The sequence below is a fragment of the Dasypus novemcinctus genome, chromosome 12 (genome assembly GCF_030445035.2).
Source record: "Dasypus novemcinctus isolate mDasNov1 chromosome 12, mDasNov1.1.hap2, whole genome shotgun sequence".
In the NCBI taxonomy this organism is placed as follows: domain Eukaryota; kingdom Metazoa; phylum Chordata; class Mammalia; order Cingulata; family Dasypodidae; genus Dasypus; species Dasypus novemcinctus.
The window spans coordinates 6,814,111-7,102,468 of record NC_080684.1 but is presented as its reverse complement, the minus strand read 5'-3'; the positions used below and the strand labels follow the sequence as shown (position 1 = coordinate 7,102,468).

The 288,358-nt window shown below is 39.5% G+C and overlaps 1 protein-coding gene across 1 annotated transcript; it reads left to right on the top strand.

Annotated features, from left to right (window-relative positions):
• The first annotated feature begins 128,863 nt into the window (after positions 1-128,863).
• On the top strand, positions 128,864-281,070 carry LOC131280550 (sucrase-isomaltase, intestinal-like). Its single transcript, XM_058307783.2, has 23 exons — positions 128,864-129,012; positions 134,273-134,786; positions 136,925-137,027; positions 137,239-137,387; positions 160,527-160,695; positions 161,020-161,116; positions 161,770-161,882; positions 213,755-213,880; positions 214,227-214,358; positions 215,741-215,854; positions 218,245-218,361; positions 220,453-220,537; positions 235,364-235,481; positions 238,155-238,323; positions 240,457-240,573; positions 241,990-242,138; positions 242,820-242,904; positions 274,733-274,789; positions 276,364-276,494; positions 278,036-278,124; positions 278,736-278,785; positions 278,979-279,137; positions 280,893-281,070. The coding sequence occupies exons 1-23, from the start codon at positions 128,940-128,942 to the stop codon at positions 280,950-280,952; spliced, it is 2,976 nt and encodes a 991-aa protein (XP_058163766.1). The 5' UTR covers positions 128,864-128,939; the 3' UTR covers positions 280,953-281,070.
• Positions 281,071-288,358: the final 7,288 nt, after the last annotated feature.

Below are 288,358 nucleotides of genomic sequence, written 5' to 3'. Positions count from 1 at the left end.
TATTATATTCTAACTATTTAAATACAAGTGCAGCAAGGGCAGAAGGAGAGCTTTCCAGTTGACTGAACAAATGACAGTGTTAAGCTGAAGGGGGCAGACTGTGTAGTGGATTTCCACAATTTCCAGGGGAATTTGACCTTTACCTGGCAGCAATGGAGAAATGGCGAAGGATACTGACAATAGGGGTTACATGAGTAGGCTTACTTACAGCACAGAGAAATCACTCACGCAGCGGGGTGGAGGATGGCTTTTATAACAGAACAATGGAAGTGGTTAAAGTTATCCAGGACAGAAATGAAGAACGCCTAAATTAGTCCAGTTAACAATGAAAATGGGGATGAGAGGACTGATTTGAGAGACATTAAGCAGGTAGAGTTAACACATCTCAGCTATTGCTATTGGATACATGGGGTAAAGAAAGGAAAGGGTCAAACTTGACTCCTAGGTTTCTGGCACAGGCAGCAATTTGGATGGTAGTGAAACTCATGCAATTTATAGCATAGGGATGCAGCACCAGGTTTGGTGGGGGAAATGAGTTCAATCGTAAACATGATATAAAATAGTGTTGTTTACCAGAGTGTAGCAGTTTGATATGGTTATGAATTCCAAAAATGAATATTAGATTATGTTTGTAATCTGGTCTGTACCTGGGCACGATTAAGTTGTGACTAGGGCTTTGATTGGGGCACGTCATTAGGACGTTGAGTCCCCACCCCTTGGTGGGTGGGGTCTTGCAGGTAAAAGACATGGCAAAGGACAGAGTTGAGGGTTTTGATGTTGGAGTTTGATGCTGAAGCCTTAAGCTGGAACCCCAGGAAGTAAGGTCACACAGGAAACAGAAGTAAGCCCCAGGAAGAGAGAAACCCTGAGCCCCAGAAAAAGCAAGCTCTGGAAGAGAGGAACCCTGAACCCAGAGAGAAGCAAGACCCTGGAAGAGAGGAACCCAGGAAGCCTGAACCCTCGCAGACATTGGCAGCCATCTTGCTCCAACATGTGGAAATAGACTTTGTGAGGGAAGTAACTTATGCTTATGGCCTGGTAACTGTAAGCTCCTACCCCAAATAAATACCCTTTATAAAAACCAACCAGTTTCTCATATTTTGTATCAGCACCCCTTTGGCTGACTAATACACAGGATTCTTTGTGTAGATCTGTTTCACAGCAGACAGGATGGAGATATAAATTCTGTAGTTTCAGAGGACGGTAGATGGTTAAAACCATGAAAATGATCAGTGAGCAAGGACAAAGTTCCAGTGAAGAAGGCCTGGTGAGTACCACTATATATATATTTATAGTCTTTTAATATATTTATGAACAAATCAGCTATTGCAGGCAAGAAAATAAATGTAGGTTTTAATTTTTTAATCTCTTGAATGTTAATTATTTTTCTCACAAGCTCATTGATGTTCTAAGAATAATTTCTTGATTTGCCCTTTGTAGAAAAGCTTGATGAACTTTCTTAAAATTAATTGCTAATTTAATTTCATAATGAAGTGTTGCTATAAAAGATATAATTGAAATACATTTAATCAATGTACGTTTTCAGTTAATTAGCATTTTAGAAAATCTGCTCTGTTCTTGATTCAACACTCTCTATTCTGACGTCTGCTCTTCACCACTCTCCTGAAATTTCTCTGGTAAGAGTCACCAGCGACTTCCTTGATTCTAGTCAGTGAGTGCTTTCCAGTCATCATTTTATTCACTATCCCAGCAGATCTGGCTATTTTCACTGTTCCCTTCTTGAAACGCTTTTATAAAGATGTTTTTAAATTCACGGGATTAGTTCTAGAAAGATGCTCAAGAAATTGGTAACAATGGCAGGCTCTGGAGAGGGAAACCGAGTGGTGGGGAATAGGGGAAGCAGAGGAAGTTACTTTTCACTGCTAAGTCTTTTATAACTTTTGTGTTTGATCATGTGTATACATCACCTATTCAAGGAAATAGTATAGTTTTATGTAAAAGGGAAAAAGCAACTAAGATGCAATTTCCTGAGACAAGGTGGTTTAATTTCTATATTATATGTATTTTAGTGACTGTAAATTAGAAATGAAATACAAATACATCAATTCTAAGATATATTTAATGTCTCTCTCACCATTCTGCAGTTCATATGAGTCTAATAATTTAAATCCTGAATTCCAAGTGAAATTCTTGGTTTAGAGTTGCTTATCCTTATCTGAATGTTAGACTTTGTTTTACAAAACAGGTAATCCTAAGATGGGTAGTACAGCACAGCATTGGCTTGGTGACTCCACAACACTGTCGGAGACCCAGTCTTTCCATGTTTCTAGTTGAATATCCTCAACTTAAACTTTTTTGCTCTCGTGTTTTTGCCTCATAGACACAAGATGGTTGCTCCATCTCCAGGCATGGTACATTCATGAAGGAAGATCAATGGATTCTAGCCAAATTGGTCCTTTTTAAAATATTTTACTAGGAACATCATTGAATAAATTCCATTTACTTCTCATTTGTTTTAAACTTCTCATTTGTTTTAACAGTGTCTTGTGGCTTTCTCTTGATACAAAATTGACTGAAAAAGGCTAATTTTCGCTGGGCACATTTCTGTCGTTTGAGCAACCCTCTCCCTCCCCATCACCTAGATGAGTGCTCTGCTATTAAGAAAAAGGAGGATAAAGGTTGGCAATAAACATAGGTCCCAGTTGACAGTATTAATGGATTAAGTATTTATTCATTAGATTTGTATTAAGCACCTAATATGTAACAGTAATTTTTTCTGGATACCAGAGATAGCATGAGAAACAAAACTGACAAAGCTCTGCTTTCAAGGCTCTTGCATATTACTGGTTGAATTATGTTTATAGGTATAAAAAAAAAGGAGTTGGATATGCCAAGTTCAATCTGTTAATACTGTCTAAGCATTTCACTTACTATAAATACGTAATTGTTTGGAGGTGATGTTTCTCTAGCAGAGTTTTACAGGTGTTTTAATTTACAAGGTAGGTTAATGTGGTGATACAGTTGACATGCCCAAACTAGTTCAAGTATGGAGATTTATTATAAAGAAACACAGATTAATAAAAGAAATCTATAAAGAGCCCCACAGTCATAATTAGACTAAACCTCATGAAGACTAGTGCTGGAAGATGATTTTGAATTCATGGTAGTCCAGGGAACTCAATAGTAATAGTTTGTGTCTTCATTCTAATATTCTCCTATTAATACCTTGGCATATACCTCAGTTCTTATCTCACTAACATCTGGCTGGCAAATGACTCCACATACCACAGTCTCTCTGATCTGGATTCTGCTGTTGGCATGTTTTACTTTTGTTTAATGTTGTTGTTAAAGAAGTTGTAGGTTTGCAGAAATATCATGCATAAAATATGTAAAATGCAAAGTCCTATGTATTATCTGATTGTTAGCACCTTGCATTAGTGTGCTACATTTGTCATAATTCATGACAGAACATTTTTATAATTGTACTATTAACTATAGTACATCATTTACAATAGGATTCACTGTGTTGTACAGTCCTATGCTTTTTTCTTTTAATTTTTAGTCTAGTATATATAAGTGACCTAAAATTTCCCCTTTTAAGAACATTCACATATATAATTCAGTGCTATTAATTACATTCACAATGTCGTGCTAACATCACCACTACCCATTACCAAAACTTTACAAGCAACCCAAATAGAAATTCTGTACAGTTTAAGCATTAACTCCCCATTACCTACCCCTAACCCAGTCCCTGATAACCTATATTGTAGATTCTGACTCTATGAGTTTCCTTATTCTAATTAGTTCATATCAGTGAGATCATATACTATTTGTCTTTTGTGTCCTGCTCACTTCATTTAACATGATGTCTTCAAGGTTCATCCATGTTTTTACATGAATCAGAACTTTATTCCTTTTTCACACTAAATATTAATAGTATTCCATTGTATATATATACCATATTTTGTTTATCATTTGATGGACACTTAGTTTGCTTCCATCTTTTGGCAATTGTGAATGATGCAGCTGTGAACACTGATGGGCAAATATCTGTTCAAATCCCTGCTTTCAATTCTATTGGGTATTTACCTAATAGTAGCAGGATTATCAAGTCATACGGTAATTCCGTATTTAGCTTTCTGAGGAACTGCCACACTGTCTTCCATAGTGGCTGCACTATTTACATTGCCACCAGCAATAAATGAGTGTTCCTATTTCTTCACATTCTCTCAACACTTATAGTTTTCACTTTTAAAAATAGTAGCCATTGTAGTGGATATGAAGTGTTATCTCTTTTTTGGTTTTGATTTGCATTTCTCTAGTAGCTAATGATATTGGTCATCTTTTCATGAATATTAACAATTTTTGCCAGACCACACGAATTATGTAGTTTAATATTATAGCCACTGGATCACACGCTAACTCCTGCCCAATAATATGTCTGTAGGATAGTCAGGATAACATGGTTGACCAGGAAGCACTCGTTTTAATATGTCTGCAATACACATTTTTTTGAAACAAGATTTTTCAATCTTTGGCTTTTATTTTAGTGAGTTACACAGTGTGAACCCTTCTCTCATCTAACATGTGAAGACTTGATCTAGGCACACACACGGTAAAGCAGCCTTATCTGTGAATAAGAACAACTTTCATTATGCTCGCTTGTTAACTGCCCCACTCATGAAAGCCAGAGAGGAAGGCGGGGGTGTGGAGCTATATGTAGCCCAGGAAAACACGTTCTTAAACCTAGTCCGTTCCTGTGGGTGGGAACCCATTTCAAGTAGGACCTTTGGAAGAGGTTACTTCAGTTGAGGTGTGGCCTAGCATGGGTCTTGATCCTATTACTGGAGTCCTGGATAAGCAACATGAAACTCAGACAGGCAGAGAGAAAGCCAGAAGAGGGAGGAGCCAAAAGCTGAACATCAGTGGAACCCAGAAGAGAAGGAGATGCCACCACGTGCCTTGCCATGTGACAAGCTAAGGACAAAGGATCAGCAGTAACCAGTCCCAGAATGCCACGGTCTTTGGGGAGAGAGCATCGCCTTGTTGATACCTTGATTTGGGCTTCTACCTCTGCCTCAAAAGCATGAGGTAATAAATTCCCATTTTTAAAGCCAACTCATTGCACAGTATTTGTGTTGGCAGCTAAGAAAACTAAAACCGTGGGGAAAGTATGTTGCTTTAAATTAATGCTAGTATTTTACCAGCAGCAACAATAGTATTCAGGGGTATTAGAGTTGGAAAGGATCAATAAGATTGTTTAGTGATTGACTATTAAAGAACTTCATTGATTAGAATGATTTTTTAAAATATCTTCCACAAGTTGCCTAAGAATTTCATTAAATAATTCATTAATTTTAATATTTTAAAACTATAGTTAAAACAATAATATAAAACAACATATAATGCAAAAATGTATTAGATAGCAAATATTAACACAGTAGAAGAATCTACAGTGTTAATTAGCCTTCTCATTTATTGAATAAAAATCAGAAGAAATATTAATTTGAATATATAAAATAAAATATATTTTATTTGCTGCTTTTATATATTTAATATATGGGAGTTCCATGTGCCATTTTTGCAAAATGAATATTCCAGAAACTTTTTTCTTTTTCTTGCAATATTGTGGATTAGATACCCTCATGAAAATAAGTAACATTGACAGATTAAACATTTATTTATTTAAATGCATTGTTGAGCTGGCAAGGAAGTAAAGGATACTCAGAAGCCAAAAATTAAATAAAGGTGACAACCTATAGTAGTAAACAAATTTCTTGTAGCATTTTTTTTTAACTCAAGCAAATTTGAACCTAACCTGGTGGGCATGGCATATATGAAACAAAGACCTAAGACCACCCAGTGTGGATGATCTACATTCAGAACTCCCCTTTATAAATACAGGACTTCAAAAGGCTACATATTCAATGTGAAGGTTAACTAGGAATAAGCCTAATCATCAAAAACTTTAAGAAACTGAAAAATAAATTAACTGTCTTAAAAATTCACACTGGATACAGCAGAAAAATAACTTACAGGAGAACTCATAATTACAAGAAATCCTCCATTGGATTTGTAGTCCACATTTCACAGTACTTACTTTTAAAACTACCAGGTTAAAATATCTTTTAAAATTAGATTTTGTGTAGGAGACTTCTGGGGAAGACGGCAGAGTAGGGAGCTCCAGGACTCAGTTCTTCCACCAGAACAACTATTAAAAAGGCAGGAACTGCCTGTAAAACTATTTTGAAACTCAAGAGGCCAGAAGAACACTGTATAGAATCCAGAGAAGAGCAGGAGGAAAAGGCTGATAAATTACAATAAAGAACTGTAAATCATTCTCTCTCCATGGCAACTACCAGTGCCTATCCCCCACTCTTAGAGAAGATGCCACAGGTCCAGCCCCTGCCTAGCTGCTGCTGATAGAAACAAACATAAAATTGCTCTTCCCCAAGAACAGAGGTAGGCATGACTGAGCACTGATCACAACTTTTGATTAGCAAATTCGGATCACTGTGTTCTGGCTCTGAGGGGAGCTACTGTTTCAACCCACCCCAGACAAAAGTAGTGACAGCCATTGTTTCAGCCCTTCCTGGACAGGGGCAGAGGCAGTGGAGAGTTAAAGATGCAGCGCTTCCTCGGGGCTATGGGGGAAAGATAACTGAAGGGCTGCACTTGCTGGGCAGGCCAGGAAAGCCTTGGGAAGCTGTCAGAGAAGGTCTGGTGCCATTCCTGACCCCCTTCAAAGGGTACTGTGGGGCTGGTCAGCACCCCCTTTGTGGGTCCCTGACCTGGTTTTGGCTGAGAAATACTGACTTGGTAAGTCCTCCCTGGGGTGACCCTCTTCCAAGAATTTACCCTCCAGGAAAAGGCAGTGTGAGAAGATGAAGGGAGTGTAAAAAAACCATAGAGGTAGAAACTCTGAGAAAAAGGCCTGCTGGCTTCAGATACCCAGGAGAGGAAATTTGTCCCCTGTGAACCAGATGGGACAACCAAACTCCTAAAAACAGGTGAACTCCAAAATAACTAACAAGCAAAAGCTCAGGACAATGTTAACAAAGACAGGGAATACCCTGCAAACTGCATTTGCCATGGGAAGACCTTCCTGCTAGGAGAGCTAAGCCCAAGAAAGCCTCTTGATTATCACCAGATGGTTACAAAAACAAGAAATAGATATCCCAGGGAGTAAATCCAAGAGGTAACATTTAAAAATATTAAAATGCAAGTGTGAAACAAAATACTACAAGACAAAGAAACAGAAAATGATGTCCCATCCAAAGGAAGAGGATAAAAATCCAGAAAAGATTAATGAAGATTTTTTGGTCTTTCTTTTCCTTTATTGCAACCTCCTTTCCTATACAGTTGATCTTTTGTGATGTATCTGACTGATCCCATCCTTATTTCTCTTTCTGTATCTATTTTAAATATTTTCTTTGCAGTTACTCTGGGGTTTATATTACACAGCCTACATCTATATCCTACTAATTTTCAAAGATACCAACTTAGCTTCAATAGCATACATGCATGCATGATCTCTGCTCCCATATCCCCCTGTTTCCTGTCCTTATGTTGTTTTTGTTCCACTTTACCCCTTTACGTTTTGTTTGCCCATTATCAGGAAATATGCCTTTATCATTCAATTGTATTCTGACTCTTACAGGAATTAAAGTATTGAGGATACAGTACTATTGTGTTTTGCATTTACCCTTTTAGTTACCCCTAATGGTCTTCATTTCTTGACACTGCTCTAAGCCACTCTCTTGTCTTTTCCTTCCAACCTGCAGAATTCCCTTTGGTAATTCTTTTTTTTTTTTTTTAAATTATTATTATTTTTTTAAAATATTACATTCAAAAAATATGAGGTCCCATTCAACCCCACCCCCCCCACCCCCCACTCCCCCCACAGCAACACTCTCTCCCATCATCATGACACATCCACTGCACCTGGTAAGTACATCTCTGAGCATCACTGCACCCCATAGTCAATGGTCCACATCATAGCCCACACTCTCCCACGTTCCATCCAGTGGGCCCTGGGGGGATCTACAATGTCCCGTAATTGTCCATGAAGCACCTTTGGTAATTCTTGTAGGTCAGGTTTCTTATTGGCAAACTCTCCCAGTTTCTGTTTATCTGTGAATATTTTAAACTCCCCTCATTTTTGAAGGACAGTTTTGCCAGGTAAAGAATTTTTGTCTGGCAATTTTTCTCTTTCAGTATACTTAAATGTGTTATATACATTGCCTTCTTGCCTCCAAGTTTTTGGAAGTTTCTGGTCATTATTCCTCAGATATTCTTTCTGCCCCCTTTTCCTTCCCTCCTCTTTCTGGGACATTCATGACATGTGTTTTTACACTTCATAATGTCATTCAATTCCCTGAGACCATACTCAAATTCTCTTCTTTTTTCAATCTGTTTTTCTGACTGTATGATTTCAATTACCCTGTCTTCTACTTAGCTGATTCTTTCTTCTGCTTGTTCAAATCTGCTGTTGTATGCATTTAGTGGGTATTTTATATCTTTATTATTGTGTCTTTTGTCCCCATAATTTGTTTCTTTTTTTTCTGTCACATAAAAACATTTTTTTTAAATTTACTGAAGTACATCACTCATACATAAACATACCTAAACAATAAGTGTAGGAAATGGATGTGGCTCAAGCAGCTGGGCTCCCATCTACCATATAGGAGGTCCAGGGTTCAATACCTAGGGTCTTCTGGTGAAGACAAGCTGGCCTGTGCAGCAAGCTGGCCCACACAGAGTGCTGGCCCATGCAAGAGTGCCACCTGGTGTGGGATGCCACCCCGTGCAGAAATGCCGCCACTTAAAGGAGTGCCGGCCGACGTGGAGAGCTGGCACTGCAAGATGATGCAACAAAAAGAGACACAGAAGAGAAAATAAGAGATGGAGAAGAACATAGCAGAACAGGTTGCTGAGGTGGCACAAGAGAATGATTGCCTCTCTCCTACTCCAGAAGGTTCCATAATCAGTTCTCAGAGCCACCCAATGAGAATCCAAGCAGTCACAGAAGAACACGCAGTGAATGGACACAGAAAGCAGACAATGGGGGTGGGAGGGAGAAATATAAATAAATAAATAAATCTCTTTTAAAAATATATGTGTATAGTAATAGTGGTGAACTTACAAAACAAACATACATAACATCATACAGGACTCTCACACCTCACCCTACCACTAATATCTTGCATTGTTGTTACACATTTTAAACTAATGATTAAAGATCCTCAAAATATTACTACTAACCAAAGTATTTCCCCCCAACTCACCCTATTATTACTATGACTTTTATATCATTTATACATGAACATTCATAAACAATAAGTATATAGTAAAAGTTGTGAACTTACAAAGCAAACATGCATAATGTCATACAAGGGTCCCATATATCAACCTACCACCAACACCTTACATTGTTGTGAGACATTTCTTATAAATTATGAAAAAATATTGTCAAAATCTTACTACTATAGTCCTTATCTTACATGTGTTGTATTTTCCCCAACCCACTCTATTATTATTTTTAAAATATATTTTATGAGAGAAGTTATAAACTTACAAAACAATCACGTACATGTATGGAATTCCCAAACAATACCCCTCCATCAACATACCACACTGTGGTGGAGCATTTTTTTTACAGATTGTGAGGTAATATCACCTGATTATTACCAGGTCCATAGCATATGTCTTACTCACTTTTTCCATACTCTCTCATTATCAACACAGTACATCTTTGGCATGGATATATGAATATTACATTATTACTGTTAACCACAGGTGACTACAGCTGTATTTTTCCCATGCTTCTCCACATTCCCACCATCCTGCAATAGTGATGTACATTTGCTCGAGCTCACAAAGGACACTCTTTCATCTGTGCCATCTACCACGATTCTCATCCACCTCTTGGTTTACTGTGCTATTCAGTTCCTAGATTATTCTCTAGCTTTCCATCAGTTGGGGTTTACATCCCTAGACCACCATTATCAGTCACATCCCCATTTAAAAGTCAATTGTTCGGCAAGATGGTGGCTGCGTGAGCTTGCCTGGTAGTGTCTCTGCAGGGGACGGCTGGGCAGCGTTGAAGGCTCTTTGAGACCGCGCTGTTTCGGGGATTTTTGCTGGTTGGAAGGTGTCTGGACGTCAATTCGGTGGGAAGGTAACAGAGAGGATACATCTATAATATATAAACGGAGGTCCCAGCTGGGCTCAGGAAGTTCCCTCCTTGGGTGGGCGGAGCCGCGGTAGCGGGTGCTCCTGAAGCTCCGGAGCCGCGGCGGCCAGGGTTTTTGTTTTTTTTTTCCTTTTACTAGAGGCTTTGCGGTGCTGAGAAATTCGCGGATACTGGGCTGGCTGGTGAGGGATTGTTGGGACAAGACTCCTTTGCAGATTGATTTGGGGAGACAGACGGTGTTTCCCTGTGAAGCAGGGGACGTTTTTGGTCGCTGGACAGGGGGGGGCAGTGCTTCCGCCTGGAGCCCCATCCCCACAGGTCCGGCTGCCGATCTGCAACGGAATTGGATTTTGGACAATAAGGGGACACAATTGGGAGACTGTTGTAGGGTGCAGTGAGGGAGGAGGACACGTCTGGAAGCTGATTGGAGGATATTTTGCGAAGTTTGGGATTTCGGATCTTAGAGTCTGTTTTCGGCGTTTCCAGCTGAAGCCCACCCCACCCGGCAGGGCTTGGGATCTGGGTCATTGAACTGGCCGTGGTGTAGAGGCGCCCTCAAGTGGCCGTTGCGAGGGAGCACAGGGAGGGAGCTGTCCAAAGGCTGATACCCTGAGGAGTTAGGTTAATTTCAGGGATCAGAAATTCAATATAAAATTCTCGGATCTGGCTTCCCCCACAGGGCTGGCACCCAGCTACGGGGATCCCTGAGGGCTGTGTTGCACTGCGGGGCTCCTAAGCTTTCTGTGGACCAGATTTGAGCTTGCCAGGTCTGGGTCCCCTGAACTCTGGCGGTCCACACCCCAGACTCACACCTCTTGAGTCTTCAGTGTTTCAGACTTTCCACCCCTGAATCCATCACGCTCTGGGGTCTACCTGGGGTCCTTGAGTGCCCTGGACCTCAACGTTTGCGTTTTATCTTTAATGGTTCATATTGTTTTGTTTTTATTTTCACTTTATCTTATTTTTTACTCTTTTTGACGCCCTGATTGCTAATATTGCATTATCCCCTAGTCTTTTCTCCTAGCATCTCCCCCAAAGTCCTTTTTTTTTTTTTTATACAGATATTTAGGGGTTTTTTTGGTTGTTGTTTTAGATAGTGTTGCAATTGTGACACGTGTATACCTGTATCTCTCTCCCCCCATCTGTTCCCCACCGCTTGCCTATCCTCTTTTTCTTTCTTCCTTTCTTCTTGTCTTTCTTTTTTTCTTTATTATAATTAGTGTTTTTTTTTTTTTCGGTTCTCTCTTTCCCTCTTGTCCCTCATTTTCCACTTATTTTATTTTAATTCAAGTACACAATACGTGCTACAGGGAACACCTCACATTTGCTGGGTTTTCCCATCCTCCACTGCCTCATTTCTGTGTGAACTGATTTAGGCTACCTACACTATCCCTCTTCCCCTGCATCTTGATAACCACTATCATCTACTGTCTCTCCTATATTCCACCCCCCACCTCCCATTCTTTGATCCACAAAGTGTCTAACTCTTAATTTCTAATACCTTTGTTCTGTTTTCTGTCTGTTATCCACTCTTGAAACTATTACCTTTCTTTTCTTTTTCCTTCTCTCATGAAAACAATAGCTTTGTAGTTCATACCATATTCCGCCTATATTCAGTCATCTACTTCATAAAAGATACTCTACCTACAGCTATAACTCTATACAATCTACATGAATCTAACCTCCATCCTCCCAGATCTCATATTCTTGCTTTGTTAACATACATTACCAATACCACTTTACACTTTACCCTTGCTGACACAATTGCCTTTTCCTAACACTAATACTTTCTTCTAAAGTGAACTTAACCAACAACAAGTAACTTGAGTAAGAAGAAAAAAGTGACAAAGAGAAGACATAACACCTATGCAAAAATAACAACTAATTAACCTCCAAAAGCAGACAAAGAAGCTAAGGAACTGATTAAATTCGTCAAAATAAAGAGATGACCAGAAAGCAACAAAAATCTACAAACCAAACCAATAATCAGGAAAACATGACTGAATCCAATCAACAAACCAATAAGCACGAAGGGGAGCAAAACTTGGCACAAGCAATGAAAGAACTCAGAACATTCATCACCGACAAATTTGATGCAGTAATGAAAGAGGTTAACAACATGAAGACATCACTTGGAGGGGAAATTGCAGACATACGCAAAAACATAACAGATATGATGGGAATGAACACCACAGTTCAAGAAATCAAAAATACACTTGCAAAAAAAAAAAAAATACACTTGCAGCAAATATCAGCAGACTAGAAGAGACAGAGCAGAGAATTAGTGATGTGGAAGACAGTACCTCAGAAATCAAACAGATAGTAGAAGGGGTCAATAAGAAGATAGAAAAAATCCAATTAGGATTTAGGGACCTGAATGACAATGCAAAACGCTCAAATATACGTATTATAGGCATTCCAGAAGGTGAAGAGAAGGGAAAGGGGTCAGAAGGAGTGTTGCAGGAAATAATGGCTGAAAACTTCCCAAATCTACTGAAAGAGACAGATGTACATATCCAAGAAGCACAGCGCACTCCACAAGTCATAAACCCCAACAGGCCCACCCCAAGACATATACTTATCAAATTATCCAAGGCTCAAGACAAAGAGAAAATCCTAAAAGCAGCAAGAGAAAAGAAAACCATCACATACAAGGGAAGCTCAATTAGATTAAGTGCTGATTTCTCTTCTGAAACCATGGAGGCAAGAAGACAGTGGTATGATATAGTCAAGGTACTAAAGGAAAAAAACTTCCAACCAAGAATACTCTATCCAGCTAAACTAGCATTCAAACATGATGGAGAGTTCAAAATATTCACAGACAAACAGAAACTGAAAGAGTATACCAACAAGAAACCTCCCCTTCAAGAAATTCTAAAGGGAGTTCTGCAGGAAGAAAGGAAAAAACAGGAAAGGCAAAGTTGGAGGAGAGTATAAGACCACCACCAACAACAAAAAAGACCAAAAAAATATATATACAAACAAAATATGACAAACACAAATCCAATCAAAATATGGCTAACACAAATAATTCCTTGATAGTAATAACACTGAATGTCAACAGATTAAACTCACCTATCAAAAGATTCAGACTGGGACATTGGATAAGGAAATATAACCCATCCATATGCTGTCTACAAGAGACACATCTTAGACCCAGAGACGCATGGAGATTGAAAGTGAATGGCTGGAAAACAATCATACAAGCTAACAATAACCAAAAAAAGGCAGGAGTAGCTATATTAATATCAGACAAAATAGACTTTAAATGTGAAACAATTGTGAGAGACAAAGAAGGATACTACATTTTAGTGAAAGGGAAAATCTGTCAAGAAGATCGAACAATCATAAATATCTATGCCCCTAACAAGGGTGCCTCTAAATACGTCAGGCAAACGCTGGAAAAACTAAGTGAAAGAATAGATACATCTACAATTATAGTGGGGGATTTTAATACACCACTATCAACTCTGGACAGAACATCTCAAAAGAGAATCACCAAAGAAACAAAACATCTGAATAGTATATTAGAGGAGCTCGATCTAATAGACATATATAGATCGCTACACCCAAACACAGCAGGATATACATTTTTCTCAAGCGCACATGGATCATTCTCCAAGATAGATCATATGCTAGGCCACAAAGAAAGGCTGAACGAATTCAGAAAGATTGAAATCATACAAAACATTATCTCTGACCACAGTGGAGTCAAGCTGGAGATTTGCAAGGGACAGAAGCCCAGATTTCACACCACGATTTGGAAATTAAACAGCACACTCTTAGAAAAACAGTGGGTCAAAGAGGAAATCTCAAAAGAAATCAATGACTACCTTGAAACAAATGATAATGATAACACAACATACCAAAATTTATGGGATGCAGCAAAAGCAGTACTGAGAGGGAAGTTTATAGCCATAAATTCATATATCAAAAAAGAAGAAAGAGCAAAAATTGAAGAACTAACTGCACATTTGAAGGAATTAGAAAAACAACAACAAAGTAACCCAACAGGAAGAAGAAGGAAGGAAATAACAAAGATAAGAGCAGAACTAAATGAAATAGAAAATAAGAAAGCACTTGAACAGATAAACAAGACCAAGAGCTGGTTTTTTGAGAAGATTAACAAAATTGACAAACCTTTAGCAACACTAACAAAGAAAAAAAGAGAGAAGATGCAAATACACAAAATAAGAAATGAGAAAGGCGATATCACCACTGATCCAACAGAAATAAAGACTATCATAAGAGGATATTTTGAAAAACTATATTCCAACAAAAATGACAATCTAGAGGAAATGGACAAATTCCTAGAAACACATAAGCAGCCCATATTGACGAAAGAAGAAATTGATGATCTTAACAAACCAATCACAAGCAGAGAGATAGAATCAGTTATCAAAAATCTCCCAACTAAGAAGAGCCCAGGGCCAGATAGCTTCACAGGTGAATTCTACAAAACATTCCGGAAAGAACTGACACCAATCCTGCTGAAACTATTCCAAAACATCGAAACGGAAAGAACATTACCCAACTCCTTCTATGATGCCAACATTACCCTAGTACCAAAGCCAAACAAAGACATCACAAGAAAGGAAAATTACAGACCAATTTCTCTGATGAACCTAGACGCAAAAATACTTAACAAAATACTTGCTAATCGTATTCAACAATACATTAAACGTATTATACACCACGACCAAGTGGGACTCATCCCAGGTATGCAAGGATGGTTCAACATAAGAAAATCAATCAACGTAATACACCATATAAACAGATTGAAGGAAAAAAATCACATGATTATATCTATTGATGCAGAAAAAGCATTTGACAAAATACAGCACCCTTTCTTGATAAAAACACTCCAAAAGATTGGAATACAAGGGAATTTTTTGAACATGATAAAGAGTATATATGAAAAACCTAAAGCCAATATTGTTTACAATGGAGAAATCCTAGACTCCTTCCCTCTAAACTCAGGAACAAGACAAGGATGCCCACTGTCTCCGCTCCTATTTAACATTGTCTTAGAAGTACTTGCACGAGCACTGAGGCAAGAACCAGAAATAAAAGGCATTCAAATTGGAAAGGAAGAAGTCAAAATTTCATTATTTGCAGATGACATGATCCTATACATAGAAAACCCTGAGAGATCTACAACGAAGATTCTAGAACACATAAATGAGTTTAGTAAAGTCGCAGGTTATAAGATCAATGCGCAAAAATCAGTAGCATTTCTGTACACCAATAATGAGCAAGATCAGGAGGAAATCAAGAAACAAATACCATTCACAATAGTAAATAAAAAAATCAAATACTTAGGAATAAATTTAACTAAAGAGGTAAAGAACTTATACAACGAGAATTATACAAGATTGTTCAAGGAAATCAAAGAAGACCTAAATAAATGGAAGACTATTCCTTGTTCATGGATAGGAAGACTGAACATTATTAAGATGTCTATCCTACCAAAATTGATCTACACATTCAATGCAATCCCAATAAAAATCAACGCAGCCTTCTTTAAGGAACTAGAAAAACTAACTATGAAATTTATTTGGAAAGGAAAGAGACCCCGAATAGCCAAAGACATACTGAAAAAGAAAAACGAAATTGGAGGAATCACACTACCTGACTTCAAAACATACTATAAAGCTACGGTGGTGAAAACAGCATGGTATTGGCATAAGGAAAGACACATAGACCAATGGAATCGAATTGAAAGCTCTGATATAGAACCTCACATATATAGCCACATAATATTTGATAAAGCCACCAAACCCTCTCAATTGGGAGACAGTGGCCTATTCAACAAATGGTGTCTGGAGAACTGGATAGCCATATGTAGAAAAATGAAAGAGGATTACCATCTCACACCTTATACAAAGATCAACTCAAGATGGATCAAAGACCTAAATATAAGAGCCAAGACCATAAAAACCTTAGAAAGCAGTGTAGGGAAACATCTACAGGACCTTGTAATAGGAAATGGATTTATGAATATCTCACCAAAAGCACGAGCAGCAAAAGAACTAATAGATAAATGGGACTTCCTCAAAATTAAAGCCTTCTGCACCTCAAAGGAGTTTGTCAAGAAAGTAAAAAGGGAGCCCACACAGTGGGAGAAAATATTTGGCAATCATATATCTGATAAGAAACTTATAACTTGCATATATAAAGAACTCCTATATCTTGAAAATAAAAAGATAAACAACCCATTTAAAAAATGGGAAAAAGACTTAAATAGACACTTCTCCGAAGAAGAAATACAAATGGCAAGAAAGCACATGAAAAAATGTTCCAAATCTCTAGCTATCAGGGAAATGCAAATCAAAACTACAATGAGATACCATCTTACACCCATAAGATTGGCAGCTATGAAAAAAACAGAAGAATACAAGTGCTGGAGAGGATGTGAAGGAAGGGGAACACTCATCCACTGCTGGTGGGAATGCAGAAGGATCCAACCATTCTGGAGGACAGTATGGTGGTTTCTCAAAAAACTAGCCATAGATTTGCCATATGACCCAGCAATACCACTGCTGGGTATATACCCAGCAGAACTGAAAACAAGGACACAAACCGATATATGTACACCAATGTTCATAGCAGCATTGTTCACTATTGCCAAAAGTTGGAATCAACCCAAATGCCCATCAACAGATGAGTGGATCAATAAAATGTGGTATATACACACAATGGAATACTACTCGGCTGTAAGAACAAACACACTACAAACACATGTGATAACATGGATGAATCTTGAGAACCTTATGTTGAGTGAAGCAACCCAGACATTGAAGGACAAATACTACATGACCTCAATGATATGAAATAAACAAGCTGCCCTAGATAGCAAGAGACTGAACGATAGGCTTACAGGAAATCAGAGGGTGGAGGAAGGATATGAGCCGATGTCTGCAGGGGTGGAACTTAAGACGAGATGGTGGTAAGTATGAACACAAAGAAGAGATAAAATGGGGGCAAGGGGTTGCCTTTGGTTGGGGCTTTACGGGTTTGAGGGTGGCTGGGGAGGGACGGTTGGGTAATGTTGCCCAAAAGTGGGGGGAGGGAGGGGTAGCATACGAACACAGGAGAGGGTTAGGAGGTGGTGGAGAGTAAAATGCCGAGAAAATAATATCAAAATATAATAAAGAGGGTTACCTGTTTAGAATGCTCGGAGGGGAGGGTCTGATGCAGGACGGGCTCCTGGGGAATGTCTGAATGCTCATTCTGCCAGAGTGGGTGACACCATGGGGTAGAATCCCAAGTAGTGAGAGTGGGGGTGGACCCACATCCTGGGGAGGACTAATGCCACCAAATAGAGGGAACTCTATCCCTCGAGAGAAAGGGTGGCTCCCAGGGCATTGGGGCAGATGAGCAAGTTAGGCCCTAAACACTATTCCATCTATCTCTGGAAGTGGCTCCTCAGGAAACGGAGGTTGACTGTCACTGTGGGCACCAAGGTGGAAGGGAAAATGGACGTTAAATGTGTGGAACCAAAGTAAATGGGGGGCAAGGGAGGAGTTTCTTGAGAGTACACAAGGATGGATATAAAACATGTAATATTACACCATAACATATAGGAGACGACAGACTGATAATGTAAACCATAATGTAAAACATAGGAGAACTAAAAATGTAAAGAACTGTGTATCCTAAAGTATGCACCATAATGTAAGCCCAGATATTACCATGTTAGAAAGCTAATATCTCAGACTCTGTACATCACCTTAAGTAAATATGATGTGAATAGGGTGTAAGAGTATCACTGTGGAAGGAAAAAGGTGTTGTGGTGGATGTATGGGAGTGCTGTATATTATATATATGCATTGCTGTGGTCTAGGACTCCTACGAAGAAACGCTGAATAATTGGGGGGGGGGAAAAAAAGGATAGGATGTGGAATTTTTTCAAGTCAACATTCTTTATCTAAGTTCTTTATCTAACTTTATCCAAGTTCTTTATCTATCCTTTAAACCCATCGCTATATGCCATTCCCTAGTAAGGGACCATGACATTATATTGGGCTTCAAATTTCGGGGAGTTCTGGATCATAGAGTGTTTCAACTATGGCAATGGAGGGATACTGGTATGGGATACCAATGACAGGTGATATATGGCTGACAGGGAGCTGTACAGAACATATGTCCAGGGTGCATGGTAATGATTGGATATACTCATAGTGGCAACAATTAAAAACACAGCAGGGGGGGTACTGGGTTCCTGGCCAGTGGTGCTCTGTCGTGGTCCCTAGGGGAGCAGCGATAGTCTCCCAGGTACAGCGGCGGGGACCGGGAGGGAGTGAGGGTTCAACAGTGAGCCCCTGATGCTAATGACTATGCTTGTGAGCTGATAAACCTAAAATAAGAACAAGGCCTAGAGCAACATTGTGCCTGGGAATTTCCTCCTGTCAGCCTTCATGTTACTCAAATGTGGCCAGTCTCGAAGCCAAACTCAGCATGTAAATGCAATGCCTTCCCTCCAGCGTGGGACATGACACCCGGGGATGAGCCTCCCTGGCAACGAGGGACCACTATCAAATACCAACTGATGATGCAACTGGAAAAGGACCTTATATGGAAGGTTCAATGCAGATCAGCAGAATATCCATGTCTACATAAAACAACATGACTTTAAAATGCTGTTTGACCTAAAGTACGGGGGAAATGGAAAGGAGAAATGAGTTTATATGGCTACGAGTTTCTAAAAAAGAGTCTGGAGGCTGGCAGAAGGATTGCCCTCATGCACAACTGAGCAGAGTCAGAGAGACAGATAAAGCAGATACAACCCCCAGATATTGGTTCCTATGAAGGCTAAAGAGACCCATGAGAGTTGTGGTCATGGCCGATGGGGTTTACTACCAGGGCAGATGGCCCCTCTCTGGAAATGGTGTTTATGTGTGATGAATCTGGACTCAGATGGGATCTCCCTTCATAAGACTTTCATACTAATCTGCTGGAGGTGCAGTTAACGTTGGGGTTTAAGATATAGTTAGGGGATTTGAATCTCTGGACTGATAATGTGATAGCCAGGTCCTGAGCCTCAACAGACTCCAGCACCTACAATCTGATTTATTGGACTTTCCACACTCAGCTAAGATGGAGTTGAAGAAGGACAATCACCACACCATGGAGCCTAGAGTGATTACAACTGAAAATGGGAGGATGGCAGCCAGCATCCATGTGGAATCTGAGCCTCCTCTTGACATAGAGGTGCAATGGACACAACCAATCCAATGTCCACATAGAAGAGGTGGCATTGGATTGGGAAAAGTGGACATGGTGGACGATGGGTATGGGGAAGGGCAGGAAGAGATGAGAGGTGGGGGCGTATTTGGGACGTGGAGCTGCCCTGGATGGCGCCTCGGGGGTGATCACCGGACATCGTGGATCCTCACAGGGCCCACTGGATGGAATGGAGGAGAGTATGGGCCATGATGTGGACCATTGTCTATGAGGTGCAGAGGTGCCCAAAGATGTATTTACCAAATCCAATGGATGTGTCACGATGATGGGAACGAGTGTTGTTGGGGGGGGAGAGGGGGGGTGGGGGGGTGGGGTTGAATGGGACCTCACATATATATTTTTAATGTAATATTATTACAAAGTCAATAAAAAAAAATAAAAGTCAATTGTTAATCACTATAAATGTATTACCATTGACTCCATACATTTCTACACTTTTACGGTAAATCCAATTAAAACTTCTACATACATTAAACCTCAGTAGTCCATCTCAGTCCTCCTTTATCTCTTTTAAAAATCCACCACCTACCACCAGGTCTTGAAGACACTTTCCTACTTTTTCTTCTAGAAGCTTTATGGTTCTTACTTTTATATTTAGGTTTTTTGATACATTTTGAGTTAATTTTTGTATAAGGTATGAGATAGGTGTCCTCTTTTCTTCTGGCTATGGATATCCAGTTCTCTCAGCACTATTTATTGAAAGGTGTATTCTGCCCGAGCTGTGTGGAATTGTCAGGCTAGTCAAAAATCACTTGACCATAGATGTGAGGGTCTGTTCTGAACCATCAATTCAGTTCCATTTGTCTATGTGTCTGTCTTTACGCCAGTACCATACTGTTTTTACCACTGTAGTTAGGTAGTATAACCTAAAACCTGGAAATGAGAGTCCTCCAACTTTGATTTTCCTTTTTAAGATCTTTCTGGCTATTCAGGACCCCTTACCCTTCCAAATAAATTAAAAAGTCATGTTTTCCATTTATTTAAAAAATACTCATGGAATTTTCATCAGAATTGCATCGAATCTGTATGTCAATTTGAGTAGAATTGACATCTTAGTGATATTTAGTCCTCCAATCTGTGAGCATGGAATGTTCTCCCAATTATTTTGGTATTTTTAAAATTTATTTTAACAACAAGTTGTAGCTTTCTGAATACAAGTAGTTTACATTGTTGGTTAAGTTTATTCCTAAGTGTTTGGGTTTTATCTATCATATTTTATTTTCACCACTCTTTTCACACTTTTAGTTACTTTTATTAATATAATCTTCAGTTGTAGACTCTCTTCCAGGCCTTTCTCTCCTGTCTTTTCTTTTCAGCCTGTAGCACACCCTTTAGTATTTCCTGCATAGCTGGTCTCTTGATTACAAACTCTCTCAGTTTCTGTTTATCTGTGAATATTCTAAGCTTACCCTTATTTTTGAAAGACAATCTTGCCAGACATAAGATTCTTGGCTGGAAGTTTTTCTCTTGCAGTATCTTAAATATAGCATACCACTCTTTCCTTGCCTCTTTGATTTCTGGTGAGAAATTGGCACTTAATCTTATTGGGTATCCCTTATATGTTATGCATTGCTTTTCTCTTGCTGCTCTCAGAATTTTCTCTTTGTCTTTGGCATTTGACATTCTGATTAGTATGTATCTTGGAATTGGTCTATTTGGATTTATTTGGATGGGAGTATGTTGTGCTTCTTGGATATGGATATCTATGTCCTTCAGTAGGGTTGGGAAATTTTCTACCATTATTTCCTCAGTTATTCCTTCTACCCCTTTTCCCTTCCCTTCTCCTTCTTGGACACCCATGACACATATGTTTGCACATCTCTTGCTGCGTTTAGTTCCCTGAGACCTTGTTCAATTTTTTCCATTCCTTTCTTCATCTGTTCGTTCATTTGTTCACTTTCAGAGACCATTTCTTCAAGCTCACTGATCTTTTCTTCTTCCTCCTCAAATCTGCTATTATATGATTCTGGTGTATTTTTAATTTCATTTATTGAGCATTTCATTCCTATAAGATCTGCTGGTTTTCTATGTTTGCTCTCAAATTCCTCTTTTCCTCACCCAATATCTTCTTGATATCCTCAATCTCTTTAGCCATCTCATTGAATTTATTAAAGAGGTTTGTTTGAACATCTATGATTAGTTTTCTCACTTTCTTTATGTCACCTGGAGGCTTGTCTTGTTCCATTATTTGGGCCATATCTTCCTGTATCTTGGTGTGGATTGTAATTTTTTGCTGGTATCTTGGCATCTGGTTTACTAGAGTATTTATTCTGGGTGCAGTTTCTCTCTTTAGTTTAGGGCTTTCTTGCCCTTTCTCCCTTACTGGTTGTGCAGTAGGAACCAAGAATGTAGTTGGTGCTATAGCTGTGGAGGCTTGAGCTGCCCTCATTGCCCCCAGGGACCAATGGCATTACTCCCACCTTTCTGCCTTTCCAGGGGTAGGGCCAGAGCACAGCTGTATATAATAATCCAAGTCATGCAGGCTTTGACCGTAGTTGACCAAAGAGACTGATGAAGCTTCAAGCTCCTTTCTCCCCTGCCTGGGATGGGAATGGAGCTGCATATATGAGGAGCAATCTATGCCTGAAGGTCCAAGATGACCACAGTTGCCCCAGTAGACTTCTGATTATTCAGTCTGAGCCTGCTGAATGTACCTGCAGTTACCTGGAGAGGCTGGTGCAGGGACTGCCAACTTCTTCTCTGCTGCAGGTGGGGCTGAAGCCTAGGTTAGGGCTGCAGGCTGATCTGGGTGAAGAAACTGGTCTCTGCCATCACCATAATTTTCAGTCAGTCCAGCTTCCTCTCACGCTGGGGGCAGAGTCAAAATGGTGGCTACCGGCCTCTTTCTGACCTTGACATGTTCAAACTTAGCTGTTCTTATGGTTATATTTTAGCCAGACAAATTTACTAATCAGTAGCTGAAATTGTTGGCCAACCTTTGCTTCCTCCTCTGTTTTTGGGAAATGGGGCTTCCAATTTCAGCCACAAAATGGCTCCCTAGGTGACTTGTGCTGCCAGTGGAGGATGGGCACTGGCCTTTGGGGTGTGGAGAACTCTCCCTACAAATCTTCTCTGCAGATGGGCAGTCTCCTCCTTCCATTCTTTCAAAGATGTTGCCGGGTGCTCTTCTGGTCTCCTGGAGCCTCCAAACAGGTGCTTTAGGTAGCTCAGAGTGAATACTAACTGCCCTGTAGCAAGAGGTGACTAGGAGCTCCTTATTCTGCTGCCATCTTGCTGATTGTCCTCTCTCTGTTTCTTCTTCTTCTTCTTCCTCTTCTTCTTCTTCTTCTTTTTTAAATAAAGTATGATCTATGGACCAGGACTGCTCCACAGACTGTTTGTTACTATCAATCTGCACCACTGAGCACACTGTCAGGTTCAAATGACCCTGTTACTCTGTAAGACCTTTTTTGATTTCCAAAGATTTATTTTATTTCTTTCTCTCCCCTTCCCCCCTTCCCCCCACCATTGTCTGCTCTCTGTGTCCATTCACTGTGTGTTCTTCTGCATCCGCTTGCATTGTCAGGTGGCACTGGGAAGCAGTATCTTTTTGTGTTGCATCTTCTTGCTGCATCAGCTATCTCTCTGTGCAGTGCCACTCCTGGGCAGGTTGCACTTTTTTCCATGTTGGACGGCTCTCCTTGCAGGGTGCACTCCTTGTGTGTGGAGCTCCCCTACACGGGGGCACCCGTGTGGCATGGCACTCCTTGCACACAGCAGCACTGCTCGTAGGTCAGCTTACTACACAGATCAGGTATTGAACCCTGGACCCTCCATATAGTAGGTGGACACTTAGTTGAGCCATATCCATTTCCCTGTATGTTTCTTTTTGTATGTTCAATTTCTTCTTTATGTTCACACATTGTCTTTTTAATTACCTTTAACTCTTTATACATATTTTTCTTCATTTCCTTGATCGATCTAGATTTATCTGAACTTCTTTAATTAGTTGTTCCAAACTTTGTGTTTCCTCTAAAGTTTTAATTTGTTGACTGAGCCATATCTTCTTATTTTTTAGTATGGCTTTTAATTTTTTTATATTATATAGGCATCTGATTATCTTATAGAGTATTAACTCTAAAGGTCAGCTTCTCCCTCTTAGTAGGGTTTTATTGTTGATTGGCTTATGTTAAGATTCTGCCTTCATGCTCGGTCCAATTGTATTTAACTCATATGATTTTCTTATCTCTTCTTCATTTGATTCTTGCCCTGGATATGTGGTGCTATTTTTAAGATTGCACTTTTTGTGCAGTTGTCTCGTTTTCAGGAGAAACTGCTTTCCTTCTCTTCCTTCTCCAGCAATCTTGATCTGTTCTGTTTTTCTATGTTCAGAATTTCCTCCCCAGCTCCTCTGATTTTAAAATTCTCTCCCTCACTCAGTGCCCTGCTTTCCTTATTCTTTTCAGCTCTGGGAACTTCCTATATTACAACACTTGAGTTTGATGTCTCCGCCCCCCCCCCCCCCTTTATTCTCTGTGAGGTTTTTCTCCCTCAATTTTCTTCCCCAAAAGGGTATCCTACCCCAGGGTGCCAGATGGGGTCAGCTCAGAAAGGTGGGTCTCTCCAGAAAATCCATTTTGCATTTAGGTAGTCTAGTCAGCAGACACTGGGTTGAGTGGGTGCAGCACTTTCCAGCCACGCACAGTTTTACCATGGTGCCTGAGGGCTCTTTCGTATGCAGCACTCCTCAGCAGCTTGTGTTCTGCCCTGGGTCTATTTGGACCTGGGTCCCAGTGTGTGGATATGCTCAGGGCTCTCTTGCTGCTGTCCCCAGTGGGAGGTGGGAGGATCGGGACTGCTGCCTCTGAGCAACGCCCAAACTGCACAAGACCCTGTGAGGGAGAGGAATGGACAGAAGTTTCCTACCTGATATTTTTCTTTTTCTACAATTCAGCCTCTGGGAAGTCCTCCTTCATCCATTCCCTATTGTCGTCCAGAGATACAAACAAGTGGGATTTGCCCTTCTACTTGCTCTATCTCTGGGGAGATTATTTTCTGGGGGTATCCTACATCACCTTGTTGATGACTTCACTGCTTTTTGTTTCTGTCTGAGAGAAAGGAGTTTTGGCTCACTTTTTAAATTGATAACTTACCTTGATTTGAGTTTTAGGATAAGATCCTTTTTTTTTTTCTAAAAAGAAAATGTGGTGCTAAATGTTAGCTGAAGAGCGACTCCTTATCTGTGAGTTTTGGAGAAGTGTCAAAGGCAGCCTTTGCCAGCCAATGTTGCTTCAAAATGTGGCTTTCTGAGAATCTCCATTTACTTTTCCTTCATTAGAAAATTTGTTACCCGTTTCACTTATTAGATAATTTCAAAATGGACTATCAATAAATATTTAATGAAACTTCCCAAACAGCCATCATGAACTGAACTTTTCTTGTTTGCTAGTGTTGATTATTTTGATCAAGGCACTACATATAGTTTCTCAACAGCTTTTCATAACCTTAAAAGATGGGTATTTTATCCATTTTATATGTGAGGAAATAGACTGAGAAGGTAAAATAAAAAGGACAAATGTCTAATAACTTGAACAGTTTTTATTAAACTCATGTTTGACATATTCTGTCTTGCAGGCAAACTGCTCCTCTCAGTGTGGCTTTTGCTGGGAAAAGGTAACAAAGATAGAAGGCTATTATCTTGGCCTATTACATCATGTAAAAATATCAAAGCATGTTGAGTAATTGCCAACTATTTTAAATTATTCTCTAAAGTTTTAACTATTAGAATTAAGTTTTATTTAGTAATATGGATGACTGAAAATATTCATAAAGAGACAAATTGATGTTGGTTTAATTTAAAAAGAATACAATTCTCGGGAAACGGACTTTGGCCCAGTGGTTAGGGCGTCCGTCTACCACATGGGAGGTCCGCGGTTCAAACCCCGGGCCTCCTTGACCCGTGTGGAGCTGGCCATGTGCAGCGCTGATGCGCGCAAAGAGTGCCGTGCCTCGCAAGGGTGTCCCCCGCGTGGGGGAGCCCCATGTGCAAGGAGTGCGCCCGTGAGGAGAGCCGCCCAGCGTGAAAAGAAAGAGCAGCCTGCCCAGGAATGGCGCCGCCCACACTTCCCATGCCGCTGACGACAACAGAAGCGGACAAAGAAACAAGACGCAGCAAAATAGACACCAAGAACAGACAACCAGGGGAGGGGGGGTGGGGGGTGGGAATTAAATAAATAAATAAATCTTTAAAAAAAAAAAAAGAATACAATTCTGATTTGGGAGATTTTAATCTGGATGAGAATCACAACAGGAACTTTGCATATAATTTCCAAGTGGGAAATTGTCATGTATTTGTTTTTAAGCTTAGAATCATATTTACATTCAAATCTACATGAAGAAACCAGATAATAATTTAAAGGATATTCAATTTCTTAAACAATAAAGGAACACATTGAAAAGAAAAGTTACTCTGTGCTAAATAAAATTCAGTAGAGACTTTGGCAATAAATGAAAAGTACAGATTTTCTGTAGACCAGTGTCGATGAATATGAAAAGTAGGTGTATGTAATGGCTCTCCATTTAGAAGAAGAATAAAAAATTGTTAAATATGTGGAAATGTAGTTCATGAAATTCATTAAGCCATCCTCTATATGAGCTGGTAATCCCTAACATACCAGCTACTAAGCCTTACAACTTTAAGACAAAGTTGTAGACAATAATGAAGTAAAGAAAAGGAGTAACATGAAGGAAAGGAATAGGTGCTTAGATATATTCTATTTTAGCTTGAAAAGATTGAGCCCAAAATAAGGCTACCATATGGAGTTACTTGAAAATTAGTGCAGTCCTCTGATTTCTGACATTATCTTCCCAGCAGGCATCATCACAGCCATTATTAACTTATTTTTAGGTCATCATCAACTTAACTTCCCATTCATCATGACCTTCTCCAAAGTTGCCATGACAACAGCACGGCACTTACAATAAAGTGACTAGTTAAAGCTAAGCCTATAAGCAATATGAAGCCCTTGTAGAAATATTATCTAATTTTGAAAGCTTCCAGCTGTTTCTATAATTCAAATGAAACGTATTGAAATCCAGATTGCTTCCAGGATTGAATCATGTGAACCAAGAATATACATATCCTATAAATACAGTGTAGAAAAAGCTAATGATATACTCTCAGATGCTCAGTATTCAAATTATTTATTGTAACTTAAAATTCAGTACTTTTGAGGCACAGTTTATGGTATATATTCACTACAATGAGTGAAGGAGAAAAGGAAAAAGTAAATGCTAAAATTTAAACTTCTCACCTGGTTTTCCAAAGAGAAATTAAATCTCCCTAAAGTTTTCTGCCAACAATATGAATTATGAAACTCTTTTTTCATCTCTACATGTCCATCTCTCAAGTTTAAGTAGCATAAAGGTTCATTCCTGGAGCCACCATTACTGAATACCAATGCATTTATTTACTCACATAATATTTAAAGTTTGCCTAGTATGAAGATACAATGATAAGTACGTTATCTTTCTATCCTTTTGATTCAGTTCTTTATTTTCCCCGGTTTGTGAAATAAAACAGAAAAATATATAAAAGATAAGGGGTTGTGGCAAAGACCAAGAATATGACTTCTCAGACTCAGATCCTGATTTTGAGGGAAGTTTTCAAGTTCCAGAATGGTTAAAACATTCATCTATAGGCCATGGGCATAGAATTGTTACTTGAAAATTTATAAAACCAGTTTGTACTGGAGAAGGTTTAGAATTGATGTCCAGGAAAGTGTACGTATGAGAATGTGTCTGAATTCCATAAGAGATAGAGAAAAAGAACACCTTCATAATGGTGTAAATGGCACAAACTGGTTCCATCAGCAGTATCTAATTATATCCATCTCTATCAGAAATACGGCAATTGACAAAATATCCAAGATGCAATCCTTCAGAGACTATTCCTCATTTAAGGATTATACATGATGCCTTCCACATGTTTGTTCTTCAAAGTACCTGAGGACATTTACTTCGTTTTCCTCTCTTCAAACATCAACAATACTTAATGTGAATGTTGCAGATTTCGGAGAGTAAGATGAACATGTTAAGTCTCTTATGATCAGACATTATACAGGCAATAATACGTTATGAAGAATAATTATTTACAACTGAAAGCAGATGAGACCAGGTCCCCAGGGGAATCGCCTGTCCTTTTGCCCCCATGGTCACATTTAATCAAGAAATGATACTTCATCACAGACTCTGCAGGCAAATCCAACTCCAAAAAGCATTAGTAAGGAATGTGGATTTTAATTGAGGATGTTGTGGGTAGATCCTCTAGAGTCTGGAGCAAAACGCTCTGTTGAAATGATTATTATGTTTAGCAAATGGGTGTAGAGAAGAGAGCAACCTTCCTTTTCAATGTGTCTCTTCAGTCCAGGGGTTCTTAACCTTTTTTATTCCATGGACCCCTTTGCAAGTCAGGTGAAAACCAGGGACCCCTTTCTAAATCCACATTATACTGTCTATTATTTAATAAATTTTTCACACCTGGACCAACATGTCCCCAGAAGAATAATGTTTTTTGAATTTAAATTAAAGCTCACAGACCCCTTGTTAAGAATCTCTGTTTTAGTATAAGAAATTGAGTATCCTTTAGCTGAAGAAAGGTGAAATGTACCATAGCATTACCTGATTAAAATCCCTATTAAACTTTTCCAAACTCCTTTTCTAGGAATTCTTCTTTAGCTCAAATCCACCTCAACCACATGTTTACTCTCTGCCTCCCTCTCTCTCCATCTTTGCTGCTTCTAGCTACTCCTGAATTCCAGATATGCCCTAATTCTGACTCTCTTTAGCTTCTCTCCTCTTACATTCTCCCAATTATTACCCAGTTCAGCAAACAAGGCATCCTATCCAGAGTCAACCAGGTTTAGAAGGAAGCAGGAAACTGTACATTAAAACAAAAATATACAACCATTTTTGCTGTATTTTGAGAGAGTATAGCTATTCTCCTGATACACTATTTAGAGCAATGTGAACAGAAGTAAAAAATAGAAAAATGACCTCAATAAAAATATGAAAATTACATCAGTTAGAGTTATTTCTAGTCCCATTTTCTGTAATGCGTGATAAATTTCAAGTGGTTTCCTCTATGGGAAAAGCATTTCAAACCAGTTTTCTTCATTTAATTGCAGAAAAAGCATGCTTTACCTTTCTTCCATGTGCTAATATAGCAAGCAACCACACTTTATTTTTTCAAACCAATAAATATAAAATGATTCATGAATTTGTGGGTAAACTGGTACCAAGAGCAATTGCATAACTGGAAGTCCTGTACACATCCTTTCATTGGTAAGTGCTAAAATAACTCAAATTAGTTTTGGTAGAAATGGAGAATTTATGAAAGTAATACTGAGATGGCTCACACAGTTGAAGGAAGCGCTACTGGAACCTGGGCAACAGTGGGAAAGCTCAGAGCTTGAACAGGAATTGACCTTCAGGTGGTCCACATTTTGTCCTCCATTTATGCCATTCCGTGGTGTGGAATGGGATCGTGGCTGCCAGGAGAGTTGACATCACATTTTTATAGCTTGTGTCCAAAGCCAAGAAGGAGGCTCAACTCAGCTCATTTCACTTAGAAAAAGACTAGAGATGTTCCTGGTTTGTCCAAATTCTTTAGCAACCAAATGTGAACTGGTCACTGTGCAGTGAAAGGTGGACGTAATGCTTGACGCTGGCACACATTCCCACATGTGGGGAAGGAAGCAGGGTGCTGTTATAATCTAAGTAGGGGAGGACTTGTGCTAGGTAGACAAAGCCTTAATTAACAGAGTGGTCATACTTATGGTTAGTATATATTTAGGGTATAATCTTATGTTTTTTAATGGCTCACCCAACATTTTACAATACAGAACCAATATTTTATGGGATGTGGAGGTTTAACTTTTTTAATGTGGTGTGCATGACTTTTTTTACTTTGCATCCCAAACTGAGGCAGAGTTGGTACATTTTTTGTAATGCATTTTGAAATGTTAATTATCAAATCACTCTATTATTTACTTCTTTATCTGATTTTCTTATCAAGAGACTCCTGCTTGTGTTAAAATAGATTATATCTTGAGGCCCTAAATGTGTACGAGAAGAAGCACAGCTGTGAACTCATCATTGTCACTGAAGATCTCCTGGTTTACTTTAGAAGTACATATTTGCACAGTGTTAGCTGCCATACAGATAAAATTTCAGCCAGTATTCCTGAATTCTCAAATGGCTGCCACTGGTGTGGATAAATTTGTCAGTGACTTAGAAAGATGCTTATAACCTACATTTAGGTTCATTTGGGAATGGTGATAGGAGCTCTGGAATCCTATGCCGATACCAATGGCCAGAAGAAGCCATCTGGTGTCCTGAATTTGGCCAAGGAATGCTTTATTCATGAAGAAGGCCTTTAGAAATGATTCAGAGGAATAAAGAATAACACTAAAGAACTGAGCAGAAAGAATTAACCCTTTTTCTAAAAATAGGATATTCTACTTCAGTATTTTCTTAATCAACTAATTAATGTATCAGACTTGCCTGCAACTTAAGTACATTTATTTGTGGGCAGGATTTGGAGATTTTATTACTGCTTTGATCAAAATATCACCAAGAAGATGATGTTCATATCTTCCAAAAAATCATACTGTTGCTTTAAATGATAGTCATAGTAACTAAAATGATGAGTTAAGGGGGGCGGAATTAATTCTTTATTTAACATCTACTATGTTCCATGAACTCTACTAGGTAATTAAATTTTCTTTCTCCACCTCACATGTATCTGAGAGGTTTATTATCATTCCCCATTCAAGGACATAGAAATGAAGGCTTTAGAGAGAAAGCAATTTATCAAAGGACCATACCTAGGTAAGCAGAAGAGTCAATATTAAAAATATATTTGCAAGTAATCTATTTATTTATTCAACAAACATTATTGAACATCACTAAAGGGTCAGGTATAGTAGTATTCACATGGCTAGGAATACGGCAGGAAAAAACGAGACTAAAATCTTTTCTCTTATGGACCTTAAATTTGAATTTCATGAGTAGAGACTTAGTTGTGATGTTTATTTAGTGTGCACAGATATCAACTGGTATGCAAGGTCCTTCTTCAAATCACCACCTAGCTTCTTTTTTTATTTTTTTAAAATTTATTTTATTTTAAAAGAAGCTTTATATTACATAAATGTCACACGAAAATATAGGGGATTCCCATATACCCCACTTCCCTCCCTATCCCACATTTCTCCCCCATTAACAACATCTTTAATTAGCGTGGTACATTTGTTACAATTGATAAATATATGTTGAAGTATTGCTACTAACCATGGTCTATGGTTTACATTATGGTTTACACTTTGTGCTCCACAATTTTACAGGTTTTGACAAAATATACAATGGTCTCTATTTGTCACAGCAATGTCATGCAGGATAATTCCAATGTCCTGAAAATGCCCCCATGTTACACATATTCTTCCCTCTCCTTCCCCTCAGAACCTCTGGTGACCACTGCCTTTATATCAGTTTTACAAGTTATTCCATTGCTAGAATAACAGCAAGTCTACTTTAGTCCATAGTTGCATTCCCCCTTTATGTTTATTCATTCCTCAAGCTTGAGGATTTGGGGATGGTGATGCCCACTCTCCTTCTGATTGAGAGGGGGCTTAGATCCCATGGGGCAGATGGATGGAACTGTCTTGCTGGCATTTATGGATATTCTCTGTTTTGAGGGATGGGCATTGTCCATCATCATCCTTTTGCTAGTTATCCCGGGCGAGTCTGATGAACTGGCTGCAACTCTGCTGAGATACAGGTCTCAGCTGGCTTATGAACAGGCAGAAGATTTAAGTCTCTTGGAGACATATTTAATGGGTATAGTGTTAATTATAGGTTCAAATAAAAGGGGCATAAGAGTCATCTCTGGGAAAATTATAAATGAGTCTAACTCTGATATACTGGGGGGATAAGTTATCATTTATTCCAAATTAAGATCCACTGACAGGATACCAAATTCTTGAGATTCTCTGCTGTGACTATAGTGTCCAGATGTCTCTAGAGCCGTCAAAAGTACCCCTGCATGAAGCACTGTTTACTCTGTGGCAATCCATGAGAGCCTCCTAAGATGAGCATAAGCCCAACATCTGGAATTACCTCCCGACTCACTTTGAAATCTCTTAGCCATAAAAACTCATTTGTATTTAATATTTCCCTCCTTTGGTCAAGGTCTTTTTCCAAATGCATTGCTAGTTGGCCCTTGGTAATAATCCTTTGGTGCCAGGGAGGCTCATCCCTGGGCATCATGTTTCATGTTGTGGGTAAGGTAGTGAGTATATATGCTGAGTTTGGCTTAGAAAGAGACCACATTTGAGCAATAATGAGGCTTTCAGGAGGTAACTCTTAGGCAATATATATTACTGGCTAAGTTTCAATTTCACAACAAGATTCATAAATACAAGCATCAATATCAAGGGTCTGGCTTGTTGGTCTGTCCTCCTTCACCAGATACTGCCCATGTACTCTAGAGATTCTTGCCACTCTATGAGAGAATGTAGCAGAACTCCCCAGGATGGAATTGAATAGTCCATTGGTTATTTTGTGTATTTCCACTCACCAGACAATGCCCCATCACCACTTGAACACATTCATATTTCATAGAGGCATGCTCCAGGTGCATCCCTTCCCACACATACCCCATCACAAACACCCACACCAGTGATCCTCCCCTGCCACAATTGTGACTCTTCTGCAATACAAAACCTCCCCAACAACAAAGCCCAAAAAATGGATAGATAAAAATAATACAAAATTCACAATAATAAAATATTTTTTTCACATTGTATCTTTCATCTTGGCAAGATTTGTTATCTTTTAAGCACAGTGACAATTTCTTCTGTATGTTCCCATGTTTTTTTTTTTTTACTTTAGTTTTAAAGAAGTTTTAGGTTATAGAAAAGTCACATAGAAAATATAGGGAATTCCCATATACCCCACCGCCTCCCCCTCTCACATTTCCCCTATTAATACCTTCTTAAACGAATATGGTACATTTGTTACAATTGATGAACAAATATTGAAGCATTGCCATTAAGAATGGTCAGCGATTTACATTATTGTTCACATTCTATACCGCATACTTTTATAGGTTCTAACATAATGCATAATGGGCTGTATCTGTCATTGCAAGATAACGCAGAACAATTCCAATCCCCTAAAAATGCCTATTGCTCCATTCTTCCCTGCCCTTCCCCTCAGAATGCATGATAGCCACTAAGTTGCAACTCTTAAAGAATAAGGTTTATAATTAATGCATTAATTTTGAAGACTTGACCTATTTTTTCTGTCTTCTTTCATTAGGCACTGCCTATGTTATCAAGAGACTCTTGCCTCTCTATTTGAGAACATAATAGGATTCCCCAGGATGGGAGTTTGAATTTTCTTGTTTGTTGTGTGGATCTCCACCCACTGTGATAACACCCTATGACAAGACAAACTCTTTCATATTCCATAGAAGCATGCCACAGGTGAACCCTTTCCCACATATCCTCCCACCCCTGATACCCTGACACCAATAACCCTTCCCTACCATATTTGCTAAAAGAACATTACCACCCTTGTAGTTTTAACCACAGACCTACAAATTCCCAGAGTTCACCTCTTCCTTCCTCCAGTCCTCCCTCAAGTTCTACAGGTTCTACGGGAGCCCAACCCATGGGGGAGCCAACCCCTCCACCATGGCTCACCCTTACTTTCCTGCACCATCAACCCCACACACATTCCTGCACCACTATCTCCCCATCTACTGTCAAACCACCTCCCTTCCATCTTATCATAGGTTTTGCCCATATTGTGCATTGACTCACCACACTCTACTCCCTTTCTGTCTCCTGATAACCAATCTTCCAGATTCTAGCTCTGTGAGTTTGCTCAATTTGCCTAGGTCATATCAGTGAAGTCGTGTAATATTTGTCCTTTAGTGACTGGCTTGCTTCACTCAACATTAGGTTTTAAAGATTCATCCATGTTGTCCCGTGTATCAAAACTTCATTCTTTCTTACATCTGAGAAATATCCCATTGTATGTATATACCACAATTTGCTTATCCATTCATCTATGATGAACACTTGCATTCTATCATTAGCTTCCTGAGGAACCACCAAACTGTCCTCCACAATGGCTGAGCCATTGTACCTTCCCACCAGCAGTGGATGAAGGTTCCCTTTTCTCCACATCCTCTCCAACACTTGTAACTCTGTTTTTTAATAGATGTCAGTCTAATAGATGTAAGATGATACTTCATTGTAGTTTTGGTTTGTATTTCCCTAATAGCTAGTGATGTTGAGCATCCTTTTGTGTGCTTTTTAGCCATTTGTATTTCCTCTTAGGAAAAATGTCTGTTCAAATATCTTGCCCATTTAAAAAATATATTGTTTGTCTTTTTATTTTTGAGGTATAGGATTTCTTAATATATGCTGGATATTAGGTCATTATTGAATAAATGGTTACCTACTATTTTCTCCCATTAAGTAAACTGCCTTTTCACTTTCTTGGCAAACTCCTTTGAAGTGAATTTTTTTTAATTTTGAGGAAGTTCCATTTAGCCATTTTTTGTTGTTGTTACTCATCCTTTGGATGCAAAATTTATTAAACCATTTCCTAGTATAAGATCTTGTAGATGCTTCCCTACATTATCTTCTAGGAGCTCTATGGCCTTGGCTCTTATATTTAGATCTTTGTTCCATCTTGATTTAATTTTTATATATGTGTGAGATGGTGATCCTCTCATTCCTTTGGATATGGATATCCAGTTGTCCCAGCACCATTTGTTGAAGAGATCATTCTGTTCCAGTTGAGTGGGCTTGGTGGCCTTGTTGAATATCAGTTGACCATATATGTAAGGATCTATATCAGAACTCTCAATTTGGTTCCATTGGTCAGTATGTCTATCCTTGTGCCAATATCATGCAGTTCAAACACTGTAGCTTTGTAATATGCTTTAAAGTCAGGTAGCCTGATTCTTCCAATTTTGTTTTTCTTTTTCAATATGTTTTGGCTAAACAGGGCCCATTGTCTTTCCAAATAAATTTTATAATAAACTTTTCCAATTCAGTAAAAAATGCTGTTGTAATTTTTATTGGGATTGCATTAAATCTGTAAATCCATTTGGGTAGGACAGACATTTTAATGATGTTTAGTCTTCCAATCCACAAACATGGAATATTCTTCCATTTATTTAGTCTTCTTTGATTTCCTTTAACAATGATGTGTAGTTTTCTGTTACAACTCCTTTACAGCTTTAGTTATGTTTATTCCTAGATATTTGATTCATTTAGTTGCTGTTGTAAATGGTATTTTTTTCCTTGATATCCTGCTCACTTTGCTCATTATTCATGTACAGAAGTGCTACTGATTTTTGCATGTTGAGCTTATATCCTGCCATTTTACTGAACTCAGTTTTCAGTTCTAGAAGCTTTGTTGTAGATTTTTCAGGGCTTTCAATGTGTAGGATTATGTCATCTGCAAATAGTGAAATTTTTACTTCTTTGTTTCCAATTTGGATGCCTTTTATTTCTTTTTCTTGCCTAAGTGCTTGAGCAAATACTTCTAACACAATGTTAAATAAGAGTGGTGACAGTGGACATCCTTGTCTTAGTACAGATTTTAGAGGGAAAGCAGTTAGCGTTTTACCATTGAATATGATTTTAGCTGTGGTTTTTTCACATATACTCTTCACCAATAGAAGGAAGTTTTCTTCTATTCATATATTCTGAAGTGTTTTTAAAAAGAAAGGATGTAGTATTTTGTCAAATGCTTTTTCTTCATCACTAGAGATGATCATGTGATTTTTTCTTTTGACCTGTTAACGTGGTCTATTACATTGATTTTCTTATGTTGAACAATCCTTGCATAACCGGGATGAACCCACTAATTACGGTATATAATTTATTTGATGTGTTGTTGAGTGCAATTAGCAAGTATTTTGTTGAGGACTTTGGCATCCAGATTCATTAGAGTGATTTGGCTGTAGTTTCCTTTCTTGTGGCATTTTTATGTGGCTTTGGTATTAGGGTGATGTTGGCATCATAGAATAAGTTAGGTAATGTTCCCTCCACTTCTATTTTTTTGGAAAAATTTAAGCAGGATTGGTGTGAGTTTTTTCTGGAATGATTGGTAGAATCCACCTCTGAGGCCATCTGTTTCTGGGCTTTTTGTAGTTGGAAAGTTTTTAATGACTAATTCAATCTCCCCACTTGTGATTGGTCTGCTGAGTTCATCTATTTCTTCTTTTGTCAATGTAGGCCGCTTGTGTGTTTTCTGGAAATTTGTCTATTTCATCTAAGTTATCCATCCTAATGACATTCAATTTTTAAAGTATCCTTTTATGCTACTCTTTGTTTCTATGGGATCAGTGGTCATGTCCCCTCCCTTATTTTTATTTTATGCATTTTCACCTTCTTTTTTTTCTTTGTTAGTCTAGCTAGAGGTTTGTCAATTTTATTAATTTCTCAAAGAATGAGATTTTGGCTTTGTGAAAATGTTCTGGTGTTTTTTTAACATTCTCAGTTTCATTTAATTCTGCTCTAATCTGTTATTTCCTTCTTTCTGTTTGTTTTGGGATTAGTTTGTTGTTCTTTTCCTCATTCCTCCATTTGTGCAGTTTGGTCTTCAATTCTAGCTCTTTCTCCTTTTTAATGTAAGCATTTGTGGCTATAAATTTCCCTTTCAGCACTGCTTTTGCTGCATCCCATAAGTTTTGATATGTTATGTTTTCATTTTCATTCATTTCAGTGTTACTGATTTCTTTTGCAATTTCCTCCTTGACCCATTGATTGTCTAAGAATGTGCTGTTTAACTTCCATATCTTTGTGCCTAGTCTAGTTCTCTGCCCCTTACTGATTTCCAGTTTCATTCCAGTGTGGTCAGAGAAATTTTTTTGTATAATTTCAATCTTTCTGACTTCACTGAGAGTTGTTCTCTGACCTGTCATATGGTCTATCCTGGAGAATGACCCATGTGCATTTGAGAAGAATGCATATCCTTTTGTATTTGCATGTAATGTTCTGTATATGTCTATTAGGTCTAGATCCTCCAATGTCTTATTCAAGGTCTCTATTTCTTTATTAACCCTCTGTTGAGATGTTCTGTCTAGTGGTGATAATGGTGTATTAAAGTTCCCCACTATAACTGTAGAGGTATCTATTTCTCCACTTAGATTTTCCAATGTTTGCCTCATGCATTTTGGGGCACCCTGGTTAGGTATGTAAATATTTATGATTGTTCTTTCTTCTTGATAAATTACCCCTTTTATTAATATATGTTGTCCTTCTTTGTCTCTTATTACAATAGTTTTGCTTTAAAGCCTATTTTGTCCAATATTACTATAACTACTCCCACCCTTTTTTAGTCATTGCTTGCAAGTAAAATCATTTCCAACCATTCTGGGGCAACCTCCTTGTGTCCCTGTGTCTAAGGTGAGATTCTTGTAGAAAGCATATAAATGGGTCATATTCCCTTATCTCTTCTGCCAATCTGTGTCTTTTGATTGGAAAGTTTAATCACTTAACATTTAATTTTATTGCTATCAAGGTATAATTTACATTAGGCATATTTTCTTTGGGTTTATATATGCCATATGTTGTTTTTATTTCTCTTTTTATCTTTTTAGTTAACCTTACTAGTGCTCTTCCTTTCTGCACTCTCCTCCAACCCTCTCTTTCCTGTTTTTTTCCCTTTCAACCTGCAGAACTCCCTTTTGTTTTTCTTGAAGGGCAGTTCCAAACAAGAGAAGACAGAATGAAAGAAAATCAATGGAAGAGGGAAAAAGAAAGAAAGAAAAGAAAGAAAGAAATTACGGATAAAAAGGAAGGAGGTGGGGAAGGAAATAGAGAAAAAAAGCAAAACAAAAAACAAATCCAGGAAAAATAGGCTTCCCTCTCAGGCCCCTAGGAACCATCTCAGGCTGCTGGTGCTCATCAGTCACTCACACTGCAGCCAATCCTCCACAGGAACCTAGTATATATGAGGCAGCTGTACACTCACTGAGCTACACCCTCTCTATCTGCCTCTCCCAACCTTCTATCCCCTCAGGCAAGCTGGGCTTCTACCGTTTTCCTGCTATCCCTCCTGGCTTGTCAGAGAGCCCACCCTCTCACTCTTCCACAGTTGGGTGTGACCATCTGCCTACTCAGATCCCTGCTCCGCTCTTCCTGGGGCTGCTCCAGTGCTGGTTGGGGTCTTTTCTTTTTTTCTCTGTTCTGCCCTCATTATCTCCTCGCCCCCTTACATTTCTCTCTCTCTGAGTTTGTTGGGTGCTGGTCCCACACCTATTTCCCCTTCAGCTCCCCTACAGAGGTATCTCTTTTAACCTGCATTTGTTGGTCTGGCTACAGCCTAGATTCAAAGGGGGCTCAGATGGCCAAACTCACTGAAGAGAAACCACTCTCCACCCTCCATCAGACCCCTCTTCCTCCCAGCGGGGAAGACCTTTCTTTCCCATGTCAGTTGGATGCGGTGAACCAGGGGTTTTACTGAGGCTATTTGCCTTAAGAGTGGAGGATGCGTACCATTCCCAGCTGTAGGGGTGAGTAACTCTCAGTTTTCATTTGGCCTCTTTGTCTCTCCATCCCTCTCCCTCCTGAATGATATGCAGCACTCTCCTGGTCTGCAGATGCCCAAAGCAGTTCCCTTGGATAGCTTTTTGCCCTTTCTCTGATGTTTGTATCAGAGAGTGGAACCCTGCCTACCAACTGATGCCATCTTCCTGGAAGTCCTTACCACCTTGCTTCTTATTCAATTAGTTCCAATCTGAGAAAGCCCATGCTCATGTCTTTTTCCACACCATCAACTAGTAGAGCTCTTACATCTCACTTTAATATCTTTTTAAATCTCTGTCCTGGCTTCCACTAAGAAATGAGAATGAGAACCAGCAACCACCTATTTGGTCAACCTCAATTATGTTCCCTCTGAAGGTCTGATTTTTTAATTTAAACTCTCCTGGTTTTGAGTCCTGTTTTGCAATTTCGCTAAGATGAATTATGAAATCTTACTTGTAATGATTATTTGAATAAATAATAAGTCCAGTTTGATTCTAAGAACTAAATCCAAGAGAGATTTATTTGGCATAGTTTTAGAAGAGGCTAATCTTTCTTAAGGCAAACTGCAAGAAGAGGTTCCTTCATGTTTAATGAAATCATACAGACATGATTAAAAAAAACCTCTGAAGGAATTATAGAAGTGGATGAAATCCTAGATTATTGAATAATTCTGCCTCAAGAAGGAGGGAAGTTTTCCCAGTGACAACTCTTAACAACTGGGTAGGACTCTGACCCTGGGGGTGGGGTTAAGGGCATTCCATACAGAGAGGCTAGCTTGAGCAGAACCAGATGATGAATACTGAGACTGGAGGACAAGTGAAGCTGATTCAAAGAACCAGATTTAGAGATAAAAGTACTTGACAAGAGTCACATAGAAAAGAAGTGGCAAAGTGGTAACTAAAACCAAACTTTTGATTCAAAGTTCAGTGTTTTTTTTCTGCTAAGCCATTCATTTTTATGTATTTTTTGCTTGTTTTTAATTTTAAATTATCTAGGAGTTTCTATTACAATAGCAAAAAATAGAGCAATTCCATTACTGCCAATGGAGTTTCTCCAATTTAATCATAGGGCTCTTAACTGACAGTATTCTAAAATAGTGTGTTACTTGGAATGTAATTCAAATAGCCCCTAAGTTACTATTAGAGAAGTACAAACCCCCACCCCTTTAAAATATTTTCTAAAGGACTATTTTAAACTTCCTTAAATAGAGACATTTTAAAATGATCATATAAAACCCCCACTATGAATGTATTAATAAGATATGACTTCCTTTTTATTGGGTGTACTGGTTAAATACTACACTCTGGAAACAGGTTGTCTAAGTGTGAATCCTGGCTCTGACCCTTACTTAAAGCAGATAACATGAAGTGGTTCAGCTTGAACAATGGAAATTTATTTGCTTATGGTTAGGGTCTGGGGGAATCTCCAAATCAAGGCATCATCAAGGCAGTGCTTTCTTCCCAAAGACCAGCTGCCATTGATCCTTGGCTCCTCTGCCACATGGCAAGGCACATGGCAGCATCTGCTGGACTCTCCCTTCTCTTCTGGGTTTCATTCATTTCAGCTTCTTGCTTTTGTGACTCTCTCTCTCTTTCTCTCTTTCTCCATTCCATGCATAAAGGACCCAGTAAGGGGATTCAGACCCATCCTGAGTGGGGAGGGAAGTCACAGTATAACTGAAGTAGCCTCATCAAAAGGTCCATCTTCCAATGGGTTCACACCCACAGGAATGGATTAACTTTAAGAGCATGTCTTTCTAGGGTACATACAGCTTCAAACAATCACATTGGCTTTTTTATATTGGAGAAGCAATGTAGTTGTCCTCATTGGGTCTCTACTCCTCATAGGCTTATAAGGGTTAAATTAAACAATATGTGTAAATCACTGAGTACAATGCTGCAAGTAGCACCCCCATGCCATGGGAATGAAAGACTCACACACCAAAACTCATATGCAGGGAGGGCTGGCTCCATCTGGTTTATTTCTCTTGCCTATATATCCTGTAGTTTTGGATTTGGTCAAGGACTGTGGTTAAAGTTAAATTTGTTTATGCCAAGATGTTTTGTCTTGGAAGAAGAAACCTTGTCTCTAGACTCACATCCTATCTAGTGGCAGAAAGGGCAAGAGGAAGCTGTTTTCAAACTTCAAGCAAAAAGAGACAGCTTGTGCAGAGATAAGCAAGGACAGAGCTATTTTTGCTCAGAAGCAAGAACAGATGAGCTTTAATAAATCATTTAATCATGCCCTTGCAGAGGTGGGGGAACTAATCCCCACATCCCCATAAATAGCCTCTATCATTAGCATTTGTTTTAATCTGCTAGACTGCCAAAAAGCAAATATACCCTAAATGGGTTGGCTTTTACAAGGGGGATTTATTAACTTAAAAGTTTACATTTCTGAGACTGAGAAAAATGCCCAAATCAAGGCATCACCAGGTGATGTTTTCTCCCGAAAGGCTGGCTGTCAGAGTTCCTGGACTTCCCTGTCACATGACAAGGCACACGGTAGTGTCTGCTGGTCTCTTTTTTTGTGGGTTTCATCACTTTCAGTTTCCTGCTTCCATGGCTTTCTCTCTACTTGTATTCATCCCATTTATAAATGATTCTAGGAAGAAGATTAAGACCCACCTGGACCATCCCTACTGAAGTAACTTAATCAAAAGGTCTTACAATAGTTTTATACCCAGAGGAATGGATTAGCTTTAATAATAGGATTTTCTCACGTACATATAGCTTCAAACCATCATAGGACTGCTCTCCAGGCCACTGGATTTTTCTGGAACAGGCAGATTTTAATGGGCTTTCCAGAACTGCCAAAAGTGTAACTTTCAAAGTATAAAAAAAACCACTATCATATATGATATGCAAATACCAAACTTTTATTTAATTTATTTATAAAGGAATCAGCCAGTTCAAGGTGTGTAAGAGAAACTCTTGTGAAAAAAAAAAAATGAAAATGCTGGAATAAGATTGCTAAGAGAGAAACATAATTGGTTCAAGTCCTGCAGGGCATTAGGAGCATAACCTTTGGGATCATCTTCTCTACCAGACAAAAATAATTTGCATTGTTACCAAATGAAAATCATTTTTATCTTACCAGTTTTCTACAAACTAACATCTGATGTTACAGCAATTAATATGTCTTTCAAATCACTCATACGTTGTAAATCAATTAAAGTTTTGCTTCCCTAGAGTCAGATAACACTTGGACAGGCTTACTAGAGGAAGCCTTGGATTGACAATGAAGATTGCACAATCATCTTTTTGTCTTACTCCATAAATTTTGAATAATTTTTCTTATGCTCCAGGCAATCCAGAGGAACCTGGGGTTTTCCCTGTGTTAAAAGAAATAAAACAAAATAGCAGAACAAGTGTGTCCTTGGATGGACACCCAGTATCTCCTGTTTTAGGTAAAATTAATATTTAGATTTTATTATTAGTGAATATGTGCCTTGGATAATTTGCAGATAAATACTCTTTTGTTGCACCATAACCTGAAATCTGCCCACTTCCCTAGTAACAGCTAATGGCACAAGACCACAAGACCGCCCACAAGCTTCTGCCGATCCCCAGCCGCCCCGTAGCCCTCACTCCTCCTGCTCTACCCCGCCCTCCTCATTCTCTATATAACCCACTGCACTTCCTTAATAAAACGGACTTGCGCACAGACCTGGTCTCCGCGGCATTCTTCCTCCCCTCGCCGTGCGTCCTCCACGCCTGAGAGCCCCTCTGATGCTGTCTGCCGTAGCATCAGACGCCACTGCGGTCTAGTCTGACCCCTCCAAACCCCCCCATCAGCATCGGGGTGCAAGCCGCCCCAGCTGCACTCTTTCATTATAATTATTGGTTGATTTTTGTTCATTGAAAATAGTCCAAAATAATTTAATGCTGATGGCTTAATTTTATTGTAGATTTATTTTCCATTAAGCAACTGATTACAGATTTTTTTTGTCTTTACTACTGTTAGGTTTTCCTAGCCTTTCTACAAATAACAGGTGTTAGCATCGAATCTGAACTTTAAGTTAAAATTCTCCAAAATGTTCTCATTATTTTAAATGGAGAAAAGAACAAGGTTTGATTGATAGGTTCATGTCTAAGATAAGCTCTTACATTATATTAATGAAACAGAACAGTGCATCTTTCAACATTATCTTCTCATATTCTTAAATGTTAAGCAGTGAAAAAAAAATACAGCATTTTTACTTTGAGAAAATTAAGACTCAGCACTTTAGCTCTGCTGACAATAGTCTCCTAATAATGACTTTCCAAGTCACCATCTCCACTAAAGACAAGGCAAGATTCTTTTAATTCTCAGCTACTTAGCAGAATAGTGAAATATCACTAACTACTGTATATTACTATGGAAACACATATTCCTGTAGTTGAATCTTCCTGTCTTTCTGAATTCTTCCTGAGTCAAGAGCATGAGGTCCTCAGAGGCTCTGTGGCATATCATGGAATGTAATGGTTAGATAGGCATGTTTCCAATTCATAGTTTCTATTGCAAGCCCTTCCAAACATAGATGTTTTTCAAAACAGAGAGAAGCAACAGTTTTAGAAATAAAATACTATATAAATCATTGCTTGATAGCAAATAAATAAGGCACAATGAACAGTGATGTCCTGTATCATTATCTTATACTAAGAAGTCTTAGAACAATTTGGATACTCACTTTTTTCCCCCACAACAAATACTACAGTCACAGATCAAGGAAGCATACAAGAGATGGGGTCCTTTCTTTTAAGGCAAAATACTGAAGTGAGTTCTCGCTGGAATTTAAAGCTCACTGGGAAGAAGTTGGATATTTAGGTATTGGTCTTATGCGTTACTCTTTTAGGACACTATGGCTCTTTTCCTTCCTGTTCTCTAGTGGCCTGTTACATGAAAATTGCTATCTTTTGAGGCCCAAATAATTTGGAAACAGGAAGAAGGAATCTGATTATTTAAAAGTATAAGTTTCCCTAAAGTTAATCAGTAAGATTTTTTTTCTAAGACAAAGGTTCTGCTAATACGTTAATTAATTAATTGAATTGACAAAACTTAATGGGCATTTATTCTATGCCATATATGGTAGGAGATGCACACAAACAGAATACGGTCCCTGGTCTCTGCAGCCGTAGTCCAGTGGGAGTTGTCTGTTTATTGTTTACTCGGTTAATCTTATAAGCAGGATTAGAGGAAGCGTAGTCTTCCCTGGTAAGTAGGGGAGGTGTTGATGAGTGGGTGTTTCAGCCTGACTGACGAGGGGTAGACGGCTGTGGCGATCATTCATTCACTGCTTTGGGAGAATTCAAATGCCAGACCAAGAAGGGCTGCTTCAGCCTTCCCGAGGACACAGAGGCGTAAACTACAGGAGCACAGCTTGAACTGATTTCTCCTCTCTGCCTCATGCCTCTCCTTTCTTGGTCACCTAGAGGAGTCCAAGGCTCCCAGATCATCCGCCATTCCCAGGACTCTCATTCCAGTAAAGCTCTGTGTATTCTGCCTGAATCCTGTCCCTTTCCTCCCTCTTAAACCCTTTCACTGTGCCCTTTTAAACCATAAGGTTTGTGATCAGCAAACTCTCCTGTATCTTCATCCCTTCTCTGAAATTCCTTTGATCCCTTGAAGTCTCTCTATCATAAACTTATGTAACTCAGGGCCAGAATGTAGGATAGAGATTCTATCTGTTTGCTGTTGTCTCTTCCTAATTCTTCCTTTGAACAAGACAACCCTTTTGAAATTCATACCATGAGGATACGTTCATCAGTTATACATCTTCCTTAGAGCTGCCATCTGTAGACCACCACACCCTTCACATTCTTACCTTGGAAATTTTCTTCCTCTCCACCTCAACCATATAATCATTCTGAATGACTTTAATATATTGTGGATGACCAATCTTGAATCATGAGTATGATGGCTAGAGAAGAGACTCCCCAGCAGATAAGTTAAGCAGGAAGCATCTATTCCAGGGTAATAGATAGTTTGAAGAATTATTGGAAACAATGGGGAAAAAGCAGAACAACCCAACAACCTGTTAAACTACCAGTAATGACTCCCTCCCAAATCCAGAATGGGCCTCCAGATTAGCTCTTTCCCCTTCTCTGATGAGGAAGCCACCATCTCCAAGACTACACCAGCATGACTGCCATTTGAAGGCTGCCACTATACAGAGATCCCCACAATTAAATTGCCATGATCTGTACCAGCAAAATGGGTGCCCTGTTACCTGCTTCTTGACACCACAAAGCTAGTGATTGGATACTGGAACCTCTACAAACACTGCCTCCACAGCCTGCTGGCCAGAGAACAGAAGAGACACCAGAACTATGGTATCTGCCTCGTTTCTGCCTTCCAAAAATTCAGACAAACAGAAGCTAACAGGGGAGAGCTCCCTCTTATTTCCAAGACCAAATCTGTGTACTGACACACAATTTCACAGATCTCCTCAGCCTTTATCTTGCTAACCTGGAAATGCAGCCCTATTTCTACTACAATCAAATCGTTCTACCTGTGCCTATATTTTCTTTCTTCTTCAAGGGCTTCTCTCTGTTGTCCCCTCTAGTTCCTGCATCAAGTTTAGAGTGATTAATTTCTGCCAGCACATAAACATCCTACAGTTTATCAACCATCCTCAAAAACAAAATCCTTCCTTGACTCCCACAATGATGGGAGTCTGTTCCTCAAACATGTCAAGGACCTTCTGCCAACCACTTGCTCAAGTTCATCTGTCTTAGCTTAGAATGTTTCCCTTAGTTCTTTGCATGGTTGACCAGTTCCCACAGCTCATGTCTCAGCTCAAGTTGACCAGAGAACCTTCCTGATCACCCTTTCTCAAGTGCCTGCCTCCTCCAATTACCATCACTTAACATTGTTTATTCTTGTAAGTGTTACCAAATCTTAAAATTGACATATTTATGCATTTACTCATTTAATTTTTAAAAAATTTACTCACTCCACTAGAATGTCAGTTTATAGGATAGGTGTGCTCTCAATCACAGAACACATTGCTGGGCACACAGGAGAGGTATAATAAATATGTGTTCAATACATGATTAATGGTATGCACCAGACAGAAGAAAACAGTGGCATTGGGATAGACAAGTGGGAGAGAAAAATCAACCCTTCCACATTTCCTTCCCTGGTCAAGATTTTGAAACCTCACAAAGAGGGGTACTTCTCTTGCCCCTTTCATGTGCTGTTCTACCTGCAGTGAGGAGAGTTCCAGATACAACTGTGCCCTGCACCTACCTTTCAGCTCCTGTAGCAATTTATTTGGATTCTCATTTCACAGAAGCTCTGTTTTTATCATTTCTTTGATGTATGGAGAAATATTTCTTTATAATTTAACCTGCTTTATGGAATAATTTTTCAAGTGTCTGTTTTGCAGATGGCTTTTTATTGTTTTGTTTTGTTTTTTAACCAAGCTGTTTCCTTTTTTTCCACCTGCTGTAGCTTTTGGTGCATCCCATATTGTTTCTTTCTGTTTAAATTCTTTTTACTTATCTTTCAATGAGGTTTATTTTTCTTGGCTCAATTATTTGCTTATTTCCAATTGCATATTCCCTTCTGTCTATTCTTTTGCTCTTTATGGAGATTAAGAGCTTAATATTCCTTCATTGCTTGTCTTATTATCTTCTATATCATGGCCTTATTTTGTTGGTCCACTGTAATAATCACGTGCTCCTGAAAGAAAGGGAAAAAACTATGTATTTAAGTTTTAAGGCCATTTTAGTTAACTCCACATATTCATACAATTTCAGAAGTAAATAAGATCTTGATATCATTTACCACAATACATTTCCAAATATTTAATCTCTTCTAATATACCACAATAGTGTAAGCACCATATGAACGGGTTCCATGACTGTTGACTGCTCTATCTCCCACACTTAGCCTGATGCCTGGCATATAGGAGGTGCTCATTAAACACTTGGTGAATGAATAAATGGAAATCTCCATCTGGGTAATATAATCTTCAAGTCTAGAAAACTTGAGTACATTTCAAAACTAGCAATTCCACTCTTAGGGTTATACTCCGAGAAACTTTCACAAATATGCCCAAGAAGATGAACACAAAGATGTTCATAGAAAACTTGTTTTGGAAAAACAAAATACTGGAAACATCTACCAGTTGGAGAATGGATAATAAAGTATTATATATCCATTTGATGAAATACTGTATTAAAATGAATGAATGAACTATCATAACCATTAGCAACATGGGTGAGTCTCAAAACTATAATTTTGAGGGAAGAAAAGCAAATCAGAGAAAAGTAAAAAAGAATTATCCTGTAACAGGAAATCGTATGATATGTAAAATATACAAATATATGCTGCAGATGTATTCATGGAAAATGTATAAACAAATGTGTGGGAATGGTAAACATCAAAGTCAAAGTAATGTTTTCCTGATGATGGTGGGAGTGTGTGGAAAGAGGTCATTTAGGAAGACTAGCAGGGGCTTGATAAAGATACTTTATTAAATTGTGGGTTGGGTACAGGTAATCTTTGTTGTATTTTTTATGTTCTCCCATATGCATGAAATATTTCATAATAAATATAGAACCCAAATGGGCTGAAATAAAATTGAGCAGGAAAAAAGGATATTCTTCCTAAAAGAATGTGAATAATAGTCCCAGGGAGTCATTCATTGAATATTGAATAGATTCCTCAAAGATAAAAATCTAATTGTAATAAGTAATATATGAAAAAATAATTAGCAGTTAGTTGAAATCTAACTAATCTACTAGTTAGATTTCAACTAGTATAATTTGCTAATCAGTATTTTTCCCAAAACTATTAATTCTACCTAACTAAAAAGTTCTGTAAACATCATGATTAAGTTCCTGTAATTGCTTGTTGAAATAAAACAATATGAAAATTGTATTAGTCAGGGTTCTCTAGGGAAACAGAACTGACAGGAGATATCTTTAAAAAGTAAGAGATTTTATAAAATTCTCTCGTATAACCATGGGGATGCACAAGTCCAAATTCTGCAGGGCAGGCGGCACATCATGGGCTCCAATGAAGGTCCTTGATGAGTTCCCAGGAGACCCCGGCCATCCAAAGTAGAGCTGAGAATTCTCTCTGAATGTTGAAATTACTTCCCCTTTTAAGACCTTCAACTAATTGGATAAGACCTAACTCATTGCTGATGGCAATCTTCTTGGTTGATTGTAGATGTAATCAGCCAACTATACAATCAACTCACTGATGATTAAAGTCCTTGAAATGTCCTTGTATTACAATTAGCCCAGTGCTTGCTTGATCAGACAACTGGACACCATTACCTGGCTGAGTTGATACATTAGCCTAAACATCACGGTCCACCCCTTCTCAACTTGGCAGTCATACACATCACCTTAAACCATATTTAGTCTCCAAATAAAAACAATAACATATATATATACACACACACACATATATAAAACAATATTCAACTATTCAACTGTCTTGTGTACAACTGGAAATGCACTAATTCCCTCCAGAATAGGGTGCAAGTCCTTGGATTATATTCACTCTTAAACTGGGTATCCTTAAATATTATGACATGAAACTAATACAACTTATGTCATATGATAAGGGGAAAACTTAGGGAAGAAAACAAAATTCGTTTCATGTACATATACAGTCATACTCGTAACAAAACAAGGAAGGCATATTCATGACCATGACAGCCCTCATTTCTGTAACTGGTCATGTGGTCAAAGTTAGTATTTATCACTGCCTTCTTCCACTGCCCATTCCATGTTCCCCTTACCCTCAACAAGCACCTCAGCTGGCCGTGGTTCTTTGCCAGGTTGGGTGAACCAAACTTTCATTCCTGAAGATTCTGGGCCACGTTTAGTCCTGCTTGGATTGGGTTGTTGCAATTTCCATTGACTTTAATCACAGGGCATGGTACTACTAAGAGACAGCTTGGGGAATCTCCTGTATTCCAGGGAAATTCTTACCTCCATTGTGAAGGTGCAGTCCTATTTACCCTTGATAGTCAAGATGAATCACCCCAGCCAGTACAGTAATTTCCTTCTTTACCTGTTCATTCAGAGGCACAAGGAGCCCAAAGTAGCCAGGTGACAGTCTTAACTTGCAGTTCAATGGAATCATTGTTGTGATCTCTGGTGGAACACTCCTTCTTTTGGAACTAAGCCCTGTAGACCAGCAGAGCTTAAGGTTGCAGGAAAAGAAATAAAAAATTTTCCTAGTGGATCACTAGGGGTAATAGTGAATGGTGCCACTCCCATTTCCACCTGTTGATTCCTAAACCCATGAAACCTGGCTATGGGAGAAACAGCACCACAGAGTGGGCACTAACTTAGAGCATATGCAGCCTCCTGGAGAGCATTGCCCCAGCCCTGCTAGGTATTGCTATCTAGTTGGTGCCATAACTGAGTCTTCAAAAGGCCATTCCACTGTTCTATCAATCCAGCAGCTTCAGAATGATGGGGAACATGGTAAAATCAGTGAATTCCATGAGCATGTGCCCATTCCTGCACATCATTTGCTGTTAAGTGGGTTCCTTGATCGGAAGCAATGAATACGATGGTGATGGATAAGACATTTGGTAAGTCCACAGATGGTAGTTTGTGTGCATGGAAGGCAAACCCATATCCAGAATATGTATCTATTCTAGTTAGAGCAAGTTGCCACCCCTTCCATGATGGAAGTGGTCCAATGTAATCAACCTGCTACCAGGTATATGGCTGACCACTTCAAGGAATGGTGCCATATCAGGGGCTGTGTGTGGGTCTCTGCTCCTGGCAGATTGGGCACTCAGCAGTGGCTATAGTCAAGTCAGCCTTGGTGAGGGGAAGTCCATGTTGCTGAGCCTATGCATAACCTCCATCCTACCTCCATGGCCACTTTGTTCATGAGCCCATTGAGCAATGATAGGAGTGACTGAGGAAAAAGAGGCTGAGTGCATGCAACAGAGCGGGCCATCTTATCCACTTGATAATTAAATAATCTTCCTTTGCTGAAGTCACTCTCTGGTGAACATTCACATGGAACACAAATATTTTCATGTTTTGGCCCAGTCAGAAAAGTCTATCCACATACCTCTTCCCCAGACCTCTTTGTCAACAATTTTCCAATCATGTTCCTTCCAAGTCCCTGACCATCCAATGGTTGGACGTTGCCACTGGTTGCCAAACCATTGACAAGAGCCCATGAATCAATGCACAAACACACCTCTGACCATTTCTGCTTTCAAGCAAAATGAACATTCAGGTGCACTGTTTGAAATTCTGCCAACTGGGAGGATTTGCCCTCACAACTCTCCTTCAGGGAAAACCCAGAAAGGGGCTGCAGTGTAGCTGTCCACTTTTGGGTGGTACCTGCATATCACACAGAACCATCTGTAAACCAGGACCGAATTTTCTCTTCCTCAGTCAACTGATTGTAAGGGACTCCCCAAGAGGTGATAGCTATACAGTGGGAAAAAGAAGGTAACATGGTAGGGGTGGTGACCATGGGTACTTGGGCTCTTCCTCACGTAATTTCAGAACCTGCTTGAGCCCTATCTTGTATATACTACTTCCACTTTATTATGGAGTGCTGCTGCGCATGCCCAACTTTATGGTTTGGTGGGTCAGACAATACCCAGCTCATAATAGGCAGCTCAGGTCTCATGCTAACTTGATGGTCCATGGTTAAGTGTTCAGTCTCTACTAAGACCCAGTAGCAGGCTGAAAGCTATTTCTCAAAAGGAGAATAGTTATCTGCAGAGAATTGCAGGGCTTTGCTCCAAAATCCTAAGGGTCTGCATTGATTCTCCCATAGGGGCCTGCCAAAGGCTCCAGACAGCACCTCTGTTTGACACTGATACTTCCCACACCTTTGGATCTGCTGGATCAAAGCCCAAGGGGCAGTGTAACTTGCACAGCAGCCTGGGCCTGTTGCAGATCCTCCTCTTGTTCTGGTTGCCAATCAAAACTAGCAGCTTTTCTGATCACTCAGTAAATGGGCCTGCATAGCACACCTAAATGAGGAATGTGTTGTCTCCAAATTCCAAAGAGACCAACTAAGCATTGTGCCTCTTTTTTGGTCATAGAAGAGGCCAGATGCAATAGCTTATCATTAACTTTAGAAGGGATATCTAGGCATGCTCTATACCACTGTACATCTAGAAATTTCACGAGGTGGAAGGCCCCTGAATTTTTGTTGGATTTATCACCTATCCTTTCTCATGCAAATGCCTTACCAATAAGCCTAGAGTCAATGCTACTTCTAGCTCAGTAGGTCCAATCAACATATCATCAATATAATTGACCAGTGTGATGTCTTGTGGGAGGGAGAGATGATCAAGATTCCCACAGACAATATTATGACATAGGGCTGGAGAGTGGGTATACCCCTGAGGCAGGACAGTGAATGTATATTGCTGGCATTGCCAACTGAAAGAAAACCATTTCTGGTGGTCCTTACTCAAGGCAATTGAGAAAAAACTTTTGCTAGATCAATAGCTGCATACCAGGTACTAGGGGATGTGTTGATTTGTTCAAGCAATGATACCATATCTGGGACAGCAGCTGCAGCTAGAATCACCACCTGGATAAGTTTACAATAATCTAATGTCATCCTCTAAGATCCATCTGTTTTCTGCACAGATCAAATAGGGGAGCTGAATGGGATGTGGTGGGAATCACCACTCCTGCATCCTTTAAATCCTTTATGGTGCAACCCCTCCGGGAATCTGGTATTGCTCTTGATTTACTATTTAGCTAGGTAGGGGCAGTTCTAGTGGCTTCTACTTGGCCTTTCCAAACATATAGCCCTCACTTCACAAGTCAGGGATCCAATGTGGGGATTCTGCCGGTTACTGATTATGTCTGTTCCAATTCTGCATCTGGAACTGGGGAAATAACCACAGAATGGGTCTGGCAACCCACTGGACCCACTGTGAGATGGATCTGAGCTAAAATTCCATCAATCACCCAACCTCCATAAGCCCCTACTTGGACTGGTGGACCACAGTGACATTTTGCATTTTCTCAAATTAATTTCACTTCTAAGCAATGTCTAATAATCTCTGAAATGTCTGACCATTTCCTTTTCCCCAGTGCACAGTTACTCTGGTAAAAGGTCATAGATCTCCTTGGGGGAATGCTGGAAGATTAACATTATAAATTATGGCAGTGTAACAAGGTCCTTCCCCAAGGGAACTTGGCCTATAAACTGTCTCAAGTCTTGGAAGGGGCCATGACTCTCTGTGTCTGTAATTCAAGTCAGGGCTTTGTTCACTCCACCTAAAACCTTCTGTTTATACAGATTAAGTAGAAATTTAGTAGAATGCCCATGTATTTCACTTCTAGGTACACCATGATCTAGTAACCAACACCATAGGTCTATGCGACTCAGACTCTTTTGATTGCTGCTTTGAATCTGCTTCTCATTGAGGTAGCCATGACCACCCTACCTTTGGAGATTAACTGCTGATACTTATTTTTGCCAGCCTGAGATCTGATCATCCCCATAATATTTAAGGATCCTAGTTCCATGACAACAGTTCCTACAGTAATATCTGGGCTACAGAAAAGAGCAACCACAGAGCTCTTCAGGGAAGATGGAGTTAGTCCTACAAATTTATTCCTCACAGTCCTGGTTAAAGGTGTGTCCTCTGGACATTCCTGGGGTGGATGGGCAGGTCTTAAATGGTAAATTCAATCTAGCATTCCAGTCTCATTAAGCCTTTGAATTTTCTCTTCTACTGTATACCAGGGTAAATCAGGCATCTCAACCTCAGACATTCCAGGCCATCTTTTCAGTCCTTGTTTCAGTCAGCCACCCAGACAAACTTAGAGCCCTTTCTAACCCCTCAAGCTACAGCTGAATCCAGAATTTCTGCTTAGTGGGCCCATATCAATAAATTCAGCCTACCCAACTTTATATTCCTTCCACCATTATCCTTAGTATCCATTCCCACACCATATACCCCTGATTTCTGTCTATATAAGTTGGAAAACCCATGCAGTTCTTTTGGAATATAGCATACTTTCTCATGGGTCTCACACTTTGTACTTCACCTTTGGGGGCTTGATGTGATTTTAGTCTAGTAATAAGTCTCAAAGAGAAGAGGGGTGCTAAGGGTGGATAAGGAGAAGAATTAGAAATGTCTTGCAAGCTACTGACCTCAGGGCATTCATTTGCATTTTTGTCTGTTGAGACAGGACTAAGCTTTTCAGACAGGGGTTGGATGGCAGAGTCCTCAGGGCAGTGTGGAGGTTGGGCAGTGCAGGCTGGAGTTTGACTGGTACTCACCTCAGAGCTGGAAGGAGGGCTGGACTCTCTGGGGCAGGCTGGAGGCTGGCTGATACAAGCTTGACATTGTGAGGTCTCCACAGAGCAGATCATTACAGGTTTATCTGGCAAAGTCTCAGCAGAATTTAGGGTTTCACTATCCCCACCAACATCATCATCAGCTCACGTCTCCATCCCAATCCTCAGGGTTCTATTCCTTTCCAATCAATTCCCTCACTTTAACAGCTGACACCCTGCAAGGCTGAGATTTTAGTTTCCATTGTAACTCTGTTACTCATACAATGAGACTCTGAGTCTGGTTTTCAGAGATCTGAAATCTATGGCTGCAGGAAACATTTTCTTTCAGAGCACACATGGAAAATTTCCCATCATTCATGAGGCATTTAAGTTGCAAATTTGAAGCCTTTAGCTCATCCCTTTCTTTGTAACTATATCTAGAGTATTTAGGGACAGCCAACCAACCTCTTGTATCTTTTGGCACCAGAAACCTCTGTAAAGGTATTGAACACACTCTCTCTCAGAGTGTTTCCTTGCCTCTTATAAGCATGGAAGTAGTTGAATCCAGTGTTGATTTTTTTTGCATATCTCCATTGCCAAGTCATGCCATGGACTGTTGGTGGCCTCCTGATTATTAGAAAGGGATTCATTAGTACCCTCGAATTCAGTTAGAGTAGAGAACCAACTTCACAACTCCCAGAACCACTTCAGAACTCCAACTTTTAAGGTTTTGTTTCTCAGGACCCCACTCCAAGTACCAAGCTCTATTAAGTTCTCTAGGGAAACAGAACTGACGGAGATATCTGGAAATAGTATGAGATTTTATAAAATTCTCTCATGTGACTGTGGGGTGCCCAAGTCCAAATTCTGTAGGGCAGGCTGCAAACCAGGGACTCCAATAAAAGTCCTTGATGAGTTTCCAGGAGACAAAGTGGAGCTGGGAATTCTCTCTCTGAATGCTGAAATCACTTCCCATTCTAAGGCCTTCAACCGATTGTATAAAACAACACTCATTGCTAATGGCAACCTCCTTGGTTGATTGTAGATGTAATCAGCCAACTATGCAATCAACTCACTGATGATTACAGTCCATGAAATGTCCTTGCATTACAATTAGCCCAGTGCTTGTTTGACTAAACAACTGAGCACCATTACCTGGCCAAGTTGACACACTGGCCTACCTACCACAAAAATTTTTAGAGAAAAATGCAAATGTAGCTGAAGAGTTTGTAAGGAAGCTGTTTCTGATAGATTTGAATAGAATTTGAATTACAGAAGTTACTGGGCTAATAGGTAAGTTTTACATTTTATAAATGCTTATACATTCAATAGTGGATATTCCAAATTAGTCAGAAATATTAGCCTCATTTAGTGCTCATTAATAGCAGTTATCCCTTTTACAAATGAGGTAATGGGCAAAGCCACACATCCTATAATAGGTGAAGACATTGCAACCCAAGCTGCTCACACTCAAAGCCCATACTCCCAACACTGCTGCTAACAGGAGATGCTAGTTTCCCTCCAACCCCTGCAGTTTGGCAGCATAATAGAAAATCTGTCACTTTAAAGCTCTTTCAATTGTAATTCATTATAGTTTTGAGACAAGGAGCTCTTACTGTGTGTTTAGAAAACTGCCTGTGCTATCTCACTAAAATTTCATAACAACCTTATGAAAGTTACTGATATGATCCTGTTTTATAGATGAGGAAAATCAGACTGGAAATAATGTTTGCACTGTCTCATACCCAATCAACAGTAGATTCAAGCCTATAAAACTGGATTGGAACCTATGCATCTGGTCTTTTTTTTTTTAATCAATTCTATTGATACATATTAATAAAGCATACAATTCCTCCAAGGTGTACAATCAATGGTATTTGCTATAATCACACAGTTGTGCATTCATCACTTCAATCATTAGAGAATTTTCATTATTTCAATAAAAATAATAACAGACAAAAAGAAATAAACAAGAAAATTCCTCATCTCTCAGTCTCTCTATGCTTCCCCCACTGTACATAGCTGCTGTTTCTGGCTATTTATCCAAAGTATATAATCAATTACTTTTAGTATAATCACAAGGTTGTACATTCATCATCTTAAAAATTCTGGGACAATTTCATTACTACAAAGAGAAAGACTCCAAACCCCTTTACATTCCTTCCTCAGGCCTACATAATAACTAATCATTCATCTTTATGAATTTATTTTTATTTACATTTTATATAAATGGAATATACAATATGTAGTACTCTGTATCTGGTCTCCTTCACTTAGCATAAATGTGCTTTCTATTTTTTGCTCTGATATTAACATTGTGTAGTATTTTTTTAATTCATTTTTTAAAAAATATTACATTCAAAAGATATGAAGTCCCATTCAACCCCACTGCCCCCACCACCCACTCCCCCCACAGCAACACTCTATCCCATCATCATGACACATCCATTGCATTTGGTAAGTACATCTCTGGGCATCGCTGCACCTCATAGTTAATGGTCCACATCATAGCCCACACTCTCCCATGTTCCATCCAGTGGGCCCTGGGGGCATCTACAATGTCCCATAATTGTCCGTGAAGCACCACCCAGGACAACTCCAAGTCCCGAAAACGCCTCCACATCTCATCTCTTCCTCCCATTCCCCGCACCCAGCAGCCACCATGGCTACCCTTCCCACACCAATGCCACATTTTCTCTATGGACATTGGATTGGTTGTGTCCATTGCACTTCTATGTCAAGAGGAGGCTTAGATTCCACATGGATGCTGGATGCAATCCTCCTGCTTTCAGTTGTAGGCAACATTGTGTAGTATTAACTTACATTTATTCAGCTTCAAGGAAAAATGGTCTGATGTATGCAGTTCTACCCATATTCATATTTCACATAATATATTTATATTTCACATAATAAATTTAGTTCATAATAGCACAGTCATAGTATTTGTCCTTTTGTGTCTGGCTTGCTTCGCTCAACATAATATCCTCCAGGTTCATTCATGTTGCCACATGGCTCACCTCTTCATTTCTTCTTAACCACTGCATAATATTAGATCATGTGTAGACTCCATAATTTGCTTATCCCTTCATCAGTTGATGGACACCTGGGCTATTCCCAACTTTTGGCCATCATGAATACTGCTGCTATCAACATGCAGATACCTATTCCTGTCCCTGCTCTCGGTTATTTTGGGTACATACCTAGGAATGATATTGCCCGGTACCACGGCAAGTCTATATTCAAATTCTTACACTTCTGGACTTCTAAGCTTTGTGGGTGAGAGCGCCAACACTGCTTCCAACACGCGAAAGTAAAACAAAACACAAATACAACAACAACAAAGGAAACCTAAACAGGGATAAAAGTGGGGAAACAGGAATGGAAGAGGTCCTCCGCAGGGCAGGTACCACGGGAGCCTTGGCTCAGGGGGCCTGGACTTCCGCAGACAGGGGCAGGCGCCCCCTTTCCGCCGGGCCCCGGGGGCGTAGCCCGGGCCTCGCGGGCGCACCGCCACCCCGCCGGGCGAGGTCAGGGGCGCGGAGGCGCGGGAAGGGAGCGCCTGGGAGCGGGGCCGCCGTTGCACGCGTCCTCCGAGCCCGACCCCGGGCAGACCCGAGGACCCTGGCCGGATCGCCCCACCTGGCCCCTGGCACCTTCCGGTTCGGGTCTGTCCGCGCCCCTGGCAAGGGGCGGGGCCCCCGCGGCCCCATCCCGGCGCAGGCGCCCTGCGCTAGGACGCCACGGAAGGGCCCGGGCGTCCCACGTGCCCAATGTGGGGCTCTCCTGGGTTGGCGGCTTGGGAGGAGGCGGCCGGGCAGGGAGAGCTCGTGGAGTAAACGGGCAGCGGGGGGTGGGCCTTCTCTTCCCGTGTGAAAAGAGGGAGCCGCGGCCTGGAGGTGGAGACGGGCCGCGAAAACCGACGAACGCCCGGCGCCCCCCCTGGACCGCGGCTGTGGGGCCGCGGAGAGGGTGCATGACTCCCCGCGGGTCCTCGGGGCTCGAGGCCCTCCTGGGCGACCTCTCCGGGGACTGGCGCCCCGGGTTGCGACGCCCACGCCCGTTCCGGTCTCCCCGTCCGGGACGCTCGGCCTGGAGGCCTCGGCGCGCACGGGCGCTGCGGAGAGCTGCTGCCGGGCGTGGGACCCGGACTGCCCGGCCACGCGGGCGAGGGGCCGGAGTCGGCAGCGCCCTGTCGCCCTTTTTCCCTCCCCGCGCGCAGGGCAGGTAGAGAGGGGTCGCCCCCGCTCTGACTCCCTTCCAGAGTCCAGCCTGTGCTTGCGGAGACGGTGGGCTTTGGGCCCAGGATTGCTCCGAGGGCGCCCCTCCCCCCATCTCCCCAGCCGCCATCCCGAGGCTACTCCAGGACAAGGACTAGAAAGATCTTTGGTGAGCAGTTTCTGGAACTTGAGAAAGTTCCAGGGAGCATGAGCCAGCTCTGAAACCATCTGTTCAACCTTCCTGTCCTGCCCTTTAAGTCCTCTTGTAACCGCCCCTCAGCTGATGCTTTAAAAGGTATGTGGTTAAGAGAATGAAAAGAGGAGCCACAGACTGGGGAAAATATTTGCAAGACACCTATCTTAACAAAGGACTTGTACCCAAAATATACAAAGAACTCTTAAAACTCAATGATTAAAAAAACAAAACAAAAACAACTTAAAAATGGGTAAAAGAACGGAACAGACATCTCACCAAAGAAGATAGACAGGTGGCAAAGAAGCTTATGGCAAGATGCTCCACATCATACATCACTAGGGAACTGCAGATTAAAACAACAGTGCTGTACCACTGCATGTTTATCAGAATAGCTAAAATGCAAAAAAAACACACACCCCCAAAGCTGGTGAGGAGGTGGAGTAAGCCCTTACTTACCCTACACCCCCCCCCCCACCCACACACACACCTTACCTACTGTGTGCAGATGCTTCCATTCTAGGGTGGGCTCTTAGGGCTCATGGAAAGGCCCGGCCATACCTGGAGCTGGGGAAAAGTAGCTTGAACTTCTTATCAGGGCCCCCTCCTCCCAGGTTTTATGAAGACTCTCACCTTCAGGCAGAACTGGTTTGTCTCTCTTGTTGGTGGCCAAATGGGACACCCAGAGCTGTTGCCTCCCCACCCCACACCCCCACCCCAACCCCGGGCCCCTGATGAGAGCAGCTGACATTCCTGGAAGACCAGCCACGATGAGGTCCCTTCCCCTGATCCTTCGTGCTCTTTAAGGAGTTAAGCGATCCTTTGCTGAGAGTTTCTGTTGTACCTGAGCCCATTTACCATGTTTCATAGATCTTGTTTCAAGGAACTCTCATTCATTGCTGGGGGAATTGCAACTGGTACTTTGGAAGATGGTTTGGCACGTTCTCACAAAGCTAAACATAGAATTACCATATGATCCAGTTTTAAATTTTTTTTCCTTGAAAGTACAGTGCACACACAGGTTCATACTCATTCATTCCACTCCTCCAAATCTGTTTATTTTTCCAAATCTGATCATTTTTTCCTTAATTACTATAATCTCCGTCTAAGAAACAGTGATTTTTTCATCAAATAATAATTAGCTGTACTTTTATTTATAGATTTTCTACAAGTCAAATGGCTAATCTTTACAATCTGCATTAATTTCTGATAAAGAAGATAAATGTAGCAAGTGTCTCACCCAGAGCACAAGTGTTTATCAATATTCTCCTTAGAACTTGACTTTAAATATTTCTTCCTTAATATTTTCCCTCAATATTCCTTTTGCTAATAAGTAATACTGTGAGGAGATACAAGATATCTAGAGGAGATTCCTGCTTTGAAAGAGCTTTTGGTTAATTTGTGGAAATATAAACACAAATGCTAGAAAAATGGTAGGGGAATGGATGTGGCTCAAACGGTTCAGCACCTGCTGCCCACATGGGAGGTCCCAGTTTGGTTTCTGGTACCACCTGAAAAAAAAAAAAAAAAAAACAACAAGCAAAAATAAAATGAAAAAACCAACTCAGGGGAGCTGATGTGGCCCAGTTAGCACCACCTTCTCACATACGAAGTCCTGGGTTCAATCTTCAGCCTCCAGTACCTTAAAAAAAAAATTGTAAAGCAACAAAAGTGCGCAATAGTATAATGTAGATTGAAATTAAAATGCTGAGGGAAGTAGAATAAAAGAGTAATCAGAGGGAAATGGATTTTTTAAAAAGACTTATTTCCTCCCCCCTCGAGACTTGTTTTGCTGTCTGTTCTCTGTCCATTAGCTGTGCATTTTTCTGTGTCTGCTTGTCTCCCTTTGTTGTGTCATCTTATTGTGTCAGCTTTTCACAGTGGGTGGGCCGTCAGCCCTCTGAGGTGCAGGCCAGCAGCTCTCCATGGCACATGGGCGAGCCTGCCTTCACAAGGAGGCCTCGGGACTTGAACCCAGGGCCTCCCATATGGTAGACCGGAGCCCAACTGATTGAGCCATAGCCACTTCCCAGGGAAATGGATTTTGGATGCCATATATAGCTTTCTTTTCTTTAACATACATATTGGGTCTCACATAATTTGACAAATACGAGGCAGTGTGTATTAACAAAGGTTTTAGAATGAAGTTGCCTCCCTGACTGAAGTCAATGTGTGGTATTTGTTTTAGCAGATGGGAAACTAAAACAGTTGGTTTTGTTGACTTCTGCTGGAATGTATGATGCATGCAGGCAGAGACTGTACTTATTTTTTCACTCTGATATGATCAAACCTAGAACATAGTAGCTCTTAAATAAATACTTTGAATGAAGGATTAAGGAGATAACATAAATAGACTGGTTCAGTGCCTAGTTATGGTGATGTCTCAGTCAGTGGTTGGAGAATAAAGAATAAATGTGATTTACATGGGGGCAAAATGGTTTCCTGGCCATGGAGAGACAGTGAAGCTTATTCTTGCTTGTCTACAAGATTCAGTTTCAAAGTATTTTTCATTTTCCATTTTTCATTTCTAAAGCTTTCTGGATTTTAGTTGTACACATTCTGTCATCTTTTCTTATATATATTACAGGTTGGTGAAATGTGACTGTGTTAGATTTATTTTGCAGAATAAAATTTTCTACATATATATGCATATAAATATTTTTTGCATGACTACATGATGAGATGAATGTCCAGAGTTACGATGATTTTTAAATTGTACTGGAATTACTTCCAATGGGCTTGGAAGTTTGTCCCTAAATACTTGTTTTTCTTCATTATGAAAACATAAACACTAATGGTACTGAGAATGTCATAATACTTGCTAATACAACAGCATAGATAACTGCATGTTTGTTTACTAATGGAAACAATCTGATAGAGAGGCAATAAAAAGGTTAAAGGTGGTGAAGGATAAAAAGAAGAGAGTTGTTGAAACCATGTTGAACTAACCTTGCATTCCTGGGATAGTCTCAAGTTGTAATGATGTATTATATGTTGCTGTATTTGGTTTGCTAGTTATTATCTTGAGGAGATTTTTGAGTCTATATTCATAAGATATATTAATGTGTATTTTTCTTTTCTTTTCATATCTTTTTCTGGTTAAAGATATCAGGCTAATACTGGTCTCAGAGAATAATATAGGACATGTTCTTCTAAATTTTGGAAAAGGTTGTGAAGAATTGATATTAATTTGTGAAATGTTTGGTAGAATTCATCAGTGAAGATATTTGCCCTGGGCTTTTCTTTATGGGAAGTTGTTGTATTACTAATTCAAATCTCTCTAGTTGTTATAGGTCTATTCAAATTTTCTATTTCTTTTTGAATCAATTTTTGTAGTTTCTGCCCTTTCTAATTATTTGTCATTTGATCTAAATCCAATTTGTTGGCATGCAATATTTGCCGATATTGTTGATGTTTGAGTTTATTTTCCTCTATTATGTATCTATTATTTTTTCATTAATTTCTGCTCTAATTTTTATAATTTACTTCTTTCAGCTTGCTTTAGGTTTTAGTTTCTTTTTTATGGTGGAAGGTCAGGAGATTTATTTGAGATTTTAATTCTTTAGAAAATATATACGTTACATCTATATATTTTCTTCTAGCCCTGATTTAGGTACATCCCAGTTTTAATATGGTATGTCTTCATTTCAGTCATCTCACAGTATTTTGTAATTTCTCATGTGATTTCTTCTTTGACCCATTAGTTATTTGGGAATATGTTGTTTAATTTTCACATATTTGTGAATTTCCTGAATTTCTTTCTGCTATTGATTTGTAAATCATTCCATTGTGGACAGAGAATATAATTCTATGATTTCAATCTTTTTAAATTTATTTAGGCTTGTTTTTTGGGGGGCCTAGCTGTGGTCTATCCTAGAGAATATAGCATGTGAACTTAATGAAGACTGTATATTCTGCTGTTGAGTTGTTCTATAGATGTATGTTAGCTCAAGTCTTCTATTTTCCTGTTGCATTTCTACTTACTTGTACTATCCTTTGTTTAAAGTAGGGTATTGAAATCTCAGATTATTATTGTTGAATATCTGTTTATCTCTTCAATTCTGTTGGTTTTTGCATTACATATTTTGGGTCTCTGTCATTCGGTGTACATTGTGTTTATAATTGTTATCTTCCTGATGAAATGACCCTTTTATCGTTATAAAATATTCCTCTTTAACTGTAGTAAAATTTTTGGTTTTAAAGACTGTTTTTCTGGTCTGATAATAAAATAGCCACTTCAGATTTTTTATGGTTGATGTTCACATGATATATATTTTTCCATCCTTTTACTTTCAACCCACTTTTATCTTCCAATCTAAAGCATATCTTGTGTAGACAGCATATAGTTGGATTTTTTAATGCGGTCTGACAACTTCTACTTTTTAATTAGAGCATTTTATCTGTTCACATTTAGTGTTGTTATAGTTGGGTTTATAGCTGCCATTTAAGTTTTCATTTACATCTTTCTCATGTCTGATTTCTTCTGCTATTCATCCTTTACTACTTTCTTTTACATTAAGTGAATATTTTCTAAAGTAATATTTTAATGATTTTTTCATTATATATTTAATTGTATATTTTTCTTATTTTCTTAGTGGTTGCTCTAATGCTTAACCCATACTTCTTAACATATCAGAATCTTCTTCAGATGTATACTAACTTAATTATATTGAGGTACAGAAATCTTACTCCTATAGCACTCTAATCCCTATTCTACCTTTTTCTGCTATTATTGTACGTATTACATTTATATATATTATAATCTCAACAATGCATTGTTATTATTTCTTTATGTAATTTTATGTATTTTTTAATGGCTGGGAGAAAAAAGTAGAACAAGTATGTATTTATAGAGTTTGCTATCTCATTGAACATTTCTGGTTCTCTTCATTTGTCCTTATAGAGTTGTGTTACTATCTGGGGTGTCATTTCTTTTCTTCAGACCAGCTTTTCTCCACCTGCTTCCTTCGTGCTCTTATTGTCAAATGTATTACATTTCTATGTGTTATAGAGCCAACAATACAATGATAAACATACTGCCTTAAACTTTTCTTAGAAGTGGGTTCAGAGAAGCAAGGAGAAGAAATATTTATGTTTTCTTTTATTATTACACAATTACCAGCCATCTTTGTTTGTTATGTGGATTCAAGTAACTCAAAAAAAGTTAAGTTTTCAAGTTTTAAAGCTAGCATTTCTAGTGAGTGGATCTGCTAGCAACAAATTTTCTCAGTTTTGCCTTATCTGAGATTATATTTATTTCATGTTCAATTTTGAAAGATAGTTTTGTTGGATATTACATTCTTGGTGACAGATTTTTTTTTTCTTTCGCACTTTGAATATGTATTTCTGCTGCCATCTGGCCTCCACTGTTTCTGATGTAAAGTCAGTCCTTAATCTTATTGGGTTTCCCTTGTATGTGATGAGTCATTTTTCTCTAGCTGCTTTCAAGATTTTCTCCTTACATTTTTCTTTCAACATATTTATTATAATGTGTCTGGATGTGTATTTCTTTGTATTCATCCTAACTGGAGTTTGTTGAACCAAGTGGATAGGTGAATTAATACTTTTCATCAAATTTGGGAAACTTTTAGCCATTATTTCTTTGAATATTTTTTCTGCTCCATTCTCTCTCTCCTCCCCTTTTGGCCCTCCTGTTACTCAGATGTTGGCACACTTAATGTTGTCCCACATTTCTCTGAGGCTCTGTTTATATTTCTTCATTTTTTTCCCTGTTGCTCAGATTGCATAATCTTTATTGAGCTACCTTTAAAATATCTGATTTCTTTCTTTTGTCATCTGAATTCTACTGTTGAGTTCCTCAAAGGCAGAAGCTCTTAACCAGGGGCCTGTGAGCTTGAATTGAAATAATAAAACACATTTTTCTGTGGGACATGTTGGTGCTGGTGTGATATATTTATTAAGTAATAAGCAGTATAGTGTGGACTTAGTAAGGGGTCCATGGTTTTCACTTGACTGGCAAAGGGGTCTGTAGAACAAAAAAGGTTAAGAACCCCTGCTCAAGGAAATATTTAATTTGAGTCATCTTAAGTTTCAACCCCAGAATTTTCATTTGATTCTTTTTAAAAATTTATATCTCTTTATTGATATTCTCTATTTGATGAATCATTGTCATCATATTTTCCTTTACTTCTTTAAGCATTGTTTCCTTTATTACTTGGGACATATTTATTTGCAGCTGCTTTGAAGTCTTTGTTTGCTAAGTCAACATCTGAGACTTTCAAAAGTAGTCTCTTCTGCCTGCTTTTCCTCCTGTGTACATGTCACAATTTCCACATATCATAATTTTTTATTAAAAATATGACAGTATTTTGTAGCTATTTGGGATACTAATTTCTCCCCTTCCAGCACTCATGTTTGTTGTTTTTTCTACTTATTTGTTTAGCGTCTAGCTTGGATTATTTTTATGAAATGCATTTCTCCTTCTGCTGTCCCTCCTTAATGGTTGTGCCGTGGTCATGCACACAGTCTCTGTGGGATGACAGTGGTTTTAGCAGGGTCTCTGTCTCTCTTCCCTGATCTCTCTGATAAACTACCTGCTTCTGTTTGTGTTACACCTAACTGTTAGTCAGTGCTAATTCTAGCAGATTACTCTTTTGTTTTCAAAAATGCCTTGGGGCAGGAATTACTCCACAGTGTGTTTCAACTAAATTCAGTTTTATTGTAGGGGTTGACTTTGAGGCCAGTCTTTGAGGCTTGCCTCAACCTCAGGCTCAACCTCTTAGCAGCCTCTTTCCTTGTTTTTTTCTGGTAAACTTTTAGTTATTCTACAATTTAGAGTGTTGCTCTCCTGGCCTCCTTAATTGTTTTCCACCAATATCTACCTTGTTTTTGAGATTGTAGGTAGGCTTGAACTTCGCCACACTCTCTTCCAAATGAAGTCACTTCCTTTAAGGAGATCTTCAGAATTCTCTTACAGCCTGCCACTCCTTGAGCAAAATCTCTATGCTGCTGCTCTGAAGCTGGGGTTGGTGACAGTGGCCTGCTTCCATTGGAGTGAAACACCAGCTTTATGAGTAGGGCAATAGGTGAGAGCAGTAGCTTCTTTTCTCTTGTTTTGGAAGCTCCTACCTTACCGACAGGCTGAGATGAAGGCCATCAGGGTCCTGATAGACTCACTTGGCCACACCTGGGATCAGGCTTCCTCTTTACAAGTGGGGGCTGGGTGGAGGAAGCGATCCCATACCTCTGTTTCTCTTGCCTGGACTAGAGCTAAAGCGCTTCTGACTAGAGCTATAGAGGTAGGGGGAATAAGCAGTGCTACTGGCATGACCCTCTTGGGGAGAAACTGTGTAGTAGACTGAGAAATGGGGAGAGAGGAAGCCCTGTGTTCTTGGCTGCACTCACCCTGTAGGGGTTTAATCACACCGAACTGGCGGGATTTGGGATAGGGAGGCAGCAGCTCATGGTTCAAATGACACAGACTGTGTTTACTGAGATTTAAGGAATTTTCTTGGATAAATGTTTCCTCATTTGCTATATGCTCTTAGGACAATTTTCAGATACTTTAAATAGTTGGGTTTATTTTTAAATAAAATTTACCAGTTAATGTTGTTCACTGGGCAGAGGGTCCTTAGAGCTCCTTTTGCAACCCTTATAGAAGTTGTCCCATGAATGGTGATTTTATAAGAAGAAATTGAGAGGGTGGTATGAAATAGAAAACACAATCATAGATATTTACTCTACTAACTAAATATTGACAAATCATATATTGTTGTAGCAGAGAGAAATCAGGTGTATGCGGTATTGAAGGCCAGGACGGGAGAATTCTGAGAACAAAGACTTATTTTGACCAGCCAGACTCGGTGGACTCTTGTCTTGATAAAAACCAAGCCCCAAATAGAATTTTTGGGTTCTTTTTATACAGAAGATGTAAGAGTAGGAGTCAAATGGTGCTTGCATGCAAAAGAACTTTTTGTTAGTTTCTTCAAGTGTTTTATCTGAGTATTAGATAGGTTATTTCCTCCAGGAAAACTTGAATTAACACATATCCCCCACATTCCAGGTAAGCTTAACACATTGGCTTGCATCCTCTCTGAATATCCAAAGGCTATAGAGTTTATACTTCTCAATTGGTTTTCTAGGCATACTTGGATATACAATAAGTTTGAATTTATGCACATTAATATGACAAAGTGTATATCAACTAATGGTATAAGACCAAAAGGGAAATTATGCCAATTAAAACCTTTGTGTAATATATCACTTTTGATTGCTAAGTTTTTGAAACAGTTTAAATCACTATCATTTTAAAAATTAAACACTTGTGGATGTGAACTTTCTCAAATGTTGTATATAATTCCCAGCCTTATTAAACTGACCATATTAAGGGTTTTTTAAATTTTATTTTAGGGGGTACTGGGTATTGAACTCAGGACCTCATACATGTGAAGCATGTGCTCAACCACTGAGTTACATCTGCTCCATGACCATACTAAATTTAAATTTTCTGTGTGATTAGAGGTTTCCATTATAAACATAAAGTATTATGGAGTGCTATAACACAGTGATATTCTTAGATTTGCTGAAGGGATCAGGTGCTTTGTGCTGATATGAGATAACTCTACAGTTTGACACTTTGTGGGCCCACAAATACAGCCCTCAAATATTCCTAAGAGCTGTTCTATTTGTGTTGTTGAAAATTTGAGTTTGTTGTCTGTATTTAAAATTTGAAAGATTTCATAAAAGTTTAAATTCTAACTTTTGAAAAATCCAAATAAAATCAGGTTAGTACTTAGTTTTCACTTTCATTTGGCTGCTTTTGGCTGATGCTGAGCAGTAGCTAGTCTTTTTAGATGGGGCATGTGTTTTCTATTTTGCCACCATTTCCATCTCTCTTAGTGCTTATACCAATTTCTTACACTCGTTTACCTACCCTGCTATAGTAGTTTGAATTAAATAAAATACATATTCTTTTAAAAAAATTTTTGAAATAACTTCAATCATACAGGAAACTTACAAAAATAGTAGAAAAACAATACATAGAACTCCAATATAACCCCTCACCTGGATACCCAAATTTACCAGCTTTCAGCATTTTGCAACATTTGTTATATCATTCTATTAATCTGCTAATCTATGAACCTGATCTGTTATTTAAACATTTGAGAGTAGATTACTTACATCATGCTCTTTTAACACTTAACACTTCCAAGTTCATTCCCTGAGGAAAAGAACACTATGTAACCACCTTAAGTGCAGCTTTCAAATTTTTAAAAATTAACATTAATATAAAGGATACAATCCATATTCCATTTTTTTCTGTTGTCCCAAAAATATCCTTTTAATTCTCTGGGTTGGAAGATTTTTCTTTTAATAACATTTATACAACCCAAACATTTCTCCTTTATTCCCGTTCAGATATATAATTCAATGGTATTAATTATATATGCAATGTTGTGTTACCATTACCAATATACATTACCTCAACTTTTCTATCACCTCATACAGAAACTCTGCACCAGTTAAGAATTAACTCCTCACTCCTTATCCCTATTCTAGTCCTTGGTAAACTGGATTCTAGTTACTGACTCTATGAATTTGCTTACTGTAACTATTTTGTGTCAGTGAGATCATGCAATATCTGTCCTTTGTGTCTGGCTTATGTTACACACGTGCTTCTGTGGATATTAACTCATGTAAATAGGACCTTTTGAAGATGTTATTTTTAGTTAAGATGTGGCCCAACTGAGGTTGGACCTTAATCTGTATTCCTGAAATCCTTTAAAGGCAGGGAAAATTTGGACACAGAGCCAAACAGGCCAGAAGTCATGGAAACCAGAATGTAGGCACAAGGAGAGCGAGAGATGGCCATGTAGCAGGGGCCGACCAAGGACCCTCAAGGACTGCCATGAGCCGTCTCCAGCACACTCTGATGAGGTGGAACAGCAAGCCGGGATAAGCCAACCCATTGCGTGGTGTTGTCAGAGCAGCCTGGCAAGCTGAGACACTTGGCTACCCTCCCCTGTAAGTATTAGAGGTTTGGACTTCTGAATTCCTGTTTCAATTTTGTTGGACAAGGACTCCAAATAGCCACAGTTCTTAATTAAAGAAAAAGTCTATAAAAAGAGTTAACATCACCTAGGCAAGGACTGAAATTTTTTTTCCATGAGTAAACTAAGTACTTTTTATTAAATGGACTTTGTGGTATTTATTTGGCCACTCAGAGGATAATTTAAAAATTTTTATATTTCCACCAACAGTGAAGGAGTGTTCCTATTTCTGCACATCCACTCCAGCACTTGTAGTTTTCTGTTTTTTAAATAATGGCCATTGTCACAGTTTGATATTATTTATGTATCCCAAAAAGGGATATTATGTTTATAAACTGGTCGATTCCTCTGTGTGTGATACCCTTTGATTGTATTATATTCAGAGGCTTTATGTTTACTTGATTAAATCAAGATTAGGGTTTTGATTCGACCATGTCAGTAGGGTATAAATCAGGACTGAGTCCCCATCCCCTTAGCGGGCTATAAGAATGGACACTCGCAGAAGGTACAGAGGGAGAAAGGGAGGGCGCCACAGACACAGCAGAGGAGAGAACATTGATCCTGGGGCCCTGGAGAGAGCTGAGCCATTCACCTGAGAGTTCACAGCCGACCCTGTGAAGAGAACAGATCAGCTGAGCCTGGAAACAAGCCCTATGCCAGCCTGTGGCTGAGAGAGAGGAAGGCTGAACCCTTCAGAGATCATCCGCCATCCTGCTTCAACATATGGCAACTGACTTTGGCAAGAAAAGCAAGCTTGAGTTGGACTCTTTAGGGCTTTTTACTCTTAAGCTTTTACCCCAAATAAATACCCTTTATAAAAGCCAACAGATTTCTGGTACTTTGCGTCAGGACTGCTTTTAGCTGACTACAGCCTTTCTGTAAGGTGCAAAATGATATCTCATTATAGTTTTGATCTGCATTTTCCTAATAGCTAGTGATGTTGAGCATCTTTTCATGGGCTTTTTGGCCATTTGTGTATACTTGGAAAAATATCTATTCAGGACTTTTTGCCCATTTTTTATATAATGTTTTGATAAACCTACTAACTCTCATTATGAAAACTGCCATAACAAATTCCTCTTTGACAGAAATTTTACATCGTTAAATTGTTAAAAAATAAATCTTTTATTTCCATTCTACTTCCTCCACAGAATTTTGCCCTAACGAATTTTTATGCTTACCTTATTTAAAAATTAAACACCGTATCAGGGAAGCAGATTTGGCTCATGCTTCTCTTCCATAACAAGAAATATGATAATAATTTTTTTTTAAAAAAACTAACTTGTTCTTACAAACTAGTTTGAGATCAATGAGGTTCTAGATATCTGAGTCTTTCAAAGGTGAAGCATTAATCTTAAAACTTAATGCTACTGATAAGATGGACAGTTTGTTCACTATATTCAGAAATTTTTAAAGGTGGAAATTTTGATGTTTAAATGATATTTTTATAAGAAGATATTAATTCACAGTTGTTATTTCAGATAGAAAATTTATGACCCTTTTTTCTATGCCCACTTTTTTTGCACCATGATTTGGGCCCTAAGCCTTCTCCTTTACTCACTAAGGTAATAGCTTCCTCGTTGATCTCCCTGCCTCCAGCTTTCCATCTTCAGTCTCTTTTTCATGCTGTTGCTACAGTGCTATGTCTAAACCAAAAGTATGATGAAGTAAATTTATCTACGTAAATCTATATGCCTCCACATGGTTAAGAGCGATCTTGGCAACTCCTTAACATACCCTATAAGATCATACCTGTGATTCCCTTTCAGGCTCATCTACTAGAAACTAGGAGATCATCAAATAAATTATCTATGGTCGTAAATTCTTTCATTCACTCACTCTCCATAGTGCCCCAGGGAAAGTCAGAATGAATACTGAAGGGCAGAACTTTTGAGTCACCTTCATGACATTTTTCAGTGCTAAAATTTTATGTTTATTAACCAACAGGAATCATTTGTACAGAAGTATATTTCAAACACCTTATTTAGGTATCTATGGCTATGTTTTAAAATGACCTAATCCTGTATTGTTAGTGAACATTTCATTGGCTTCATCACCCTTATTTATGTTCTAGGAAAACAGTAAGAATGAAGATGCTTCTAGTTGTTTACAAGCTCATTTGTCTGGAGACTGTTAAGGCACTACATAGACAAGGCTGTTAAATGCCTTGGAGAATACACTTAAAATTTGAATAACTTGACCTTGTAATGAAAACCATCCTTACATTATTATATGCTAGATCAGTAGCCAGGAAATGTGGGCTACAGATCTGTTTTTGCAGCTGGTCATGAGGTCTTAGCCGGTATTGATGATTCTTTCTCTACTATTCCTTCTCCATTTTACTGGGCTTTAGCCAGGGGGTCAATTGGCCAGGGTTCCTTGCTTGGGTCCTGTTAGACAGAGTGGCTGTGGTCTTCCATTAATCTTAATTACCAGGGACCTTTAAGAAGAACCGTTGGCTTTCCCCTGTACTATCCCTGGTTCACTCTGTAGAACAGTAACCCTGTTTCTCGCAAGTCACAACTGCAATTGCTCTATAAAGCAAGCCACATAAGCAAAGTAGACTGAGTAGAGAATTTGGTAACTAGGAAAGGACATGCCTTCAAGTCCTACCTGAACTACTGCCACATATGCCTACGGGGATCAGATAGTAAATGGTTCAGTTTGTATTTAGTCCAACCCATCAACCTGATTATTCACTCAGCCTCCACTAGAGACCAGTAGTGAGCCAGAAGCTTTTCTAAAAAAGAGAATATTTATTTCTGGAGGAGCATGTCCTTCCTCAAAAATATTCAGAATCTTAGCTGTGATTTTCCTGTTGAGGATTGCTTTAGGCTTCATATACTATTCATATTTGTTAGTGGTACTACAAACACTTCTGGATTTGCTTGGACATTAAGGTGAAGCAGCAGAACTATTAATATTTTCATTACAGCATAGACCAGCCAAAAAGCTTTCTCTTGTTCTGGGACCAACTCAGAACTGGCATTTTTTGGATCTACAATCAGTGAGCTTGAGTATGTGACCCAAAAGTGGTATATTATGCATCTACAATCTCAGAGGTCTTATAGGCCTTGTGCCTCCAAAGGGGTAGGAGAATAGGGGCCAAGGTGCAAATAATTATCCTTTACTGTGCATGGAATAATCCAACATGACCCAGCTCGCTAGGTTCTTAGGCACTTTTGGGAAGTGGTACACCTTAAATTTTGCAGGGTGTAGTTCTCACCCTTTGACTGAGACATCTAAAGTACCATTCTTCTTCCCATTTTTAGGTCCTGTTGGTATGTTGTATTCAGTATTCCTGTAAGCATTCTCCATGTAATGAGCCAGTGAGATGTTCAGTGAGATGGTGAAGTAGGCTATGGAATAATATGAGACGTTCACTGTTATTGATTACTTCCCTGCTTTAGTACTTTACACTTGGCTTTAGCCAGGAACTTAATTGGTCACTATTCCTGGCTTGGAATCCTCTTTGTGCAGTTGGTATGTCTTACTAGACACAGTACTATAAGAAGGAACCCCTAAGTTTAACCTTTACTTCTTCTGGTGCCTGCTTTGTTTTCTCTTGCTGTAGGTTACTAAAAGTGTACTACTGTCTCTGATGGGTGAAAGCAAACCTTTTGTTATTCTATTTTGGCATTCAATGCTTATTCAAAAGGAGAACTATGCATTTTGCATATTATTGCCAGGCAATATTTGCTGATATATTTATTGCAGGCAAGATTTGCCGCAGTAAGAACGCATCTGTAATTGAAGTTTCCACCCAATTTAGTTTCGGATTATTTGCTGCTGTTCTCCTATGACCATACATCTCCTGCATGTGCTAAGCTGGATAATTAATGGATAGAAACCACAGCACTTTATGATGGCACAGCTCTCTAACTCCCCACGTAACATGGTGCTGGCACTGTGTTTACTCTGACGCAGGTGAGAGGAGCGACTGTGGCTTCGACATGGCCCTTGTCACAACAGCCTTCACCACGTGGGAGCCGATGTGGAGGTTCTGGCCCTTGCCGAACACCATTCAAGCTTCAAATTTAGGAATTAGGGAACGAACCAGGGGAGAGATTCGCAGCATCCCTAGGGCTGCTATGAGGCAGACCCAGATCAGAATACCTTTTGTCGCCTGGACTACGTAGCCCCTACTCTGACGGTGGAATTCAGTGATATTCCAGAACCCCAGGCTTCGTGCCAGCTCGCAGGCTGTATCTCTAATGCTCAAAAGAATCTGGAATACTTTCCACCCTCCCACATCCCCCGCAATTAAAGGGCTCTGGGGTTTTGAATTGACTCAGGGCTTGGAATTGCTTGAGAGGTAATAAAATAAGCATCATAACTTTGTTATGCTGCTGTTCACTAGATAAGGGTTTGCTTTTCTGTTCTCTGATTTACAAGTCAAATATGATATTAGTGACTGCTTATTGATGTCATTCCTGAAATTTCCCATTTTGAGCAGCATCAGAGCACTTTTCATGTCTTTTTATTCTCTGTGATCTGATTAGCACTACTGCTTGTTTTGTTGACTGTGCCACCTGGTTTCAGCCCTTCTGGACTCTAATGAAATTTGCTGAGATTAGAAAGCCCATTGCATTGACTGCAAATCCTGAATAGATTACTGGTTTAGAGAAGACAGGCAGTAATTAACATTGAAACATTCTGATGTTTTTCACAGATGTTTTCTGTAGCAAGCGTGAAGGGAAAGCCCTTTGGGTTCTAATCCACAAAGAACGAAGGGGTGAGTGGGTGAGATGCACATCCAATTGAGCATTCCAATCGTCAAAACACCACACCCAGGAATGTCATTTGGCATGGGCCAGCAATAGACAAACTGATAAAATGCCTAACCTGGCACATTGAATGCAGTATCTTGGGTGCTTGCATTCATATTAATAAATTAAACTCTCCCAAAATTATATTTGAATTATGACCAATTCATCATTGTCAAGATCTTTCAGAAACCATTCCCATAAATAAATCTTTGTTTAAAAAAACTTCATTTAATGGAGTTCGTCACTTCTTCCTTCCTCTGTCTTTGCACGTTTATCACCCAGGCCATGTTGAATCCTTCTCCTGAGTCCTGGAAACAATGAGAGAAGGGGCATGAATGGGTTTATGTATTTCTTTCCCCAGAGTAAACCTAACTTCAGGCAAAGAAGGCTATGTGGTGTTTTTGAGAGATTTGTTATTTTGAAGTTCTCCGTTTCTTCCGGTTCTTAGATGTCAATGTTAAAATAGTCTCTTACTTCTTGCTGATCATTGCTCCGATGTACACACAAGTGTTCTATTGAGATGGAGTGAGTTCGCTTTGGGCAACTTGGAAACCAATAGTGTCCGTTTTCTTGCTCGGTTTTCCTCAAGCTCAGCCTTCTGGCCGTCAGTACAGAGTTAGTCAGCAGGTTAGAATGAAGCCCTGAGTTACAGTCCATGCTTTGAGGAGAAGGTTTTTGTATTGGACCCTTTCATTTTCTTTTCATACATTTCCATTACATTACTCAGAGCAACCATTTATTCCTTAAGTCTAAAAACTCTGTATATGCTTTATTTTGTTAATGGAACAGCTATTTGCTCTGCCAGAGCTTCAGCCTCTCTAAGCTCATGGTCTGAGATGGTTGCAATTGATAACTTGATTAGTTGTTTTGACACTTTGTAACAACGACTGCTAGGTCTCCTTCCTGGTGTGCTAAGTGGATTTTTATATCCACTGGACCACTTCAGGTCAAAAATAAATCCATCTATCATGTATCTCCCTCAGATTCTTATGCCTGCAGTTTTACCCTGGTACCAGTTTCTTTATTTGTAATATCTTTTAGTTGCAAATAATTGAAACCAACTCTGACAAGCTTAGGCAAAAAGCAATTATCCAAAGCTTACCTGTTTGCTTATAAAATAAAGAAAATCTGAGCTAGGGAAGATTAGGGAACTAAATAGCAGAGATTTTAAAACTGAAATTTCTAGGGCATATCATTCAGTCAATTCAACTGCAACTGCTGTCTGTCTCTCTGAATCTTTGCTCTGGGTTCAAATTGGCCTCGACTGAGTCACATCTTCACTCACCTATGGCCATTGCAGGGAAGGAATGGCAGGGGAATTGTGCTGGGATGAGCACACGTACGATGGGGTAGATCACGTCTCCAAAGAGAGATTGCAAGGCAGATGAACAAACACACAAACAAAAAAGAATACACACTCTATTAGTTTCCTAGGACTGTTAAAAACAACATACCACAAATTGGGTGGCTTAAAAAAACAGATATTTACTCTTTGACAGTTCTGGAGTCTACAAGTCTGAAATCAAGGTGTCGCCAGGGTCATACTTCCTCTGAAGGTTCTAGGGAAGAGTCCTTCCTTGTCTCTTGTAGCCTCTGGTAGCCTGAGGCATTGCTTGGCTGTGGCAATCTCACTGATCTCTGTTTCTGTCTTCTCTCTATGTCTCCATCTCCACATGGTATTCTCCTCTCTGGGTGTCCATCTCCGCTATTCTCCTCTCTATGTCTCCATCTCCACACGGTATTCTCCTCTCTGGGTCTCCATCTCCACGCGGTGTTCTCCTCTCTGGGTCTCCATCTCCACGTGGTGTTCTCCTCTCTGGGTCTCCATCTCCACACGGTGTTCTTCTCTCTGGGTCTCCATCTCTGCATGGTATTCTCCTCTCTGGGTCTCCATCTCCACATGGTATTCTCCCATCTGGGTCTCCGTCTCCACGTGGTATTCTCCTATCTGGGTCTCCATCTCCTCATGGTATTCTCCTCTCTGGGACTCCATCTCCACACGGTGTTCTCCTCTCTGGGTCTCCATCTCCACACGGTATTCTCCTCTCTGGGACTCCATCTCCACACGGTGTTCTCCCATCTGGGTCTCCATCTCCATGTGGTATTCTCCTCTCTGGGTCTCCATCTCCACACAGTGTTCTCCTCTCTGGGTCTCCATCTCCACACAGTATTCTCCTCTCTGGGACTCCATCTCCACACGGTATTCTTCTCTCTGGGACTCCATCTCCACACGGTATTCTCCCATCTGGGTCTCCATCTCCACATGGTATTCTCCCATCTGGGTCTCCGTTTCCGCATGGTATTCTCCTCTCTGGTGTCCATCTCTACATGGTATTCTCCTCTCTGGGTCTCTGTCTCTTCTCTCCTTATAAGGATCCCAGTTATATTGGATTATTCCATTTTTGCCTCATCTTAACTAATTCCATCAGCAATACCCTCTTTCTAAAGAAAACCGTGTTCTGAGGTACTGGGGCTTAAGATTTCAATGTATTTTGGGGAGACTCAATTCAACCCCCACTAACAAATGATTCAGTCCCTCTTACAGCTTATTTTTAAGAAGACTGCAGTGGTTTTTAAAATACTTGGATCATATAATGCCTCCATGAGAATTTTCTTGTTGCAAGCTGTGTTCAGTTCCTAAATAGAATCGTTGAAATGTGAGGAGTATCTAGAAAAATAGAATCCATGTGTATGTAAAAATTACATAATTAATTTATGAAAGAGAATTATGATTCAGTTGGTTTCTTTAAACTTCGAAGAAGGTAGAGCAAGATAGATGAAAGTAAGAACAAAAGCAAATGCTCTTGCATTATAGGGGAAAGACTTTTGTTAGACATATTTTAAAAAAAATAAATTCCTAAGGTTATTAATGGAGAAGAAAGAAGCTGCTCAGCAGGCAGATATTGAAAACAACAATAATCTCAACATGAACCTCAAAGGCATAGAATTAGCTTATGGGAAAAAATGGTTTAGACCAGCAGTTCTCAACTCTAGCTGTGTATTAGAATCATCTTTTTAAAATTACAGAAGTCCATCACCATCCCCATAAATTTGTGGGGCCTAGTAGAACTGCTATATTGTACAACTCCACGGGGCTTCTTTCAAATTGTAATTATGTCTATTGTGCCCCTTGGAGTTATGCAGTATACAGCCAGTACAGCTAGAAGCAGTGGGCTAGCATCAGCATCTTAAAAAGCTCCCTGAGTGTTTTTTTTTTTTCAAATGCTTAGCCAGACTTGCCAACCACTGAGTCACTCTTAACCCTACACCCAGCTTTAGAACACCTTTTGTGATATTCTTCAAAACTTTCTTTGTGTTAAATGTTTTTTTTTTTTTTTGGAGTTTTTTTTTTTATTGACTTTGTAATAATATTACATTAAAAATATATATGTGAGGTCCCATTCAACCCCACCCCCCCCCTCTCCCCCCCCCCAACAACACTCGTTTTCATCATCATGACACATCCATTGGATTTGGTAAGTACATCTTTGGGCACCTCTGCACCTCATAGACAATGGTTCACATCATGGCCCATACTCTCCCCCATACCATCCAGTGGGCCCTGTGAGGATTTACAGTGTCTGGTGATTACCTCTGAAGCACCATCCAGGGCAGCTCCATGTCCCAAAGACGCCTCCACCTCTCATCTCTTCCTGCCTTTCCCCATACCCATCGTCCACCATGTCCACTTTTCCCAATCCAATGCCACCTCTTCTATGTGGACATTGGATTGGTTGTGTCCATTGCACCTCTATGTCAAGAGGAGGCTCAGATTCCACATGGATGCTGGATGCAATCCTCCCATTTTCAGTTGTAATCACTCTAGGCTCCATGGTGTGGTGGTTGTCCTTCTTCAACTCCATCTTAGCTGAGTGTGGTAAGTCCAATAGATCAGATTGTAGGTGCTGGAGTCTGTTGAGGCTCAGGACCTGGCTATCACATTGTCAGTCCAGAGATTCAAATCCCCTAAATATATCTTAAACCCCAACATTAACTGCACCTCCAGCACATTAGCATGAAAGTCTTATGAAGGGAGATCCCATCTGAGTCCAGATTCATCACACATAAACACCATTTCCAAAGAGGGGCCATCTGCCCTGGTAGTTAACCCCATCGGCCATGACCATAACTCCCATGGGTCTCTTTAGCCCTCAAAGGAACCAATATCTGGGGGTTGTATCTGCTTTATCTGTCTCTCTGACTCTGCTCAGTTGTGCATGAGGGCAATCCTTCTGCCAGCCTCCAGACTCTTTTTTAGAAACTCGTAGCCATATAAACTCATTTCTCCTTTCCATTTCCCCCTTACTTTAGGTCAAACAGCATTTTAAAGTCATGGTATTTTATGTAGACGTGGCTATTCTGCTGATCCGCACTGAACCTTCCGTATAAGGTCATTTTCCAGTTGCATCATCAGTTGGTAGTTGATAGTGGTCCCTCGTTGCCAGGGAGGCTCATCCCCGGGTGTCATGTCCCACGCTGGGGGGAAGGCATTGCATTTACATGCTGAGTTTGGCTTCGAGACTGGCCACATTTGAGTAACATGAAGGCTGACAGGAGGAAATTCCCAGGCACAATGTTGCTCTAGGCCTTGTTCTTATTTTAGGTTTATCAGCTCACAAGCATAGTCATTAGCATCAGGGGCTCACTGTTGAACCCTCACTCCCTCCCGGTCCCCGCCACTGTACCTGCGAGACTGTTGCTGCTCCCCTAGGGACCACGACAGAGCACCACTGGCCAGGAACCCAGTACCCCCCCTGCTGTGGTTTTTAATTGTTGCCACTATGAGTATATCCAAACATTACCATGCACCCTGGACATATGTTCTGTACAGCTCCCTGTCAGCCATATATCACCTGTCATTGGTATCCCATACCAGTATCCCTCCATTGCCATTGTTGAAACACTCTGTGATCCAGAACTCCCCGAAATTTGAAGCCCAATATAATGTCATGGTCCCTTACTAGGGAATGGCATATAGCGATGGGTTTAAAGGATAGATAAAGAACTTGGATAAAGTTAGATAAAGAACTTAGATAAAGAATGTTGACTTGAAAAAATTCCACATCCTATCTTTTTTTTTTTTTTTCCCCCTAATTATTCAGCTTTTCTTCACAGGAGTCCTAGACCACAGCAATGTATATATATAATATACAGCACTCCCACACATCCACCAGAAAACCTTTTCCCTTCCACAGTGATACTCTTACGCCCTATTCATATCATATTTACTTAAAGTGATGTACAGAGTCTGAGACATTAGCTTTATAACAAGGTAACATCTGTGCTTACATTATGGTGCATACTTTAGGATACACAGTTCTTTACATTTTTAGTTATCCTATGTTTTACATTATGGTTTACATTATCAGTCTGTCATCTCCTATATGTTATGGTGTAATATTACATGTTTTATATTCATCCTTGTGTACTCTCAAGAAACTCCTCTCTTACCCCCCATTTACTTTGGTTCCACACATTTAACGTCCATTTTCCCTTCCACCTTGGTGCCCACAGTGACAGCCAACCTCCGTTTCCTGAGGAGCCACTTCCAGAGATAGATGGAATAGTGTTCAGGGCCTAACTTGCTCAACTGCCTCAATGCCCTGGGAGCCACCCTTTCTCTCGAGGGATACAGTTCCCTCTATTTGATGGCATTAGTCCTCCCCAGGATGTGGGTCCACCCCCACTCTCACTACTTGGGTTTCTACCCCATGGTGTCACCCACTCTGGCAGAATGAGCATTTAGACATTCCCCAGGAGTCCGTCCTGCATCAGACCCTCCCCTCCGAGCATTCTAAACAGGTAACCCTCTTTATTATATTTTGATATGATTTTCTCGGCATTTTACTCTCCACCAACACCTGACCCTCTCCTGTGTTCGTATGCTACCCCTCCCTCCCCCCACTTTTGGGCAACGTTACCCATCCGTTCCTCCCCAGCCACCCTCAAACCCGCAAAGCCCCAACCAAAGGCAACCCCTTGCCCCCCTTTTATCTCTTCTTTGTGTTCATACTTACCACCATCTCATCTTAAATTCCACCCTTGCAGACATCGGCTCATATCCTTCCTCCACCCTCTGATTTCCTGTAAGCCTATCGTTCAGTCTCTTGCTATCTAGGGCAGCTTGTTTATTTCATATCATTGAGGTCATGTAGTATTTGTCCTTCAATGTCTGGGTTGCTTCACTCAACATAAGGTTCTCAAGATTCATCCATGTTATCACATGTGTTTGTAGTGTGTTTGTTCTTACAGCCGAGTAGTATTCCATTGTGTGTATATACCACATTTTATTGATCCACTCATCTGTTGATGGGCATTTGGGTTGATTCCAACTTTTGGCAATAGTGAACAATGCTGCTATGAACATTGGTGTACATATATCAGTTTGTGTCCTTGTTTTCAGTTCTGCTGGGTATATACCCAGCAGTGGTATTGCTGGGTCATATGGCAAATCTATGGCTAGTTTTTTGAGAAACCGCCATACTTGTCCTCCAGAATGGTTGGATCCTTCTGCATTCCCACCAGCAATGGATGAGTGTTCCCCTTCCTTCACATCCTCTCCAGCACTTGTATTCTTCTGTTTTTTTCATAGCTGCCAATCTTATGGGTGTAAGATGGTATCTCATTGTAGTTTTGATTTGCATTTCCCTGATAGCTAGAGATTTGGAACATTTTTTCATGTGCTTTCTTGCCATTTGTATTTCTTCTTCGGAGAAGTGTCTGTTTAAGTCTTTTTCCCATTTTTTAAATGGGTTGTTTATCTTTTTATTTTCAAGATATAGGAGTTCTTTATATATGCAAGTTATAAATTTCTTATCAGATATATGATTGCCAAATATTTTCTCCCACTGTGTGGGCTCCCTTTTTACTTTCTTGACAAACTCCTTTGAGGTGCAGAAGGCTTTAATTTTGAGGAAGTCCCATTTATCTATTAGTTCTTTTGCTGCTCGTGCTTTTGGTGAGATATTCATAAATCCATTTCCTATTACAAGGTCCTGTAGATGTTTCCCTACACTGCTTTCTAAGGTTTTTATGGTCTTGGCTCTTATATTTAGGTCTTTGATCCATCTTGAGTTGATCTTTGTATAAGGTGTGAGATGGTAATCCTCTTTCATTCTTCTACATATGGCTATCCAGTTCTCCAGACACCATTTGTTGAATAGGCCACTCTCTCCCAGTTGAGAGGGTTTGGTGGCTTTATCGAATATTATGTGGTTGTATATGTGAGGTTCTATATCAGAGTTTTCAATTCGATTCCATTGGTCTATGTGTCTCTCCTTATGCCAATACCATGCTGTTTTTACCACCGTAGCTTTATAGTATGTTTTGAAGTCAGGTAGTGTGATTCCTCCAATTTCGTTTTTCTTTTTCAGTATGTCTTTGGCTATTCGGGGTCTCTTTCCTTTCCAAATAAATTTCATAGTTAGTTTTTCTAGTTTCTTAAAGAAGGCTGCGTTGATTTTTATTGGGATTGCATTGAATGTGTAGATCACTTTTGGTAGGATAGACATCTTAATAATGTTCAGTCTTCCTATCCATGAACAAGGAATAGTCTTCCATTTATTTAGGTCTTCTTTGATTTCCTTGAACAATCTTGTATAGTTCTCGGTGTATAAGTTCTTTACCTCTTTAGTTAAATTTATTCCTAAGTATTTGATTTTTTTATTTACTATTGTGAATGGTATTTGTTTCTTGATTTCCTCCTGATCTTGCTCATTTTTGGTGTACAGAAATGCTACTGATTTTTGCGCATTGATCTTATAACCTGCGACTTTACTAAACTCATTTATGGGTTCTAGAATCTTCGTTGTAGATCTTTCAGGGTTTTCTATGTATAGGATCATGTCATCTGCAAATAATGAAATTTTGACTTCTTCCTTTCCAATTTGAATGCCTTTTATTTCTGTTTCTTGCCTCAGTGCTCGAGCAAGTACTTCTAAGACAATGTTAAATAGGAGCGGAGACAGTGGGCATCCTTGTCTTGTTCCTGAGTTTAGAGGGAAGGAGTCTAGGATTTTCCATTGTAAACAATATTGGCTTTAGGTTTTTCATATATACTCTTTATCATGTTCAAAAAATTCCCTTGTATTCCAATCTTTTGGAGTGTTTTTATCAAGAAAGGGTGCTGTATTTTGTCAAATGCTTTTTCTGCATCAATAGATATAATCATGTGATTTTTTTCCTTCAATCTGTTTATATGGTGTATTACGTTGATTGATTTTCTTATGTTGAACCATCCTTGCATACCTGGGATGAATCCCACTTGGTCATGGTGTATAATACGTTTAATGTGTTGTTGAATACGATTAGCAAGTATTTTGTTAAGTATTTTTGCGTCTAGGTTCATTAGAGAAATTGGTCTGTAATTTTCCTTTCTTGTGATGTCTTTGTTTGGCTTTGGTACTAGGGTAATGTTGGCATCATAGAAGGAGTTGGGTAATGTTCTTTCTGTTTCGATGTTTTGGAATAGTTTCAGCAGGATTGGTGTCAGTTCTTTCCAGAATGTTTTGTAGAATTCACCTGTGAAGCCATCTGGCCCTGGGCTCTTCTTAGTTGGGAGATTTTTAATAACTGATTCTATCTCTCTGCTTGTGATTGGTTTGTTAAGATCATCAATTTCTTCTTTTGTCAATATGGGCTGCTTATGTGTTTCTAGGAATTTGTCCATTTCCTCTAGATTGTCATTTTTGTTGGAATATAGTTTTTCAAAATATCCTCTTATGATGGTCTTTATTTCTGTGGGGTCAGTGGTGATATCGCCTTTCTCATTTCTTATTTTGTGTATTTGCATCTTCTCTCTTTTTTTCTTTGTTAGTGTTGCTAAAGGTTTGTCAATTTTGTTAATCTTCTCAAAAAACCAGCTCTTGGTCTTGTTTATCTGTTCAAGTGCTTTCTTATTTTCTCTTTCATTTAGTTCTGCTCTTATCTTTGTTATTTCCTTCCTTCTTCTTCCTGTTGGGTTACTTTGTTGTTGTTTTTCTAATTCCTTCAAATGTGCAGTTAGTTCTTCAATTTTTGCTCTTTCTTCTTTTTTGATATATGAATTTATGGCTATAAACTTCCCTCTCAGTACTGCTTTTGCTGCATCCCATAAATTTTGGTATGTTGTGTTATCATTATCATTTGTTTCAAGGTAGTCATTGATTTCTTTTGAGATTTCCTCTTTGACCCACTGTTTTTCTAAGAGTGTGCTGTTTAATTTCCAAATCGTGGTGTGAAATCTGGGCTTCTGTCCCTTGCAAATCTCCAGCTTGACTCCACTGTGGTCAGAGATAATGTTTTGTATGATTTCAATCTTTCTGAATTCGTTCAGCCTTTCTTTGTGGCCTATCATATGATCTATCTTGGAGAATGATCCATGTGCGCTTGAGAAAAATGTATATCCTGCTGTGTTTGGGTGTAGCGATCTATATATGTCTATTAGATTGAGCTCCTCTAATATACTATTCAGATGTTTTGTTTCTTTGGTGATTCTCTTTTGAGATGTTCTGTCCAGAGTTGATAGTGGTGTATTAAAATCCCCCACTATAATTGTAGATGTATCTATTCTTTCACTTAGTTTTTCCAGCGTTTGCCTGACGTATTTAGAGGCACCCTTGTTAGGGGCATAGATATTTATGATTGTTCGATCTTCTTGACAGATTTTCCCTTTGACTAAAATGTAGTATCCTTCTTTGTCTCTCACAATTGTTTCACTTTTAAAGTCTATTTTGTCTGATATTAATATAGCTACTCCGGCCTTTTTTTGGTTATTGTTAGCTTGTATGATTGTTTTCCAGCCATTCACTTTCAATCTCCATGCGTCTCTGGGTCTAAGATGTGTCTCTTGTAGACAGCATATGGATGGGTCATATTTCCTTATCCAATGTCCCAGTCTGAATCTTTTGATAGGTGAGTTTAATCCATTGACATTCAGTGTTATTACTATCAAGGAATTATTTGTGTTAGCCATATTTTGATTGGATTTGTGTTTGTCATATTTTGTTTGTATATATTTTTTTGTCTTTTTTGTTGTTGTTGTTGGTCTTATACTCTCCTCCAACTTTGCCTTTCCTGTTTTTTCCTTTCTTCCTGCAGAACTCCCTTTAGAATTTCTTGAAGGGGAGGTTTCTTGTTGGTATACTCTTTCAGTTTCTGTTTGTCTGCGAATATTTTGAACTCTCCATCATGTTTGAATGCTAGTTTAGCTGGATAGAGTATTCTTGGTTGGAAATTTGTTTCCTTTAGTGCCTTGACTATATCATACCACTGTCTTCTTGCCTCCATGGTTTCAGAAGAGAAATCAGCACTTAATCTAATTGAGCTTCCCTTGTATGTGATGGTTTTCTTTTCTCTTGCTGCTTTTATGATTTTCTCTTTGTCTTGAGCATTGGATAATTTGACAAGTATATGTCTTGGGGTGGGCCTGTTGGGGTTTATGACTTGTGGAGTGCGCTGTGCTTCTTGGATATGTACATCTGTCTCTTTCAGTAGATTTGGGAAGTTTTCAGCCATTATTTCCTGCAACACTCCTTCTGACCCCTTTCCCTTCTCTTCACCTTCTGGAATGCCTATAATACGTATGTTTGAGCGTTTTGCATTGTCATTCAGGTCCCTAAATCCTAATTGGATTTTTTCTATCTTCTTATTGACCCCTTCTACTATCTGTTTGATTTCTGATGTACTGTCTTCCACATCACTAATTCTCTGCTCTGTCTCTTCTAGTCTGCTGATATTTGCTGCAAGTGTATTTTTGATTTCTTGAACTGTGGTGTTCATTCCCATCATATCTGTTATGTTTTTGCATATGTCTGCAATTTCCCCTCCAAGTGATGTCTTCATGTTGTTAACCTCTTTCATTACTGCATCAAATTTGTCGGTGATAAATGTTCTGAGATCTTTCATTGCTTGTGCCAAGTTTTGCTCCCCTTCGTGATTATTGGTTTGTTGATTGGATTCAGCCATGTTTTCCTGATTATTGGTTTGGTTTGTAGATTTTTGTTGCTCTTTGTGTTAAATGTGATCTCACTTGTCTACAAATGTAGAATTTGAGAGTAGAATTAGGAGTACTGAACACACAGAATTATTTGCTTCAAACTGTGCCTCTGATGGGGCCTCTTTCGGGGCAAGTAGAGGAAGAGTCAGATTTGGGACAAGTCAGTAATATTTAAATACTAAAGTCTGTTCATGGTAAATGGCTTGTTTTGATTTATCTTCATTAATAGCAAATGAATAAGAAATTATCAGAAAGTATATAATCTCTTATGTGTCCAACACAATGCATATTACCTAATCATTACACTGATTTACTTTATTTTCATATTTTTCAAAGATAGACATGTGTATTAATTTAGAGAAGGCAGGAAAATATGAAAAATAAAATTTGATCATAACAGCAAAAATCTTTAAAGGGTTTTTTTTCACTTAAATTTTTAAAAAATATATAGAGTGTATTAGAAATAAATGGTGAAGTGATGTCACCAAGATATTGGGGTGGTTCACTCCAATAGAAGCTTGAAACAACAAACAAAATATGACAGAACAATATTTTTCTTTCTTCTTAAAAAAATATATTTTTAATTTATTTTTTAAAGATACATAGATCACACAAAATATATTTTTCAAAGCTCTTGACAGCAGTTCTTGCAATCAACTCTTAAAGAGTTGCAGTTACTGGGTGAAAGCTTAATCAAGAATAAAGATAACTTCAAAGTGATAGGAAAATCTCCTAGTGCCCTTGCTGGCCTTTTCCCTATCACATCCCTGGCTTGGTGTGGGGCCAACCCTTGTACATCCAAAGGTGCATATATATCTGTGCTAGTGTGTCTGGTGGCAGCCTGAAGGACTGAACCAGGACACTTGTCTCAGGCTTGCTGCCCCAGAACTTACTCTGTTTGTTGAGGCAGCTAGAATGCTGTAGGATAGCAGTTAAATCACAACTACCTGGGGCAAAGGATTGCAGGCTGTTAGACATACAGTGTAGGGCCCAGGACTGGGAGGTAACACTACTTTCTAGGAGAAAGGGACATTCAGATCTATGTAAATGGGGGAATTTCTAGAGTCACATGTGCATGCCCAGGGCAAGATCCATACTCAGAAAAGACCAAGGAGGATCCTACTCTTCTGCTTCTGACTGTTATTTCAGCTTATTGTTTGGCACTTGCACAGACCAATCTGCAAAGACTGTGAAAGGTGCATTCTTTTTATTTCTATTTTTGCTCTTCTCTGGCATTGAGGAAATCTGTCATAACACTAGTTAGACACAGGTTTAAGGAACAGGTGCCTCAATGCCTGAATTCCACAGATATCATATTAAAAAATTTTGTCAGTTTATGCCTCCATAATTGCAAGGCATGCAAAGAAACAGGAATGATGGCCCATCCAGAGGAGCAAAATGAAGCATTAAGAACCATTAATGAGAAGGATCAGACTTTGGATATACCAAAGACTTGAAAAAAATTGCCCTAAATATACTCAAAATGCTAAAGGAAAACACAGACAAATGATTAAAGGAAAACAATAGGTGAACATGAAGAGAATATCAACAAAGAGATAGGAATCATAAAAAGGAACCAAACAGAGCTGAAGACTGTAGCAAAAGGAATTTAAAAACATTCCCTAAGGGGGTTCAGCAGTTCAAACTGGAATTCACAGAAGAAAGAATCAGTGAACTTAAAGATAAAACAATTGAAATTATTCATCTGAGGAGCAGAAAGAAAAATGAATGAAGAAAAATGTCCAGAACCTGAGAGACCTGTGAGGTACCAGGAATACCACTCTACACACTATCAGAAAGAGTGGAAAGAGGGGAAGGGGCAGAACAAGTATTTAAAGAAAATAATTGTTGGAAATTTCCCAACTTTAATGAAAGACATGAATATACCCACCCAAGAAGTTGTAACAAACTCCAAGCAGGATAAACCCAAATAGACTTACATGAAGATATATTATAATCAAACTCTTAAATGCCAAAGAAATAAATGAACAAAAGAGGTAAAATATTTTTAAAAAATAACATCCCTTTTCCTGAAAAGAGAAAAGAATTGTCTAGGAAGAAATTCAGTAAGTCATGATGGCACTTACTCAAAGGTTGCATTTATTTAAAATGTATAAGGCTCCCTTTTTGTGAATTGGGATGTTTGTGTAATTCTTAAACTTCCTGTGAAAAAGCCAGTTGCTGACATGGATTTTTCCAAGTTAAATATGAATTTACTATTTTATCCTTTTATTTGGTTCTGCTTATGTTGAATCCTTAATATCTTGTTTTATAGAAAGCTAACTGTAAGTATTTGTAAACCCACGGTTTATGAGATATTCAAGCTTTTGTCTCAAGAGGAACATATGAAGATATTAATTGAACTCAAAAGTATCCTGAATACTGTGACACTTTTCTCTGTGTGCTTTGTAAGGTTGGCTTACTTTATAGGTGGACTGAGACAACTTTATGCTTAGTTAGGAAGTCTGACACACTTGGGCAAGAGAAGAAAGAGATGTACTATTTAGTGAATTATAATGGTCTGTTTAGTGCTCAAAATGGTCTTGGAGGCACTGAGACTGGCCAATCTACATGGGCCGATGGTTTACAACTTGTGTAACGGTTGCTCATCCTGACTTGGTGATATGAAAAACAGGGTGTAAAAGATCCCACTTAAACTTTTGCCTGGGCATCCTGTGCAACTGAGAAAGGGCCCCTGAGGGACTGCTCCTGGAATTCTTGCTCTACACAGTGATTGCTTGTCCTCCTGCTGTCCTTGGTTATTTACCTTTATTAAAACCTTAGGTGAGTACATTCTGGGAAGTCTTGGAAGTCCTTTCAGTTATCCCACCCTGTGAAATCCATGCACATACTATTTGTACTTTGTTCTTTATTTATTAGGCAGTCATGAATTAATAAAAAAATGCACTTAAATATAAATTACGTAGTACAGTTGCACACAACAGTTGAAATGTCTGGGTTTAAATCTCTTTTTTATTGTTTGTGTACTACTTACTTTTCACTTTTGTTGTTGCTAGGCTTGTATTTTTGTCTATCAAAAGTATCTTGGGAAGTGGATTTGGTTCACCTGATAGTGCATCCGCCTACCACATGGGAGGTCCAGGGTTCAAACCCAAGGCTTCCTGACCCGTGGAACTGGCCCACATGAGGTGATGAGACACACAAGGAGTGCTGTGCCACGTAGGGATATCCCCTGCATAGGGGAGCCCCATGCGCAAGGAGTGCACCCTATAAGGAGAGTCGCCCTGTGTGAAAAAAGTGCAGCCCACCCAGGAGTGGCGCCGCACACATGGAGAGCTGACGCAGCTAGATGACGCAACAAAAAGAGACACAGATTCCTGGTACTGCTGACAAGAATTCAAGCGGACACAGAAGAACGCACAGCGAATAGACACAGAGAGCAGACAATTGGGGGTGGGGGGAGGGGAGAGAAATAAATAAAAAATAAATCTTAAAAAAAATGTATCTTATAGGGGAGCAGACATGGCTCAAGCAGTTGGGTGCCTCCTTCCCAAATGGGAGGTCCTGGGTTCAGTTTCCAGTGCCTCAGTGCCTCTTAAAACAAACAGACAAGCAAATAAAACCCAACCAACAAGCAAAACAAATGAAAGAACCAATTCAGTGTAGCTGATGTGGCTCAGTGGTTGAGTACCAGCTTCCCACTTAGGAGGTCCTAGGCTCCCCAGGCTTCTGTACCTCAAAAATAAATAAATAAATAAAAATTTTAAAAAAAATTTTAAAGTATCTTCTACTTTTTGAACTACAAGATGACTTTCTGTGTATGAGAAAAAGAAATGGAGTACAATGTAAAGCACTAGTAACTTTCACAGAGTTTGTTCAGAAGATTTGCATATTGTAATAGCTTGGAATATTGGTTAAATTGTAGAACCTTAAGTAGGTTCCTGATTCTAAAAGCTCCTTTTTAAACTGAAATGAAAAATGAGATAACACAGTCTTATTGGTCATGTTTCATAAAATGAAACTCACTTTAATCTGCTAACAAAGAATGCCAATGAGTTTATATTACTGTTACTTTTAAACTTGTATTTTCAAACTTGTGCAGCTGCCTGAGTTCCGTGCTAAAATGTTATAATTGATTGGTTAACCTATTAATTTGCAATGCTATGTATCCATTTGGTGCTGAGATACTTGTTATATACTCACAGAAATATATTTTAATCTTCCTTTCCTATGGAGTTGTTTCTGTATTTATCTTTAAATTTCATTTTTATTTAATGGAAAGATGTCCTTTCTAACTAACTTATTTATATGCTGCCAAACACATTTAAAAGCACGACACTTGTAAATCTTGTCAGAACTTTGTCACTCTTACAAGAAAAAAGCTGTAAGTAGGAAACAACAGGAGAGACTCTAGAAATCTGAATAAAAAGAGTTGATCCTATTGATGCTTAATTTTTTTACTCATCTAAAATATTTTGTGAATTTTGCAGGAGAAATTTTTTTTTTCTGCAGGCTATAAACATTTGCAAATATTGCAGTTTTTTGTCTTAAATATTTATTTTCCCATGAAATTGTATTATTGCTTAAATAAATACGTCCGTGTAACATCTTTGCTTTTGTTTTACTTCTGGGTGGATGATAATGTTCAGAGAGTTTAGACTCTGTAAAACATGATTTTACCTGTGATTGATATAAGGAAAGGCAAGTACTTTTATCTTGCAATCCATGGGTGTTCTTCCCTGCTTTTTCAACATATATAAAATATTTCGAAAAGTTTGAAGAGGCCAAATTAATTTTGAAATATCACAACAGAGGCTAACTGTTCAAGGATTCATTAAAATAATTTGGTAAAATTAAGACATCATTTATAATATGAATCTCCATCCCCATTTTTTCCTGCTTATTTCTCAGCCTTTTTCATTGATTGGGGCACCAGTATTCACTTCTGAAGACATTGTACATATTTCGATCTTAGTCTGTCTTCCTTAAACCACAAAACCTGCCAGTCTTTGCTGTGGATGGGAAAAGGGCTTATACTTATGTATGATGAACTTGTTCCCATGGAGGAGAGAGCTTTACTGAGGGTAGACTACAGAGGATAATTCTGAGAAAATGATCCCACTCCTTCTTCAGGGGAATATTTATTTATTAGTGACAGAAATCCAACATGTGCCAAACAAAGCAAAAAATATTTTCTTTCTTTTTTTTTTAATTTTAATTTTTTTTTAGCACAGTAGGCTGGCTCACAGAATGAAAGGCAAGGTTGCAGGAACCAGGATCTTCTCAGTGGGAAGTGGGGACTGAAATGTTACCCTTGTATCCTTCTCATGGTCTTTCCTCCCGTGGACTCCATCTTCTCAGGCTTCTCTGTGTGGCCGCCATCGTGATCCAGGAGGGCGGCCTCATCTCAGCCGTTCTACTGAGGACGGCTGATGAGTGATCCAGTTGAATCATACAGTTGGGTCTTAGGATTGCTCTGTGATGTGTCACAGACCCATCCTGTGACAAGGAGGTAGAGAGGGCCCACTGATGATATTGGCAGTTTCCACCAAAGTTGTCAGATGGCAGCTTTTATGTTGGAGGCAATTAAGTTGATTCAAATCAGCTTAATTTCTTTAATGATAGGGTTAATTAGGCAATAAAGTAGGATATTTATTTAGAAAGTCCCACAATATCCTTGTGTATAACTACATATTATGGACTGGATGACAACATTTTTTAGTAACTTATTGATTTAAATCCTTTGTTATTAATCTAGAGGGTGGTCACTAGTAGCATTTTGAAAAAAGTCTTTGCCCTATGAAAGATTTCTTTTTTTAGTGTCTTTAGTGAAGACAATAAGTCAACAGACTTTTATTGAGAGAATTTTCATGGGCAGGCACTGTAGATATAAAAATATTAGACAAGTTTTCTGACTAGTCTCTGGGATTTCACTATCTGTTGAGGAGTATAAATAAATTTAAATAATAATTACATTAATAGAATATTATTTTTAAGTCATTTTAGCCTGAGTTGAAATATGAACTGAGTCTGGAAGTTGTTGATTTGGCAGGGCAAGAAAGAGGCATTCTAAGCAGAGCAGCAATGCGCAGTCAAGTGGGATTAGCGTGACTCATTTGCCTTCAGAAAGTATTTCTTTACTTTCAGGTATCTATTTTAAATGGGAGTGGAATATAAATATATAAAGTGAAAGACATTCTGTATGGTTGGAGCTAGAATCTGGGGGAAAAGAAGGTTACTAAGGAATAGTGATCAGATCTTGAAAAGGCTCTGTGAGACTTAGAGCAAGTTGATCACATTATAAACAGGGTAGCAGCACATGATTAGAAAAATCCTTGGAATGACTTCCAGTTAAAGAAAGTAGAGTAAAGACACTTCTGTGCTGTTCTAATAATTGAATTCAACTGTAATTTATGAAGAAGAACTTCCCAGTGCAGCTGTATTGAGGCAAGTGGTTGAGAGTAGAAATTGTACCTCAGTAGATGCTTAAAAATTGTTTGCATAACCTCAGGGAACGCATCAACAACACTTTCTTTGAAACAGCCAGGTCTAGAATTGGGAAGATTGTTAGAATATCCCTGAACTCCATATGGTATATCCTACAGACTGGCTGACGAGGCAGATGAATGAAAAGGTATATAGTCAGATCCTTTTTTGCGAAAATTGAACTATTGTATTATAGACTGGAGCAGAAAAATTGGGTGGTACAGCTAGTGATATTGATCAGCTACAAAATCTAAACACACATGGCTCATAAAGAAGGGGCTTGACTTAGACCCAGGGAAGCTTTCTATTAGTTGTGTCCTAAGTAATAGCCTCAGGGGAGAGTATTGAGGGAAAATGTTTGGAAACCACAACCAAAAATCCAGGCCATTAGTTTTCTGCTAGCATCCTGCTTTCACATAATCTTCAACCAAAAGCTGGCTCCTAGATCAATTAAAAGACTTGCTTCTAACCAATAGAATATGGTGATGGGTGGTGTATTAGTTAGCTAAAGGGGTGCTAATGCAAAATACCAGAAATTGATTGGTTTTTATAAAGGGTATTTATTTGGGGTAGAAGCTTACTGGCACAAGGCTATAAAGACTAAGTTACTTCCTCACCAAAGTCTGTTGCCATGTGTTTGAGCAAGATGGCTGCCAGTTGCAGCAAAGATTCAGCCTTCCTCTTCAGGTTCCATGGCCGCTTCTTCAGGTCTGTATAAGGTTCTTCTTTTTCTCAGGGGCTCATTTCTTCCTGGACTCACCATTCTGTTCTCTCTACAAGGTCAGCTGTAGACTATCAGGCACTTTCTCTTCCAAGGCCTCTGCCATGTCTGTGTTCTTCTCCTGTGTATTTATTTCCTAGAGCTCCAGCATCAAAACTCCAACTCTCTCCTCTGCCATATCATTTTCTCTGTGAGTCTGCACCCACCAAGGGTGTCCTACTGATGTGGCCCAATCAAAGCCCTAATCATAATTTAATCAAGTAAAAGTGAAATCTCTGAGTTTAATGTAATCTAATACACTCAGAGGAACAGACATACTCTGTAAACTCTGTAAACCAGAGTTTACAACAACATCCAATATTTATTTGTGGAATTCATAAACAATATCAAACTGCTACAGGTGGTCATTCCTGTGACTATATTATATACATTACATAAAACTCCATCTTGCTAGCAGACTCGATCCAGAGACTCTCTTTTCTGGTTTTGAAGAAGCAAGCTGTCATGAGCCCTACAGCCACAATTCTGTCAACAACCCGTGGGAAGGAAAATGCCTTCCCAGACAAATCTCCAAATGAGAATGCAGCCCAATTGATATCTTGATTGCTGCCTTGTGAGACCCTAAGCAGAGGACCCTGGTAAGCCATGCCCAGACACTTGTCCCACAAACATGTTGAGATAATAGTGTGTGCTGTCTTAAACTGCTGCATCTGTGGTAATTTATTATGCAACAACAGAAAACAATACAAGTTTGGGCCCAGTTCCCAAAGTCTAAAGTTTATAGTCTCATGGGAGACCTATACACATAAACAGTTAATCGAAGAACATGAAAAAGGCATGACGGGGCAACTTTAGGGCTTTGTTCCCAGGGAAATGAAAGCAATTCAGTTTTGCAGATCTCATGAGAGAAAAAAGCTCTAGAAGGAAGCAAAAAATAAAAGCAGACCAGGGAAGTCCTCGTGATCTTTGCTCAGGAACATTACTTATATTGGGATAATGGGGAAACAATGAAATGTTTTAAGCAGGGGAGTAGCAGAACCTAATTTGCATGTTAAATTGATCACTCCTGTGGTGGTGAAAAACTTGGGTTTAGAAAAGGAAGATAGGAGTTGGGAAGATAGACTTCAATAAAATAGAAGGGGAGGGCTAGAATTGCAAAACGATAGTAATAATGGAGAGATCACAAATGTAGCTGAAGATATTGTGAATACAGAATTGATTGGTTTTGGTGACTCACTGAATTTGGGTATTTTGGGAAAAGAGAAATGACACCAAGTCTGCTGACTTTTATGCCAAGGTGAGTGATGGGGCTGAAACACAATTTTCAAAAGGTGAAATCATGACTCTTATATAGATATAAATGAGCACTTGTCAAAGATGTTTCAAAAGTCACTAACTCATTTAACTCCTTAACATTTTAGATAAACAGTAAGATGTTATAACTGTTTCAAAGGCTAGTCCGAAGAACAGAAACATTGGTAATAAGGAATGCTGAAATGAATTTGCTAATAGATACAGAACCTATAATATCCCCTAAGTCTTGGTTTGCCAGACTCTTTATGACAAATACCATGCAGTGGGTTGGCTTAGAGAACAAGCACTCATTGTCTCATGATTTTGAAGACCAGATGTCCAAAGTCAGTATATTGGCAAGCCCGTGCTTTCTCGTGGATTTGGTAGTGTTCTGATGACGGCAGTCGTCTATCACCTGGCAGGCTCGCTTCCCTCTCTGGTCTCTGATTTCTGACTTATCCTGGCTTCTGGTTTCCCCTGCTCAGTTGTCTGAATTTCCACTCTTTATTTGGCCTCCGGTTATATAAATTAAGGCCATACCTAAATAGGATCTTCAAAGATCCTATTCACCAATGATTTCCCACCTTAACTCCCCGTAACATAGTCAAACATAGTATTTAAAAGTGGGTCCACACCTGGACACGTGGACTTAAGACTTGAACCTGTCTTTGGTGGGGTACGTGACTCAATATCCAATGCCGTAGTATAATATATTCATTTCTTTGGGCTGCCAAAGCAGCTCTCACAACCTGGGTGATTTAAAATAGCAGAAGTTCGTTCTCTCAGGGTTGTGGACACTGGAAGCCTGAAGAAGGTGTTGGCAAGGCCATGCTTCCTCTGAAGGCTGTAGGAAAGGAGAACACTTCCTGCCTATTCTAGCTTCTGGCAGCCATTCCCGGCATTCTTTGGCTTGTAAACTCATCCCTGAACTCTCCGCCTCTGTTGTAACAGGACATCTTTCCTGTGTGTCTGTGTCTTCATATGGCTTTCCCTCTTGCTGAGTCTGTGTTCTATTAAGAATACCAGTCATGATGGATTTAGGACCCACCCTAATACATTGTCACTTTATCTTAACTTGATTAAATTTGCAAAGACTTTATTTCCAAATAAGAATATGTGGACATGAATTTTTGGGGGACACTAATCAACCCAGCACACTAAGAGATAGAAAACTTATAATATCCCATAGCACAATAACATGCATTGCTTGGAATAATCTTTTCTCTAGGGTAGAAATAAAACTGATAAAATCAATATGTTATACTATGAAGCAAGAATAATTACCAGTTACCAAGTTGTACAATAGCTAGTCAAACACAAGGGCACATACAAACGTACAGATCGCTGTAGAATGAGATAACCCCAAAGGGTGCACCCAGCATTCCTTTGAAGGGACGCTCAGTAATCTTTTGCCCATTTCAAACTTTACCAGATGTTCCCCCGATATAGTCCAAAAAAAATGAATACAGGAGAAAATTGCATTCAGAATGGAATGCAGGGCAGGAAACCCTAGGATATCACGGAGAGAAAAACCTTTTCCAGCAAAGAAATGAGAAGGCAAGGAGGGTACATCCCATGCCTTCATTTTTGACTCTCTCAGATCCAACTTCAAATGTGTTTGATGAGGAAGAAACTCCAAATAGGGATGGGAAAATCAGGATCATTTGAATGGATGAAATATCTTCCTGGTCATAGCCTGCGACAGGCTGAAGGCCAACTGGAGAGCTTGGGCATTTGGCTCAGCACCACATCTAACACTGGTGGAGTGAGAGTGCAAATTGGACTAGGAAGGAGACTGAATATCTGTGCCTGAGGCTACACCCCTCTCTCCCGATGGTCTGTGGGGATAGGAGAGTGCCCTGTGCTCAGAGCGAGAGGATCCAGAAGGGCTCAGAGGGTGAGGGGAGCAGTGGAGACCCTACACCACATGTGTGAGAACTTCAAGGCAAGAGGCCAATTCTACACCATTTTATTATTTTCTTGCATCTTAAGTAGTAAGCCATCAGTAAAACTTGCAACTTCATTTCAGTAAGAGTGCTGTGGAAAAATAGAGGCAGGTGCATTTGCATGCTCATTCTTCCATTAAGTATTTTTTGAATGCTAAACCCTGGTTAGACAATGGGTTGGTATCCTTATTTCACCAGATTCCCTTTAAGAGGAAAACAGCAGGAAAGACACATTTTAGGCAAAGTTCTGTGCACACACCCCTAACTTCTCCTTTCCTTAGCAGAAATACATCCCTACACAGTTAAAATTCACAGAAATGTCATTAAAATATTCTGCCAATATTTATTTGGTAACTATTTTGTGTCAGGAGGTAGGTGCTGGAGAAAATAATGAGTAACGCACAGACATGGTGTTTGCTTTCCTTCCAGACTAGTAGGGAAAAGACATAATTAAACCATTTCAGTACAACTTAGAAGTGTGATGCCAAGGTCTGTACAGTGTGCTGGAGGAGTATCTATGGCAGGCACTGAATCCAGGCTAATACTCTACCTGCAGACATAGTTGTATTGCTGTTAGGGTATCTACAACTTGCTTAGAAACTTTTTTTAACGTATGCAGTGGATATAAAGTATGTAATACTTGGTTTAAACTACAACCCACTCAAGATTTGAAGGCCCAGCCCTGGTTAATGGGCTAACATATTGTCAGAAAGGCCACAGTTCAGAGGTGATGACTCAAGCAAGTCTGTGATCTTTAACTTGGTCGTTGTTTGAGGCCTTGTTAAATAGCATATTAATGCCAGGAATGGAATATTGTTGGTGAAATTGTTGAGTTAATAATTAGCAAGGCAAATATTATAAATGGACTCTAATGGATGAAGTTAAATATATTCATGAAATGAGGATTGTTTAAAATCTTTGAGAGATGCCCATGCATGAACAGAGGATAAAAATCCAGCAACCCATGTAACCTAGACCTTTAGGGGGTTGGAGCTCTAACTAGTCCTGTGTTCAGCCATTGACATATAGGAATTTCTGGTTATCTGGTGCGGATTCTAAGGGCAAAATAATCCTGCTCTGGATTCGTGTGAGTGCTGAAAGTAAAACTTTCATGAAAGGTAGTGGTGGGAATATTAAAAGGGTCAGAGTCCTGGGACTCCACTGAGCTTAAAAAATAGGTTGCTTGAACTGTTTTGCTCCTACTTGCTGAGGAATGTTGGTTTAATGAGTGTGGCAGAATTTGGTCTTATATTTGCTTTCCTTATAACCTGGAAGCAAGGTTGTGGAACAGGAGCTCATTCTTAGGCAACCACCGTTACTCTCCAGAAAGAACTTGTATGAGTTAAGGTAACACTAACCCATGTAACAGATTAACCTGAAAACCTGTGAGTTGACACTGAAAACACAGTAGCTGAGTGGGGGAGGCTCCTGTCTCAGGCCCTGAGATGTCCAGGGTGATAGAACATGTGGCTCTCAGGCTTGCACTCGGGGTCCACATCCAGCAAGGAGAAGGAGGATCAGGTGTGAGGTTTTCAGGGCTTGGCCTGGTAGCGCCAAACATTACTTCTGCTGGTATAACTGGTCAAAATTCAGTGCTATGGTCCCACCCAGATGTCTGGAACCTAGAAAACATAGTCTCGGGGCAGGAAGTTGCCTCCAGTAGCCCTCACCACTGTGGAAGGGGAGTGTAAATCTCTGGTAGACAGGTAACCCTCTGTGTCCAGAATGTGACTGCTTTTGAGTCAGTACCAATATTGTCCTTAGAGCTGCCCGTTGTTGTGGTGTACCAGAACATGAAATGTAGAAGCAAGAGCCTATTTCATTCCTTTACATGATCAAGAAATATCGATGTCTAAGGCTTAAGTATGATATGATCAATACAATCCAAAGTAATGCGTGAACCCACCAAAGGGAGGGTTGCACTCTGAAAGATGCTTCCTAACCCTAATGAGCCCATCCAAAATAGTAAAATAATTCTTGCAATAAAATTGTGCTTTTGAGTCTTAAAATTATGAAGTTTCCATTTCATATGAAAAAGATTTTTCTTCGCATTCAGGGAGAAAAGCTACATTTGCAAGCCAGTCTTTACTATTCAGTTTATTCCCTCTTCTTCTCCCCCCCTCTCCTCCCCTTCCCATTCTGTTGTCTTTTTATTTTAATTTAAAAATATAAAATTTGGAGGAATGTTTTCAGAAGGGTTTATGAACTTTAAGACAGGAAAGAAGAGGGCGAAACATAGAACAAAAGGCTACAGAAAGGATGAGTATGATTCTGTCCTGCAAACCTTTCACGCCACTACGATGTTCACTCTGTATTGCCTCAGGGCAAGTGGAATTCATACTGATTTTAAAGCTTAATGGGTTTTATCCCTTGTTCTCTAACCATTGGGAAAGCCCAGCAGAGACAAGGGATTTTTTTGGTTACAGATTATCAGACCTTCTTAGACTAGAAGTAAGCAAGTAGTTTGAATTAGGATCTTTGTCTGTCTCAGAAAATCTAGGGTACAGGTCCTGTCCTAGTACATGTCAATCGCTGTTACTCAGCCTACGCAATGTTGTCAAGTACAAGTATGAGATCCTCTTTGGTAAATAATGGTGGCTGCCATTATTCAGAGGGGGTCAGGTTTAGCTACATCTTTCAACCTCCTTACCTCCTTACCAGATTTTTTTTTTTTTTAAAGTCTCAGGCAAAATGCTGCCATGCACACAGACATTTGTCAAACAAACTTTTTTCAACAAGCAGACATAATTCATACAATCCATTCTCTAACCTTAATGGGTTCTTAGCTCTCTGTCTTTTTGTGTGCCTTGACAGTAACTTGCACAGAAGAGCTACTCAAGCGCATGTGCCAATAGTTTAAGGCAGAATTCAGCCAGATTTATATTCAGCATCAGACAGCCAGGTTCCTTCAGCTAAGCGGTTGAATCCAGTTCTATTATAGAATCAGTTTTTACGAGCCTTTTCAAAAGGTGAAGGCTCACTAGATTCTCACTGTCATTTCAGGGTTATAATAGATGTAAATTATTTTATCCAATTTTATATTTTTATTTCATCACTTAGAACTCTGTTTTGAACATCTGTTATCTAATTGACAATCCACAAATTTTCACCATTTTTTTTTTTGCCAGCATTCATTATGCTAATTAACTAAGCTTTGGGTGTTGATCTGATAGTGATAACAGAAAGACCTGTGGTAGCAAGCTCTGGAGTATGGATACTTTCTGATTAAATGCTAGCTGGTCAGGCCTGGTGTAGGAATTCATGTTTCTGTTTTTAGATGTGCATATTAAATATTGTTTTTAAAAGGCAGCGGTGATCTTAAGTGAAAGTTTCTAGAAATAATTAACAATTTTAAGCTGAGAATTAGAGATGTTTGTTTTGTGAATTTTTTCCCCAGAAATCTGTAGCCTACAATGATGAGAGAGGAACACTTAATTTGTTTGGAAATGAGAAACTCAGGGCAATTATATCAGGGTCTGTGAGGGGGAATGGGCTCACTATTGTCCTTGGAGTGTTGGTTACTGATACAGTTTGTAGATTGTTTAGCACATAGCTGGAAATCTGGGAGATTCCACATTTGTAGATAATAGATCAGGTTTTAAATCAGACTTGAGTATAGTTATGAAGCTTCTGATAAGTCTTTGGACATAACTCTCTTCTTTAAAAATAGGAAAACGGGGAAGTGGATGTGACTTTACTGATAGAGCGTCCGATATAGGAGGTCCAAGGTTCAAACCCAGGGCCTCCTGGCCTGTATGGTGACCTGGCCCATGCGCAAGGAGTGCCATGCCATGCAGGGGTGTCCCCCACGTAGGGAAGCCCCACATGCAAGGAAAGCACCCACCCCATGCGAAGAAAAGTGCAGCCCACCTGGGAGTGGCACTGCACACATGGAGAGCTGATGCAGCAAGATGATGCAACGAAAAGAGACACAGATTCCCAGTACTGCTGAGAATGCAAGCAGACACAGAAGAACACACAGCAAATGGACACAAGAGAGCATACAATGGGGTGGGGGGGGGGGGGGAAGGGGAGAGAAATAAATAAAAAATAAATCTTAAAAATAGGAAAATGAATATAGCAATAGTAATCCTATTCTGTGGATTACATTAACAATTGCAAAATCCTTAGCGCAATATTAGGCACATAAAAAATACTCAAAAATGGTAGCTTTTCAGATTCAAGGGACCAAATTTGTGTTTTGCACTAAGATGGATATTTATTTTCTTAAAAATGAACAAACATGGGGTCTTATCTCTGCGGTTGGAGACCTACACAGTAACAGAAAGAATGTTGAATTCCCATTCTGAGAAGTTCTGCTACATTCTCTAATAGAGTGGCAAGAATCCCCCAAGTACATGGGCAGTGCCATTATGCCAGGCCCTTGATATTGATGGTTGTACTTATGAACCTTGTTCTTGTGAAATTGAAACTTAACCTAGTATTATATATTGCCTAAGAGTTACCTCCTGAAAGCCTCCTTATTGCTCAAATGTGGCCTCTCTCTAAGCCAAACTCAGCATATAAACGCATTCCTTTTCCCGTTCCCCCTTGTGCAGGACATGACTCCAGGGGATGAGCCTCCCTGGCACCCAGGGATTATCATCAAGCATCAACTAATGGTGCATTTGGAAAAATACCTGACTAAAAGGGGGAGATATTAAATATGAATGAGTTTTTATGACTAAGAGATTTCAAAATGAGACAGGAGGTTATTCCAGAGGTTACACTTATGCATGTCTCAACAGGATCTCATTGCCTGCCACAGTAAACAGTGCCTCAAACAGTTGGGTTCCTGATGGCTCTAGAGACATCTAGACACTAAAGGCTGGGCAGACAATCTCAGAAATTAGGCAGCCTATCAATGGGCCTTACTTTGGAATATATGCTCCTCAATGTATCAGAATTAATCTCATTTATAATTTCCCTACACATGGCTCTTCTGCCCTGTTTATTTGAACTTGTAATTAGCACTTTATCCATTAAATATATCTCTCAGAGACTTAAATCTTCTCATATGCTGGTTGAACCCTGGATCTCAGCTGAGCTGTGACACCTACTCTCCAGTTCACTGGACTTGCCTAGGACAGCTAACAAAAGAATGACAATGGGCAATGCACATCCCAAAAAACAGAAAGTATCCATAAATGCAAGCAAGCCAGTTCCATCCATCTGTCCCATGGGATCTAAGCCCTGTCTCAATCAGAAGAGGAGTGGGCATCACCATCCCCAAATCCTCAAGTTTGAGGAATGAACAAACATAAGTGGGGAGGGCAACTGTGGACTAAAGTAGACTTGCTATTATTCTAGCAATGGAAGAACTTTTATCATTGATATGAAGACAGTAGCCACTAGAGTTTCTGAGGAGAGGGAGAGGGAAGAGTAGTTGTAACATAGGGCATTTGAGGACATTATTAATATGTATCAATGTTAATATATATCAATAAAATTGATTTATTAAAAAATTTTTTCTTCCTTTTTTTTTTTTGCCAGAGCTCTTTAAATTTTTACCCAAACCATTTTTTTAATGTTCAAATATTCATGGTCCATTGGCTAAAATGCTGAATGTATGTTATCAGTAATAATGATAAATATAGAGGTCTATGGTATTTCAATGAAAAAGGATTGCATTTCCAAGTGTTCAGGAAGATGTGAGGATTTTCTTCTTCCTATAAGTGTAATAAAATACTTCAAATATTTAGCTATTGTAATATGGATTTTAATAATTATCTTAAAGATAATGCTTTATTACACTTGTGATAAAATTGAAACAATGTGCCTTTATATTTTTTTCAGGTAGTTCAAGCTATAATCACCTGGTGAGCCAAAGTCTCAGAACTTAGAGTATGGGATTGCCTTTCTCATAGGACCACCCATTGGGTTCTGGTTGGATTACACCTGGTCTGAAAGACTGAAGTATCCTTCTGCTCTGTTGGATGAGATGACTCCATGTACACACCCTCCCATTGGGGGACGAGGAGGCTCACTAACTCAGAAGAAGCCAAGTTCTCTTTAATTTCACGTATGAATCCTATCAGGGATTTTTGTTGCCTCCTTGACAAGGAAGAGGTTAAGGAAGCACTTTCATTTATTAGGAAATTATATTCACTAAATCATGAGCTAGGTGCTGAAAATGGATGGACACAATATTCATGCTTAACCAATTCACAGAGAGAGATGGACCACCAGTGTGTGTGGGCTGGGTAACAGGTGTATTTGGAAAGGAAGGAGAGATAAGGGTGAAGGCTAGGGAAGTCTCCCAAGAGGTCAAGCTTGAGCCGAGGCTCGGGTGTGAGAACAGGCTGTGTGCCACCGTGCACTGCCAATGGCAATACCAGCCACTTTCCAAAGTAAAGAAGAACTGGATTAGGTTGAGGGATTGCCACGAAAAATGATCTATTATTTAGATCTTAATGGAAGAGCGAATGGATGGATTTTGCTTAGACCAACAGAGTTTTGGACTCATTTAAAATAAATTCCATTCCATGTCATCATCTTTTAGAGCAGACTAGATATAACAATAGCAAAAATAGTAGCTATCTGATTAGAATGTACCAGGCACTGTGCCCAAGCTTTCCATGTATCATCTCATTTAATCCCCACTACAGCTCTTTGGAGTATAATTATTCTCATTTTGCAGATGAGGAATTTGAAATTCAAAGACAGTAAGTACCAGAGATAAGACTAAAACCCAGATCTGTCTGGGTCTTTGGCCTATGGTCTGATTTGCCCATTTTTCTATACCTTTTCTCTTTGATTCAGGGTATGGTTGATTGGTTTTTTGTTCTTTACATTAAAAAAGCAGAAATTAACAGAAGTCCTTAAGAATTGTCTTCTAATCTCTTTTACCCACACTGGAAAATAATGCACCCAGTCACTTAAAGCAGCACATGATTTACTCATATTCACTGTTTTAAATGGAATTATCCAGTAGAGAAAAGAACAAAAGCAAGTCAAATATTTCTCTATTTGTCATACCCCCAGAAAACATGGAATTCATGTGAAGATCTAAGAGTTGTCCAGCACATCTCATTTTTAAATGCTCTTCTGTGTGTTTTCTTCTCCTTTTATTCCTCTATTCAAAAAGGAAATTGGAGGCCTTGTTATTAAACATATTGATGAGGTCTAATGTTTTAAAGACTTATGGGTATTTGAAGCTGTTTGTGATAAAGATAAGAGGTCTGGGAAGAAAATGTGAATTGAGCGAATCCATAGCCAAGACTTCTGGCAAGACTCAGAAGTGAGGATAGTGTTCTGGATTTAGATTTTTACTCCTCAAACTGAATTGTGAGTCCATCTATGAAAATTCCATTCTTTGGGAGACATTCTTTAGAGTCGTCTTCAATAAGAAATACAAAGGGTGGAAAAACACAAACACATGAAAAAATGTTCAAAAACACTAGTGATTAGGGAAATATAAATCAAAACTACAGCGAGATGTAATTTCATACCAATTAGAATGGCCACTATTAAAAACTTGGAAAACTTCAAGTGTTGGAGAGGACGTGAAGAGATAGGAACACTTATTCACTGTTGGTGGGAATGTAGGATTGTACGGCCACTGTGAAATGATCCTGCAATACCACTACTGGGTATATACCCAGAAGAACTGAGAGCAGAGACACGAAGAGACATCTGCACACCAATGTTCATAGCAGCGTTATTCATGATTGTCAAAAGTTGGGAACACCCCAGGTGTCCATCAGCCAGTGAATGAATAAACTGTGGTATAAACACACAATGGAATATTATGCAGCTGTAAGAAGAAATGAAGTTATGAGGTATATGGTAACATAGAGGAACCTGGAGGACATGATGTTGAGTGAAGCAAGCCAGATACAAAAGGACATATACCATATGATTGTGCTATTATGAACTAAATATTTTGTGTAAACTCATGGAGTTAATAATTACAATATAGGTTATAAGAACATAGAATGAGGGTAGAGAATGGAAAGATGATGGTTAATCTGCAGAACTGGCTAAAAGGTTGTTTGTAAATCTTTGGAAATGAATGAAAATGGTGAGAACACATCATGATGTTTGTGAGCAGCAGAGCTATTATATATAAGGTATGACAGTGGTTAAAAGGGAAAGTCGAAGGACATATATTACTAGAAGGAATGCTAAGAAGTATAACATGGGACTGTGTAACATAGTGAAACCTCATGTGAAATAAGAATGTGGGTGATAGTGCATATGTAAGATTGTCTTTACAAAATATAAACACATAAACTTATAGGGAGAGGGAAACAGAAAAGTAGCTATGTATGGTAGGGGAAAGCATAGAGAGATTGAGAGGTGATGAGGTTGTTTTGTTTATTATTATTATTGGAATAATGAAAATGTTCTAATAATGATTAAAGTATAATTAATCATACTTTTTAATGAATGCACATCTATGTGATTATACCGAATACCATTGACTGTACACTTTGGGTGGATTTACACTTTATTTGTGTGTTATCAATAAAGTTGATTTGTTAAAAAAAAGAATAGTCTCCAGTATTTCCACCAGAGGGCAGTAATGATCCCTACTGTATCACCGGCGATGCTGAAGCCTATTTGTCGGCCTGATGGAATAGGGGTAAGGGTGATTAACCCCGTCCGCTCTTGGACAGCAGGATGCATTTGGTTCCATACCCCAATAGAAGATAAAGCAGGGACATTACAACAACAAATGCAGAGCCACAAGGGCTTTTAAATCAGAGCTACCAACAGAACAACATAGTTGCCTTCGTTTGTTGCCTGGGAGGGTATCCAGAACTGCGTTTGGCCCGCTTTGGAAGATGCCGTCAAGGCCTTCAGCGGCACCTGTACGTTGGCACCAACTCTGTGCTCCTTGAAACCGCAGGGAGACCATCTTTCAGACCAGAAAAAGAGGTTGGAATACGGCATTCCATCTGAGGAGCTCAAACATCTCAGTTAACCTGCCTCTGCTGTGGAGTCAGCAGGCCTCTGGTCTCCCATTCCCCTGGCCTCCAGTTCCGCTAATGCAGATGGGTTTATCTGGAGGTAGACACTGCGATGCTCACTTCAGCACCTGGAAAAGGACGTGGAGAGTGGGGTGCGGCGTGGGGCACAGCAGAGAAGTTGAACAGACCTGGCGAAGCCTTGGCCCCTGGCTGGGAGCTCTGGGGGAAGACCTGCCTGTCAGCCCCCGGCACAGGTGAACTGACGTGGTCTCCCCGCGCACCCCTCACCTGGGCTCGGGGAGCTGACCACACTCCCTCTGTCAGACTGCAGGTTCTTCCCGCAAGAAGGCTCGAGGGGCGAACTGTGGCTCCTCCACCCAGTGTGGCTTTCAGTGGAGCGTGGCTTCCTGAATCAAGTTAGAATGTGCGGTCAGAGCAATTGCCAAGGACATGCTACAAAGTAAAGCTACAGAAACGACTTGTGTGCTACAGTGGCCAAAGCCCTGAGCTGTGAAATGAAGCTTGGTTACCCGTTTAAGCCGGATCAATCTGTTAACATCACTAGGGTTTTGCTTGTGATCACTGAGGAGGACGAACTCCGTCACTTCAAGGATCCCGTCCGCATCAAACCCTGGAGAGGGTCTTTACAGTCTTTTCTCCTCCACTGAGTGCTTAAAAGGAGCCTCTTCCTATCATGACAGATAGATCTAGATTTTGGGTCTCGGAAAGAGTTGGTCAAGGGGCTCCCTTCATCTCGATCTGAAAGACCCCATCTTCGATGGAGCCATAGACAAGCTTCCTAGATAATAGTTCTGTTCTATCACGGGGATGGATTTGCTCTTTGATAAAATTATATGCCTTAACCAGACCAACTACTTCTTTTACATATGTGAGATGGGAAGACCAGGTGAATTAAGTAATTTACTTAAAATTACACCAATAAGTTAATGGCAGAGCCAGAATTCAAATTTTTTTTTTGGGGGGGGTGGTTTCGGGGGGTCAGGGATTGAACCCAGGACCTTTCATGTAGAAGCCGGTGCTCAACCACTGAGCCACATCGGCTCCCCTGAGTTGTTTTTTCATTTGTTTTGCTTGTTTTTTTTTTTTTGAGAAGGCATGAAGAACTGAACCCAGGACCTCCCATGTGTGTGGCAGGTGCTCAACTGCGTGAACCCCATCTACTCCCAAAATTTTATGATTCTTAACCCTGTCTTATTTCAGTTTTCTATCATGTGCCAACTTGACCACATACTCGTCCCAGTCATCTCCTGCAATCAGCAACACCAGTAAGATATTAACAAATACAGAGAAATAAATGACGTTTATCGAACACATCAATTTCTTATTAACAGTAGTATTTTTGTTAATAGTAATTTATCCTCAACCCTTCTTTCAACTTATTCCCTTAGTCCCTGTGTTTTCTTTTGTCCCACAAATGCCCATTCTTTGAGCAGCTGATGGTTCAATCTGGAAATCCACCCTGCCTGCCTCCCTTTTTGACTGTGGACCTCTTCCTTCAAATTGCTGTCACCGTTCTGTTAGACGGCATCTTCCTGTACCTGGTGAGGAAGGGTGAGGGAGGTGGTGCAAGTTTCTTCCTGACCGATAGTCAACCTAGAGCAGATTTAATGGACTGTCCATGAGTACCACGAGTGTGTAAGGCAAAGGAGAGGGAATCAGGAGCTGAGAGAGGGGAGCCTGGTAAAAAGGTAGATAGCTAAGGAAAATTTGAGTGTCGCCTGAAATCACCCTGGTTAAAGGAACCACCTCTTACATAGGTTATTATGTCATACATTGTGCCTCGATTATCACATTTAATCATTGCAGCCTCCCAGTGAGGGGGCACTGTTTTCTGTATTACACTATTTCCTGTATTACAGGTCAGAGAACTGAGGCTGGGATGGGCTAAGGACTTTGAGCAAGGTCAGATAGGATCGTCGTGCCTCCCTCCTGCCTTCATTCTCCCTCTCCTCCTTCCTCCCTGCTTTCTTCCTGTTTATTAATTCAATACATAATCAACTACACTATATAATTACATAATAATTCAACACATGATCATTGCAAACACTGACCTACACTGGATTGTGATGTGTGAGACAGAAATAAACAGTTGTTTCTTAAGCCAGTGAGATTTGGTGTGTTTGTGCATGTTTTATGACAGCCCACTCCTAATACAAAATTATTGGTGAGAAGTCTGTCCTTGTGACCTAATACATCAAAAAATTTAATACATAGGAATTTGTTTCCTTTTACTATGGAAAGCACATTTGGAATGGCCTGACAGTTCATTGCAGTACACACAGTTCTAACACATTTCCTGTGTTATGTGCTTATACATAGATTACAGATTAGTTTATTTTAATCTGATACTTTTATTATATTTGTACTACATACAGAGCCTCACACTTCTCATTTCTAATCATTTTTCTATCTGGGTTGTCTCTTAGAATTGTCTTTGTGTTTCTTTTAGTCTGGTAATTTGATTTCTCCAGAAATGTTTCTTTAATCTTTCTTTATGACTTTTAGAGTTTGTAACCACAGATTAGGCATTTTCTATCTTGCTTACAACTTTAAAACTTTGATTTAATATTTGCTCAATGATGAATACAATATATGATTGAATAAATAAATGCTCTGAAACTCATGCACTTTTAATAAGCTCTTTAATGTTGTGTATTAAGTTCAAAATCAGTGATGCATGTTTAAAATTATATGGTTTGGGCATTCCAGAAATTGATATAAAAATATTAATCAAGAGCATGCTCAGAAAAGTATTCATTTTTTAAACCTGAACGTGTCGACATTTATAATTTTTCAGAACAAGATTTCACATTATCTCTGGGAACTTGCCTTTTTACTGGCCGGTGTGAGTATGAAAACTCACCCAGCCGAACTTTGAGAAAATACAGAATTTTTATTTTAATTGGTCCTCCAACAGCTCTGTGAGATGTTTTTGTGAAGAAGCAATGAAAACAGAAACACTGAAATCTATACTTATTTAAGCAGAATAAAAGACAGATTTACTGGAAGAATAATTGTCAGAGAAGATGGTTTCCAGAGCGAATTCCCCGGGCATTGTTCATTTAATTCAGCTGTTGAATAAGTTTGTATTGATACCTACAGCTCTAGTCCAGGCATTGACAATATAAAAATCAATAACATACTGAGTCCAGGCCTGAAGGCATTCATGGATGGAGTCAGTGGGAGGCAGGCATGCAAAGAAGCAATTACTGTACCAAAGCGAATGTTTCTAGGAAAGCACGCGCTGGTGCCTTGTGCAAAGAACAAACACTTGTCCCTTCTTGGGAAAAGCAGGGATGGGCTGATAATGGGATGTCAGCGGGAGTCCATCGAGGAGCAGGGGCATCCCAGACTGATGAAGCGGGGTGAACGTCTCTGTGAAAACAGGGAAAATCGAGTGTTTGGGAAACTGCGAACGATTTCTGTTTGAAGCACAGAGTGAGAAATGGGAGAGGGTGCTGGGTGGAAAGTTTGAAGATGGAGAAAATAACAAGAAACACTGTGTAGGTAATACTGCAGAGATGGAACTTTATCCTAAGGAAATGGGGCGTGTGTGATCTTAAGCTGGGGAGTCCTGGGATCAGGAAGAGCGTTCTGTGAGTGTGTTCAGGGTGGATGGAAGGGGCCCCGGATGGAAGCTGGAGGGTAGGTTAGGAGGCTGCTGACTTAGACAAGAAATGAGGGTCTGATTAAGGCAGGGACAGAGGGAAAAAGACAAGGGGATAGGAGGAGGAGACAGGAGATAGAATTGACTGAATTTGGTACTGATTGTAACTAATAGGAAGAAAAAAGTGTCCCTAATAATTGCCAAGTTTCTGGATTCGTTAATTAGATCATTAATCTTTTTATTCGTGGCAAAAGAAATGCAAGGAATATGATAGGATCAAGAGTTTAAATGTTTCTTTCCTGAGACTTTTGAACCAATTCTGGAACAAATAAGGGAAGGTGTCTGGTAAGCAGGTGGGAAGATTCATCCCAGTCTTGGGAGAGTTCTGGGTGGGAGATAAAAATCTGGGAGTCATTGGGGGAATAAGTAATAGCTGAAGTCTTGAAAATGGATGAGTTGTCTCACAAGTTAGCACACTCATACATTCATTCAACATATAATTGGTAAATATTTAACACATTCCAGGAATTCTTCAGTGCATTTATAAAGTCAACAAAACAGAGATCTGGGAAGTGGATGTGGCTCAACTGATAGAGCGTCCGTCTACCATATGATGGGTCCAGGGTTCGATACCCAGGGCCTCCTGACCCATGTGGTGAGCTGGCCCATGTGCAGTGCTGCCTGTGCACAAGGAGTGCTGTGCCACGCAGGGGTGTCCCCCACATAGGGGTGCCCCAAGCACAAGGAGCACGCCCCACTAGGAGAGCCACCCTGCATGAGAAAAGCACAGCCCGCCTAGGAGTGGTGCCGCACACACAGAGAGCAGCAAGATGACATAACAAAAAAGAGATGCAGATTCCCAGTGCCACCGAGGGTGCAAGCGGACACAGAAGAACACACAGCAAATGGACACAGACAGCAGACAATGAGGTGGGGGGGGGGGGGCGGGGAGGGAAGGGGAGAGAAAGAAATAAAATAAATCTTTAAAAAAATTCAAAAAACAAAACAAAAATCCCTGAGCATTGAAAGCTTGGAGAAAGGCAGTATGCAATAACTATGATATGTAAGTAAATTATATAGTGTTTTAGAAGATAAGCAATTTGGAATAAGATAAAGTAGATCTGGATAAGAGAAATTGGAGAGCTGGAATGGAATGAGGATACAGTTTGCAGTATTTTATAGGATGGTCAGGTAAACGTGTTTTGAAGGAGGGAAGATGCAGTCTAGTGATTGTGTGGATGAAGAGCATTCCAAGCAGAGGAAGAGGGGGTGCAAGAGTTTAAGGTGAGTCTGTTCACAGATCATCAAGTACAGCGAGCAAGGAGCATGATGATAGATGAAACCAGAGACTTTGGGGTAGACTGGTGCTCAGTTCAAGGCCCTATATAAGCCAAGATCCTTGATTTTGACTCTAAGTGATATAGGATATCACTGGGGATAGAGAATGATCATATCGTATGACTTTTTTCATTTAAAAAAATTAATTTATTGAAGTATATCACCCATACATAAACATACATAAACAATAAGTGTATAATAATAGTCATGAACTTCCAAAACGAACATATACATAACATCATACAGGACTCTCGCACCTCACCCTATCACCAATAACTTGCATTGTTGTTAAACCTTTTAAACTAATGATTAAAGAGCATTGTCAAAGTATTACTACTAAACAAAGTATTTTTCCCCAACCAACCCTATTATTATTATTATCTTTGTATCATTTATATATGAACATACATAAACAATTAAGTGTATAGTAAAAGTTGTGAACTTACAAAGAAAACATGCATAGCATCATACAGGGGTCCCATACATCAACCCTCCACCAACACCTTATATTCTCATGAGATGTTTGTTACAAATTATGAAAGAATATTGTCAAAATCTTACTACTAATCATAGTCCTTATCTTATATTTGGTGTGTTTTTCCCCCAACCCACCCTATTATTATTTTTTAAATATATTTTTTATGACAGAAGTTGTAAACTTATAAAACACTCATGCACATGTGCAGAATTCCCAAACAGCACACTTCCATCAACACACCACACTATGGTGGAATATTTGCTACAGATAATATCACCTGATTGTTACTGTGTTCATAGTGTACATTTGGCTCACATTTTCCGTACTGCCTCAGTATCAGCACAGTACATCTTTCACATAGATGCCAGGATATTATATTATTACTATGAACCACAGTCCATAGGTTACTCGAGCTGTATCTTTCCCATGCTTCTCCACATTCCCAACACCCTGCAGTAGTGATGGACATTTGCTCTAGCTCACAAAGGACACTCTTGCATCTGTCCCATCAACCACAATTCTCACCCACCTCTTGGTTTACTGTGCTATTCAGTTCCTAGATTATTCTTTAGCTTTCTGTCAATTGGCATTGACATACCTAGACTCATACGACTTATATTTTAAAAGTGAAACTCTGGCTACTTTGTTGAGAATGTAAACTTCGGGGTGTGTGTGTGTGGAGCAACTGTTGAAGCAAGAAGACCCATTAGGAGACAATTTAAGAGTTTCAGATGGAAGATGAAACTCTGGCAGTAGAAATGGAGAGAGCTGGCACATACAGATGGAAAGAGTGATTGAATTCTAGATGCATTGTGACAGGAGAGGCTACAAAATTTGTTGCTAGATTGGTAGAATAGAAGAAAAAGGGAAGAGTCAAGGATGCCTCCAAGGTTTTGGCCTGAACACCAGGAAGAATGGCATTGCCATCCCGGAGTAGGGTGTTTTAGGGAGGGAGGAGGGCAGGGGAAAGAAACAGGAGTTTGCTTTGGATATGTTAAGTTAGAGGTGTCTATAACACATCCATGTGTAAATGTGTAGCAGCAGCTGGGTAATCTGAGTTGGGTTCAAGGAAGAATATTCTAGAGTTCCAAATTTAGAAGTTATCAGTACGTAGGTGGTATTTAAAGCCATGAGATTGCATGAGAACACCAAACGAGGTACTATGGATAGAGAAAAGAAGAGTCAAGGCGTGAGTCCTGGGGGAAGACTAATATTAAGTGTTTGAGGAGAAAAAGTGGAAAACAGCAAAGGAGATTGAGAAGGCAGGACAAGTGAAGTAGAAGGAAAACCAAGGAAGTATGGGCCCTGGAAGCTGAGTGAAGAAGGCGTTTAAAGGAGGGAGTCCGGGGATGAGCCTCCCTGGCAACAAGGGACCACTATCAAATACCAACTGATGATGCAACTGGAAAAGGACCTTATATGGAAGGTTCAATGCGGATCAGCAGAATATCCATGTCTACATAAAATAACATGACTTTAAAATGCTGTTTGACCTAAAGTAAGGGGGAAATGGAAAGGAGAAATGAGTTTATATGGCTACGAGTTTCTAAAAAAGAGTCTGGAGGCTGGCAGAAGGATTGCCCTCATGCACAACTGAGCAGAGTCAGAGAGACAGATAAAGCAGATACAACCCCCAGATATTGGTTCCTATGAAGGCTAAAGAGACCCATGAGAGTTATGGTCATGGCCGATGGGGTTTACTACCAGGGCAGATGGTCCCTCTCTGGAAATGGTGTTTATGTGTGATGAATCTGGACTCAGATGGGATCTCCCTTCATAAGACTTTCATACTAATCTGCTGGAGGTGCAGTTAACGTTGGGGTTTAAGATATAGTTAGGGGATTTGAATCTCTGGACTGATAATGTGATAGCCAGGTCCTGAGCCTCAACAGACTCCAGCACCTACAATCTGATTTATTGGACTTACCACACTCAGCTAAGATGGAGTTGAAGAAGGACAATCACCACACCATGGAGCCTAGAGTGATTACAACTGAAAATGGGAGGATGGCAGCCAGCATCCATGTGGAATCTGAGCCTCCTCTTGACATAGAGGTGCAATGGACACAACCAATCCAATGTCCACATAGAAGAGGTGGCATTGGATTGGGAAAAGTGGACATGGTGGACGATGGGTATGGGGAAGGGCAGGAAGAGATGAGAGGTGGGGGCGTATTTGGGACGTGGAGCTACCCTGGATGGCGCCTCGGGGGTGATCACCGGACATCGTGGATCCTCACAGGGCCCACTGGATGGAATGGAGGAGAGTATGGGCCATGATGTGGAACATTGTCTATGAGGTGCAGAGGTGCCCAAAGATGTACTTACCAAATCCAATGGATGTGTCATGATGATGGGAACGAGTGTTGTTGGGGGGGGAGAGGGGGGGTGGGGGGGTGGGGTTGAATGGGACCTCACATATATATTTTTAATGTAATATTATTACAAAGTCAATAAAAAATAAAAAATAAAAAATAAAGGAGGGAGTTGTCAACAGTGAAAATGTTGCTGATGGTCAGTCACAATGAGAACTGAAACAGGGATCCCAGACTTTCTTGGTTTACGCCCCCTTAGTGTGCCAGTAGTTTTTGGTTTTGTTTTTAGTTTTTTTCATGGTTGAACCTAGGACAAAAGAAATCCTTGATGTGATGGTTCAGCCAAGTAGTGGTGCCTTGTCATTTGGTCAAACGCGCACTGGCCTGGTTGTTATTGTGAGGACGTTTCATGGACTTAAATCATAGATTGCATCTACTGCCAAACTTCAGCAGTGGAGGCATCTCATCCAGTCAGGTTAAGACCTTCAAAGGGGAAGTGATGATTTCAGCAGTCAGAGGGGAGAATTTCCATCTCTACTTCTGCCAGCTTCTCCTGCAGAATTCATCAAAAACCTTTATCAGAATTCCTAACTTGCAGCTGACCCTAAAGAATTTGGACCTGTGCAAACCCAGGCGCCTGAGACAATTTTATAAAATCTCACAATATTTACAGATGTCTCCTATAGATTGTTTCCCTAGAAAATCCTGATGAACACACTTAATATTTCTGTTTGTTAAGTGGTCAGACCTAATCAACTTAAAAAGTATTTGTGTCTTACCAACTTAGTAGCCATTGGCTGCTATAAATACCAATTACTTCCTAATGGGATGTGTACATCTGTTGGGTACTGCACTACTTCTCTAACCTTAGAATCTCGTTGGGTATCATGACCCTCATTTTCTGTTCCACATTGATTTTTGCGTAGTACTTTTTATCCCAACAAATCCCACAACCCCAGCTTTGTAAAGTTATGATGTCACAGAAAGGAATTCAGAGCAATCTAAATTGAAACTGTGTGCTTTCTTGAGCTAGCAGTTTATACAGCATACAGCAATTAAATGTGTTTCTCTCAAACACTTCAAGTAGCCCACAGGACCCCTATAAGTTTGCAGAGGTGCCCTGGGGTTCCTTGGCACACAGTTTGTGAACTGAGGTACAGAGACTTGACCATTGGATTTTGCAACGAGAGTCGTAGATACGGAGACCACATATTTTTATCGTCCAAATTGGGACAATAAATGTGAAAGTGAAAAGGGGCAGTATCATTAAGCTGAGACATCTGGTGTAAACTCGGGTTGGCAGAGTGACAGGGAGCTCTTAGTTATTTAGTAATTTAGGAGGAATAGTGGAGGGAAAACCTTTGAGTGACTTTGATTTGAGTGGCTTTAAGAGAAAATGGGAGGGAAGGAGCTGGAGACGGTGAGTAACGAAGAAGGCAGAGTTGAGGCTACAGCCTAGTACATGACAGAGCTGATGAAGGAAGAAAAACCACCGTGGTTGGAGGAGAGAAGCAGGAGGGAAGCCACAGAAGGGAAAATCGCAACATGGTCATGTTTGACAGTATCATATACGAAGTACAATAAGCTAAGTGAAATAACTGAAATGTTTACATTGGCTTTGCAGTCAAGACAAGAACAGTGTTCATAGGATTATGGGAGTTAAGGCAACATTCAGTGGGTTGAGATATGTGGAAAAAGTAAGGAAAGGGAGCAGTGAGTGTAGATTTCTCTTTCTGGAAGAGCTGGCTCAGGCAGTAGATGGAGCAGGTGCCTGAAAGAGGGCTACATTATTTTAGAATGCAAGGTACTTGAGGGTCATCTAACTTTTTTTTTAAACATTTGGTGGGATGTGATTGATCTCTCCTCTTTGAAATTGCTTTGTGACTTTTGAAGTGCTTAACCATAGGATTTCTTCCTGTGGGAAGAAAAGTCTTAGAAACATTTCAAGGCCCATTTAAACTACCATCTCTTCCAAGTGCTTTCAGAAGTCCTGAATTCCCCCAACCCTGCCCCCCGTCAGATCTGTGCCCCTTCTTAAGATCTGTGCCCCTTCTTAAGGTCTGTGCCCCTTCTTAAGGTCTGTGCCCCTTCTTAAGGAGATCTGCCTTGATGAGCTTATTTAAATTTCAAGCCCCTCTTCCCTCACCCCAGGACCTCTATCTCCATCACCCACTCCATTTTCTCCTAAAGCATTTCCATCTTCTGGCATATTACGTGTTTGTTTATTGTTTAATGTTCATTTTCTGTCTTCTTCAAAACAACATAACCTCTACCAGGCAGGGATTACTATTATTATTATTTTGGGTTTTTTTTTCATCCATGAATCCTAAGGTCCTGGCACAAAGAAGGTGCCCTAGAAATCACTTGCTAAGTGAATAAAACAGTTCTTTATGCACCTTCTTCAGGCAGTAAGTTTCTTCCATAAGCCTCAATAAATCCTTGTCAGTTTCAAAGACCTTGTTTGTATAGGTTCGAAAATCTTAAAAGTTCCATAAATTTCCAAAGCAATGACAATTTCTTCTTTTATCTTTTAGTGCCAGGGCACATTTTTCTGTCTAGATTGGCTAGTCTCAAAGGCTTTTCTTTTCCTTTTGATAAGCCTTAAATGAAATGCCTGTTGAAATGATAGAATTTCTTTAATTGATTTTATCTTTTTTACTTGTCCCTCTTTGGTCTCCTTATACTTTTCATACACCTTGCAACTTCACAATTCTATTTGACAATACTGGCTTAGAAAATTTTAAAAACTGGCTTTTTCTTTTCCCAAAGCAATAGAAAACTTTCTGCTATACAAGGAAAATATAAGAACACAAGAATGAATTCAAAGCTATGACTAAGAATCAGCATGTGTTTTTCTTTTTCTAGGAAAAGAAAAGAAAGTAGGAAAAGTCGAGCTCAGAAACATTGTCTGGTGGGCCTGAGTCATGTGAAATGACATGAAAAATGAAAGATGTCAATAGTCTTACAGAGTAAGTGAAATTTTCCTCTTTCATATAAAAAAAACCTCCTCACCTTTATTTTTAAAATGTCCTGAATTGAGGTAAACAGGATCTATTTTTGCCATCAAAAATTTCTAATTCTTTCTGACATTTTTCACTATCAATAGAAATCATTAGGGTACTCTTAAAGAAATTAGCATTAAAATGCAGAAGCACTGTAACAGCTCATCTATGGTTGACGTTGATTTTACAAATTCAATTTAATCTGGTTTACTCTTTCATTTCCTCACTTTATTTCTGGTTTCTATTTATGGTTTAAGATTTTAAACACGTCTATGTTCTTGGTTTTGTGTGGGTGTATATATATATTTTTAATTATATTAAAAATAAAATATCTGGTATGTGTTTACCGCCTGTTGGTTTGCTCTGAGTCACTTGCATAAGCGTATTTTACATGACTGTCAAATCTGATTAGTCAAGAGGATATGCCAGCCAGTGCATTCATTCCCACCACGTTCTGGATATCCTTTTTAGGCTTTAGAGTTTTGTAGTGCACTTTTTAAGCTTTTTTCTCATCTTATGGAAGAATTTCCAAGAAAGAGTCAAGAGTCAAATGACAGGGATGATTTTTTTTTTTTTTTTTTTTTTGAGAGAGAGAGAAAGGGCTGAGAAAGAAGAGAGGGAGAGGAAGGAGAGTGGAGTGGAGAAAACAGGAATGAGCACGTTCTTTCTTTTATAAGATGTCCCAGTTCTGAGGTTTCCCTGGAATCGCACAGACCATTTGAGGAAGAGAAAACTTAAAAGGTTAATAATGATGAAGAACAGTTTGAAGGGTATGGGCAACTAAGGAGTTATAGATTTTTGGTTATATGTTAGCAAGGTTTAATAGTATTTAATTTGCAATATTGGGTAAGAGCTACAAACTTGACCCCAATAGACTTTGGGATGTTCACCATATCTTACCAATATTCAAGATGAATGGATTAAATAACCTATGTACCAAATTCATCCCCTACCTGTACATCATTTACAGTTGTTAAAATAATTAATAGCAATAAAAATATCACTTGTAATTTTACAACCCAAATAACACAGTCTCCTATCAACGTGAATGTGTAATTTTCATAGCACTCAATTCTAGAATGTCCTTATTGGGGGACATGGTCAGTTGCATTGAAAACATTAATACTAAATTTGGAAAACACGTAGTCGTGATACCTGGTTCTTACTTGGGGTCCAGGACCGGGTGTCTTTGGCAGGTCCAGGGGCCCAGCAGTCAGGGTGGTGTCTTGTGAAGCTTGGAGTTTTTACTTGGGGATTCATAAATCCACAGGGGTGGAACCGACTTAAGAATTGGATGCTCAGTCCATTTACCACTCCATGATGGTTTTAAGCATCTTCATTCTCATATATTTAAAAATTTATACCCATAAAGACTTATTAGTTCAACTCAGAAGCAAAAGAAATACAGATGGGAAAATGCAAAAAAAAAAAAATTGTTGCATCACAATTAGAATTCTTCAAATTCACTTAAATATGATATTTTCAAGATCTGTGCCTTGCTTCCATCAGATCAAATTCTTATCCAAATTTTAAGAAATCCCTTGCACTTCCAAAAAACCAATGTTAAAAAGAGGATAGTATAATGCTTGTAACAATTTGGTTTTTCATTCATCAGGAATAAACTTTTTCTGTAGCAGGAATGCATTATTTAAAGGTAAATGTTATTTATTAGAAACCACCAATTCTCTTATAGATCCAATCATTTAAGAAAAATTAATAAAAGTTAATTTTGTAACTACAATGACAATAAAACCATATGTATCAAGGAATTCATTCAACTAAAAATGCAAATGTCCTTTTAGCAGGAAAATTTAAAACTCTAAGGAAGAACACAGAAGAATGGTGTAGATAGAGTGACATTCCATACACTTAGATGTGGATATAATATAAAAATGTCAACTCTCCCCAAATTAATCTATAAGTTAAATGCGGGAAACGGACTTGGCCCAGTGGTTAGGGTGTCTGTCTACCACATGGGAAGTCCGCGGTTCAAACCCCGGGCCTCCTTGACCCGTGTGCAGCTGGCCCATGCACAGTGCTGATGCGTGCAAGGAGTGCCGTGCCACACGCAGGGGTGTCCCCCGCATAAGGGACCCCCACGCGCAAGGAGTGCGCCCCATAAGGAGAGCCGCCCACCACGAAAGAAAGTGCAGCCTGCCCAGGAATGGCGCCGCACACACTTCCCGTGCTGCTGACGACAACAGAAGCGGACAAAGAAACAAGACGCAGCAAATAGACACAGAGAACTGACAACCAGGGGAGGGGGGGGGTATTAAATAAATAAATAAATCTTTAAAAAAAAAATGCATTCCATATTAAATTTCCACTTGGATTCTTAAATTATATTATTAACTATAGTCCACAGTTTACATTAAGTTTCTCTTTTTGTGTTGTATGGTTCTATAGATTTTTAAAAAAATTTTATTCTAATAACATATGTAAAACCTACAATTACCTATTTTAAACATTTCCAAGTGTAAAATTTAATGGTGTTAGTTACTTCCACAATGTTGTACTACCATCAGTACTACCCATTACCAAAATTATTCCATCATTCCAAACAGCAACTCTGTACCAATAAAACATTAACTCCCTATTCTCCATCCCTACTCCTGGTAATCTGTGTTCTCATTTCTGACTCTTTTCACAGTGGCTGCACCATTTTACATTCCCATCAACAATGTATGAGCGTCCTTATTTCCCCACATCCACATTGACACTTGTTTTCCATTTTATTTAAAAATTTAACTTAAAAATCTTTTTTTACAAACATTCCCCATCCCCTTCCCCTGTCTCCCCAGTAATTTATAATCAGGTTTCTATCTCTGAAGAGTTACTATTTCTGATCCCCATCTCCTATAAATGGTGTAGAATTTTTGCCCTTATGCAGCTTGCTTATTTAACTGAGCATAATGTCTTCAGGTTCTTCTAAGTTACAGCATGTCTCACAATTTCATTCTTTTTATGGCCCAATAATATTCCTTTTTCTTTTTTGAAAGTCTCAGGAAATTTTATTAACATTACGTTTAAAAAGCTTTACACCTGTGAGATGCTAAGACATAGGAGTGATGCTTCTTAAAGAAGTTATCCTTTAGGATTGGGTGTCTGGTTTTGAACTTGAAGGTTTAGGCTTTTCTGGTTATAGACTTGAGGAAATCATGCTCTTGATTCGGAGCATGATGCCATCTTCTTGCTCAAAAAAACTGGTTCTCAGTCCTGTTCTCAGAAGTCTGGGCAATCTGATGGTTCTCCGGAAGCTGTAAAGCCTCAGTTTCATCAGCCCCACCCAATTCTTCCGCAGAAGACACGGGTTCTCCTTCTTGGAAGGTTCACCTGCCGCCGGGAGGATGTCGAGATGGTCTCGAGGATGATGAGAAGAACTTCGATGTCTAGGACGCACGGCAGGTGCACAGCGGCTCCAGGGCCCCGGAGCGGGCGAGCTGGGTCAGGGGTGCCTGGCGCGCCCGGGTGTGAAGGTGGCCGCTCTCCAGGCGGCCTCCTGGAGATGACGTTCCGCGTCCTCCCGCAGGGCCACGAGGGACGGCGGCGCGCGCGCCGTGCGCGCTGGGTGTGCGGAGGGCCCAGGGCGCCCCCTCGTGGACGGAGGCCGGGGTGCGGCCGCGGCGGGGGCGGCGCCCAGCAGGCCAGGTCCAGGGCTCCCGCGCCTGCGGGTGGGTGGGTGCCCGTGGCGACGGTGCGCGCCGCGCGGAGACGGGGTTCCGGGATAAATCAGAGTTGGTCACAGTGTATAATTTTTTCCTTTGTTCATATACTAAAGGTTTGTCGATTTTATTAGGTTTTTCAAAGAACCAACTTTTTTTTTTTGTTTTCTCTGTTGTTTTACTGTGCTCTACTTCATTTATACCCACTCTAGTCTTAATTATTTCTCTCTTGCTAATTTTGGGCTTACTTTGCTCTTTTTCTAGGTTCTCAGGATGTAAAGTTGGTTATTTATTTGAGCTCTTTCCTCTTAAAATAGATGCTCATAGCTATAAATTTCTTTTTGAGCTTTTCCTTTACTGCATCCCATAAATTTTCATATATTGTGGTTTTTTAAAATTTTGTCTAAATATTTTCTAATTTCCTTTGTAATTTATTCTTTAATTCTGTAAGATTGTGTTGTTTAATTTCCATAAGTAAATATCCTAGTTTTTCTTTAGTTGTTGATGTCTAGCTTCATTCCATTATGTTCAGAGAAGTTGCTTAGTATGATTTAAATATTTTTTAATTTATTGAGACTGCTCTGGTGCCCAAACATATGATCAATCCAGAGAACTGTGCAAATTTGATGCTGGATGATTTGATAATTTATGCTGGATAGATCCATAGCTCTTAGAGCTAATCCATTCCTGAGTGTCTGAACCTATTGCAGGTGGGACCTTTTGATAAGATTGCTTCAGTTAAGGGCCTTTCATTAGATTACTTCTGTGAGGAATGACCCGAGGTGGGTCTTAATCCTCTTATTGCATCCTTTATAAACAAGATGAATACAGAGAGACAGAGAGAAAAGATACGGGACCTTAGGGACAAATGCACAGAGGCAGATAGAGAAAGACACAGATGGAGCAGCAGTGAGAAGCTGAAAGCAACGGAACTGGAGGAGAAGGGAAAGAGTGGCAGATGCCACATTATGCTGTCCCAAGTAATGGAAGAGTCTGGGATCATCCACAGCTGGTCTTTGGGGAGAGAGTGCCACTTGATGATCTCTTGATTTGCTAATTTTTTCCTGATATTAATATAGCCACCTCAACTTTCTTTTGTTTTTCTATTTGCATGAAATGTGTTTTTTAGTTCTATCACTTTAAACCTCTTTGTGTGTTTGCATCTAAGATGAGTCTCTTATAAACACCACGTAGTTGGATCATGCTTCTTTATCCATGCTGCCAGTCTGTGTCTTCTCATTGGAGAGTTTAATCCATTTACATTTAAGATAAATACTGATAATCATGATTTACTTCTGCTATTTTGCTAATTTTTTTGTAAGCCATATCCTTTTTTTGGTTAATCCTTTGTTCCATTACTCTCTTCCTTTTGTTTATACTGTCTTTTATAATAAGCTATTTCGAATCACTTATCCTTTCCTTTTGTATAGATTTTTAAAAGATATTTTCTTTATGGTTATAATGATGATTACATTTAGCATACTAAATCTGTTACAGTTTGGTTTGTGTTGACTCCAACTTGACTTCAAGAGCGAACACATACACTGTACCTATTTTCAACTCTCCCTCCCTTTTATGTAGATTTTGGTCACAAATTATTCTTTCTGCGTTGTGTACCCAGTAAGAAAGATTTTTTCTTATTTTTTATGCATTTGAATTTTAAGCCTTGTAGTAAAAGACAGCATTACAAATGAAAATTGCAATAATGCTGCCATTTATATGTATCCTTATTTTTACTGACATCAGAGGTCTTTATTTCTTCATACAGTTTTGAGTTACTATCTAGTATCCTTTCCTTTCAACATGAAGGACTCCCTTTAGGGATTTCCTGTAAGTCAGGTTAATAGTAATGAACTCTCAGTTTTTTTAAACCTGGAAATGTCTTAATTTCATCCTCATTTTATGAAGGACATCTTTGCTGCATGTATTATTCTTGCATAACAATTTTTTTCTATAGCACTTTAAATATGTCCTCCCACTGCCTTCTGGTCTCCATGATTTCTATTGTGAAATTGGGTATCAGTCTTATGAGTGATTTCTTCTTTGTAATATGTTGCTCTTCTCTTGCTGTTTTTAAGAATCCGTCTTTATCCTTGGCATTCAACAGTTTGATTATAATGCTTCTCCATGATGATCCCTTTGGTTCATCCTGCTTGGCATTCACTGAGTATCTTGATTTGTATATTTGTATCTTACATCAGATTTGGGAGTTTTTGGCCATTATTTCTTCAGATATTTTTTCTTCCCCTTTATCTCTGTTTTCTCCCCTTGGACTCCTATGATGCGTATATTGGTATGCTTGATTGTGCCCCACAAGTTCCTCAGGCTCTGTTACTTTTTTCATTCTTTTTGCTCCTCATGGACAATATAAATTGTCTTATTTTCAAGTTCAACCGATCCTTTCTTCTGCTTCTTCCAATCTCCTCTTGAGCCCCTTCATTTCATTTATTGTGCTTTTAAGTTCTAGAATTTCTATTTGGTTTTTATTTGTAATTTCTATTTTGTTATTGGAATTCTCATTTTATTCCCTGAATTCTTTTAGATATTTTTCCATTGTTCCATTACCTCTTTGATCCTGTTTATGAGGGTTGTTCTCAGATCTTTGATTAGTAATTCCAAAAATTGAGTTTCCTCTGGAATATTTTCTGTTGAATTCTTTTTTTTCCCCTATGCCTACACCATATTTTCCTGTCTTTTTGTTTGTTTTGCAAATTTTTGTTGATAATGGTCATCCTGAACAGTATGTTGTGGTCTCTCTGAATCTAGTTCTCACACTCTTCATTTTGCCAGATCAGAAACAAGAAGAAAAAAAGAAAGATAAAGGGGAAAAAAGTAAAGAAAGTGAGAGAAAAAGGAAGAAAATACCATGAAAGAGAAAATAAAATAGTATCAGACAGCCCTCCATACACACACCACACATAAAAGGGGGAAAAAAAATAGAAAAAAGGAGATAGTGCATTGTCTCCAAGTCTCTTTTTAACTTTCATTTGGGAAATGGGTAGCTGCTGTTGTTAAGGTCAAAACCTTGGCCAGTGTCCCTTCTTATCCCTTAGGGATCGACCAGATCCCCAAAGAGAATAAGAAAAGAGAAGTAAACAAACCAACCAGCAACCGCAGTAACAACAACAACAAAACAAGAGATGCACTGGCTCTGATGCCCTGGTAGATGCTGTGGTATGGCCAGAAGCTGCTGCTGCTGAGAGGGCTGAAACTAAAGGCCAGCATCTGTGGGCCATCGGGGATCTGCTGGACCAGGAAATGGCCACACCCAGACATGAAATAAATAGCCAAAGAAGGTGCAGTGTCTCTTTACTTCTTGGATACCTGGAGGCTGGAAGCTGCTGCTGCCTAGAGGGCCAAAACTGAGGCTAGCTTCCATGCTTGCCTCTCAGGAAGCCTCCTTCCCTCCTCCCTACCCAGACCCTTCGGTACCCTCAACCCCAACTCTTGGAGGAGGAAGTTTCTTCTGCCTGCCCTGGCTCCAGCCATCCATTCCCGGAATCTGGACTGTGTTCCAGCAGCCACTGCTGTTTCCGCAGTCACTACCACAGGGCTGAGGGATGGAGATGGGTCACTGGTTTGGGCTTTTACTCTTGGTAGTTTTTTGCTTACTTTGGCCCTCCAGTAATTGTTCTAGATGTCCATTCTGGTTCAAGGGTTAGCACCTAGTTAATGCCAATCTTCTTTTAACAGCTCATTCATTTTTCTAGTGGAAGGAGAAATACGTAAAATTTCTTACTTTGCCATTTTGTACCTTGCACTCTTTTTTTTTTTTTTTTAATAATAGCTATTCTAAGAGTGTGAAGTGGTATCTCATTGTGGCTTTTTTGTCTTTTTTTTTTTTTAATGTTACATTAAAAAAATATGAGGTCCCCATATACCCCCCACCCCTTCACCCCACTCCTCCCATAAAAACAATCTCCTCCATCTTCATGGGACATTCATTGCACTTGGTGAATACATCTCTCATTGTGGTTTTGATTTGCATTTCCCTAATGACATCTTTTCATGTGCTAATTAACCATTTGTATTTCTTCTTTGGAGAAATATCTATGTAAGTCCTTTGCCCTTTTTAAAAATTGTGGTGTTTGCATTTTTTGTTGAGTTGTAGGATTTCTTTATAGATTCTGGATATTAAACCCTTATCAAGTATAAGAATTATACATATTTTATCTTATTCTGTAGATTGTCTTTTTGCTTCCTTGGCAATGTCCTTTAATATACAAATTTTCAATTTTGATGAAATCCTACTTATCTATTGTGTTCTTTTGTTGCTCATGCTTTTGGTGTAAAATCTAAGAAACAACTGCTAATACAAATTTCTAAAGTTGTTTTCCTAAGTTTTATGCTAGGAGTTTGATAGATTTATTTCTTTTATTAGGTCCTTGACCATTTTGAGTTAATTTTTGTATTTGTTATGAAGTAGGCTATATGGTATGAGGAAGGAATCCATCTTCTTTTGTATTTAGATATCCAGTTTTGTTCTGTTTTTTAAGATTTATTTATTTATTTCTCCCACCTCCCTTGTTGTTTGTGCTTGCTGCCTGCTCTCTGTCTATTCATTGTGTGCTCATCTTCTTTTTAGGAGGCACCAGAAACTGAACCCAGGACCTCCTATGTAGGAGAGAGGTGCCCAGTCACTGAGCCACATTCACTACCTGCTTGTTAGGTCTCTCATTGTGTCATCTTGTTGCATGAGCTCACTGTGCCAGCCCATTACATCAGCTTACTGTCTTACTCGTCTTATGATTTACTGTGTCTAAGTCCTTTACATCCTTGGTTAAATTTATTCCTAGATATTTGATTGTGTTAATTTTTATTGTAAGAGTAATTTTTTCCTTGATTTCCTCTTCAGATTGCTTGTTATTAGTGGATAGAAACACTACTGATTTTTGTGTGTTGATATCATACCCCATCACTTTGCTGAACTTACTTATTAGCTCTAGTAGCCTTGTTGTGGTATCATTGGAATTTTGAGGAACTCAATAAATACACTCAAAAGTTTACTTGGAAGGATAAATGTCCAAGAATGATGAAGCCATGTTTACCAAAGAATGAAGTTTACCCTTCCAATGTATTCTCCTTTTTATAATGATATTTTTCTGTACTTCACATAGGTTCACATATATACATAAAGAATAAAATGTAATAATATACTTTTGTTTGAAGAAAATAACATGTAAATTTTTAAAAAGTATTTTGAGAAAACCAGTTCACTGAAAGGTTTCAGATATGGTATATTCAAATTACAGGAAAAGCTCTCTTTACATGTACCATAACCTAAAATCATAGCATGCTTTCTGATGAACTTTCAGCTTTTCTTTTTTTAAATTTTTTGTTATATTTTTATTTATTTTTAAAGAAGTTTTAGGTTATGTGAAAGTTACAGTGAAAATACAAGGGGTTCCCACATACCGCATCCCCTCCCCTTCTCACACTGTCCCCCATTAGCACTGTCTTCACACGTGCCACAAATGATGAGCTCTGAAGCACTGCTGCGCCCCATGGTCCACAGTGGTTAGGGTTTGTGCTTTGCACCACACAGTTCCGCAGGCTTCGACAAAGTTTACCGTGGGCTGTATCTGCCATTGCAATATCATGCAGAGCAATTCCAGTGTCCCCCGAATACACTCTCCCTCCCGCTAGAGCCCCTGCGACCACCATCTCCATATCAATGTTACAAGTTCCTCCATTACTGGAATAATAATAAGTCTACTTTGGTCCTTAGTTGCACTGCGCCCTGTGTTTGTTCAGCCCTCACTCCTGAGCATTTGGGGATGGCGATGCCCACTCTGCTTCTGACTGAGAGGGGGCTTAGATCCCACCGGGCGGATGGATGGACGGTCTTGCTGTCAGTTTTAGACAGGCTGTGTTTTCTGGGATGAGCATTGTCCATCATCCTTTTGTTGGTTGTCCTGGGCAAGTCTGATGAACTGGAGAGTAGGTGTTAGTTGTAATACTCCTGAGATTCAGCATATGGACCTCAGACCAAAATTTTAAGTCTCTGGGACATGTATTTAACAGGTATAATGCTCATCATAGGTTCAAATAAGAATCAGAAGAACCATGTGTAAGACAACTGTAAATGAGTCTAACTTAAACTTTTCAGCTTTTCTAAGGAAACAAGTACTACTTTGCCCACAAGATCCAGTTTGTGTGTTTCCTTAGCTAAACTGATAAAAGATACTTCATTTTAATTGAGTTAATTATAGTTCTGATTTCCCCTCATTAAACAAGGAGCATCTTGACTTTCACATATATGTGTGAATTGCCACAGTTTTGATATGATAGCAAAGGGTCTATCCTGGTAAGAAATTTTTCCCTGAAGTATCAAATTGAACTAGTAAATTCCTTAATTAATGAAGCTGCCAATGACAATTTCTTCTCATAAAACACTAAAACGCTGTTAGACCTTCACCCAGGCTGGAAAATAACCTTACATTTTTCACTGGCACCCTTTCTCCCTAACTAATAAGTCCACATTTTAAAAGTCTTTGCCTTCATAGTTTCTGGGAAGAGGTCACTGAAATAAAAACCTTCATTGACTCCTTTTATTTAACCAGGATTTATTTTCGTGATTCTAACTGTATTTTATATATACTGACAGTTAAACTGCTTCTAGGATTTCTGACCAAAGACTGTACAAGAAATATTAAAACAAAGCAACTTTCTCAATAAAAAGTCTTCCTTTCTATTTTTCTGAATAGGAAAAAAACAAACATGCTCAATTTTTTTTTCTTCTTTTATTATTTTTTCAATTTTTTAAAAGTATGCATTCAGATAATCACATGGACAAATTTACAAATTTGAGATGTAACTATTTTACACCCTGTATTTTGCTAAACATTGTATTATAAATATTTTCCCATATTATTAAATGTTCAAAAATATGATATTTATGAACAAAAAAATAATAGCCTTTCATTTAGTGCCTCAATTTATTTAGCTATTCTCTTGCTATTAGATGTTTTGGTAATTTAAAATTTTAACTCTAATAACTAATGCAATAAAAAGAGAAGGAATTTCTTTATGATTCCTTTACTGAAATGGAAAAAGGAGCTGCTTGCAATATATGTTTTGGTGGGAATGGGAGCAAGGTGTCTCAGACTGCAATTACAGGTTGTACTTTGGGGCTAGTACGTCTTAATTTAAGATGAAAGAGTTGAGAAGCATAACACACACTCATTCAGACATATTAGTGTGATTTGTCAGGAATTCATTTATCATCTGTCTCCTATTACTACCTATCAAGAATAAGGCAATGGGACATGGAACTGGTGAATTGTGGTTAGAAGAAATGTTTGAAGCATTGGTGGCCCAGGAAAGGTGGGACAATTGAGTCCCCAGAATGAGTCTTTGGATAGAGATAGGAACAATAAAATGACTGAAATGGAGGATTAGAGTGGCACTATTAGGAAATCAGTGGACAACTATAACGGCTATTGTGTGAATAATTGTAAAGTAGTCTTTACACTGGAACATTAGTAACTCTCGAGTTTGTAAGTTAGCAATATTTGTGGGCCTGATTAATTTTCAGGAGTGGGAGTTAGTATTTGTTTGGTCTGTCAGTTGTTACTTTCACACTGAAACGAATAAAAATATATATTCAATCAGTTTGCAAACTTTTAGATGATAAGATGGGTAAGCTGCAAGTTGACTTTGGTGGGATGAATACTGCCAAATGGATATGATTTTCTCCTGGCTTGTACCTGGTCTCACAAAATACATTTTGACTTAAAAAAATGATTTTGATCCATGATATAAAATATACTTGGGAGATAATCCCAAATAGTTTGGGAACTTATACATTCTTACAAGTTCTGTGAATGATTTGACCCAGAAAAGGGGAGTACTAGAATTATTAGCTGAAGTTTGACTTGAGGCTCAGCAAAATTTAAATCTGTGCCTTGAGAAATAGAATAAAAGATTAGGAAAAAATTATTGGCTTGAAGGTGTTCATAGTATGTTGAAAGCTCGAACTGTAAGATGGAAAGGACAGAAAAAGGGAGAGAAGAAGTGAAGTAAAAAATGTTCAGTAGGACCCGGCAGGACAGTTTTCACACGGAGCCTAAGTCGGTGATTTACTGGGTTTGAGTGTGTTTTGTTTGTTTCTTCATTTTTGTCAGTACTTCCATGTATTGACACATGTGTGTCAGTGTGTGTGGCGGAGGTGGCGGTAGGGGGGAGGTGAGGGGAGGTTTTAAGCAACCTTTCCATTGTGATTTTCTGTGTATAAAATACTTGAGCTAAAATGTCAGTCTGACCCCTTTGCTTTTCAGCACATGGGGTTGGTGAAAAGGACTTTTTCCAGGCTGCTGAAAGAGCAGCTCACCTCTCCTCTCTCAGCAGCCTGAGAACAGGGGTGGAACGTGAAGTACTGAAAGCTTGGCTGCTGCAGAACTAGATTCTCGAATCTGTGTACTTTGCATCTGATTATGCCCTGAATTTGGAAAATCTGAGCGTGACTAAGAACATACTTTAGAAAATGTGTGTAAAAAAAAAACAACAGAATAAACGCTGCAGTGGGTTCTTTGTTAAATTCTTTCCTTTGTTAGATCTTGCGGTTTGTCTCTTCTGCTCAGTAGTTATTTCTTCTTCAGGTCAGTTTAAGTTGCTTTAGGATATTTCTTTGTACATTCTTATAGGTATTTTCCATTATATCTATTCCTCTACCCTTTCCCCCCATATTGGAAATTTGGAATGGAATTTGTGATTTATTTGAAAATGAAGTTCCTTCTTTCATTAGGAATTGATAAATGATGAGTTAGTCTGCTTTCAGTCAATGTCAGTTCCTTTTATTTGGCAAAAATATTTGACTTCCTTTGGAGGATAATTCAAACAACATACAATTAATATCAACAGCTTTTGCCTACTGTGGTAATTTCTACTTAAAGGTATTAGGAAATCCCAAGTATGAAGTGTAAATTTTAGTCTGTTTTTATAGACATTGATTTCATGTTACTATAACCCCATTAAACTCTCAGGGCTCCCTGGCAGCGCTTAGCGCTGTGGGTAGGGGGATCTCCTTTGCAGTCTACTGTTCCCTGGGGGGTCCCTGCTAGGTCTGGAGAGGCCAAATCTGCACTTGTCTAATACAGGGGTCCTTAACCAGGAATCCACAGACCCGCAAGGGGGTCTGTGACGTTGGATTGAAAAAAAACCAACTTATTCTTTATTTTCTCTGACGTCTAACTGAAATCTAGCATTTCTTTCACTTATGAATGTATGCAATAAATTACAGTAGTATTCATTTCATATCACATTACAGTTGTTGCATGTCTCAAAAAATCACACTCACTTCAAAATGCTTCAGAATTACGGTAGTTGATAGAACCAATGCTAGTTGAGTGTCATAAAATTATCAGCCACTATGTTCTGAGAAGGGGTCTGTGGTTTTTACCTGACTGGCAAAGGGGTCCATGGAGCAAAAAAGGTTAAGAACCATTGGTTTAATGCATAGTTATGGCCCCCGTACCTAGGCAGCATCTGGCCCGTGGTCGCCACTCTGTAAATGTTTTTTGAATGAAGTTTTCTTAAATGTACCCTTCAGAAATTTTTCTGAGCAGAAATATCTATTGCAAATAATGTCAGGAAATATTTCAGTGTAAGCTATATGTAAAAGTGATACAATAGGATTTTGGAGTTGTGTAAGGATCTGGAAAAAAGAGAAACTTGCCCTTTTATTCCTAAATATATATATTTTAAAAAAACTCCCAAACTGATTACATTGTTCAAATTCACAGATAAATAAAAAGCTGCCACCTGTCTGCTTTCTCATTTCTCTATCACTAAATAACTCCTATATCAAGGTTGAAGTTTGGAGCAGTTACTGATTTAGCTCTGACCTTTTTTCCCCATAGTATCCATAGTATTATGAGATTCAGCTGTTTTCCTCAGTGGACTATCTCCTGAATAGTCCATTCCAGTGTCTTTCTTATTTAGGTTTAATATCCAGAACGCTCTCACAAGCAGATTTTCCTACTTAAATAGGCTCAACACCAGGAATTGATGGATGTTTCTGATCTATATGTCAATTTGAAAAATGAGAGACAGAGAATATTAGGATTTCTCTTTATATAACCTTAAAATAGCAATTCACTATTAACTTGTGTAACAGATAGGGTTATATAATAAGCATAAATTGTTGATGGGATTTTCAAAAAGGGGTGATCATAATCAAATTGATAAATATGTACCACACTATTTAACATATTAAATTTATTTTAATTGAAATATTGAGATAACTTATTTTAATAAACTTTTGGGGAGGCATCTGCTTTGTCCTTAGGCTTTCATATTATAAACAGTGATTTAACACAGTCTACGAAGCTTGGTATTTGCCAAACCATAGAATTCTTTATTCTAAGGGATTAGAGAAGTTATTGGAACTAATTAAGGATGATCACAGCATAAATTTCTTTTTACACATCTTTTCCTTCCCCTGAATATATTAAGCAAATAGAAGTAAATATTTAAGATATGTAAATACAGCTGGAAAATTTTAAGTACAACTCTAGGAATAAAGAAATATTAATATATATACATACATTTTTTGCTATCTAGTAAAAAAACATGAGATAAATATGGGAATTTTAAGTTTATGACAGGGAATTTGAACGAACATAATTTATGCATTTTTTATAAAAAACCCTAATTATATATATGTATAATACAAGTATAAATATGCAAGTATCACTTATAGGTATGTTCCTGAATTTCAGCCTTAGTATAGATTTTCAAAATTTCTTTTTTGAAAAACACTAAATTTGACCCTAACACAAGCTCAAAGTTTTAATAAAATATGTGCTATGATGAAACGTATAGTTAATGTTCCTGTCCATTTCCTACTTTGTCACACTGAACATAAATCAAGTCTAAGATTTTCCCATTCTGTCTGAATATTAAATATCCTATTTCATTTCCATGTAAATTCAAATTTGTTGCGTTATGCCCCATTTTTTAATTCAGAAACATGGATGTCATAGATATATAAGAACCTGACATTTTTAAAATATGTAGAATTTTTAATATAGTTTATTGAATTTCCTAATTTATATAATTGAAAAGTGGCCAAAATATGAGCTCCTTTACTTCATTTATGCTGTGTACACATACATGTGCATCATCTATATGAAAACACGTGCTTTGCAGCTCAAAATGTACAATAAACCTATAGTCTTTGTTTTCCAGGACCCTGACTGGGTCTATCTCAAACGTTTTTTAAAAAGTTAAGTATCATTGGTTTACCAACAGAAATACTCAAGTGGACAATAAAATGTGAATGCTCTTCTTGTTGAACTCCTAAATATCTTTGCCCTATGGAACACGTCATTCCTTTAGGGAAACAGAGGGTTTAGAGCATACGCTCATAGCCCTGTAACCAGGAACTCCGTGTTCCTGCTGTCTGTTGCTAAAATCTTTGTCGCTGGAATTAGAAACGGATAGGCACTATTATGATATAGTACAAGCTGCAGATTTCTTCTGGCCACAGTGCAGCAGCTCCTTTCAGTCACGGGACGTGGGACAGAGATGGTTCCGATCTCAGCCCTGCCTTTTAGTGCTGGGGGATCCGAACTGTTCTGTCACATTCTAAATTCCGTGGTGTCCAGGCAGAAGTTATTACAAGGCACGACGTCTTGGAAAACTGCCCGAGAAAGGAAGTGGCACTAGATTTGTCGGCAGAATTAGTCTCCTCCTTAAGGTGACTGAGAGGTTCCTGTGGGAAATTGTGGGTGGCAGCAGGTGTTTCCATTTCTTCCCCCTTTCTGATGCTTTTCAGGTGTTTGTTGTCAAGTGCCCCCACCTCCCCCCACCCTTATTCTTAGGCCCTAGGGCCCCTGGTGTCCTGGCTGGGCAGCTGAGCGCGCGTCATCTGGCTCTCTTAATCGGTACTTGGGCCACGTGGGACAAGGCCTCAGCTTGCTGGTAATTTCATTAATCCAGCAACGAGTGTACATGACCTAGCGAGAGGTTAGTCCTCCTCCTCCCAGGACCCTTCCTTTCCACTTTTTAAAAAACGTAAACTTTTCCTTCCCACTTGCGGTACTAATCGTAGTCCAGCTACTTGCAATAAAACTCTAACTCTTAGCTTTTGTGACTTGAAAGCTGGGACCTCCCGACTCAGAGAAAAGGTCTTAGCTGTGGTCTCTTAGTGTGGAGGAGGTACACTAGCAGATCCCTTCTTAAAATTCCCCCTATATAGCAACGCCCGTTTGCTTACATGTAGTGTGAGCATCCTTCATTGACTATTGAAGGGTTAAAAAAACTATTATAACTTTGATTAACTTGAGTTGTCCTCTGAGTAACTCTGACTCCCAGCCTGGCTGTGCTGATCCCCAAAGTCCAGTGGTTAAAATTTTGGTCAACTACCAATAGCTTAAAATACTCCTAGAACTGGCATTTCAAAGTTCTGAAAGAAAGATGATAATCCACTTGCAACTAGTTCTTAATTCCTGTAGTAGGCCAAGGTTTCTAGGCCATGTCCAGTGAGAACGTGGTTGCGTTTTCATTGAGGTTTTCATTCTCAGAGTACTTGGTATCTGTGGTCTTCATCTCGGCGTCCTCGAGGTAGACAGGTCAGGTGTTATATCCATTTCACAGCGGGAGAAGCTGCGAGACACACCCGTGCTACCCCAGCCCCTGGAGAGCTGCATTCACCCCTGGCTACTTGCACACTGATTGCGTGTTTTTCCATTACATGGTGGAGCCAGCCACTGGTTCGCTTGTGGGAAGACTTTCGAGGAATTGTTCTCGGCTTGGGTTATAACTTATTCCTCTGTAGAAAAAAGTGCAAGGTCAAAGCAATTGATTCCAGTTGTCCTGTATAAACCATGACCAGATGTCTCTTTCCCGGGACCATAAAGACCATAATGCTCCTCCACTTTTGTTCCATGCCTCTACCAGGTAAGCGACTTACCTTTTTTTAATACCTGCCCCCCCCCCCATAGCTTTTTGCGTGCTGTCTGCTCTCTGTGTCGGTTCACTGTGCATTCTTCTGTGTCTGTATTTATTCATTCCCCCCCCCCCCCCCTTGCAGCTTGCTTGCTGTCTGCTCTCTGTGTCCATTTGTAGCATGCTCTTCAGTGTTTTTGCTTGTCTCCCTGTTTTAGTTGTGTCGCCTTGCTGAGTCGGCTCTCCATGGCGCTTGCGGGCAGGGAGCGCTCCGAGGCATCTGTGGGCCGGGAGGTGCTCCGTGGCGCTTGCGGTCCGGGTGGCTCTCCACAGCGTGCAGGCGAGCCTGCCTTCACAAGGAGGCCCCGGGACGCGAACCCAGGGCCTCCCATGTGGTAGACGGGAGTCCAACTGATGGAGCCACAGCCGCTTACCTTACTTACATTTTGAATGATTTTCTTTTAACAAATTTTTAGTACAAAATTTTTTTAAAAATTCATAAGTCAACTAATTTTTAATGTTTTGTTAGCTCTTGTCCTTGATGGATTTCCAAAAGGAATTTAAGGATCCTATTAATAATAAGTTACATATTGTTAGTATTGTCTTAAGCACTATGCATATATAAAATATAGTATATATAAAAAATACAGTATATAAATATAAATATACATATACATATATATACACACAATATATATATGGAAATTAACAGCTAACAAAACCAAGGGAAATTACAACATGCCAGCTGCTGATAAGCAATCTTTACATGTACTAACTGATTTGAGCTCACAATAACCCTAGGAGGAAGATGCCATTACTGCTCCTCTTTTAGGGATGAGAAAACTTCAGCAGAGAGAGATAAGATACTTTGTCCCAAGGCATAGATGGTGTTAGGCCTGAGATTTCCACTTGGATAATATGGTTCAAGAATCCATACTGTTAACCATGTTATCTATATATTATATTAGTGTTACTACTTACTCTTTTATTAGCTTGGACAGTCATCATAAACATTAATAAGCCATTTTACTTTTTATTTTTTTAAAGATTTATTTAGTTATTTCTCCCCCCTCCCTCCATTGTCTGCTCTCTGTGTCCATTAGCTGTGTGTTCTTCTGTGTCTGCTTGTCTTCTCATTAGGTGGCTCTGGGAACCGATCCTGGGACCTTCTGGAGTGGGAGAGAGGCGATTATTCCCTTGTGCCACCTCAGCTCCCTGTTCTGCTCTATCTCTTAGCTCTCTCCTCTGTGTCTCTTTTTGTTGTGTCATCTTGCTGTGTCAGCTCTCCGTGTGGGCCGGCACGCCTGCGTGGGGTGGCACGCCTGCACAGGACAGCACTCCATGTGGGCCAGCGATGGGCCAGCTTGCCTTCACCAAGAGGCCCTGGGGATAGAAACCTGGACCTCCTAGGTAGTAGATGGGAGCCCAGTTGCTTGAGCCACATCCACTTCCCCATTGCCATTTTAAGAAAACAGAACTAAAATTTGGAAAGTTTGAGTGGTTTACCTAAAGTGCTACAGTCATTAAATACCAGACCCATGGTTGAAGCTGACACCAGGAGCAAATCTCTGCTGGTCCAGAGTATAGAAGGAGGATGGGGGAGGCAGGGAGGGGCAGTGATAAGAACTTCAGGGATAAGCAGGAGAAATAGAAGGGGAGCTCTGACGAACAAAGGATAGATCAAATGATAACCTGAGTACAGACCGAACTAATAAACTCATGAGGGTAAATTATGAAGTTGTCCATTTAGTGACATTTTTTGCTTGATTTGAATTTTGAGACAAGGACAGAGTTTTCCATCTATTGGAGGTGGCATTTTGTAATTATGCAGAATTGTAAGGGAAAACATTCCCAGTTCAGTCATGGGGTTTACAGCAGTGGGCTTCTAGCTACAGTATCCATACTGCTAGGCATGGGTGATAGTTTTCCTGGTGGTGGGTGGGAACCGATGGTTTTATAGAATTCTGAACATCTGTGCATATGAAAGCATGTGTGTGTGCAGGTGGTGCACATGTGCATGCCATAGCAGACTGGTGACACCTCAGGATACTTTCTTAGAAGAGTTTTTAAGTGCATAAAATAATACATGCACTTAATATATTTTCAATATAATTTTAAAAAGAATTTTAAAATTCTTATCAAAATATTTAAACAACAGATTTGTTTATATACCAATATATGTTTTTTTAAATTAATATATTAAGTTACAGATCCAGCATCAGGTCTCATACCTCCCATGATTTCAAAGTTTTGGTGAACTTAATGTTATACGATATCTTCAATTATTCAAACTTGATACAAAAATATGATTTGTATTTGTTACAAAGTAATATGTACTGCTAATTCTGCTATGGTTTGCCTACTTTCATAACTGAAAGAAATGATAATTTTAGGATTAGTAACCATAGGTAAGATTTTTCCCCCTAAAAGTTCATTGTATTTGGTTGTTCAGGCTCTTAAGCCTCTTTATTCCCTTCCCTTTCTTTCATCCCGTTAATTTGTTAGAGAAATATGCTTATTCATTTTGAGGAAGGTCCTACATTCTGGATGTGACAGATTATGTCTTTGTGGTGATACCATTTTTAAGTGTTCCTCTATCCTCTGAACTTCCTGTACCTGGTCTTTGTTTCTAGAGATTTGAATAGGTTCATATTCAATCTTTTTTAAAAATAAAACTTCGTAGTTGGTATTGTGAACTTCCTACCCATACTCATTTTCCCACTTTCAGTCATGCTGAGATCAGTCAGTGGGATTATGGGATGTCAGCCTGATCCTTTTATTATAAAGTGCTCCATCAACTCTAACCTTATGGTTTTACTACCCATTGATGATCATCGCCTATAAAAATTATTTCATCACATGTTGCAAAAGAGGGACTTTCAAATTTTATAACTTCTTACTTATTAGCTGGAGTTCTATTAGAAAAAAGCTTTGATTCATCACCTATTTGGTAACACTGTAATAGAGTTTATATAAGAAAATTGGTCTTTCCCTTCAGTTACCAGTTTTCAAGGTAATGAGTTTTTTGTTTTGGCTACCACACATAAACAATTTATCTCTATCTCTATCTCCATTTCTATATCTCTATCTATTGCAATCTATAGATTGCAATTTATCCAATCTTATCATCTATCTAATCTTATCATCTTTTTATATAACGAAGTCAGTTATCTTTTATATGATCAAGTCGTCCCATCTTCTGCCATTAAAATCCCTTTCCAATTGGTGCTGTAGGGTATGATGTTTTCCTTCATTTCTTGAATATAAAGATGTACTGGACTTCCCTTATGTATTCCTTACCTTAGAGCTAGAATCAGTTATTTTCCCAAGGAGTCTTATTTCTTTTTAAGGAATGGTAGTTAGAAACCATAGTCTGCATGCTACAGGACCTCTTCGTTATTAGGTTCTTACTTTCTAGTTTTATCAGTGGACAGAGCTGGGAGATATGTATGTTTATAAAAAAGAATGACATATCACAATTTCATGATAATGTTTCCAAGTCAAATTAAGATTATGGAGTGTTTATTTTTAACATTTTTACTTTTATTTTCTCTCAAGCTGAAATATTGTTTTTAAGGACATTAACATAGTCACTCATTTGCTCTATGCTGGAATATATTTGTAATAGTCTCAAAATGAAAATACCAATATTACTAATAGCAGAAAGACACTGGATTAAGGCCAAGATTCCTTTGGAATTGCCCTTTGTCAATATAGCATTAGAAATATACAATCAAATGTTTGCTTTAAAGTCACTGGAAGTAATTCCTTTTTTCTTTGTATGGGTGCCACCTATTGATAAACAGGTACATTTGTTTCAGTGTGTGCTTAATTTATAGCAACTGTTTTTTTCCCTTTAATATTAATTTTGTTTTTAAATTAAAAATATTTGCATTATTTTGAAGTAAAAACTCTATAACAAGACACAGCCAAAGAATGATCCTTGTCTTGATCCTGTCTTCTCCATCCCCAGATATGTAACCATTTTTAATAGTTCTTGTTTTATTCTTCCATTGTTTCCATTTGAAATCATGAACAAATATAATTTTTTTCATCCTTCCCTTTCCTACAGAAAAGGTAGCATTCAAAAAAAGACTGTTAAACCTTGCTTTTTGTACTCAATATCATAGAAATCACTCCATATATCAGAACACAGAAGTTTACCGCATCCATTTCTACAACCGCATAGTCCTAATTGGTTTGGTTCGTCCTCTGTTGAAGGACATTGTATATTATCTGTCATTACAGATAATGCTTCCCTAAAGAACTTGTGCTTCTTTGGGTAAATTATCAGAAATACTATTTCTGGTCAAAGAGTAAAAGTGTATTTTATATGATATTGTCAGAGTTCTTTCTACAGGGCTTGTGCAATTTTGCATCTCCACATACAAATGCTCATTCCCAAATGAGTACGTATACCAATTTGTTAAGTAAATTCTGAGGCAGGTGGTCCATGGACCTTACTTGCTAAAACATAGTTAGAAATTTAAGACAGAACCAAGAGAGGATAAAAATCTTACTCCTGATTGCTCTTAAAGCTGCCTAAGCCATGACTGTGTTCAAGTTGTGGTATTGGAGTTGGCGAGGTGAACTCTATCTGTATTTGGATGCTTTATTTAATTTATGGGAAACAAAGATTAGGAATCTGTGAAACTGACAGCATTAGTATATTTAAAGAAAGCTCTACCTGATGCCAGTGTGAAGAAAGAATCATCATCTGCAGCACAAACCTAGGACTTTTTTTTAGAATAGGAAGCCACAGAAGCAAGGAAATAAACAAATATACCAGTCCTACAGCATTTTTGAGGGTCTGGCATCCTTTATTTTGGAGGAAGCATGTTTACACATTTCCGAGATAGTATTATTGGAGGCCTGACAACTGTATTCAGTCTATAGACTTATAGATGAAGGAAAGGATGGCAAACAGAGGGAAATAAATATTTTGACTTTTACAGAATTCATTTGGTCACAGTTAGAAGATGATAATGAGCAGACTTTATCTAAGAGTGCAGGGAAGATAAAGTAGGTGCAGTCCTAGAACAGTAGCAGTGATTAAATATCATGGTAGTACCATACCTTGAAGGGACAGGCTCGGCTTTGTTTTAAAGAGGCTGACAAATCTGTAGTCATTTTCAGTATCCACCAACTGTTCCACTCATAGTCTGTGTTTTGAGATGCACTTTTTAAAAAGCTGAACACATGTGCTCTGTTTGTAAGCATGTTTCCTACATACCTTTTCATTTACTGTGCTTTATTTTCCTTCTGGTTTTAGTCCAGAATATTTCAAGCTCGTGCTCAGAACCTCTCGACCCTCAGCTCCTTAAGGACTGTCACCCTGAGCCTGGAGTTTCTGAAGCCAAATGTCTGGCCAGAAATTGCTGCTGGTCTCCATCTAAAACACCAGGCACCCCGTGGTGCTTTGAAAACACCAACGAGTGCTCCACAGTGGCCGTCTCCGAGCGCATCGACTGCTACCCAGAGCGGGGGGCCAATGAGAGCACCTGCAAGAAGCGCGGATGCCACTGGTGCGTCTCCAAGGTCCCCAACGCTCCCTTCTGCTTCTTTAGCAAGGACGAGGCTACGCTGGACTGCACCAGGAAATACCCTGTTCTCCAGCGCATCGACTGCCACCCTCTGCCTGGAGTCTCCCGGGAAACCTGTGAAGCTAAGGGCTGTATGTGGTGCTCCGCGGTGATTCCCAACGTGCCCCAGTGCTTCTTCCCAGAAGACGGTCCATATGGGTACTCGTTAAATGCTCGTCCAGAAAAGACAGCTCGGGGATTGAGGTATATGTTTCCTAGAGCTTTTACAAAAAAAATTTTTTAAATTTTGTTTTCTCTTTTTTGTCCTAGAGCTTTTAATAAGCAGTTTTACCATGTAAAATTTCTGATTCGGCCTCATGGTTTCATTTGATGCACGTGTCACGTCAGAGACTGCGTTCTATTTGTCTTCGCTGTGTCCTGAGAACTCTGGTCCTTCCTGGAGAGTCAAAGCCTTGAGCACATGGCTCGTTTGCTCCCTAATCACTCATAAATCTCAATCACTGTCACAACTCACCTGTTGAAGAGGAGGTCACCGCTCTTGTTTCTGTCAATTGTGTTGGCCCTGCCAAAGAGCGGGGAACGCTAGTTATTTTGTGTAGTGGGATGATTAATTGCAAACAAGCTGCATTAAGGTGAAACTCTTGTTATGCTATCAGATACATCTTCTAGAAATCAGCTTCTCGTTTTTCTTGTGTGCCTTTTGTGATGCATGGCACAGGAGTTGATTTTCAATGATATGATATAAACCTTAGGAGGAAAAACTGTCCTTATCAGGAACTATTCCATGATAACATCAGAAATGATACATTAAAGTGATTACTAATTACTAGGTACAAAAATAACTAAAATGCAAATGATATGTTTAACTTTTATACAAAAAAAGGAGTCATTGTCCTTTAAGATTCTCAAGAGAATAGCCAGATTAAATGGGCCAAATCTCACTTAAAAAATTATCCGTGTGCTGATTTTTGGAGACTAGATTCTTGATTTTGAAGTGTTGAATATTTTTCTGGGAAATTGTAGCATTTATTTAGTTGGAGTTTAGCAGTGTGTTACGAAAACTGACTTTATTTCAATTTCTGCTTGGAAACTGTAAACTATTTCCTCTTTAAATAGGATAACCGGGGCTTGAAAACTTTCTCAAGATCTATTTTCCAGTTAGGTTTCTACCAGTCAATACTGTAAAATTTAATGATGATGCTTAGGATTGAGATTTGGAGGACCATCCTCTTTCAGGACCAGGGTGAAAAATAACTAAGAATGAGAGTCTGGACTGGAGCTGATTAATAGCAAGGTGGGGCAGAAATAGAGTGAAATCCAGATTGAAGGAAAAGAAGAAAAACGATCATTGCATTTTGTTTTTATTCCTTCTGGACCTTGAAAATGTTCTGCATTGAAGAAACCTAGACTATTTTGCAGGCTCAAAAGTATAACTTGATTGAGCTAACTTATACTATATGCTATTTTTGTTATTCTGAATTTCCCCTTGGTTTGAATTTTTATGGATTTTAGCAGAGATCATCTTAGAACATGTTTTGAATACAGATTGAAATCTGAAAGTAAAACAGAGCTCAGAATAAGAGCAGTGAACCACAAAATTGAATAAAAATCAGGTAAATTAAACTAAAACCTGATTAAATTCTGACTAGAGACAGAGATTCTATGGAAAGAGAAATTACCTGAGAGGCAGGGCATTGGGCAATTTGCTAAGACTTTGAATGCCAGTGACTTCACATCTGGGCAGTATCCAACACATTTCTATTTACCAAGTATTTACTTGTGTAACAGTAGAGCAGATAAGGAAGGTGACACTGGAAGGCATGGCTCAGAAGGTGGTGGGGGTAACGGTGGTGATGGCAGTGAGGAAGGAGAGGCTGTTGTAGCTGAGAAATGCGTAGCAGGTTCTGACGGTGTGTGGGATGAGGAGGGAGAGCAGAAGTGGAAGGAGAGGGTTGTGCCTGGGGCTTCTGCGATGGCCCATGCTTGATCTCTGATTTCTTATTTGCCTAGTTTGCAGAAGTCTGAAACAGCCCATCTTAACTGAACAGGATTAGAAGAAAATCTTGGGTTAGTTATTTCACTCCACAAAGGGAGAGATGGTACCAATATCGATTACGTAGACGACCACTTGTTATTTTGATTGTTGCAGGTTTTCCTATGCCTAGACACGTGCTGGGAAGGAAATCAGTTGATTTTCCTTATTACATTTACAGTGATTCAAAATGTTCTTCAGTGTTTCTGCTCTTAGTAAGACATTTTTCTTAATTTTCCTTTCCAGATTAAAGCGTTGATTAATCAACATTTTTTTTTTTACCCAAGGATTCAATTAATTTGTGAGAATAAAGTTTCATTTGGGCTAATGAAATGGGTTTATCTTATAGGGTAATTTTAAACAAACCTGACACTATAAGCCTGTTTGGAAATGATATTTCTCCAATTGCAATGGACTTAGAATTTCATGCCAAGGACCGCCTCCGATTTAAGGTGGGTATAATTGATGGTCTGTATTTTTCATGAACACAGTGCTTGTTAATGGAAGGTGTTAAATATCGTAAGATTATTTTTTATTAACTATCTCATAATAGCTTGTTCTGGGGGTAACTCTAATTTTCCCATTTCACTTATTGGTAACATTAGAACTAGAACATTTTGCTTGTCTAATCAACACAGTCTTAACTACTGTGATCTATTTTAGATTTATGATCCTAACGATAAACGATTTGAAGTTCCGCTCATCATTGATTCTCCCTCAAAAGCGGCTGTTAACCCTGATTATAACGTTGAATTTTTAAATGAATCATCTCTTCATTTCAGAATCATACGAAAGGTCACAGGAACAGTACTGTGAGTACTATTCACATTAATATTCTCCTAGTTTTGTCCTTGGAAACAGCACATGCCTGAAGAATTTATGGGTTATGGAGTTAGCAAACCTGAAATATGTAGTTTGACTTAAAGCTATATGGAGGGTAGGAAAATTCTTCATTTAGCCTGCTATTAAATTGTGTATGCCAAAGAACTGAATTGTAAGGATGGTTACTTTTCAAAGGTTTAAAATCCTAGATTCCCTTTCAAAATTCTAATTTAATTCTAATTTAATGATAGGTATTTAATAAATACCAATTATTATTATTTTCACTGTTATTGCTATTAATCAGTGATGATATTTTTGAGCATTGTGATAATAAAAACACATAATTAATGATCCATTGTAATAATTATTAATTACTTTAGGCCAAGCTGCCATTATTATGCAGAAGAATACAAAGTGCCAAATTTGGATTTCAAAGTCTTAATTATTTAGTGCTATGGAAAAAAAAGGACAACACACATATACAATCATGATCCAATTCTTTTTTTTTTTTTTAAAGATTTGCAGTTATCTGTTCTCTGTGTCTATTTGTTGCGTGTTCTTCTTTGTCTGCTTCTGTTGTTGTCAGCAGCACGGGAATCTGTGTTTCTTTTTGTTGCGTCATCTTGTTGTGTCAGCTCTCCATGTGTGCAGCACCATTCCTGGGCAGGCTGCATTTTCTTTCGCTCTGGGTGGCTCTCCTTACAGGGCGCACTCCTTGCGCGTCGGGCTCCCCTACGCGGGGGACACCCCTGCGTGGCAGGGCACTCCTTGCGCACATCAGCACTGCGCATGAGTCAGCTCCACACGGGTCAGGGAGGCCCGGGGTTTGAACCGCGGATCTCCCATGTGGTAGACGGACGCCCTAACCACTGGGCCAAGTCCGCTTCCCCAATTCTTTTCAGTATATGACCCCAATATGAGGACATTCTCTTGTCCAAATACAGTGATCACATCCAGGAAATGTAGTCAGTGATCCAGCTTTTGATGTTTATATAAGCCATTTAGCTTTCTTTATTCCAAGATCTATACAGACTTCATAACATACAGACTTTATTCCAAGATCTATACAGAGGGATTAAAAATGGCCACAAATACCTTTTAAAGCAGTTTTATCGAGATCTATTCAAATGCCATATAATTCATTAAAGGTGTACAGCCAGTGGCTTTTAATATAACCACAGAGTTGTAATTCATCACAACAATCAATTTTGACACATTTTCATTATTTCAGAGAGAAAAGCCTCATGCCCCTTGGCAGTCACCTCTCAATCCCTCTCTCCTTCCCCAGACCTACGTAACCACTCATGTCATTTTTCTGATCCCCTCCCCCACCCCCTTGTGCTTGCTTGCTGTCTGCTCTCTGTGTCCATTCGCTGCGTGTTTTTCTGTGTTTTTGCGTGTCTACCTTTTTATTGTTGTTGTTGCGTCACCTTGCTGAGTTGGCTGTCCACGGTGCTTGTGGGCCAGGGAGCACTCCCTGACATCTACAGCCCAGGCAGCGCTCGCGGGCCGGGTGGCTCTCCATGGCGTGCGGGCGAGCCTGCCTTCACAAGGAGGCCCTGGGACAAGAACCCAGGACCTCCCATATGGTGGACAGGAGCCCACCTGATTGCGCCACAGCCGCTTCCCCACTAATTTCATTTTTATAAATAAAATTTATTTTTACATTTTGTACAAATAGAATCATACCATATGTAGTACCTTGTGTCTGGTTTCTCTCATTTAGCGTAATGTTTTTTTAAGTATCATAATCTTTTTTTTTTTAATTAGAGAAGCTGTAGGTTTACATACAAGGCATGTAAAAAAATGCATTTCCATATACCCCCTATTGTTGATTCTTTGCATTGATGTGGTGCATTTGTTTCAATTGATGAAAGAATATTAAAATACTACTGTTAACTATAGTACCTAGTTTGTGTTAGGTATGTTTTTTCCCATATACCACACTATTATTGACACTTTGTGATAGTGACATTTCTTAGAGTTCATGAAAGAATATTATTATATTTATTACTGTGAATAGTTGTCATCCACCAAAGGGTTCCCGTGTTATACAGACCCATGTTTTACCCTCTAGCTTTCCTTCTAGTAACATACATGACCCAAAACTTTCCCTTTCAACCATATTGACACACATAATCCAGCGCTGTTAATTTCACTTGCAGTAATGTGCTACCATCACCCCGTTGATTGTAAATCCACACACTTGCAATCAACCTAAATAGAAATTCTGTACAAGTGAAGCATCAGCCTTCCATACTCTATCTCCATTCCATCTCCTAGTAACCTATATTCTAGATTCTACCTCTATGAGTTTGTTTTATTAAATTAGTTCATGTTAGTGAGATATTTGTCCTTTTTCAGCCTGCCTTATTTCACTCAATTTATATCCTCTAGGTTCTTCAATGTTGCCCTAATAATATTCCATTGTCTGTCTATACGCCTAGTTTGTTTATCCCTTCATAAGTTGATGGACACTGGTTGTTTCCATTTTTTGGCAATTGTGAATAATGCCGCTATGAACGTTGGTGTGCGTATATCTTTTCCTGTCCCTGCTTTCAGTTTTTCTGGGGATATACCTAGTAGCAGGATTGCCAGATCGTATGGCAATTCTAGGAAGCAGCTAAACTGTGTTACACAGTGGTTGCTGTGATCTACATTCCAACCAACAGTGAAGGAGTGTGCCCATTTCTTCACATCCTCTCCAACACTTGTAGTTTTCTGCTTCTTTAATAATAGCCGTTCTAGTAGATGTGAAAAGATGTCTCATTGTGGTTCTGATTTGCATTTCCCTAATAGCTGCTGACGTTGAACATCTTTTCATGTAGTTTTTAGCCATTTGTATTTCCTCTTTGGGAAAACATCTATTTAAGTCTTTAACCCATTTTTAAAGTTTTGTCTTTTTATTGAGTTGTAAGATTTCTTTATAGATGCTGGATATTAAATCCCTCTTGGATATATAATTTCTAAATATTTTCTCCTATTTAGTAGGCTGCTTTTTCACTTCCTTGACAAAGTCCTTTGTTTTTAATTTTGAGGAGGTCCCATTTTCTATTTTTTTAACTGTTGCTTGTGCTGTGGGTATAAAGTCCAAGAAACCATTGCTTAACCGTCTTGAAGATATTTCCCTACATTTTCTTCTAGAGTTTTATGATCCTGGTTTTTGTTCTTAGGTCTTTGGTCCATTTTGAGTTAATTTTGTATAAGATGTGAGGTAAGTGTCCTCTTTCATTCTTTTGGACATGAAGCTCCAGTTCTCCCAGCTTCTATTCAGAGATAAAGCAAACATTAAGAAGGAAGACATTCACAGTAGTCAAGAGGACGTATGAAACTGAACACAAATCTTGGCTTTGCCACTTGGGTTACTGTGTAAACTCGGAAAAGTGACAAACTCCCTCAGCCTCGCTTCTTTTTCTGTGAAATGTTTTTTTTTAATCTAAGGCTTGAATGATGTAATATCAGAAAAGCATGTGTTCTTCATAATTGGTAATTGTTATTTTATAGTGAAAAGTAGCACTACCACTGCCCTTCCATCTGCACCACGGGTCTCTATTTTATCTTTTATCAGTATTTGAAATTTTTAAATGATTTTTGTTAGTTTTATGTATTATCTTCTACTAGAATAAAGGTTCATTAAGGGCAGGGACTCCATCTATTTTTTGTTATTTCAGCATCCCCAAAAGGTAGAATAATTGGCGCTCAATAAATATTTGTTGACTAACAGTGAACTTGAATGTACTGAAATTTCCACACTTATGTGTATGTGGGAAGCTACATATAAAAACCATTCTCAACAATTTCACCTTCACTCCTCATCTCTTCTCTTTGCACTTTTCCCAGAAGGATGATGACATAGTTTTTCTAGCCACCTCTATCCTGAAGACCTCTGAACTCTAGCTTTGACTCACTTCATTTCTATATTTTTTAGTATTCTGTTGGGTAACTCCACATTGTTGTCTGTTAGTCCCTCAACTTTACAGTGTTCAAAGTTTAATTCACTACTCCACACCCTATCCAAGTTTTCTAGTGTTCCTTCTATGCACATCCTATATTCTAGCCAAACTGAGCCACATGCTGTGTCAGGGACCTGCCCTGTTCTTCCTTTTTATAAGTTTTTAAAACTGATTCCTCTTTCTCAAATGCCTTTTTCTCCTGACTCTGTATTTAGAAATCCTTACTATTCTTTAAAATCTGATGTTTTATATCTTGCATCGTAATTATTCACCTAATTTTCTTGTCTGTCCCTCTATATTAGTTTGCCAATGGCTGCCAGTGAAAAGTACCAGAAATGGGTTGGCATTTATAATGGGAAATTTATTAGGGGAAAATCTTACAGTTCCAAGGTTGTAAAAATGTCCAAGGCACCATCAGAGATGCTTCCTCACCAAAGTCAGCTGCTGGTGATCATGGCTCCATGCCACATGGCAAGGCAAGATGGCGGTCAATCTCTGGACTACAGCCTTGCCTTCCCCTCCAGGCTCAACATCTCTAGGAGCCCAGCTGTGGGCGATCAGGCAAAGGGCTCATCACTTCAGCCTTGAGCTGCTCCCTGGGCTTCAGCTTTGGCTTCTAGTGATCGTTGAGTCCTTTCCTCACATGCCCGAGTTAAAATGGCAGCACTTCCTTTTCTGTGTGTCTGTCCTCTCTGTGTTTTCAGTTTATGTGAGACCCAGCAAGAGGGCAGAGACCCAACCTTTGTCATGCCTCACTGACATAGTCCAAATCAAGTGGTCTAATAAAGGTCCCTTAACTGAATCTAATGCAATTGAAGGAAATCATACCCACAGGAATTGATTAGTTCAAAAACATAATCTTTTTGAGGGGATTCACCAAATTCAAACTGTCACAGCTTCTGAAGTTTAATATTATCTATGGCAGAATCAGGAACATGGATTAAGCTGCAAACATGTCTTTTGTGGGATACATGATTCAATCCCCAGCATATAACCACAGATGCCTGGGTGCCTTCCATCCTAGGTAATCCACATGCACCATGTGACCCAGGACAGACAGGCCAGCAGTGCCCTGCTGCTAGGGATGGGGTTGCCCCTCAGCAAAGTATCTGCTTTCCCTCCGGAAGTCCTGGCATTGGGGGTGGAGCATTAAGTCTAGAATCAGCTATCATATTGGTATAGGTCACTAATCCATTTGAGAATCAGATAAGTTATAGATATTATTCTGGGAAAATGCACATAACCCTACCAAAAATATTTTTCATACATTTTTTTACAGTTCTCTGTTGTTTCTTTAATTCTGTTAACATGTATACAACCTAAAATCTCCTGTTTATCCACTTTCAGATATACACTGCAGTGGTGTTAATTACAGTCACAGTGTTGTGCCACCATTACCACTGTCCATGACCAAAACTTTTCCATTAGCCCCAATAGATATTACACACCAATTAAGCATTACACAAATTCTCTACCCCCCACCTGGCCTCAAGGAACCTGTGTTCTAGTTTCTGACTATATGAATTTACATATTTTTAATATAAATATGTTTCATATAAGTGATATATACAATATTTGTCCTTTCGTCTGGCTCATTTTGTGCAACATGGTATCCATGTTGTAGTATACCTCAAAACTTCATTCTTTTCTATGGCTGAACAGTACACCATTGTCTATAGACACACATAGTACATTTTGTTTACCCTTTCATCATTTGATGGACACGGGCTGCTTCCACCTTTTGGTAACTGTGATAAGGCCACAATGAGCACCACTGTACAAATAGCTGTTTGAGTCCATGTTTTCAATTCTTTTGAATATATTTAGAAGTGGAATTGCCAGATTATATGGCAATGCTATATTTAACTTTCTGAGGAATCGTCAGTCTGTTTTTTTGTAGTGTCTTGAAATTTTAATTCCCACCAACAATGTCCAAGGGTTCCAATTTCTACTCTCTAACACCTATTATTTTCTGTTTTGGTTTGATTTTTTCTTTTAATAGTGGCTGTGTTAGTGGGTGTGAAATGAAGTCTTACTGCGGTTTTGATTTGCATTTCCCTATTGGGTAATGATGTTGAGCATCTTTTGTTGTGTTTATTGGTCACTTGTTTATCTTCTTTGAAGAGAAATTTCTTTGGATTTCTTTGAAGAGAAATTTCTCTTCGTTTTTCACCATTTTTTATAAATTGGGTTGCATGTCTTTTTTTGTTGATTTGTAGTTCTTTATATATTCTGATACTGAACTCTAATCAGATATATGGTTTCCAAATATTTTCTCATTCCCTAGGTTGTTGTTTTTTTACTTCCTTGATAAAGTCTATTGATGCACAGAAATTTTTAAATTTTGAAGAGGTCCTATTAATCTATTTTTTCTTTTTTTTTTAAAATTTTTTCTTTTGTTGCTCATGCTTTTGGTAAAAAGCCCTATAAACCATTGCCTAATATATAGTCCTGAAGATGCTTCTTTACTTTCTAAAAACTTAATTAATTTTATTGATGCATATTTATAAAGCATACAATTCATCCAAAGGGTACAATCAGTAGTATTTGGTATAATCACATAGTTGTACATTCATCACTTCAATCATTATTAGCACGTTTTCATTACTTCAATAATAATAATTTTAAAAAACCAGACAAACAAACAAGAAAATTCTTCACCTCTCAAACTCTCTATACTTCCCCTGTCATATATAGCTGCTATTTCTGGCTAATCTTGCTTATTTATTTTTAAGCAGTTTTACTTCTAGGAGCTTTTTACTTTGGCTTCTTATAGTTAGGTATTTGATCCATTTTGAGTTAATTTTTGTATGTGGTGTGAGGTAAGGGTCCACCTTCATTCTTTTGCAAATGAATCTCCAGTTCCCCCGCACCACTGGTTGAAGAGACTACTCTTTCTCCCATGTAATGGACTTAGCATCCTTGTCAAAAATCAGTTGAGGAAAGCGGATGTGGCTCAACCAATTGGGCTCCTGTCTACCATATGGGAGGCACTGAGTTTGCTTCCTAGGGCCTCCTTGTGAAGGCAAGCTGGCCTGCACCCACGGAGAGCTGACAGCACACACTCACGAAGAGCTGGTGCAACAAGATGACACAACATGGGGAGACAAGCAGACACAGAAGAATGTGCAGTGAATGGACACAGAAAGTAGACAACAAGCAAGTGGCAAGGAGGGGGGGGATAAAAATTTTTTTTAATCTAAAAAAAAAATCAGTTGGCCATAGGTGAGAGGCTTATATATGAATCTTAGTTAGATTTCATTGTTCTATATGTCTGTCCTTGTGCCAGTACTATGCTGTTTTGATTATTGTAGCTTTGTAATAAGTTTTAAAATTGGAAAGTGTGGGCCCTACAACTTTGTTCTTCCCTAATGTTTTGTGACCTAAATTATGGTCTATCTTAGAGAATGATACGTGTGCATTAGGGAACTACATGTATTCTTCTCCTTCTAAGTGAATGTTCTTTATATGTCTTTTAGGTCTAGTTGGTTATAGTATTATTCAAATCTTCTATTTCCCTACTGCTCTTTTGTATAGATGTTTCATCTATTATTGAAAGTGGTTTATTGAAATATCATATTAATGCAGAGTTATTGAAATATCATATTAATGCAGAGTTATTTCTCTCTTCCAATCTGTCAATATTTTCTTCATATACTTTGGGGATCTGCTGTTACATATATACCTAAATGTTATGTCTTATTGAATTGACCCCTTAATCAGTATATAGTGTCCTTCTTTGTCCCTTGTAATTTTTTATATAAGTTCTGTTTTATCTGATATTAGTATAGCTACCACAGGTCTCTTTGGGTTACTCTTTGCATATATTTTTCTAACATTTCATTTACAACATATTTATGTCTTTGAGTTTAAGGTGAGTCTCTTATAGTGGGGTCATGCTTTTTTTGGTCCATTCTGATAATCTCTACATTTTGACTGGAGAGTTTCTTACTTTACATTTAAAGTACCTACTGGTAATGCAGACTTTCTTCAACTGTTTTGCTGTTTGGTTTTTGTTAAGTCAAATCTTTTTTGTCCCTCAATTCTTCAATTACTGCTACTTTCATAATTATTTTTTTGTAGTGTACCATTTTGAGTCCCTTCTCATTTCTTTCTCTGTATATTTTTCAGATCATTTTTTCTATTTACCATGGGGTTTAAATTTAACATTCTAAATATGTAACAATCATGTTTTATTTGATACCATTTTAACTTGAATAGCATATGAATACTCTATTCCTATACCCCTGTCCCCCCACCTTTTTGTTGTAATTATTACAAGTTATATCTTTATACATTGTCCAAAACCATAAATTTATCATTTTTGTGTGCATTTTAGAACCTGTAAGAGTTAAATAGTGGAATTACATATCAAGAAATAATGTCAGTCCTGGTGTTTATAATTACCCATGTGGCTACCTTTACTGGATATCTTTATTTCTTTATGCCACTTTGTTCTACTGACTAGTGTTCTCTCCTTTATCTGAAGAACTCCCCTTAACATTGTTTGTAGGGCAGGTCTAGCGGTGATGATTTCCCTCAGTTTTTGTTTAACTGGGAATATCTTGATCTTTCCTTCATTTTTTGAAAGACATTCTCACTAGATGTAAAATTCTTGGCTGGGAATGGTTTTCTTTCAGCATTTTAAATGTTTCATGCTACTGCCTTAATGTCGCTGTGGTTTCTCGTGATAACTCAGTATTTAATCATATTTGTGCTCATTTTACGTGACACATTGCTCTTGCAATTTTTGGAATTCTGTTCTTATCTTTGGCACTCAACAATTTGATTATAATGTGTCTGGGCATGGTTCTCTTCAGGTTTATTCTGTTTGGGGCTCATTTGGATTTTTAAATGTGTATAGTTATGTTTTTTTGTTAAACTCAGGCAGCTTTCTGCCATATTTCTTTGACTATTCCTTCTGCACCTTTCTTCTCTTTCTTTGCCTTCTGGGATTCGGATAACTTGTATGTTGGGATGATTGATGGTGTTCCACCTGTCTCTTGGGCTCTGTTCACTTTTTTTCATTCTTTTTTCTTTCTGTTCTTCAGCCAGAATAACTTCAATTGTCTTGTCTTTGAGTTCACTCATTCTTTATTCTGCCAGTGCCAATCTGCTGTTGAAATTCTTCAGGAAATTTTTCGTTTCAGTTATTGTGCTCTTCAACTACTGTGTTTATGTTGGATTCCTTTTTGTAATTTCAGTCTCTTTATTGAGATTCTCATTTTCTACATTAATCATTTTTCTGATATTCTTTTGTCCTTTTTCTGTGTTTTCCTTTAGCTCTTTGAGCATACTGAAGATCGATTTTTAAAAAAGGTGTTTGGTATGTCCAAAGTGTGGTCTTTTTCGTTGATTCAAAATTTTCTGAATTTTTACGTAGTTCCTTTGGGTGGACCATCATTCCCTACTACTTTGTCTTGCGATCTTTTTGCACATGGTATACTTGAATATATTAATGTGTTAACTCTGGGATTTTGTCCCAGAGTTGTCTAGTCCCCAAGTTTGTATCCAGCTAACAATATGACAGAGATTTCCTTGTGTGTGAGTTCCTAACAAAAACCACACAAACCATAGGGAAAAACTCCTTCCACAGTCTTTGCAAATTGCCTCTGCTCTCCTTTAGAGGCTAGGTCTTCTATCAAAAATATCAACCTGAGGCTAAAGTACAGGATTCTCTCCATCTTTTGATAGTTTTAGAGTCTAGTCCTGGGCATGTGCTGGCACCTTAGGAGTCCCCCAGTTTAGAGGGACTAGAATGTCCCTTCTGTTCCCTTTATAATCCCCAGGCTCTGGGGTACTCTATTTTAAGTCTTCAAGCTGGTAGTCCTCTGTACCAAGCCACTTCAATTCGATTGTTTCACACTCTGCTTTAGCTGTGAGTAAGTGTCTTCTGCCTACAGAGAGATTCTGGGAAGGGGAGCCCGGGGGGAGGGTCCTGATTTAGTCGTTCAGACTGCTCCTTGATGGGTTGGCACCAACATACAGACACCTCGGTATGCACATAGGAGTTCCTCTACTGCCCCGGGAACAGAGCCAGGACCCACAGGGAGAGTGCAGGGCCACACCGCCCTCTGCTGGGCTGGGTGGTGGAAGGGGTCAGCAAGCAGGCTATAGCTTCTCCTACTGCTTTCAAGTTGTGTTTCTTGATTCAACACTCACCCGGTTAACTGCAACTCTTTAATTGCTTTCTGGAGCTTGGAAGAAGATGGCCCTGTCAGTTTTTACTACTTGTTTAAAGATTCTGTGGGGAAATGGAATCCTCAAGCATCTTCCAACACCCTCTTTGCTGCCTGGAAGTCTTGAGAAATTTGATTTTAAGGAAGAGAGAAATGGAGTGTGTAGTAAGTTCAAGAGAAGGAAGAGAACATTTTTTTCTTAAGAAGAATAACAATATGTTTGTAGAATGATATGAAAGATTCCTAGAAGAGGGAACATGTGATGGCACAAGAGAAAGAGGAGATAAAGACTGGAGTTAGTGAACTCCTGGGAGAATTGATCGTAGGAGCGCAGGCAGGTCACCCACCCTAACAGAAGAGAAGACTGAGTCACAGTACGTGGCATGGAAGCAGCCAACTTGGCATCTGATTTAGGTTCTATTAAAAATTCTGGATATGATGGCTTTAGCATTTGCTTGCAGCACATGCCAGGGGATTGAGGAAAGGAGAAAAAGCAAAACGGGGACCATTCCACTCAGCCCTGTGATTATATAGAAACAAGTCCCAGAAACCTGAAGAAACTTATCTGCATCAATTAATAATAGAAATGAAACTAGAACTCAGTTTGCGCACTTTCTCTTTAGAATGTACTTTCCCATACTGCATTGTTGATGCCAAACTTCTAACCATTTAGGAAAATGTCCCAGCTTCCTGCAGGTCTGGTTTTTGTAACTGTGGGATGTGACTGCTGCCTCTGTATCTTTTCTGGCTGAAGGTGTCTGCGGAGAGATGTTAGCTCTGGCATCCAGTGCTCCTGTGTTATGGTGCATTACTTTGTAGTAAAGACATACCTTTATCTCTTCACCCTGCTCACATTAGATGCTTTGCAGGGTTTCCTCCACGGGTTTGTGAGTTATTATGCTCCAACTAACTTTAATAGGAGAAGCCAAGGTCAACTTGGAAGCAACTGCTAAGATGCCCCAGCCTTTGTTTTCCAAAGCTGATTGCTCTGCTTTTGCCATTTTTTTTCTTTTTCCATTTCCCATTAAAAAAAAAAAAAGAGTAGCTACTAAGTTAACTAATTATTCTTCTAAAAAGAATGAATTGGAATGTCTAAATATGTTTTTAAAGATGTTATTTAAATGATGCAACAATATCACCTTCTATTGGCAATATCCAAATTATGGATTTTACGGTGGTAAGTGGCGTCTAACTGCTGAGGAGCTCAGCGATAGCTTTGCTGCTTGTCACATGTGATTATGTTTTGGGAATGTGTGTGTTCAAACAGAAGTGCCTCATTTTAGAAATGACGGTTGCTGAGGGTACTGGCACATTACAGTGGTGTCTTGTTTAATACTCATCATAAATTTTGTTAGCTAGTGTATAAAGCAGGAGTCAACATACTTTTCCTGTAAAAGGCCTGATAATAATTCTTTTTTTTTTACAACACTTTAAAAATGTAAAAACCATGTTTAGCTCACAGCTGTATAAAAACAGGCCACCAGTGAGATTCGGCCCACAAGCCATATTTGCTGACCACTTGTGTAGAGAATTAGTGCTTTCATGTATTGATAATCCCTGCCATTCAGCCATATATTTTTTTTATGTCAGGATATTGTGGATCTGTTGAGAGCAGAGTCCATGAGTTGTTTTTGAACTCTCCATTTACAAGTATTTTAGATCATGATCTCAATAGGATTCCGTTTCAAAATGGCATAGATATTTTGTAAAAAGAACTTGAAATGTAAATATTGTAGATGTGCTATAAGAATTCCATATTTTAAAAAACTGAAGTCTCATAAAAAGTTGAAAAAAATAAATAAAAGGGAAAGATTGAAGTTCCTATTAGTTTGTATAAAATCTTTCCCACAGAGATGCTGAATATATTTTGTTAAACCGGGTGTTTTCTTCAAGTACATAAAGGAAAATTATACTTTCTCAGCTCTCACTTGGTGTTTGTTATTGGGGATAAGGAGGAATAAAGGATATGCTACCTGTTCTCAAAATGGCTAACTAGGACAGCTGAGAGAATGAAAGAAATGGGAAATGGAGGTGTGAAGAATGCAAAAGGAGATTTCAGTTTTGACGGGAAGGATTAGATAATACTTCAGGGAGGATTTTTTAGTTTAAGGGAAATATGTAAGAAAGCCGCAAAAGAAAAGAAAGACCCTGGTTATCTTCTGGTTATAAAAACACTAGTATGATAGAGAGTAAAAGGGAAAATATAAAAATGGTTTTATAATTTGTATCTGGACATAGCTTACCTGAGAGAGAAATGTGCAAGTAGAGGTGGTAAAGGGGTCTCTCCTTGTTTTCCTTGGCCTCACAGTCTTTGAATGAATTAATTTAATTTTGTAGGAACAGCCCCCATTCATCTTCCTCCTTGGGATTCTTGTATTCACCAAGTCAGCTTTCTCTCCATTCCCTCATCTCTCCGATAATTATTTGATCCCTGTTATAGAAAGACATTTTTTTCAAGAAATACACAACAGTTTTAATGGTTTGTTAGTGACAAAGTTTATTCCTACTTTATAGCATAAATCTTGAAATAGAAGATTATTTAGATGTATTAAAGAGGTAGATTTTTGGGTAAGGTTATTCTTTTTAAATTTTTGGATGACACTCCTCTTTTGAATTAGAAAAGATAACTTCTGTATTAGTCAGACAAAGGGGTGCTGATGCAAAATACCAGAAATCTGTTGGCCTTTATAAAGATTTTTATTTGAGATAGAAGCTTACAGTTACCAGGCCATAAAGCACAAGTTACTTCCCTCACCAAAGTCTGTTGCCACGTGTTGCAGCAAGATGGCGTCCGACATCTGCCAGGGTTCAGGCTTCCCCTTCTTTTATTCTTTTTAAAGATTTATTTATTTATTTATTTCCCCCCCCTCACCCCCCCTGCTGTTTCTGCTGTCTGTGTCCCTTTGCTGTGTGACCTTCTGTATCTATTTCTCTTTTTCCTTCTCCTCTTGTCTTTCTCTAGGATTCATTGGAATTCAGTCCTGGGGACCTCTGATGCTGGAGAGAGGTTCCCTGTCAGCTGTATCACCTCAATTCCTGGTCTCTGCTGCACTTCACCTAGACTCTCCCCTTTGTCTCTCTTTTGTTGCGTCATCATCTTGCTGCATGACTCACTTGCACGGGCACTGGCTCACCGCACGAGCACACAGCTTGCTGCATGGGCGGGCACTGGCTCACCACACAGGCACTGGCTCACAGCACAGGCACTCACGCAGGCACTCAGCTCACCATGCGGGCGCTCAGCTCAGTGTGCAGGCTCTTGGCTCTCCACAGGGGCACTCGTGTGGACTCTTGGCTCACCACACAGGCACTCATGTGGACACTTGGCTCACCACACAGGCACTCGTGTGGGCTCTTGGCTCACCACACAGGCACTCATGTGGACACTTGGCTCACCACACAGGCACTTGTGTGGGCTCTTGGCTCACCACGTGGCACTTGGCTCACCACACAGCACTTGGCTCTCCACACGGGCACTCGTGTGGGCACTTGGCTCACCACACAGGCACTCGTGTGGGCACTTGGCTCACCACACATGCACTCGTGTGGGCACTTGGCTCACCACACAGGCACTCGTGTGGGCTCTTGGCTCACCACGTGGCACTTGGCTCACCACACAGGCACTCGTGTGGGCACTTGGCTCACCACACAGGCACTCGTGTGGGCACTTGGCTCACCACACATGCACTCGTGTGGGCACTTGGCTCACCACACATGCACTCGTGTGGGCTCTTGGCTCACCACGTGGCACTCGTGTGGGCTCTTGGCTCACCACGTGGCACTTGGCTCACCACACAGGCACTCGTGTGGACACTTGGCTCACCACACAGGCACTCGTGTGGGCTCTTGGCTCACCACGTGGCACTTGGCTCACCACATGGCACTTGGCTCTCCACACGGGCACTCGTGTGGGCACTTGGCTCACCACACAGGCACTCATGTGGACACTTGGCTCACCACACAGGCACTTGTGTGGGCTCTTGGCTCACCACGTGGCACTTGGCTCACCACACAGCACTTGGCTCTCCACACGGGCACTCGTGTGGGCACTTGGCTCACCACACAGGCACTCGTGTGGGCACTTGGCTCACCACACATGCACTCGTGTGGGCACTTGGCTCACCACACAGGCACTCGTGTGGGCTCTTGGCTCACCACGTGGCACTTGGCTCACCACATGGCACTTGGCTCTCCACACGGGCACTCGTGTGGGCACTTGGCTCACCACACAGGCACTCGTGTGGGCACTTGGCTCACCACACAGGCACTCGTGTGGGCTCTTGGCTCACCACGTGGCACTTGGCTCACCACACAGGCACTCATGTGGACACTTGGCTCACCACACAGGCACTCGTGTGGGCTCTTGGCTCACATGTGGCACTTGGCTCGCCACACAGGCACTCGTGTCGGCACTTGGCTCACCACACAGGCACTTGTGTGGGCTCTTGGCTCACCACGTGGCACTTGGCTCTCCACACAGGCACTCATGTGGGCTCTTGGCTCACCACGTGGCACTTGGCTCACCACACAGCACTTGGCTCTCCACACGGGCACTCGTGTGGGCACTTGGCTCACCACACAGGCACTCGTGTGGGCACTTGGCTCACCACACATGCACTCGTGTGGGCACTTGGCTCACCACACAGGCACTCGTGTGGGCTCTTGGCTCACCACGTGGCACTTGGCTCACCACAAAGGCACTCGTGTGGGCACTTGGCTCACCACACAGGCACTCGTGTGGGCACTTGGCTCACCACACATGCACTCGTGTGGGCACTTGGCTCACCACACATGCACTCGTGTGGGCTCTTGGCTCACCACGTGGCACTCGTGTGGGCTCTTGGCTCACCACGTGGCACTTGGCTCACCACATGGCACTTGGCTCTCCACACGGGCACTCGTGTGGGCACTTGGCTCACCACACAGGCACTCATGTGGACACTTGGCTCACCACACAGGCACTTGTGTGGGCTCTTGGCTCACCACGTGGCACTTGGCTCACCACACAGCACTTGGCTCTCCACACGGGCACTCGTGTGGGCACTTGGCTCACCACACAGGCACTCGTGTGGGCACTTGGCTCACCACACATGCACTCGTGTGGGCACTTGGCTCACCACACAGGCACTCGTGTGGGCTCTTGGCTCACCACGTGGCACTTGGCTCACCACATGGCACTTGGCTCTCCACACGGGCACTCGTGTGGGCACTTGGCTCACCACACAGGCACTCGTGTGGGCTCTTGGCTCACCACACAGGCACTCGTGTGGGCTCTTGGCTCACATGTGGCACTTGGCTCACCACACAGGCACTCATGTGGACACTTGGCTCACCACACAGGCACTCGTGTGGGCTCTTGGCTCACATGTGGCACTTGGCTCGCCACACAGGCACTCGTGTCGGCACTTGGCTCACCACACAGGCACTTGTGTGGGCTCTTGGCTCACCACGTGGCACTTGGCTCTCCACACAGGCACTCATGTGGGCTCTTGGCTCACCACGTGGCACTTGGCTCACCACACAGCACTTGGCTCTCCACACAGGCACTCGTGTGGGCTCTTGGCTCACCACGTGGCACTTGGCTCACCACACAGGCACTTGTGTGGGCTCTTGGCTCACCACGTGGCACTTGGCTCACCACACAGGCACTCATGTGGACACTTGGCTCACCACGTGGCACTTGGCTCACCACACAGGCACTCGTGTGGGCTCTTGGCTCACCACGTGGCACTTGGCTCACCACACAGGCACTCGTGTGGGCTCTTGGCTCACCACGTGGCACTTGGCTCACCACACAGGCACTCGTGTGGGCACTTGGCTCACCACACAGGCACTCGTGTGGGCTCTTGGCTCACCACACAGGCACTCGTGTGGGCACTTGGCTTACCACACAGGCACTTGTGTGGGCTCTTGGCTCACCACGTGGCACTTGGCTCACCACACAGGCACTCGTGTGGGCACTTGGCTCACCACACGGGCACTCGTGTGGGCTCTTGGCTCACCACACAGGCACTCGTGTGGGCACTTGGCTCACCACGTGGCACTTGTGTGGGCTCTTAGCTCACCACGTGGCACTTGGCTCACCACACAGCACTTGGCTCTCCACACAGGCACTCGTGTGGGCACTTGGCTCACCACACAGGCACTCGTGTGGGCTCTTGGCTTACCACACAGGCACTCGTGTGGGCTCTTGGCTCACCACAGAGGCACTCGTGTGGGCTCTTGGCTCACCACAGAGGCACTCGTGTGGGCACTTGGCTCACCACACAGGCACTCGTGTGGGCTCTTGGCTCACCACACAGGCACTCGTGTGGGCACTTGGCTCACATGTGGCACTTGGCTCACCACACAGGCACTCATGTAGACATTTGGCTCACCACACAGGCACTCGTGTGGGCTCTTGGCTCACATGTGGCACTTGGCTCACCACACGGGCACTTGTGTGGGCACTTGGCTCACCACACAGGCACTCGTGTGGGCACTTGGCTCACCACACAGGCACTCGTGTGGGCTCTTGGCTCACCACGTGGCACTCGGCTCACCACACGGGCACTTGTGTGGGCACTTGGCTCACCACACAGGCACTCGTGTGGGCACTTGGCTCACCACACAGGCACTCATGTGGGCTCTTGGCTCACCACGTGGCACTTGGCTCACCACACGGGCACTCGTGTGGGCATTTGGCTCACCACACAGGCACTCGTGTGGGCTCTTGGCTCACCACACAGGCACTCGTGTGGGCACTTGGCTCACATGTGGCACTTGCCTCACCACACAGGCACTCATGTAGACACTTGGCTCACCACACAGGCACTCGTGTGGGCTCTTGGCTCACCATGTGGCACTTGGCTCACCACACAGGCACTCATGTGGACACTTGGCTCACCACGTGGCACTTGGCTCACCACACAGGCACTAGTGTGGGCACTTGGCTCACCACACAGGCACTCGTGTGGGCTCTTGGCTCACCACGTGGCACTTGGCTCACCACACAGGCACTCATGTGGACACTTGGCTCACCACATGGCACTTGGCTCACCACACAGGCACTCGTGTGGGCACTTGGCTCACCACGTGGCACTTGGCTCTCCACACAGGCACTCGTGTGGGCACTTGGCTCACCACACAGGCACTTGTGTGGGCTCTTGGCTCACCACGTGGCACTTGGCTCACCACACAGGCACTCATGTGGGCACTTGGCTCTCCACACGGGCACTCATGTGGGCTCTTGGCTCACCAAGTGGCACTTGGCTCACCACACAGGCACTCGTGTGGGCACTTGGCTCACCACACAGGCACTTGTGTGGGCTCTTGGCTCACCACGTGGCACTTGGCTCACCACACAGGCACTCGTGTGGACACTTGGCTCACCATGTGGCACTTGGCTCTCCACACGGGCACTCGTGTGGGCTCTTGGCTCACCACGTGGCACTTGGCTCACCACACAGGCACTCGTGTGGGCTCTTGGCTCACCATGTGGCACTTGGCTCACCACACAGGCACTCATGTGGACACTTGGCTCACCATGTGGCACTTGGCTCTCCACACGGGCACTCGTGTGGGCTCTTGGCTCACCACGTGGCACTTGGCTCACCACACAGGCACTCATGTGGACACTTGGCTCACCACGTGGCACTTGGCTCTCCACACGGGCACTCGTGTGGGCTCTTGGCTCACCACGTGGCACTTGGCTCACCACACAGGCACTCGTGTGGGCACTTGGCTCTCCACATGGGCACTCATGTGGCTCTTGGCTCACCATGTGGCACTTGGCTCACCACACAGGCACTCGTGTGGGCACTTGGCTCACCACACAGTCACTTGTGTGGGCTCTTGGCTCACCACGTGGCACTTGGCTCACCACACAGGCACTCGTGTGGACACTTGGCTCACCACGTGGCACTTGGCTCTCCACACGGGCACTCGTGTGGGCTCTTGGCTCACCACGTGGCACTTGGCTCACCACACAGGCACTCGTGTGGGCTCTTGGCTCACCACGTGGCACTTGGCTCACCACACAGGCACTCATGTGGACACTTGGCTCACCATGTGGCACTTGGCTCTCCACACGGGCACTCGTGTGGGCTCTTGGCTCACCATGTGGCACTTGGCTCACCACACAGGCACTCATGTGGACACTTGGCTCACCACGTGGCACTTGGGTCTCCACTCGGGCACTCGTGTGGGCTCTTGGCTCACCACGTGGCACTTGGCTCACCACACAGGCACTCATGTGGGCACTTGGCTCACCACACAGGCACTTGTGTGGGCACTTGGCTCACATGTGGCACTTGGCTCACCACACAGGCACTCGTGTGGGCGCTTGGCTCACCACACAGGCACTTGTGTGGGCACTTGGCTCACCACACAGGCACTCGTGTGGGCTCTTGGCTCACCACGTGGCACTTGGCTCTCCACACAGGCACTCATGTGGGCTCTTGGCTCACCACGTGGCACTTGGCTCACCACACAGGCACTCGTGTGGGCTTTGGCTCACCACGTGGCACTTGGCTCACCACACAGGCACTCATGTGGACACTTGGCTCACCATGTGGCACTTGGCTCTCCACACGGGCACTCGTGTGGGCTCTTGGCTCACCACGTGGCACTTGGCTCACCACGTGGCACTTGGCTCACCACACAGGCACTTGTGTGGGCTCTTGGCTCACCACGTGGCACTTGGCTCACCACAAAGGCACTCATGTGGGCTCTTGGCTCACCACGTGGCACTTGGCTCACCACACAGGCACTCGTGTGGGCTTTGGCTCACCACGTGGCACTTGGCTCACCACACAGGCACTCGTGTGGGCTCTTGGCTCACCACACAGGCACTTGTGTGGGCTCTTGGCTCACCACGTGGCACTTGGCTCACCACACAGGCACTCATGTGGACAATTGGCTCACCACGTGGCACTTGGCTCACCACACAGGCACTAGTGTGGGCACTTGGCTCACCACACAGGCACTCGTGTGGGCTCTTGGCTCACCACGTGGCACTTGGCTCACCACACAGGCACTCATGTGGACACTTGGCTCACCACATGGCACTTGGCTCACCACACAGGCACTCGTGTGGGCACTTGGCTCACCACGTGGCACTTGGCTCTCCACACAGGCACTCGTGTGGGCACTTGGCTCACCACACAGGCACTTGTGTGGGCTCTTGGCTCACCACGTGGCACTTGGCTCACCACACAGGCACTCATGTGGGCACTTGGCTCTCCACACGGGCACTCATGTGGGCTCTTGGCTCACCAAGTGGCACTTGGCTCACCACACAGGCACTCGTGTGGGCACTTGGCTCACCACACAGGCACTTGTGTGGGCTCTTGGCTCACCACGTGGCACTTGGCTCACCACACAGGCACTCGTGTGGACACTTGGCTCACCATGTGGCACTTGGCTCTCCACACGGGCACTCGTGTGGGCTCTTGGCTCACCACGTGGCACTTGGCTCACCACACAGGCACTCGTGTGGGCTCTTGGCTCACCACGTGGCACTTGGCTCACCACACAGGCACTCATGTGGACACTTGGCTCACCATGTGGCACTTGGCTCTCCACACGGGCACTCGTGTGGGCTCTTGGCTCACCACGTGGCACTTGGCTCACCACACAGGCACTCATGTGGACACTTGGCTCACCACGTAGCACTTGGCTCTCCACACGGGCACTCGTGTGGGCTCTTGGCTCACCACGTGGCACTTGGCTCACCACACAGGCACTCGTGTGGGCACTTGGCTCTCCACACGGGCACTCATGTGGCTCTTGGCTCACCATGTGGCACTTGGCTCACCACACAGGCACTCGTGTGGGCACTTGGCTCACCACACAGGCACTTGTGTGGGCTCTTGGCTCACCACGTGGCACTTGGCTCACCACACAGGCACTCGTGTGGACACTTGGCTCACCACGTGGCACTTGGCTCTCCACACGGGCACTCGTGTGGGCTCTTGGCTCACCACGTGGCACTTGGCTCACCACACAGGCACTCGTGTGGGCTCTTGGCTCACCACGTGGCACTTGGCTCACCACACAGGCACTCATGTGGACACTTGGCTCACCATGTGGCACTTGGCTCTCCACACGGGCACTCATGTGGGCTCTTGGCTCACCACGTGGCACTTGGCTCACCACACAGGCACTCATGTGGACACTTGGCTCACCACGTGGCACTTGGCTCACCACACAGGCACTCATGTGGACACTTGGCTCACCATGTGGCACTTGGCTCTCCACACGGGCACTCATGTGGGCTCTTGGCTCACCACGTGGCACTTGGCTCACCACACAGGCACTCATGTGGACACTTGGCTCACCACGTGGCACTTGGCTCTCCACACGGGCACTCGTGTGGGCTCTTGGCTCACCACGTGGCACTTGGCTCACCACACAGGCACTCGTGTGGACACTTGGCTCACCACGTGGGCACACACATGGGCACTTGGCTCGCCGTGCTGGTACTCAGCTCACCGTGTGAGCACTTGGCTCACTGTGCAGGCTCCCTTTCTCTTCTTCTTTTTCACCAGGAGGACCCAGGGATCAAACCTTGGTCCTCCATGGAAGCCCTTGCTCTTGAGCTACATCCGCTTCCCTTCCTCTGCCTCTTAATGTTTTGTGGTCTCAGATTCTTCCAGTATCAGCTGTAGGCTGGGATAAGTCTCATCTCTCTCCCAGGGCTTTTTTCTCTCCAAGCTCAGCTTCTCTGCTCGCTCCACAAGTCCAGCTGTAAACTATCAGACCAATGGCTTGTCTCTCTTCCCCGGGCCTCTGCTGTGTCTGTCGGAACCTTCTCTCTTTCCTCACGTATCTCCTTCTCTGTGTATTTATTTCCTGGAGCTCCAGCATTCAAGCTTCAACTTCAAAACTCTTTCTCTTCTGCCATACCGTTTTCTCTGTGAGTCCCTGCCCGTCAAGAGGCGGGGAACCAACATCCTACTGACGTAGCCCATTCAAAGCCTTAAACACTACCTCTGAATCCAAACCAATCTAGTATGCCCAGAGGGACAGACCAGTTCACAAACATCATCCAGGATCTATTTTTGGAATTTATAAACAATATCAAACTGCTATAACCTCTAAAAGTTTTTCTCATACTAACAGCTTCTGTAATAAGATATGCACACACTGTCACCAATTTGTATTAAGTTGGACTATTTGAGCCTTAAAGCTCTGCCTGTTAAGGATTATGGAAATTGTATTTGAGACTTTGGGAGTGTATTCAGCAATATTAGTTGTAAGTGATTATAATCCCATTATCTAAATCTTGCATAGAATCAACTATTACTTTTTGCGTTCTATAAAGGTAATGTTTACTTGTTTAAGCCATATAAAATACTTAAGAAGAAAGTAATCTGGTATTATCTTAATTGCATTTTAAATTAAAGTTAATAATTTCAATTGTGTATTTTAGTTCTGTTTAACAATGAGAATGCTGTAGTTGAACATCTTTAAAATTCAATCAAAATGGTTGACATATTGCTATTTTTCCTCTTTTTTTGGACTTAAACTCTAATTTGTGGGTAGATAAAGAAAAAAATCTTTTTCATGTTTTATGTAGGCAATATTTCTAAATAAACAATGAGATTTGCTTCTCTATTCAGGAAGGTTTTTCCTTCTCTTTGCCTTATTTTTTTTTCCTTTGCATATAATTAGATTTCATGAAGGTAAATGAGATGTAGGAAAGAATAATTGCAATATAGCTTATGAAAATGTCAAGAGACTTGCAGACACTCTGCGATAGTGCTAACCCTTTGAGAACATTGGAAATTATAATGTGAAGCAGAAGAGAGAAGACGTGCCACTTGTGCCTCTCATGTCAGTTATTCCAGTGCTAGTGACCTATCAATAACAATTCACAGTACACCTTCACCTGTAGTACCTTGGCTGCTTTTGGTAGTTTTCCCTGATCCCTCACCTTCTCCGTCTGTGGCGTGTGCTTCTGCTCTGCTGCTGTACCGATGCGTGCTTATTTATCCACACATGCCCCATTGAGTGGTAATTATCTATTGATTCCTGCTTCTTACTCCTCTGTGTATTTCTTCGGTATCCAGGACTGTATTTGGTACATAACAGGCACTTGAGAAATGTTCTTTTAATGAGGAAGAGGGAAAAAAAGACGAAGACTAACAGAGCAACCATCTCGGTGGCACGTAGTAAGTGTTGCTGCGTAGCTCTAGCCCCCCGCGGTGCGTGGGGGCTCCCCTCTGGTGGTGAATTTAGGGCACCTGCGTCGGCTGTGCAGCGGGGCCAGGACCTGGAGGAAGGGAGTGGGCCCCTCCCGCCTCCGACCCTGAGACGGGGCCACCTTCACCACCACCACGCCCTCTTTATCCTTAAGGGAGTCAACACCGGCGCCTACAACATCCACAGGTGTTCCAGACAAAGGTTTCCATAACTGATTATTTTAAAGGATGTTACATGTGATTGTCGCCTCTTGGTGATTCATTATGCATTGTTTCTTTTTTTTAATTAAATTTATGTGCGTGTGTCTTATTAAAAAGTCTGAGGAGGTCCTACCAAAATGGAATCTACTTCGGTTTATCTAATCCAGCATTTCCCATATTTGATTTCAACATGGACTATTTTGTTTCTATTTACCTCTCAACAGATAAAATGTTTCACAAAAATTTAAGCAAACCTGATTTTGAATCCTGCACTAGTCATTTTGTAATTTTAGACCACTTCTATTACTCGAGTCTCAGTTTATTCATTTATAAAATGGAATAATAATGCCTCCTCATAAGGTTATTGTGAAGATCAAATAAAATACCATAGGTAATGTACCCAATTCAGGGACCAGCACCTAGTAAATACTAAAAAAAAAATCACATGAATTCTTTACTCTTTTCTCAGACCCCTCACACTGTCTTTATTTTCTCATTCCCCCCTCTTGGCTAAATTTACAGGATTTGTTTTGACCAGTACTTACGAAAGAAAAGAGTCTTGTTATAAAGAACCACCCATCTCTGTATGTCTGTTTCCCTGTCTGACACAGGTGGGACACATCTCTCGGAGGCCTGGTTTTCTCTAGCCAGTTTATACAAATGATGACCACTGTCCCATCCACTTCAATCTATGGATTTGGTGAACATGAACATCCATCCTTTAAGCATGATATGAATTTCGTTAAATATGGGATGTTTTCCAGAGATCAGCCACCAAAGGTAATGCATGAATAGAGATTAATACCAGAAATCTGTTTATTGAAAGAAAAAAGAGACGTGAATGATAATATAAGGTGCCGTAAATTTACTCTTAGAAATCATTTTGGTTATTCTTAGTCATAAAGGCAAGTTCAAAATTTTATCCCTGCTCAGGTTTTTTTTTTTTTTTTACTAGTTTGTCTTCCACTCTCACAATATAAATTACACGATTTTTTTTCTGTTTTTTTTTTTTCGGCGTGTCATTAGTTGCTACTTGATCTCACTGAAATAGGAAAATAAAATTTTATAAGCCATCAGAAAACATATTTCTTCTTGACGTTGCAGGAATTTAGCAATCTCTACGGAGTTCATCCGTTTTATCTGTGCATAGAGAATGACTTTAATGCTCACGGTGTTCTCCTCCTGAATTCCAATGCCCAAGGTAACGTAATTGGTCAAATCATAAAGAACCGAATTCACAATTTGAAATGCTAATTTTGCATTTTCTCCTTTCTAAAATGTTGTTAATTAGAACAAAAGGGTGAGGAATTGTCTACAATTTAATATTTTGCTTTTTCATGATGGAAAATTTTTTAGCAAAACATATAAACAGTTGGGATAATATATTACAAAATATTAATGCATGCAGTACTAAAGACTTATAACTTGAGCAGTCAGAAGCCATTTGAGCAATCAATATCTTTTAGAAATACCACTGTAATGTGGTATCACTAGATTTGCCATACCATCTCAGCAAAATAAATATTGCAAAGGTTCCTTTTCTATATTAAATTAGTCTAGGAATATTAGAAATGGATTTCTCTGCAGCAACTTTCCTTAATAGTGGGTTTGGGGCTTAAACTAACTGTTATTCTTGCGTGTATATGTGTGTGTGTAAATGCAATATATAACTGACTTGATGATCTCTTTAGGAGAGAACCCACAGAACGGACAAATCCTGGCAAATACTTAGATCTTTCTTTCACAACTATGCACTGTGTCTAATATAATTAGATAGCCAGTCTAATAGAAATATTAAAAGTGATCTTTACCACTTTTTTGTGCTTATTCTGTACATTGTTTTCTTCTCCTCAGATATCACTCTGAACCCACTACCTTCTTTAACATTCAGGACCATTGGAGGAATACTTGACTTTTATATGTTTTTTGGACCCACTCCTGAAAATGTTGTCCAGCAGTATACAGAGGTACTGTAATTAATGCTTAAGTTTCATTGCTCTGGCTCTGGGGTAGAAGGAGTGATTAGCATATCTATTAATTACTTGTCAATCAATCTTCTATATAATGACTAATTGTTTCTTCATTTGAGTAAAAGCTTCTTATCAACGGTAATCTTATTAAGTAAGAGTTTTAACCCTTGCTTTAAAGAGAACCTTATGACAATTTTGCCAGAATTTTCAGGAAATAAAATTACACCTTTCAAAAATATTTTAGACTTCCAGATTAAAGTCTTTTCTTCTCTAGCCGCACCCAGATACCTCAGTTCTATTACTTCTCGTCTACCATGCCTTGTGATGTGCCCTGACACTTCTCCCAAAAGTATCCAACTGCCAGCCACTTGACTCAGTGGGCCAACTGAACTGAGTTGTGAGGGGTCACTGCTTGGAGGGACAGAACCCATGCGGAGCTGTGCAGTCGTGACTTTGGCTTATCATCTGTGCTCTCCTCCCTTTCTGTGTTTTTTTGCATCTCTCCTTAGGTCTCCTCCTCTTTATCCACCCCTTAATCTACCAGATGTCTGGCACCCAGCATACACTGCCAATTCGTTGTTCCTCTTCAAACTGTTATTCTTCAAGTGATCCCTTCTCTTTTGGGTGAACTGGTCAAATACCAAATGCTCAAGGATGTTTTCTGTTCAAAATAGGGTGCTTGCTAACTCCAGTGAGTTTCTGTCTAACAGCACATTATAAGCACAGTAAATTCTAGGTGTAATAGTAAATACCAGTAAACACTAGGTGGATGGGAAAGGAGGAGCAGGGGAGAGCCATGGCAGAACTGTTAAATAATAATTACCAGAATGCCTTTGTTTTCATAAGACTGTCCCTGGATCTGACTAGCAGGAAATCCTAAACTTAATTGTTCTAACAATCATGGGAAAAGAAAAGGGGCCTCTGATACTAGGAAATTTTTTCAGATCTCTGTAGAAACCAGGGGGTGACAGATGGAAGTTCCTGGGCTAAGCTGGAAACAAGGCCTGTACCAAAGTTTGTGGCTTCAGCGGATCCTCTAAAAAGCACACTGCTCCACTTGAAAAGACTAGATCAGAGTGGAGAGGTGAGAGTGTAGTGAAGGTTGTAAAAAGCTGAGAGTAACAGTCATCCTCTCATCGTTCTTTGCTTTCTTGCTCCAGTCTTTCCTGCTCTACCCCACTTCCCATATCTCCAGCAGGAGCTTGGAGGGCTGGGGTGGTGACCCACCCACCCAGCACGTCCCGCTAGGACAGACTTGTTTTGATGATTTTGAATAGCCAACAAGAATGGTTGACAAAAATCAAGAAAAGGCTACTTTCATTTATCTTCTCTTCTGAGCAACCCCTAACTTCCCTGAAGGACTGGTCAAAGCTGACAGCTTAACAAAATAAATTAATTTTTTCTTTCATCTCATTTTCATCCTGTTGTTGATAATACAGTCTTCCTATAGTTCAATCAGTACTCCAGGGGAAATGGTGAGTTGATCACATATGTTTCTCTATTTGGGAATGTGAGTAAGAATTCCAGTACCAGATGGCCTAGAATTGAAGTCTGCCTCTACCACTGACATGCTGTGTGATCTTGGGATCTCTTATTTTCCTTATCTGTAAAATGGGGATAATTATAGTACCTACCTCCTAGGGTTGCTGTGAGAATTAAATGAGATAATACGTATAAAAATGCATGTATCACCATTAAGCTCCACTAAATTCCACATAATGGGTACTTTTCTTACCTCACTGGGCCTCTCTGAAGCTTGATGACTATTCGTTCCTTACAATTCAATCTGCTTACCTTTTTGAACATTATCTCCTGATTCTCTTCTAATCTCACTGGATTCTTCTTCCTAATCTCTGGATAGATTTTTTAAAATGTAATTTTATATCAATGTTACAAGTTACTCAGTTAACATGCAGTAATAACTACTATAACAGTAAATCTGGTTTAGTCAGTGGTTACGCTGCCTCACCCCCACCCACCCCCTTATTTTTGTTCACTCCTCAGTCTTGTGGGTTTGGCATGATGTCCCCTTTAACTGTTTCAGGCTGACAAGGTCCATAGCTATTATGGGACAAAGGAATGAATTGTTTTGTTCGCAGATGAAGATCCAGCTTGCTTTGGGGATGTGGCTGGTCTCTCCTCATTGTTTTGTTAGTTGTCCAGGGCAGACCTGAAGAACGGGAGAGTCTGAGTTGGCTGCATACCTGGGTTTCAGGGCTAACTGGCATTTGTACAATTGGAAGGCTTTAAGTCTCTGAGAAATATTCTTAACAGGTAAATTGGAAATTATAGGTTAAAATAAAAGAAGTAGAAGAATCATGACTAGGGAATTTATAAATGAATTAGACTATACTATGTTGGGGAAAATAGCTTTTCATATATTCCCAGGCAGCGCTCACAAGGGGCACTGATCTTGTGAGGCCGTATGGCTTGCCAGTTATCCTTGAGGCCCCCAGAAGCACTTCAGTTTGAGGCTTTGTTTACTGTGGTACTTTGTGAAATCTGGCTGAGATCTGCCTAAATGGCACCACAGGAATGACCTACCAGCTCACTTTGAAATCTCTCAGCCATAAAAACCCTCTTTTATTATTTATTTTTCCCCCGTTTTGGTCAAGGTCTTTCTCCAAATGCATCACTGGGTAACGCTTGGTAATCATCCCTCAGTGCCAGGGAGGAACACCTCTGATAGTCGTGTCCCACAGCAGGGGAAGGCAGTGTTTTATTTGCAGAGTTTGGCTTAGAGAGAGGCCACATTTGAGTAGCAAGGAGGCTTTCAGGAGGCACCTCTTAGGCATTAAATATAATTAGGCTAAGTTTCATGAATACAGGAATAAGGTTCATAACGTACAAGCATTATGATTGAAGACTTGTCTTATTGGCTTGTTTTCTTTTATTAGGCAAGGCTTTTATATTCCAGAACTTTTGACCATATTATCTGAGAAAGTAGCAGGACTTCCCCAGGAGAGAAGTTTAATATTGTTTTAGCTATTGTGAGGGCCTCTATCTACCTAGAAAGCATACCTGGAGATATTTATATCCCATAGAAGTATGTAGCTGTATAATATTCAAGATGTTCAAAAGGCCCTGTCAGTTGAGACATCTGATTGTGTCCCACATTTACATTCTTAGCAGGGTTATGTTAATTGACAGGCAGAACATAATAATTCTTATACTTGCCTTGCTTTTCATATGAAGTTCTTTTTTTTCCCCTGAAGTTGAAGCTTTGACCTGCAACTGGCTGTATGTACTTTTGGAGACGCTTCAGAGTAAAACAGTATAACTGACAAGGAAATATGGTTGTTTCTCCGACATATAACATTTTCCTAAGAATAAAAAATGCAACATTCCCATATCCCACCATCTTTGACACTTAACACAGGTGTGGTACCTTTGTTACCACTGATGCAAGAATGTTCAAATATTACTGTAATTATAGTCCTTATTTTGCTTTAGGTGCATTTTCCCCATATAACACTTTATTTTGAACACCTTGTACTAGTGGCATACTTTTGTTTTAGAGCCTGAAAAAACATTCTTATGTTTTATTATTAACCTCAATCTTTGGCAACCACAGAGTTCAGAACTGTGTTATACAATCCCATGTTTTACCCTCTAGCTTTTTGTCTAGTAACATATATGACCCAAAACCTCCCCTTTCAACCACATTCACACTAATGCTTCAGTGCTGTTAATTTTGCTCATAATATTGCACTACCATTACCTCTGTCCATTTCTAAACCATTGCAATAAATCTAATTATAAATTCTGCACTGATTAAACATCAGCTCCCTATTCTCTACCCCCATTCTATTTCGTGGTAGCTTTTCATATAGATTCTACCTCTTTGAATTTGCTTTTTATAAGTAGTTCACATTAGTGAAATCACACAATATTTGTCCTTTCGTGTCTGGCTTATTTCATTCAACATAAGGTCCTTGAGGTTCATCCACGTTGCCACATGCATCAATATTCCATTCCTTCTTACAGCTGAATAATATTCTATTGAATGTTTATAACACATTTTGTTTATCCATTCGTCTGTTGATGGACAATTGGGTTGCTTTCATTTTTTGAAAATTGTGGATAATGCTGCTATGAATGTTGTTGTATGTATAGCTGTTCTGTCCCTGCTCTCAGTGCTTCTGGGAGTATACCTAGTAGCGGGATTGCCAGATCATATGACAATTCTATACTTGCGTCCTGAGGCATCCCCAAACTGTCTTTCACAGTGGCTGCCCCATCCTACATTCCAGCCAGCAGTGACTGAATGTTCCTATTTCTCCACATCCCCTCCAACACTTGTAGGTTACTGTTTTCTTAATAGTCACCAGTATAGCAGGTGTGAAATATCATCTCATTGTGGTTTTGATTTGCATTTCCCTAATAGCTAGTGATGTTGAGCATTTTTACATGTGATTTTTAGCCATTTGTATTTCTTCTTTGGAAAAATGTCTGCTGAAGTGTTCTGCCCATTTTGTAATTGAGTTGTCTTTTTATTGTTGAGTTGTAGGACTTCTTTATTTTTACTGGATGTTAAACCCTTATTGGATATGTGGTTTCTAAATATTCTATCCACTTTTCACTTCTTGACAAATTCTTTGAAACACAAATATCTTTTAATTTTGAGGAGTATCTGATCATTCTTTCATTGTTCATGCTTTGGGTATAAAGTTTATGGAACTGGTGCCTACCACAAGATCTCGAAGATGTTTCCCTACATTTTCTTTTAGAAGTTTTAAGTTTCTGGCTCATATATTTAGGTCTTTGATCCATCTTGAGTTAATTTTTGTATAGGGTGTGAAATAGGCTCCTCTTTCATTCTTTTGGATATGGATTTCCAGTTCTCCAAGCAAATTTGTTGAAGAGACTATTCTTCCCAGTTAAGTGGACTGGTAGTCTTGTCAAATATCAGTGGGCCATAGAGGTTAATATGTCTATCCTTGGGCAATACCATGCTGTTTGGAACACAGTGTGTTTTTAATATGCTTTAAAGTCAGATAGTGTGAATCCTCCAACTTCAGTCTTCTTTTTCAAGATGATTTTGTCCACTCAACACCCCTTACTCTTCCAAATTAATTTTGCTAATTGCCTTTTCCATTTCTACAAAAAAAAGGATGCTGGAATTTTTATTGTGATAATGTTGAGTCTGTAAATCAATTTGGGTAGAACTGACGATATTTAATGTTCCAATCCATGAACACAGAATGTCGTTCCATTTATTGAGGTCTTCTTTTATTTCTTTTAGCAATGTTTTGAGTTTTCTGTGTACAAGTCCTTTACATCCTTACTTACATTTATTCCTAGATATTGGATTCTTTTAGATGGTATTGTAAATGGAATTTTTTCTTGATTTCTTCCCCAAATTGCTTCTTACTAATGTATAGAACCTCTACTGATTTTTGTGTCTTGATCTTATATCCTTCTACTTTGGCGAACTTGTTTCCTAGCTCTAGTAGCTTTGTTGTAGATTTTTTGGGACTTTCTCTATATAAGAATATGTCATCTGAAAATAGTGAAAATTTTACACCTCCTTTCCAATTTGGATGCCTTTACTTTTTTCTTGCCTCACTGCTCTAGCAAGAATTTCTTACACATGTTGAATAAGAGTTGTGACAGTGGGCATCCTTGTCTTGTTTTGGATCTTACAAGGAAAGCTGTTAGTCTTTCACTATTGAGAGTGATGTTAGCTGTGGATTTTTCATATATGTCCTTTATCATATTTAGGAAGTTTCCCTCTATTCCTATCTTTAGAAGTTTGGTTTTTAAAGGATTTAATTATTTAATTTAGTTTTCTTTATTTGTCTACCCCCTTCCCACAGATGGTTCTCTGGTCTGTCTGCTCATTGTTTGCTCATCTTCTCCAGGAGGCAAACCTGGGACCCCCATGTGGTACACAGGCACCCAACTGGTTGAGCCACATCCAATTTCCCTAGAAGTGTTTTTTAACAAGAAAGGATGCTAGTTTTGTTGAATGACTTTTCCGTGTTGATAGAGGTGATTATTTTTTCTCCTTAATTTGTTAATGCAAGATACGTATTAATTGATTTTCTTGTGTTGAACCATCTTTGCCTGCTTGGGATAAAACTTACTTGATCAGGGTGTGCAATTTGTTTGATGTGTTGTTGGATTCACATTGCAAGTATTTTGTTCAGGACTTTTGCATCTAAATTCATTAGAGAAATTGGTCTATAATTTTCTTGTAGCATCTTTATATGGCTTTGATATTGCAGTGTTGTTGGCTTCATAGAATGAGTTAAGTATTGTTCCCTCCTCTTCAATTTTTTGGAAGAGTTTGAGCAGGAATGGTATTAGTTCTTTTTGGAGTGATTGGTAGAATTCACTTGTGAAGTCATCTGGTCCTGGGCTCTTCTTTGTTGGGAGGTTTTTGATGACTAATTCTATCTCTTTATTTGTAATTGGTATGTTGGGGTCTTCTATTTTTCCACAGTCAGTATATGTTGCTTGTGTATTTCTAAGAATTTCCCTTTTCTTCTGAGTTGTCTAATTTGTTGGCATATAGTTGTTCATAGTATTGTTTTATGATTCTTTTTATTTCTGTGGGGTCAGTGGTGATGTCCCTTCTCATTTCTGATTTTATTTATTTGCATCTTCTCTCTTTTTTCTTTGTTGATCTAGCTAAGGGTCTGTCAATTTTGATTAATCTTCCCAATGAACCAGCTTTTGATTGTATTAATTCTCTGAATTTATTTTTGTTGTTGTTGTTCTCAATTTAATTTATTTCTGCTCTAACTTTTGTTGTTTCTTTCCTTTTGTTTGCTTTGGGAATACTATACTGCTCTTTTTCTAGCTCCTTCAGGTATGTGATCAGGTCTTTGATTTCAGCTCTTTCTTCTTTTTTAATGTAGGCCTTTAGGCTATAAATTTCCCTCTCAGCATTGCCTTTGCTGCATCCCATGAGTTTTAATATGCTGTGTTCTTATTTTAATTCATCTTGAGATATTTACTTATTTCTCTTGCAATTTCTTCTTTGACCCACTGATTGTTTAAAGGTATGTTAACTTCCATATATTTGTGAATTTCCCAGTTCTCTGCCCGTTATTGATTACCAGCTACATTCTTTTGTGGTCAGAGAAGGTGCTTTGTATAATTTCAATCTTTGAAAATTCATTGAAACTTGGTTTTTGATCTAACATGTGATCAGTCTTAGAGAATGATCCATGAATCCTCAAGAAGAATGTATATCCTGCTGTCTTGGGAGCAATATTCTGTAAAACTTTGTTATGTCTAATTCATTTTTCATATTATATCTGTTTCCTTTTTGATTTTCTATCTGAATGTTCTATTTGTTGCTGAGTGGTGTACTGAAGTCCCCCACTGTGCTTGTAGAGGGGTCTGTTTCTCCCCTCAGTTTTGCCAGTGTTTGACTCATGTGTTTTGGGGCACCCTGATTTAGGTGCATAAATATTTATGATTGTTCGTTCTTCTTGGTAGATTGCTCCTTTTATTAAAATACAGTGTCCTTTTTTAACTCTTACAACAGTTTTCCATTTAAAGTCTGTTTTGTCTGATATTAGTATAGCTACCCCAGCTCTTTTTTGGTTCCTGTTTGCATGGAATATCATTTCCAACCTTTCACTCTCAATCTATTTGTGTCCTTGGGTCTCAGGTGAGTCTCTTCTAGACAACATATAGATGAATCACATTTTTAAATCAATTCCACATCTTTTTCCTTTACTTGGGCAGTGTAATCCGTTTACCTTCAGTGTTGTTTCTGTAAGGCAGTACTTACTTCAATCATTTTTTCCTAAGACTTTTATGTGTCCTGTCTTATTTTTGTTTCCCTTTTTACCTTTTGTTTATTTTTGCTAATAATCTTCATTTCTACAGTCTTGTCCACACCTAGTTCTCCTGTCTTTTCCTTTTAGCCTGTAGAATTCCCTTTAGTATTTCTTAGAGGGCAAGACTCTCATTGATGAATTCTCTGTTCTGTTTATCTGTGAGTATTTTAAACTCTCCCTCATTTTTTAAGGATAAATTTGCTCAATAGAGAATTTTGGGCTGGCAGTTTTTTTTCTTTCCTTGCCTTAAATACGTCATACCACTGCCTTCTCACCCCCATGGTTTCTAATGAGAAATCAGCATTTAATCTTATTGAGCCTCCCTTGTTTGTGATGGATTCCTTTTCTCTTGATGCTTTCAGGATTCTTTATCTCTGTCATTTGACAATCCAGTTGTCTGTGTTTTGGAATAGTTCCGTTAGGATTTATTCTGTTTGGAGCATGCTGGGCTTCCTGGATGTGCACATCCATGTCTCTCATAAGAGTTGGGAAATTTTGTGCCATTATTTCCTCAAACAACCCTTCTGCCCCTTTTCCCTTCTCTTCTCCCTCTGGGACATCCATAATATGTATGTTTGGGTGCTTCATGCTGTCACTTAATTCCCTGAGACCCTGTTCAATTTTTTTCAGTTTTTTTTTTTTCTGTATCTCTTCTTCTTTGTTAAATTTTGGATATTCTTTCTTCTAATTTGCTCATTTTTTCCTTTGTGTGTTCAGATATGCTGTTGTGTGATTCTATTTTTAATCTCTTCTATTGTGCCTTTTATTACTATAATTTGTTATTTTCCTATATATGTTTTCCTTTTCTTCTGTATGCTCACCCAGTATCTTCTTAACAGCCTCTATTTCTTCTTTCATCTCCTTGAATTGGTTTAGAAGACTCATTTTTACATCTTTGATTAGTTCTTCTAAATTCTGCATTTCCTCCAACTTTTTAACTTTGACCAGGCCATATCTTTCTCCTTCTTCGTATGGCTTGTAATTTTGGCTGATGTCTATGCATCAGATTATCTTGATGAGTTTACTCTAATGGTTAGCTTCTCTTTTGCCTAGGGTTTTATTGTCATCTGGCTTTGTGTTGAGTCTTTTCTTTGTCCCTTGGTTCAGCTTATTCTAAATCTTTAGAATTGTTCATGTTGAACTGATCAAAACTGGGTCAGGAACCTATGAAGGGGTTGCACACCAGTTCCAAAGAGCCAGTTCCTCTACAGACCTCTCTCAGACTCCTTGTTCTGCATCTTCCTGAATGTTTTATCATGGTGTCTTGGCCTCTGGAGACCAAGCACTCGTGTCTCACTACCCCCTGCCCCCACCTGCACCTGCCTGTGCCAGCTACACCCATGAGCCACCCTTGAGAACCGCCCGTGACACTTGGCCTGCAGCCAGCCAGGCCTTTCTCACGGGGGCCCTCACCCCCCTTCCCCGGCACCCAGCATGACCACCCTGCAGGCCAGTCGTGCTCCTCTCTCTCCCCCGTGCCTCCTTGCCACTTTCCTGGTGTCTGGCAAGGCCTCCCGTGCGGGCCACCCACGTGTTCCCCCTGTGCCCCCACTGCCTCCTCAGTGCCCAGTGAACCTACCTGTCTTCTTGCTGCTTCTGGAGGACAGGTGCACCCTGCTTCTCCCTCCTCCACCATCGTGGATCTGCCATCTCTCTTACTCATCTCATAAATTTGGCTTTCCTTAGAGCTCTGTGCTCTTCTCAAAAAGGACAGTTTCTAGCATCACAATAGTGAGTATAAACAAGGGCTGATTGTAGTAGGTGTAACGAGCTAGTTTCAGTAATTTCAGGTGTTAACTTTTGGCTATTCTACAATATACCAGGAAGTTAAAAAAGCATCTATGTAATGATTCAGTAATTATAATCATCTGTTAATTCTTAACTTTCTGATACAATTCCTCTCTGTTGTTTTGTTCATTTCCTCACTCCAGGGACAACCATTCTAAATTCGTCATGCTAAAAAGGGGTGTCAACATATGGGGTAGAGGAAGGAAACTGGTTATCATTCTTGAAGAGACTGGTACCTCTGGGTTTCAGGCCTAAATTAGCATAGGAACAATCCAGAGGCTTTAAGTCTTTGAAAAAGAAACTTACTGAATAAATTGGAAATTATAGATTTAAATAAAAGAAGTAGAACTATGTTACATTGGGGAAATAATTTTTATACATTCTTAGGTAGAGCCCAGAGTATACTTAGGCTTTTGAGGAACACTGTGGCTTGGGGCTTTGCAGTATCTGGCTGAAACCTGCATAAGAGAAACTTCCAGAATAACCTCCCAACTGTGTTTTAAATCTCTTAGCCATTGACACTTTCTTTTGTTTTATTTCTTTTCCCCTTTCTGGTCTAATACCATGGCGCCAGGTCAGGGTTCCCCTGGGAGTCATGCTCCATGGTGATTCACCCCTGGGACTCATGTTACATGAAGGAGGGAAGATAGTGATTTTGTTCGCAGAGTTTGGCCTAGAGAGGTCACATCTGGGCAACAAAGTGGTTTTTCAGAGGGTGACTCTTAGGCATTAATTATAATTAGGCTTAACTTTGCCATTTCAGAAATAAGTTTGTTAAGTGTAAGCCTCAGGACTGAGGGCTTGGTTTATTAGCATATTCCCTTTTATTAGGCAGGACTCATATATACATTTCAGTTTATTTTCAGAAGTCTCCCTGTTATAAGAGAGATAATTTAAATGGGGATACTTTGTGTTTTCTAAAAAGGAGTGGGTCTTAGATTTAGATCGTGCTAAGTTCTTTGTTTGCAGGCTCAGTAAATTGAGAGCCCTTATTGCTTGCGAGAATAGCAGGAATTCCTCAGGTGGAGAAGTGCAATAGTTTCATGCTGTCCATCCCCAGTCCCATAAGGGATTTCGCAAATCCTTTTATTTTATGCCCCAAATACTCTGTACACAATACTAAGATTTCTTTCTCTATCTTAGATTCCATATTGAATAAAGCTGAGTTAGGTTGTTCAAATGAACTGACCAGAATGGTTAAGGTGTACCACAGAAAATGTAAAAAAAAAAATTCTGACAAACTAAATTTCTCCTTTTTGGTCCCCCATAGAAATTGTTTTTAAAATACAGATATTACTTTTTACCTTTTTTTCTGATTCACCTTAGTGTTTTACTAGGTCACCCCCATTCACCTTCTACTTGAAGTCTGATTCTTTAGCTTAATAATTTTTGTGTGGAGGCGTCTTTTAGAATTAATGTTGATTCTTTAGCACTTTTAGAGCTGGAGAAATTTAGTCTGAGTATCGGATGTCAAAGAGACACCTAAAATTTCAGGGAGCTAGTTAGGTTACATAAAGAGCAAAACATCTCAGAATTTAGGATTAACAAATTGCAGAAATAAATGTGACTGCTGCAACAGCTTATAATATAGGCCTTAATTCCCTTCTGAGCATTTTTAAATGAAGCTAGTTTTAGAAATTAAAAAAAAAATTTGACAATTAATTTAGATTGAGGTCATCAACCACAGATTATAGCAGAAGATTTGTTTCATTTCACCTTTACACTTTTACCAGGGTTATGTTATTTAACAGGTAGAAATTACTGACTTGCCTTGCTTCTCTCTTAAAGTTCCTTTTTATTGAAGATGAAGTTCTGGTCCATAGCTAATTACATATACTTTTAGAGAAGCATTAGAGCAAAACAGTGTTACTGACCAGGAAATTTGCTCATTTCCATGATATGTAACATCCTTCAAAGAATAATTAAAATTATAACCAACGATACCATACTATTATCCAACATCATGCAGATCAGTATGAGGACCTAACATGAGCAGTGAGAACATTGTCAAGTCTTTAGGAATTTAATACAATCCTAACTATTTATATGAATAACATTTCACTAGTACAAATTCCACCAAAGAAGGTTAGAATATCCCTTTCAATTTTTATTATTACACTTTCCATTCAACTCATAATATCTTAAACTAATTATTTTTAGTACTTTACAAGGTAAAAGAACAAATCCTTTACAACAGTTTGAGATAAAAAGATATCTTTTAGAGTTTGATTTTGGGAAGGCAAAGTATCAAAAACTTTCAGGTTTGAACATTAAGTTTAAACAGGAAAATGGGTCACTGTGAAACAATATTTGGTTCCCTGTTTAATCTGATTTAATATGACTGTAATGAAAAGACTTAATTCCTTTAAAAGTGAGCAATGTAAACATCAAAGAGGATATTATTTTGATATGGTATAGAATCTTTGTCTTCTAAACAGAATACTCAGATGGTTAAATTTTTTTGCACCCTGTCATTAAGAGCAGACCAATAATCCTAGATATCATTACTTTAACAGATGAAAACCAAACTCTAGTTTTGTGTGAATACAAATATCCTAATATTATGAATAACCTCAGAAGCACCCTGCCTCTCAGGTTCTGGAGAATATACTACAATGGTTTAATTTGTCCCAAGCATAATCTAGGAAAACCTTTTCCATAGCTCCCAGGGACATTTTCCTTTACTTATTGAAATATGGCAGTTACATCTTACTTAATTATCCCCATTCCAAGGCTATAAATGTTTTAATAATGACTTGTCTTCTGCAGCTACCATTGGAAAGGTGTTATGAGAGAAAAGTAATTCCAAATTGGGGAATTCCCTCAGAACTTTATAGCAATCAAGGAACGCAGCCCACAGAAAGAACCACATAAAACGTGGCTTATTCTACACTTCCCTTGTGCTCATCAGTCCAAACCCCAGGCCCAGCGGAAAGAACTCTAAATTAAACTCACACCTCCCCGTCTTTCTTTCTTTCTTTTTTTAAAAATAGATTTATTTTATTTATTTCTCTCCCCTTCCCCCCCAGTTGTCTGCTCTCTGTGTCCATTCACTGTGTGGTGTTCTGTGTTTGTTTGTATTCTTGTCTGCGGCACCAGGAATCTCTGTCTCTTGGTTGCGCCATCTTGCTGCATCAGCTCTCCATGTGTGCAGTGCCACTCCTGGGCGAGCTGTGCTTTTTTCACACAGGGCAGCTCTCCTTGTGGAGCACACTCCTTGCATGGGGGGCATCCCTATGCGGGGGACACCCGTGCGTGGCACGGCACTCCTTGCACAGGCAGCACTGCGCATGAGCCAGCTCCACACGGGTCAGGAGGCCCTGGGGATTGAACCCTGGACCTTCCAAATGGTAGGCGGACACTCAGTCAGTTGAGCTACGTCCACTTCCTTCTGTCTTTCTGAAGGTTTTAGTCTGGAAGAAGGGTAAGTTGTAATATTCATTTTCTTCCTAATGCCCAGGTTGTTTATAGTAATTCCAATTATGAACATCCTGAAGCCTGGTGCCTCGAAGGTTTTTGGGGGTTTTTTGGCTGATATTTTAGATAGGGAAAATTTCTTCTTTTTTCCTTTCAATTTTTTGTCTGATAGTTATGTCTTTCTAGATTTTGGCTTGACCTTCACCAGCAGTCCTGTAAATTGATTGGTAAAGATTTGAGTATTCTGGCTTTTAAGTTTATATGACAAGATGATAGGAGAGGCTCAAAAGAACACTGGAAGCTCAACGTTCTAATTTCTGGGACTCCAAGAATACTAATCTATATTTACATGTAGGTGCTTGGTTATTGGTTTTTAAGCAGTTTGAATAGTGCTCTCTTAAGAATTTTGTTTGTGGGCGGCGGACTTGGCCCAGTGGTTAGGGCGTCCGTCTACCACATGGGAGGTCCACAGTTCAAACCCAGGGCCTCCTTGACCCGTGTGGAGCTGGCCCATGTGCAGTGCTGATATGCGCAAGGAGTGCCCTGCCACGCAGGGGTGTCCCCCTCCGTAGGGGAGCCCCACACGCAAGGAGTGTGCCCCGTAAGGAGAGCCGCCCAGCGCAAAAGAAAGTGCAGCCTGCCTAGGAATGGCACCGCACGGAGAACTGACACAGCAAGATGACGCAACAGAAAGAGACACAGATTCCTGTGCCGCTGACAACAGAAGCGGACAAAGAAGACACAGCAAATAGACACAGAGAACAGACAACCGGGGGGTGGGGGCGGGGAGGGGAGAGAAATAAATAAATCTTTAAAAATAATAATTATAATTTTGTTAATTTCGTATTACCATCCAGAGGTATGAAAATGTATATTGAACACACAGAGAGACGCAAATACAAAGTTAGACACACTCAAAAAAACAGAAACCCAGAAATATAAAACTCACTATTTTGAACCATACATTTTCACTCTCTTCTTGAATGACTTGCAGTTAAGATATCGTCCACAGATGCTCCTGGAATAGGAGCTGGGTTTTTAACCTTGGTACCTGAGGCCTCCGGCAAGAGATTGAGAGCACTGATGTTTCTTCAGTAGAGCCCCGGCCCCTCATTCCAGGTCTCTGCCAGTTGCCACCCTGCTTTCCTTGTGGCTTTTCCCCAGGGACCACCAGGACAGGCCCTTGTCCAGTGTCCTTCTTCCGTGCAGTTTGCGCATTAGTTGGTTCCTAAGTTCTTAGCAGTTTCCCCCATCCCTTGATGGGGACCCATGGGGCTTCTCTTCCTGCTCTCATTTTGTCCTCATTTCCTTGGTTCGTTAGAGTCTCGAGAAGGGCTTTTATTCTTTTGAAGGACTGGTTTTCTTTAACTTGGTCCCTGTTACTATAAACTGGAAAGGCAGTTTCAAACGACCTAGACATAAGCAGTTCTAGCCCTCCATCGATTTTCTGTAACTTTTATATCAAGAAAACTTTGAGTAACAAACATCATATTAAACATGACGGTGTTTTCTGGACTTTGTGTTGCCTGTAGGAGTATAAGTTATTTCAACGGAAGCTGAGGGACTTTCCTTGGGTTCTTGTATTACTGCCTTAATTTTTTGTAAGTTGCTAGTTTTAGGGACCCCATTTTGCAGACCTGCAAAAAGCACATTTTTTATAGTGCTTTAATTTAGCTGAGTCACCAGCATCATTTGGCTTCCATTTGGGGTCCCTTACAGGTGTTGTTAAATTTGTTCCAGCATACACTGGGTAGCCAGAACTTTCTCTTTGTTTCTTATCTGCTTCCTGCTCTGTGTTTTCAATTACTAGTCTCCATTGCTTTCCTGTTACTATGGTATTTAGCAAGGCTTGGATATTAGCCCAATTTGGGTTATAGGTTTCTAATATTGAAGCAATTACCCTTTCTGTTTTCTTTGGGTCTTTATAGAGTGGGCTATTGTTTTTCCAGTTATATAGATCTGATAGAGTATGTATATATACAAATTCTTCTGGGCCTCCCAGTTAACTTATTCTGTAGGCACTTCACCGAGGGATAGAAATTTTGCAGGTGGCTCAGCTGCTAATTTTAGAGAGAAAGTCTGGCTGAATTGAGTGGTGTGATGGGTATGGGAGGGGGAGATTATTTCTATCTCAGGCTCTTTTATCTCCAGTAAAGGGGAATATACAGGAGGTGCTCATAAAGCTCTATTGGGTTCTCCAGATTTGATCAGGGAGGACATTTTTCTTTTCTGCTAGTCTTTACAGGTAAAATTTTATATTTTCATATCAACACTGATTTTTGTGAGGGACAAATAAAGGATTGAATATACATCATCTATTCCCATTTATGCTTTCTTCTGCAAAACAAATCTAATTATAATGTAGTGCTCTTTTCTATAGAATCATTTTCAGGCCATTTTTTTCTGCTGATTCTAAATCATATTGAAGCTAGACTGTTATAGAAATAAGCCATTTTTTGTTTAATTCATAACTAAAACCTTCCCAATTTTTCAAAATACAGCCCAAAGGGAATGCTAGCAGAATTAGAATTTCCCATTTTAAGGAGTTGTAGTAGTGAATAACTAATTAGGAGCAACTAAACAATACAAATGCAGTGACACACCAATTAACAGTTTAAGCATGCACTTAACACTATATCTAGGTAACAAACCAGTTAACAATGCAGCAGAAACTTCACACTATATCTAAGACACACATCAATTAACAATTGAACAGACGTTAAACAACTTTATTAAATACCAATTGTTGCCAGATTCCTTTTATCTCAGTAGTATATTCAACAGACAGACTCAGGTCAGGGCTAATACCCCGTACGGTAATCAGGAAACAGAAAGTATCCATGTGGAATCTAAGCCCCCACTTGACATAGATGTGCAATGGACACAACCAATCCAATGTCCACAGAGAAAATGTGGAATGGGTGTGGGAAGGGTAGCCATGGTGGCTGCTGGGTTTGGGGAATGGGAGGAAGAGATGAGATGTGGAGGCATTTTCGGGACGTGGAGTTGTCCTGGGTGGTGCTTCACGGACAATTACAGGACATTGTAGACCCCCCCAGGGCCCACTGGATGGAACGGGGGAGAGTGTGGGCTATGATGTGGACCATTGACTACGGGGTGCAGTGATGCCCAGAGATGTACTTACCGGGTGCAATGGATGTCTCACGATGATGGGAGAGAGTGTTGCTGTGGGGGGAGAGGGGGCCGGGGGCGGTGGGGTTGATTGGGACCTCGTATTTTTTGAAGGTCTAGCGCCCTGAGCAAGGGGCGTCATTCTGGAAGTGGGACCTAGGGCTCAAAACCCCGGCCCAAGGGCCTGGGGCCCCGAAGGAACTTGCTGCCCACCTCCACCTTGGGGGCCCGCTCACCTGCCAGGTGTCTGACCTGGACCTGGGAACCCCTTCTCCCCGCGATGCTTCAATGCGTGAGGGGCCTGGGGTGCCCGCAGAGCAGGGGAGCCCCGATCACCCAGCCTCCAGGCTAATAGGACCCAGCGGCCGCCAAGGGCTCGCTACCCTGCGGGGCTCCACAGCTCCGCGCAGTCAGACTCCTTATTGCGCAGGGACCTTAGTCCCATCAGAATCATCAAATGGTTACCGAGGAAAAGCAAGGAGTGTCTGCCCGACGGCTCCGAGGACCAATTCCTGACACACCAGGGCTTCAAAGAGAGAAGAGTTTATTGCTAAGCATGAAGCAGGAGATCAGTGGTCTATCAGCCTAAAAATCTGCCTCCCTGAGTCCAAGAGGTTAGAGTTTTTATGGGTTCAAGCAAAGGAAGTACAGTGGTTACCATTACAATAAGCAAGTGTAAACAAGGCTAGAAAAACCCGTAGCAACAGTAAGTATAAACAAGGACTGAGGCAGGTTCAGCAAGTTTCAGTAATTTCAGGTATCAGCTTCTGGCTATTGTACAGTATACTAGAAAGTAAAAAAAAAGCCTCTGTATAATGATTCAGTAATCATAATCATTTGTTAATTCTTAACTCTGTTATGGTCCCATAGGCATCTCAAACACAACATATCCTATACTGAATTAATAACTTTTTCTGAACGTCTTATTCAAACCAAATCTTCCTGTTATATCTTTTTCTGACATAATGAAATCATCACTAATCCGGCCATCTAAACAAAATAATTGAAATTTATCTTAACTTCGTTTTGTTCCTTTCCTCCCTATAGCTCATAGTTTTATGTCTCCTTATTTTCTTCTCCAACATGCTTGCTTCAACAAGCCTTCGTCTTCTGTTCTAGAGCTGTTACCACAGCTTTGGAACTGCTTTTCTTGCATCCCATCTGGTTCTCCCTTCATACCCTGGAACCAGGAGCGTGGATCTAAAGTGCAAAGCCCATCTGTGGCAGTATGAGATTATTTATGAATGCCCAAAACAGAGAAAAATTATGTTTGTAAACTGGTCAGTTAACAGTATCACTCTGGGTGTGATACTCTTTGATTGTATTAAATCCAGAGGTTCTGAGTTTACTTGAAAAAAGATTTCATTCTGCCATGTTGGGGGGGCGTAACTCAGGGTTGAGTCTCCGCGCCTTTGGTGGACTAGTATAAACACCCACTCACTCAAGAAGACGCAGGAAGAGCGCTCCATAGACTCGCGAGAGGAGAGAACTTTGATCCCGCGGTAAGAGAGAGGAACCATTTGCCTGATAGTTTGCAGCTGAAGAGAACAGAGCAGGTGAGCAGCTGATATGCCTGGAAGGAAAGAGCCCTCTGCCTGCCTGGAGCTTGAGAGAGGAAGGCTGACCCCTTGCAGAGATCAGCACCCATCTTCGGTGAGAAAGCAGCCTTGAGTTGGACCCTTATGGCCTTGTAACTGTCAGCTTTTACCCCAAATAAATACCCTTGATAAAAGCCAACAGATTTCTGGTACTTTGTATCAGCAGCACCCCTTTTTTGACTGAATAATACACCAGCTATCAGTCCTCTGCTAGACCTCTGTCCATTTTCTAAAGCAGCATTGTCAAGGCGAAGTATAATAAAACAATATATGCAATTTTAAAGTTTTAGTAGCCGCATTAATTTTTTTAAAAAAAGCAAATAGGTGAAACTAATTTCTTTAATCTATTTCATTTAACCAATATGCCCCAAACATTATTTCAAATATGGCAGTCTACATTTTTTAAGTTACTGTCTTCTATATCTGGTGTGTGCATTGCACTTACGAGGCATCTCGAGTCACTTTGGCCACGTTGCAGGTGTGCAGTAGCCACAAGTGGTGAACCCCATGCAGGACTGACTGAGCAGGACTGAAGGATAGAAAGTCGACATACATTTGCTTGGCTTATGAAGGCCCTTCACTGTCCGCTCTGGCCCCCCATCCTCATTGCCTCCTCCCTCCTCTTCCTCCTCTGGGCTCCAGCTCCACGGAAGTGTTCTAAGTCTGCCATGCGCTTTCGTGTCCATGCCGTTTCACGTACTATGCCATTTACTCAGAGGAGTGCTCTCTCTTGTCCACGTGGCAGTCGGCTTCTTTATGACGCTACCCACTGACCTGCCGGCTCTCCACGCCACCTTCTGTGTAAAGTCTGGGCATCTCCCTCGGAACACCAGACACGCGCCCTGGGCCTCCACCCTGCCCGGTCACACCACAATGTGAGCGGAAGCTTTCTTTGTCCAGTGTGCGGCTGACTCTACCTTGCCCACAAGTCTCATAAATACAAGCCTCCTCTCCAGTCCTGTGAAATCAGGTATGAGGAAATTTATTAGTTGGCCTAAGGAGGAGGCATGTTCGAGTCAGGTTTTTATTTTGTTGGTCTCACCCTCATCCTGAGGAATTTAGGCTATGATTTACAAACCTCCTTTTACATTACATTCATTTACATTACATTCACAGCCTCATGAAATTATATTATCCAGGTCGTTTATCTTCCTTTTGAACACTAAAACCCAACAAAATGAACCTTGACAAAAGACTATGAAGAGCTTCAGTTAATTTGCTAATTATTCTTTATTTAATTAGCTTCTCTTTATTCTTTGATCATGACACAAATCACTTATAAGCAGGGTTCTAGCCTAGTGGAAATTTAACATTTTCATTTCTATTATTAAAAAGAACATCTATATTTCTAAGCAAGTATGCCCTTTGTGAATATTCTGGATTGTTTATAATGAAGTTAGGATCTATTTTCCAAATATGTTTATTCTTAATTACACAAGTATTATGGAAATTTGTTTTCTATGTATCGGTGTCCAGTGATGCCAACATATATCTCAGATCCCCCTCTGCTTTTGGCAGAAACAACCACTTTTAATGGTTCTTCCAGATGCTTCCTATGACTTTACACACACACTTTCTTCTTCAGCATAAATGGGGTCATACTGTAACTATTTTTTGTGACATGATTTTTTGAATTTACCTCTATATGTTGGAGACCTTTCCATGGCAGTACTTATAGATCTACTACATTCTTTTTAAGGGCTGTATTAATTGATGTTTATGCTGATTTCAGTTTCCCACTATCACAAAGAATGTGGCAACAAACATTCCTATTTGAATATATTTATGCATATATGTATTTCTGTAATATATATTCCTAGAGAGAGAAGAAATGAATGAATCAAGAATATGTGCATTTGAAATTTTGGTAGAGACACTAGTATCCCCACACAAAAAAAAGAGGCTGCTAATTTCTGTTTGCCTCTAGACTATATAGAATAGGAACTAGACCTGAAGACACTGAACTTGGTTAGTGGAAGGGGCACTAGGTCAGGTTGGAGGAACTGGCTCCTCTTCTCCTTCTCATGTTCTCGTTAGCTCCATGACGTGGCATGAGTCGCTTAACCTTCTATGACTAGGTCTTTTCACCCGCGAGCTCTCAAAAATGTTAATAGATACAGGTTTCACCTTGGCTTTCAGGCATGTAGCAGAATTAATTTCACAAGCTCAATCTGCAGTTTCCAAAGATTGCATTTTGAAATCAATGGGACAAATCTTCTGCTTGTCTAAATTCCTTTAGAATGGAGCAAAATGGAAACCAAGACCTCAGCGACCCATGCGGATTCTCGAAGCAGCACTGCATTCAGTCCTTCGCTGCGCAGACGCTGCTTTGGCTCGGTGACCAGCACGTGGCTGGGCGTCTAAGGCCAGGAGACCTTCCAGGCAGGGGCAGACCATCAGTGAGAAAGGGAAGAGGAGAAGGCCAAGGCTTTCACTCCCCTTGACAAGCATTCGGGGGGAAACGCTGTGTTGCCAGATGAACCAGTGCCCCAGTTTTCACAGGCAGAGGTTTTCCAAGTAAAGGGATTGTCTTTCTCAAACTGGTGTCAGAACAGGATTCAGTGAGTGACTCAAATTAGCATTCTCTCTTACTATTACTATTGTAAATGTTTGTTTGGCTTAAATACAATGGTACCATGAGGTGGCTGGGAAAAAATCTGCTGCTCAGGTGAAGCTGAGTCCAGGTTTTGCTGGAAAAGCAAGGAAGTAATTAGAGGTCAACTGAAGCTATTTTCTCTCTCCCTTTCAAATCCTCCTTTCAAAGGGGGAAAAATCAAAGCACCTTCAAACCAGGATTCTGAAACCCAGAGGATGATTGCTGAGTGACAACAGAATGCCAGTCTTAGTGGTAGATCTTTTCTAGACCACTGGCTCTTCCATTTTGCTGTACATTGCTTATTTGTAAGAATACTAATGTATGCAGCCCATCCCCGGAGGTTCTGATTTAATTGGCCTGGACATCATGATGTTCTAAAGCAAGTGTTTTAGTTTTCTTTCCTTAAAACAGATACCATACAGTGGGGCTGGAATAAAAACAGGAATTTATGGTCTTGCTATTCAGAGGCTGGAAGGCTTATTTTTTCCCAGGTCTGCTTCTAGGTGGCCAGTGATCTTGGGGTTCCTTAGTCTTTGCGTCACCTAGCAATGCATATGGCAGCATCTCCTTTCTCTTCCTGGTTCTGTTGACCTCCAGCTTCTGGCTACTCCCCGTGGCTTCTCTCTGTGTGTCCGATTTCCTTAGCTTATGGGGGCTACAGCATATTGGGTGAAGGCCCATTTTCATGCAGTTTGGGCACCCCTTCACTAATGACATCTTCACAGGTCCTGTTTACAAATGGATTCAAATCCTCAGTACCAGGGGTTGGGACCGGAACGTGCCTTCTCCTCAGTTTTGCTTAAGCTTGCAGTGAGGGTCTAGAGTTTTCTGATAAGGTAAACCATAGGGCAGTTAAAAGAGCAGAAATAAACTTTGGGTGGCAACAGATCTCAGTTTTCAATCTTGGCTTTTCTATGTACCACTCACATGTATGTGACCAATTAGATAACTGTTCTGAGCTTCAATTTTCTTCATCTCTAAAATTGAGGTTTTAACTCTTCTTTATATAGTTCTCCAGAATTAAAGGTATTAATTAGTGTCTAGCATGGGTTTTGGTGTTTAGTAGATCAATGAGAGGTAACTCTCATTCTTGTTATGTGGTAATTAAAGTCTTCCAGAAATGCAAAAAATACTGAGTTGGTGTAAGCTTGAATTTATAAGCTCATTGTAAAAACTAAATGAGTTGGTATATATGAAACCCTTAGAACACAGTTCCTGATCCAAAGAAAAGCTATATAAATATATATTTATCCTGGACACCTTCAAGGTACTCAGTACATTTATTATTATAGAATTGCATCATGGCATGGTCAGAGATTAGCTGTGACTCTAGGGTAGAAATGGCAGTTTTGGGGAAAAGGGAAAAAGCCTTTTGAATTTCCCTAGGTCACCAAAATGAATTGGGTTAATAGCTGGATTGGAATGATGAGTATGTACTATAAAAATTAAGGAAATTCGCTATGTGGACACAGAGAGCAGACAACGGGGGTGACATGAATGCAAGCAGATACAGAAGAACACGCAGCGAATGGTCACAGAGAGCAGACAACTGGGGAGCAGGGAAGGGGAGAGAAATAAAGTAAAAATAAATCAATCTTTTAAAAAAATACTGATAAAAAAATTAAGGAAATCACCAACTTCCATAATACAGACACTTTTACAGATATTTTATGAGTGTGATTCCTCTAAAACCTTGAGAGATAACCAGGACGGACATGATCATCTCCATTTTAACAGTGTGGAAACTGAAGATTGAAGTTGTTGAACTGATGTGATCAGGAATACATAACAGAGAGAAACCTCAAAATCATGGTTTTCAGCCCCCAATTTTGGTTATTTTTTATCATTATATCACGCTGTCTATATATGAAATGAAATTAGTAAATGCCCTTAAGTATCTCCTGCATTTTCCATCATGTTCATTTATATTCCCTTCTCAAAGGAATCTTCTTCAGGGAAACTTTTCCTCAAGGAAAATTATATTTTAATATACTCAAATCTATACAGATGTATTTTTGGAAACATTTTAATTAAGTACTAGATTTTCAGATATGTACTATTAAACCTTGATTAACCTACTTTTTTTTTTTGATTTATTTATTTATTTCTCTCCCCTTCCCCCCAACACCCCCGCCCCGGTTGTCTGTTCTCTGTGTCTATTTTGCTGCGTCTTGTTTCTTTGTCCGCTTCTGTTGTTGTCAGCGGCATTGGAATCTGTGTTTCTTTTTGTTGCGTCGTCTTGTGTCAGCTCTCCGTGTGTGCAGTGCCGTTCCTGGGCAGGCTGCACTCTTTTTTGCGCTGGGCAGCTCTCCTTACGGGGCGCACTCCTTGCTTGTGGGGCTCCCCTACGCGGGGGACACCCCTGCGTGGCAGGGCACTCCTTGCGCGCATCAGCACTGCACCTTGGCCAGCTCTACACGGGTCAAGGAGGCCCGGGGTTTGAACCGCGGACCTCCCATGTGGTAGGCGGACGCCCTAACCACTGGGCCAAGTCCTCTTCCCAACCTACTTTTTTATTAATGAAGTTTTTTGTAAGCAAACGTCTTGTGTATGTGCTTTTTAAAAAAATAGCATCTTCCAACAACTGGAGTGTTGATTCATTCTAGGTACTTCTAAAATCTATTTTAAATGTCAAAAGTTATTGTTTCCTCTGAAGCCACATTGACCTTGAGGATAACATCATTTTTCTTTTGTACAGCTTCAACAATAACTTAGTATTTTGCCTTTATTTGAGAATTGTCACAAATTGTATTAGTATTCTTTTTACCCTTGTGGAGAAAGTCATTCACCAATTTTCATGAATGAATTCCCACTTGTTCAAGTTTCATGAGCTTTAGATTAGGTTTGCATTCTTTAAGTAAATAGCAACTTAAAAATCATATAGTTAGTGTTTGGCCTGTGTGGTGTTTTAATTTGGGCATATTTTCAGAATATTACTTTATTTACTTTGCATTTATCTTGTTATCAGTCACTATATCACGAGATTTTGGGCTGCTGTGATCTGAACCCTCAACATTTGTCCTGTGTCTAGGCAGACTGCAGGAGCTTCCTGACCTTTTGTTGCCATTTGAGTTTGAAATAAGGTCTTGTCTCTTATGCAAGCAACCCTTTGTAATTTGTTGAAAGGGTGCACTTGAGTTGATAAGTCATTGCTCAGAAACTACATGAGCACAGAAACACAAGGGCCTAAGTAAAAGGACTTAAAAATAACCCAGCTCCCATTTCTTAAAACTCGAAAGTCCTTCCAGTTGAGTCACATCGGCGTCTTTCCCCTGCACACTCCCTCGAGAGATGGATCTGCCCATCTTCTCAGAGGCTTTAACCATCCTCCTACGTGACTCTTTGTTTATTGCTAGATGGTGGTTCACACAGCTATTTTTGGACCCAGCAAATAAAATTATCGGTTTAGAAAAGCCCTTAGGTTAAGGCCACTGCGGCTCTTTGCAGTGCTGCTTCTCACTTGGTCAAAACAAAAATGTGATGTTTTTGTCAGAATCCATTTTTTAAACAAATCAATTTTATTGATACATATTATTAAAGCGCATAATTCATCCAAAGTGTACAATCAGTGGTATTTGGTATCATCACATAGTTGTGCATTCATCACTTCAATCATTATCAGAGCATTTTCATTATTTCAAAACTAATATACACAAAAACAGACAAACCAACAAGAAAATTCCTGGCCTCTTAACCCCTGTCTTTCCCCTGCTGTACGTAGCTGCTGTTTCTGTAGAGCCCTTTTTAATGGACCGAACCTTTGCCCAGTGGCATTAACTCTCATTGCCCAGTGGTCGTCCAGTGCGGGGCTCACAGCTCCAGCGCTTACAGGGCTAGGCTGGCAAAACAGACAGGGGAGCGGTGGCGGCTCTGCAGCGAGCTGGAGAGCAACACTCCTGCCAAGACTGTGGGCGTGGGCTGCGGCTGGAAGGAATGCCTTCCTGCAGGGGGCGCGCAGGTGTTTCTACTCTTCTCTTCGGCATATGGGTTCTCCTGCCTGGTGAACGCTGCAGTCAGCTGGAACTTGCTTCTCCTAACCATGTTTCCCCCAGCGACAAGCAGCCCTGCTGCTGACATGTGGCATTGTTGTGGCGAGGGGAGGTGGTGTGGAAAGTCTGATCCACCTGGCTGCTCTCACTGACCCATCGACGTAGTCCCTCTGGTGGTGGCCCCAGAGCCAACATCCGACCTGTGGTCAGGACATCCTCGGAACCACTTTTTTTTTTTTCCCGCAGGAGCTGCCCTTTACTGTATGTTTTCTTCTATCATCTAATCCCTCTGCTTTCTCTCTTTCTGGAATTTCTAATCAGGTATTGCTCACCAAGGGTACCCCTTATAGTTTTCCAATTAATAAATGCAATTTATTAAAATATCTTTTCCCAGGGAGCAGGTGTAGCTCAGTGGTTGAGCGCCTACTTCCCACATATGCAGTCCTGAGTTTGATGCCTGGTACTTCCTAAAAAAAAATCTTTTCTTTTAATGTTTAGAGATTTGTGGTGAGAGAGACTACAGCAGGTCTGACATCTTGAATCAAGGATCACCTATTTGTATTTTATAGAAGATAATTAAATGATTAAAGAATAGAAATAGTCTTGAGTGTGGGACCAGTGCCTGTTTTCTAATAACCATTTACTTTCCTTTCTTAACAAATACCTAGAGACTATTTTTATTCGGGTTTGGTGCAAGAAAAAGAAGCCAGCACACATTTACTTACAGGAAGCTCTGCATTTTAGATTGACCTTTTCCTTTAATTGCTACTTCTGTGGCTGCCCATCAAATGATGCCTCCTGGCAATTTTGAATTTTTAAAGTTTCCCTAAACTGATCCTAACTTTGGTTTCTTAAATTTGACAGAAGTGGAATACGAGACTAATATTTTAAAGTTAATTTGTGCCTACATGCTGATGCAAAAGGGTTGAGTGACTAATCATAAAATGCGTTTATATAAAAAAGGGAGATTGAGTAAGATGCATGCAAGCAAAATCCAAGAGTTGGACCAAGGAAGGTGACAGATTTCTGCACTCAGAGCAGGTCTAGTTATTTGCCTCCTTGAATTTCCCACCATTGAAAATCTGAGACTATGAGGAGTATAGAGATCAACACCTTATGGCCGCAGCCCATGTCTTGGTCTTCGTTTCATCTACAGCCACTGGGATGTAGTTGGAGTTCAATAAATGTCATAGGAAAGGATGAGCTGTCCTCCGTTACAGAGGTTTAAGCACCACCAGCGTCTCCACGTTGTGAGAGGATCAGTAGCTCAGGATGAACTTAGAGCGGCCACACTCATGGTTTGGCCCTTACGCCCAGTTCACACCATTGTCCCAACATAATTATTAAGAAAACCCGTCTTAGCTCCCTAGGGCTACGATAACAAAGGACCACAAACTCTGTGGCTCAAAACCACATACAGTTCTTTGTCTCACAAGTCTAGAGGCTGGAAGCCTGAAATCAAAGTGTCTATAGGACCCCGTTCCCCCTGGAACCTGTAGGGAAGACTCCTTCCTGCCCGCTCCTCCCGCCTGGTGACCGGCATCCTGGCGATTCTTGGCTTGTGGCCTCACAGCTCCGGTCGTTGTCCCCCTGTCCTCACGTGGCCGTCTTCTCCCCCGTGTCTTCTCCTCCCGTGTCCATCCTTCTTCGTCTCCTCGGTTCCCAGTCATATGGAGCAGGACCCTCCTTATCCATTTTGCCTTCATCTTAACTAAGCACGTTTCAAAGACCCTATTTCCAATAAGGTCCCATTTTTATGGGACCTGGGATTAGGACTTGAACCTAGATCATTTTGGAGAACAAAATTGAACCCATAACAAGCCCTTTTGCTCCCCGTAAATCATCTGGCCACCCTTCCTTTAACCCAGGTATGGCACACAGCGGTTGGTCTTATTCCAGTGTCTTATTCCAGGGCTGAGTTACAGTTCTTTAGAGAATTCCTGTTAGCCTGGGTAGAAACTCTATTGCTGCTCCGAAGAAGAGGAGGAGGCAGGGGCAGCTAAACAATGACTATTTCCCATAAACTCTTCTGAATTAAATACTGTGATTTCCATTCCACTCTTCCATCTTCATTTCTGCCTCCCTAGAGTTCGAGTCTCCAAGAAATCAACCAGAAGAAAACCTCCTCTCCCCACTGTAGTCTTCCTCCACATCCTTCCTGGGAGGTGCCTCTCTCAACTCTGGTTATTCATGAATAAGATCCCACCTGCTTTCTGTATTACCGAAATGCTTTAAATCATGGGCTTGCTGACGCACCACTCCTATCCCTCAGCAACGGCAGTAACTATATTCCTTTTTGAGCTTTTTCATTGTAATTTTCATGGAATTTGAGTGCCTAGGGAAGAAAAACGTACATGCACAATTCAGCACCCTGATCCAAAGGCTTTTACCCTTCTTGTTGACCCAAGTGAAATTGGAAAAGCGGTCCTTGAATTCTGTTTTCTCTTGGTAAGGTTTCGCATGATTCGCAAGGGCAGGTGCCCCAGCTGGAAGCTCGTCATTGCTACAGATTCAACCATGCTTTATCAAGTTTACTGTTCAGATGCTCTTGCTCGTCTTGGCTGATCTTGCCGTGTGGCAGTGGGGTGATCCTGTTTTTGAGATCCCAGGAGTTTCCAGACTATTCAGATAAATCAGACAGTGATAGAAGTCACATATCTATCATCTGTGCAACATGACTTCCATGCTGTTTAGTGGCAGTTCTGCCCTGGAGATCCGTTTGAGACCAGCCTGCCTAATTAGCTTGCTCATCTTTATTCAGTCTTCCTAGGTAGATTCTGAGTGGGATATTATAAAAGTTAGCAGCGCTCTTACACTGAAACATTCTAAAGCACTCGGACCCCAAATAAACATTATCAAACAGTTTAGAAGCAGAGTGCAAGTGACATTTTTTAATCAACGTTGGCTAGTGCTTTTGAAATTAGGAGTGGGAGAAGGGGAGAAAACTAGAAAACTCTCCTTTAACCAACAAGCCTTTGCCTATCTCTGATAAGCCCCTTCCTTTCTTGCCTAAGAGTTTCCTAGGAAATGAACTGCCTGTGACACAGCAGGACTAGCAGTGGCTTTATCTTTCTGCCTTTTGCTCCAGCGAACGGGCACCGCACAAATCAGGGCTGCTAGTAAATAACTGAATTTTGTTACCTAGCTGGGGAGTTTACCAGCTATGCATACTACTCTACCGGTATCTTTTGTGGGTGGATGGAAATGAAAAGCGAAGCCACCTGAATGAGAGTGATGCGATCAGAGTGCACTTGGCGCCACCGTTTCAGTCCCCTAAGACGCCGTTACAGTCCCCGCAAACTGGTGGCTCAGCACAACAGGAGTTTATTCTCACAGTTCTGGAGGAGAAGCCCACCCAAGGTGCTGCAGGCCCAGCTGCCTCTGGGTGCTCCAGGGGGGACTGTTACACGCCCGTTAGCCTCTGGTGTCCCTTGCTTCCCTGGTGCTCCGTGGCTGGTACGTGCCTCACCTGGGCTGCGCCTCGGTTGTCTCCTGGGCCCCTCACCTGGGCTGTGCCTCGGTTGTCCCATGGGCCCCTCACCTGGGCTGCGCCTCGGTTGTCTCCTGGGCCCCTCACCTGGGCTGTGCCTCGGTTGTCCCTTGGGTCCCTCACCTGGGCTGTGCCTCGGTTGTCGCATGGGCCCCTCACCTGGGCTGTGCCTCGGTTGTCTCCTGGGCCCCTCACCTGGGCTGTGCCTCGGTTGTCCCTTGGGTCCCTCACCTGGGCTGTGCCTCGGTTGTCGCATGGGCCCCTCACCTGGGCTGTGCCTCGGTTGTCCCATGGGCCCCTCACCTGGGCTGTGCCTCGGTTGTCCCTTGGGTCCCTCACCTGGGCTGTGCCTCGGTTGTCCCATGGGCCCCTCACCTGGGCTGCGCCTCGGTTGTCTCCTGGGCCCCTCACCTGGGCTGCGCCTCGGTTGTCCCTTGGGCCCCTCACCTGGGCTGTGCCTCGGTTGTCCCATGGGCCCCTCACCTGGGCTGCGCCTCGGTTGTCTCCTGGGCCCCTCACCTGGGCTGCGCCTCGGTTGTCCCTTGGGCCCCTCACCTGGGCTGTGCCTCGGTTGTCTCCTGGGCCCCTCACCTGGGCTGCGCCTCGGTTGTCCCATGGGCCTTTCTGTGGGTCTGCATCTCTTCTCCTCTAACAAGGACACAGTCGTGGTGGGTTTGGGGCCCACCCAACCCCAGGAGGACATCATCTTAACTGGGTGACATCTGCAAAGACCTTATTTCCAAATGAAATCACAGCCACCGGCACCAGGAGTTAGGCTTGAGTAGATATCTCTTGGGGCCTACAATTCAACGTAAAACAGTCACTCTTACATCCTTTTTTACAATTTAGCAACAGGATTGAGCCTCTGCAAACTATACAGCTGACTACTAAATGCATACAAAAAACGTAAAGCGGGCCACTCATCTGAGTGGCTCCTGAAGGGCCTCTTCTAACTAGACCATTTTTGGAATTAGAACAGAAAGTTTCCTTAACTCAGCGTGTGGGTTGGAGTCCCACCTCTCCATCTGACTAATAGTATGGACTTGACTTGGTCCCGTAACCCCTCTGAACTTGAGATTTTTCATGCGCAAAATGGGTTGAGGACACCAGTCCTGCATACTCAGCCAATTTCTGGGAGTATCTCACAAGAACATAAATAAAAAGTCCCTGGAAAGCTATGAGGTACTCCCGAATGTGAGATAGTAGCAGTCGTAGTATTTTTATAACCTTTTCAGAAAACCTGACTGTTAAAATCTTGTTAATCCCTGTGCCAGAAAAGCTCCTACCTTATATAGTTACTTTCCCTTGGGATTTGCACCTGCTGAACTGGCCAGTATCTCAGCTGAGGCTGAACAGAAATGTCTGTAGAAACGGATTTCTTTTTTCATTGATCAATTGATTTCATAACTGTAGCAGTGCTGGTAAAGATTTAACAGCAGTAATCTGGTATTGGTAGAAGTTAAGTTTTTTGCTTATGTCATATTTTACTCTGACATCCTTGGTGTCTTTTATTTGACTATGACATATTTTTTTTTTCTCATTGGTATTTCTTTTCTTTTTTCTTTTCTCTTCCCTTCACCCCTGCCCATTGTCTGTTCTCTGTGTCTACTTGCTGCATCGTCTTCTTTGTCCGCTTCTGTTGTTGTCAGCGGCATGGGAATTTGTGTTTCTTTTTGTTGCATCATCTTGCTGTGTCAGCTCTCTGTGTGTGCGGTGCCATTCCTGGGCAGGCTGCACTTTGTTTCGCGCTGGGCAGCTCTCCTTACGGGGTGCGCTCCTTGCGCGTGGGGCTCCCCTATGTGGGGGACACCCCTGCGTGGCAGGGCACTCCTTGCGCGCATCAGCACTGCGCATGGGCGAGCTCCACATGGGTGTAGGAGGCCCAGGGTTTGAACTGCGGACCTCCCATGTGGTAGACGGACGCCCTAACCACTGGGCCAAGTCCGCCGCTGGCATTTATTTTCTGATTGAAAGGAAGTAACAAACTAACCTTCTATCTTTTACCTAAATTCTGGTCTTCTTTTAATTTGCCTCCTGCACTTTGAACTTGAAGCTATAGTTTACATGATATGGCAAGAGAGCAATCAGTCTTGTTATCTTCTCTGTCCAGTTTCAATAACTGCATAGTGTTGTTTCAAGCTTCTGTGCAATTTAGGTTTCTTGTGACTAACCAATACCACAACTGCAGCTATTTTAAGAACGTTTCTCCCACTCAGATTTTTATAGCTCCCTCCTAGATTTGTTACTAAAAAAAAAATAAAATAAAATTAGGAAATGTCACATCTTAAATCATGAAGTATATGTCTCATTAGGAGTGAATTTCAAAGGAAACGTCAGGGTGAATCCACACATGTAATCCTCCCTAAGGCTTATCAGACTGTAAAAGTGAAAACCACTTACTCAGCCTTTGAGCTCTGAATTAAAACGCTTTGCTTTCTCAAGGGCTACCCTTGATTGGCAGAAGACTCGCTAGACCCAGTCATAAAGGAGAGAGAGAGATTTAGTGTGAGCCCCATCCTCCCTCTTGGGTTGACTGAATGAGAATATTGAGTTCTAGAGAGATTACGTGGCTTTCTTAAAATCCACAGCCGGTCCTGGGAGAGCGGGGCCAGAACGATGCAGTTCTCCAGCACCTCAATGCCCTTTCTCCTCCTTGGTGGAACCTACCTAAATTATTGCTACTCCCCACGCCAAGCCTTTAAGAAACAAAGAACTGCAAGAATTTTGCCCATTTGGGTACTCCTGTTCCTGACAGATTATGGTCTACTTAATTACTACGGGCATCTTGATCAATGATACGTGACTGAACCTGCTTCCAGCACTGAAATTTAGACTTCTTGAAGTCCTCATACAAGCTGAGAAATGCAGTCAAATCCTCTAAATTGCTATCAAATAGAATGAAGGGAAAACTTTTCCCCATCACAATGAACTATGTTGAGAAGTGTCAACCTGCAAATAAACTTGTTTGTGAATGAAAAGCACATGAATCCTTCCAGCTCCCTAGATGTGACTTCTTTAACCTCTTTATTAAGTTTACCTTGTTGAATGACTTTGTGAAAAAATGTGGTGATTGGTGGAAGAGTAAGGAGAATTAGCAGCACCCAAGTCCTTGCTTGTTGGTTAACAAAGGAATTTCTTCCTTTCTAATTAACACGTTCGAAATTATGAGAGTAAAACAGACATTAGGCAATAAAACATGGAGAATGACTTTCCTGAACACTAATGTTCCTTTGACTCCCGTCGTCCTGAGCTTTTATCATTTATACACGGATCTGGCCCACACAAGTCTGGGTATAACAATTTTTCTAGACATACTGGTTCTTTGGAAGGTAATTTTATTTCCACTTCTCCAGAAAGAATAAATTCATAATGTAGGGAAGCGGTTCTAGTTTAAAGATTAATATTAGGAAGTTTCTTGAAGCAAATTGGTGATAAATTTGAAATTTCGTGTGATGGAAGCGTTGTGGGGAAGTGGAATGTCATGGATTTGAAATCAGAACACTATTCAACCTCTCTTTGACTGAGAGATTTTGGAAAGTTAGATAAATCCGCTCAGCTTCATGTCTTTATCCGTTAAACTGAGGTAAGAATTCTTACCGTACAGAATTGTTGGGATGATTACATGAGAAGGCTTTTGAAAAGAAGTAGCACATCGTAGGCATTCACCAAATGAAAAATTATTTGAATAAAAACATTTTAATTTGGTATAGATGAAGTAAGCAGACCATCGAGATGTGATTAAGATCAAGTGGGGGCAGAGTGGGTGTAGCTCAGTGGTCGAGCGCCTGCTTCCCATGTATGAGGTCCCGGGTTAAATCCCCAGTTCCTCCTTAAAAAAAACCAAGTAGGTAATGGAGGCATGTGCTCAGCTTTCTTGTCCTCAGAATAGTTTAATGTATTTTAATGAAGCTCTACTAAGGTTAACATTCATAGTGTAATTATTTTCTCCTGGCTCAACTGGTATCTATTAAATTTTTGCTTTAATTAAATGTCTTGGCCCATAAGAGCGCTGATCATTGAACAGATCAAAAGGGAAAGCGTACAAGGGATTCAGAGCCTGAGTAAGAAATGAAGGTCATTTAACCTGTGTCATGCTCAGGTATACATGATTGGTAACAATTATCACATTTCTAAGAGCTTTCTTCAAAGCAACTCTAAAGTGGACATGTCGGAAAATGAGGTTTTACTTCCTTAAAAGAAAATATGAAAATTAAGGTCGGAAAAAAATAAAACCAACATTGGTACAACTAAGCGAACATCAAAGCTGATCTACCGTTGCCTCGAGGGCAAGCCTTGCTGGCAGTGTTCTTTGGCAGCAGAGGAGGGCTGAACGCAAGGAATTGGAGAGCTCGCCCGGACATGTTGAACATGCTCACGTGATCTTATCTGTAATGAACTCTCTCCTTACTGGATCAAACCTAGACTCCCATGCCACTAATTCAAATTTACCTTCTATTATTTTCCAGCATAAATTCTCTACTCCGGTCAGTCCTGTCTTCTGGCACGCAGCTTGCTCGTTTCTGCCTTTTCTACTTTGTATGTGCTCTGTTTTCTTCCCATCTATCTATCGAAAATTATACTTCCTAGTTCTTCCGGTACATTTTCCATTTACTTCAGCCCATGGGAGTCTTCTAATCTTTCTCACTTCCTGGTTGTTCCAGACATTTTGATACATAATTATCTTCTGGTTCTAGAATTTGGTATTTGTGTAATGAGTAGAAATCTTTATCCCCAAACCAGACTCTAAGCACATCAAGGGCAGGAATCCATACTGTATATTTAATCAATTCTTTTAAAATTATTTTTATTGAGCTGGATAAAGCAGACAATTGTATCTCAAAATATGAATATTTATTATTGCCTTTTTATTCCTTATTTAGTCCCCAAAGTTCTAACGTTTTGAAGACCTATCTACGTGCTATGATCCATAAGTTTTCCATCTGAACCTGGAAATGAGAATCTTCTGACCTCTTATTAGAAGTAATTATCTCATTAGAAGATGGAGATTTCATATGGACTTTGTTCTTTTTTTATTTTTCCTGCTTCCCTCTCTCATCTTCTCACTCTCCTACCTGTCAGGTGATATTTATTACCTACCTACTTGCTAGGCAATTTGTATGTGCATCTCCCATTTTCTTCACTTTTCACACAACTTGGTCATGTTTCTAGCATTCTCTAATCCTTGACTGTTTCACTGTAAAGTGGGAACTGTAATAGCTCACACGCTTATGGGAGGTTTAAATGCGACCAGGCCGCTCACCGCCCTTGTGAGCGCCAAATTACAGAGTCATCCCACTTCTCGTACTCTTCCTTGCTTAATTGGTATCTCACCTAAAGGACAAAGGAACAGTGCCATAAACCTGCAGGCATGTAGTTGTTAAAAGGGGGTATATTAATTTTCTCTTTGTTATTTCACAATTTGAGAGAGATTTTTTAATATGATTTTTGTATAAGCTAACTAAAGATTGAATATTTTGCATATAGGGAAGCTGCAGTATCATTTTGTGAAACTGGATGCTGTGTGCCAAGTGTGAAGGTAAAATCCATGCTTTGCCAAGGATACACCCTGTAGATGCAGCTTGCTCATTTTTGTAGTTTGAGAATCTATTAGAACATAGGTCAAAGTGAATTTAAAATATAAATATATACTCCATTTTTTTCTCCATCCTTTTCAAATACTATATTGATTTTTAACTGCATTGTGAGGAAGTATTTGAATCAAGGAAATTAGAGAACTTTGGCTTTTATACTTTTCAACCAACTTCACAATTAGAAAATACTCGAGAGATCATTCCTCTGTTTAAAACTTGAAAAGAAGACATTTACATTTTAAAAGAGTGATTGGTAATGCTGGCATTGCAGTTCTTTCTTTGAGGAATGAAGTAAGGCTTCAGGCTGCTGCTGATAGCCCTTTCTTTGGAAAGATATAAAATTGAGAAAAGAGTATTCCAAACAATTTCTTTTTGTAAAGTTAGAAGACACTGACCTACCTTCATTAAATTCTTCTGCCCTCAATAGCATCCCATCAGCTTATTTTTCTCTAAGCTGTTGCATCCTGGAAAGCTTCATTTTCTGACATTTTTCTATGTTCTGCTACATAGAAAAGTATGTGCCAAATAAGTATAGTTCTCACTTCTATAAGCAACAAGAACTACCTCTCAAAGGACACTCTTGAGATGTTCTGTACCATTAACCACAAATCTCATCCACCTCTTGGTTTACTGTCCTATTCAGTTCCTAGATATTCTCTAGCATTCTGTCAGTTGGCATTGACATACCTAGACTACCATTTTCAGCGACATCCCCATTTATAAACTAGCTGTTACTCACTATGTGGTGCCATCCACTCTATACATTTCCACAATTTTACAGTAAAGCTAATTAAAACTTATACATACATTAAACATCAGTAGTTCATCTCAGTCCTCCTCTTATCTCCTTTAAGAATCCATCACCTACCACCAGGGCTTGAAGATATTTTCCTACAATTTCTTCTAGGAACTTTATGGTTCTTTCGTTTATTTTTAGGTTGTTGATCCATTTTGACTTAATTTTTGGATAAAGTGTGGGATAGAGGGCCTCTTTCCTTCTTTTGGCTATGAATATCCAGTTTTTTCAGCACCATTTGTTGAATGGACTGTTCTGCCTGAGCTGTATGGGTTTGACAGGCTAGTCAAAAATCACTTGACCATAGATGTGAAGGTCTGTTTCTGAACCATCAGTTTGGTTCCATTGGTCGATGTGCCTGTCTTCATGCCAGTACCATGCTGTTTTTACCAGTATAGCTAGGTAATATGATTTAAAGTCTGGAGATGAGGTTTCACTTTTCCTTTTTAGGATGTTTCTGGCTATTTAGGACCCTTTACCCTTCCAAATAAATTTGATAATCATGTCAATTTTTATAAAAATTGCTGGTGGAATTTTGATCAGGATTGCATTGAATCTGTATATCAATTTGAGTAGAACTGATATCTTAATGATATTTAGTCTTCCAATCCATGAGCATGGAATATTCTTCCAGTTATTTAGGCCTTTTATTAATTTCTTTTAACATTGAGTTGCAGTTTTCTGAATATAGGTGCTTTATATCGTTGGTTAAGTTTATTCCTATTTGGGTTTTATATGTCATATTTTATTTTCACCACTCTTTTGACACTTTTAGTTACTTTCATTGATATAATTTTCATTTCTATACTCTCTTCCAGGCCTCTCTCTCTTGTCTTTTCTTTTCAAGCTCTCGCACACCCTTTAGTATTTCCTGAAAATCTGGTCTCTTGGTTAGAAATTCCCCCAGTTTCTGTTTATCTGTGAATATTCTAAAATCACATTCATTTTTGAAAGACAATCTTGCTGGATATAAGATTCTTGGCTGGAAGGCAGACTACTGTCTTCTTGCCTTCATGGTTTCTGGTGAGAAATCAGCACTCAATCTTATTGGATATCCCTTATATGTTATGCATGGCTTTTCTCTTGCTGTTCTCAGAATTCTCTCTTTGACCTTTGTCATTCTGATGAGTATGCATCTCGGAGTTGGTCTATTTGGATTTTTTTTGGATGGGAGTATGTTGTGCTTCTTGGACAGGGATATCTATGCCCTTCAATAAGGTTGGGAAATTTTCTACCATTATTTTTTCAAATATTCCTTCTTCCCTTTTTCCCTTCTCTTCTCCTTCTTGGACACCCATGACACATATGTTTGCACGTTTTTTGCTGTCATTTAGTTCCCTGAGACCTTGTTCAATTTTTTCCATTCTTCATCTGTTCTTTTGCATGTTCACTTTCAGAGGCCATTTCTTCAAGCCCATCAATCTTTTTTTCTGCCTCGTCAAATCTGCTATTATATGATTTCACTGTTTTTTAAATTTCATTTATTGCACCTTTCATTCCCATAAGATCTGCTATTTTTCTATTTAAGCTTTCAAATTCTTCTTTGTGCTCATCCAGTGTCTTCTTAATATCCTTAATCTCTTTAGCCATCTCATTGAATTTATTAAGGAGAATTTGTTTGAACATCTATGATTAGTTGTGTCAACTCCTTTATATCATCTGGAGGCTTATCTTGTCCCTTTAACTGGCCATATCTTCCTGTGTCTTGGTGTGGATTGTAATTTTTTGTTGATGTCTTGGCATCTGGCTTACTAGAGTATTTATTCTGGGTCTAGTTTTTCTCTTTAGTTTAGGGCTTCTTCCATTTCTCCCTTGCTTGTTGTGCAGTAGGAACCAAGGATGTAGTTGGTGCTATAAGTTGTAGAGGCTCACATTGCCCTCACTGCCCCAGGGATGGATGAAGTTTCTCCCAACTTTCTCCTTTGCCAGGGGTAGGCACAGAGTCACAGCTGTGTGGAATAATCCAGGTTGTGCAGGCCTAGGTTGTAGTTGTCCAGAGAGACTGATGAGGGTTCACACTCCTTTCTCCCCTGCCTGGGGTGGAGGTGGAGCTGCAGGTGTGGGCAGCAGTCTATGCAGTGCGGGTCCAAGATGACCGCAGCTGTCCCAATATACCTCATATTTTCATTCTGTGCCAGACAAATGTACCTGCAGTTACCTGGATAGGCTGATACAGAGCCCACTGGCCTCCTCCCTGCCAGAGGTGGGGCTGAAGCCTAGTCTAGAACTGCAGGCCAATCTGGGTGAAAGAAACTGGTTCCTCCCTTCACTGTGATTTTTGGTCCTGGCTTCCCCTCAGGCAGGGAGTGAAGTCAAAATGGCGACTACTGGCCTCTTTCTGACTTGGACAGGCTCAAACTTCAACTGTTCTTAGGGTTATACTTTAGCCTGCTGAATTTACTCTTCAGTAACTGAAGTTGGTCCCCAACCGTCTCTTCCTCCCCCCGTTTTTGGGAAGTGGAGCTTTCAATTCCAGCTGCAGAACAGCTCCTGAGGCGGCTTGTGCCTCCAGTGGAGGATGGGCACCGACCTCCATGGCGTGGAGCCTCTACTTATGAGACTTCTCTGCAGACGGGCGGTCTCCTCCTGCCATTCCTTTAGGAATGTGGCGGGATGTTCTTCTGCCTTTTTGGAGTCCCCAGACAGGTGCTTCAGCTAGCTCAGAGAGCTCTGGGTGTTTGCTAACTGCCCTGTAGCAGGAGCTCACTCTAGGTGCTCCTTACTCTGCCGCCATCTTGCTGGTTCTTCTCCCTTATATTTTTTATATTACATTTATAAAATATCTTTTTAAAAAAATTAAAAAGTATAGTAAAATATATATATAAATAGAAAAAAATCAAGGGAGGTAACAAGAATACTAACCCCATGATTTGAGAGAAGAATGTGAAGTGAAAATCCTGTGTTTGTTTCCTGTCTCTGTCTCTGCCGCTTATTATACAGGTACAAGAGGCCGGTTCTCTCTCCTTTCTGAGCTTCAGTTTTCTCATTAGTAAAACTGAATTGATACATTATAAGGATTCTATTATACAATGAATGGCAAGAGATTGGTACATAGTTGACAATAAATGCTAATTGCACCTTCCAACCAGGTTTCACTAAAATGTCTCCTGTTCTAAATGGATTATTTGAAAAGTTCCTTTCATTTTTATATTTCACTACTGTTAATAGTGATTGTTGTCCAAGAATAAGGAGTTTAGAACTTACTTTCAACCTCTGTTAGAAATATATAAAGCCAGAGAAACGTTAAGGTCTTGGGAACCTTGTTTTTCCATGCCTGAGTCTGATGATACAGGGTTCCAGAGACAAAATCCATCAGCTTCCTGCTGAGACATGCATAGGTGTAAGTGTAAGTGTAGCTTTTAGAATGACCTGACTCACTTTGAAGTCTCTTAGCCATATGAACTCATTCGTCTTTACCCTTTCCCTCTTTCGGTCAAGGTCTTTTTCCAATTGCATTGGTAGTTGGTGCTTGGTAGTAATCCCTTAATAATTTTGACCAAAGCTTTGTAACCTTGGGTCCATGAATGAGCTTGCTTTAGTGTCTTGGTGAATCTCCTTATACTGTACTTTCATGCAAAATTTTGAGAGTGTTTATTTATTTTCCAGTTGACTAGGCCTATAGTTTTTATCAGAGACTCAATGGCTCTATAAGCATAAGTCCTTAACAATTACTACTTTAGGTTTTCACATTATGGATTGCCTAGGAACTCCAGAAGCTGGCAGTCAAAATACTGAGTCTATATTTAACAAAGCTATCACAAAATAATTGAGTTGTAATTTTCCAGAACACAGAGTGAGCAAGTTAATACAGAATGTAGATTATGAGGCTGACCAAGGAATTACTAAATTACAATTGCAAAACTTGAAAAGGAATCCACACACTGTCAGTGATGTATGTTGAAAACGAGGCTGGTGTTTTCCATTTTTCCTAAAGTCTTATTGTGGGAGATTCATTCTTTCTATTAAGAAGGGTGGATGCTGAAAATCTATATTAAAATACACACACTGTAGTAAAAGTCTCTTCTGTGAGATCTGTCCTAAATATGTATTTTTTAAAAGATTTATTTATTTTTATTTCTCTCCCCCTCCCTACCTCCCCACCCCAGTTGTCTGTTCTCTATGTCTATTTGCTGTGTGTTCTTTGTCCGCTTCTATTGTCAGTGGCTTGGGAATCTGTGTCTCTTTTTGTTGCATCATCTTGTTATATCAGCTCTCCGTGTATGTGGCGCCATTCCTGGGCAGGCTGCACTTTCTTTCATGCTGGACGGCTCTCCTTATGGGGCGCACTCCTTGCGCGTGGGGCTCCCCTACACAGGGGACACCCCTGCATGGCACGGCACTCCTTGCGCGCATCAGCACTGCGCATGGGCCAGCTCCACACGGGTCAAGGAGGCCCGGGGTTTGAACCGCGGGCCTCCCATGTGGTAGAAGGATGCCCTAACCACTGGGCCGAGTCTGCTTCCCCTGAATATGTATTAACATGGTCTCTGCCTTACAAAGAGTCTAGAAGAGATTAAATATTTATGTAAAATTACTGCGTCAGTTTATGAAGTAGCAAGTGCCATAAAATAAAAGAGGCACAGACTAAAAAAGGAGTACAGAGGGAGGAGAAATTACCACTGCTAAATTGGCAGTGGGTTGAAGTTTTAAGAGTATGCAGAAAAGACTTAGGAGGATAGAGGATTCTATAAAAGAGGGCACTCATGAAGTGGGCTTTGAAGGATGCAAGTTATTTGGTTATATTGCTTTTGAGTGAAAGGGCCATCATATTTAGGAATAATGAGATGGGAAATTTGTGATGTATATGGAGTATAGTAACTGTTGCAAAGGAAATAGCTGAAAGTAATGAATCTGCCCAGACCCATAGGCAGAGAATCTTAGGGTGCAGAGCTTTGAAATCCTACCTACAGAGTCTCCACATAGTTTCCTTCAGCTCTCTTGACTTTACATCAGTATAGTTCACCCACATTTCTCTTCAGAGCTCCTTTGGCAACAGCCCCAGACTATCTGCTCCTCTCAGGAAAATATATATCTATTGCCCCTGTTTGTTACAAGGAAAGCCAATTCAAAATAAATATTTGTAGATCCTTGCAGTCATGAAGATGAGACTCATGCTGGCTTGTTCTAGACCTCACTGTTTAGAGTTGAGATGAGGTTAGAAAATTTCTAGTTTGGCTGAGGACGTATTTTACCGTTGTGGAACTAAAGATACTCTTTTCTTCTTACTTTGGTTCGCAGTATAAATATGGCAGTCCGGTATCTTCCTTTAGGATCACCATTGACTTTGTCTCGTGAATTAGACCGTGTGCTTGGGCATGAAAGGAACTGAAAGACCTGAAGGCATTGAGGAAGCTCACCATGTAGCACCACTGAACTGCTGGTCAAGTTAGGGTGACCAATCAAGCGTATCTGTCCTTCCGTGCTGTTCTTACCGATATGGTCACACCCAATCTGAAGTGAATTATTAAAAAGAAGAATTTGGGGAATTGGAGGGTGAAGGGGCATTCCTAAGACTGTAGTAAACCACCTTATATTTCTCCATTTTCTTTAATAAGTGGAAATTGCCTTTTCATATTACTTGTTATATAATTATTTAACCTAACAAAAGAGTATCTAACATAAAACTAAATAATCTACCCAAACAAATACGTTTTATAATTCATGCCATCACTCACATGCATACATGCCTTAGAGGTAGGGTAGAATAGCCTCTCAGTGGGAGCCTGCAATGGTCCTTTGGTTGTCTTGTAGATATAAATGCTCTCTCTCTCTCCAAAGGCTTCTTAGGCCAATATAACAATATTGTATATCTGATCTGTAGGTCAGCCCTTATCAGAGCAAGGTCCAGAGCTACCAGCCAAAGACTCAACTTGTCAGTGTTGGGAGAGCAAAGAGACAGCATACACCCCACAGTGGGAGCAAGTGGCATCATATCTGCAAGCTCAGAGCTTTCATATTTAGGGAATCCTAATATCTTGGTCCTAGATTTGATTAGTGCATATCTTGGCACTGCTACCTCCACCCAAGTGGCTATATATATTTCAGTGGAAAAAATTGTTTTGCTCAAGGTATATAACTTTTGGTGATTTTTCTGAGCCTCAGTATACATTTGCATAACAGAATACGATACTTACCAGAATTTGTATAATGTACAAAAGTTATGGAAAACAAGTTTCTGTCTTTATACCTGCAGGCCTCAGTGGTACTCTGGAGGACTGCACTATCATAGCATTTTATATTTGGTTAAAACTTAGAGATATACATTGGGGTTGCCAGTATTACCAGTTGCTTGTAAATGGATTTCTAATGATAGCCTGACTTCAACACTTGTGAGAAGAGGATTGGAATTCAAATAGCTCATAACAGATACCAGTTTGGGATAAGATAATGAATACAGGACTAGTCTGGAAAAGACAATGTGATTTTGTTCAGAGGTCACAGACCATTCTGGTAAGTTAATTTAAGACTTAAACCATCTGCAATCGTCAGCCAAAGAGGTGCTGATGCAAAGTACCAGAACTTTGTTGGCTTTTATAAAAGGTATTATTTGGGGTAGATGCTTACCCCAAATACAAGGCCCTAAAGAATTGAACTCAAGGTTACTTCCTCACCCAAAGTCTGTTGCCCCGTGTTAAAGTAGGATGTTGTGACCTCTGCCAGGGCTCAGCCCTCCTCTTCCTCTTCAGGCTCCGTGGGCCCTGCTTCTTCCCATCTCGGCTGTGGGCTGGAGGGCTCGTTTCTTTCCCGGCCTTCTTGGTGGCTAAGGGCTCTGGTCTCTTCAGCTGCAAACTGTCAGGAGAATGGTTTACCTCTCCCCAGGGCTGCAGCATCAAAGCCAAGCTCTCTCCTCTGCCGTGCCTTTTTCTGGGTCTCTCCTCCTCTCCCTCTGTGTATTTCTTCTTTGTTCCTGACGGAGCGTCCATTTACAAAGCCCACCAAGGGGAGGGGACTCAACCCTGCAGGCCCTCATGACGTGGTTGAATCAGAGCCCTAACCTTGACTTCATCAAGTAGACATAAAGCCTTTTTATTTAAATCGGTCGATGGGTATCATACCCAGAGGAGCAGACCAGTTTACAAACATAGTATCTCTTTTTGGATTTCATAAATAACACCGAACTGCCACATCTTCCGTGAGCTAGTTTTGGGGTATCTTTATATGGTCTTACTCTTTTATTTCTGTCATTAATGGATTAAATAAAATGTTTTGTTAAATTCTGATATGCTGGGCAGGGCTGATGGCATTGGGTAGCGAGACAGGAAAGCAGAGCCCAAGCTCTGTGTCCGTTCTTCATTTCGGTTTCAAGGTCTGTAAGATCTTTTTTTTTTTCTTCTCGAAGAGAATATCTTGAAATAGCTCAGAGAATGATTTGGCCATCAAATTCAAGCGCTTGATGAGTTAAGAGTGTGTGAGAATAAGAGCCATTTTTACTATGAAGGATCTCGTGAATGATCTTAGTTTGCAGAGAGCTTTCTATTGAAGTCCATCAGTAATTCCCCTAGAAATCCCATGAATCAGGCCAGGAGTTTTTACTCTTGTAGGTCAGAAGAAGGAATTGATGTAGAAATAACAGCGGAGTATTTATCAGATTAGTAGACAGGAAGAAAGCTTTCAGATTGTATATAGTTTCTTGTCTGTTATTTTGTTTCTTTTCAAAAATTCCTATAAAATATACATGAGTTAAAAATAATTATAATTCTCCCTTTAGTTGCTATAGGAATGGCAGTTTCTTCATGCTTTTCTGAATTATTGTAGCACAAAGCAGCTCAATTTTAGAAATAAAATTTTGGAGAAGAGGTGTCAAGTGTTATTACAGGGTTTTAATGGAATATCTTATAGATTTACTGAGGGGCCATGGCCTTGTTACTATAATTGGAAAATAGATGCTATACCTCCATTGCGTCCTCTTTCTTCTATGAATGTTCTATTTCAAGAACAACCAGTGGGAGTCCAGATTAAGAAATGTATAAAATAATGTTAGACGTCTTTTTCAGTAATCATGTACGGAAAAATGGATTCAGAATTTCTGTATTCCCCTCCCACCACCGCTAACACTTTCTTATTCCTTGAATCATTCTTTTTTCCTGATTGTACCTAAAGGGGAAAAATAGGGAAGTTAAAATAATTTTAATAAAACAGATTTCTAACGTCCTGAAGGGCAAAAATTATCTGCTCAGCACTTGATGTATAGTAAATGGTGGGCAATCTGGCCATTCTAAAATATGGTGCCTTTCCTCAGTTGCTAGTTTCTTCTTATAGTTGTCTGTAATTGCATTGATATTTGAAATAGACTATTTTTTAAAATAAAATAAAATATTCCAAATCTGTTTATGTATTTATTGAGAAAGATTTATTAACTTAAAACTTCAGTAGCTTAAGACATTAGTCAATTTCTCTTCTTTAGGGAAGAGCAGTTTAACGTTTGTCCAAAAAACCCCATAATCAGTGTTTAACTCTTCCTATCAACCTTATAGAAAACTAGTATAGTTAATCGAATGACTAGTGTACCATCTCTTTCCCTGATTGACCATTTGCAGTTGTCCATCCAAATTTTGATCCAACTATAAGTCATGTTCCTTGGAGGGAAATGGAAAAGAGTTCTAGTTCCTAAATAGAGTTAAACACCTTAAGGAATTCAGCCTACAGGGCGCGCTCCATTCGCTGTATCAGTCAGGGCTCGGACGGAGACAACAGTCAGGGCTGTGGCACAGGGAAGACGTGCCAGGCGGGCAGAAGAGCCAAAGGGGAAAGACTAACATCCACGTCAGCACTCGACCTCCAGGGCCCGGGGGTCCTTCCGAAGCTGGAGACAGACACACACACCAGGACCCTGCGGCTGCAGGAGCGTTCCGAGGAGGACTCAGGCAGGCATATGACTGTGGCCCCTTCGTGCCCGCCCCCCACCCGCAGATCCCGCAGGACTCTCTCGTGGCCCACCCTAACTGGAAACACACAGGGAAGGGAATCCCGGGATATGCGCGTCAGGCTAGCCATGCTGATACGTGACAAAGCCGCCACGTGAGGTTTGAGATTTAAATTGTTCCTTGGGGCTGACTCTTATCCTTATCTAAGAAAGAATCTCAGCTGCACTGTGAAAATCAGAGGTCGTCTTTGATTTTCTCTCTAGTACACACAGTATGACCAGGACCCGACGCTCCTAAAGTGGCTGGTTCTCTGCAATCGTGGTTTTAACAATTACCTTCAGAGACTTCTTAAATTTCACCCCTACAAACCTGTTCTAAAAAAAGCAAAGCATAAACATATATCTCATTAGATAATTCTCTGCCATTTTATTTGGTAAAAAGGTGATGCAGAGGGGTTAATGGGTGTTGAATTGTAGCAGCAAAACTGATTTTAGGTTTTGTGCTGGAACAAAAGCACAGAATATGTGGTTGGCGTTGCTGCTACATAACGCCGTGCACCCACTCAGCTCCTCTTCCCAAATCTCTGGGTGGCTGTCTGTACCACTCGAGCACATTCTGAGTCAATGTGAATTTGTTTCTAGATGCAAATCAAGAGTGCTCATCGATGATTTGTCATTTAGTCTAACTAAAATGAAAGAGACTCAGTAGTCACTAAATATGCTGACTGACCCTTGAAACAATTCTAACTAGTGGTTAGTTAAGGAGGAAGAAAAATGAAAATGGACAGGTCACCTCCCAAAACAAAGTATAACGTAGCAACAAAATAAAAACATTAAAAAAAACTTCATACAGAAAAAAACACCCAAAAGTTAAAAAAGAAATTAAATTCTCAGGCCCAGGTACTGTAGAACTTGGATGGGCAACCTCTAATCCTCTTAGGAAAAACATGCACCTGTATCTTTCCTCTGGAATGTTTTCTCTTTTTTTATCTTGAACAGCGTTTCTTTACACATGGTGCCCGGGAGCACTGCCATCACCAGCTCTCCCTGCATTTGCACCTGCATCTGTACCTGCATCCTTGGCTTTCAGAGATTTTAAAAGTGTAACATGCCCTCATCCACCTCAAGTTCCTTGCAGTTGATCTTTTTTTTCATGTGATGTGTTTTGTTTGTTTGTTTTTTAAAGATTATTTATTCACACACACACACACCCATTGTCTGTCCTCCGTGTCCATTTCGCTGTGCGTTCTTCTATGTCCACTTGTATTCTCATCAGGCGGCACTGGAGATCTGTGTCTCTTTTTGTGGCATCACCTTGCTGCATCTGCTCTCTGTGTGGGTGGCACCACTCCTGGGCAGGCTGTGGTTTCACGTGGGGCAGCTCTCCTTGAGCAGGGGCCACTCCTGGCATGGGGGGCACCCTGACGCGGGGCATCCCTGCATGGGCTGGTACTCCTTGTGTGCAGCAGCACTGCACGGGGGCCGCTCACCACACAGGCCAGGAGGCCCTGGGGATCAAACCTTGGACCTCCTATATGGTCAGCAGATGCTCTATCTGTTGAGCCACATCCACTTCCCGTGATATGTTTTTAACCATCCATTAGAAGGAAAACTAATATAAATTGGAAAATGACATAATTTTTAGCACAATAAATACTACCTCTTAAAAATTATATAAATCACATGTAAATGCCTTGTTATTATTAGGCAATATAATGAATAAAAACAAGATCTTTGAGATTAGACAGTTGGAGAACTTTGAAACCAGCCCTGTAAGGTGCTAGTTGGATGAACTGAATTTCCATTTCCTCATTTACAAAAATGAGGACAGAAATATCTATCTCTTCATATAGTTGGGAGGTTAGGGGAGGTAATGGGACATAGTAATTGCTCAATAATTTATAATGTTACTAATATCAGAATGTTTACCCTTGTTTTGAAAACAAATATCTGCTTTCATTTGTAAAACAGGGATTGATAGCTTTGACCCTAGTTTGTTCCAATGGAATTCCTGATGGCACTCTGCCAACAAGTGAATGTAGAGATACCATGAAGCATTTTTGATACCTGCCTGATTTTTCAAGTCAATGAATTTTAAATTTCCATGACGAAATGAGCTTTCTGCTCTAACTCATTCTTTTCAGGGCCGGTTTATTTCAAATCCACTGGGCAGGAGAGGAATGCACCTGGTAAGCCTTGAAGCAGGTGGAACTTCTCTGTTCCTACAGAAGGCAGCTGTTTTCCAACACACTTTTTTCTTCTTGTCATTCCTGTGCAACGCAGCTTTGTCAGCAGATGGCCAAGAGCCTGGAGTGAAAAAATCAGCAAGTGCCATTAGGGGAAACGGGTGAAATTTCCTTATGTAAGACAGACTCTTCTTCACTCTGCAGGCTGCAGGGAGTGCGATCGCTTGTAGCAGGAAGTAATAAAGCAAGGAAAATTATTCTGGTGCTCTACTACTAAATGAGTGAAAGAGGCAATTTACAATCCACAGTGGGCTTGTTTCGTCTTCCTGGTGAAAAAATGTATGGCCTCTTAAGCCATGAAGATGAACTTATATCAGTCTCTTTTCTGTCAACAATATCTATTCTAGGAAAGCCATCCCACTCAAGGGAAACAAAATCTAAAATTTGGTTAGGATAGAAATAGATTTCATAAACCTTCTTTGTATTTTAAGGCATTCAAAGATGATGGGGCTATATAGCATAGGGGAGAGAGTGATGGGAGAATTTCCCATTGTCTTTTCAGCAACTTTCATCAGGCATTCCCAAAGAAATATTTTTAAACATATAGACTGGTATTGAAAGAGCAGTGGAATTTATTAGACTTGGAATCAGAAGATTTAAGTCTGAGCTATGATTTTGCCACCAATTTTTTAAAACTTGTACTAATCATGTGTGATCTAGGGCTGTGGAATCCTCACCTGAAAAGTAGGCTGGAGACTGTAACGTTTGTTCTGTTTACTACATGGTATTGCTGGGCAGATTAAATAATGTAATAAAATGTGATCAAGTATGTACCACTAACACTAACTCTATTACTAAACTAACAATTAAGGAAAAAATACAACTAATGAGGTAGAATATGCCACGAAGAGAATATTTGAATAATTTTAGGGTTATTTGTTAGGATAGTATTTGTCACATGTGGTTAAAAGGATTTAATGCTATTTCATATGGAATATAATTATGTTATTTATAATGACATTGCTTCAAATTTCAGACCCTAGATGCAAAAGTACCTGGTAGGCGGCTGCTCGGTATTCTTGGTTTAGCATGAGGAAGTGTTTGTTGATGCAGAGTGGAACCTATGGTGCAGGGAAACTGGTACACACATACTTTCATTTAGCAGATGCAGTGAAAACCACACTTTCCTGTTTCCTTCTGTGTTCTGTCTGGCCTCGTACTGCTTAGTGTCCTTCAGCCTCTTTCCTTTTTGAGCGAGCCCTCCCCACCGGTCTGAACTTGGAGCTGCCGATGGCTAGTTTGCCGTCCTGCCAGCATCCGTTTCTATTCTCAGGCCTTGCTTCCCTGCTGCCTCTCTCTCCTCCAGGTTCTTCATTATCTTTTAGGGGAAGTGTTTGCTATGCCATTGAGAAGGTGGAAATAAAACATTCAGCACTTATTAAAAGGTGAGAGTGAAAGAAAATGGATTCAAAAGACAACAGCTAAGACTAACATCAAATGAGGTTGTAAAACAAGCCCTTGGCCAAGTGTCAGGACATTCGGCAAATAAAGGCATTGGCGAACCCTTACGGCGAGACAAATTCTGGGTCTGGGATGCAGTTGAAGTGGGTTGACATAGTCTCCTCCCCCAAGAGGTGGACCAGCACCTAGTTACTGAACTAGCCCCCGAGAGGCCTGCAGATCCCTGCGTCTCATCCTCAGAAATTCTACGTGAATTATTCTAGAGTGGGCGTTGGATTTAGAGTATATCTATTTAAAAGCATACTACCTGAGTCTAATATTCAACCAGGTTTGAGAAGCACAGTTCTAATCAGTTCTAATTTTATTCCTTTGTGTGTTACCAAATTAGGCAATTCATGGGATCTATTATTGACTCAGTGTCCCCAGCTGTAAAACATGGATGAGATATCTGTCATGATTAAGCATGTCTGTTTTGCCTAATTCTGGGTTTTTTTTGGGGGGGGGGGGGGGACTAGGGTGAAAGAGAGATAAGTCATTGTATCCATTTTAAAGGATTTTATGGGAAGAAAACTTAAAGTAAAACTAAACCAGCACAACTCTTCAGGGCTTTGACACCAGCTTCCTGTGTGCAGTAGACAGCAACTCTGTGCCAACTGGTTGATTAAATCAGAGACTGCGCCTGAGCACCCGCAGGTGTCCTGCTCGCCATCACGTGGCTGTGAGTCGCTGTGCTCTCCAAGCACACCGCATTGTCCGCAGTCCCACTCAGTGTCCTCCTCTCGTGTATTTACAGCCCCACTCGCAGCGACTTATTATTTCGCAGTTTCTCTTCTCACATCTTCATCCTTGCCCCCACGAACTTTTAAGTTGTTGCCAAGACATATTACTATTTCACTGATGAAAACAGAAACAACGGAAAAAAGGACCACGTTGTTTTCCCAGTACCAAATCTAGCAATACCGGTACGTTCTGCCGTTCTTCCTGTTAGGGATTGCCCTCCTCGTGCCTAAGCCTGACAGCGTTTCCTGCGCACGAAATCCACCTGTGCTCTCAGCTGTTGACGCACTTCTACAATCGTCTCTCCTCTCAGCTGCATCATCCTTTTAGCCTTCTCTGCCAGATTTTCCCCATCAGCCGACATACTTGAATAGTACTTACCTGAACAAAACTAAACTATAAACAAGAATATCCTCCCAGGAACCCACATCCCCCTCCAGCTATTAAGCACATTTCTTTGCTCCTCTTTGCCATAAAACTCTTTGAAAATGTCTACATCAGCCATCCCCCACTTTCTCACCTCCCATTTTTGCAGCACCCAGTTGGTTTTTTATCCCCACTCATCTCTATAACTTTTATCGAATTCACAAGATCCAGTGGTCAATTCCATGTTCTCCTCTAACTCAGCTTTCCTACGATATTTGATATAGGCGGCCACTTGTTTCTCCTTGAAACTCTTCTCTCTCCTTGATGTCTGTGATAGCACACAGTCCTGGCTGTTTTCCTGTATAACTAAATACTTGTTTTTTGTTTTCTTTGAGAGTCTTCTCCTCTTTTAGATGTTAGTCCCAGGCCTTTTTATGGTATCTAACTGACCTTTCTATGTTATGACATCCATTAGTGGATAATCACCAAGTGAATACACACACCTCTTTCCTATCTCCTGCGTCTCTAGCCACAACCTGCTCTTGCTTCTCCTGCAGTCTTCCACAACTCAGTTAACAGAACCACCACTCATCCTATCCTTCAACGCCAAAATCTTAACATCACACTCAATCCCTTTTTTTTATCCTACCAATCAAATCTGTCTGCAATATCTCTAGAATGTATTTCAGCTAGATTTTTCTTACTACACCACGTGGCCTCCTTCTTTTAAGCCACTTTTATTTCTGCCTTGATGCACCAGCCTCCTAAGTGGTTTCCTTGCTACTTTCTCTGTCTTCCTGTAAGTTATTCTCTACAGAGTTGGCAGAGTGGTTTTAAAAAAAAGAATGTAAATCGGGATAGATTACTCACTTGGACGATTCCAGTTACAATGTGAATATAAGCCATTCTCTTTTCAAACAAGTCAATTGTAAAAAGACATTTTTGAGAAAATTAGGGAAATTTGAATGAGTATTTGAAGACTTAAGAAAGTGATCCGTTTTGTTAGATGTGGTAGTTGTACTTTGGTTATGTAAGAGATTGTTCTTACTTTGAGAGTTGCATTTAGGAATTCAGTGATATGATAGAGGAAATTGCTTCTAATGACATATAAGACACCCCAACCCACACCTAACCCCCATACACCAAAAAAAAAAGTAAGGAACAAAGAAAAAAAAAAGAATAGGTAAAGCTGCATGGCAAAATGACAATTGTTGACTGAGGTTACATGCTTAAAATTTTTCTTAATATAAAGTTGAGAAAAGTACCCTGTTCTTTGCCATGGCCTTCAAGGCTATATAAATGGAAGACTCACCTACTACCCTGACATTTTATTCCATTCTCCCTTTTGTTTCCTATAATTCAGCCACACATGCCCTCTTACTCTTTCTAAATAAGCATTTGTACCTTTTGCTCTCTCTGCACTGACATATTCAGTTCTTACTGCCTGAGAGGATCTCCCTGAACATCTCCCTGATTCTTACCCTCATATAACCTATTTTAAAAATTATTATTACTTTTTTTATTTTTAAAGAAGTTTTAGACTACATAAATGTTACATAAACAATACAGGGCATACCCATATACCCTACTCCCTTTCCCTCTCACACTTTTCACCATTAACAACATCGTCCATTACTGTGGTACATTTGTTACAATTGATGAGCACATATTGAAGCATTGCTACTAACCATTGTCTATAGTTTACATTATAGTTTATACTTTGTACCACACAATTTTATATGTTTTAATGAAATGTATGATGGCCTGTATCCATCATTGCAATGTCATACAGGACAATTCCAGAGTCCCCAAAATGCCCCGTGTTACACCTACCCTTCCCTCTCCCTCCCCTCAGAACCTCTTTTGGCTACTACCTTTATATTAGTAATACAAGTTTTTCCATTGCTAGAATAATAGTAAGTCTACTTTAGTCCACAGTTGCATTCCCCTCTTATGTTTGTTCATTCCTCAAGCTTGAGGATTTGGGGATGGTGATGCTTACCCTGCTTCTGATTGAGAGGGGGCTTAGATCCCATAGGGTAAGTTGATGGAACTGGTTGCTTGCATTTATGGATACTCTCTGTTTTTTGGAATGTTGCAACTCTGCTGAGATTCTGGGTTCAACCAGCATATGAGAAGATATTTTTAATGGGATAGTGCTAATTATAGGTTCAATAAACATGGAAGAAGAGCCATGTTATAGGGAAATTATAAATGAGTATAACTCTGATACATTGGGGAACATGTATTCCAAAGTAAGGCCCACTGACAGGGTGCTGAATTCCTGAGATTATCTGTACTGCTTACAGTGTCTAAATGTCTCTAGAGCCCTCAGGAACCCCTGCTATTTTAGGCACTGTTTACTGTAGCAGTCAATGAGATCCTGCTGAGACATTCATAAGCATAACCTCTGGAATGACCTCCTGACTCACTTTGAAATCTCTTAGCCATAAAAACTCATTTGTATTTAATATTTCCCCCTTTTGGTCAAAGTGTTTTTCCAAATGCATTGCTAATTGACACTTGGTAATAATCCCTCATTGGCAGGGAGGCTCATCCCTGGGAGTCATGTCCCATACTGGCAGGAAGGTAATGTATTTATATGCTGACTTTGGCTTAGAGAGAGTCCACATTTGAGCAATAAGGAGGTTTTTAGGAGGTAACTCTTAGGCAATATGTAATGCTAGAGTAAGTTTCAATATCATAAGAACTAGTTCATAAGTGCAAACATCAATATTAAGGGCCTGGCGTAAATGGTCTGTCCTCCTTGGCAAGGCACTGCCCACATAGTCTTGGGATTCTCGTGACTCTATTAGAGAATGTAGCAGGACTTCCCAGGATGGGAATTTAATATTCTTTCAGTTATTATGTGGGTCTCCACCCACCAGACAATGTCCCATGACCACTTGAACATATTCATATGCCATAGAGGCATACCCCAGGTGCACCCCTCCCCATACATCCCCTCATCACTGATACCCTGCACCGGTGATCCTCTACTGCTCCAGTGGTGACCCTTCTGCAATCTAAAACCTCCCCAAAATCAAAGCCAAAAAACTAAAAAAATAAAATAATAAGAAAATAAAATAGTAAATAATAGCAAATAAAATACAAAGATAAAAAATAAAATAATTTTTTTCATTGTGTTTTCATCACTGTAAGAGCTGTTGTTTTTTTATGTACAGTGACAGTTTCTTCCATATGTTCTCCCAGTGTCTTATTTTTTTTTCACTTTATCTTCAAAGATGCTTTAGGTTACAGAAAAGTCACATTGGAAATATAGGGGATTCCCCTATACCAAACCCCCCTCCTCTTCTCCCACTCTCCCCTATTAATAACAGTATACATGTATATGGTACATTTATTACAATTGATGTACAAATATTGAAGCATTGCTACTAATCGTGGTTCATTGGTTTATGTTACTTGTTTCCATGTTTACTGTTTGTTTTCCCTAACTAGAATTTAAGCAACATGAGGCAGAGATCTTAGTCTAAAATAGTGTGTAAAAGCAAACTCAATAAATAATTTTATATGGGTGAGGTTGATGTTGTTATTTAACCCACATTTTAAAGATATGAAAACTAAGGCTGTAAAAAATTAAGTAATTTTCTTAATGTCATAGATATTAAGAGGCAGAACTGGAACATGAATCCAAGTTTATCTGATTTGTGTGCACTTTAATCCTCTATTTTATTATCTCCTGATAGAATGGATTAACTGGGAGCTGTGGAACAGAAACCCCATTCACAAAATTGAGTGAAGAATTTGTTTCATAGGTATATTGCTTTGGGAAGAAATTCCATGGCCATAATTAGATTCTCAGAAGCATTCTTGAGCCCCCACATTTTAAGAATCACCCTTTCTTTGGTTACTACCAGGGGCAACTCACAATCTTAGAGGCTCAGCACAACATGGAAGTTTAAACTGTTTGCAGGCTAAATGTTATGTTATGCAGTCCTGAAGACCAACACTTGCAAACTCTTAAGTAACTTTTTTGGATTTAATACTTTTTTACAGGCTATTGGACGTCCCTTTTTGCCTCCATACTGGTCTTTGGGATTTCATCTGGGTCGATGGGGCTATAATACCATAGACGTTCTGAAAAATACCATTGAACGTTTAAAACAGTATGATATTCCTCACGTAAGTATACCATCAGAGTTCTGGTGGGAATGGAGAGGAGCAAGTAAATTAGAATGTATGGTAATTGTACCATAAGGTAAAAATATACATGTGTATCTGTGTGTGTGTGTGTGTGTGTATGTATTTATAAGGCATTGAATTGGCATCATTTTTAAGTATTATTCTTTCCATTTCCAATAAAAGAATTCTTTTCCTTCTCCTCTTCTTATTGGATTATCCAAAACCCAAACCAGTATTTAAATTTCAAGTTAAAGGTAGTTTCTTAGGAGCTCCTTAATTTTCCTTGACAATGTTGGTCTGTCTTGCTGATGTTCGACGCTTATGTCGATGTTGCTCCTTTGTGCAGGACGTCCAGTACAGCGACATTGACTCCATGGAGCGGCACTTGGACTTCACATACGATAAAATTAATTTTCTTGGTCTGCCTGAGTACATTAAGCAACTAAAACGAGATGGAATGCATTTTGTCATTATTTTGGTAAATTTCTTTTGAAGACCAAATGAAATATTTTAATTCATGTTTTCTAAGCATTTCTAAATATATATTACCATAATTTATCGAAGAGTAGACTTTCTAACACTATTGTATTTTGGAAGAACACAATTTTATAAAAGATTTGATGATATATTATGTATTTTATTAAAGGGTAAAAAGTTATAAGCAAGTTTTATCTTATTCAGATGATACAGAAATGTAATCAACAAGTAATGAAAGAATTCATTCAATTTTTGAAATCTAGTGTTCTTTCTGAAAGAAAATTGAGTTATAGAAAGGAGGAAAATGTTTTTCAATAGTTTGTCAAGATTTGAAGACCTGGCCATAAAATCCTAAACAAAGAATGATGTAATTAATGAATGAATGCACTGATTCTTCTGCTGAAACAATCTTTCCTCCATGTTGGGAATCAACATTGTTCACTTAATGCATTTATAATAGATGAGAAAAGTCATCTTTGGGACTACTTCTAGGAGCATGAATGTTCTAAAAGTTTATTCACAAGGAGATGCCTGTCTATTGTAGAGAAGAGTTTTTAAATTTTAGAAACTAATTTTTATCTCTTATTTTAATGCAATAATAGAAAATGTGTTATAATTCCCATACAACTAAATTAATGGTTTTGAGGTTTGTGGACAAAGAATTTATTCTAATTTTGTAAAGAATGACTGGTAATAAATCAAGAATCATGTATTTGTCACCCTGCTGAGATACTTCAACAAAAATGGATAAAGAAAATATTTAAATATAAATATATTATAATTGTAAAATGTTTAGCAAGAGAAACAGGTTTGGAGTAGGGCCAGTAAATATATGTGGCAAAAACGGAATATGAATCATAGAATTTTTCCACCTAGAAGCATTGATTTATAAGAAGGATGGTGACTTTCAGAATTTCTCTACTATACTTCTTCATTTAATGGAAGAAAAACTTGGGCCCCTCAAAATTAAGTGGCTTACCTTGCTTTTTTGTAGCAGTATTGATGGTAGAATCCAAATTTCTTGGGGAATTTTTCCACCACTTTACACCTTTATCTCATATGGAATACTCCAAACAAAGAAGAAAAATTCTGTGCTAAGGTAGCGTTAGTATTAGATTTATATATTTATGTAATTTTTCAGTAAAGTAAATTAGAGATTTTAATTAGAAGTAACTGACTACATTCTTAAATTGACATCACTTGGGGCTATACTTTGTAGCACTAAATAGTAACAGAAATATTTCTGTCATACTGAATAAATAGATGGGAACACCTTAAAGTATACATTATAAAACACCCTGTTTGTGTGTATATTAGAGATTTGTATTTCAAATGTTTTTGGCAAGTTTACATTTAAATATCAATGTTCATGGGAATTTGCAGAATCCCTTTTTGACAAAAGATGAACCACGAGGTACTTATAAGCCCTTTGAGCTTGGACAGGAAATGGGCATTTGGGTCAATAACTCTGATGGAATCACACCAGCCCTTGGCAAGGTAAGTACTTTCAGGAAGAATAGATGACAACCTCCTTCTGTGTTTGGTAAGTACAATTCTCACAGAATCAGTGCAATGGTACCACCTGAGTTCAGCTCAAAATGATGATGTGCAATTTCTCTAGCTGTGTTCACTCCCGAGTATATGGGGCATTAGACTGGACATGACTTTTTAAAAAATCATATTGTCCCAAAGAATTGGTAAGAAATTCAAATGATATGTTAATACACAGTGAAACATACTTTGAAAAGGCACACTTTTAATAATTATGCCAAGATAATGCTGTTTGAGATTATAATGTAAGTTTAAGTTTATGTAGATAGAAGAATTAATGACATACACAAAATGTTTTTTGAAGTAAGAGGAAGCTGCTCACTTTTTTCTTTTACACAATAGAAGTATTTTTAATGCTATTGTTAATTATCAAAGTAGGACATTATCAAATATATATATAATACTGATTTATAAGAAGTGGAATGTGAAAGTCCTTCATTAGTCACAATTCCCTGAATTATAACTTTTATCATTTCAATGTTTATTCCTCCAGATTTTTAAATACAGATAATCATATTTTACATAAATTGGAAAATACAATATTGATGTTTAAAAACTTCTAAAACTATAACACTATAACATACCGTTGTAGACATCTTTCCATGTGAGTACATATGAAACTACCTCATCTTTTTAAACAGTTGTGTTATTTTCCATTGTTCTCATGTGGGAACATTGATTTGATTAATCCCTAAAGATGGATTTTTTTTCTCACATCTTAATACTATAAACAATGCATTAGTAAACATGTTAGCAAATATGTATTGTATATACTTGTCTAATTATTTCCATATTAATTTATTAAAATGGAATCATACACCATACATGGAATCATAAAATGCACATCTCATATTTTTGTACGTATTATATATGTCTCAAATGTACCAATATATACTTGAACCAACAGTCATAACAATACCTGTTTATTGAGACATTCCCCAATATGGGGTAACCAAAAGCTAAACATATTTTCTTGTATTTCAGTTCCTTCATTATTAAAGATGTTAAGAATCTTTTTATAATCTTTCTTCACTACTTTTTTCTTTGCACAAAGTCAGTACATATTCTTGGCCATTTTCCTCCTAGGAAGTTTGCCTTTTTCTTATTGATTTTTTTTTAAGGAGGTACCAAGGATTAAACCCAGGACCTCATACATGGAAGCAGTGCTCAACCACTGAGCTACATCCACTCCCCAATGAGAGCTGGTTTTTTGTTTCTTTTTTAGTAGGTGCCGCTGATTGAACCCAGGACCTTGTACATGAGACGCAGACACTGAACCACTTAAGCTATATCTGCTCCCCCTTCCTGATTTTTAAAATATAAATTCTTTCCAGTATGTAATTCCAAATGTGTTTCCTACACGTTTGTGTTTGAACCCATGTTTTGTGTTTTTGCTGGATAATTATTATTTTTGCAGCCAAATATTTACCCCCATTTTTGCCTTTGGTGTCATGTTGTAAAAGGCCTTTCTTCACTCAAATTTGTAAAAATATATTCCTATATATTCTTAGAGAATTTTTAAGTATTTAAACATTAACATCATGAATCCATCAGATTCATTTTTATGTATTATGTCAAATGGTCATATAGCTTAATTATTTTCCAAATGGATAGGTAATAGGTCAAATATTACCTACTGACTAATTCAGCCTTTCCCCACTACTTTGAAATACTATCTTTATCAAAAACTAATTTGCCTCATTGACATACATTCATTCTTTATCTCTCAGTTTGTGGCATTGCTCTGTTTATTCATTCCTGTATTCAGTGTCATTTTACTTAATATTCATTTAAGATCTGTTTGTTTAGGCTTCTTTCTTTTCTAAAACTTTTTGCCATTGCCATTCATTTATACTTTCTGATAAAATATAGAGCCAAGTTACAAACATCCTTTTGGATTTTTGTATTGAATTGCTTTAAGTATATGGATCAATTTGGAGAGACTTGGCAAATCTATATGACACTGATTCTCCCAGTCATCAAATATTGCATATCACTCAATTTTTATGTCTTCCTTTGTACATGTCAAGAATGTTCTATGATTTTCATTATATTATTCTTACGGCTCCTGTTGAGACCATAGGTATATTTCAGTTTTGTAAATGTAACTTTTACATTTCCTAATCCCTGTATCTGTATTGATAGAGATTTGTGTGTGAAGATGAAGAGGTGAAATTATAATAAAAAAATAAGGAAATAGCAATTCCATGCCCAATTCCATGGACAAGCCCTGGACTGGGATGTGGGATTCACTTCCATTCTACCGCTAACTGGCTACGTGCTTGTCCTGTGTACTTGGCTAAGTTATTTACTTCACTTGACTTCCTTACCCACAGGCCTGGCCTCCAGGGGATTCCGTATACGCAGACTTTACCAACCCCGAGACAGCACTGTGGTGGACCCAGATGTGCACAGAATTTAAGCATGTTCTTGATTATGATGGGATCTGGATTGTAAGTCTTAAATTATTATTTTTCAACATTTTCCAACTTTTTTTATGGCGAAAAAATGAAATGTTTAACCACTTTTCTTTTTTCAGCTTTTTTAGCAAGCCTTAGAAAACAGAAATTCTTACCTGCTCCGGTTCAGTTCCTCTAATGCACTAGTGCAGGGTAGAGCTGCTTCCTCCAAGGCTGGCAGCATCTCTCTGCCAGGTGGACCACTGTTTCTGCTTCCTCTGAATGAGGCATGTTTATGCACTCATTATTGCTCATACCTACTCTGTGACAGCAATAGGGAGGCAAGCACTGGGGACATAGACTGACTAACAAGCTATCGTGTGGCCATGAAAGGGCAAGCACTGATATGGTGCGAACACAGATCAAGGGCCTTGACTCAATCTTAGCTCTGGGACAGTCCAGGAAAGCTTACCAGTGGACCCGATAGCTAAGATGAGGACTGACTAACGAATGGGATTTAGTTAAGTGAAGCATGGTGTGAATGTGGGTGGAAGAGTTTCAGGTAGTGAGAACAGCATGTGCAGAAGGGAGAAGAGGGAGTCCTTAGGGTAGTGCTGATCTAGGGCTATTGGGCTAATAGCAGTTTGCATGCCTAACATGTCTTCTCTGTTAGAGAGACGCTTGCAAACAGAATCAGGTGGCCAGAAGATGCGAGCTCCTGCTCCTTAACAGAGGGACATTTCTTCCCACATCAACAGAGTTTGCTGTGGCTGTGCCTTCGCTCACGTTGTCCTTCTCATTTCTCCACATTTCCGCATGTTCAAATTCTGTGAACCCCTGCACATGTGGCCTCCGTGCCTCCTCCTCCATAAACCTTCATTGGTGCTCTTACTAGGAGCAATCACTCTTTTCTCTTATTTCAACAAGTATATATCGAGTGCCTACTCTGTGACAGGAGGCATGGGGAAACACTTGCTGACATTCTAGTGGAAGAGACAATAGGAAACAATACAAATAAATGAAGTGAAACATATGGTATATTGGATAGTAACTGCTAAAGAGAAAAATTAATCTGGGAAATAGGACAGGAAATAGGGGAATTTAAATAGGTTTGGAACTTAAATAGAGTTGTTAGGAAGGTGACTCTCTGATAACAAGGTGAGAGGCTGAGCCATGGGAATATCTGGGAGAAGAGAATTCCAGGCAGGGAGAACAAATCCGAAAGTCCCGAACAAGAAACATTTTCCTAGCATTTTCCAGGAACAACAAGGAGGATAGAGTGATCCTAGAGCAGAATGATCAAGGAGGACAATCATAGAGGAAAGAGTCAGAAGAGTGTCAAGGTAGTATCACAGAAGGCTCCATGGACCACCTGTGAGGGTTTTTTCACATTTACTCTGAATGAGATGGGAAACCAATAGAGGTTTTAAGGAGAGGTTTCGAAGGATCCCTCTGGTAATACAGATTGGGAATAGACCATAGGAAGGCAAAAAAGCAGTGGGAAAGGAGAGGAAAATCCAAGTTTTATGGAACCTTATACAATTTGGACCACTGTCTATAAGAAAAAGCAAACAGAAAATTAGCTATAAAAGCATGACAGTATCATGTAAATAGGGGCCATGAGACTTACGCTTCTTTAGCTTCTACGTATATCTACCTCTGGACCACCGTGGAAGAGGGAGACTGTTCAGAAGCCATTGCAACAATCTAGGCAAGGGGCAATGCTGGTCTAGACTAGGAAAGGGCAAGACAGCAAAGGAGACATGGTCAGATTCTGCATGTATGTCGAAAGTGGAGTGTACAGGATTGATTGACAGAGTAGACAGGAGCTGCAAGAAAAAGAAATTTAGAACGATTTGTGTCCATAGCCATTGGAAGAATGGAACTGCCATTTACTGATCCAGTGGTATCTCTTCCTATTCCGTAGCATACTTGTGAAACTGTTGCTAGCTTGCCAACCAAGTCTCTTGGAGACCAGGAACATCTTGTTTCTCACTGTCTTCTAGGGTTCCTAGCCTCCCATCTCACAGATTTAGATACACAAAAATGTTTGCCGAATTAATGGTCTTTGTGTGTGATTTTCCCCCAATATGAAATAAGAAAACTATGCTATTATTACTTATTGGATTCCTATTTTTATGTAAGAATATGAATGAGCCATCCAATTTTCGATCGGGACAGCAGCCAGGCTGTACAAGGAGCCACTTGAACTACCCACCCTTTGTGCCTGGTAAGTACACTGAGAGTGCCAAATGATTTTGAAACACTTCTACATCCAGTAGGGAAAACCCTCTTTAATGCACTGTTTGTTTTAGGAAAGTATTCATTTCCTATCATGGCTCCCTGAACTAAGAATAATCTAGAAAACTCAGAACATGTGTTTGTACATGATGGTGAGGCTTTGGGATGTTTGAGAATTGTGTCCTCATTTGTCTTGGGAGAAACCAGATTCCCTTCCTTGGATAGCCTTATAAGAAGGGTGGGGAGCTAGATTTTGTTGATGTGTTACAGCTGCTGCTTCTATGACTGAATTCTTCCCTTTCACTAGTAGTTCTGTTCATCTTACAATTCCCCAGTTTTTGCTATTTCTGTAACTAAAAAATGCTACAAGATGGAAAAGTTGTGAAGACTAAATTGAGAAGTTGGGTTTTGCAGTTAAACTGAGAGGCTTACTCTTGGCTGAAGACTTCTTGTTTGAGTGATTATAGTCCTTCATTTAGATTTCCTTTTCAATTACAGCTATTTGCATGTCCAGTGATTAAGTTCCACTGAAACCATAACAGGAAAAGCAAAACTGAAATAATGAAACTCAGTAAAGGAAAAGACTCAGCTAAGAAAACCAAGGGAAGAAACAGAATAAGGAGGATGAAAGGTGGCAGTTGAGAGGAAGGTGGTGCCAGAGTAGCTCAGGCAGGGCACAATTCTCTTGCAAAACAGTGGAGAAGGCATGGAAGTTGTCTGAGGTAGCCTCTTTGGGTACCTGCAGACCAGGAAAGTGCTGCATGCACCACCCAGGAAGGACTGGGGACAGAGAGACTAGAGGCCAGAGGGAAAACCATGAATTGCTGCCCCCAAAGCTGGGAACACTGCCCATCCCCACCCCTTAGAGGAACAGCCTTGGTAAACCAGCTAAGCGGCCAAAAGAGGTGGGAAAGGACATTGTCCTGCCTGGGAAGAGGTAGGGTGCAGCTGAGGGCTGGCTGTGATTTCTCTTCAGCAGGTGTAACCACCATAACTTGAATCACTGGTTCAGAAGAGCTAGTTAGTGGAGGTTCAAGGAGTCATCTCCTTGGAGGGGTTTCCTAAAGTGTGCCATCTGCTAGCCAGCCAGGAAGGAGAAGGAAAACAAGGCTTGTCTCCCTTGTTTCTTTCCCAGGCATTGTAGATCTGGTCTACCAACCATTAGCGGCTCTCTGCCTCTGTTTTGATAACTTAAACTGGGCGATCTTTAAGTTGTAGAAAAAATTAAATGCAAAATCAAAGAAGAACTGTGAAATAAAACCACTAGGCAGGAGGGAGAAATTAATCAACAGAGAAGCACCAACATAATCAGATGCTAGATATCAACAAAAGATAACAAGCCATACTAAGAAACAGGAAGCTCTGGCCCAGCCAAAGGAACAAATGAAGAATCCAGATGAGACACAGGATTTAAGACAACTAATCAATGATGTTCACACAAACCTCCTAATCAATTTAAGGAGATGAAAGAAAATATGACTAAAGAGATAAAGGGTATTAAGATGACACTGAGTGACCATAAAGAACAATTTATAAGCCTGAAAAAAAGTAACAAAGTTTACGGGAATAAAAGACACAATAGATGAAATTAAAAATTTAATTAAAAATTTAAGTTAAATTAAAAATACATTAGAGGCATATAATAGAGGCAGATTTGAAATGGCAGAAGAACGAATAAAATCAAGGATAGACCATCTGAACTTAAAAAGATAGGGGAACAGATAGAAAGAATGGAAAAAAATTGAATAGGGTCTCGGGAATTGAATGACAAAATGATATGTACAAATGTACAAGTTACAGGTGTCCCAGAAAGAGAAGAGAACAGGGAAGGTGCAGAAAGAATATTTGAGAAAATACTGACTAAAAATTTCCCAACCCTTATGAAAGAGGTGACTATCAATATTCAAGAAAGACAATGTAACCCACACAGAATAATTCCAAATGGAACTATTCTAAGACATCTATTATTTAGAATGTCAAGTGCCTAAGATAAAGAGAGGATTCTGAGAGCAGCAAGAGAAAAGCAATGCATCATAACAAGGGAGACTCAATAAGGCTAAGTTCCAATCTCTCATCAGAAACCATGGAGGTGAAAGGCAATGGTACAATATATTAAAGATACTGAAAGAGAAAAAATGCCAGCAAAGAATTCTTTATCTGGCAAAAGTATGCTTTAGCATTGAAAGTTAGTTAAAAGTCTTCTCAAAACAAAAACAGGGAATTTGTTACCAAGAGACCAGTTTTACAAATGATATTAAAGGATGTGTTACAGACCAAAAGGAAAAGACAAGAGCCAGAGGCCTGGAGAAGAGAGTAGAAATGAAGGTTATGAGTAAGAAATTGAAAGGGTTAAAAGACAGACAATAGTGAGATATAACAACAGAAAGCCAAAGGATAAAATGGAGAAAGTAAGTAACACCTTTACACTAGTAACACTGAATGTTAATGGATTGAACTCCCCAATCAAAAGACATAGACTGAGAGAATGGATAAAAAAAACAGGAGCTATCTTTTTAATGTCTACAGGAAATTCACCTTAGACTTAAGGACACAATCAGACTGAAAGTGAAAGGTTGGAAAAAGATATTCCATGCAAGTAGTAATAAAAAAAGAGCTGGAGTAGCAATACTAATATCAGATAAAATGGATTTTAAATGCAAAACTATTATAAGAGATGAAGAAGGCCACTATGTATTAATAAAAGAGACAATTCAACAAGAAAAAAATAACAATATTTATGCACCTAACTTTAGGTGTCCAAAAATACATGAGACTCATGCTGGCAAAACTGAAGAAAGAAATAGATGTCTCTACAATAGTAGTTGGAGATGTCAACAAACCACTCTCAATTATACCCCAAAACAGATTAATATACATTTTTTCAAATGCTCATGGATCTTTCTCCAGGGTGGACCATATGCTAAGACGTAAGTCAGATCTCAATAAATTTTTACAAACATTGAAATTATACAAAGCACTTTCTCTGGTAATACTGGAATAAATTTGGAAATTAATAATAGGTAGAAAACGGAAAAGTCATACATATATTGGGATTAAACAATACACTCTTCAATAATTGATGGGTCAAAGAAGAAATTGCAAGAGAAATCAATAAATACCTCAAGATGAGTGAAAATGAAAATACAACATATCAAAACTTATGACATATGGCAAAGGCAGTGCTGAGAGGGAGATTTATAGCCCTCAGTGCTAATATATAAAAATGAAAGAGGTAAAATCAAAGACCTAACTGCACGCCTGGAGGAACTAGAAAAAGAATAACAAACTATTCCCAAAGCAAGCAGAAGGAAAGAAATAATAAAGACAAGAGCAGGAATAAATGAAATGGAAAATAAAAAGCAACAGAATCTACAGAACTAAAACTTGGTTCTTTGAGAAGACCAACCAAATTGACAAATCCTAAGCCAGATAACAAAGAAAAAAAGAGAGATGTTGCAAATAAAAACAAGAAGAGGGACATTATCACTGATCCAGCAGAAATAAGAAATCATAAGAGAATATCAAGAACAACTGTGTGCTAACAAACTAGACAGTGTTGATGAAATGGGCAAATTCCTAGAAACATATGAACAACCCACACGACCCTAGAAGAAATAGAAGACTTCAGCAAACCAATTACAAGTAAAGAAATTGAAACAGTCATTTAAAACCTCCCCAAAATGAGAAATCCAGGACCAGGTGGCTTCACAGGTGGATTCTACTAATCATTTAAAGAAAATTTAATACCAATCTTGATCAAACTCTTCCAAAAAATTGAACAGGAAGGAGCACTACTAACTCATTCTTTGAAGCCAACATCACCCTAATACTAAATCCAAATAAAGATATTATGAAAAAAGATAATTACAAGACCAATTTCTCTAATGAATATGGATGAAAAATATTTTTAGCTAGGGAAAATAGGCAATAAAAGAAATAAAATTTCCCCAAATAGGAATGGAAGAAGTAAAACTTTCACTATTTGCTGATGATATGATCCTATAATTAGAAAAATCAATAAAACTACTAGAATAGATGATTTCAGCAAAATAGTTAAAATACATGATTAATATGCAAAAATCAATAGCATTTCTATACATTACTAATGAGTAATCTGAGGAGGATGTCAGAGAAACAATTCCATTAACAGTAGTAACTAAAAGAATCAGATATTTAGGAATAAATCTAATCAAGGACATAAAGGTCCTGTATTCAGAAAACTATGAAACATTGCTAAAAGGGAACAAAGATGAATTAAATAAATAGAAGGATATTCTGTGTTCATGGGTTAGAAGACTAAATATCATTAAGATGTAATTTCTCCCCAACTGATCTACAGATTTAATGCAATCCTGATAAAAATTTTAACAGCTTTCTTTGTAGAACTGAAAGGTATTATTAGAAAGGGTAAGTGTCCCTGAACAGCCAAAAATACCTTTTAAAAGAAACAAAGCTGGAGGACTCTCACTTCCCGACAATAATGCATATTATTTAGCTACAGTGGTAAAAAACCACATGGTATCGGCATAAAGAGAAAGAGACTGATCGATGGAATCAAATCGAGAGTTTGGAAATAGACCCTCACTTCTACGGTCGGTGGAGTTTTGGCAAGGCTGTCAAACCCACACAGCTGGTCAGAACAACCTATTCAACAATCAATGCTGGGAGAACTGGATATCCATATCCAAAAGAAAGAGGACCCCTATCTCACACCCTATACAAAAACTAACTCAAAATGGATCAAGGACCTAAATATAAAAGTGACAACCATAAAACCCCTAGAAGAAAATGTAGGAAAATGTCTTCAAGATCTGTGGTAGGTGGTAGTTTCTTCAACCTTATATCCAAAGCATGAGTTATGAAAGAAACAGATAAATGGGACTTCCTAAAAATTAAAAACTTTCGTTTTTCAAAGACTTTGTTAAGGGTGAAAAGATTGCCAACTCAATGGAAAAATCTTCAGAAACTGCATTTTTTTGTCAAGGATTTGATTTTCATGTTATTTAAAAAGATCATACAACTTAATGACAAAATGACAAGAAACCCAATTTAAAAATGGGCAATAGACTTGTATAGACATTTTTTTCAAAAAGGAAAAACAAGTGGGCAAAAGCACATGAAAAGAAGCTCAACACTACTAGCTAACAGGGAAATACAGATCAAAACTGCAAGAAGATAGCACTTTGCACAATACAGAATAACCATTATTAAAAAAAACAAAAACAAAAAACTGAACAATACAAGTGCTAGAGAGGATGTGGAGAAATAGGAACACTCCTTCTCTGTTGGTGGGTGTGTAAAATGGTTCGTCCTCTGTGGAAGATGGTTTGGTGGTGCCTCAGGAAGCTAAATACAAAACTGCTATGTGATCTGGCAATTCTGCTACCAGGGATGTATTCAGAGGAACTGAAAGCTAGGACACGAACAGATATTTGCACACCAGTGTTCATAGAGGCATTATTCATAATTGCTAAAAGATGGTAACAACCTAAATGTCCCTCAACTGATGAATGGATAAACAAAACGTGGTATATACATACGATGAGATACTATTCCACTGTAAGAAGAAATGAAGAAGCACATGACAACACAGAGGAACCTTGAGGGCACTATGTTGAATGAAAGAAGCCAGAAACAAAAGGGTGAATGTTGTCTGGTCTCACTGATACGAACTAAATACGATGAGTAGACTTGTGGAGTTGGACTATGGCATGTAGTTTGGTGGGAGATGGAATGTGGGTTGCATGAGAAGAGGGAGAAGAATGTTTAATCAGATCAATTTTAAATATGTGGTTGTGGTAGTAGGTGGAGTTGATGGACACCAATCAAAATGAGTGTAACAAACAAAAAAGAGAAAGGTGGCGACGAGTATTGTCTTGCGTCCCACTCTAAGAGACAGTTTTAAGAAGGATGGCTTATCCAATGTTGCAGAAAAGTCAAATAGCGTAAGTGCAGAATATGTCCTCTGAGCCCAGTAGTGTGGAGATTAGCAGTATGGACAAGTGTAGTTTTAATGGAGTAGAGGGAACAGATATCAAACTAAAGTCAGTTAAGGAGTGAGAGGGAGATGAGGATGTAGAGACAGAAGTATAAATCAATCTTTGGCAGGAACTTTGGCTCTGAGAAAGAGGAAGGAAATTACGATTGTAGCTGAGAAGAATATGACTAAAGGAGGATGTTGTATTATTGTCTTTGTTTTTTAAGAGATGGGAGATACTAGAGCATGTTTGTTTGCTGTTATAAATAAGCCATGAGGCTAAAAGGGATGGATAATGCAAAAGTAGGAGGCGTTATCCGAGAACAGAAGTCACTGAGAAGAGAGACTGGATAGGATCAATTATGAAGTGACTTGTTTTTGCAGGGACGCTTCTTGGTTGTTAGAGGAGGAAAGAGAGGAACTTGGGTGGTAGGAGGTGGAAGATCATCCCATGAGATAAGCCTCTTTTTTAAAGATTTGCTCATCAGCAGAAGTTATATGAGAAATGAAGTTGAATTTGGGAAGTGCGAAGTTTGGCGAGGAAGAAGTATGCTATGGCATATGACAAGGTAGCAGAGTAAATTTATAAGAGAAGCATAGTGGGGTTCTCAGGTACATAGTGGGGTTCTCAGGTACTGCTGGAAGTTCATTGATAGTTTGTGTTTTTGAAGCAAAGAAAGAAAAAACAGAAAAGGAAGTTTGAGTCTTTAGAGATGGAAATGTCAGAGCTGAAGCTCCATTTGATTACAGTGTCACGGAGTCATTGGAATCATACACGGTAACTCCAGCAATGTCACCTGTGTCCCATAGCCAGAGTGGTGTGGAAGCACTCAGCCAGGCAGGCAGCCCTGGAACGAGAAGCTACAGGACAGGGAAGGACCGGGCTGAGCATCACACTGACTCCAGATAAGATCTTTAACTTCCCTTGGCTGTAAATTTGGACTGTGCATGCTAATTTGCAAATAGGAGTCAAGGAGATGAATGGCATGCAGTAGCTGGTCCAACACTGGCTATCATTGTAGCTATTATTTTTTAAATTGGGGAGATTTCGATGTAAATAATTCCACATGCCTTGTCGATCACTGCAAGTAAGCAGTTGACATAGGTGATGGTTATCACAACAGATTTACATCGTCTCAATTGCTCCTGAGCGTGAAACCAAAATTGGCTTCTGAAGGAGTCTTCTACCCTGAGAACATTCCTACCTGAGCAAGGGCCGCATGCTCAGCTCCCTTATTCCTAGTTCATACTCTTTCAAAGAACAAGTCTATCATGATGTAGAACTTTAAAAGTATGAAGGAGAGAAGAAAAAGACTGTTAATACAAACTGGGGACATGCAAGAAACAAGGCCAGCTAAAACTCTTAGGCGCATTATTTCTAAAACAGGTTATTATAAAAAAGCATTGAAGAAATCTACTTACCGTCAGGATGATTGTTACCAAGATACTGAGACTGAAGACTGGAAACCTGGTGCAGCATCAGATGACTATTCTTATTCCCTGTGCTATTTTTAACCAATATTAAATTTCTTTTTATCTCTTTTACAGTTCAACAATCTAAGGTTTTACCATTTTATGAAATCTCTTTGATTGGTAACTGTTTCTGATTGTATGAAGTTAGGCATTTCAGATAATTAGGAGTTACATCTTGGTTAAAACATAGGATTCCTATAATTACCCACTGCATGCCAGTGAATAATTATCTACATTTGTTACATTTTTTTTTTCTTTGTGGCTGAACAGTCTGGCTCTATTATAATTTAGTTAGTGCTTAAAATGTTCTCTCAGGAGTGAAAGAGTATGATGAGGCTGCCGCCTTCCTCTGCAGGGGGTGAGAAGATCATTACACAATGTCTAGATTCCTATGTCATTGTTGTGTCTGTGCCTGTACTACAAATGACTTCAACTGGAGTTGCGCTAAGTATTTAAATTAGCTCTGATTGCCCAGGTAAGGTGATTCAGCCGTGTTTCATACATCAAAAAATCATTAAGAGTTTCATAAGATTTATTCTCAAGTGCATAGATTAGGAAATTACATATTAAGAGGCTCTGCATTGCTTTAGAAACATGTTCTCTTCAAAAAAATAATAGTTGTGGTAAAAGTTTATAGAAAAGACGATAATGCTTTAAATTGACGTGACTTTTTCCCTGTCATGAAGACCAAAGCCTTTTTATGATCTCATATATCTCCAAAATAGATCAGAAAGATAGCTTAAAATGATATTAATGTCTCAATTTTGAAAATCTAAAAGAGAGGCAAATGTTTAAAGGCAGAAGATTTCAGACTAGAATTTAGATTACCTTGTGTATTAGACTCCTTCAGTCCTTGGTGCCGTGTTGAACAAAATGCACTGAAAAGTCATAAAAGTCAAAAAACCAATTATTCCAAGGAAAAAAGCCAAGACGCTACAGGAAAGGGTAGAACAGCTCACTGTGAATTCCTACAGAGGAATCCCTTTAAAGCTGGCATACAAAGAGCTGTCACTGACTAGGTTTAGGAGACGCCTTTGTGATATGTTTTGAGATACATAATTTAACTTTGGGAGTATCTGATCTGTTTGCTAAGGGATATGTAGATGGGAGGCTTGTGGACTTCTGACACGCTTTTATGAATGCTAAGAGCCTCCATAGCTCGTGCTTTCCCAGCAGCACAGGCATCACTACCCAACTGTTCTTTTTTAATTATTTTTATCTTTTATTTTTAAGGAAGCCTTAGATTACATAAAGGTTACATGAAAGATATAGGGATTCCCACATTAGCAACATCTTTCATTAGTGTGGTACATTAGTTACAGGTGATGAGCAAGTGTTGAAGCATTGCCACTAACCGTGGACTATAGTTTACAGTATAGTTTATGCTCTTTCCCACACAGTTTTGTAGGTTATGACAAAATATATAATGGCTCGTATCTGTCACTGCACTGTCATGCAGGACAATTCCAATGTCCCCAAAATGCCCCCATGCTGCACCTATTCTTTCCTCTCCCTCCCCTCAGAACCTCTGGTGACCACTGCCTTTATATCAATGATGAAAGTTTTTCCATTGCTAGAATAAGTCTGTAGTAGAATAATAATAAGGCTCCTTTAGTCCATTGTTCCTTCTCATATCTTGAGGATATATGTCCAAGAGACTTAAACCTTTTCACATGCTGGATGAGCCCGGATTCTCCTCAGAGTTGCAACCAACACCTCCTCTCCAGTTCACTGGACTCACCCGGGAACACTGAGGAGATGAGGACAGACAACGCCCTCCCCAAGGAACAGAGGATGTCCTAACTGCAAGCAAGAGAGTGCCATCCCTCTGTCCCATGGGATCTACCCCTCTCAATTAGAAACAGAAAGGACATTACCAAATAGTCTTAATATATTCCCCTGTAAGTGTTAAAGCTAGCCTGTTGAAAGACAAGGGTTTGATCAGGTGGTACGGCTTTTGCCTCATTGCTGCATATCACAAGGCTATCGGCACATAGCATCCTTTCACCCTGTTCTTTCAACAGCCTCTTGAAACCTGCATTGCAGGTTCTACAGCCACTCTACTAAGGAACTTCAGATCTTTTAGAATGTATGACAAGAAAGAGCTTGGTGCTTTCGGGCTTTGTGTTAGGAAAGGATGCTATTTGTGTGATTACGATCACAGAGAATATGATTTTGTTCAAAGCATAACTGAATCCACATTTTATTCTCTGTACCATGCCCCAAGCTGTATTACTGTCTAGTCTTCCTTTGATCATCTTTATGAAACACCTTCTCAGTCTTTTCCCACTAAGCCTTATAACTTTACTTCTTACTCCACCTCATCAATCTCTTCGGATTTCATAAGACTCCATCCTAATATAAATCATGGCTATTGCAGGAAGTCTTGCATCACTTTATTTCCTTTAAAAAGAGTCAGGTAGAGTTGTTAATGTGCTTTTCACCCATCTCAGGTGGAAAAGCCTTTCTCAGTCACTATGAAAGCATTTTCCCTCTCTCCTCTCAGTGCCATGTAGTCTTAGGCAGAGTAAAACCATTCGAGGAAGGGCTTTTGCCTTTGGTTTTTGCAGAGATGCACATTGTCCAGGCTAAAGTCTGCTTGAAGTTTGGTCTTCCTGTTGTTTCTCTGCATGCCCGGAGCAGATCTTTGCAAAGCCTGAGAACCCTGGATGCTGCAAGCACAGACCACCTCCTGAAAGGCTCTCGATGCCCGCCCCCTTCAGGCGCTCTTCCTTCTCTTCAGGGCACTGCTGGGTATGGACCGAAGGCAGATCCCATACTCTGCCTCCTCTCTAGTGCCTTAAAATTTATAACCCACCCCCTGCCTTGGTGAATTTCCCTTTTTCTTCACTGTCTTTATGCACAAATACCTTCTTGTTTTACCCCCTAACATAATTTCCTTATAAAGATCAGGTTTCTGGAAGCAAACCTTGGAAATAAATTTGCCCGCTAGACATATTGCTTTCCACCAAGCATTTACCGACATCAGTTAAAATCCAAAAGAATATCTTGAAGCAATAGGGAGAAAAATATTGCTAGAAGAAAACACAAGCTAATAGTAAATGATTCCTGTATGCTACAGGTTACCTGCGATTACAGATCACTCTCACTCTAGGGCTGATTATATTTGTTCTTCAAACTAGACGTACACAGCAGCTTTACCCCAAGTTGGGAGAAACCCCTTGAGATTATGCTCCACAATTTTAGACTAAACAAACAAATATATTTAGAGTCTTAGGTAGGCAGCCTGGGAAGAGAATTAGAGGGTCTAAATTGTATAAACAAAAAAATAGAAAATATCTTTATTTCACATAAAATAATAATTAAAATACTTATTATGAATACTAAGATAATTAAAATAATATAAAAGACCTACATGTATACTCATGGTTTCATTTAATTTTCACAACATACCAATGAAGTAAACATTACTATACTCATCTTCCAAAAAGAGAAACTGAGACTCAGGAGACACCGATAGTGAAGGCCCATGCCAGGAACTCAAGCCAGGTCTAGCTGATGTGTTTTTTTTCTTAGAAGAGGGTTTTCCGTTGTTCTCTGGAGGAGGCAGTGTCTCCAAGGTAGATGGCAACGTATGAGGATACGTTTACCACCGTGCTATGCTGCTTGACAAGAAAGTGTGCGTGGAGAGGACCCTCGCCAGCTCCCTGGGGTTTTTTTGCCCAGCGCAGGGAATTGAAGTACACACCAAGGTTGATCAAACGAGGGAAAAAGCTTTCTTAGGCTGGCAGTGGTCAGGGAAGGGAGGAGTTTGTGGTTGGGGAGAGGAGACTGACAGGTGAGGTGGGTTTGCAATTGCACAGGTGGGTTTGCAATTGCACAGGTGGGTTTATAAAAGCTTCTTTAACCTATTTGGTCATACAGCACATGTTCAGAGAAATGGCTCAACAGATAGAGCACCCACCTACCATCTGGGGGGGTCCAGGGTTCGATACCTAGGGCCTCCTGACCCGTGTGGAGCTGGCCCGTGCACAGTGCTGCCGTGCACAAGGAGTGCCGTGCCACGCAGGGGCGCCCCCACATAGGGGTGCCCCATGTGCAAGGAGTGCACTCCACAAGGAGAGCCACCCCACATGAAAAAAAAAAGCGCAGGCTGCCCAGGAATGGCACCGCACACTCGGAGAGCTGACGCAGCAAGATGATGCAACAAAAAAGAGTCACAGCTTCCCATTGCCGCTGACAATGCAAGCAGACGCCGAAGAACACACAGTGAATGAACACAGCAGACAATGGGGGGGAAGGGAGAGAAAAAATTAATAAAAAATAAATAAAATGCATCTAAATGCCACCTAAGGGTTGGGTACCTTACTATTTTAATGAGCTGAAGTTCAGCTAAATTCTCTCTACTGTTGAGCTACGCCAAGAATGGAGAAGTCCCATTCTGTGGTTAACTGATTTCTGTGGTCAACTACTGACAACTCCAACTACAAGCTGCACTGCTTGGCGGTTTCCTAAGCAGGGCAACACTGAGGTGGGGAAGGAAACGGAGCTCAGGGTGCTGCACAACTTCCTCTGCAGGAGCTTTCTCTGCAGGCCCCTTTCCCACACACCACTAAATTGGTATCCACAGGTCCAAGCAAAGCCAGCCTTATCATATCAGTAAAAACAGTCCAAGTTTGAAACTGCTGCTGGAAACTGAATTTGCATAGTTGATAGGAATTTTGTGTTTTTTACAGAATTCGATGCAACAGGCAGATTGATACAACCATGCCAGGGCTGCTTATCTCTGTAATCTCTTGCTGGTTTGAAAATGTCTCAAACTCATTGCCATTTTACTCAAGTAATGCAAAAGATGATAAAAGTCAGGATAAAACAAGACCAATCCTTTTCATACTGTCCTTTGAATTATAGTTAACCATAATTATGTCAAATTAACAATAGCTTACATTCTATGTAGCCCAAGACATGGGGGATAATAATTTTCTATCAAATACATATTCTCTCCAAACTACAATAAAATGATAAAAAGCTGCTAACATTAAAAAATAACTTCACAAGTGCTTTAAAGGATCTATCCTTAGAAAATTACATTTTAATAGCTTTTCTGAATTATTCCTTACATTTCAAATTTTAGACTACCATGTGGCAAATTTTTCCTTTTTGATCTTGCTTTTGACTATCTAATCCAAATATACTTCAGAGGTGAGTAGTTATTTGTCAGTGCCATTTGGTATGATGCTAAATATATATATTTGGTGTAAGGCTATTCTTTATTATGGACATCTCCTTCAACTCTGAAAGCCATGGAAAGAGAGAAGATGATAGGCTAATACTCCTGCAAGTAGCTATTAGAACACAGGATTAATCTCCAAATCCTTCTCTACAAAAACTCAATTTTGACTCCATTGTCTTTGTTCTAATACTGAGTTAATTTGAGGGAGTTAATTTGGACCTTTATTAATTCTTCTCTGTAGGATTCTGTGTATAAGCCTTCTGCTCTGTCTGCCCAGATGGTGGGTATCTAGCATCTTCTCCTATGCATTACAGATAACAGTTCATCAACAAATATTGGCTGAATGAATGATCTTTCATTAAATGCATAAAGGATTCTTACCCAGAGCACATTGACTAGGAAATTGTCTTCCATTTTTACAAATAATTGAGCAGGAGGAAATAAGCTTAAACTACAGAATGTTTAGGTTTAATATGAAGGAAAAGTTGGGGAGCAAAATGATGACTTTATTCCTGAAGATATTTAAAAAAGAGAAAAAGCTTTGCAACTGTGCATGAAAATTTGAACATTATCAAAGCTAGGGAGGGGAAAGAGTAACATTTCCTCTTATATACAAAGGTTTTTTCCCATTTTTCTATTGGGCCATGAGCTTTTTCTTATTTTCCAGTTATAAGTGTTACAAATATCTCTACTAATTTGTAGCTTTTGCTTTCATTCTTTTTTAGTTTCTGTTTAATACAAGTTCCTAATTTAAATATTGTCAAATTTATCAACCCTTTTCTTTATCATTTTGTATCTTAAGAAACCTGAGGACATAAAGATATATGCTAAATATTTATAGTTTTTCCTTTTCTATTTAATTCTTTAATGTATTTGGAGATGATTTTTGGATACTTTGAAGTAATAGTCTAACTTCACTGTTTTTCTGTATTGACAAAGAATTGTCCTAGAATCACTGAAAATTCTCTTTTTCCCACTGATCTGCAACACTTTTTCATATGATAAACATCCATATATACTATGTGTTGTTTGTAGACTCCCTTTTACATTCCATTGACTTATTTTTCTTTCCCTGCACCAATTTGACACTTTCTTCATTTCTATTGATTTATTAAAAGCCTCAGTATCTGGTAAGGAAAGTTCCTATGTTGACCTTCTTCAAGAGTGTTATGGAAGTTGTTGGCATTAAATCTATCTAGGTCAATTTGGAAAGAATTGACATGTTTATAAAAAATGGGATGAATCTGGTTTCTCTTTCCATTTATTTATGCCCTGTAAATTACTTATAATAAAATTTTATAATATTTTCAGGAAGTTTTACACAATTTTGGCTAATCTTATTTCTAGGCCCTTTATATTTTTAATACTACTTTAAATGCCTTTTTAATCATTTCAGTTTCTAACTGTTAAGAGTTGATGATTTAGAGAAGGTAATTGTTTGAGTTTTATAGGTTGATTTTTATATGCATAAAACTTACTATAAAGTCATGTTACTTCTATAATTGATCCGTTGATTCTTTAGGATTTTCTGTGTAGACAAGCATATCTTATACAAGTAATCATAGCACTGGTTCCTCCATTCTAATTCTTTTCACTCTTGATTTCTTTTTCTTGTCTTATTGGACTGGATAAATATTCTGGTACAGGATCAAACAGCAATGATGACTGCAGCCACCACTTGTATTCCCAAACTAAATAAATGGCTTTTAATATTTTACAAGAACATCTGAAATTGGCTATGAATATTTTTGTAGATAACCTTAATTAGGTTAAGGAACTTTCATTCTACTATTATTTCATTAAGAGATTTTTATCATGCATGAAGTTGAATTTTATCACTTTTTCTACATCTGTTGAGATGATTAAATGCTTCTCCTTTACTATGAATTACGTTCATTGATTTTCTAATGTTAAATTGACTTTGTATTTATGAGACAAATCCAACTCTGCCCTGGTGACTAATAGCCAACTATATCTCACATGTTCAAAATACAATCTAAGGTTTTATTTTGTCATGTCCATGCAATACTGTGCCCACCAACTGAAAAAAAGGTACACGTCCTCAGGAAGCTCATAGGCTAATGAGGATGCCCAGCATACACACAGACAAATGAAATACAGGGAAATTCAAGTTACGTTAGGATTACATATTTATTTTATTTCACTTTTAGAAATCACTGGTGGAATTTTGGCTGAGAAAACATTATGCCCAGACTCCAAGACTTATCTGGGAGATCATTATGATACACATTCTCTTTTTGGCTGGTCACAAGGAATATGTACTTTCTAGTGAGTCGTTTGTCAATTTTCTTGAAATATTTTATTTACTATATACAGATTATTATTCAATATCCTTTTATAAATAGAAAAAGTTTGTGTAAAGTAGATGTTAACATTTTATTATGGTGTTTCTTAACTTTTTCAAGGATTAGTGAATAATTTCCTGTTCTTAAGTCTTATATTATTGATTTATTACTTTATTATGTTCACGTTCATTTGACAGGTATTAAAACAACCTTTTATAATACCACAAAAGTAGAGTAGAATAGCCTTAGTAGAGGCATAAAAACTTATCTAACCTAACCAAAGCTAAAATCTTAATTTTGGGTCAGTGCTAGACAAAGAACAGAATTTTGCCACAGTTTTATAGTGTGGATGGAATTGTTAATAAGCACAACAATTTTAAAGGAATATGTGCATTAATATTTTCTTTTTCTAACTTTGATTGAGTCACCTCTTTAAGCCATTACCTCTGACCAGAGCTATTTTTAATTCTGGATAAATACGGACATGTAAAGTCTCCACTATTCCAATTTTAAGTCAGGACTTGTGCATGATGTTATGCTAAGTTGTTAGACAAAACCTTTTCTCTCCTCAAGCTGATGATTGCAGAGATGAAGCGCCCTCTCAGGGCCCGGCTGCCGCTCTCCCCAGCGAGGGTCTGCTGTGTGACCCTCCATCCTGCATTAGAATGAGGTGTATGGACTCAGGTATAGAACGCTGTGTTTCCATTGGCAGCATGCTTGTCCGCTTAAAACAGGCTTTCATTCCAATTCAGGTATAGTTTACTGTTCTTTAACAAGTGTCATAGATAGGGACAAAATACATAAGACTGAAAGAGTCAGCCTGTTGGATTTATAAAGTGAGTACTCAGAATGGCTGGTTTTGAGGTCTGAAGATCAAGCTAGAACTGATTATTTTGGTTATATACAAATATATTCCATTTTAATGTTGTTGAATAGAACCATTTTTTAGAGCTAAGAGTTCAGAGAATTTAATGAAATATTCTGGTGAACATGACAGAGAATTTCAGAAATGAAAAAAGGATCACTTAACCAGGCTTTCTCCAATCTACCACTGAACAATTCTTAGGTTTTGATTTGACTGAAAACAAAATGCATAAACGTTATGGACTAACTTCTGAATACATATTTTTTAATATGGCTAATTAGATAGATCTGTTAACTAATTACTCTAGTAATGATAAAGAAAAAATCACTTTTAAATTAAAAAAATAACAATACTTATATACAGAATTAAATGCCACTGCTATATAACAATGATAAGTAAGTGGATCACAACTATTTAATATTTTATACTATTTTAATTAGCCATACCAAATTTCTGTTAAAGCAGCAAATCTTTAGATTCTATGACTCATAACTAGGCTACCCAAGAAACTGCTAATTAGTATAACTCATAAAAGAGTTTAGGATCCTCAAAGATGAAGAAGTAGAGGGAGAAGAAGTACATTTAGACACACATTCCTCTTCAGTGTTGAGTTATATTTCTGAACACGTTTCTTATCTCAGCTAAAAGTAAACATGACTTCCAAATTCTGAACTTAATGAAATTCAAACAATGAAAATTACTGCCCAGAAGACATAAACTAGTTTTAAGTACAAGTATTAGCAAGATCCACCTTGACAAGGCAATGAGAGTGTTTATTCAATTTATTAGTAGAGCTGTTGTCTTTGAATTTAATCTAAAAATCAATTTTAACACAAAACTTTTCTTCCCTCACTGTTTTACCTTCAAGAGACGAAATGATCAGTCCTGGCACTCTGGGTAAATCATGTCTAAGGCTCAGTTTCCAGCTGGCTGAGCAGGTGCAGCAGGCATGGTGCTGGGACTTCTCAGTGCAGTTTCCTAAAGGAATGAATGAGCCTTTACTGAGTACTTGTAAAGTGCAGCTGTTGTGAGAGATGCTTTCATGTTCTGTTTTTATTTAAACAACCTGTGAAGTAATTATTATTAGCCTTAGTTTATAATAGCTAAGTCACATGATAAAAGTTACTTGGTTTTACATGGAAAAGCTGGACAGAGTTTAGACCTGTTTGAATGAAATGCCCATTTCAGTTTATTCTTGATCTGTAGGTTTGATTAAAATGAAATGATTAAACACACAAGCTAAATTGAAACAAAAGCACAATCAAAGCAAAAATTCAGAATAATGCGAAAAAGTTCCAAATCTTTTTCATGTACACATAAGGTTTCTCGGGGGGAAATAGAATCAATTTAAATGACTGCTATTTCTAACATTAGTAAAAGTCCCCAGGGCTGCATATTAGAATTGCATGGACTTTTTTTTTTAATGCTGCTTTACAGGTTCCCTCCATAGATAATCTAATTTAATTGATCAGGAATAGAGCCTAAGTATTATTATTATTTTTTTAAGCCTCCAGCCATTTCTAAAATACCTTGCATGAGAAACCCTGCATGAAAATATAACTCATAGGATTAGTTTAAGAAAATTTGGTTTGGATGCCTGGCATTGGCTTTTAACAACTTTTCATGAAAATGTGTACAATAGTTTATGTACGGTAAATTATATTTTTACTGGCTTCATTCAGTTCATACTGAGTATGATATAGTGATATACTTTAAAGCCATGAGTTTTTGAGAATGAAGAAAACTATGGGATCATTTCAGAATAATACTGAAGTTTTTCTTTTTCTCCAGTGCTTATCAGAATGCTACAAAAAAGCGAGCGTTTGTTTTGAGTCGTTCAACGTTTGTTGGGAGTGGGCAGTACACTGGCCACTGGCTGGGTGATAACTTTTCACGTTGGAGAGATATGCATATGTCAATCATTGGAATACTAGAATTTAATCTCTTTGGGATTCCATATGTAAGTTTAAAATTAAACAATTACATTAAGGCCCATATGGCAATCAATAGTATCTGAGAGTACAAAGCTACTTCTGTGGAGATAAAATGCATTCAGATTCTTTTTAGGTTGCTGTCTATAATACACTTAATTTAGCCACTGTAGAAATGCCTGTACCCCTGTAGCTTTCAAAAAATCTATATATTTCTTAGTTTTGTTTCTGTTTGCAGTCATTAAAACACCCGGCATGGTAAAACTAGAGAAGTTTACTTTCTCTTTCACCTCTGTCTGAGCTGTGCCTCTGCCCCCACTCCCCTTCTATAACCTATTATTATAGACTTTGTAAAGAAAGTGGGGAAAGGAAAGGCAGATAATTTGGAAAGAGGGATAGAAAGTTCATTTGAGATGCCTCCATTGCCTATGAAGGGAGGAGGTGAAATTAAACTCTTATTTGAAACCTAGTGATACATATTTTTTTTTCTATTAAAGAATTTGCTGCTATATTGTTAACATTATAGAAAGCTTTATTGCAGTAGATTCCCATATCCCAAAGACTTTTTAAAGAAAATGTCTAGAGAAATATTAGCCATATTTTGGAAAGCTGAAAATAAAATTATCGCCTCTGAAATTTAATGAGAATTTCACTTGTTTTTCAAATGATGGATTAACTATATTCAAAGAAGAATTGCTTAATAAATATTGAAAAGGGATATATAGCTTCCAGTTGTGTCTGGATTAGAAACGGACAGAGGCAAACTTTTCAGCATCAATTAAGAAAGGAAAGGAGCATGACCTGCTCTTTTTCCACTGATGTCTTGCAGTTTAGTAGCGTATGGAATTACAACTCTGTGGTTTGGGGGAACTAACTTTTTAATTCTAATTGACATGTTTTATGGCTCTATGCCTTATTTCTTTATGACTTTTTGACCTATAAGCTTTAAAATTAACCCAAGCTTTGTTATATTTCTGAGAGGCCAAGAAAGACTCTGTCAGGAAGCAAAGTATCTGTAATTTATGATAAAAAAGAGAGCATAATCAGGTGCAGTCGTCCTAAAGCCTTTGTCCCAGTCTGAGTGGCCACCACCAAGGTTCCTGGATTAGTTCATTCATTGTGAATGTTCCTACTTACCAGACAGGCAATTTGCAGCAGCACTGGGCTTGAAAGAGAAAGCATCGTTAAGTGCATTAGATTACCTAAAAGACTCCTTGCTTATACCACAATGTAGCCCCTAGTTTTGTTTTTTTTTTTAATTATGGTAATGAATTTGTTGAGCATTTGCATGGGTCAAAGGCAATATCACCACACTTTCAGCACTGCTCTCAATAAGGCTTATTTCCATATGACTTCCACACATTCTTTTCTCAATATTTCAGAACCTTTGAAAGTGTGATATTGACCTAAATTTGTTACACACTTTTATATACAAGAAAAACTTTCACTAAATAGCCCCAATAAACATGTAATTGACTGGAACATTTCACAAGGAAATGAGTTGATATTTTCCAGAGTTGGAGAGATAATATGTATCATTATCCATGTAATCTGGTTTATCTGTTGTGTGTCCACATATACACAGCTACATGTGACTAGAAATGGGATAAAGGATACAAACCACAATCATATTTCTACACATACCAGTGTACACACAAACACAGGTATGAACAAAGACACCAATGGCCATAAAATAACATGTGCTCACTACCATACACAACAACACAACTACACATGAACCCCCACTCAGACACACACAGTAACAACCATAACCTAACACATACGGTAAGTGTCACACACACCGATACACCCAGCTGAACACACACTTGCTCACACAGTAATGAACACAGGTGTACATGATGACAAACACAGTAGTGCCCACAGAACAACAGACATCCCTACCTACACACTAATGCACAAGCATCGTCACATGCAGATATACATACAATAGCACGACGGCTGGACAAGAGAGGCTTGTCATTCTTTTCTTCCCATATGCTCTTCTTAAAGAGCATACTTAAATTATACAACATGAAAATGGCATCCGTGTGGTCCTATACATGTTTGTTGTTAAAGACAGTGCAACCTGAAATATCTCAGTGTGGGCTTTATGGCAAAATATATAAGTGATATGATTTGAGATTGACAAAATCTTTCCGCAGACTGGAGCTGATATATGTGGATTTAATGGAGAAACTGCTTACGAACTTTGCCTGCGTTGGATGCAACTTGGGGCATTTTATCCCTTTTCCAGAAACTATAATACATATGGACATAAGGCGAGTAAGAATCAATGTAACAGTCCAACTGCTAAACTCAGAATTAGCTTGTAGCTATAAGCTGGGGTGAGGAAAATTATACATATATAAAATCATAAAAGTATGACTCTAAATCAAATTATTCTTCAACACAACTGTCAAAAATGTCAAAACTGTGTGATTGTTTTTTTAATTACATGTTACTGATTTTATCAAACGCTGTGAGAGAATGACAACTAAATTCTGGAAAAAGGTTTTCTAAAGTTGTCCTTGATAATGCATTGTTTATCATCAACCTCCAAAGCTAGAAGCATATTGCATCACTTTAAAAACCTGTGAACAATTTGTCCCTTTATTACACAAGGTAGGGTTGCTGGATTTTCCCTAGGTTCTTGGTTAAACTACAAAAAATGAATTTTAAGAGCAAGCCAGTTTAGTCAGGCCAGAAATTTATTAAGGAACTGAGAGAAGAAAAATGGGGAAAAAATAACAGATTTTGGGCCGCAGGTAGAAAGGAAGAGACTGAAAAGAGATCAAGAGGGCTGGTTGACAGATGACAGTTCCCCGTGACGGATGACAGATCCCCAGGTGTGCTCGTGTGCTGATGCAGGCAGGCAGGCAGGAGGCAGGAGCCGGCCGTTTCCGCTTTTGTGCCTGCTTCTTAAACCACTAATTATTCCTCCCCTTTGCTAATGGTGGGGGAGGAGTCCCAGCTGCTGACTGTTTTGATTGGTTGTCCCACCTCTCTATCCCCCGGGAGGGCCCAATGATAAGGCCCCTGGAGACTGGGGCTTCTTTATTCCCAAGGAAATCTCCTTCCCAATGGGGATTCCCACAGGTTCTCCAGCAGCCAGCTTGTGGGGTATCCATGGCTGCGTGGGTTTCCTGCCAGGTTCCGGATCCGTCTATTGATTCCCTAATTTACTAGCCTGCCTCAGTAGCAGCAGACAAACCTATGATATTTGTAATTATCCTTAATCTGTAGCTCAGTACTCTACCAAATTCCGAGTTTTTGGTACGATGGCAAGCAGATGCTGGTGAAATCTTGTACAACATTCTCCTGTTGGAAGACAGAATCAAGGAGTTGGCCTGGTGTTATTCTTCAGTCAAGTAGCTGTATCTTACTTTTTTGATGCCTTTCATCTAGAAATGATGTAACACTTGGCTGGTAGCTGGCCACGCATATCGCATGCTATACACCATGGTTTGTAAGCTTTATCGAATATATTTAATTGAGAAACAACTGTGTGTTTCCCAGTTGCCAAGGCTGTCAATGGTTACCTTTCTGTGAAATACTTTCAAATAGAAATAATATTCAAAACTTGTTTGCTTCTCCATAAACCATCTTCCTGCTCTGAGGGAAAAAGGGAGGGGAAATAGTGCTTTAAAAATTCACATTTGCAGTAATCAGTATTCCAAAATGTTTCTCTTTTACAGGAACAAGACCCTGGAGTGTTTGGAGAAGAGTTTGCTACCATTTCCCGTTCTATTTTAAAGATTAGATACTCACTGCTACCTTACTTATACACCCTCTTCTATTATTCTCATGTCAGTGGAAATACCGTGGTCCGAGGACTGATGCACGAGTAAATAACATTTAGTAATTATTCTACCTTTTTTAGATTTCTTACAACATAGATTCCAGAAGCCTGGGTTCTCCTTCCTAGGGAGGTGTTTTGGGGATGGAGAAAGAGGCAATTCAGTAGGATTAGTTTCCTTCTCATTGGAACTAGAAATAATCTTAAAAGCAAACTTGAAGCCGTGCCACAGAGAACTGAGAAGATACCCCATCACAGATGTGAAACACGTGGAGTATGGTATAGAACATTACATATTTATGTCCCGATTGTGCTGCACTGGCTATAAAGTACTGAAAATTTCAAAGAAAGGTGAGGTCAATATGAAATGAAACAGGGACAGATTGATGAAGGAAGTGAGTCAGGGTTGGCTTATTGAAGGATTATTGGGCTGCAAAGAAGCAAAATGATGATAACAAAACCCAACTCAGACTTGATTACTTGGCCCTATCTGACCTTAGAGTTATTCATTTATCTTTTGGTCAGGGAAGACAACTGATGCCAACTGCTTTGCTTGAGGATGAGATGTTTATTCCTAACTCAGGGCGTGTGCCGTAGACCCTTCTCCATTTGTTTTCTTGGTGTTGATCACCATGAACCAGAGAGCCTATGAAGAGGTTTTGGAGTAAGACTTCAGTTATTTATTCAGAGACATTGTTTTGGTTAACTTCTTTCTCACCCTGAAACTAGATTCCCATCAGATCCTCAGACTCATGGAATTGACAAAGCATTCCTCTGGGGGCCAGCTTTAATGATCGCTCCGGTTCTTGAGGAGGCAAGTACTAGCATTTTATGTCAGCACAATATGTTGTTTAATCATTCCAACATGTCCAGGCTTACCATAGTCCCTTAGTTTTTTAACTTCATTTTCATCCTCATATGTGAAAACTATTTATTTATGTCTGTTTTACCTTAATAAAATATATCTTAAGCAAAGTAAATCTGAACACAGCAGAAATATGTTTCTGCTATTCATCAATTCTGAAAACAGCCTCAAGATAATTTGTAGAAATAGGATATTGACCTCAAAAATTTATGTCACATAAAAAAAAAGCAATAGAGATGGAAGTCGCTTCTTCATTACAAGGTGGCAGCAAGGAAGCCTACTATAAGAACATCATTGGCCTCATATAGCCTTTTTAAGACAAACTCAAATTCCTGATTAAAATCCCTTTTTCCCCTTAGCCTTCAGATAGCTCTCTTTCCCTAACTTTAAACACAAGTGGTGCAGATAATGTTAACCAGTCTGGGGGAATTGGGCAGGATGGATGTTTTGTTAATAAATCTGTGCAAAATTTGGGGACCAAATATTATGATTCTCAGGAAAAAAAATATTTTCAAATCTGCATGCTTATTACATTGAATTTTTCCAGCTTTGATGAATTTAGCACAGCCACACGCAGAACTGAGATTGGGCCATTGTGGAATTCTTCATAGGGACTATTTTCTGTGTTTATGGATGTACCTAACTTCACAAAGTCTCCCTATTTTTTATACACACACACAGAGCAGAGGGAGTTGAGATGGAGGAAGACATGTGAATTTTTGGAATTTACCTAGGCATTATACCATCAAAGAAAGATGTGTCTGAAGAGAAATATTTCAAAACAAAATTTTTAGACACCCTATTGCTAAAATACTTAACTATGGAAATACCAACTTAATATTTTTATCTAAATATTTGAAAATAATAATTTACATTTGTATAGTACCTAAAAGTTTACAGAGCACCTTTACATGCAAGTCATCAAGTTTAATCTTTACAAATCCCCATTAATCTGTTGCTCTTCCCATGCCACTGAATAAAATGTCACCTTTTCCCAATATCCCCCACTTCTTCAAGTGTTAACCCTGTTCTAGAAGATTATTTTTCCAGTCTAATTCATTGTGTGAAAATTATTTTTCTTCTGGTATTGAAAAATTTAAGCTGTAATGACTTTTGAGAAAAATTATTGTAAAATCAAGCAGAAATATCTAAAGCCAAATGAATTATTATTCAGGGAACACCTCAACACCAGTTGAGAAATAGAACTCTGCCATCCACCTCAGAAGCTAGCACATACCTTATCACAATGCCAGTGGCACTCATTCCCGTTAAGTAACTACTTCTACCTTCCATCCATCCTGAAGCCAGACTCCCAGCAAATATCCTCATCACTCCATTACCAATCACCAACTACTATTATTTTTATGTTAAAAAAAATGTCTGGGCTCTCCAAAATTCTATTTTTATATATTTCTATAAATTTATATATTTATATAAATATATATATTTATATAAATTTATATTTATTTATATATTTATTTATATATTTTTATTGAGGTAACCTATACAAAATAAAATTTCCCCTTTTAATCAATTTCAAGCATACAGTTCAAAGACGTTAATTACACTCACAATGTTGTGCCAATATCACCACCATCCACTACCAAAATTTCTCCATCACCCAACAGAAATGCTACCAAAATTTCTCCATCACCCATTAAACAGTAACTCCCCATTTTCCCTCTGACCCCTGCCTCTGGTACCCTGCATTCTATAAATTGCATGTTCTAGTTATTTCATATAAGTGGAACCATACAACATCTGTCCTTTTATATCTGGCTTATTTCATTCAACCTGATGTCTATAGAATTCATGCATGTTGTAGCATGCATCAGATCTTCATTCCTTTTTATGGCTAAATAATTTTCCAGTGTATGTATATCCACATTTTGTTTATTAATCCCTCTGTCTATTGATACTTAGGTTGCTTCCACTTTTTGGCTACTGGGGATAATGTGGCTATGAAAATTAGTGTACAATATTTGTTTGATTACCTGCTTTAATTTTTCAGCTGTGTATCTAGAGGTGGAATTGCTGGGACATGTGGTAGTTCTTTGTCTCACTTGTTGATGAACCACAGACTGTTTCCCTAGCAGCAGCACCATTCAGCAGGTACACATCCTCATGAAGAATACACAAGGGTTCTTATTTCTCTGCATCCTCACCAACAATTTTTTAAATTAGAGTCATTCCAGTGGATGTGAAGTGGTATCTCATTGAGGTTTTGATTTGCCTTTCGCTATGGCAAAGAAGAAGTTGTGAGCTTACAAAACAATTATACAGGGAAACGGACTTTGGCCCAGTGGTGAGGGCGTCCGTCTACCACATGGGAGGCCCGCGGTTCAAGCCCCGGGCCTCCTTGACCCGTGTGGAGCTGGCCCATGCGCAGTGCTGATGCGCGCAAGGAGTGCCCTGCTATGCAGGGGTGTCCCCCGCGTAGGGGAGCCCCACGCGCAAGGAGTGCGCCCGTAAGGAGAGCCACCCAGCGCGAAAGTAAGTGCAGCCTGCCCAGGAATGGCGCCGCCCACACTTCCCATGCCGCTGACTACAAGAAGCAAGATGCAGCAAACAGACACAGAGAACAGACAATGGGAGGGGGGGTTTTAAATAAATAATCTTAAAAAAAAAAAAATTATACATATTGTGCAAAGTTCCCATGCATCACTCCTCTAACAACACCTCGTGCATTGTGCATTGTTGTAGGACATTAGTTACAGATTATGATAGTGCATCATCAGACTATTACCACTAATGATGGTCCGTAGCTAATATTTGGTGTATATTTTCATATACCCCCTATTATTATCACCACCATATATTAGTATTGCATATTTGTTATAGTTCATGGGAGAACACTCTAATGTTTGTACTGTTAACCACAGTCCATCTTCTACCACATGGTTCACTGTGTTATACAGTCCCATGTTTTGTAGAATGTACACTAAATGTACACTTAGCAGCTCTTGTTTTCACACAGACTTGTACAGTCATCATCTTAGTAAATTTTTGAGTGTTTTCCTAATTGAAAAGGAAAAATCTCATACCCCCCTATTACTGACCCTTAGTGTTGATATAGTACCTTCTTTGACATAGATGTAAGAATATTGCGATATTGCTGTTAATTATGGTCCATAAATTACTTATTTGTATTTTTCCTATGCATCACCATATTCTTACCACCTTTTAATAGTGACATAAATTTGTTCTAGCTTATAGAAATACATTCTTATTTATACTATTAACCACAATCCTCATCCACCCCTGGATTCCCAATGTTATTCAATCCCTACATTATTCTCTATCTTTCTTTCAGTTGACATTTATATCCTTAAATTACCACTTTAAGCCACAATCACGTTTATAACCCAGCAGTATTAGTTACACTCACTTTAATGTGTTAACATCGACTCTATCCACTTTCACACTTTCACAGTCAAATTAATTAAGAATTCTACATACATTAAGCATCAGTGCCCCTTCTCAGCCCTCAACCTATCTCCTAGTAACCCATACTCCACATTTTAATTCCATGTGTTTATTCTTCATTTTTATTCATATTAGTGAGACTATACAATATTTTTCCTTTTATGTCTGGTTTATTTCACTTAGCATAATGTCCTCAGGGTACATCATGTTATCATATGTGTCCTAATTTCATTTCTTCTTACAACAGCATAGTATTCCATTGTATATATCACATTTTGCTTATCCATTCATCGGTTGATGGTATTTGGGTTGTTTCCATCTTTTATCAGTTGTGAATAATGCTGCTGTGAACCTCAGTGTGCAAATGTCTGTTCACCTCACAGTTTTCTGTTTTTCTGGATGTATTCCTGGTAGAGGGATAGCCAGATCACATGGCATTTCGATGTTTAGCTTCCAAAGGAACCGCCAAACTGTCTTCCACAGAGGCTGCACGATTTTACATTCACACCAACTGTGGAGTTCCTATTTCTTCTTATCCTCTCCAGCACTTGTTGTTCTCTGTTTTCTTTCTTTAATAATGACCATTCTATGAGGTGTGAAATGATATCTTGATTTACATTTCCCTAATAGCTAGTGAATTTGAACTTTTTTTCATGTGCTTTCTCACAATTTGTATTTCCCTTGGAGTAATCTCTATTTAAGTCTTTTCCCCATTTTTAATTGGATTGCTTAACATATCATTGTTGAGTTGTATGATCTCCTTATATAGCATGGAAATCAAACCCTTATTAGATATGTGATTTCCAAAATATTTTCTCCCATTGAGTAGGCTGCCTTTTCACCTTCTTGACAAAATCCATTGACCCACAAAAGTGTTTAAATTCAAGGAGGTTTCATTTATCCATTTTTTGTTGTTGTTGCTCATGCTTTTTGTGTAAGGTTTAAGAAACCACCACCTACCACAAGATCTTGAAGATGTTTTCTTACATTTTCTTCTGGGAGTTTTATGGCTCTACTTTTATATGTAAGACTTTGATCCACTTTGAGCTAATTTTTGAATAACTTCTGAGGTCGGGGTTCTCTTTTTCTGTAAGATATGAGGTAGGATTCTCTTTCTTTCTATTGGATTTGGATAGCCAGTTCTCCCAGCACCATTTGTTGAATAGATTGTTGTGCCCCAGCTGAGTGGACTTGACAGCCTTGTCAAAATACGCATGACCATAGACATTAGGGTCGTTTCTGAATCATTAATTTGGTTCCATTGGTCGACATGTCTATCTTTATATCAGTGCCATGCTGTTTTTACCACTGTAGCTAGGTTATATGATTTAAAGTCCAGAAGTGAGAGTCCTCCAACTTTGTCCTTCTTTTTCAAGATGTTTCTAGCTATTCAGGACCCCTTGCCCTTCTAAATAAATTTGTTAATTGGGTTTTCCATTTCTTTAAAAAAGGCTATTGGAATTTTTATCAGGATTGTACTGAAGCTGTATACCAATTTGGGTAGAATAGACATCTTAATGATATTTAGTCTTCCAATCCATGAACACAGACTGTTCTTCCATTTATTTAGATCTTCTTTGATTTATTTTGGTAATGCATTGTAGTTTTATGAATTCAAGTGCTTTACACCCTTGATTAAGTTTATTCCTAAATATTTGATTCTTTTCTTTATTAATCTTTTGACCTACCACTCTGCTGAACTCATTTATTAGCTCCAGTAGCTTTGTTGTGGATTTTTCCAGACTTTTTAGGTATCTGATTATATCATCTGTGAATAGTGCAAGTTTTACCTCTTTGTTTTGAAATTTGGTGCCTTTTATTTCTTTTCCTTGCCTGATTGCCCTAGCTAGAGCCTCTAGCATTATACTGAAAACAGCGGTGACAGTGGGCAACCATGTCTTGTTCCCAGTCTCAATGGAAAAAATTTTAGTCTTTCACCATTGAGAACAATGTTAGCTGTGGATTTTTCATATACACCCTTTATCATGTTGAGAATTCCCTTCAATTCCTATCTTTTAAAGTATTTTTATAGGAAAGGATGCTGTGTTTTCTCAAATGACTTTTCTGCATAGCTCAAGATGATCATGTGATTTTCTTCTTTGATTTATTAATGTGATGTATTATGCTGACTTATTTCCTTGTGTTGAACCATTTTTGCATGCCTGGTATAAAACCCACTTGATCATAATGAATAACTCTTTTAATGTGTTATTGGATTCAATTAGCAAGTATTTTATTGAGGATTTTTGCATCTATATTCACTAGGGATATTGGTCTGTAATTTCTTTTGTTTTTTTGTTTTTGTTTTTGTTTTTTTGGTAATATCTTTATCTGGCTTTGGTATTAGGGTGACATTGACTTCATAGAATGAGTTTGGTAGCATTCCTTCCTGTTCAACTTTTTGGAAAAGTTTAAGTAAGATCGATATTAAATCTTTGAATGATTGGTAGAATTCACCTGTGAGTGTTCTGGTTTAGGGCTTTTCATTTTTGGAGTTGTTTGATGACTGCTTCAATCATTTTACTTGTGATTGGTTTGTTGAGGTCTTCTAAGGTCAGTGTAGGTTGTTTGTATGTTTCTAGGAATTTTCCATTTAATCTTCATTGTTCAGTTTGTTGGCATGGAGTTGTTCATAGTATCTTCTTATAACCTCTTTTACTTCTGTGGGGTCAATAGTAATGTCCCCGTTTTCATTTCTGATTTTATTTATTTGCATCAGCTCTCTTATTTTGTCAGTCTTGCTAATGGTTTGTTAGTTGTGTTGGTCTTCTTAAAGAAACAACTTTTCATTTTGTTAATTTTCTCTATTTTTTTCCTGAAATTCATTTATTTCTGCTCTGATCACTGTTATTTCATTCCTCTTGCTTTGGGAAATGTTTGTTCTTTTTCTTGTTCTTCCAGCCGTGTAGTTAGTTCATAAATCTTAGTTCTTTCTTAATTTTTTTAATTTTGGTAACCTTTCACTTTTTCTTTCTGAAGTTTAAAGCACATGCAATTTCATATTGTAATATCTTCTTGTTGGATTTGCCCTTTTGTGTTTATTATATAACATTCCAATTTACTAAAACAAATAATTTCTGCATTAAATTTTATATGGCATGCTATAGTATTACTAAGCTTTCCTTTTATTTCTATTTTCTTGACTTTTTTTCCAGCTGTGTTGCTTTTATATACTTGGAATATTATTAGGTAACCATATTACATTGATGATAATTGCAGATACATTAAAAGTTATTTCTACAACTTTATTTTGTGTTTTGTGAATTATTATTCTTTTCATTTCTTTCCTTTTTTTTTTTTCTCTCTTCTACTTATTTTTTAATCTTTTATTTCCTTTTATCTCATCTCTATTTTGGTTGCTGATATATACCTACACTGGTTAATTTAATTGTTACATATAATATTAAGTTTTTGTACAACAGAACATATTTTATATTTTTCATCACAACTCTACATTTCTTTCTTGTTATTTTTGCCAGTGCCTTGGTTTAAACATTTAGTACAAAATTGGCTTTTCTACGTTGAGAAATACTTGCTAATTGAATCCAATAACACACTAAAATTTTGTGCACACCTTCTCTCTGGGATCACTTGCATTTATAGTGAAATGCATTCTTGAATATATTTTACGTCCTATTTCTGTAATCTGTGTATATATGCGATGTGTCTGAAAAGGTCTATTTTATTATGGCAGTTGCTTTCCTTTTGCTCTTGATTATTGTAGATGAGAAGTCTGTGGTCAGTTGAATTGTCATCCCCTTGTGGATATTCTGACATTGGTCTGTGGAGTTTTTAGGATGCTCTCTTTATTCTAATGTTTTACAGTTAACTTTTATATGCATAGAGTGGATTTAAGTCTGTTTATCTTTTGAGTTCACAGAATCAACTTTTAAAACAATTTTATTGATACATATTAATAAAGCATAAATCCATCCAAAGTGTACAATCAATAGTATTCAGTATACTTATGTAGTTGTGCATTCATCACAGTCATTTTTAAAGGATTTTCATTATTCCAGTAATAATAATAAGAGTATTAAAAAAGAAAAACCAACCAAATAAAACTCTCCACCTCTCAATCTATTTACACTTCCCCTGCCATATATAGCTGCTATTCTGTTTACTTCTCCTAGTTTATTTATATATTGCTTTTATATATTGTAAAAACAGACATGTATGCAATATCTCCCATGTTCATATTTTACATGGGGTGTCACTATGTTATACAGTCCCATATTACATTTTTTGCTTTCCTTCTGATAATATACATGTTCTTAGACTTTCCTTTTCAACCACTGTCATACCCATAAAATAGCTCTGCTATTCACAAACTACATGATGTGAGCTCACATTTCCATTCATTTCCAAAGATTTACAAACAACCTTTTAACCAATTCTGCACAAATTAACCTTCAGTTTTCCATTCTCTACCCTCATTCTATTTTCTGGTGACCTGTATTCTAATTATTAATTCCATGAGTTTACACAATATAGTTAGCTCATAAAAGCACAATCACACAATATTTGTCCTTTTTTTTTTTTTTAAAGATTTATTTTATTTATTTATTTAATTCCCCTCCCCTACCCCGGTTGTCTGTTCTCTGTGTGTATTTGCTGCGTCTTGTTTCTTTGTCCGCTTCTGTTGTCGTCAGCGGCACGGGAAGTGTGGGCGGCGCCATTCCTGGGCAGACTGCTCCCTCCTTTGCGCTGGGCAGCTCTCCTCACGGGCGCACTCCTTGCGCGTGGGGCTCCCCTATGCGGGGGACACCCCTGTGTAGCACGGCACTCCTTGCGCGTATCAGCACTGCGCGTGGGCCAGCTCCACACGGGTCAAGGAGGCCCGAGGCTTGAACCGCGGACCTCCCATGTGGTAGACGGACGCCCTAACCACTGGGCCAAAGTCCGTTTCCCAATATTTGTCCTTTTGTGTCTGGTTTGTTTCACTCAACATAAATGTCCTACAAGTTCATCCATGTTGTCATATGCTTGATGATTTCATTTCTTCTTAACAACTGCATAATATTCCATCATGTGTATACACCACAATTTGTTTATCCATTCATCAGTTGATGGACACCTGGGATGTTTCCACCTTTTAGCTACCATGAATAATGCTGCTATGAATATCAGTATGCAGATATCTATTCATGTCACTGCTTTCAGTTCTTCTGGGTATATACCTAGAAATGGTATTGCCAGGTCACATGGCAAGTCTATATTCAGCTTCCCTAGGAACTCCCAAACAGTCCTCCAGGTTTGCTGCACCAGTCTACATTCCCACCTACAGTGAATAATCGTTCCTATCTCTCCACATCCTTTTCAACATTTACAGTTTCCTGACTTTTTCATAGCAGCCAGTCTAATAGGTGTGAAATGATATCTCATTGTAGTTTTGATTTGCATTTCCCTAATCATTAGTGATGTCGAACATTTTTTCATTTGTTTCTTTGCCATTTGTATTTCTTCTTTGGATAATTGTCTTTTCAGATCTTTTGCCCTTTTTTTAGAGGGTAGTTTGTATTTTTATTAATTAGTTGTATGATCTCTTTCTATATAATGGATATCAAGCCCTTATTGGATATGTGATCGCCAAATAATTTCTCTCATTGATTCGGCTGCCTTTTCACCATTTTGACAAACTCCTATGAGGTACAAAACTGTTTAGTTTTGAGGAGGTCCCATTCATACATTTTTTTTTTCTTTTGTTGCTTGGGCTTTGAGTGTAAGGTTTAAGAAACTACCACCTACCACAAGATCTTGAAGATGTTTTCCCACTTTTTCTTCTGGGAGCTTTATGGGTTGATACTTTTATGTTTAGGTCCATGATTCATTCTGACTTAATTTTTATATGAGGTATGAGATAAGAGTCCTCTTTCTTTCTCTTGGTTTATGGCTATCCAGTTTCCCAGCACTATTTGTTGAATAAACTGTTTTGGCCCCACCAGGTGAACGTAAAAGCCTTGTCAAAAATCAATTGACTGCAGATGTGAGGGTCAATTTCTGAGTTCTCAATTCAGTCCCATTGGTCAATGTGTCTGTTTATGCCAGTACCAGGCTGTTTTTACCACTCTAGCTAAGTAATATGCTTTAAAGTCAGGAAGTGAGAGTCCTCCAACTTTGTTCTTCTTTTTAAAGACATTTTTGGCTATTTGGGGCCCTTTACCCTTTCAGATAAATTTGACAATTGACTTCTCCATGTCTGCAAAAAAGGTTTTTGTGATTTTTATTGGGATTCTATTGAACGTGTAAATCAGTTGGGGTAGAATTAACATCTTTATAATATTTAGTCTTCTAATCCATGAACACAGAACATCCTTCCATTCATTTAAGTCTTCTGTTTCTTTTAGCGATATTTTGTAGTGTTCTGAATATGGGGCCTTTATGTCCTTGGTTAAGTTTATTCCTAATTATTTGGTTGTTTTAGTTGTTGTTATAAGTGGAATTTTTTTTCTGGTTTCCTCCTTAGATTGCACATCAATAGCATATAGAAATGCTATTGATTTTTGAGCACCAGTCTTGTATCCCGCCACTTTGCTGAACTCATCTGTTAATACATGATGATCATGTTATCAACAAATAGTGGAAGTTTGACTTCTTCCTGACCTATTAGTGAACCTTTTATTTCTTTGTCTACCCTAATTGCTCTAGCTAGAACTTCTAGTACAATATTGAAAAACAGATGACAGGGGGCATCCTTGTCTTGTTCCTGATCTCAGTGGGAAAGCTTTCAGTCTTTCACCATTGAGCACAATGTTAGCTGTGGATTTTTCATATATGCACTTTACCATATTGAGAAAGCTTCCTTCTATTCCTATTTTCTGGTGTGCTTTTTATCAAGAAAGGGTGCTGTATTTTCTGAAATGCCTCTTCTGCATCAATCATGTGGATCATGTGGTTTTTCTTCTTCAATCTATCAATGACTCTAATTGATTTTCTTATGATGAACCACCCTTGCATCCCTGGGATAAAACCCACTTGATTGTGGTGTGTAATGCTTTTAATGCGCTTTTGGATTTGGTTTGCAGGTACTTTATTGTGGATTTTTGCATTGATATTCATTAGAGATATTGGTCTTTAATTTTCTTCTTCTGTAGTAATTTTATCTGGTTTCAGTCTTAGGGTGATATTGGCTTCACAGAATGAGCTTGGTAGCATTCTTTCCTGTTCAATTTTTAAAAGAGCTTGAGCAAGCTTGGTGTTATGTCTTTGAGTGAGTGATAGTATTCACCTGGGAAGCCATCTGGGCCTGGGCTTTTCGTCTTTGGGAGGCTTCAGATGACTGTTTCAAACTCTTGACTTGTGATTGGTTTGTTGAGGTCTCTTATTTCTTCTAGGGTCAGTGTAGGTGGTTTGTTTGTTTCAAGGAACCTGTCCATCTTGTCTACATTGTCAAGTTTTTTGGCATACAGATGTTCATAGTATCTTCTTTTTTTACATTTATTTTTCTCTCCCTTCCCCCCCCCCCCCCCCCCCCCCGCATCCCCCATCATCTGCTCTCTGTGTCCATTCACTGTGTGTTCTTCTGCATCCACTTTCATTGTCAGGTGGCACCAGGAAACTGCATCTCGTTTTTGGCGCATCATCTTGCTGCATCATCTCTTCATGTGTGCAGCGCTACTCTTGGGCAGGCTGCGCTTTTTTCACATGGGGTGGCTCTCCTTGCAGGATGTACTCCTTGTGCATGGGGCACCCCTATGCAGGGGTGCCCCTGCATGACATGACAGTCCTTGCGCGCGGCAGCTCTGTGCATGGGCCAGCTCCACACGGGTCAGGAGGCCCTGGGTTGGAACCCTGGACCCTCCATATGGTAGGCTGACGCGCCATCAGTTGAGCCACGTCTGCTTCCCCATCGTATCTTCTTATGATCTCTCTTATTTCTGGGGGTCAGTGGTAATATCCCCCTCTCATTTCTGATTTTATTTATTTGCATCTTCTCTCCTTTTTACTTTGTCACTCTAGCTAAGGTTTATCAATTTTGTTACTCTTTTCAAAGAACCAACTTTTGGTTCCGTTGATTCTCTCTATTGATTTTTGCCCTTGATTTCATTTATTTCTACTCTGATCTTTACGATTTCTTTCCTTTGGCTTAGTTTGTGATTAGTTTGCTGTTCTTGTTCTAGTTCTTCCAGGTGTGCAGTTAAATCTTCAGTTTTAGCTCATTCTTTCTTTGTTTATGTAAGCACTGAGGGCTATTTATTTCCCGCTCACACTGCCTTTGTGGTGTCGCATAGATTTTGATATGTTGTGTTTCATTTTCATTTTTCTCTATATTTGTTGAATTCTTTTTCATTTTCTTCTTTGACCCACTGATTATTTAAGAATGTATTTTTTAATCTCCATGTTTATGAATTTTCCCTCTTTTCCATCCATTATTGATTTCCAGCTTGATTCTGTTATGATCAGAGAAAGTATTTCATATAATTTCAGTCTTTTTAAATTGATTGAGATTGTCTTGACCCAACATATGGTCTATCTAGAGAAGGAACCATGAGTACTTGAAAAGAATGTATATCCTATTGTTTTTTTGGTCCAATGCTCTACAAATATCTGTTATATCTATTTCATTCATCATATTATTCAAGCTTTCTGTTTTTTATTTATCTTCTGTCCAGATGTTTTATCCAATACTGAGAGTGGTACTGAAGTCTCCAACTATTATTGCAGAGACATCTGTTTCTCCTTTTAGCTTTGCCAGTGTGTGCCTCATGGGTCACTGAGGTTAGATGCATAAATATGTAGCAGAGTTATTTCTTCTTGGTGAATTGGCTCTTTTATTAACATATAATGACCTTCATCCCTCATAAAAGATTTGCATTTAAATCTTTTTTTTCTGATATAAGAGCTACCCCAGTTCTTTTTAAACATACTTTTATTACAAAAATTGTGAACTTACAAAACAAGCATGCATATGTGTAGAATTCCCATACAACACCCCTTCACCAATACACTACACTGTTGTGGAATATTTGATACAGATTGTGAGATAATATCATCAGACTATTAACACTAACTCTTGTCCACAGTGTATATTTGGCATAGTTTTTCCATAAGCCCCATTATTAACATAGTACATCTTTGGCATTGATGCAAGAATGTTACAGTATTACAGTTAACTATAGTTCACAGGTTACATTAATAGTATTTTCCCAATGCTTCACCACATTCCCACCACCCTGCAATAGCGACCTACATCCGTTCTAGTTCACAGAAGGACATTCTTTCATTTTACTACTAATCACAATTCTCACAATTTAGCTTCCTGAGGAACCACCAAACTGTGGTCTTCCACAGAGGCTGCACCACTGAACAATCCCACAACAGTGAAGGTGTGTTCCTATTTCTCCACATTCTCTCCAGCACTTAACTTTTTTTAAAATAATGGCCATCCTATGCAGTGTGAGATGATATCTCATTGTTATTTTGATTTGCATTTCCATAATAGCTAGTGATACTGCTTTTTCATGTTTTTCTGTGGGTTTTTTTTGCCATTTGTATTTCCTGTTTGGAGAAATGTCTGTTTAAGACTTCTGCCCATTTTTTAAGTTGGATTACTTGCTATTTTCTTGTAGTGTTGTACGATCTCTTTATACAGAATGGAAATCAAGCCCTTATTGGACATGTGGTTTCCAAATATTTTCTTCCACGGAATGGGCTGCTTTTCACCTTCTTAATAAAGTCCTCTGAATCACAAAAGTGTTTATGTTTGGGGAGGTCCCCTTTATCCATGTTTTCTTTCATTGCTCACACTTTTTGTGTAAGGTTTAAGAATCCACCGCTTACCAAACGATCTTGAAGATATTTTCCTGCATTTTCTTGTAGGAGCTTTATGGTTCTAGCTTTTATATTTAGGTCTTTGATCCATATTGAGTTAACTTTTGTGTAAGTTACAAGATAGGGACCTGCCTTCTTTTTTTGGACATGGATATCCAATTCTCCCACCATCGTTTGTTGAATAAACCGTTTGGTCCCAGCTAGGTGGGTTTGACAGCCTTGTCGAAAATCACTTGACCATAGATGTATGAGGGTCTGTTTCTGAACCATCACTTTGGTGCCATTGGTCTATGTGTCTGTCGTTATGTCAGTACCATGCTATTTTTACCACTGTAGCTAAGTAATATGGTTTAAAGTCCAAATATGAGGGTCCTCCAATTTTGCTTTTCCTTTTTAAGATGCTACTGGCTATTTGGGGCTCCTTACCCTTTCAAATAAATTTGTTAATTTTGTTTTCCATTGTTTAAAAAATGCTGGTGGAATTTTTATCAGGAATGCATTGAATCTGTATATCAATTTGGGTAGAATTGACATTTTTTTTTTTTTAAAGATTTATTTTATTTATTTTTCTCCCCTTCCCCCTCCCGCTCCTGCCCAGTTGTCTGTTCTCTGTGTCTATTTGCTGCGTGTTTTTCTTTGTCTGTTCTGTTGTTGTCAGAGGCACGGGAATCTGTGTTTCTTTTGTTGCGTCATCTTGCTGTGTCAGCTCTCTCTGTGTTCGGCACCATTCCTGGGCAGGCTGTACTTACCTTCGCGCTGGGCGGCTCTCCTTACGGGGCACACTCCTTGTGCGTGGGGGTCCCCTATGTGGGGGACACCCCTGCGTGGCAGGGCACTCCTTGCGCGCATCAGCACTGCGCATGGGCCAGCTCCACACGGGTCAAGGAGGCCCGGGGTTTGAACAGCGGACCTCCCATGTGGTAGACGGACGCCCTAACCACTGGGCCCAGTCTGCTTCCCAGAATTGACATCTTAATGATTTTTAGTCTTCCAATCCATGAGCTTGGAATATTCTTCCAAGTATTTAGGTCTTTTTAAATTTCTTTTAGCAATGAATTATAGTTTTCTGAATTCAAGTGCTTTACATCGTTGGTTAAGTTTATAACTATTTGATTCTTTTAGTTGGTATTGTAAATGGGATTTTTTTACGGTATGTGAATATATCTTAACTGCATTTATTTATTTATTTTAAAGAAATTTTAGATTACATAAATGTTACATCAAAAATACAGGGGATGGGAAGTGACTGTGGCTCAATCAGTTGGGCTCCCATGTACCAAAAGGGGGGCCCTGGGTTCACATCCTAGGGCCTCCTTGTGAAGGCAGGCATGCTGCGGAGAGCCACTGGCCCACAGGTACCGCAGAGAGCTGACTCAGCAAGGTGATGCAACAAAAAGGGAAACAAGCAAAAATGCAGAAGAATGCGCAGCGAATAGATACAGAGAGCAGACAGCAAGCAAGCCGCAAGGGGGGGGGGAGTAAATAAATAAAAATAAATAAATAAAATACAGAAAGAGAAGAATGCACAGTGAATGGACACAGAGAGCAGACAGCAAGCAAAAAGCTGCAAGGGGGGGTATAAAAAATATATATAGGGGATTCCCAATTGCCCCCCTCCCGCCCCCTCCCACACTTCCACATTAACAACATCCTTCATTAGTGTGTGGTACACTTGTTACAACTGAGGAACACGAAGCACTGCCACCAACTGTGGATTATAGTTTACATTATAGTTTACACTCTGTCCCACACCATTTTGTAAGTTATGACAAAATGTAACATGGCCTGTATCTGTCATTGCAACGTCATGTAGGACAATTCCAATGTCCTGAAAATGCCCCCATACTATGCATAATTATCACTCTCCCCGCCTTAGTGCTTCTGGTGGCCATTACCTTTACATAAATGATAACAAGTTCTTTTATTGCTAGAATAACAATAAGCCTATGGTAGAATAACAGTAACTCTGCTTTAGTAAATGGAATGTTTTCCTGACTTCCTCCTCAGATTGCGCATTGCTAGTGTATAGAAATGTCACTGATTTTTGCATATTGATCTTGTATCCTGCCTCTCCACTGAAATGGTTTATTAGCTCTAGAAGCTTCATTGTAGATTTTTGGCGACATTCTAGGTATAGGATCATATTATCTGTGAATAGCAAAAGTCTTACTTCTTCCTTTCTGATTTGGATGCCCTTCTTTTTCTTGCCCGATTGCTCTGCTGGAGCCTCTAGCACTAGATTCAACCACATTGGTGATAGGGGCATCTTTGTCTTGTTCCTAATCTCAACAGGAAAGCTTACAGTCTTTCACCATTTAGTAGAGTGTTAGCTCTGGGTTTTTCATATACGGCCTTTATCATGTTGGGAAAATTTCCTTCAATTCCTATCTTTCGTAGTATTTTTATCATGAAAGAATGCTGTATTTTGTCAATTGATTTTTCTGCATCAATCAATAGGATCATGTGATTTTTCTTCTGTGATTTATTAATGTGGTGTGGTGTGTGATTGATTTTATTGTTTTGAACCATTCTTGTACACCTCATATAAAACCCACTTGATTATGTTGAATAATTCTTTTAACGTGTTTTTGGATTTGATTAGCAAGTATTTTGTTGAGGATTTTTGCATTTGTATTCATTAGGGATAGAGGTCTGTAATTTTATTTTTTTGTAATATCTTTATCTGACTTTGGTATTAGGGAGATAATGGCTTTATAGAACAAGTTAGGTAGTGTTCCTTCTTGTTCATTTTCTTTTAAGAGCTTGAGTAAAATTTATACTAAATCTCTGAATGATTGGTAGAACTTACCTTTGAAACTGGTCCAGGGCTTTTCATTTTGGGGAGTTGTTTGATGTCTGTTTCAATCATTTTACTTGTGACTGTTTTGCTAAGGGCTTCTATTTCTTCTAGGGCCAGTGGAGGTTGTTCATACATTCCTAGGAATTTTTCCATTTCCTCTACATTGTCCAGTTCGTTGGTGTACAATTGGTCATAATATCCTCTTATGATCTCTTTAATTTCTGTGAGGTCAGGACTACTGTCCCTGTTTTCATTTTTTCTTTTATTTATTGGCATCTTCTCTCTTTTTTCTTTTTCAGTCTAGCTAAGGATTTATCAATTTTGTTAATCTTCTCAAAGAACCAACTTTTGCTTTTGTTAATTCTCTCTATTGTTTTTTGTTCTCAATTTTATTTATTTTTGCTCTGATCTTTGTTATTTCCTTCCTTCTACTTACTTTGGGAATAATTTGCTGTTCTTTTTCTAGTTCTTCCAGCTATGTAGTAAGGTCATGGAGTCTGCTTCTTTCTTCTTTTTTAATGTGTAAAGCATTAGGGGTATAAATTTTCCTCTCAGCACTGCCTTTGATATATTCCAGAGGTTCTGATATGTTGTGTTCTTATTTACATTTGTCCTGAGATATTTATTGATTTCTCTTGCAATTTCCTTGTTGACCCACTGATTAAGAGTATGTTGTTTAATCTCCATATATTTGTGAATTTTCCCTTTTTCTGCCTGTTGTTGATTTCCAACTTTATTCCATTATGATCACAGACAGTGCTTTGTATGATTTCAATCTTGTTGAATTTATTGAGATCTGCTTTGTGACCCAACATATGGTCTATAGTGGAGAAAAACCCATGAGCACTTGAGAAGAATGTATATCCTGCTGCTTTTGGGTACAATGTTCTATTTATGTCTATTAGGTTTAGTCCATTTATCACATTATTCAGTCTCTCTGTTTCTTTATTGATCTTCTGCCCAGAAGTTCTATCCAGTGCTGAGAGTGGTGTATTGAAGTCTCCACCTATTATTGTAGGGGTATCTATTTCTCCCTTCAGTTTTGCCTGTGTTTGCCTCATGTAATTTGGGGTATCCTCATTATGTGCATATACATTTATGATTGTTATTTTATCTGGTGACTTGTCCTTTTTATTAATATACAATGTCCTTCTTTGTCTCTAATAAAAGTTTTGCTTTAAAGTCTATTTCATCTGATACAAATATAGTATTCCTGCTTTTTTGTTTGTCTACTGCATGCCTAGAATATCATTTTCCAGCCTTTCACTTATAATTTATTGGTATCCTTAGATCTAAAGTGAGTCTCTTGTAGACAGCATATAAGTGGTTCATATTTTCTTATCATTCCACCAGTCTGTTGTCTTTTGATTGGGGAATTTCATCCATTAATATTCATTGGTATTATTGTAAAAGTAGTTCTTATTTCATCCATTTTGACCTTTAGGTTTTATCTGCCATATTTTATTTTCACCACTCTTTCTACACCCTTAGTTATTTCTACTGATGTAATCTTCATTTCTAGGCTCTCTTCCAAGCCTTTCTCTAATTTCCTTTTCATGCTGTAGCACTCCCTTTAGTATTTCTTGCAAAGCTGATCTCTTGGTTAAAACCTCTCTAAGTTTCTGTTTATCTGTGAGTATTCTAAACTTGCCCTCATTTTTGAAAGACAGTCTTACCAGATATAACATTCTTGGCTGGTAGTTTTTCTCTTGCTATATCTTAAATATAGCATACCACTGCCTTCTTAACTCAGTAGTTTCTGATGAGAAATCAGCACTTAATCTTATTGTCTCAGGATTCTATTCAGATTTATTAGGATGGGAATACATTGTGATTCTTGGACACAGATACCTATGTCCTTCAATAGTGTTGGGAAATTTTCTACCATTATTTCTTTAAATATTCCTTCTGCCCCCTTTCCCTTCTTTTCTCCTTCTTAGACATCCACAGCATGTATGTTTGTATGTCTCTTGCCATCATTAGTTTTCTGAGACCCTGTTCATTTTTTCCCATTCGTTTCTTCATCTCTTCTTTCGTATGTTCACTTTCGATGGTCAAGTCTTCAAGCTCACCAATCCTTTCTTCTGCCTCTTCAAATCTCCTGTTATATCCCTCCAGTGTATTTTTAATTTCATTTATTGCACCTTACATTTTCATAAGATAATGCTATTTTTCTACATATGCTTTCAAATTATTCTTTGTGCTCACCCAGTATCTTAATATCCTTAATTTCTTTAGTCATCTTGTTGAATTTATTAAGGAAATTTATTTGAACATCTATGGCTATTTGTCTCAATTCCTTTATGACATGTGGGGGCTTATCTTGTTCCTTTGACTGGGCCATATTTTCCTGTTTCTTGGTATGGATTGTAATTTGTTTTTGTTGTCTTGGCATCTGGCTTAGTAGATGTATTCTGAGCACAGTTTCTCTCTTTAGTTTAGGACTTTCTTGCCCTTTCTCCCTTGCTGGTTGTATAGTAGGGGCTAAGGATGTAGTTGGTACTGTAAATTGTGGAGGCTCAAGCTGCCCATATTTCTTCTCTGCCAGGCATGGGGACAGAATTGCAGCTATGTGTAATAATCCAAAACATGCAGGACAAGACTCTCTGTAGTTACCTGGAGAGAACAGATGCAGCTTCATGCCCCTTCCTCCCTTGCCTGAGGCAGGGATGGAGCTGAAGGTGTGGGCAGAAATCTATGCCATGTGGGTCCAAAATGACTGCAGTTGCTCAGGTAGACTGATGTAGCATCAGCCCACCTCCTCCTCTGCGAAGGGTGGGGATGGAACACCTGTGCCCAATAATCCATGTGGGCCAAATATGCCAGCAGTTGCCCTGAGAGATCAAAAGAGTGAGTGTTGCCCCTTCTGCCCTTTAGGGGGTGCTAATGAAACCACAGTTATCCAATAGTTCAGTCCATATAGGCTCAAAGTACCTGCCATTGCTCAGAGAAGCTGAGGAAACACCAGTGCCCTCCTATCCTGTGGGGGTGGAAGTGTGGAGATGGAATCAAAGTTGCCCAACAAACCAGTCTGTTTAGCCTGAAAGCACCTGCAGTTGCCCAGTTGGGGTACAGGGATGGAGCTCCAGTTGTCTAATCAGTCTGTGCCAGCTAGAAATGCCTGCAGTTGTCCAGAGAGGCTGGTGTAGGTCCCCCCACTTCCTCCCTGCTGGAGGTGGTCCTAGGGCCTAGGCTAGGGCTGCAATCCAAACTGGATGGAAAGAATCCAGCTCCTACCAGCACTGTCAATTTCAATCAGCCCCAACTCATGCCAGGCACAATGTTAAAATGGTGGCTACTGGCCTCTTTCCATCTTGGACAGGTTCAAACTTTAGCTGTTCTTAGATTATACTTTAGTTAGCTAAACTTACTAATCAGTAGCTGAAGTCAATGGCCAACCATCTCTTCCTTCCCCATTTTTGGGAAATGGAGCTTCCAACTCCAGCCACGCAGTAGCTCCTGAAGTGGCTTGCACTGCCAGTGGGGGATAGGCAATGGCCTCCATGGCATGGAGTGCCCTACTCATGAATCTTCAATGCAGATGGGCAGTCTCCTTCTTCCATTCTCTCAAGGATATTTCAGGATGCTCTTCTGGTCTCCTGGGCCCCCCAAACAGGTGCTTTAGATAGGTCAGGATAATTACTAACTGTCCTGTAGGAGGAGCTGGCTCTTGGAATGCGTTACTGAGCAGCCATCTTGCCCCTCCTCCTAGTCCAGCTTTTGTTGTTGTTTTGTTGCTGTTGTTTTTTGGTTACTATTTTCATGGAATACTTTCCAACCTTTCACTTTAACCTGGTTGTGTCCTTATATGTAAGGTGAGACTCTTGTAGACATATAGATGGCTCATATTTTTTATCCATTCTGTCAATCTGTGCCTTTTGATTGGGGAGTTCAAGCCATTAACATTCAGTGTTAGTACTGTAAAGGCATTACTTATCCATTCTGGCTCATATTTTTTTTATCCATTCTACCAATCTGTGCCTTTTGATTGGGGAGTTCAAGCCATTAACATTCAGTGTTAGTACTGTAAAGGCATTATTTCATCCATTCTGTCCATCTGGCTTTCTGTTGTCATATCATCCTATCATCAGTCTTTTTACCCTTTAATTTACCTTTCCTAATAATCTTCATTTCTACATTCTTCTCTAAGTCTCTTGCCCTTGTTTTTTCCTTTCAGGCTGTAGCACTCCCTTTAGTATCTCTTGTAATTCTGGTCTTTTGGTAACATGCTCTCTCACTTTTTGTTTGTCTGTGAAAACTTTGAACTGACCCTCATTTTTGAAGGACAGTTTTGCTGGATACAGAATTCTTTGCTGGCAGTTTTTTTCTTTCACTACCTTAAATACATCATACCACTTTCTTCTTTCCTCCGTGGTTTCTGATGAGAGGATGGCACTTAATCTTATTGAGGGACCCTTGTATGTGATGCTTTGCTTTCCTGTTGCTGCTTTCAGAGTCCTCTCTTTATCTCTGATATTTGTCAATGGGAATAGTAGGTGCCTTGGGATAGGTCTATTCAGATTTATTCTGTTTAGGATGAATTGTTCTTGGATATCAATATTTAAGTCTTTCATTAGGGTTGGAAAGTTTTTGTTCATTATTTCCTCAAATATTCTTCTGCCCCTTTTCCATTCTCTTCTCCCTCTGGGACACCAATAATGCATATGTTTGTGTGTTTTGCATTATCATTCAATTCCCTGAGCCCCTGTTCCATTTTTTCCTTTGTCCTCTATTTCTCTTTTCCTGTCTTTTCCAGTTCAGATATTCTGCCTTTGAAGTCACTAATTTTGTCTTCAGTAATTAAAATCTGATTTTATGTGCCTGTAATGTATTTTTAATCCATTCATTGTATCTTTCCTTCCCATAAGTGTGTTACTTTTCTTTGCAGGCTTTCAAATTTTTCTTTATGCTCATCCATTATCTTCTTGATCTCCTTTATCTCTTTAGTCATTTTCTTTCAACGTTTTGAATTGATTTAGGAGAGTTGTGTGATTATCATTGATTGTCTTAAATCCTATTTTTCTTCAGGATATTTGGTCTGTTCCTTTGACTGAGCCATCTCTTCCTGTTTCTTAGTATGGCTTGTAATTTTTTGCTGATGTCTAGGCATCTGAATAATTTGTGAATTTACTCTGTCAGCCAATTTCTCTCTCTTGCCTATTTTTTTCCCTCAGATCTCTGATAATCGGTTTAAATTATTCTAAGTCTTTAAAATTGCTCAGCTTAAGTTATCAAAATTGGGCTCAGGACTCACTAATGGGGCACAGATTTTCTCCCAGGAGTTAGGGTACAGAGAGAACCAAAAGCAGTTTTTGTCCATGCATTTTCCAGACTGGCCAGCAGATAACACTTGCTGGCACATCTTGCAACAGAGGGTTTCAGTCTCTAATTTCCTGTGTTTTAGTCTGGCCAGAGCTGAGATTGAAAGTGGACTCTGTTGGCTGAATTCACTGAGTAAATGCTCCCTGATTCCTCTTCCCTTTTCCTTGTAACAGCTGATAGGGAGAAATACATCTGTTCCCCTCTCCATTAGTTACAATTAGCCAGGTGTTTTACCTCAGCTTAATATCATGGGGGTGGGGGAAGGAGGCCTTCCTGGCCACTATGGGGGTTTGGTAACTCACGTTTGTTGTTTCAGGTTCTTCGTCTGTCTCTCACCCTCCTGAAAGTTGTGTAGCATTGTCCTGGTCTGCTGACCCCCAAAGCAGGTGCTTAGGACAGCTTTTCACTCTTTTTCCATCATTTTTTTGAGAGAGTTGAGCCCTGCCAGCCTAGTCCAATGCCATCTCCCCACACCTCTTTTTTATTTTTTAATGTAAGCATTAAGGGTGATAAATTTCCCTCTCAGCACTGCCTTCAGTGTATCCCATAGGTTCTGATATGCTGTGTTCTCATTTTTCATTTGTCTCAAGATATTGACTGATTTCTCTTGCAATTTCTTCTTTGACCCACTGATTATTTAAGAGTGTGTTGTTTAATATCCGTATATGTGTGCATGTTTCCTTTTTCTGCATTTTGTTGACATAGATGGGTCCAACAGTCTTGCTAAAAATGGTTGCAGTTGCCCAGAGACGCTGAGGGAACATCATCCCTCTTGCCTGTCAGGATGGAGCCCCAGGAATCCCAACATTCTAATCCATGTGGACCTAAAGTGCATTCAGTTGCCCAGAAAGGCTTAGTAAATACCGTCCTCCCTCTGACCCTGTCAGGGTTGGGATGTAGCCATCTCGGTGCCCAGCAGTCTAGTTCATGAGAGACAAAAGTGACTGTAGCTACCCAGTGAGGCTGGTGCAGGTCTCCTCACTTCCTCCCTCTTAGACACAGGGCTGAAGCCCAGGCTAGGGCAGCAACATGACCTGGGGGAAAGAAGCTGGTCCCTACCATCACTGTGATTTTCAATCAGCCCTTCTTCCCCTCATGCTGGGGGTGGAGTTAAAATGATGGCTGCTGGGGAAGCAGATTTGGCTCAACTGATAGAGCATCCACCTACCACATGGGAGGTCCAGGGTTCAAACCCAAGACCACCTGACCCATGTGGTGAGCTGGCCCTTGCGCAGTGCTGATGCATGCAAGGAGTGCTGTGCCATGCAGGGGTGTCCCCCGCGTAGGGGAGCCCCATGCACAATGAGTGTGCCCTGTAAGGAGAGCCTGCCCAGGAGTGGCACCGCACACACGGAGAGCTAAAGCAGCAAGATGACGCAAGAAAAAAAGACACAGATTCCCAGTGCCACTGACAAGAATACAAGCACACACAGAAGAACACACAGCGAATGGACACAGAGAGTAGACAACTGGGGGGGGGGAGGGAGAGGGGGAGAGAAATAAATAAAAATAAATCTTTAAAACAATGGTGGCTATGGCTCTTTCTGGCTTGGACATGTTCAAATAGTTAAAGTACTCAGTAGCTGAAGTTGGTGCCCGACTGTCTCTTCCTCCCCTGTTTTTGGGAAGTGGAACTTCCAACCCCAGACACAGAATCGCTTCCAAGGCATCTTGCACCACCAGCACAGCATGGGCATTGGGCTCCACAGCATGGAGCACTCTACTCATGAATCTTCACTGCAGATGGGCAGTCTCCTCCTCCTGTTCTCCCAAGGATGGTGCAGGATGCACTTCTGATCTCCTGGGCCCCCCAAACAGGTAATTTGGATAGCTCTGGCTGATGACTAACTGCACATAGGCTGAGCTGACTCTTGGAGCTCCTTACTCTGCTACCAACGTGCCCTTCCTCCCTTTGACCCATATTTTAATTGGGTTGTTTGTCTTTTTGTTGTTGAGTTGTAGGAGTTCTTTATGTACTCTGGGTATTAAACTCTTATCATATACGGTTTCCAAATAATTTATCCCATTCTATAGGATAAAGATATTTTCCTGTATTTTTTTCCTAGGAATTTTATACTTTTAGCTCTTATATGTAGGTCATTTATCATTTTGATTTAATTTTTGTATATGTTGTGACATAAGGATCCACTTTGATTCTTTCTCATGTGGATATAGTTTTCCCAGCACCATTTTTTTTAAAAGACCACTCTTTCCTCATTGAGTGGAATTAGTACCCTTGTCAAATATCAGCTGGGCATGGATGTATGCATTTATTTCTAAACTATCTCCTCTAATCCGTTGGTCTGTTCTGTAGGTCTGCCTTTGTGCCAGTACAACACTGTTTGATTATTGTCGACTTGTATTACAATCTGAAATCAGGAAGAATGAGTCCTACAACCTTGCTCTTCTCTTCCATGATTGTTTTGGCTCTTCAAGGCCCCTTGTCATTCCATACTAAGCTGAGGATTGGTTTTTCCATTTTTGCAAAAACACTGCTGGAATTTTAATAGGAATTCATAGATTACTATGCATAATTTTGACATGTTAACAAGGCTAACTCTTCTAATCCATGAACATGGGATGTCTTGGCATTTATTTAGGTCCTTTTAAATTTCTTTCAGCAATGATTTGTGGTTTACTATATACAAGTCCTTAAATTCTTGGTTAAATTTCTTCCTAGATATTTTATTTTTTTAATTGCTATTATAAATGGAGTTGTTTTTTTTTGTTTTGAGGTACTGCGACCAGGAACCTCATATGTGGGAGCTGGTTCTCAACCACTGAGCCACATCAGCTCCTCTGAGTTGGTGTTTTCATTTTTTGCTTGTTGTTTGCTTTTTTTGTTTTTAGGAAGTGCCAGGAACCAAACCTGGGACCTCCTGTGTGGGAAGCAGGTGCTCAGCTACTTAAGCCACATCCACCCCCTGGAATTGTTTTCTTTTTCTTTTTAAAAGATTTATTTTCTTTCTCTCCCCTCCCCCACACTCCATTGTCTGCTCTCTCTGTCCATTCACTGCGTGTTCTTCTGTGTCCCTTGCATTCTTGTAAGGCATCTGGGAATCTGGCTCTATTTTCTTGCATCATCTTGCTGTGTCAGCTCACCATGTGTGCAGTGCCACTCCTGGGTGGGCTGCACCTTTCATGAGGGACGGCTGTCCTTGCAGGTCACACTCCTTGTGCATGGGGCACCCCTATGCAGGGGCACCCCTGCATGGCATGGCATTCATCTGCACACAACAGCACTGTGTGTGGGCCAGCTCACCACATGGGTCAGGAGGCCCTAGGTATCAAACCCTGGACCTCCTATATGGTAGGTGGATTCTCCATCAGTTGAGCCACATCCACTTCCCTGGAATTGTTTTCTTGATTTCAATTTTGAATTGTTCCTTGTTGGCATATTGAAATACTACTGATATTTGTGCATTGATCTTGTATCCCACCAATTTGTTAAATTCATTTATTAGATCTAGCAGTTTTCTTGTAGGTTCTTAGAGATTTCCTATACATAGGATTATATCACTTGTGAATTGAGGTAGTTTTACAACCTTTTTCCCATTTGGATGCCTTTTATTTTTGTTTTCCCTAATTGTTCTAGTTAAAACTTCCAGTACAATTTTAAATAGCAGTGGTGAAAGTGGGCATCATTGTCTTATTCTCAATCTTAGAGGGAACTTTTTTTGCATGTTGAACCACTCTTGCATTCCTGGGATAAAATCTCCCTTGGTCATCAATTTTAATCCTGTTAATGTGCTGTTGGATTTGGTTTGCTAGTATTTGCTAAAGTATTTTTGCATCTATATTCATCAAGGATATTAGTCTGTTATTTATTTTCTTTTGATCTGGCTTTGTTATTAGGGCAATGCTAGCCTCATAGAATGAGTTAACAATGTTGCCTCATTTTCCAATTTTGGTACAGTTTGGTATTAATTCTTCTTTAAATGTTTGGTAGAAGTTACCAGTGAGGCCATCTGGTATTGGACTTTTCTTTGGTGGATGGTTTTTGATTACTGATTCAGTCTCTTATTATTGGTCTTTTGATATCATCTATTTCTTCTTGAGTCAGTTTTGGTAATTTGTGTTCTAGGAATTGTCCATTTCATCCCAGCTATCTAAGTTGTTGGCATGTAATTGTTTATAGATATGAAAGGATGTGGACCCTTCTGGTCTTCTCTGAGCATGCTTCTTGTCCTGGACCTGTGTGCATGGACTTAAGAAATCCTCATTTACATTTCCACGTAATGGGAGAATCCCCCAGAATATAGTCTTATTTCCCAAGTGATATATTGTCTTTTTTTCTTTAAAAGATTTATTTATTTATTTATTTATTTATTTATTTATTTATTTATTTATTCCTCTCCCCTCTCCCCCCACCCCAGTTGTCTGTTCTCTGTGTCTATTTGCTGCGTCATCTGTCCACTTCTGTTGTTGTCAGCAGCACGGGAATCTGTGTTTCTTTTTGTTGTGTCATCTTGTTGTGTCATTTCTCTGTGTGTGCAGCACCATTCCTGGGCAGGCTGCACTTTCTTTCGTGCTGGGCGGCTCTCCTTACGGGGCACACTCCTTGCGCGTGGGGCTCCCCTACGTGGGGACACCCCTGCATGGCAGGGCACTCCTTGCATGCATCAGCACTGCGCATGGGCCAGCTGCACACGGGTCAAGGAGGCCCGGGGTTTGAACTGCGGACCTCCCATGTGGTAGATGGATGCTCTATCCACTGGGCCAAGTCCGCCGCCCTTGTCTGTCTGAATGCTGGTAAGAATTTGCCCAGACAGCTGCAATTTGATTGTTTTCCTACACAGTTTTAGCTGCCCTGCCACCTGCTTCTATGTGAGATGGCAAGTTTCCATTTGTCCTTCAGGCTACCACCAGACAAATCAGATTAATACAGACTAATATGTACTTCAGTGTGTGGAAAGAGTTACTCTCCTGCCTCTGTGACTGGAAACAGTAACCTCCTCTGAACAAGTGAGGAAAGGATGAGGGAAATATTAGTAAAGGCACCAGTTTTTCCTACCATTTTCTTAAATATATATATTTTTTAAAGTTACTTAGATTACATAAATGTTACATAAAATATATAGGAGATTCCCATATGCCCTGCTCCCTACCCCTCCTACATTTTCCCAAATTAACAACATCCTTCATTAGTATGGTACATTTGTTACAACTGAAGAACACACTTTGGAGCATTGTCACTAAGCATGGATTGTAGTTTATATTGTAGTTTACACTCTCTCCTGCACAATTTTGTAAGTTATGACAAGATATATAATGGCCTGTATCTGTCATTCTGGACAATTCCCAAGTCACAAAAATGCTCCCATATTACACCTATTTTTCCCTTTCCCTCTTCAGGACCTCCAGTGGCCACTGCCTCCACATCAATGGTATAAGTTCTTCCATTGCTAGAATCACAATAAGTCTAGAGTAGAATAACAACAGTTAAGTCTACTCTAGTCAATCGTTCATTCCCCAATCCTGACGATTCTGGGATAATGATGCCCACTCTGCCACTAAGTGAGAGGGGGCTTAGCTACCATGGGGCAGATGGATGGGACTATCATGTTTGCAGTTGCAGACTCTTTCTGTTCTTTGGGATGGTTGTTGTCCATCTTCACCTCTTTGTTAGTTGTTCTGAGTGAGTCCAATGAACTGGAGAGTAGGTATTGCAACTCTATTTAAATTCAAGGCCCAACTGGGTACATGGACAGCCCAGAGATTCAAGTCTCTTGGACATGTACACACTTATAGGTTCAAATAGAAGGGACAGAAGAGCCATGTTTATTTCCTAACATTTTTAACTTGCCATATTTTTTATTCATCGTTCACCATCACCCATTTGCTGTAATTCTTTACCAGTTTTCCAGAGCTCTAAGGAAATGGTTCCATTAGCATTTACTCATTTTAAAAATTCTGTGGAGCAAATAAAAATAATAAGAGACAAATAGAAACAAAGACACAACTTACCAAAACTTATGGGGAGAGTGGATGTGGTTCAAGCTGTTAAACTCCTGCTTCCCACATGGGAGATCAGGATTTGGTTCCTGGTGCCTCCTGCACAAACAAAAACAACAAGCAAAACAAATGGAAAAACCAATTCACAGAAGCTGATGTGGCTCATTGATTGAGCTCTGGCTTCCCACATACGAGGTCCAGGGTTCAATCCTCAGCCCCCAGTACCTCAAAAACAAACGAACAAAAACCTATGGGATGTAGCTCAGAAAGAAATTTAAAATTCACAGTTATGAATACCTATACTAAAAAAGAAGATCTCAAGTTAATATGAGGAATTACAAAAAAAAAGAGCAGAGTAATTTCAAAGTTATGGGAAGAAAATAAGATTAGATGGAGCAGATATGACTCAAGCAATTGAATACCTGCTTCCCCCATGGGTGGTCCTGGGTTTGGTCCCTTATGCCTCCTAAAAAAAAAAAGAATAAACAAACAGCATGCAAACAAACAAAAAACCAACTCAGGGGAGCTGATGTAGTTCAGTGGTTGAGTTCTGACTTCCCACATATGAAGTCCCAGGTTCAATCCCCAACCCTGGTACCTCAAAAAAAAAAAATTAGATTTAACACAAAAAGAAGAAAATAAGATTAGAGTAGAGACAAATGAAATAAAGAATAAAAAACAACTGTGAGAATAAACAAAACAAAAAGTAATTTGACAAAGCCAATAAAATTGGCAAACCATTAGCTAGACTGACAAAAAAAGAGAAGACAAAGTATATAAAATCAGAAAGGAAAATGGTGATATCACCACTAACCTTACAGAAATAAAAAGAATTATAAGAGAACATTATGAGCAATTGGACACCAACAAACAATAATCTAGAAGAAATGGAAAAATTCCTAGAAATACATCCACTCAACAGATTGACTCAAGAAGAAATAGAAAAACATTAACAGGCCAATAATTAGTACAGAGATTGACTCAATAATCAAAACATTCTACCAAAGAATAATCTAGGATCAGATGGACTCACTGGTAAATTCTACCAAATATTTAAAGAAGAATTAATAACAGTCCTGCTCAAATTCTTCCAAAGACATGGAGAGGATGGAACACTTCCTAATTCATTCTGTGATATGAGGATAGTCTTTTACTCTAATGCCAAAGCTTGGTAAAGACCTCACAAGAAAATTAAATTGCAGGCTAATTTCCTTTGTCAATATAAATGCAGAAATCCTCAACAAAATATTTGCAAACCAAATCCAATGGCATATAAAAAGATTATACACCATGAACAAGTGGGAACTCACTCCAAGAATGCAAGGGTGGTTCAACTTAGTACATCATTCAATGTAATATAACAGATAAGTAGAATGAAGGGGGAAAAAAGCACTTGGTTATCTCAATATCAATGTGAAAAAGGCATTCAACAAAATCTAGCACCCTTTCTTGATAAAAACATTCAGAAAAGTAGGAATAGAAGGGAATATCTTAATAGGGTAAAGGCCCTTTATGAAAAACTCCAGATGATACCATTCTCAGTGGTGAATGACTTAAAGATTTCCCCCTGAGATCAGGAATGAGACAGGGGTACCCCCTTTCTACAGTGATGTTCAATATTGTACTAGAAGTTCTTGTCAGAGCAATTAGGCAAGATAAAGAAATAAAAGGTATCCAAATTGGTACAGAACAAGTAAAACTATCTCTTTTTGCAGGTGACATGATCTTATATATAGAAAATCAAAAGGATTCCATAAGAAAACTATTAGGGCTGATAAATGAATTGAACAAAGTAGCAGGGTACTAGATCAACACATATCGTGTTCTTATACACTAGCAATGAACAAAGAAGAAATCAAGAAAGCAATTCCTTTTCCAATAACATCTGAAAGAATAAAATAGTAAGAAATTTAACTAAAGATACAAAAGAATTGTATACTGAAAACACAGAATATTGTTGAAAGAAATAAAGACCTAAATAAATGGCAAGATATCCCTTTTTAATGGATTGGAAGAGTTAACCTGGTAAATATGTCGATGTTAACCCAAATCAATATACAAATTCAGTGCAGTCCCTATTAACATTCCAGCAGGCTCTTTTGCAGAAATGAAAAAACTGATTCTCAAATTTATATGGAACTACAAAGGGACTTCAATAACCAAAATAATCATTAAAAAAAGAATTACAGAGTTGGAGGACTCACATTTCCTGATGTCAAATTATATTACAAGATGATAGCAATCAAAACCTTGTGGTACTGGCACAAAGATAGACAAACGGGTCAGTGGAACAGAACTGAAAGTCTATAAATAGACACACATCCATGGCTAATTTAGTTTTGATAAGGATGAATGGGGAGAGAATAGTATTCTTAACAAACGCTGTTGAGAAAATTGGAAATCCTTGGGCAGAAGAATGCTAAAACTATAAAACCTTTAGAAGATAACATAGGGGCGAATCTTCAGGACCTTGCATTAGGCAATGGATTCTTGGACTTTCCATGAAAAGCACAAGCAACAGAAGAAACACCAGATAAATTTGATTTCATCAAAATTAAAAACTTTTTTGCCTTGAAGGAAATTATCGTGTAAAAAGGCAACTTTTTTAGAGAATTGGAGAAAATAATTTCACATCATATTTCAAATAAAGGTTTGATATGAAGAACATTTGCAGTGCAACAACAACAACAAAAGATAACCCAGTTAAAAATGGGCAAAAGACTTCAATAGGCATTTTTCCAAAGAAGATATACAAAGCCAATAAACTCAAGAAAAGATGTCCAGCACCATTAGCCATTAGGGAAATGCTAGTTGATACCACAATGAGATAACATTTCACACTCACTAGGATGGCTAATTTTTTTAAAAAAGAGGAAAATACTAAGTGTTGGATAGGATGCAGAGGAATTGGAACCTAGTGCTTTGTGGGTGGGAATGTCAGATGAGACAGCCACTGTGTGAGTCGCTCTCCTCACAGTGACAGTCATGTCTTAAAATAAGTTCGACTGGGCTTTCAGTGACGTCTCACGGCACTTACATGGCCTCCAGGGCCCTACACTAGCTTGAGTCCCTAACCTCAGGTCAGCCTGGCGTCCATTCAGCGCCCTCATCTCCAGCCGCACTGTCTTCTCTCATTACTTTGAACAAATCAAGATCATTCCTAGTTATTCTTTGCTGTTGATATACTTCTCTGTATCTTTGCATGGTTGGTTTATTCTCACCCTTCAGGTTTCAGTAAAAATATTATATCCTGAGAGATTTACCTGACTAGCCTACTTAGACAAGGCCCTTCCTTATTATTCTTGGCTCAAGAAACTTGTTTTTGTCAGAATATTTTTTTAAATTATATTAAATATTTTTATGTGCATATTTATATAGATGTGTGTATATTTTTAGATAAATTCTGCCTCATTAACTAGATGTTAAACTCCTGAGGGCAAGGATCGGGTTAATTTTGCTCATCTTTGTATTATTGATATCACCTGAATGGGTATTTTTACTAGAAGGGCCCACTCAATACCATACTGTAGAGGAGAAACAGCTCTCAATGAGAATGCCATTGATTGTGAAAGTACAATTAAGGAACCGGGGGAATCTTCCCCAAACCAGTTCAAAGTGAGAATGGGAGCTAGGGTTTTTATAGGCAAAGGAAAGGGGCTCAGGTGGGGGCTGCATGATGCAGGCTTGAAGCTGACTATCTCAAGGGTATTGTGAGGAGGAGGTGGGCAGACTTCCCAGTCCTGTGGTACTTCACGCATGCCAGCCCCTTGCTTGTTGTCATGGATATTGTTGTGCCACAGAGTCCCCCTTACTCCTTTCTCAGCTTTGAAGAAAGTGACAGATCTACTGGGCCATAGCTGTTCCTGACACCATTCCGTGGTTTTGCTTTGAGATATTATTTAATTCCTCTTATTCCTGTGAGCAGAGCTGGAAGGTCTGGTTAATGTCCTTTTAGGAACTAAGAAAAATGTGTATTAGGTTAATAGCAAACTAGTTCATCTAGGTTTGGGAAAGATTCAGTTAAGATATTTTTAGCAAGCACATTTTCCAGGTATCATAATTAATGCTCAAAAAGTGCCCCGTACTTCGTAGGAACAAAAATAAAATTTGTAGAATAAATTCATAAACATTTTCATATTTTACACATTTATAATTATATAATTGTCATCGAATTAAAATTCAACAAAGTCATTGCATGATTGGTAATACATGTATATTGTAGTGATAGCAATATTTTGAAATATAACAAAGGCAGTTAAGATTTTCAGAAAATGTTATGAAGAGTATTCATTAATATTTCATAATCTGGACATGAAATATATTTTCTGATACATCATGCATGTTTCTTGTATATTCTACCTCTCTACTGTATAATCTTATATGAGTTGACCAGCATACAAGTAATATGTGATTCAGTGTCCAGAGGGTCTAATGTATTTTTACTGGGGTATTTTTAATTCAGCAAAATAGTTTTGAAAGTCTAACTTTCTCATTTTGCCAAAGGGAGCAAGATCTTTGAATGTGTACTTTCCTGAAGCAACCTGGTTCACCTTATATACAGTATGTATTATAGCCATTTTATAGAAAAAAATAATAAGTCCATTAACTCAATTTATATGATATCTTTTCCATTTGTTTTTATGAGACTTCCAGAGCCTTGGGCTTTATAATCTGATGGCTTGTTTCTTTGTGAAGCCCTTTGTTTAGAATTCTTTGGAATTTGGACATAAGTATATCAGCAAATATTTAAGATGAGAGATGGGATAATATATATATATTAAGCAACAGAGTGGACTTATTTAATTTTTGCAAACATTTAAATTCTTAAAAGGTAACGAATCCCCACAAGTGATGTTTCCTTATAGCAGAGTGGAATAGGGACTAATGTATAGGGCAGGTGCTTTACCCTGTAAGATGCAGAAACCCACCCAGGCCAGCTCAGGCATGAGTTTTTTTGTAGGGACGTACATGAACTGACAAAGGAAATCTCTTGGAAATCCAAGAACAGCAACTGTAATATACTGGATTTCATGGAGACTGGTGTTAAAAACTCTGGCCTCAATAGCAGGAGTTTGTAAAATTTCAGCCTGGTTCTCTGCTGGTGTTATGTATGTCTGACTTTATTTTATTAACAACTGGCTTCCAAAGAATCCCAGCTTGCCATGGACTATTTGACCCCAGCAAGAAAACAAAACAAAACAAAACATATATCTTTATATGTCCCTTGTCCTGCTGTGATAAATGGCAGGTTCTTTCCATTTTTTATAGATTAAATTCTTAAGGAATACTATCGATTCATCTCATATTTTCCATCCAGGCTACACTAGTCTTCCAGGAAGGGAGACCTGTGGCCTGGGGAGTGTGGGGTGGAATTTGAGAGGAAATTATGTGACAATTCTATTATGAAGCACTCAGGTATTTAAACTAATGAGTTTATTTCCCCCTTCTTTTAGTAAGATTTGGCGAGAATTGGCTAATCTTCAAGAAATTTTTATGGGAATACTAGACTATAAATGTAGGACTAACCTCAAAGTGGAAGAAAGGATATGTGGTCTGTTTTTAAATTATGTTAGCTGTGTCTGAGGAATGTAATATTATGAATTCTCCATTCTAGTGGTCAGATTATTAGAGTATCTTAAACAATTAAACCAACGATTTTCAAAGTATATGCCGCAGAAATGTTTCGTAAGTTTCCATAAATCTTTTATTTAAATTACATGTCTTAATAAAATTAAATTCTTAAAAACAGTGTCATAAAAAAGCTCACATAAACCTATTAATATACCAAACCTTAACCTTTAACTCTTTGGGTCCAACATTTTGTTAACCGTAATCTTGTCGTTTGACTTCTTAGTAAGTAAATATGGTTATAAAGTTGAACTTTGGAAATAAGTGTTCAGTAATAAATATTTGTTTTGTGTGTGTTTACATATAAGAGTTCTCCGTAAGGTTTCTTTCTTTAAGCAAACAAACCCTGAATCAGACACTTGAAATCACTCTTCCATGTGAGTACCACGGACGCTTTGCTGAATTTACACAGAACTTTGGGTTTCTACGTCCCATGTCTCCTGACAGGTATTACTTGTAAGAAGTTATGTAAGTAGAATGGTTAACTCTGACTCTCTCTGCGCTAGGGGGACAAAATACCGTTTTCTTGGTTGAAGAAGTTTGTTGACATTCCTGCTCCTCTGGAGATAATTCCTCTCTTCGTTCGTGGTGGGCATATCCTGCCAATGCAGGCTCCAGCCAGAACGACGGCGTTGAGGTAACACACATCCCTGCAGGAGCTACCCGCCGAGCTCTCTGTCAGGAGTTTGCTTGGGGAGTGGAGAAGTCGGAAGAGGGGCTGAGTGTGGCCAGGAGACCGGTATCGGGAGACTGGTTCACTTGGAAGTGCAGTTGTCTTTGTGTGTGTGTGTGTGTGTGTGAGAGCCAGTGTGTGCATGTGAGAGACGAAAGGCAGGGGATGTGGGGAGAAGAAACAGGTAGTGGGGTAAGTTACTAGGTAATATTCTGCTTGAATGTTGGCTCCAGTTCTAAGCTACCCTTTCCTACATATTTTCCTATTACTGTTTTTAAGACAGCTAGTGATTTCCTAGCTTTTATATGAAGGCTAGGTCAAAGTCCCCAAGCTTTGTTTCTCTTTAGATTATATTTCATTAATTATTTCCCCCCACTGATATCATGTAATCAAATATTTTTTCCAGCAAAAGAGTATATTTTTTTAAAGTAATAATTCATTCATATTTTTACATCAAAGATGCAGGATAGCAAATAAGAACTTCTAATTACCATTCATTGAAAATAAAATCTGCTAAAATAAATACGTAATTATTAGAGAAATACGCTTTGGCTCAACATTTTGAAATAGCAGGAGGACTCCAAGGAGCCTCTAACAATGTATTAGATCCGTAGTTTCCAAGCACTACCTTGAATAATCAATCCATTTGAATTTCAAGTTAGTAAATTACTGTTCATTGCCAAAATAAAAGAGAGGGCTTTATGCCCAGCTTTTCAGTAGGAAAAATACAATGAAATAGATGTATTTTATATAAAAACAAAGTACTTCTCTTTAGGAATTCTCACTGTAACTCAAGTTCTCTAGGAAAAAAAGTGGTTTTATCACACATGATGTGTAGTCCGTTCCTTGTTGTGTAATTTTCTCTTGCCAAGTGGTTAGGATCAAATCCTAGAGACCTGACTCCACTCCAGACTCACAAAAATGGGACACGTGGGTTCTGTCATCCTTGCTCCTGAGATGTTTCGGAAACTCTCAGCAGTAAGACTCCCCGAATTATTTTTCAAGCTTCATTTTTCCCTGGAGTCCCATTGATCCAATCTTAACACAGCTCCTGGAACCCCAAATCCAACGATTTTGGCAATTTTGTTACCAAAAAGACTGAGGGGCGCATCTTCAATTAGCATGGTGTAATAACATGCCTGTTATATATATACACACACATATGGAGAGAGTTATATAATTGATGTGCCTTTATCAATTATGAAACGTTTGCTTCTTTCCAGTAGAAATCACTTCGATTATTGTATTTGAGAGATCTACGCTACTGCTGTCAATTTTTTCTGAATTGTACTGTTCAGGGGTGGAAATCAGTTGTTTAAGAATATTGTAAATTTCCTATCACTGCATGTATTCAGGGATAAACTAAATGACTGGTGAAGATGTTTAAGAAAATACAACATTTTTTTCTGGGTAGTTCTATAATATGGTAAGCTTAGGTTCTTTTAACCCTGAGTATACATGTCTACGAAAGAAAAGCAGTACCAGTTTTCGCTATTTTCCTGCAGCCGCCAGAATCCGTTTGGTCTCCTGATTGTTCTCGACGAACAAGGCGAAGCATACGGCAGCCTCTTCTGGGATGACGGTGACTCTATTGGTAAGCAAGCCAGCACGTGCAGCAGCTGAAATGATCTGGATTTCAGTATGGCTTTACTTAAAGTACAGATTAGAGATGGAGGCCAACAGTGAACATCACAGCAAGATTTTGCTCTCCCAAGCATTACCTTCCAGGAACCTGAAATTGTCCTTTCCTCTCACCACACTGCTGGCTTAGGCAATGCAAATCAGAATATTGTCTCCAAGAAGATGCTAATAAAATACACTAAGGTTACCTGGGAGGACAGTTTCTCTCCATTTATTAGCACATTGTTACTTTTCTTAGTCATTTATTCTTATTTTGAGAGGAATGGAGATCCCAGTCTTGCGGGTCAGATCTGTCAATAGAAAATTGTAAGCAGTTGGCTGTGATGGCATAGGCTGTTAGGCTAGAGCAAGAAAGAACTGCTGAGGTTTTATGGTAAGGAGACCTGGACCATGAATTAAAGAATACTGGAAGAAAGAGGTATAGCTCGACCTGAGAAAATACATAATTTAGAGTATTTCCAATAAAAGGCTTAGTCTTGTGGACTTGGAGTTTAGTTGACCAGGTGAAATAAAGAACGATGAAAGATAAAAATTTATATTATATTGTTAATGCTTGTTTTGCAGATACTGTTGAAGATGAAGCTTACTTCTTTGTTGATTATAAATTCAGTAATGTAAGTTGAAACATCCAGTGTTTGTTGTGACATAATATTTCATTTTCTGGAAAAGAAAAAGATATGTTCCAAGTGATCTTAAAAATAAGAAATGTTTCAAAGTATTGGCAATTCTCCAAAATATGTTGCATTGTATACGTTTGTGTATTGCTATGCATTGTTTAAAATGCTTTTCTTCCCACCATAACAACAGAAAGAGTTGAGAACTACTATAATTAAAAATGGCTACAGTGGAATTGCTAATCAGACATATGACACTGTTGAGATCCTTGGCTTGACTAAAAAGCCCAATACCATTTCTGTGAATGGAAAAGTCATCTTGAGTGACAGAATACAATATCATCCCAATATGGTAAGATTTAAAACTATTGAATTAACTGGTAAAATTTCTTTTACTACAACTCAAGTGCTAATATTTGAATTTTCCTTGAATGTTGCTTCCTTGTAAAAACCAGTGTAGATTATTTTTCTAAAATAACAACTTGCATATTTCTGAAGATTGAGAAAAAGGAAGAAGCATAGGCATAGGTTTATATTTCCAAATAAAAATGTGCCCATATCAGGGTTAGGAACTTGGTGGGGATTCAGAGTCAATGCAATGCCAGCACATTCCTTGACAAATGTAGCATAAAAGAAGGATAAAAGGGTGGCCAAAGTAAATGAGAGGATTGGAACAAACAGCTCCTCCAGAACCTGCCACCTCCAGTTTTCTATGAATCTCTGTTCGCATTTATTTTAGCCACCCATTTATCCTTCCTTTATGTTACTCTGAAAGCAGAGCCTCCAGGGAGGTGAGGATATGGTCTTTAAATACTTACAGAGTAGTGATATAGAACTCAAAATACTGAATTCTAATTTTTAAAAAAATTATGGAAAACAACATCCTTCAAATAGTAATCAGGAGTAATCAAAATTTACTCCTCTCAAATTGAATGGCTTTTCCCTTTGGGGAAATTTTTTTTTTTTTAAGATTTATTTTTTATTTATTTCTCTCCCCTTCCCTACCCGCCCTGCCACCGGTTGTCTGCTCTCTGTGTCCATTCGCTGTGTGTTCTTCTGTGTCCACTTGTATTCTTCTCAGCAGCTCTGGGAATCTGTGTCTCGTTTTGTTGCATCATCTTGCTGCGTCAGCTCTCCGTGTGTGCAGCGCCACTCCTGGGCAGGCTGCACTTTTTTCTCACAGGGAGGCTCTCCTTGCAGAGCGCACTCCTTGCGTGTGGGGCTCCCCTACGCAAGGGACACCCCTGCGTGGCAGGGCACTCCTTGCATGCATCAGCACTGTGCATGGGCCAGCTCCACACGGGTCAGGAGGCCCAGGGTTTGAACCTTGGACCTCCCATGTGGTAGGCGGACGTCCTAACCACTGGGCCAAATACACTTCCCGCTTTGGGGAAATTTTTAAGTTGTTTGATGTCTTAATCATAATGATATTTCCTTACTTGAAATTTTATAATTTATCAAGCACTTTTAGCAAGATGAATCCATTTGATTCTCATTACAACCCTGGGAGTTAGATGTGTATCACCAATATTATCATATAGATTTTAGAGAGGAAGAGCTGAGTTTGAGAACGATCTCAAGACTAGTAGCCTTCGTAGTGGGAGAGCCTGAAGTGCCCACCCTGTCCCCTTTGTGCTCTTTCTATTTAGTCAGCTCCTTGATAGACTACAAGTGACTGCTCAGGTCAAGGAAACAAGGAAACAAAAAGCACCTACTTTGGAGAATTAGTTTCACAAATTTTGGTTTCATGTATCAGTGTTCCTGATCTTGAATAAGAAAAACAAACAGAACACCTGGATAAAGTTCTGTAGGACACAAAGATCTTTTTTTGAATGAAATAAGCTGTTTAATTGGAATGTTTTAGAGACTTTTACTGTTAAGGTTTTTGAATCATTTAACTATAATTTACTCTGATATATATATGTTTATGCATATCATCTACGTATACTTATTACATATATATGTAAAAGTCATTTTACAACATATTAACTTATAGCATCATAAGTTAATTCCTGTTAATTTCAATTTAAGGTGAAACTTCAGTCATTACGAAATTTTTCAAATTGATTTACTTTCTCTAATTTATTTCCTTTCTAATCTGTTACAGAAAGTTAATTTATGGATAACTGAACCCCTTTCCCAAGAGCTGACCATTTCATTTTCTTAGAATGAAAATTTAAAAAATAACCACAACAATGGAAGTAAAATGTTATCTGCAATAATTAATAAAATATTTTATTAATATGGAAATTTGAATAATGAAAAAATTAAAATATTTCAACATTGTCGTGTTGTCTGTATTACTTAAATTCTTTGACAGTGTCTCTTACAAAAGCTAGAAAACTGCTTGATAAAATTTCCACCTAATAAGGACTGATTTGTGTTGAGGTGCTAAACTGATAAAGATTATGCTTCTGGACCCAGAGCAAGCCTTTGAAAATTAATTCTAGTTAACTAGAAGGCTTGAGAACCCAATTGAACTGGATATATCTCTCATAAAAGGTAGCCTATCTGTAAAGCTAACTTTTCAGCAGAAAACTCTTTTTTAATTGGCAATATACCTTTGATTTCCATTTTATATTACCTGAATTTTTTCATAAGAGTAAAATAATAAAATACAATTTCTGATTTTTGTTTCTTGACGAACTACCTAGACACACATTTCTTAGTAAGAGAAATTCTAAAAAACTGGTCATTTAACATTTCAAAGCACTAACAGCCATTTACTGCACAGAATTAACATTCAGTGGTGACTGGGGTATAAAGAGTGCCAATGACGTAGAAAGAAGCCAGGAGATGGTAAGGCCCCGAGAGCAAGTGAAGGAAGACTCTCCTGGAGGAAGGAGGAAACCCCTGTGTAGACTGCGCGGTGAGGTCCAGTAACGTGTGCAGAGACGTGAGCACTGGATTGATGAATGGGAAGTTGTTGGTGAACAGGACAAGAAGAGTCAGTGTGGACTGGAGTAGGACTAAAAGAGAAAGGGAGGGAGAAGTGAATACAGACAACTCCTTTTAAAAAATTTTTACTGTAGTAACAAATATGCAACTAAAATTTCCCATTTTAACCATATTCAAGTGTACAATGCAGTCGTTTTAATTACATTCACAATATTGTGTTTCAGTCACTGATATCTTTACTCATACTACTTCATCTCTTCAAACAGAGACTCTTCACCCATTAGTCCTTTCTTTATATAATAAACTTAATTTTTAAAGAAGTTTTAGATTACAAAAAGTTAGATCAAAATTATAGAGAATTCCCATATACCCCACCCACTCCCTATCCCACATTTTCTCCTGCTAATAACATTTTATTTTAGTGTGGTACATTTGTTACAATTGATGAAAAAATATTGAAGCATTGCTGCTACCCAACGTCTATAGTTTACATTATGGTTTACACTTTGCACCATACAATTTTATACATTTTGACAAAATGTGAAGTGGCCTGTATCTGCCATTGCAAAACCATGCAGAAAATTTCCAGTGTGCCAAAACGCCCTATGTTCCACCTGTTCTTCTCTTTCCCTCCCCTCAGAACCTCTGGTAACCACTACTTTATATCAATGCTACAAGTTCTTCCAATAATAAGTCTCTTTGGTCGTGGTTGCATTCCCCCTTACATGTGTTCACTGCTCAGTCTTGAGGATTTTGGGATGGTGTTGCCTGCTTTGCTTCAGATTGAGATCTTGCAGGACTGGTTAGAAGGAACTGTTTTGCTGGCAGTTGTAGATACTCTGTTTCTTGGGATGGAGGTTGTCCATCGTCATCCTCTTGTTAGTTGCCCTGGGTGAGTCCAATGACCTGGAGAGCAGGTGTTGGCTGTGACTCTGCTGAGACTCAGGGCTCATCCAGCACGTGAACAGACTGAAGATTTAAGTCTCTGGGACATAGATTGAATGGGTATAGTGCTAATTATAGGTTCAAATAAAAAGAATAGAACGATCATGTTTAGGGAAATTATAGATGAGTCTAACTGTGTCACATTGCTCACCCATTTAATCTTTTTCCCCCTCTCCATTCCCCTATTCCCTCACCCCCATCCCCCCATTTTTGCTATCTGTGTCCATTTGTTGTGTGATCTTCTGTATCTATTTCTCTTTATGTCTTCTTGTTTTTTCTCCTCTAGGATTCACCAGGATTTGATCCTGGGGACTTCTGATGTGGAGAGAGGTTCCCTGTCACCTGAACCACCTCAGTTCTTGGTTTCTGCTGCACTTCACCTTGACTCTCCCCTTTGTTTCTCTTTTGTTGCATCGTTGCCTTGCTGCATGACGCCTTTGCGTGGGCTCTCAGCTCGCTGTGTGGGCACTGGCTCACCACATGGGCACTGGCTCACTGTGCAGGCACACTTTCTCTTTTTCGCTTTTTACCAAGAGTCCCCAGGGATCAAACCTGGGTCCTCCCATATGGTAGGCAGAAGCCCTATCACTTGAGCCACCACTGCTTCCCCCATTTAATCTTTAACTCCCTATTCTCACACCAAGCATCCTGGCCTGTGGTGACCTACAAACTACTACCTGTTCTACGAAGTTTGTGTTTTCTAAGGGTTTCATACAAGTGAGATCATAAATGTGTCTTTTTGTGCCTGGCTTATTTCACTCTATGTATGATGTCTTCAAGGTTCATCCACATTGTAGCATGCATCAGAACTTCATTCCTTTTTACAGTTGAATAATATTCCATTGAGTATATCCACATCTTGTTTATCCAGTCATCTGTTGGTGGACTTGGGTTGCTTCTACCTTTTGGCTATTGTGAATAATGCTGCTATGAACAATGGTGTACAGATATCCATTTGAGTCCCTGTTTTCAGTTCTTTCAGGTATATACCAAGAAGTGGAATTGCTGTGTCATATGATAAACCTATTTTTAACTTTATGAGGAACTGCCAAACTGATTTCCATAGCAGATACACCATTCTGTAGCGCTGCTTGCAGTGTATGAGGGTTCCTATTTATCTGCATCCTCATCAATTCTTATTATTTTCTGTTGTTTTGGTTTTTTTATTTAATAATAGTCATCCTAGTGAGTGGTGTATTAATCTACCAAAGGGGTACTGATGCAAAGTACCAGAAATCTTTGGCTTTCATTAAAGGTATTATTTGGGGTTAAAACTTGTTGAAGCAAGATGGCGGGTGATCTCCGCCTGGTCTCTCAGGGCTTCCTGTATCAGTCTCTGGCATAGGGCTCATTTCCTTCCAGGCCTTTTCAGCTGCTCAGCTGCTCTGTTCTCTTCAGGTGCAAACTATCAGGCAAAAGGCTCATCTCTCCCCAGGGTCCTGGGATCAAACATGACTGAGCTCTCCTACTTCCTGTGTGTCTTCTGGAGTGAGTGTCCATTTATATCAGCCCACCACAGGGGCAGGGACCCAACCTGAGTCACGCCCTACTGACGTGGCTGAATCAAAACCCTAAACTGATTTTACCAAGTGAACTTAAAACCTTTGAATTTAATGCAATCAAAGGGTATCACACCCAGAGGAATAGATTAGTTTACACACACAATCTTTCTCTTTTCAGGATTCCTAAATAATCTCAAACTGCCACAGGTGGGAAGTGGTATATCTCATTGTGGTTTTGATTTGCATTTCCCTCATGACCAATGATGTCGAACATCTTTTCATGTGACTATTGGCCATTTGTATATCTTCTTTGCGGAAATATCTAGTCAGGTCTTTTGCCCATTTTTAATTGGGTTGTCTTTTTGTTGTTTTGAGTTGTAGCAGTCCTTTATATATTCTGGATACTAACCTTTTTCAGATGTATGGTTCACAATTATTTTCTCCCATTCTGTAGATTGTTTTTACTTTTTTAACAGTGTACTTTGACATACAAAAGTGTTAAATTTTGATGAAGTCGATTTTATCTTTATTTTTCTTTTCTTGCTCATGCTTTTGGTTTCATATCTAAGAACTCACTACCAAATCTAAGGTTACAAACCGTGTATGTTTTCTTCTACGAAAGTTATAGTTTTAGCTCTTGTGGTTAGGTCCTTGATACATTTAGAGTTAATTTTGTATATGGTATGAAATAGGCAAGTATCCTTGCCTTGTCCCTGACCTTAGAGGGGGAAGATTTTCATATTTCATCATTTAACCTCATTCTTTTTCAAGTTGATATCCAGCTTTCCCAGCACCATTTGTTGAAAAGATCATTCTTTTACTAATTAATATACTTGGCATCATTGTCATAAATCAGTTGGTTATAGATGTGTGGGTTTATTTCTGTAGTCTGAATTGTATTCCATTGGTCTATATGCCTGTATTTATGCCAAAACCACAGTGTTTTGATCATTGTGACTTTGTAGTAAGTTTTGAAATTGGAAAGTGTGAGACCTCCAACTTTGTTCTTCCTTTGCAATATTGATTTGATTATTTAAGGCCCCTTGAAATTCCCTAGGAATTTGAAGTTTGCCTTTTCCATATCTGCAAAAAGGGCTACAGGGATTTGGTTAGGTATTATGTTGAATCCATAGATAGCTTTGGGTAGTATTGACATCTTATTAATACTAAGTCTTCCTCTCTATAAACACAGCATTTCTTAACATTTACTGAGGTTTTCTCCAGTATCTCTCAGCAATGCATTGTAGTTTCCAGTGCCCATTCCATCACCTCATGGTTAAATTTATTCCTAGGTATTTTATTTTCTTAGGCACTATTGTGAATGGGTTTTTTTTTTAATTTACATTTCAGAGTATTTTTTTTCCAGGTTTATAGAAACAACTGATTTTTACGTGTTAATCTTGTAATTGGCAAATTTGCTGAATTAGTTTATCCATTCTAGTAGATATTTATGCATTCTTTGGGATTTTCTATACAAAGAATCATGTCATTTCCTAATGGATAGAAGTTAGTAAAACTAATAGAGGTATTTTACTTCTTCCTTTTCAATTTAGATGCCTATTTATTTATGTATTTAGGCTAATTGTTCTGGCTAGGACTTTCACCACTAGAAGTATCTTTGTTTTGTTCCTGATCTCAGGGAGGAAGACTTTCATCTTTTATCACTGTGTTTAATGTTAGCTGTGGGCTTTTCATATATGCTGTCTGTTCCCTTTTCTAAAAAAGATTTACTTATTTACTTCTCCCCACCCTCATTGTTTGCATTTGCTGTGTCTGTTGTGTGCTGGTCTTATATTTTTAGGAGGCACTGGGAACCAATTCTGGGACCTCCCATGTGGAGGGAGGTGCCTAATTGCTTGAACCACCTCTGCTCCCTGATATTGTTGTACCTCTCATTATGTTTTCCTCCATGTGTCTCTTGCTGCATCAGCTTGTTATGTCAGCTCTCCACACCAGCCCATCACGTCAACTCACTGTCTTGCTTATCTTCTTAGGAGGCACTGGGAACTGAATCTGGACCTCCCTTATCAAGAAATGGTGCTAGATTTTGTCAAATGCCTTTTCTGTATTAATTAAGATGATCATGTTTTTTTCCCCTTTGTTCTATTAATGTGGTGTATTACATTAATTGATTTTTCTATGTTGAACCACCCTTGCATTCCTAGGATAAATCCCACTTGATCATGGTGTATATTTCTTTTAATGTGAAGTATTGTGTTGAGATTTTTTGCATGTATATTCATAAGAGCCATTTTATCTGGATTTGGTATTAAGGTGATGTTGGCCTCCTAGAATGAGATGGGAAGAGTTCTTTCCTCTTCAGTTTTTTGGGAAAAGTTTGAAAATTATTGGTGCTAATTCTTTGAAAAGTTGATCAGGTTCACCAGGAAGCCCTCTGGTCCTTGATTTTTCCATGTTGGGAAGATTTCCACTATTGATTCAATCTCTTGTTATTGGTCTGTTGAGATCTCATAATTCTACTGGGTCAGTTAATGTAAGTTGTGTGTCTCTAGGAATTTGCTATTTCTTCTCAATTCTCTAGTGTGTTAGTATTCATTTGTTCATGCTATTTTATTATAAGCATTTTTAAAATAAATTTTTTTAAGTTTATCATTCATACACAAACACACATAAGCAATAAACGTATAGTAAAACTTGTGAATTTACGAAACATGCATATCATTATATAAGGCTCCCAAACATCTCCCCACCACCAGTACCTTGCATTATTATAAAACATTAATTACGAACTATGCAAGAGCATTATCAAAATATTTCTACTAACTATAGCTCATATCTTACATTTGGTTTATTTTTCCCTCAACCCACCAAGTTGTTAACAATCTAAATTAGTATTATATATATGTTATTGTTCATGAGAGAACATTCTCATATTTGACATGTTAACTACAGTCCATCATCCACAACTGAATTTCCTGTGTCATACAGTCCCATGCTTTGTAGAATCATTTTAAAGTATACACTCCATGACTTTCATTTTCATCAGAGTTGTGCTGTCATCATTCAGTAAAATATTTAAGGAATATAATAATACTAATCCTACGAATGCTGTTTCAGAAAACAGAAGAAAAAATACTTCTATCTTATTTTATGAAGCCACCATTATCCTAATTCTAAAACAAGAATTTGTAATAAAATAAAACTAGAACAATATCCTTTATGAACATAGATATAAAAATCCTTGATAAAATATTAGCAAATCAAATATAGCAATATGTAAAAAGGATAATACACTGTGACCCAGTGGGGTTTATCCCAAGGTTAGTTTAAAATTCTAAAATCAATCAATGAAAAGATAAAAGCAAACCCAAACAACAAAACCCACTACACACCTATTAAAGTGGCTAAAATCCAAAAAAAAATCTGGTATTAATATCAAGTGGTAGAAAGGCTGCAGAGCAATAGGAACCCTCATTCAGGACGGAGAAAAATGTATAGCCACTTTAGAAGACAGTTTAGCAGTTTCTTACAAAGCTAACATAGATTTACCATTACAATCTATTAATAATGCTTTCAGTATTCACCCAACTGATTTTAAAACTTACGTCCATACAAAAACCTGTATTTAAATGTTTATAGAAGTTTTATTGGTAATCACTCAAAACTGGATGCAACCAAGACATACTACATTAGGCAAATGGATAAACAAACTGTGGTAATGTATACTGTGGAACACTCTTCAGAAATCAAAAGGAATAAAGTATTAATCCATCCAACAACCTGAATGAGTCTTCAGTGCATATTGCTGAGTGAAATAAACCAGTCTGAGAAGACTAGATATTGTATATTTCCATTTATATGCCACTCTGGGAAAGGCAAAACTATAGAGCTAAAAAAACAATCTGTGGTTGTCAGAGCTTTGGGGAGAAGGAATGTTGACTAGATGAAGCAAAGAGGATTTTTTAGTGCTGCAGAGCCATTATGTATGGCACTGGAGTGGTAGATACATGCAGATTAAAACAAAAAACAAAGAGGATGGTAAGGAATCCCAGGATAGAATGCAGTCTGTGACAAAAGAATTTAATAACCTTACAAATATGTGACATACCTTACTGACAGAGATTAGGGAGAAAAGAGGCACTAATATTTAGTTGTAGTAATAGAGTAATGCAAAGCTGGGAAATCTATATACTGAAGAGACTAAATATATTTGCTAGGAGACTGAATATATGAAGAGTCAGGTGAATTTAAGACTAATGACAAAAGA

Bases quoted from the DNA above. Each gene is read 5' to 3' on its own strand.
- LOC131280550 (XM_058307783.2), top strand. From the start codon at position 128,940: ATGACCAGATGTCTCTTTCCCGGGACCATAAAGACCATAATGCTCCTC. The intron at 220,538-235,363 runs GTAAGTACACTG...TTTCACTTTTAG, and splicing joins CTACCCACCCTTTGTGCCTG to AAATCACTGGTGGAATTTTG. The intron at 240,574-241,989 runs GCGAGTAAGAAT...TCTCTTTTACAG, and splicing joins ATAATACATATGGACATAAG to GAACAAGACCCTGGAGTGTT.